This window comes from Symsagittifera roscoffensis, chromosome 4 (assembly GCF_963678635.1).
Source record: "Symsagittifera roscoffensis chromosome 4, txSymRosc1.1, whole genome shotgun sequence".
NCBI classification, from domain to species: Eukaryota; Metazoa; Xenacoelomorpha; order Acoela; family Convolutidae; genus Symsagittifera; species Symsagittifera roscoffensis.
Genome location: NC_087065.1, coordinates 15,659,072 through 15,929,977, shown reverse-complemented (window position 1 = coordinate 15,929,977; position 270,906 = coordinate 15,659,072). Strand labels below are relative to the sequence as shown.

The following is a 270,906-nucleotide window of genomic DNA, read 5'->3' as shown; positions in this document are numbered from 1 at the left end:
TTTATTGCGACCCAAAATTGCCCCCGCCATTGTACTTGCGTCTACGGCTAAACAGTTTTCTTCAATAAAACTGAAATCCTGATGCTTCCTTATTGTGGTTGCGGAGTAATCCCTTTAGAAAGGCTATTTGCTTTTAAGTATCAGGTTTATCAGATATTTTGAGTTTCAACCTATACAGCATGGTCAATGGAAACCCTTTCTTTGCCTCTATAAATACTAGCGAAGATTAAATATCAAACTTGTAACTTTTTTTTCTCAAAAACGGGGGAGGGGGGGGGTCAATGTATAATAAATATAGTCGACCTAAAATTTCCGCCAAAAAAGCTCAGCAGAAAAATTTTTGTTCAACAGTCAAATATTTTTTTTTTCAAATTTTTATGATGTTTTTTATTTATTCAACCTTATTCAACCAATTTGACTCTCTGCCACTAATTTTTATGCGTGATGGATTGGGTTGAATCTAAAACTCAAAAACAAATTAGTTCAAGAACTAAAGAAGAAAAAGTATTGGTTTCTTAAAAATTTGGGGTTAAATTTATCTATTTTGATGACAATGCCGCCGTTGTAAACTGAAAAGAAAACTTTTTGCAATCTATTCTCGTTAACCAACATCAACATCCTGTTTTACCCGGTTTTTAAGTTTCACAGCAGTTTTACCTTCGCTTTTAAAGTTAAATTGTATATTCATAGCCTATGTGCAAGTCTTCATGGTATTCATTTTTTGTACGGAACATCATTCATTTTTTGTATGTGAAAATCAATTTTACCGAGTAAAATTGATTTTTCCAAGTTTTGCTGTTTTGGTAAATAAACAAACCTTAAATTTCCGTGTAACAACTTTTAATTGTGAAGTTTTCATTTCTTTTCTATGCAACACTTTTTGAGCAGACTGCGAAAAAAAATTTCGTCGCACAGCATTACGAGCCCAAACTATGCTTAATGTGAATTGTAGGTGGATTCCGCGGCAAGCCAACATCAGATTTGACGCGGAATCCGCAACATCGCTACTTTTCTTTGATCCTCTTTGCTGTTTTGGATTCCTCAACATATAATATGGCTTAAAAAACTTGCGCTGTTGCGGCTTCCGCAAATGATAAACATAATCTGCATTTTGTTTGCGGATTCCAGTAACATATATCGATATATAAGCGTCTTCAGTTTCAATCTGAAAAACCTGTGAGTAATATAAATACGATCGCATGAAACTGAAAAACCAATTGTTTGTTGATGTTTTCGAAAAGCGTCTTTTATACAGAAAAGCCTCCAAAATACTAAATTCATGGGCTAAAAACTAAGGAGGTCCAAAAATGGGAAAAAACTTAACAATGTCCCAAAGAGGATTTTTATCTAGATCCGGAAACTATTTATCTGAGATACCGAAAATTCAGTTCGTTCAATTATTCAACACGGCGCACCGTAAAATCTCAAATGCTTCAAATAATTTTTCTTCAGTTCGATTCTCAAATGCTGACAAAACATTTCGTTCTCTCCGTTCCTGGCTTACAGCTCAATTTCTTTAGCATCTCAAAAACTATTAAGTCTCAAATGTTTCACCAATGCCTGAATTAACTTTTCAGTACACCCACAAGTTGTTTTATCAATGATTTACAATTTGTTCGTAGCTTCCGCTGACAATGGTTATATCCTTGCTTTTGAATTCCGAATTTACTAGATAACAGTTCTAGCTCTAACTTTTCATTTTTCATACGCAAAAACGGATTTAGTTCACAATAAAAACCAAAAAGGAGAAATCCGTTTATTCCTTGCCGAATCTGCTTACAATTGCGAAAGTCCAAACTACCAGCTATGTTCGCTTGTTGGGGTTTCCGCAAACAAGAACACGTGCCTAAAAATTTTATTTGTTAGCTATATGTACCCGGAGTCAACGGAAAATTTGTACGTACAATCCAATTACACTCTGGAGCAAGTTTAAATACTTGTCTTTTAATCTTAATCCACTGAACTACTGAAACCAAATTTTGTGCCTAGCCTAATTAAAGATAAACCAATTTAAAAATAAATTTAAAGATATCTTTTTTTCAAAAACTGGATCAAGGGGTTTATCTTGAAATCTTATAAAAGTACTCCTTGATAACAAGAATTTGTTACCATTTCTGCTGTCGTATTTGGAGAGCAAAATTCAACTAGTTTTCAGAATTTGAAAATCATTAACTCAAAAAGTGAACATATACCTAAGTGCATTCATAAATGCTTTAAACGTTGATTGCATTTTGTAATTATCAGAGCTTTTTACGTTTTGTTTCATTGAACAAATCATAAAAAAAGCACCAAGATCTAAATTATTAGTTTTTTCTACACTTAGCACACTGGCCACAAAAGTATATTTTTGCAAACTTTGCCTGTTTTCAGCCGCGCAAACAAAAAGAGAAAATTGTGGTTTCTCATTCACTTAAACACAAAACTTATTTATTGGTAAATACATGCACTGTAGCTGATTGACTTTTTTTTCGTTATACAAATTTTGAAATATATGTGCCAATTGACAATAAGACTGTTAAAACTTTTTTCTGAGATCGCTTGTTTGTTTAGATTAAACTGCTGTATGAAAACGATCTTTTATATATTTCAGGAATTTTTTTGGAATTGTTTCAAAAGAGTTTCACAACAAATATCAGCTGATTAATTGCATTCAAGTTGAGAAAAAATGTTTTGAACGTCCTAGCTTCCTGTCAATTTAATACACTCAAGCATCAGTAGAAAGGGGTAAACTTTTTCCCGTGAACGAAAATTGATGATTGATTATCCGATTTGAGTGCAAAGCTTACACATTGATTTGTCAATTTGAAGGGATTGTAGTCCGGCGTTCTCTCTATGCTGTTTATGAACGTTTTGAATTGACATAAATGTTGAGTCTCTATCCAGCAGAACAACCCTGTTGCCCGACTTTGCCCTGTAAACGTAGGTAAAAATGGATAGGTAAAAATGCTTGCTGGGAAATCTGAAAGTCAAGTTCCACTTTCGAAGTTAGAAGTCGATCAAATTGTTCTTGAACTCATAAGATTTTTGCTGTTCGTTAGTGGAGTTTGCCTTCATTTTAACAAAGGAAATGAACTGAGATTGAAAAGAGGTCAAAACTCAAAACAGCCAAAAATCGAAACAGAGTGTGAGAAAAATTTTAAAACTTTTTCCTGGAAAAAAAACCAAGGCCTATATAGAAGTACTCCCAATTTCCATCACTCTTGAGGAAAACATGTTGTATCAGGTCGGAGTCATGGTTGCTACAATTGCCATTCAACGCCGGCTTTGAAACCATTTTTGAAAAGTTCAATTAAAAAAAATGGGGAAAAAAACCTTTCTGAATTTTTTCAAAGCTCTCGCTCTACAAAGTACCAATTGCCAAGTTACAACTTGATTTCCTTAGCCTCTTTAATTGTATAACCAAATATTAAGTTTGACGCCAATATTAAATAGCGCTTTCAATTCGTTATCATAAAGTGTTTGCGAATATCATAAGTTTGCTGAATTTCAAAACCCCATAACTTTTCACAAAACAATCACACGTAAGTTATCTTTCAAATTTGAGAATAGTTGGACATAAATGTTTTTTTTTCTACATGATGGAAAAAATTGTTCAAAAATGGCTAGTTAAAACTTCGAAAGTAGTGTAGAAAAAAACCACCCTGGGTATAATTATTTTTGTAATTTTTTTTCAAAAGTGCTTCTTATGTTTGAATTGAATAGTGAAAGTGACTAGTGAACTATTCTTTTCAAGTCTACATTAAGAATGAACTTGAGCTATATAAATTTACCTCGTGAGCTATTTTGAAAAGTTACCCCAAACAAAAGCAGTAATTTTCCAGAATTTCTCTCCTATTTTTCAACAGTTGGTTTTGTACTGCCGCCTGAGAAAGAAAGTAGTGTTTTCTTTTACAATTAACAAGACGTGTTTCCATCATAATATGTCCTAAATTATTGGTTGACATATTTTAAACAAGACTGCTTGTATCAGGGCGAAGTCCAGGAAGTTCCGACTGCCTTTTAACGTTTATGGAGCAGTAATAACATAAACAACATAAAAAAATTAAATGAAATAAATAAAATGAAAAACTTTTTTTCTGAAATTTGAAAATTTTCTATAAAAATTATCCCCCCACACGCCATAAAAAATACAAAACAATAGATTTCGCTCCTTGTAACAAATCAATTACGGCAAATAAGCTTCTTTTGACCAATTTGGAACGATTTCTAAGACGGATTAAATCTCCGCTTACGCGTTAATAGTGCGAATTATATCGCGTGTTAATTGTCCAAAATTGTCAAATTTACAACTACTCATCTATAATGAAAACAGCTTGCATTCCTCATTTCAAGTTCGAACTGTTTCTGGGTCATTTCTTTCAAAAAACGGTAATATAAAAGTCTATAAGTGTCTGGAGAGAAAAAAATCAACTCAAGCTTAACAATATATTCAATTAAAAAAAAAAAAACAACTAGCTCACTTCAGCTTACATTGACTTTTGTGGTATGCATAAGTAGTTTGCACTACGCTTTCAAAATCATAGATTAAATCTTCAAAGCACTCCTGAAAAGGTCAAGATTTTGGCCAAACTGGCACACTTCAACATTTCAAACCCTAGAGCTTCACTGGAAAAAAATGTATGTGAGTTTTTTAATGGGACCCAGGGAATCGTTATCTTAATTGATCTAAAGAAAGTTTCATTAGTGATCAACGAAAGTGGTCTGAAAAAACCACCGCAAGAATATACATTCTCTTTTATCTTCAAAAGTCGGAACAACAATTGCAGACAACTTTGGTAACTGTTTTTGCAAACAACTCAAAACATTTTGTTGAAAGAAATTTTTTTTCCAGAAAAGTTCTGCAAAAAAATTATCAAATACTTTGGGACGTTTATATTGTGAAATAAGCCTAAGGGTTTGGCCGATAAATGAGCAATTTTGGTAGATTTTTGTCGTGTAATTTTCGATCAAATCAAACGAAAGATAACAAAAAGAGTGTTAATAAAAAAGAAGCCCGCAATGACAACACTAAGATATATAGGCAAAACTATTATAACCGATTTGTTCAAAAAAAAATTTTCTCGTAGTAAAATTTGATTTTTTGTAAGCCATTTGGACATAAAATAGATAATATACAAGTTTTTTTGCAGTTCAGAAAAATTGTTTCTAGATTCTAGAAAATATATATGTTTTGCGTTATTAAATCTGTATAGAATCTGAACAAAATCTATTTAGAATGATAAATTATTGATTACATTGCATTTTCCTGGGACCCATAAATATCGATTTTGTTTTTTAAAAAAGAATACATTGTCTAAAAAAAAACATTTTTATTGTCTAAGAAAACTCAAAACAAAAATTGAATTCAAATTTCTTAACTGTTTTGCCCAGTTTAGACACACTGTAGGATTACTGCAGCCCTATTTTTCTGATGATGGTCGAAGAAATTGGTCTGAAAAAAACTAACGGATGGCATTGCAGATTGTCGACATCTTTATTGACCTCAAATGAAAGCAATCGACTCTAACCTGATTTTGTTGACATTTGCTTGTGCCTTCTCGAATGCTGCGTGAAATTTCATTGAGTTAATTTTGTGATCTTTGGCGTAACCAGAACTCAGGCTAACACAGTGAAATAGAATAATATGAATTGTTCTCTCCATGAATTTGATCGATTTCAACATAAAGGAATATGAGCTTTGGACCAATCTGCAAAAATTAATTGCAACTTTACAAATATCAAGCTCATCGAAAGGTATATGCAACCCGCACTCAGTAAAATTATAAACGATTTATAATCCATTATACTGATAAAATTTTTCGTGATTTTATAGTAAATTATAATCAATTACAATTGATTATAGTTTTTTCTACAATCTCTTATACTTTCTTGTAAACTTTTATAAGCTCTTATAAACTCTTATAAACTCTGACAATCTCTTACAATCTCTTATAGTCTCTTTTAATCAACTGAAATAACTTATAAAAATTAATTTTTTCTTGATTTTTCTTGTCACTAAAAGTCTTGTTTTTCTTTTGCTCATCTGAACACAAAGTTTTACCACGAAACAAAAGTTTCATAGGGATCCCTTCATATCAGTTGAAAGAATCCCGCGATAGGTGAAATGTAACTCTGCTATAGAAATCTTGAAACTTAAGCAGTTTGCTGATATTTTGATGGTAAGAAAAAACTTAAAATGTGCATAATGAAACAACTATAATAAAGAAGAATTGAAAAAGAAAAACATTATAAATTCGAATTGATTTCAATAGTGCTGACACAGTTTTCCCATTTTTTTCTCATAAAGCAACGTCTAGAAAAAAATAAAAAATATAAGCAAATCAGGTAGAAGGTCGAAAACCAAATGGGCAAACAAAAGAGATTATAAGCAGTTATAATCGATTATAATGTTTTTTTTTCTGCAAAACAATTAAGTTAGCAATTCGGATTAAAATAATTGATTATAATCGGTTATAATGTAATATAATTGATTATATTTGATCTCAAAAAGAAATATTATAACCGAGTTTTAACGCTTGAAACTGAATGCGGGAACGTTAAATTGTGTCGGTGCATTCGCATATTTGGAGGTTTGCATCAAAAACTGTCCGGTTTGTTCATAAGTCGTTATCTACAATTTTGCTAAAAAAAACATTCACAACTTTCCTTAAAATGTTACAAGATTGGAGATTGCGACTTTTTTCACAGGAGGTTCATGGATAATAATCAATTTTATTGATTTTCTGAAAGCTATTTCTATAGATTTCAAAAACAATCCTTTCTAAATAATTTAAAATGTTATAATCATGCTATTTTTCAGAGCAATAAACTCCATCCATTCATATTCGAATTTGTTTGATTTTTTCAAAGCTACCGTCAATTTTGTTTCAAATGATTTATAATCCAATTTAATCATTTACAACAGAGATACTTTAGGATTTTTTTTTTTCAATTTTTCATAATCATTTTAAATATAAATTAAATATTTTGCTGTTCGTTTAATCATTTCAACTTGTTTCTGATTCAATCACGTTTTTGTAATAATTACAATTTTTGGCATTGTTCTACAGTTTTATTTGCCAATGCCGCATAGTTTTTCTTCAGTTTTGTTTACCCAATCTCCATCTCCGCGTCCCTGTCTTAAATTTTCCTAGACCCTCTCCCATCTTCACCCTCTTCCCTCTCTCAAAGTATGGAAAAAAGATGGGAAAAGGGGTTAAGAGCCAAAAAATGTGCGAATCAAACGAGTAAAAGAGGGGAGTAAACAGAGGGAACGATTTGGTAAACGGGGATGTGCGGGGACTTGGGGTTTCTGTAGTGGGGTTTCTGATGCGGGCGGAGGGTGAATTCTAGTGGGGAACATGGGAACTGTGAACGTGTTTGTACGATACGGTTTCTTAAGCACGTACAAGAAATCATCGATGATTTTGAAAACTAGAAAGATTTGTAATCAATTAAAATGGATTATAATGGCTTTTTGATTTTAAATTTTATTGGTTACGTTTGTTTAAAAATCTATTACAAATCTAATGAACATTTTAGGAAATTAAATTTTTCAAATCGATTTTATCCGTCTATTATCGGCAAATTTAAATTATGATTTTTAAATATTTTTTCAAATTTTTCTTATAATGAGATAAAAATTTGCCACAGTCGCACAAAGAAATAACAAAACATCAATAAAACATCAATGATTAAATTTACTTTTTGGCTTGTGAGCTAACCGGAGGAAGTTCAGAGAAACCAGTTAATTTGCACAGTTAATGGTTAGTTATGCTGACTATTTTTTATGCAAGTAACTTTTAAACATTTGTCTCAGCCCGACTTACAACGTCCAAAGCTATATGACATGAATAATCAACATTGATGTTTTCTTTTCCCGAACCATTTAAAATCTTAATATTATAAATAGTATTACAAAAATAAAATTTTACAAGCTAGGTTTTTGACTATGATTACTGCATTCAGATTTTTCCCAAAAAAAAACCTATTTTTATTGGGAAAAAGCTGCTATAAAATAAAGGTAAAAAAAACTACCCACAAAACTTAAAAGAAGTTTCAAAATAGGGAAGTTTAAACTAGGATAGTGGAACCTGATCTAAACTACATTTTATTATTGGATAAATTAGATATTTTACCACTGTAAAATATTTAATATTAACCAATCATAATCCATCCAACTAACAACCCACTTATTTGTTACTGCTCAAATTACTTGTAATTTCAGCACCAGAGAGATTTGAATTTAACTTAGAAATTAGTTACCTCTACAAGAGAACTTCAGCAGTCGCAATAAGCCAGTATACTCTAGATCTATTGAGCCTAGCAGAGACTAGTTAAACACCCTGAGACTAGTAGATATAAGAGTAAGATTAGGATCGGTATTAGACTAAGAAGTTGCACGAATCTATCCGGCCGAAAATAAGATAGCGTGACGAGCAGACGGTGTACCCTATCCGAAATTACTCTATGAGTTAACCTAAAGGATTGTAACTCAATAGTCATCCTGGGAGAGACACTTTTTTGTCATTAATTTTGAGGTATAGGATATAAAACCTTTCGGGAATGTTTATGTGCAACTATTTTATAACATTTACAATTAATCATATTTGGTTGACTGGTTGAATTTGAAACATCAAAAAAATGAATTATAAAAAAGTTTTGTTCCAGGAATAACGTTTTGCTCCCGTCTCATAAAAGTTTCAAAAGCTGATAGAACGATTGAAAACTACCCTACCAACCATGTTTCTCCTTAATATTTTTTTTAAAATGCGTTTCTTCAATTGAGTTCTTTTAATCACCCTTTTTTTGCAAAAGGAGGCAAACTGTGATTATATAAAGTTTTTTAAATGCTTACCCGTTGAGTCATTTGTCTTTTTTGGAGTAGTAATTTGTTACTACGCAACATAGGGTTTAAAGTATTAAGGTTTTAAGGTTCTTATACTGTTCAATGTTATCAGTCTTCAAAACTTAGTTGCAACAAGGATAGCAAATTAGAAAGCAATTAGATAGCAAATTAGAAAGTTTTTTATATCAAAATTTTTTTCTGCGTGGTGTGATCTCAACAAAAAATATAACTTAGGCATATTCGACAGTTAGAGTAAACAAGGCCAATTTGAAAACAATTTTTGCAGAAAAATGACTAGAAAAACGAAAATTAGATAAAATATTTTTCAAAAAATCTGTCTAATTTCTAGCAATTTTTTTTCCAATTTTTTAAGTTAATTATTTCAAAAATACCGCTTAAAAAAACTATTTTTATTCGACTGAAACCTAATTTTCACGGTTTGAATTAAGGTGATTGAAGCTATTGCACGATAATTTATTACCTTGAAATGAGACTGTAAAATGTATTATTAATGTTTGACCGTTTAACCTCTGAGCTATACTGATCGTTGACCTTTACGTTATTAATTTATATACACCTGCCAAAAGCGCAACGGCTTTTGGTAAACTTGGAATTTTTTCACTATCTTTTGTGATATGCAACAAACCAACAGAAAACTAATTCAACCTTTTTAACCTCTTTTACTCTAGTTAGCTATCACCGTATTTTATTTAGTCTTAAATAAAAGCCTACTTTTTATTGTAGGAATCTTACCCAACCTTAGTCTTAATCTAGTCTTAGTTTAAGTTACCCACTCTTAATCAACTACGAGTGTTATCCTAATTTTTTTAACATGGCGCAGTCAAACGAATCAAACCTACGAGGACTAGAGTTTTTTTGGAACAACTCATCAAATGAAAATCAACACGACTGGGAAAGGTGGTCGGAAAAGTTTCAATTGACAATTATCGCGAAAGATTACATAGACATCGAAGATGTAATTAACCCACCGATAAGAAACAAACTAGCATACCCTACGGCAGAACCACCGGACCCGTCCGATGATCAAGCCCGTCGGGCCTAAAAAGAAGAACACCATAGAATAGCCGTACAAAATTATAACGAAGAATTGATAAGGAGAAGGGCGGAAGACAACGCAAAATTCAACGATCTCCAAATCGGAGACATTGACAAGAAGCTAAAATCTCAATTATACCTAGCACTTGGAAAAGAAGGACAGAAATGCTTCTCACATAAAAATCCTGGCAAAAGAATTCTGGATATTAATTTCGCAGAATTTTGGGAACTACTAAAAACTACGTTCACGATCACTACAAACCTAACATACGAAAGATTTAAATTTTTTGGCCGAAGACAGAAAGAACACGAGTCGTTAGAAAAATTCCACGAAATACTTTCTGAATTAGCGAAAAATTGTAAACTGGGGGAACTCGAGTCAGAATTAGTAAGAGACATTTTCATAACAAACATGAGAAATGTCGAGATCCAGAAGAAACTATGTATAGAATACTTGACCCCAGAAAACGTACTATCCTACGTATTAGTTCACGAGAAAGGTACTAAAATCCATCAACACTACCTAAAATTCCCAACTTATAACGCAGTACCAAGACCACAATACGTAAAGAATGAACCAACCCTAAACATTGTTGAAAATAACAAATGCCGCAACTGTGGTCAACAATTCAAAAAAGGACATTTATCCACATGCCCGGCCAGAGATAGAAATTGCAATACGTGCGGACGCAAAGGACACTTTGCTAAACATTGCAGGAGTTCAGCAAGGACACAAACAAACATCGTCGAACAGAATCGAGTACCTCAGGAAAACGAAAATATCCGGGCCAACCCGCAGGAAAATCCCGAATTCGAGGTCAACTTAGATGATTTCTTAAATCTAGCTGTAGACACGGATAGCCAAATAAATGCCGTAGAAGACAAGATAGAACGCGGAGTGAGAACAGTATTCAATCACGAAGGACTAGAACTGAAAAAGACAATAAAGGTATCTCTGGGAAATTTCAACCCTTACCGTACTGAAATTTAAATTGACTCAGCAAGTCCAGTTTCATTCATGAAAAAAGATCTACTACACAAATTGAAGATACGAGATAGATTTTTAAAACTAGAACCTGTGGACGAAATAACAAAGAAAGCATACCAGGGCTTCGAGAGTACAATCATCATTATTGGAAGAGTTCGAGTGAGAATCCGATCGAAGGGCTGGGAGGCTAGCGACCAAAAACTCTTCATCACCGAAGGGGCTGAAAGAAATCTACTGGGAAATGACATCTTGCCGAATCTGGGAATCGTAGTATTCCAGAAACAACCTCCACCCAATGGGCCAAAGCCATGGAAAGACCAGAAAGGATCACCCATTGGGATAAACGTCAACCAAATAAAATTCGTATCGGATAACAAACAGGATCAAAGCCAAGAGACACCATCTCAAAGTGAGTTTAAAACATACATATCAAAACATTTTTCAGACCTTATAAAAAGAACTGGTAGATCAAAGAACTTCGTAGTTAATACTTATTTTAACGAACCGATAAAACCGATACAGGTGAAAAGGAAACGTATCCCGATCCATCTTCTCCCTAAAGTCAAATTATTTATTGACCAATTACTAAGAGACGGACACATTGAAAAATTATCTAGATGCTCTGAAGATTGTTTCATCTCCCCCATCGTGATTACAGCAAAAAGGGACGGATCAATCAAACTAGCATTAAACTCGAAACTATTGAACAAACAGATATTTCGTAATAGATATCAAATGCCGAACCTATTCGAACTAATTGACAACAAAGCAGTTACGATTAGCGGCCATAATGAAAAAAACATCTGGTTCTCGTCGATTGATCTAAAATACGCTTACAGTCAAATACCGCTTTCTAAAAAGGCTAGTAATCAATGTAATTTCAACATCGTGGGGCGAGAAGTAACGGGTTCCTACCGTTTTAAAACCGGATTTTACGGACTAGGCGATATGCCTAATGAATTTCAACGCATAATGGACCATTTGACGGAAAAACTACCAAATACCCATTGTTATCTCGACGACATCCTAGTCGCCACCGTGGGTAGCGAGGACGAACATAAAAAGCTAGTTATTAACGTTTTAAAAACTCTAGACGACGAGGGACTAGCCATAAAATGGGAAAAATGCACATTCTTAACTCACAACATAGAATGGTTGGGATTTAAAATCGATGCAAAAGGGACGACACCCCTAATACATAAATCTGACGCAATCAGAAATCTGAAAGAACCAAACTGTATCAAAGATATTAGATCATTAATGGGATCGATTAATCAATTTAATAAATTCATATCAAATTTAGCGTCCCTATCAACACCGTTTAGAGAACTTATGCAAAAAAATAAACCATTTAAGTGGTCCACAGCACACACGGAAGTGTTTGAAAAAATCAAGAAAGAAATTTGCAATACGGTGACGAACCATCATTTCGATGTAAAACTGAACACTCGAGTGAAATGCGATGACTCACATTTAGGATTGGGCGCCTCCATCGAACAAGACCATCGGAGGAATTGGAAGACCGTAGCGTTCGCTAGCAGATTTTTGAATATTGCCGAATTAAAATACAGCACCAATGAACTCGAATTACTGGGATTAGTGTGGGCACTAGACCATTTCAAAAATTACCTATTAGGCAAACAATTTTCAATTTTACCAGACCACAAAGCCTTAATAGGAGCACTGAAAGACGACAAATATACTAAAACGGCCCAATCACGTCTCACCCGTTGGGCGGACAAATTACTACCATTCAACTTTACTGTCGAACATTTACCCGGTAAAGATATGGGATTCGTCGATTATATATCCCGACACCCATCGGGTGAACCCGTACCAGTTTCTCTGGATGATGAAAAATTTGTTATCGCATCAGTAAATCAGATTAGTACGCTCCTAGGTTTTGATCATCTAATGCCGAGAAATTCGTGGTCGCAAATAAGAAATAAATTCTCTCAACATTTCTTAGCACATGACGTCACTTCCTGCAACACGATTGGCCAGTCGACAGATCATATGACCAGCCAAGAAAGATAACGTGAGAAACGAATTGCTAACGCTGCTGAAACGTTCCAAGCGATAGCTAACTATTCCAACATTTCAGTGTGCCAAAGTTCTCACTCACGTACGGAACAGTGTGATTCATCTTGCAAAATGAACGACTTTTTTTACGAATTTTAACATCTTGAAAGAAATGGCCGAACAATTTGAATTTAACCAACAGAAAGAACTTATTACAAATGAAAACATGGACTCTTTAACACCAAGTACCAGTAACCCGTCGGATAACCCCGTGAAAAGATCACCTAGTAAAAAGAAAACTGTCAACATATTCCCTTTTTCTTGGCCAGAAATATTTGATTCAAAATGTATGTCCCTCTTATCAAAACAAGATCTAGTTCTGAAAAAGATAATTAAAGCAAATGAGGAAGACCGCAAACAAGATATTCTACAACTGGGAAATTACTATAAATCGTACTTAAACAACTTACACGTTAGCGGAGGATGTCTTTATCTGGACAATCGATTAGTTATCCCAGCATGCCTAAGATCAACAATGCTCAACCGACTACATGAAGCTCACCCTGGCCAGTTCGCAATGAAAAGTCTGGCAACTCAATATATCTGGTGGCCGAAAATTTACCGCGAAATCCAAGTCCACGGCGAAAACTGTATTGAGTGCGTGAAAGCAGGTAAAAACTTGAAACCTCGTATAAATCACAATACCCTAGGGAAACTCCCAACGGTCGAAGAACCAAACCAAGAAATGGAATTAGATTTCGCCGGTCCGTTACCTTTAGTATGGGGAACAAAAAATATATATTGGTGTGTGTGGATAGATTTTCAAAATTCCCATCAGCTCAAATAACATCCAGCACATCGGCAAAATCTATCATAAACTTCCTTAGTAAATACATTGCTTTACACGGGATACCTAGAACCATTAGAACAGATCAGGGATCTGGTTTTATCTCCAAGGAAGTCACGAACACAACATAAAGGTGATATTTAGCCCAGTGGGTGATCATATAGCTACCGGAATAGTGGAACGTTTAATCAGAACCATTAAGGAAAGACTCTTGGTTATGGCAAAAGAACGTCCAAAACCTTCGCTAGAATCTGCACTTCTGAAAATAATAAAATGCCTAAGAACGGTAACTCAACAGTCGCTTAACTGCTCTCCCTTCGAAGCACATTTCGGTAGATCCCCAAACACCATCTGGCATAATTTGGTCAAATCACCCTCTTCAAAAAACCTCGATTGGAATAAAACTTTGTTATGTATAGATAAGGGCAAAAAACTAATGAGCCGAGAGCTGGATCTCCAGTAAAAGTGCTTTCTCGGGCAGAAAAGAGAGATGCCTTGGGCATAAAGGACTCAATACTGAATAACCCGCCGGGTAAGACCACTATTTATCGAAAAGTCCAAGATATAACGAAAAAGAAACCATTCTATGGAGTACTCAAGGATGAAATTGTAAGGGAGTCAGACCATACAGTTACCTTAAAAAATGGTAAAATAATACGTAAATCTGATTTAGCTATTAAAAGACAACTCACTCAGAAGAAACCCAGCCCGAGAAAACGAGATCAATTAGTTAGATTCTACGCGACTAAAGGACTGAGGAAAACTGCAAAACCGCAGAGAATTGTTGGGTTTAAAAGCTCAAGAACGACGCAAAAGAAAAGAAACCTCCAGTCGAAATTCGAAGAGCTTGATATAGCGAGGCGGAACGCGGCCATGAACAGTTCTAGAGAAACTCTTCTCAGAGCGGAAGAAGAACAGAGGAAGAGATTAAGAATCCCAATAGGCCTAGAAAGTGACCAAGAATCAAGCCCGTCGGGTAAACCCGACCATCGAAAAAGTTGCGACAATGAACATGGAATGATGAACGAATCATATGAAGAGATCTCAGACGATAACGCCAGCGACCTAATTTCGCTAAAAGACCTCAAGGATAAAACATCAGTTGAAGCTACAAAATCGGAGGAACACCTAATCTCCGACCGAACAGATCGTAAGCCAGAAATACGGGATCATGTCGAACAGAAGGTCGAGTTGGATAAGATTCCCCTGATCGACTTGGATTCAGGTGATAATGAAAGGGACCCACAAGTACCAGTAACCCGTCGGATAACCCCGTGAAAAGATCACCTAGTAAAAAGAAAACTGTCAACATATTCCCTTTTTCTTGGCCAGAAATATTTGATTCAAAATGTATGTCCCTCTTATCAAAACAAGATCTAGTTCTGAAAAAGATAATTAAAGCAAATGAGGAAGACCGCAAACAAGATATTCTACAACTGGGAAATTACTATAAATCGTACTTAAACAACTTACACGTTAGCGGAGGATGTCTTTATCTGGACAATCGATTAGTTATCCCAGCATGCCTAAGATCAACAATGCTCAACCGACTACATGAAGCTCACCCTGGCCAGTTCGCAATGAAAAGTCTGGCAACTCAATATATCTGGTGGCCGAAAATTTACCGCGAAATCCAAGTCCACGGCGAAAACTGTATTGAGTGCGTGAAAGCAGGTAAAAACTTGAAACCTCGTATAAATCACAATACCCTAGGGAAACTCCCAACGGTCGAAGAACCAAACCAAGAAATGGAATTAGATTTCGCCGGTCCGTTACCTTTAGTATGGGGAACAAAAAATATATATTGGTGTGTGTGGATAGATTTTCAAAATTCCCATCAGCTCAAATAACATCCAGCACATCGGCAAAATCTATCATAAACTTCCTTAGTAAATACATTGCTTTACACGGGATACCTAGAACCATTAGAACAGATCAGGGATCTGGTTTTATCTCCAAGGAAGTCACGAACACAACATAAAGGTGATATTTAGCCCAGTGGGTGATCATATAGCTACCGGAATAGTGGAACGTTTAATCAGAACCATTAAGGAAAGACTCTTGGTTATGGCAAAAGAACGTCCAAAACCTTCGCTAGAATCTGCACTTCTGAAAATAATAAAATGCCTAAGAACGGTAACTCAACAGTCGCTTAACTGCTCTCCCTTCGAAGCACATTTCGGTAGATCCCCAAACACCATCTGGCATAATTTGGTCAAATCACCCTCTTCAAAAAACCTCGATTGGAATAAAACTTTGTTATGTATAGATAAGGGCAAAAAACTAATGAGCCGAGAGCTGGATCTCCAGTAAAAGTGCTTTCTCGGGCAGAAAAGAGAGATGCCTTGGGCATAAAGGACTCAATACTGAATAACCCGCCGGGTAAGACCACTATTTATCGAAAAGTCCAAGATATAACGAAAAAGAAACCATTCTATGGAGTACTCAAGGATGAAATTGTAAGGGAGTCAGACCATACAGTTACCTTAAAAAATGGTAAAATAATACGTAAATCTGATTTAGCTATTAAAAGACAACTCACTCAGAAGAAACCCAGCCCGAGAAAACGAGATCAATTAGTTAGATTCTACGCGACTAAAGGACTGAGGAAAACTGCAAAACCGCAGAGAATTGTTGGGTTTAAAAGCTCAAGAACGACGCAAAAGAAAAGAAACCTCCAGTCGAAATTCGAAGAGCTTGATATAGCGAGGCGGAACGCGGCCATGAACAGTTCTAGAGAAACTCTTCTCAGAGCGGAAGAAGAACAGAGGAAGAGATTAAGAATCCCAATAGGCCTAGAAAGTGACCAAGAATCAAGCCCGTCGGGTAAACCCGACCATCGAAAAAGTTGCGACAATGAACATGGAATGATGAACGAATCATATGAAGAGATCTCAGACGATAACGCCAGCGACCTAATTTCGCTAAAAGACCTCAAGGATAAAACATCAGTTGAAGCTACAAAATCGGAGGAACACCTAATCTCCGACCGAACAGATCGTAAGCCAGAAATACGGGATCATGTCGAACAGAAGGTCGAGTTGGATAAGATTCCCCTGATCGACTTGGATTCAGGTGATAATGAAAGGGACCCACAAGTGACCCCGCAGTTGGTTTTCCTGGACACTATTGAGGAGGCTAATCAAGCGAATCAAGAAAAGCCGTTTCTTCCGGAAAATCCTGGAGGGGAACCTACCGAGACTAGTGTAGAGCCAATCGCCATGGCGGAGGCGGAATCTAAGCAACCATACACTGACCTTGCCACGAAAAAACCGAAACTGTCCGGTACCGCTAAGAGGAAAGCGTCATCTCCGGTGAAATCACCACCCTCGAAGAAACTGCCAGAGATCTTTACACGACAGAACACCAGACCTATACGAACTAGACAGCCTCCCAAGATGCTAGTTGAGAGAGTGTTTACCAGTGTAGTTGATTTAACAGATGAAGATCAGGACGGACCAACATTTGACTCACCTAGTTCTCCCCCAGCTTACACAACGATAGAAGCAACTACCGCCGAAATGGAGAGCCATCAAGTCGACTTTGTAGACTTGACTACCTTAACACCACCCTCATCTTCGCGTCCCACTATAGTTGACTTGCGGGAAGAAAGCTCTTTGTACACAAGTGATCCAAAGCCCTCGGTAGCAGATGACCAACATATTCCTCGCAAGAAGGTCAAATTTAGTCCTGAGGTCTGTACCACTCAATTCAGCCCATCGGGCCTACCCTCCGAAACCTCTTATTCAACATCTGCTCCCATTGTACTTGACCCGGACTGGCTGAACACTTCCTCTATCATTTCGGCGATAGAACTCCTAGGACGGCCAATGACGCTTGAGGAGCTAAGGAGGTGGACAATCAACAAAGCGGCAAATCGGGAAGCGAATTAGAAGTAGGAGGTTCAGTCTAGATGCTATTAAAAACTTTCATAAACTCTCATAAACTCCATTAAAAAATTTTAGTACTCTAGTATTCTGTCTATTGTTGAATGCGATGTAACATTATATTGCCTTAGAGTCATATAAATTCCCAGTACTGGCATAATACGCCAAAAACTTAGATTATTTCTGGCAACACTAAAAATTTTAAATTGAGCCCCATAACCTCGTTTTCAATGATGTTAAATTTCTCTATCACCCATTGGGTGCTACCACTGGATAATTATCAGATCTATCCATCATAGTACTACCCTTCTTAATTGGGCCTGTCTTTGGGGATATTACCCTGCCTACCATTCTGCCTCAATCACCCCAGCGCTATTTCAGTTCTTTGCTCGGCTATAGTAATTGGACTACATCTAATTTCGCCTGACGAAACATGCTATTTGATCTAAGGTGCTTTGTTTTTTTATTCTTTTGTGTTGTTATTGAAAGAATACGTCTTCCAGCCCATCGGGCCCGTTTGTGCGGTCTTTCCCGACCCGTACACCCGTTCCTTCGACCTGGTAACCGTGCATTAAATTTTTGTTCAGTAGGAAACATGCTTTCTTGGTCCTCGGTGCTTTGTTGAGATTACTGTCCTCTAGTAAATCAGACCCACTTATGGGGTCTTGGCCAACGAGCCCACTTGTTCATTCAACCCAGCGCCTAAATACTTCTTTTGCGAGGCGAAAGTAATAGGTTTAGATAAATTTTCGCGGGGAATGTAAAATGTATTATTAATGTTTGACCGTTTAACCTCTGAGCTATACTGATCGTTATTAATTTATATACACCTGCCAAAAGCGCAACGGCTTTTGGTAGACTTGGAATTTGTTCACTATCTTTTGTGATATGCAACAAATCAACAGAAAACTAATTCAATCTTTTTAACCTCTTTTACTCTAGTTAGCTATCACCGTCTTTTATTTAGTGTTAAATAAAAGCCTACTTTCTATTGTAGGAATCTTACCCAACCTTAGTCTTAATCTAGTCTTAGTTTAAGTTACCCACTCTTAATCAACTACGAGTGTTATCCTAATTTTTTTAACAGAGACCATTCATTTAAAGTGACCTATCACTCGACCCATTCTGATATTTGTTTTGCCTGATTTTGCCCGAAAAACAAAAAACCAAAACAAGCTCAAATACATATCCCTCCGCATGGTCGAACACGTCGAACAAATGGCCGGACAAATGGTCGGAACACTAAACTGAAATTTAATTCCAGTTTTTTTCCAAACATAATTGTATGTCCGTCCTCTTATTAACATCAAAACTTAGAAAGAAAACCACTCTTGTGATGAAACTTTAAGACACATTAAAACTAAATAACGATTATCTAACATCAGCTGATTAGACAAGGTAATTGACTAATCAGCTAATTCTCCGAATTTACAAAAATGAACAAAAACATTTTTTTATCCACTTCATCTAATGCCATCAGTCAAAAGTTCCACACCAATCATCTTTGAACGCTACTTACCTTTTAAAAATGCAAAATCATTGTGAAATGCTATAGAGACTGCTGATGCTATGGGGCAAAAAGTAATAAAGTGATAACTTTAGTTTGCCATTTGTCGTAAGAACTTAAATACTGCTTCTTCTATGAATGGCAAAATGTAGTACCTCTTGATGAGAATGAAGTTGTACTGGAGAAACAAACAACGCAACGGCACAATTTTGTAGATATCGTGCACTAAACATTCATGAGCTTTGAAACCTGTTAAATTTGAGCCTCAGTTCGCATTTCACAAAAGTGTTTTCTTTGCATATTTTTCCTTGAAACCATAACAAAACTCCTGATTTTGTTACTTGAAATCGTACTTAAAAATTGAAGTTGCGTTAGTTCTTTCAACTGTGAATGTTTTGCAGATTTTGTTGCTTCGTCAGATATAAACATGTGAACTTTTGACTTCTCTGGAAAAGTGATTTTTGTTGATTAATTTGAATTTTGCTTATTGTTGCCGTCTTTTGTAATGAATGTTTGTGCTCGAGTGGTTTCTTTTCTTCAGACAAACTTCGATTTTTTAACTAGAATTTTTTTACGGAACTTTTTAATCACTCAAAAATTATTGTTGTCTTGAGCTCAAATTTGAAAAGATACTTTACCTGTGATCATTTTTTTAAAGAAGTTATGGGGGCTTTAAGGTGACCATTTTGACCAATTAAGATGACCATTTTTTAAAGAAGTTATGGGGGCTTTAAGATGACCATTTTGACCAATTTTATCTCGCGTTTTTATATTCAATCCGTCTTCGAAATCTTTCCAAATTGGTTCAAGGAAGCTTAGTCGCAATAAAGGATTTGTTACTAAGAGCGAAAGCTATCACTATGTACTCTACATGGCAAGTGGGGGGAAAAGTTTTCATATTTTTACTGCTCCATAGACCTTAAAAGCAGTCGGAACCTTCAAGGCTTCGCCCTGATACGAGCAGTCTTGTTATATTTAGCGGCTTGACTGGAAAACTAGCCTGTTTTACACTATGACTCTTAACTCATATGACACTGTGACTACTTTTTACACAATGACTACTATTGATAGTTACTAACTCATACGGTCATGTTAAGCTTGTTGACGGTTTTTTTGAAAAAAATTCTATCACTTTTGATGACAAAAACCATTGATTCGATAACTCATAATGCTTACAAACAGACCTATACAAAACTAAAAGAATACTGCTCCAAAATTTCATGAATGAAAATCGATTATAGGGGATTTTTGTTGACTAAAAAAATGTCTAATGATCAATTATCTTAGCAGTTTCAGACAAGGTAATTGACTAATTTCAATCGCGTTTATGAATTATTATAAAAATTTACGTATTTTTGTGATTTTTCATTTGGATTTTATTCGCCAAACCTGTGTTTAAACCCAAACTATCCCTTCCCCACTCGTTTACCATACCCCCACTAAACACTGAACATCCCCACCTGGGTAGTTAATTATGTAGTATGGGTAAAGGTTTGGGGGGTACACTTTCACCTGTACTACAAAGTTACCTGTCCCGATGAAGGTGTTTAGTGGGCTCTTTTTTTCGTTTTCCACCCGCCTGCAAGTTTTAACTATCAACACTACTGTTCACATTGTCCAATTGTTGTGAAAGTTGATGCTCTGCTCGTGTGAAATAAGGGGAAAAGGAAAAAGAGCCGTTTAGTGTTTAGTGGGGGTGTGGTAAACGCGTGGGATGGGGGGGTAGTTTGGGTTTAACTGCTGGGAAGGAGAAAGAGATGGATGAAACGAGGGGGGGGGGGGGGGGGGGGAGGGGGGGTCGGTTTTTTCTGGCCGGCCAAGTTGACTTTCCGAGAACCCCCACAATAGTCAGAAGAACGTATTTCGACCAAATTGTTAGCGCTGCAGGCAAATTGTCTGAAAAAGGCTGGTCAAAAACCCGTTTTTGGGCGTTTTTTGGACATATTGGCGTCTTCAAAAATACTACATATTGGCCACCCCTGGATGAACGTCTTCGTTTGAGTTTTGCTGAAAATTATATTGTTATATACAGCGGCTTGACTGGAAAACTAACCTTTTTTTACAGTATGACAGTAATTACAAACTCAGAATGTCATGTTGAGCTTGTTGACGAACTTTTTTAAAAAAAATCAATCAGTTTTGATGGCAAAAACAGTTGATTCGAAGAATTTGACAGAAGAATTTTGTTTATATTATCAATTATCTTGGCAAACTTAGACAAGGTAATGGATTTTTAATCCATTTTAAGTGATTTTTTTTAATCGAAAAAAATTCCATTAAAATTCATTATAAACGATTATAATCCATTTTTGTTTTCAGTATAATGGATTTTATTTTGTACATAAATTTGTGAAAAATTGATTAAATTTTGTAAACAATGATTCTACTTTTTACAAATTTCTGCAAAAAACGAATAAAGACATTCATCAAAAGGCGGCCAATTTGTAGTAATTTTAAAGAGGCCAATATGTAGTAAATTTGAAAAAAAGGTCCAAAAAAACGGCTTTTTGACGAGCTTTTTCCGGAAAATTTGCCTGCAGCGCCACGTTCCGCCACAAACACCCCCCCCCCCCTAAACGCCCCTCCCCTCCCCCCTTATCGTTCCATCCATAGCATCCTCCTTCCCAGCATTTAAACACAACACAACCCCCCCATTCCACGCGTTTACCACAACCCCACAAAACACTAAACGGCTCTTTTTCCTTTTCCCCTCACTTCAGACGAGCATCAATTTTCTCAAAAATTGGACAACGCGAACAGTTATTAAAACTTGCAGGCGGGGAAAAAGGAAAAAGAGCCTACTAAACACCTTCACCGGGACAGGTTTTTTTGTAGTACATGTTAAAGTGTACCCCCCCCCCACACACGTTTACCCATAGTACATAATTATCTATCCAGGCGGTGTGTGTGGTAGGTGGGGTTGTGGTAAACGCGTGGGGAAGGGATAGTGTGGGTTTAAACGCAGATTTGGCGAATAAAACTCAATTGACAAATAAGAAAAATACCTAACTTTTTATAAATTTTCATAAACGCAATTGAATTTAGGAAAAAGTTGACATTTAACGAGAGAACAAATTAACTAACTCAAGTTTATTTTTTAATGAAAAATTGAAAACAGCACACCGAAAGATTTTATTATATGGATTAATAAGTTGGAAAAAAAATCGATTATAACCAATTATAACCAATTGTATTGGGGTTTTATTGCTCAAACAATAATATTATCGTCCAATTTTAATCGATAAAAATCAATAAGTTTTGTTAATTTTAAGTGTCTCACAAGGAAAATCCAATATAAATGATTATTATCCATGAAACAAACAAATCTTTTCAGTTTTTACTACCGTTGACAAATAATCAAGTTTCGTTCGAACACCTCATTTTTTGAGTTAACTTTCTTTCTCTGATGGTTTCAAACATTAACACCTCCCACCTCCCCAATACGCGGGAAAAACGAGTCTAAAAAATCCCCCCTTCCCCTACTGTGAACATTATCAACGTTAACGTTCAGTTCACTTCCCACGTTACTCCCAACCACAGGGAAGTGGGGAGAGGAGAGAGGATGTTAAGGTTTGGGGGTTTAAAATTTCAGCAGGTTTCAAGTTAGAGTAGGCCGTTTAATCAAAAGGCTTTGCAGCATTTTGCAAAAATTCTGCTTCATTGACAAAAATTTTTGATATGAAGTGGAGCAAAACGCTATTTTCAGCTATTTAAATTGGATTATATTCACTATAAATCTTGAGAAAATATTGCGGCTACTTTTACTTTTTCCATACCTCACATAAGCATAGCATCTTTTATGGTGTGACGAGGGATTTTACAAAGGTTTAAAATAATGTTCAAATGTGTTTGTCATGGCCTAATTAGTCCGCGTGCCGAGTTTTGTAACATTTGGACAATTTGAACAAAAAATTACTAGTGAAAATTCGCAGGTGAGGGAAAAGAAAAAGAGCTCATAATGGATCATGATGACACATCGTCCAATCTTAAACAATTGAATGAATTATCAAATGTATACCAAAAACAATCGTACCGAGGATACGGCGCAACGAGAATTTTGCGAACGATGTTGGGTATATCTAAGCTTTCCAGGCAAAATTTGGCCATTTCCAGAAATTCAAGACAAAAACTTCCGCACGACTACGGAGAAGACGGCACTAGATAGGCAAAGGCGCGACAAGCGCAAACCAACATAGCGACACCGGCCCAATTTTTATGGTTGCGCCAGTTCTGCGTGGTTGCGAGTTTTCTTTTAAAATTAGAATATCTTTCTGGCACATCGACCCGGGAATACATGTGGACATGAACGGTTTCAGGGGGAGGATCGGGAGGGTGGAGGAATTTCCTTTTTTACATAATCCATAATTGGTTTACCAATTCTGAAATTTTTGTAAGAGCGCCTTCTTTTTCGGCGCACTCTATTTTTGAGAGATAGCGCAATCCAAGAACACAAATTTATGGTATACATATTCCAAAGAGTACCCAAAAACAAAATTTTGATCAACAAAAAGACATCGATTTGAAGTCAAAACATATAAAACAAAAAAATATAATTTGGGAACTGGAGTGTACTTCAAATCAATTTAGGTCGCACTAAAACGAAAGCTTAGGATAGTTTTTTTGCATTGAAAGTCGTATGCATCAATGTGGATGAATTTTCTAGCAGCTAAAATTTGTCTGATATTTGCGGAAAGTGGCCTAATATATTTTTTGCGGGTTGCGTAAAAAGATCATTTTCGTAGCGCAAAACATTTTACGGCTCCGTTTATTCATTATTTTTACACCAAATTTCTATTGTATAAATTTTTTATCTCAAACATCACAACAAGAACTTAACGAAAACACACACTTTTTTGCAGGTTACTGATTTTAACTGAGAGTCAAAGTTATCAAGAAATTCAATGTAAAGAGTGAACAAAATATTATAGCATAACGAAGAATCCATTTTAATAAATTTAAATCCATTTTAACAAAGCTGTAAAACAGCAAAATTAATAACCTTTTTAGACTGAAACTTTAAATGGATTATTGGGCTAAATTGATTTGATTTTCAATGCTCAATTTTTATACCAACTAAATAAAACTTGAAATTGGTTAAACTAGTTTTTTTTACCTGATTCAATCCTCACAATCTTTGACAGTCAGTTTGCAATTGATGGCATTTTTCAAGTCGAGCACTGCCAAGAAAAATCTTTGATAAAGTATTTTCTTGTAAACTTTTTGTAGAACAAATCAAGTTATAAAATGACGCTTCCGAAACTTAAAGCTCCAGAAGTCCAGAATTCTTGGTGCAGGATATTGCGGCTGTCCTATTTTCTGTATTTGTTCTGCTATGATAAGCATGCCGAACCTAATTTTCAAAAATAAAGGGCCGAGTGCATCGTTAAAAGCTATGCCTATGAAGAAAAATATAAAACTTTTTGGTATTTCTTTTTCAAGCGGTTTTATGAAATAAAGTTGGTGAATGACGATGAGCATTCAAAATGCTCCTACTATCCTAAATATATAAGTTGTTTGGAAAAACTTTGAAGACTGTATCTGAGACGCTGAAAACCTAACACAAATTTTATCCCCGCCTAAAAATGATCTAAGTTGAAATCATGCAAATCCTGTTAATGTTTTCATTTATCCTTCAACCGAAGTAGTCGAATTGGATGTCAGAGGAAATGTAAAAAAAGCATAGTCGCTCAAAGCTTATGCATGAACTGAAAATTTAAAAAAAACATATTTGGACCGAGTCAAAACGTAGTGTCAAACTTAGTCGAACTAGCTTCACCGAAGTTCTATGGTTAAAATTCAATAAGACTGTCCTTGTATAGTCGGTCTCTATAAAATTGTAACACGATCGATTATGATCAGTTTAAAATTTTCAGGAATTAGAGAAAAAATTCTGTTCCATTCTAATCGTTTATTGTTAATTCAAAAAGAGATTATTCTCTTTTTGAATTAATAATAAACAATTAGAATGGAACATAATATTTTTCTCTATTTGATTTTATTTTTCTAGAAAATTGACTCTTACCCCACAATTACTGAGTTTTACCCCGTAAGTAACCCAGCATCCCCCACACATCCCTTCCCACGTTTAATATAGCGGGAGGGGAGGTAGGTGGGATAAGTGTGCGAGTAGGTTAGGAGTAGGAGGGGGTTGTTGAAATTTTGAAAAAAAAATTGAAGAAAGGGTTGTGTTAAAGTGCAAGAAAATCAGTTTAGAAAAATATATTTCAAAACTGATTAAGGATTGATAGAGAAAGCGCAGCAAAGTTTCCAAATAATTTGTAAAAACTAGAACTTTCATTGTCGGTCAAAACATAATACGTTGGATATTTATACACTGTTTTGAAGCTTCGTAATTTAATACCAACATCACTGATATTGTTCTAGGCGAGCAGGAATGTTGGTAGCCTTACCGACCCATATAATTTTGAAACCGAATTGTTTGTTATATGTTTTGAAGTTTTGCTCCACTCGAGCTGTAATTTTATAATCCGAATCCGATTTCAAAATGAGGCACTAGCCATGTAACCGCGTACTGATCATGCTAAGCCCATGTCACGACCTTGTTAAACTGACTTTGCCCGGTAATATCCCGCTTACAGTTTCAAGCGTTAATAATCGGTTATATTACGATTTTAGTACCAGTCTGACTAAAATTGAGAAATAATCAATTTTAATCAATTAATAATCGATTATATTCTCTCTTTTTAAAATCAAATTATAATTAATTATAATCCATTATAATCGATTTTAATCAATTTTTTATTCGTCTATTTTTCGATGCAATTGTAATCGATTAGAATTGATTATAATCCATTATTTTTATTCAAATTTCTATTTCATTAGTTTTGCACAAAAATCCATTATAATCGATTATAATTGATTATAATCCCTTTTGTTTGTCCAATTTTGTCTTCGAAGTTGCTTATATTTTATGTTTTTTTTGTGGACGTTGGTGCCTATGAAAAACGAGAAAATATTTTTAAAGTTTTCCATTTAATTCAATTTTATAAGTTTTTTTTTCATTTCTTCCCCATTAGAGTTGTTTTGTGATGCAGATTTTAAGCTTTTTTAAACACCAAAACATCAGCAAATTACTTTAATTTCATGATTGATTCGGAAAACTTGTTTTTCATCTACCGCGAGAACCTTTCCACTCATATGAAATGATCTCTATGAAACTTTTGTTTCGTGGTAAGACTTTGTGTTCAGATGAACCAAAGTGTTCAAAAGACCTCTCACACTTTGACACAAAAATAATTTCCGATAAGATATAATTCGAATAATGGAAAATTTCGGCAAAATAAAAAATTATAATTGATTTTAAGGGTTTCTAGTAAGAAATATAATCAATTATAATCGATTATAAGAGATTATAATCTCTTGGAAAATATCACGATTATAATCAATTATAAATCCCTTAAAGGCCTAATTTTGGTAATTATAAACGATTATAATTGCCAAAAAATCATCATAATAATCTGTTATAATCGATTATTTACTACTAAACTTGGATGCGGGATGTTACAATAGGTGGTAATTTTAACTACAGTGCATGTATTTAATTTGAGAACTGTAATGAATAATATAATCATTTCATTTTCAATCAATTGTACATGCGGCTAAGATTGTTTTTGCAAATACATTACTCTGCGAGATAAAGTGCTATTGAAAAACTCAAATTTTACACTCTTGCATAAAAAAATTGGCTTTTAAAATAAATTGTATATACTGTGCGAAGTATAGCAAAAAATGATCCAGCTATTTAAGTTAAAATTACCACCCACTGTAATATATCACCCTTTGCCCTATTATTCAAACCTGTTCAAACCTAATCTCAGTATGTCGGAAAGAAGCTTGAGTCGTAAACTGACAATCGTCGGCCCTTCCAACCAAAGGCTTCAATACTTTCGCTTCTTTTTTGGTGCCTTTTTTGACAGTTTAACTTTACTAAATGACGCTAAAATGTTTTGACTTTTTTTTACAGAAATAAGCAAAATTGCCTGAAGGCAAAAAACCCTAGCTAACAAATAAGCATCTTTCTGAAACCTGCTTTTTCACCGGGCTTTTTCACCGGATAGCCAATAAACTTTTCCGGACTTTATTAAGTCTTATGACAATCTAATACGAACAAAGTAAGATAAAAATAAACCGCTTCAAGCTGTAACTAGACTTTACTAGGAATAAAATTATTGTAAATAAAAAAGAGTTATAAAAACGTTACGAGCGCACATCATCATCATTCTATTTTTTACAAGAATTTGTTTCTTTTTTTCTGATCTTTGCTGATTTTATTTTGAAAATGTCACTTAAACAGTCTCAAGACGATGAAAAAAAATTAGAAGTGGTTAAAACATAGAACAATCAAATCTTATTCTTTGGCGAGTGCGTTTTACATGAAATTGATGCCAAAATTTTGAGATTAAAGTCACTTAAGTCTAAAAACAACAAAAGCACAAAAGTATTTTTATCAACGTTATTCTAAACCTCTGAAAATTTCCTACTTTTGTTCTGCTTTAACAGCTATGGACGTTTTCCGAGCCATGGACATTTTAAAACGGCAAAATCCAGCAAAAATATTCAACAAAGTGTGGATATTTGCAGCTTTGGTGAGTACTTAGCAACTTCACATATTTGATGGTTGGCTTTTTACCCGGGTCAAATACCGCGACTAAGAAGCTATTGCAGTAACAAAATAGCGCAACTAGAGGGGAATGGTGGCGCCTTTCTCAGTAAAAATGGCGGAACGTTCGAAGCCCAACATTACCCGTGGTCGTTGCTTGATGGTGAGGCAACATTACACAGCCCTGATAAATAGCCAAAAAACTGTCTGAAATTCTTTGCCGCAACCCAGAAAAACAGTAGCGGTCGGAGTGACAGAACAAAACTCTTTGCGACAGACGAGGCTCAAACACCGTCCCGACCAACGCAACAAGAATTGCCAAGTCTAGACCAAACCGTCTATAAAAAAATAACGTGTGAACAGCCGTGTTTATTTTTTGACTTGGTCGATTAACATTATTCATTGCAGCTTTCAAAGTCGTTTTTTAATGTGGCGGACCTCTACCCAGATCTTAGACACATCCGCATTTGAACAGGTTTTCTTTTTTTGAACCGTCTTGTCGTCCAAAACTTCTGTAATAAATTTCTCAATGTTCAAGTTCGAAATTTTATAACTATTTCATTGAAAATTTTTTAACAAAGTTGTTCACGAGGCAGCAACTCACATATCTTTCTCCATTATTCTTTTTATCAAAATCACCATTTTTTAAAAAAATGTTACAGGTCTCTCTACATGAGTTCAAAATTTTGGAAATTTTAGACGGACTCATATCTTTTGAAACATTTTTTGAACCACTTTTTTATCATTTGAATCTTACTACTTCAGACCAAGTGAGCCTTTTGATATATACAGGCTACTTTAATACTTGTGGATCTGCAGCTACCCTCCCGCCCGCTGATCAGGTCTAATCATCTATTATCATCTTTACATGTATTTTAAACGCCCATCGCCGCCTCCATGGCAAAGAGTGCTAAAGGTTCTTACAAATAAACTCTGGGTTTAGAAAACAAGGTTAAGATTCTTGCCAAGTTAGGAGGTTTCTTGTCTTCGTTTGCAGATCCACACAATAACGGCGTCTTCTAGTGGGGTAGACTTGACCATGGAGCCCAATGCAACCGGATGTGAAGTGGCAAAAGCAACGGTGCGTTTGATCAATGACTACTACAAAGCTGGCGGATCCCTCTTGAAATATGAGTGAGTCAGTTTAACTGTTAAACCGATAATTGAACAATTCTCAACCCATTTTAGCGGCGTGATTTGAGATAATTCGAATTGATTATTCTGAACTCTTATAAAATTTGATTTTCGAACGCTAAATTTATTGACTGCTTCTTTGCAATTGACGCAATTAAGTTCTTCTAAATAAAAATTCATTTGTGTCTTATGTGTCCAAATAAAGACCACAACCAAAGTGGGAACAGGAACTGAAGAATCGATTTTTTTTACGCCTCAAACAGGCGCGGATCAAGGAACTTCTCGAGGGGGGGGGGGGGGGGGGGGGGAGGATTTTCAAAAAAAATTTTGAAAATTTTGTCGAGCTTTTTTTAGGTCGACCAAATTGATTTTCTGAACTCTCCCAAACCACTCTAGAGACCCTGTTTCAGCCAAAATTTCTTCGCCGCAGGCAAATTTTTGAAAAACAGGCCAAAAATAGCGTTTTTAGGAACTTTTTGAAAAATTTCGAGCAAAAAAATAGCGTTTTTTTGGCGCGCGCTCCCCCCGCAAAATTAGTGTAGATTGGCGCCTTTAAAAAACTCTTAAGGTCAGTTAGCCAAAAATGGATATCTCATAATTGTACAAAGGGGGGACACTTTGGGTCGGCAGGGGTCGAATTCCTGAGGGAGGGAGCGTCCGCCCCCGCCCACCCTTAAATCCGCTACTGACCTCAAATAAACGACCTCACATGGGTCTTCTCAATGTTATGATTTTTCTCAATGTCAAGAATTTTATCAGTGTCGAGTATTTTTTCAGTGACGAGAAAGTTTGTGTAAGCCAATTGAAATACAGCTAAGGAAAAAAACAAATTTTCTAGCAACATTTTCATCGTTAAGATTTTTTCTACAGTCACAATTTCAAACTAATAAAACACCCCCCCCCAAAAAAAAGGAATAAAAGTTTTAAAACCATGAACTTGCTCGAACTAACTACTTGTTTTGATACTGCTAACTTGAACAATAGTAAATTCGCACCGCCTCCACCATATACGCAAAGATCGTGAGGAACTGCTTCTTAGTCGCGCCTTCTCATCATTGGTCTGTGAAGTCGCGCCGTCTCCACTCTGGTCTCGAATAAGATATAATTCGAATAATGGAAAATTTCGGCAAAATAAAAAATTATAATTGATTTTAAGGGTTTCTAGTAAGAAATATAATCAATTATAATCGATTATAAGAGATTATAATCTCTTGGAAAATATCACGATTATAATCAATTATAAATCCCTTAAAGGCCTAATTTTGGTAATTATAAACGATTATAATTGCCAAAAAATCATCATAATAATCTGTTATAATCGATTATTTACTACTAAACTTGGATGCGGGATGTTACAATAGGTGGTAATTTTAACTACAGTGCATGTATTTAATTTGAGAACTGTAATGAATAATATAATCATTTCATTTTCAATCAATTGTACATGCGGCTAAGATTGTTTTTGCAAATACATTACTCTGCGAGATAAAGTGCTATTGAAAAACTCAAATTTTACACTCTTGCATAAAAAAATTGGCTTTTAAAATAAATTGTATATACTGTGCGAAGTATAGCAAAAAATGATCCAGCTATTTAAGTTAAAATTACCACCCACTGTAATATATCACCCTTTGCCCTATTATTCAAACCTGTTCAAACCTAATCTCAGTATGTCGGAAAGAAGCTTGAGTCGTAAACTGACAATCGTCGGCCCTTCCAACCAAAGGCTTCAATACTTTCGCTTCTTTTTTGGTGCCTTTTTTGACAATTTAACTTTACTAAATGACGCTAAAATGTTTTGACTTTTTTTTACAGAAATAAGCAAAATTGCCTGAAGGCAAAAAACCCTAGCTAACAAATAAGCATCTTTCTGAAACCTGCTTTTTCACCGGGCTTTTTCACCGGATAGCCAATAAACTTTTCCGGACTTTATTAAGTCTTATGACAATCTAATACGAACAAAGTAAGATAAAAATAAACCGCTTCAAGCTGTAACTAGACTTTACTAGGAATAAAATTATTGTAAATAAAAAAGAGTTATAAAAACGTTACGAGCGCACATCATCATCATTCTATTTTTTACAAGAATTTGTTTCTTTTTTTCTGATCTTTGCTGATTTTATTTTGAAAATGTCACTTAAACAGTCTCAAGACGATGAAAAAAAATTAGAAGTGGTTAAAACATAGAACAATCAAATCTTATTCTTTGGCGAGTGCGTTTTACATGAAATTGATGCCAAAATTTTGAGATTAAAGTCACTTAAGTCTAAAAACAACAAAAGCACAAAAGTATTTTTATCAACGTTATTCTAAACCTCTGAAAATTTCCTACTTTTGTTCTGCTTTAACAGCTATGGACGTTTTCCGAGCCATGGACATTTTAAAACGGCAAAATCCAGCAAAAATATTCAACAAAGTGTGGATATTTGCAGCTTTGGTGAGTACTTAGCAACTTCACATATTTGATGGTTGGCTTTTTACCCGGGTCAAATACCGCGACTAAGAAGCTATTGCAGTAACAAAATAGCGCAACTAGAGGGGAATGGTGGCGCCTTTCTCAGTAAAAATGGCGGAACGTTCGAAGCCCAACATTACCCGTGGTCGTTGCTTGATGGTGAGGCAACATTACACAGCCCTGATAAATAGCCAAAAAACTGTCTGAAATTCTTTGCCGCAACCCAGAAAAACAGTAGCGGTCGGAGTGACAGAACAAAACTCTTTGCGACAGACGAGGCTCAAACACCGTCCCGACCAACGCAACAAGAATTGCCAAGTCTAGACCAAACCGTCTATAAAAAAATAACGTGTGAACAGCCGTGTTTATTTTTTGACTTGGTCGATTAACATTATTCATTGCAGCTTTCAAAGTCGTTTTTTAATGTGGCGGACCTCTACCCAGATCTTAGACACATCCGCATTTGAACAGGTTTTCTTTTTTTGAACCGTCTTGTCGTCCAAAACTTCTGTAATAAATTTCTCAATGTTCAAGTTCGAAATTTTATAACTATTTCATTGAAAATTTTTTAACAAAGTTGTTCACGAGGCAGCAACTCACATATCTTTCTCCATTATTCTTTTTATCAAAATCACCATTTTTTAAAAAAATGTTACAGGTCTCTCTACATGAGTTCAAAATTTTGGAAATTTTAGACGGACTCATATCTTTTGAAACATTTTTTGAACCACTTTTTTATCATTTGAATCTTACTACTTCAGACCAAGTGAGCCTTTTGATATATACAGGCTACTTTAATACTTGTGGATCTGCAGCTACCCTCCCGCCCGCTGATCAGGTCTAATCATCTATTATCATCTTTACATGTATTTTAAACGCCCATCGCCGCCTCCATGGCAAAGAGTGCTAAAGGTTCTTACAAATAAACTCTGGGTTTAGAAAACAAGGTTAAGATTCTTGCCAAGTTAGGAGGTTTCTTGTCTTCGTTTGCAGATCCACACAATAACGGCGTCTTCTAGTGGGGTAGACTTGACCATGGAGCCCAATGCAACCGGATGTGAAGTGGCAAAAGCAACGGTGCGTTTGATCAATGACTACTACAAAGCTGGCGGATCCCTCTTGAAATATGAGTGAGTCAGTTTAACTGTTAAACCGATAATTGAACAATTCTCAACCCATTTTAGCGGCGTGATTTGAGATAATTCGAATTGATTATTCTGAACTCTTATAAAATTTGATTTTCGAACGCTAAATTTATTGACTGCTTCTTTGCAATTGACGCAATTAAGTTCTTCTAAATAAAAATTCATTTGTGTCTTATGTGTCCAAATAAAGACCACAACCAAAGTGGGAACAGGAACTGAAGAATCGATTTTTTTTACGCCTCAAACAGGCGCGGATCAAGGAACTTCTCGAGGGGGGGGGGGGGAGGATTTTCAAAAAAAATTTTGAAAATTTTGTCGAGCTTTTTTTAGGTCGACCAAATTGATTTTCTGAACTCTCCCAAACCACTCTAGAGACCCTGTTTCAGCCAAAATTTCTTCGCCGCAGGCAAATTTTTGAAAAACAGGCCAAAAATAGCGTTTTTAGGAACTTTTTGAAAAATTTCGAGCAAAAAAATAGCGTTTTTTTGGCGCGCGCTCCCCCCGCAAAATTAGTGTAGATTGGCGCCTTTAAAAAACTCTTAAGGTCAGTTAGCCAAAAATGGATATCTCATAATTGTACAAAGGGGGGACACTTTGGGTCGGCAGGGGTCGAATTCCTGAGGGAGGGAGCGTCCGCCCCCGCCCACCCTTAAATCCGCTACTGACCTCAAATAAACGACCTCACATGGGTCTTCTCAATGTTATGATTTTTCTCAATGTCAAGAATTTTATCAGTGTCGAGTATTTTTTCAGTGACGAGAAAGTTTGTGTAAGCCAATTGAAATACAGCTAAGGAAAAAAACAAATTTTCTAGCAACATTTTCATCGTTAAGATTTTTTCTACAGTCACAATTTCAAACTAATAAAACACCCCCCCCCCAAAAAAAGGAATAAAAGTTTTAAAACCATGAACTTGCTCGAACTAACTACTTGTTTTGATACTGCTAACTTGAACAATAGTAAATTCGCACCGCCTCCACCATATACGCAAAGATCGTGAGGAACTGCTTCTTAGTCGCGCCTTCTCATCATTGGTCTGTGAAGTCGCGCCGTCTCCACTCTGGTCTCAAAAGTCGCCCTATATTAACTTCGGTTGCTAGAGAAGCGATAAAGGTTTCTGGATCGCGCCGTCTCAGCCTTGGTCTGAAAATTCGCCCTATATCGACAGCGGTTGCTAGAAAAGCGATGAAAATTTCTCGATCGCGCGGTCTCAGCCTTGGTCGGAAAGTAGCACAGTCTCCGCCTTAATCGGGAAAGTCTCGCTTTTTCCATCTCGGTCGCGAAGTCGAATCGTCCACAATTTAATCGGTAAAATTGCGTTCGTATCCATCTCCGTCGCAAAGTTTGTGGAAGATTGCTTCCTGGTTGAGCTAATTACGCCTTGTTCTGGAATTTTGCACTGTATCCTCCTTTGTCTGGAAGGTCGCGCCGCATCCGCCTTGGTCTGGAAAATCTCGATGTCTCTACTTCAGTCGCAAAGGTCGCGAGGAATTGTTTCTTAACCTCCGTCTCCGCCTTTTTGTGGAACGTCGCGCAGTCTCTGCCTTGATCAGGATTGTCTCGCCATCTCCTCTCGGTGGCAAAAATCGAGTCGTACCCACCTTGCTTGCGAAAATTGCGACGTAACCACCGCGATCACGAAAAACACGGTACAATTTATCTGGGACGCGCAGTCTCCACTTTGGTCTCGACGATTGCACCGTCCGTCTGCACCTTGTTTGCGAAAGTCGCTCCGTCTCCATCTCGGTCGCGAGGGTCGCGAGGAGTTGTTCCTTGGTCGCGCCGTTTCTTCCTTGATCTGGAAAGTCTCGCCGTCTCCGCCTTCATCTGGAAGCTCCCGCCATCTCCACCCTCGTCTGGAAAGTCTCTACACATCCACCTCCATCGGAAAGGTCACTGGAAACCTTTTCTTGGTCGCGACATCTCCGCCATGATCTCAAAACTTGTCCCATTTATAACTCGGTCGCAAAAAAAACAATTCAACTTTTTTTGCGCCATCTTTACAGTGGTGCTCTGAATATTTGCGCCGTCTCCTCACTGGTTAAAAAATTTGAACCGTTTCCACTTTGGTTGCAAATATCTGGAGTAATTGCTTTTTAGTCGCGCCGTCATCGCCTTTTTGTTGAAAGTTGCACCGTTTCCGGCTAATTCGCAAAAGTCACACTGTCTCCACTTTGATCCGGAAAGTTGCGCCGTCTTTACCTCGGTCACAAAATTTGCAAGGAATTGTTGCTTGGTCATGACGTTTTGGCCTTGATCTGAAAATTTGCGCCGTCTCCGCCTTGGTGTGGAAGTTACCGCCATTTGCAACCTCTTCTAGAAAGTCGCATCTTGTCCACCTCTGATACAAAAGTCACAAGGAACTTTTTTATGATCACGCCATGTCTGCCTCGGTGTAAAAGGTCGCGCAGTTTCCACCCTGGTCTCAAAAGTTGGGTCGCATCCACCTCGCTTGCGAAAAAAGCAATAAAAGTTTTCTGATTCGCTCAATATACGATAATTGTTTTCTGGATCTCGCCTTTTTGCCTTAATATCGAAATGGAAGGTCGCTCCGTTTAGCCTTGCCATGGAAAATGTCACAATCTCCGTCTCCTTGGCGAAAATTCCACCGTCCCTCCTTACCTTGTTTACATAATTTTGACGGTTCCACCTCGGTTGCAAGGGTTGCGAAGGTATGTTATTTAGTCGCGTCGTGTCGGCCTTGGTCTGAAATGTTGCGCCGAACCCTGGTCCTTGAAAAAAGTCCCCGTATCCACCTCGGATGCAAAGGTCGCGAGAAAATTTTTCTTGGTCACACTGTCTCTGTCTGTAAAATTGCGCCGTCTCCACCCGGATCTGAAAAGTTGTTGCCTCGACTTCGGTCCTAAAACACCGTTAAAAATTTCTTGTTTCGATTGTCTGTACCTTGGCCAGGAAGTTTGCGCTGTTTCTGAATTGGTTATGAAAGTATCGCCGTATCCACCTCGGTCACTCACGGAGAAATGCTTTCTGTTTTTTGCCGTCTCTGCCTTGGTATGGAATGTCACGCCATCTGAGCCTTTTTTCGAAATGTCACGCCGTTTCCGCCCTGGTCGGAAAAGTTTCACCGGCTCAATCTCGGTTGCGAACGTCACGCCGTTCCCACCTTGGGCGGGAAAATTGCGCAGCCTCCATTTCGACCGCAAAGGTCGCGAGGATTTGTTTCTTGGTCGCGCTGTGTCCGCCTTATTCTGGAAGGTTGCGTCTTCTCCGACTTGGTCGCGAGAGTCACGATGTCTCAGCCTCGATCCCATAATTCTTCCCGGCCTTGGTCTTAAAAGTTGTGCCGTCTCCGCCTTGGTCTGGAAGTTCACTTCATATCCAATAAGTCTGGAAAGTTGCGCAGTCTTCGTTTTTACCGTGTAGTATAGCCATCTCTATCTCAGTCGCGAAAATCGCGCCTTCCAACTTGGTTGCGAAAGTCGCGCTGTCTCCACCTCAGTCGAGGGAGTTGGCAGTTTAACCGATAAAGAGGCGCTCACGTCCAATAATTTTCGTCTCGGACAACCTCGCACAAATTTTCCGGCTCTGCTTGCTGACGAAAGTTCTGACTTATAACAAAAGTATATCCGTGGAGTTTCGTACGCAAACGCTATGTGGGAATGTTGGCTGAGGGCGTATGTCCCCTCAGTCAACAAGCGCAAAAAGTGGCACACTCCGTCTGAGCGTGAGCTTAAGAGCGGTGATATTGTTTGGGTACTTGAGTGAAACATCTCAATGTTCTATTTCCCCCTCGTTTCACTACGGCAAAAAAAAACGTCCCCCATTCCGCCGCTCTACGCTCTTCGTCCGGCGAACTTACCCCTCCGATCACTAAGCTTGTTTTGTTCCTTCTCCTTTCTCTTTCTGGGGCCAGAGGTTGTTTACGCTAAAAGTAAGGCACGTAAGCACGCGAGTATAAGAAATCACTAATTCCCACCTATATTTTTTCTGACAACAGGCTTTTTAGTCATCAAACGAGATTTGATAAAAAGGCAAGCCCATATTGAAAATGGAGTTTTTGCTACAGTTCTTAATTAATCAGTCTCGGTGTTTCAACTTGAGCTCCATTGTGCTGATTGCATCTGCTGGCCCTTTTCGTATAGCTGGCTCTTCCGAGTGATCAATTTTTGTTTATTGTCTGCAATTGAACGAGGATAGCTGGTTACTTTTCACTCGAGGACAAAATACGTATGTGTTTATGATTTGCCAGATACTCTGGCCATTTTGCATACCACGCTGCAGTATGTTGATGGTATATCTCTGCTAAAGATCCATCTAATATTGAAATGAATAATATGTTGAAAACAAGAAATCCAGCAAGTAGCACGGAATAGTCCGAACGCAACCTTAAAAAAATAGTTTTTAAAGCAATCGCATTTTTTTCCTGCTTGTTGTGATAACAGAATTTAGGCATATTCGACAGTAATTGTAATAATGGCCAATTGGAATCAGATTTTAGAGAAAAATGACTGGAAAACAAAAAAAAATCGTAAGAAAAAATTTAGAGCTTCAAGTATTTTTAAATAGTTTTCTTTGCGAAAACTTTGAAATTTTGAATTTTTTGATTGGCATAATGGTGCTAAGAACTCTACACACTATAATTGATTGAAACGTTAAAAGATATCCAATATGATAATAGCAGGGTCAGAAAATCTGAAGAAGTTGAGATTTTTGGCAGTATCATTGGTCGAAATTAGTAGTGTTTCAAAAAGAAAAGAACATTTTTCAACCGAAAGTGGCGAGTATAAAAAGATAGGTAAAACACTGAACACATGGGATCTGAACCGCATCACAAAATGCCGTGGGAACAATCTTGAGACGCTTTTTTTGGAGTTTTACGAGGAAGGTGAAAAACCAGAAAAAAACGGCAACAGTTATTTCTGATTTTGTCAGCCTATCATTCATAGTTTATCCAACATCTAATACACCAAATTATCCAAAACCATTAAAAGGGAAGTTGGAACACTCAGGGCTATCACTGATTCGAGCAGTCTTATTTTTTTATTCTGTCAATTTCCGGCGATCGAAACAAAAATTTGCCATTGGGTGCGCTTTAAGCGAGCTCTGAAAAAATTATACATAATGTTAAGAGCGTAACGCGAATTATTCATGCGGGGCACAACATTAGTCGTGGCGCAACATTTATAACGCGCAACAAACTAGTTCTAAAACGACTTAGCTTAGGTAATCGGTCGTATTATTTTGTACGACTCAAGTTTTTGCACTAGTTTCCCAAAAACACTTCGTTATGGATTACGGGGCACTTAGAACATTCAGGGCTTTGACCTGATATACCAATAGTCTTGTTTATAATTAGCAAAAAATTGGATAGACCAAAAAGCACGCCTCGAGCCAATTTGGAACGGGATTAAATCTTTGTTCGCGCGTAATAACACAAACTATTGCGCGCGTCAATTGTCCCCCATTGATTGAAATGGCCTTCATTAAACCCCCATATTTTTACGAAAAATGATCACGGATGATATATGTTTTTTTGAAAATAATTGTGCTCAGATTAATAGCAATTTTCAAAAAATATTAAAAAAATTCTGTCAAAAATTGTTAAAAATCGAATTTTGTCTGGAGAAAAAACCACCCGAGCACAAATATTCCGTCACTCTCCTCAAAAGTTGGATCATAAAAATGTAGCGCTAGCTCCCAAAAATGAATTCAAGAAATTAAAATGAAGATCAGTCAAAACCGGGCAAGTCCTCACAACTATCCTCAAGCAGTTCATAAAACCTTCATTACTGGGCGCCATACTGGTGCTCAACTAAATACCAATTCAACTCCTGGTTTTTCGAGGAGATGGTCAAAGAGGAATTTATCGCCAGAAATATTGAATATTGATAATCAGGCCTCGAAGAAATTAAATATTGAAAATGAATCAGAAGCGCTCAATATAGAAAAAACTGTTACAGAGGACGTTAGCAAATAAATTCAATCAACTTGACTGAAGTTCTATTTTTTTTGAAATGGAGAGAAATGTAGAAGAACGTCATATGGGCGACTTAAAAGACAGTTTTTTGTATTTTTTGAATATAAGGTCCCTGAGATGCCATCACGACTAACTCGTTATAGATATTAATCAGTTAGAACAAAAACCTTTGATTATTGCGCTATGCGAAACCTGGCTGTGTGATAAGGATTATCTGAATCTCTATCATCTTGATGGCTACCATCCCTTAATTTCTAAACACCGGAAATATCAGCGAGGCGGGGGATGTGCGTTTTATGTGCGCGATGATGTGAATTTTCAGTTAAACAATATAGAGGTTAATTTCGAATGCATCAACATATCTATCGTATAAAAATCAGTCAAAACTAAAATTTCGGTTGTCTATAAACCCCCACAGAGCAAAAATGAGGTTTTTTTGAATCACTTTGAGAATTACCTTCTGCACTTAAATGCTTTGAAAACTAATTTTCTTGTTTGTGGAGATTTTAATATCGAACTTTAGATTGCAAGCCAATTTCCAATTCTTATATTAATCTAAACTTTAGATTGCAAGCCAATTTCCAATTCTTATATTTATCTAATCAAGAGCTGTGGTGCGCATATTTTGAATAGAGATCCAACTCGCATTACTCCAACATCGAGTAAATGTATTGATCATTTAATTGCTAATTTTGACGCCAACGTAAAAACACTGGATTCAACTATTTCTGATCATTTTCCCGTAATTATATCTGGTTACGTAAATGTTGATCCGCAAGAAAATCAAGATTACTGCTATAGAAATCTTAAAAATCTTTACCGTGACGATTATTATATATATAAATATTTATTCCTCTTAGAAAACAAATTGTCAAAAAGCTTAGTGATCCCAATGAGAAATTATGTCTGTTAGTTGAATCCATAGTTTCATCAATTGATCGTTTTGCTCCCTTAGAAAAATCGAAATCACAAAAACAGTCATGGGTTACCGATTAAACCAAAAAAATACTCAAAAACCGCAATCGGCTTTTCAGTAAGTGGGTACAAAATCCTACTGAATCGAATAAACTGAAATATTCTCAAGCTAGAAATTTAGCAACCAAGTTAATAAGAAATGAAAAAAGAGTTTATTACGACAAAAAAAGTTGGAAATGGTAGAAATTCGAAAACGCTGTTCCAGGCCTTTAATGAATTTTGCAAAGGAAACTCCAAAAACACGAGTTTTTGGCTGCTGATGTTTTTAATGAATTTTTTGCCTCAATTGGCGAGAAACTGAGAAATTCTGAATTCGATTACAAAGAAGCGTTGGGTTATGTAGATCGCATCGAAAAATCAATGGTGTTTTTTGTAATTACCCACAAGGAAATTGAAAATGCCATATGCCATTTGTTGAAAAACAAAGGTTCAAATAATCATGATGGCATAAATAACAAAACTATAAAATTATCGCTGCCTTTAATTTCTGTAAGAATTTGCAGCCTTTTCAACCAATGCGTTAAGAGTGGTTATTTTCCTCAAGGCTTAAAAGATGCAAAAGTTATTCCCCTTTTTTAAGGGAGGTTTAAAAGATTCTTTGGAAAATTATAGACCTATTAGTTTACTCAGTTCACTCAGCAAAATTTTCGAAAGGATAATATTCAATAGAATGTATAATTTTGCTAATGAGCGGAAGATTCTTTATGAAAAACAATTTGAATTTCATAAGAAAAAGTCATGCGTGGACGCATTAATCGAATTCATCGCATTAGAGAGGGATGGGACAAAAAATTGGTTGGTCAATCATGCCTTGTTGATCTCAAAAAAGCATTTGATACCATAAATCATGATCTTCTTTTGGCAAAATTGGAAAAATACGGATTTAGAGGCCGGATTCTTTGTCTTCTAAACAATTACTTTACAAACCGATTTCAATTTTTTCAAACTGATAATAAAATATCTTCTAGTCGCTCTATGTCATGTGGAGTACCGCAAGGGTCAGTTTTAGGTCCGTTTTTGTTTTTAATATATATAAATGATCTTCCGAAAATTGCTAAAGGATCTGAGGTTGTTCTATTCGCTGATGATACTACAATATGCAATGCAGAAAAAAATTGTTGCGATAGTTTTGATAGCTCGTTAAGTAAAATGGATAGATGGTTCAAAACGAATGGACTTTGTGTCAATCCTGGTAAAACTCAAATAATGAAATTTGGTAACAACTTTTCAAAAGATTACTTTGCTTTTGGTACTACAGTTTAAATAACAAATGTGTGTAAATATTTATGCATTTTTGTTGATAAGAAACTTACTTTCAAATTTCACATTGAACATGTGTGCAAAAAATTAACTAAATTTTGTGGCATTGTCTGGAAAGTTAGGTATGTTTTTTGTAAACAGCAGATGCTTCGCTTCTACAAAGCATATGTAAATCCTACAATCACTTATGGAATTTTAATATACGGCAATACATCCCAATCTCACCTTACCGAGATGATGAAACTAGAAAAAAAAATCTTGAGAGCAATTTTTTTCAAACTTAGATATGAATCAATTAAGGAAATTATGGACGAAAATAAATTGCTTACTGTTTTCGATTTATACTTTTTTGAGATGTTTAAGTACTTGTTTATGGAATTGCAATCGGACAAAAAAATTGGTTTTCTGTCTCAGATTTACTCCCAAAAAAGTGGACCATGTACCAGGAGCAAAGCGAAAGGCGTAATTAAAGTGGCAACATTTTCTACTACCGCTAAACAGAGATCGCTTACAGTTAGAATTCTGCAGGCTTTTAACTATTTAAAACAAAATGACTTGATACCTGTTAATATACATGAAATGTCAGAAGTTAGTTGTTTGAGACTCTATAAACAGTTTTTTCAAACTTACCTAAAAGACAATCAGGACCTCTACAAACTGTTTTTTAATTTCAGCCCTTAATTTAATTTGTTTGTTGAGTTGATGCTGGCTGTCTTCTCTTTACTCTCCAGGATATCCTACTCGATGAGCAGTACTGCTCTTTAGGATCTCCCTCCAGGCATAATATATTGCTTTTGGCGTTGTATATGTAGCTGGTAAAGTAATTCAAATTTCAAATTTCAAAGTTCATCGGTTTCGATTGTGATATAAGTATGTAGCACGTTTCGCCCTTCTCAAACTTGATGGCATAATGTGTCATTCGTACGTTTCGCACCACAGTTGATAAGAAACATTATGAGTAAGATATTAGGTGCGTAACGCGGGTCGAGGGGCTAGACTTATGCTTCGACTCTGAAGGTCGATCAAGTGCAGTTTAGTGGCTGAAATTCCGGGTCGAGAAGCACTTTCGAAACAGTTAGCACAAAATCGAAACATACCCAATTTTGGTCTAGCAAATTGAAACTCAGGTCGAAAAAAAAACGATATATAAGTCGAGAAAGGCGAAACATACCCAATTTTGATCAAAAAACCCTAAACATAGGTCGAGAAAGTGGAAACATAGGTCGAGATAGTCAAAACGTACCCAATTTTGGTTGAGAAAATTGAACCCTAAGTCGAGCACTGCCGAAACATAAATCGAGCACAGTCGAAACATGCCCGATATCGGTCCAGAAAGTCAAAACATAGGTCGAGAAAGTTGAGACATAATTCGAGTACCTCGACCCGGGAATGTGCCATAGTTGTACTTGGCCCAAGAGTTGCCAAGCCTACAATAATCCCTTATTTCCAATAAGTATTTGAATGTGCGGTCGGATCATACGTAGTTCAACCAACTCAACCCGGGAGATTTGAATAATTATCATTGACACACTATTTTAGTCAGTTCTGTTTTAGTCAAATCAGTTCTTTTTTAGTCACAACTTCCTGCTATACAGAATAGCATACTTGTACGACTATGGACAGAACGGCAGTCTCCTACCAGAGAACGGAACCGGCATGTGGGGAATGACGATGCAACATTTTGATGCGGCTCGAAGCTGGGCTACCACTGCGGTATGAAATGACTCATTTCTGTTTGGTTTCAAAAGTCAGTGGCAAGTTTTTTTTTGGAAAAGTCTGGCAAAAAAAAATTGAACCCCCGTGACCCCCTCGGCATGCTATGGATCAGATCAATGGCGTGTGAACGATATTTTGACAAAGACGAGGCTGTATAAAAGGGCTTTATAAATGGGCTTGTAAAAAGCGAGTTTTGGATGGCTTTATCGAATTTTGCATTTTATCCAAGTAACAGCCGAGCCTGTAATAAGTTCACACTATGCCTCTAGGAAAATTAACAAAGTATTGGTCGAAAATAGAAAATTTAATGTCGTCTTAAGATATCACGAAGCTAAAGCATATTTCCGGCGGGAGAAATCGTGAGCTCTCAGGTGTCGAGTTAAATTAATTGTCGAGTTAAATTAATTTAGCGAGTACTAACTTTGTAAAGTAATTGATTTTCCTAGTTTACCTTGAACATAATATCATTTAATACTCATTTAACACATTTGTATTTCATTTCCAGCTCAACCGAGTTGTGGACCCAGACGGCTTTCACAGTCTTCCCGATGAAGATTTGTTCAAGCCTAGGATAGGGGCTCTTACTGCCTTCTTTCTCATCCAGGTAATTGTAAATATGCGGCCTGATTTGATTTATTTTTGTTCGGATCAGGTAAAATAAAGAGCCTACTAGATAAGAATCAATTCTAAGATATTTTTGGCTGAAACTTGAAAAATATTTTGACAGAGATGATCAAAATGGCAGATTTTGTCGACCGCTTGAAGACCCTTCAGTATGCACATGCGAACAATTTCATTTTAAATTTTGTTCCGTCTAAAATAGATTTGAGTTAGAGTTGGAATCGAACTAACAATGAGGCAAAATCATGTTGAGACAAAATTAAGGCGAAGCCGAGACCTGACGAGACCTGACGAGCCTTCTACTTTGAATTAGATCTAGTGACAGATATTACCAGCAGCGGAGATAACGCAGAAATAATTCAAAAATAAATAATACAGAAATATACAAAAATAATAAATCTAAAAACAGAAATTCGAAACGTTTTCGGGCTCTTTTTTCCTCTATGCAAAATTAAATTTTTGTTCAAATTGTCCAATTGGCTCGCGGTTTAAAATCAAACAAAAGAAACCAGTAGTTACTTCATTCATCATTTAGGAAAGTATAAATTTGCTAGAGTAAACTAGTGGGAGCCAATTGTTCGCCTCAAATCAAATTGTAGCAGTTTGTTCGCACATGCAATGTTTTAAACAACTTTGTTTACTTCGCGTGAAATTGATAATTATGTGAGGTGGGTAGAAAAATGAAAAATACTCTCTCGAAATCACTATTTAATTTGATAAAAATCATAAGACTTCATTTTTTCCAGCAGAATGTAACCAATATAATCGCAGGTTTCATTTTGTTTTCGCTTACAAAAAACAGTTTGGGAGGACGCCATTAGACTGCAAGAGACTTCTTTTGAACGCCTCAATTCAGAAAAAAGATAGATTGTTTTGCGCTCGCAATTTTTCTGTTTTTATACTTCTAAAAATCGAAAGAGAAACAACACTTTGATTTTCAATTTTAAGTAGGTGAGCCTCCCGTTTTCCAACAAATAATTTTCCATGATTGAAATGGTTAAGTTGTTCCGTCGTGGCTGTTCTGATAAAATTTATCCAATTTGGGAAAAATTAGATGCCCATGTTGAGCATACTTCTGACGTTTTATGCAACAATTGTTTTTAGTGACAGCTTTTATTTATCGGTAATTGTTTTGCTACATTACGCATTCTCTGGTTTGAGTTAATTCGTCTTTTCAAACTTTGTCTATTTCAGTCTCATTTATGAGACCTTTGGTCAATAATTTCAAAATTTGGTATAAAAGTTCTTTTATTAAAATTAATAAACTTTGGGCTGTCATTTTTGCCTTTCTAGAAATTGTTTTTGGTAATACGTTTAATTTTCATTTAAAGAGGTGTGGTTGATGAGATGTCAGTGTTAGCGTATGCATGTATTCCATATTGCAGATATGATTGAATAAAAGTTTTGTACGCTATGATCATTTGTTTTGAGGTTAACTCTATGCATATTTGATAAAAGATTTCACAGAACTTTTTTGATTTTTTGATGAGGCTATAAAATTTTCCATTCAAATCCAGGTTTACGCCCAAGTTTTGCGAGTATTGAAATTCTTCTATTATTTGTGTCCCAGTAGTTTTAGATGCTTATTATATTGACATGGTTTTTTAAATTTTTCCTTTGTTTTCAGTGCTGTATCAACTGCAAAAAAACCAATCTGTTTTTGGATTGATCAATGACCGGTAGATCATTGAGATGATATATGAATCGAAAGGAACCAGAATTGAACCTTGTGGCAACAAGTTTTGTTCTGTTTTTTGTCGATATATTTTAGTTTGCTGTTTGCGATTTTCAAGGTATGACCTAAAAGTTGACGAACTGGCATTCTAGAGCAAAAACACTTGAGCTTAATCAGAATTATTGAATGATCTACTGTATCAAATGCTTTCTAGAAATCCAGGAAAGTTAGTTGGGTTGGTGTGTGTTGGTTGCGATGTGTTCATTTAGGGTCAGAACTGCGTCGACAATTGATCGTTTGTTACAACGTCCAAATTTTTTAATAAAAAAAACAAAAATTCTCATTGAATTTTCTCACACGATTACATATTAACCTCTCAAAAATATTGCTATTATTGTAAGAAGTGATCTTGACCGAAAAAATTTAGGGTTTTATTCATCTCCATCTTTATTTATTTCCTCTAATTTGGCTACTTGAATGGCTTCACAATCTAGTTTCTCTAGATGTTTCAACAAAACTCAATTTATAATAAAGCAATCAGTGCTGTATTTGTACATTCCATGGCTTTCACGAAAGCTTTTCGATATATTGTTCGAAAAAAAAAACAAGGACTGATGCTTTCGGGGTGATGCTGTTTTTGGTTTTCAGGAATCAGGTTTTCTAATTTACTGCCGATTGATGCATGTTACCCGTTAAATTGTTCGTCATTTTCATGCGAAACTTACACTTACGGAGATTCTGGATTTTCAAGATTGTTAGTTTCTTGTTTTACCCAGCGGAAATCACTGGAGAGAAACTAATCATCTGTCTCAGATTTTAATTTGGTCCGAACTTCAGAAATTACAGCGACAAGGTTCATTTTAACTTGGAAAAGACAAGGCGCGAACCATCAGGTTTTTTTCAGTAACTCTACGAAAATTTTTGTCTTACTGTTAGTGTTATAAACTATCCTGAAGCGAAGCCGAATCGACATATTTCCAAAAAATTATATAAGATGAAAGTTCCTCGCCAAACAGATGTGAGGGAGAAAACAGTATATTTGGAATTTTAAAACAATCTAATCTCGATCTGAACTAGTATTTGGATTCTATTCAGAGTTCGCGTTACCTAATTATGCGATTTGCGTGAAACAATTTGTCATCAAAAGTTGTTTTTACTATATGTTTTCTACTTGAAAACCAAGCCAAATGATCATTTACAGTTACGCAAAAATCAAGTCCAAAGTAAAATTGTAGTCAGTTTCGCTTCCAGACGCTATCATCAATGCATTGGATTAGAAAGTCTCTTCAACTTTTTTGACTCCTTGTTTTTGTTGGCTAGAGAGACTTTCTCCAGAAGCAGCTCATTACTCGCTTTAACTCTTTTTTTTTGCTTAACCGCATCTAGTTTCTTCAGTTGCTTAAAGTTTCGTATGTTAACAAACTATGTACTGTTATGCCCGGAAGGATTGTTTACCATGACTTGTACCCCACAGTTAAGAGAACTTGTGATCATATCTAAGTCCTGTGCTGCCTTTTGAATTTCCATTTCACTCTCGGGCATGCAACCGTTCAAGTGAATGAACCTGTTTTACGCTGTTTCGCACCGTTTTGACTACCTTTCTGGCTTGATAGATAATACTTTTATCTTGGAAAAACATGAAGTTAAAGATTATTGAAGGAGTGTTTTCATCGTAAGCCCACTGCTAATAATGACAAGCTTTTGTTCGTCGGTACTCCAAACCCATATGCAGATGTTCGTAAGAAAATTTCAACGTATGCTGAATGACGTCTTGCATCTTGCGAGCATCAAAAAGGTGCTTCCAAAGAAATGTGCCGTCCTTCGATGTGAACCGATCCTGCGCCCGTACACTATACAAAAAAAACTTTCCCATTTTTTTTTCATTTCATCATTTTTTCCTTGCTCGTTTAGTAAAAACTTAAGCTCAATTATATCCGAAATTAAACACTTTCACATTTGCATTTGTGTTGATATCAGTACAGACAAATGTCAATGTATCAGTCTCCATGTTGTTAGCAAACTCTTCAAAAACTCGATAAAAACCAAATAATTAATTATTCTCAAAGTAATCTTTCTTTTTAAATTTTAATTAAAATTCTCGAAAAAATTGGGCTCATAATTACATCTTATGGGCTCTAAACTTTTTAAAAATCTTATCAATTTGTAATTGATTTACGAACTCAAACGAGTTTGAACGAAAAAGTTTTTGAACTTCTTTAATTTGAAGTTGAAATTTTGAATGACCCAAAACGAAGCTAAAGTTTTCAAAACATGCGAAGGCCAAACCCACTGATTGCTGGACTGAATTTTGTTTTTTTTTCTATTTCTCGCAATTTTCACGCTTTTTCTCCCAATTTAAGTTAGCATCAAAGCACTGACAGATAAAGTTCAGTTTTTCAACATAAATTTTTTGAATTACTATAGTACTTTAAAAAAACGTGAGAGGAAAAACTGAATTCAACTATAACTGAAAATCAACGGAATATTACCTGGATGTTGAGTAAGTGGTAAGATCTTTGTGTCTCCTCAAGAAAAACGGGCTCGCGTATCAAGGTGATTGCACGTCAGGCAACCTAAAGTAAAATCGTTTGGTAAACATAACTTACCCGATAATTTTTAAAGTAAGATTTTTTAATGTAGATTATTGTTCAATTGACGCAATATGCTTTGTTTAAGACAATTAAATTTTTTTGAGCATCAAAATTTTGGCAATACGAATTAGCGGGAAACACTTATTGTTGCGCTTCTTACCACTTCTTAGCCGATTGTTTGCAGCCAGCGGATAAGCTCTTCGGTCTGGTCAAAAGTGCGTGAATCTGATATTTGAAAGCTTTCTAATGGCTATGGTTCTTCATTGTACATTTTTGTTTGTAATAAATAAAAATGTCTGAGAAGCTGAAAATTAATGTTCTTGGCAGAAATGTTCTTGGCGAAAATCGCTTGAAATGTTTAAATTGCCAGGTCATTGACAAAATAAAACCTGAATCGAGATGAAAAACTAAATATTCTAACTGACGAAAAGCTCAACGAAATTTAAAAAGTCCACAGGCAAGCGATGTCAGGTAACAAAGTATATTTCTTGCAACTAAATGTGAAACAGAGGGGTTAAATTGTTCGCCTCAATTCAATTTGGATCAATTTTGTGTGCTATGATAGTGCATTTTGATCAAGTCACCGCGCTTGAGTGAAATGATAGTGCATACGTAATTAGCTTAATATTTCGATCTTGGAGTTTTCTCTCAAAATACAACCTTAACTCAAAAACAATTTCCACGATTTTTTTTCATCCCCTGAGCAAATGCCACAAGTCCAGTAAAAAGAAAAAATACTGTTTCGATAAGGTCAAATGTCTGTAGTTCTACTTTTTTTCATTCCATCCAATGATTCTTGTCACTCTTTACCCCCTACTTTTTTAACAAAGCAAGATTTTAGGAGACTTCTGGAATCCGCAAAAAAGTTGCGAATCACCAGACTCCAGAACAAATCATTAAGGTTGCGTTTAATTTATAAATTGATGGCAAACAAAAGACGCACCAAATGTAAAATTGTTAACTATTATCGATATGATTGATTTTTGCTGATTGTTTCACCCTTTTTGCCGTGGCAAGACTTTCGTTTCAGCAACTTCATTTGGACTCCGCAGACTTTGTAGCTTGAGCTGCACTAAGATTTAACTGTTCGTCTCTGGGAGCCACCAAGTAAAAAAAGAATAAAAACAACCTTGTGGAATTTTCAGACATGTTTCTTTGAGGATTCTTCATTATGATATCAAATTCTGCTTGCTATCAAATTGATCTGTTTTAGAAACATGGTACAGTACCCGCGCAATCGCAGACCGAGGTAATTGGCTCATTTTATGTTCAAGAAAAAAACTTTTTTGCAGGAATTGGTTGCTTGGCAAAATCATATAACTTTTTGGTAATGGTTGCAAAAATTGTTCTGATTATTTTTCCCAGATTCTTGGGCAAAGGCCTACCACTGGATTAATAAAACTTATTTTTTTTAGGTCGACCAAATTGATTAGCTGAATTCTCCCGAATCACTTTAAAGGCCGTTTTTTGACAAAATTTTCTGTGACTTATGCAAATTTTTCAGAAAACAGGCCGGAAAGACGTTTCTAGGCATTTTTGGAAAATTTTGTCAATAAAATCGCGTTTTTTCGGCGCGCGCTCCCCCCTCACAATTGTTAAGTTTTGGGGTCAGTCAGCCAAAAATGGATATCTCAAATAACCACAAAAGGGGGACACTCCCATTGGGTCGGCAGGGGGTCGAATTCGCTGGAATATCAACTTTAGTGGAAAAATATCAGAACATTTTTTCTTGGTTTTGATAAAAATAATTTTTAAGATCAAGTTGTCGTCCTTCTCCTCAAATATATCACCTTAGAGGATGCAACCCAGCGTTTAGCTTAGGTTAAATACATCACACCGGGCTTATATTGCCTGTTTTTGAGGGCTAAAAATTCAAACTCCGGCTGAATACAAACTGACAATTTTTTTTGTTTTTTTTTGGGGGGGGGGGGGGGTGTTAACTTTGTTTCTTGTTTGAAATTTCTTCAGAATCAAAAAATAGCTCTGCAGGGTTTTTTGATAAGATTTCACAAACGAATGAATACGAGTTTGGTTTGCAAAATGCATGGCAAACTACTTGAAATAGATGGCTGGTTGACGTATCATAGTTGACAAATCTAGTATCATAGTTGAGTTAGTTGCAAAATAAAATCGTTTTGAATCCAAAATTTGCTTAACGGTCGGACAATCAACCTGCACAGCAACCGCCACTCGCTTATCTAAATTTACCCTTAGTACCCTTGATTGGAATTTTAATTTTAAACTTGGTTATAGGAACAATGGGACTACTGGGTGGAAATGACTGGCCTCAATGATGATGACGGGTAGGTAATCATTTTTTTTTAAATTTTCGTCCGCAATTATACCCGCACTGTTAAAAAAGTTCCTTGATTAATTGAAATAGATTTTAAATTGATACAATCCAAATTGATTTACAATGTAGATTTACAAACTGAAACAAATATTGAATCGATTCAATTTAAATTGATTTTTTTCTGAAAATTATGGGTTTTTTTCCGCTTTCCCTCCTTCGCTTGAAATTTACGTTGACAGAATGCATCGAAATTTTGCCATCTTCAATTGATTTCAAAGACAATTTCAATCGATTTAGATGGACTTTCCAACTCACTCAAATCTATCCAAAAATCCAAAACTTACTTAAATCCATCCAAAAGTTACTAATATCCATTTAAATCCATTTTCGAAGACCAATCAATTTAAGTCGTTTTTTTTTGCTAAAGTTGTGAAAAAAGGTTATTTAAAAACTAATAATCAAAAAGTTTAGCCTTTTTATAGTTTCTAAACCCCTCGTAAAACAACAAAAAAGTGCTGTTCGAATCTTGTTCACATGGCATGTTATAAATGTTGTAAAAACTTGTTCATCTGGTCACGCTGACACCTTTTACCGCAATTCATAACATGGAAAATTGTTTTAAATTGACTTTTGTGTATTTATTTTCAGGAAAATATCAAAAAAAAAAACAAAAAAATCAGAACAAAAGTCAATAAAAATCAGAGAAACTCAACAATGTGAACCGAATTTTTGGCAACATTTTATATACCAAATCAAAAAAATGCTCAGTATAAATCCGATTTTGAGCTCAAAAACACGAATTGAAATCATAGAAAATCATCAATAAGAACCAGATTCTGGGCAAAATTTTATGTAACAAATCAGCCGACGGTTCACTAAAAAAAACAGATTTTGAGCTCAAAAATATGCAAAGAAATTATAGAAATTCATCAGTTTGAATCAGTTATTGGGCAAAATCTACGTGAAAAGTTCACGGGAGTTTTTCCTCACCGACTATCTTTTATGTGTGAAAACTTTGATCAGATATCCGGATTGTTAACAAAACTGGCATATCAAAATATGAAACCAAGAAAAACACATTTAGTTTTGTTATTCAACTTTTAAAATGTTTACACCGTAAAACCGCTCTTTTTCACTTTCCCTCCATATTTAAATATATTTTTAACATTGAAAATTTGGAAAAATTTAACATGGCAAATATTTTTTGACATTGAAAATTTGGAGAGAAAGGATCATGGTGAACTAGCTTACTTATTTGAATAAATTTTTTCTTCTTATTTTTCTTCATAGCATCAGACATTTAGGCATGAAATCACATAAAACAACTATAAAAATAAACAATTGGAAATATGGATTGTGAAGTGGATAAGAGCAAAAGAACTTTTTGATCATGTGAGATGGGGAGACGAGTAAAAAATTGAATGAAAAAATAGGCCGTTTTTTTTCAGTTTTTGACCGCAAAAGTGTTCAGTAAACTCAAAGAAAACCATCAGGTTGAACAGATTTTGAGATAAATTTAAATAACAAAATAAAAAAATGGTCGATTTCAATCAAATTTTGAGCTCAAAATAATGCGATAAGTTACATAAAATTGTCAATGTAAATCACATATCGCCAAAAAAGTAGGTGATAGAATCAAGCTTATGAAATGATCAATATCAAAAAGATTTTGAGCGCAAAACATGCATTGAAAAAACAGACGTTTTCTTTAACAAAGTTTGGGACTAATAACTTTCTTTTTTCTTTTTGTAATTATTTTCGCTCCTTGACTTCAACATCGGCAGTGACCTAAGTCGCAATGAAATTTTCAATGTATGGTCAGCTGAAAGTTGAAAAAGAGCAAGGATCGCAACGAAACCTTAGAAAAATCATAGTTTTTAAAAATTGAATTTCAAAGTGAACAAAACATGGTATTAACCCTCAAAAAAATTCAATTTGTGAAAAAAGTCGAAAAACTGAACCATTGAATTTTCATTTTCGTAGATAGATATTTTTTCATAGTTTATTTCGCCATTTCTACGTTCGTATTTGGAGAGTGGATTTTACCTAACTTTCAGCAGATGAATATATAATCAACTCAACAAGTGCATATATAAATTTGAGTGCACAATGAAATGTATGTAAGCACATCTGTCCGACCAAGGCTGTTATTGGAAAAAAAAAAATTTAAATCAAATCTTTTTCCACAAATTTTTCCAAAATCATGGAAGTTTTTGCTGATTTTAAGCTCCAAATACTTTTTAGAAAAACTGCGATGAGAAAAAAATTGAGAGACTGATAATCAGTTTGCTCAAAAAACGGAGTAATTTTTTGAGCTACCTTTTTTATCCGAACTACGACTTGAGGGCTTTTCTATGATTCTGAAAAAAAAACATCTTCGAAAATAGAAACTGATTATGTTTTTTGCTCCAATTCCATGTTCGTAATTGTTGAGCGCAATTTACGAAATTTAAGCAGATGAATTTGAGCTCACCTCAAAAAGTGCATGCACTTCTGTTCTTTTTAAAAAATTTTGAGACTTTTTCCTGAAAAGCAAAACAGGCAAGACAACCACCAATACCTATATAAGAGTCTTCATCGCGGTCATTACTCTCAATCACATCAAATTGAAAAACACTACGCAAGAGAAAACAATATGCGAGTAAATGCGAAGCTCATGGGAGTAACGAACAAAAAACCGCAATCTGAAAATCTAAATAAGAAAACAACCTCTTGGGGTGAGCAAGCAACAGAATGACGAACCTTAGCAAGCCTGGCCAAAACACACCTAAAGGCGTCAATAGGAAAACACATCATATTAAAGACCACAACACAAGACATGCTGTACGGGAGCAAAAGCACAGGGTGCCGAAACCCTCTGCAAAATACCATGTGCTGCGCAACAAACGAGCTTTCTTCGTATTAGAAACTAAGCTGTCGCACCAGACACACCTCTTAGATAGTCAGCTAAGCGAGAAGGACGACTTCAACTGCCTAAAACACATGCGAAAAAACACAGTGGCCTAAAATACAATACAAAAAAGTCATTTCAAACTCAGCAAAAAAAAACACAACACACACCCCACCGTACACAAGCAGATGCGCAGATGTCAAACCCAACAACTAGACAAAGCTCCAATAACGCAACGAACAGTTAACTTTAATCTCAAAGACCAAACTAAACAAAGAAGCCCCTCGGTCTGAACAAGAAAAGTTAAAAGGAGCCCAAGCAAGGCTCGCTCGTATTAGTGAAAAACTGTGAGCCTTCTGACTATTCTAAATATTTTCGAGATATCATACTTTCCAAATCGAAATATTTACCGAATCGAGATACCATACTTTTACAGAGTTTCATAACGCTCCGCCAGCATCTAAATGCTGATCCAGACCCAATACGCACAGTCGCGCCGTGAGTTTTATTCCGGAATGTCTCGACATAATAAAGTAGCATAAAGTTTAGAAAATTGTAAGAACCTGAACGTAGGTCCTTAAAAGTTGAAAAGACGGACATGAAAATACGGACATGAAGTCCGAACAGTCTGTTTATAAAGTCACGAAGGTCCGGAAAAAGAACCAGATTTTGGTGACTTTGTGTTCACAAGTTTCCAGGCTTTTTGCTACTGTATTTTGATACATTCCGGGCTAAAACAATTGACGAGATTATGCAATTTGGTTCTGAATCTGACGCGACGTGACTGTCAAACTCTTGGCGCGACGACTTTTTATATGACAAATCAAACAAGTATCAAAATCTTTCATCTTCAAAAATAATAGTTCGATTTTGAATTTCTCGTCCCATATTTATTATAAGTTATTAGTAAAACACTTCTTGTGTATATGCGTACAAAATCACATTAAACATTTGGATCGATTATGGTATTTCGAAAACTTCACAATTTTGAGAAACATAAATCTTCAAATTGTAACACTCGAAACTTGTTTGACATAGTAAAAAATTTCTATAAAACAACTTATACAAAAATTTTTTCTCCCCTCAATCCCATCTAATCTTTTGAACCACCTCAGATAAGCATCGGTTTTACAGGGTAACGAGTATTTTTATAACTAATCATGAAGACCAATGTGTTTAAATGGCTCCATTAGTCAATATGCCATTTTTAATAACGGAGGAAGAACTCAAAATGAAGAAGTAAAAAATAACAGAAGGGGGAGAGAAACAGTCAATTTAAAATGTGGTCTTTTTGTTATCAGGGCAATGCGGGCACGTTTTCTGGACAAGTCTCAAAAACTTTTGAATGGTTCGGACCAGGAAGTTGCCGAGTGCATGAAATGCAGCCAGCCACCTTCGGACATTATATTCATATTCGATGACAGCGGAAGTATCGGATCGGAGTAAGTTAATTTCTCGAGTTAATTTTTATGCCATGCATGTAATGCGAACGAAACAGTCTTAGTCGTTTTGTTCCGACTTCCGAAGAAAACGACAAAGTATTTGTGCTCGGGATTGTTTTTATTCTCCAGCCAAACTTCAACTTTTTACTAGCCTTTTTTGACGGTTTTTTTCATATCATTCGAAAAGTATTGTTGTCCTGAGCTCAAATTTTAAAAAATATTTCACCTGTGACCATTTTTTGTAAAGTTATGAGGAGGGGGGGTTAGATATTGCCAATTCGGCTAATTTGAGACAATGAACGCACGTATCTATCACGCTATAAACGTACGAGCGTAGATTCAATCCCTCTTAGAAATTTTTTAAAATTGGACTGAGGCATGCTAAATGAAACAATAAGCAAAACCTTTTTTCAAATTTATCTATTTTTTGAAAAGTTCATCAAATTTTTTTTAAATAGTTTGTTCTACATTAATTGTTTCCAAACGGGAGAACACCATTACGCCGCTAAGCACGTCTCAGGTGTCTCCTTTTTTTGTTTTCTCAAATAATCTTATCTACCCATAACAAAAGCAGATTCTACATATTTATCAAACAAAAATCTCAGAAACTGCCCATAATATTGTATTTTCAAGTATTAAAAAAAAACGAGTAAAAAAATTCAATTGAATCGAAGAAGCCCCTTTCAAAAAACTGACCCAGGTCAGAAAATAATTTAAATCAACTTGAAACGTTTTCTAATTCAAGATCTGATTGACCCCCCTCAGTTTAATTCTATTTATAGCTCACATTTTATTTGATATTCTTTTGTAGATATCAGTTTTAACTCTTGTTCAGTTATTACATATCTCAATGGATCAACTTGACAGTCTTTTCAAATAATTTTCCAATGAAAAATTTGTATGCAAAACAATCTCATAAGACATACGTTTTTTTAAGTTTATTTTCATGCCCTTATTCAGTGATTGAATCCAACCTGAGCTGATAAAAAGAGTTTTTATTAGCCTGCTGATTTTACTTTCCAGTTCGATCAGTTTGGTTTTGTCGTTACGGTCAAATTGTTCACAAACCAATCGTCTATCAAATATATCATAACAAAGAGTAAAGGTTTACATTAAGAGCTAACAGAGGATCAGTAGGCAAGAACTGATCGAGAGGCACGGAATGCTACGGCCATTACAGCATGATAGGAGACGGAAAACCGACAACCGGAGGATGAGCATCGAATAATTAAAGGATCGATCCGAGGAGACGCGGATAAACGGTTGAAATCAAAATTGTTTTTGTCCTTGGGAAAACATCGACGAAGATATTTCGATCAGAAACATCCCTAACGCAAAATTTTGGACATGACTTTGATCGAATTGTGGAAAACGTCGACTGATACGTTTCAGAAAGAACCGAACATCACAAATAAAAAAATATTTTCTTCGGCCAAAAGCAACGTGATAATGGGGGCCTTGGAACAGTTCTTTGGCGCGTTGAGTGACCTTAATCGTGGTTCTGATTTCGAGGATCGAGAAGTATCGATTGTTTGTGACATTTTTATCTTCAATAAGAAAAAATGAAAGAGTCAAAAAACAATTATGTATGGAAGCAATGAGCCCAAAGGCACTTACTCTCGCAGTTGTGAGGGAGGGGGTGAACTCATGTACAAAAGGTCAGTAGAGAAACACCAAGATTTGGGAAAAACAAATTTAAGGGTAATCGCTCAAATAATACAGGGCCAAGTAACGCGGGTCAAAGTGAAGTTATGTGAAACTTGAACCAATCAATGCGGTTAATAATCAAGTGTTAGACAAATGCCACAATTGCGGGAAACCGTTGAAACCCAACCATAGGGATCATTGCAAATCAAAGAAAATTGTCTGCCAGAATTATAGTTGTCGAGGACATTTTGCAAGGTTTTGCAAGAACTTGTCTGTTAATCAAATTGATGATGCAGACGGCTTAAAACAAATTGAGACAAAAGTTATTACAAAGTTGGAAGAGCAGGATGACGAAGAATTTGTGGTTTTCGTTATCAAGACGATTTTGAACAAGAGCGCAAAACAAACAGAAAAACGCAAAGGATCGAATGTAAAGGATCGTTAAAAATTGCGAGGTTAGAACACATTTTCGTGAGCCACTTCAACCAATTCGGGTTGAAGGGAAAAGACTGCAAATACACGTAATGCCACATGTGAAAAAATCATCCAGGGGTTACTTCGAGATGGGCATTTTGTGAGACTAGGCAAGTGCCCCAAAGATTGTTTTTTATCTTACCTACGGTTTTGAAGGCAAAAAAGACAATCGGTCAAGTTGGCTCTGAATTCCAAGTTAATTTAAAATCAAATTTCTCGTAATCGGTACCAGATGCCTAACATGAACGAGCTTGTGGATCATGTAGCATAACCCATCAGTGGTAATACTACAGACCCGATATGGTTTTCTCACATAGATCTAAAGTACGTGTATTCGCAAATGCCATTGAGTGAAAAAAACTAGTCGGCAATGCAATTTCAGCATCGTTGGGGCATAGATTCAAAACCGGATTCTACGGCCTAAATGATATGCCTAATGAATTCCACAGGGTGATGGTGGGTCGTTTGCCAGGGTTCATGCTATTTGGATGACATCCTGATAGCAACAAGGGGGTTGGCGGAACGCCACGGGAGGGAGGTGAGGTATCTGCTCCAAATTTCGAATGAAAATAACGCGGCAGTAAAACGGAGTAAATACACATTGTTTGCGAAAGAAATCGAATGGTTGGGGTCTTAAAATGTCAAATACCAGTACGGTACCGGTTGAAATAAAAGCGGAATTGATACTAAAATTGAAACGACCTGAAAAACATATCGGACACAAGGTCGTTGATTGGTTCAATGAATCAATTTATATAGTTTATCCCGAACATGGTGGCTACAACGGAGCCGTTTTGTGCTCTCATAAAAAACATACCAGATTTGAATGGAATAAAAACATGAATTTGCATTTGATGCAATGAAACAAAAAGGGGGGAGCGAACAGAAACGCGGGTTAAATGTGACACATCAAGGAAAAGACTAGGGGCTGCCCTGGAACAATTCCATCCTGACAGGTGGAAGCACATTTCCATCTCATCCACGTTTTTAAATGAAGCACAGCTTCAAATATAGTATCATTCAGCTGGAATTGTTAGCGGTTGTGCGGGCAGTGATTCACTACCAGAGCTATTTGTTAGGGTCACCCTTCAAAATAATCACTGATCATAAAGCGCTATTATCTTGTCTGTCGGAAGAGAACAACTTGAAAACAACTGAAACGAGATTCGTCCTTTAGGTTGAGATTACTTCCGTTCAATTAAGAAATATTGCATATCCTATCTCGGGTAAAAACATGGGATTGGTGGATTAAATCTCCCACCATCCAATAGTGCAAGCCGCAATTGGTTCAGAACGAGATAACACTTCGGTCTTTGCATAATTTAATGCAATTAATCGGCTAATTGCACCGGCGGTAAAAGAATGCGGCATAGCTAGTTTACTGGCAAATGACGTCATGAACAAAACCGAATCTGAACGGATATTACTTACGTAATCAGAAAGAATGCGCTGCAAAAAAACCCACTGACGCCTCCAAAATGTCACTTGACAGGAGTTTGTTTTAATAATCATTACAGAACAGAGAACTGCAACAATTGCCAATTGATTAATCCGTTGGAGATAGCAGATAATTCAAAATTCGCAAAAGTTGATAACCCGATGTCGGACAACAGGAAGATTCCTTCAATAACTAGTCACGAAATCTTTGGGACAGCCCAAGGCTGACTTTATTGTTATTCCAGCGGAAAAGTTTCCCTTAATCTTGTTCGATTGGCCGGAGTTCTTTGATTCTGAGTTCGTTTTCATTCTGACTGAAGTGGATGAAGTTTTAAAATGCTTTATCGATGCTCTTGAGGAGAAAAATTATACCGCGATCCGAAATCTTGGCACTTAGTTCGGCCGTTATGCCACGAAGTTTCATGCTCCTTACACGATATTATTCATGGAGGACAAAATATGGATCCCAGCGCAGTTGAGAGCTCCCGTTATGGCTCGGTTACATCGATGCCACGCAGGCCTCTTCACGATGCGAGACATCGCAAAAAGTTACTGTGAGGAATGCATTAATTCTTGTAAGAATAGAAAATCTGTACTTCCTGGTATCGAGGTTGCGTCTATGGGCTTAATGGAAGTGCCGAATCCAGAGTTTCAAGTAGATTTCTTGAGGCCCTTGCAATCCGCCTGGGTGCAAACAAATAAATACTGATTTGCGTTGATCGGTTCTCGGAATTTCATACGGTTCAAATAACAACGCGTACTACTGCGGGAGTTATAAAGGAGTTCTTGGAAAACTTTATAACTCTTCACGCTATAGAGCGGGTAATCCAAACTGATCAAGGATCGAAATTTGTGGCTCAATCGATTCGTGAATTCTGCAGGCACCAAAATTTACATTTGTTTTTTTTTGCCGTTAGGAATGCACCGGGCAACCGGCCTGTTCGAACGGTGTGTACGTAATTTTCGTGATCGGCTGATGGCTTATTCTTTTCAGAAACCAAAGCCGGGACTAAAAGTCGCATTAAAGGAATATTATACAATAGTTGAAGTATAATACATCAATCTTTGGGATGTACACCGTTTGAAGCACATGTTGTTCGCAAACCAAATAAGATTTCTAATTTGATCACCCGTTCGGCTTCGTCTGAAATCCTGAATTGGAACAATGTGTTGTTTTTTCTAGATCGCAACTAGAAAAACTTGACGACGTATCTAACGTGAGAACATTTGACCGCATTGGTTTCGGGAATGACGGTTCCGAAGCTGTCGGAAGAAACATCGAGTGCTCCCGTGCCTTAATCTTGGAAAAATGTTACAAAATGTTTCGAAAAATCAAAGATCGGTTGAAATCGGATCCGTATTATAAACCGCTAAATGAACGCGTAATTCGCAAAATTACTCATACAGCCAACTTGTTTTCCGTGAGACTTTTTCATAAGTCTGGCAGCTCAATAAGTTTAGGTGGCCAAAATGAGGGAGCAAGTGGGTCGAAGACAAGGTCAACTAAAAGAATATAGGTGCAGAAGAGCGCCAGACAGAATGGGGATGCGCAGAGGACAGCCTCGTTATCAGCTTCCAAAGAAAATACGGGGAGAATACTAACGATAAAATTGAGAATGCCAGCGGCACCGCAGATAAAACGAAAGCGATAGACAGCTAGTCGGAGGGACTTGTGTTTACTGAGAGCCCGGTCATGAGTTCAGGCGTTCAAGTAAAACCAAAGCCATTGGTATCGGAGCAGGCGGCGGAGAATGGCCGTTTTGAGGAAACGAAGAACGAATCTCAGACGTTGCCGCCGAACAATCAATCGACTAAAGGGGGATCGCCCCATATTCAAGTTCAGAGGGTGCGCACTTAGGATGGAAACAGGGGTTATTCCATCTAGCCCGATAGAGATGTCTTCTGCCGAGGAGGTCGACGACGATACGGAAGAAAATGATAACAACACTTCGAAGGAAATGGAGACCCAGGAGACCCAGCCTACTGAAGTTGAATTGTCGTCGCCTAGCTAGGACCTTTTCAATGGACCTTAAGGAAGAAGGAGAGGGCACGTCAACGCAAAAAAATGGGATCATTTCAGGATACTGATATCAAGCAAAATACGACGGTTACCGGTCATAATACACGGCCACTGAGGAAACGAAGGCCAGCGAAGTTTTTTTTGGGACAGATTTTTTACAAGCGCGATTGCTGGCGAATCGACTTCTGAGAATGTTGTGGGCAGGACACAAAATACATCGGACTAAGGACTGGGAAAGAAACCAAAGGCTTCATCAAGTGCCATGCCGAGGACCGTGAACAGGTACAGAGGAGGAAATAACACTAACGTTGCGAACAGTGTAGGGGACAAAGTGGAAAACCCGTTTCCCAGACGTCTCCAAAGAATATTCCAAGTTCGCAGCGACGAAGTGCGTAGGACACGTATTTCGACCAGGAGATGTGTCGTTTTTACTGGGGGCAAGTCTATATCCAAGACGACGTGACTGGTCTCGATCAGAACGTGTCGAGAAATTTTGTTGACGCGTGGAACAAATTGCGCCGGATTGCTAAACATACATCGGGAGTTCTATCAGTCACAGATTTGACAGAAATTGTTATAGACGGCTTCCGCCTGCAGTCATTATACCAGGAACTGGAAGCTCGTATCCGCAACAGTCGAGATTTCTTAACTTGGGCAAACTCGTCGACATCAAGCCGATATATATAGAACACGTATTGCGATAATTCAGGCGGGTAGAGACTTATTACTGTGTATTGGAAAAGATGACAGCAACCCAACAATGCCGACGGCTCGACGTGTTAGGATTAGCACACCGATCAAATCGACGATCAACGAGCAAGGGGAGATGCCTCATTTGGAGACCCCGAAAGCAGCGGTGGATCCCGAAGTGACACCACCAAGGGATCAGGGGGCCCAACAGGAAGAGTACACACTATGCATACCAGTGGTGGAGGAGGCGGGCGATACAAAGGCTAGAGAGCCGGTGATAATGGTTCCCGGCATGGTTGATGTCATTAACGTGAGTAGTGGCGATTCAAGCGGTTTCTTTGCGATGGACTACCTAGACATTGCCGATGAGTTTTCCGCAATTAGCATGACCGAAAACTTGTAATTTAGCGAAGAAGCGAAAAGGGTTGAACTGTTATAACCAACTGTTATACAGTCAAACTGTTAAACTGAGTTAGTTTAGAGCCATTTTGTGTTGTTAGGTGTACTATATTAGATATTTTTGTTGACAATGAATTGTTTCGAAGGAGGAATGTGGTGTAGAGGTCAATGTATGTACGTACTATCTGAATATATTATTGTATATTTATATTATGTAACGTCTTATGACCGCCAAGGTCAACGTTATAGTGAACGTGAAATGATCTTGCAGCCAGTGGCTGGCGTAACCGTATTCAAATCAAGTTGATCCTCTTACTTTTTGCCTTGTTATTTATGTTTATGAAGTACTTCTCAGGCATACTTTCACACAATACAAGATTCTTGCAAGATTGATTAGTTTTGACTGGGGTATCCTAAAAGATCTCGCAAGATAACTCATTCGGAACTAGCTCATACAGAACAAGTTCTTTCAGTAGTGAAAAAAGTCCCTTAGTATATTTTAGAAAGAATACAGTTTTCTGCCAGACTCTTGCAAGAATCTTACAATATCTTACAATATTATGGTCATTTTCGTCGACTAGGGCAGACCTTATGTGCCATTTTGCAGATTTGGTCCTCGCTTTATGGAGTACTTTATTCATGATGGCATTCTTGTTCACTGCTTGGAGCTTCTAATAGCAATGTTCTTGGTTCAAATTGCATGCAGTTTAAAATTTTCTTCAAAATTGACTGCTATCTTTATAATACTCATGTTTATATTATATAAGTTAAACTCATGTTTTCAGTTTTTAGTGGCATTTTACAGAAGATAAAAATGACCGAATCCACAAAAGCAAATGATACCTGTGTTGAGAACTTCAATTTTTTCATTTTTCGACTTTGCCGGTCGCGTCGATGTTAATTCCGCGACCGAAATTACAAATTCTGATCAGCGTTTTATTTCGCGGACAAGTCGCGATGAGTTAGTTGCCGCATGGTCAGAAAATTAGTCGCCTTGGGAGTTTGGTTGAGTCGAATTCCGGTCATTTGCGTCAAACCTTTGCACGTTATGCGTTTTGATCCCACGGTAGATCCATCCTTTTTCTTAGTTTGTCTACATCGCTGCTATCAACAAAGAAATTTTTTTTTCAATAAATTTAGGTAGTAAATGTTCGTCTTGCGCTTTAAGTAATTTTGTCTTCCAATCTAAACAGAGTAGATCAGCTTTCGGTATTGAGATGGCATTTTTGGTCGAGATGATGAAAACATACCTATATTTGCTTGAGACGGTCGAAACATAAAGTGATCATTTCGACTGGTGAGTCATTCAACAATTGCCACTTCCTCTACCCCTCAAATATTTGTTTTAAAGATTTGTCCTGCTAGTAGGAAAAGGTACCTCTTTTTCTGATTTCTCTGTCAATCTGTTCATCCTGTGTCGCCTCATTCGGTATACTCCTTGTCTCCCAAAATTTTGTTTCTCTCCTCACTTTCATAATTAACTCATTGCAATTCCTAAGTCCTCCTGTAATGACTTTGAATGTTCTTCTCACTGACCTGGAGTTTCCTGTTCTTCTTCAACTTTCTTCGTTTCTATCACTTCGTTATTCATGTACTGGCTTCTAATTTTTCTTCCTTTGGCCATCATTTTTCAACCATCAGACGCAACTACCCACTGCAGCCATGTTAGTTTTTAATGAAGCAAGTTCAACCCATTTTAATCTGTGAAGAAAAAAAAACAATTTTCTTAGTGAGGTAATTACCGAGGTCATAAGAAAAAAAACAGTCTATTATCAAATTTATCAATTACCGGTGTTGCAAGAAGACATACTCTTCTTGCAACATCGTCGAGGACTGCGATTAACTTAGAGACTTTCAAAGTCGAGCCGAAACTCTTCCGTGACCCAAAGTTTATAAAGTAGGCGAGGTCTCACAGTTGCAGATATAGTCCGAAAATGTTCTTCTTCGATCTCGACAGTTTGAAGCTCGCTCGACAAGTACCGGCAACATTTAACAAATTAGAAGCCAAAATGCTGGGTTTCAGTAGTATATAACTTAATCATCCTGTCCCTACTTACTTCCCTCATTTTGACATAATCACCCTGTCCCTTGTTATTTGCCTCATTTTGACATTTTGGAAAAACTTTGTTCTCGGCGCGCGGAAAATGGGATCATGTTCAAACATGGTCTTATTCGTTTAGCCGAGTGTTAAATTCTGCCTCAAAACGAAGGTTTCTGATTGGCTAAAAATTCAATGCAGCTCGCTTAAAGTATGACTACGTAAGCATGCAGCAAAAAACATGTTGCTGATTGGTTAAAATTTGATGCATCTAGATACGACATAGCGCGTCATTATGCAAATGTAGAGTAAAAACTAACCTGTTTGGCTTTGTCTGGGTTTTCTTCAATTTCATTTAAGTTGAAGTGATTGAATAAAACAGTTGGTTCATAGAAATGAATGAAACTCACTCTATTTTATTGAGAATAAATATCTACCATGAATGAGTTGATTTTATTACCAGATCATAAAAACTTCCCCGGTGTTTTTGCAAATACCATTTAACTTATCCCACTCTGGTATCGAAAACCAGTCTGGCTTTCTTCCCAAAAGTAATAAACACAAACTCTCCTTGAGGAAGCAAACCCCACACAATAATCAGATACAGACAGGGACGATTACTTCGAACAAGCTAAGCACACGTAACTGCTGGAAAAGAAGCAAAGTTTCACTTCGTCTGAAGCTAAGTACCAAATTACTTTCAAGCGGCGTTCTATCCTCCCCGCAGTTTGTAAACCTATTGCAATAAAATTTAATTTCTCTTTTTATACTCAAGAAATCTCTACTTAAATCTGGTGTTAAGGAACTGATTATTTTTGAGTAAAAAAGAAGAGAAATGCTATGAGTGGTATCGATAGTTTTGATTGATTTCAAATAGACAGTTCACCATGGGGACCTTTTCTGTTGTCCTGTGACATATAAAACCAGTAGCCTAGCAATTTTTTAATTGCAGTCAAAAAACGAGATAAAAAACTTATAATTGCCAAGTACAAAAAACAGAAAAATTTGAAAAAATCAAAAAAAACTAAAACTGAAAATTTTCTTTGTTTCTAGCTTGAAATTGTTCAATTTTGCATGCAATCGACCAGGAAAGAGTGTACACACGCTGGATTATGTTCAGATAGCGAATCAGAACGATTTTCAGAAAATGTTCTGTTTCCCTATTGTAGACCAACAAGGTGGTATAGCAAATTTTTGCTAGAAGCTAATATTGAGACGAAAAAACTTCGTTGAAATTTAATGTAAAAAATTGAAAAAATTTGAAAAAATCGAAAAAAAAAATAAAAGTTAAAAAAATATATATTTTTTATTATTATATAATGTTTAATTATGGTTCCCACCAATCAGGAGAGATTAACGACGCATTTAAACACTTTCTGAACTTCACTAGAGGCGATATTCGAAAATGTGAAATTTTCACTTGGGTGTTTAGAACTTGAACCGAGATCAAATTCAAATGTTTTTTTGTATCCATCAACATCCCTGAACCATAATTCGTCCTTCGCACGAACATTGCTAAAAACGCATTATTTTTGCTTAAAAACAACTCCTTCACGGTGAATTTTCATTTTTTCGATTTTAGGAATTTTGAACTACATTAAAAATAGATTTTTTTTTCAACTTAACAAAAGCGAACCAATTGATTTGCGTAAAACCATAGGTTCAGAGCGTCAAGTTTCTTAGTTCGGAATAAAAGATTTTGCTGATTTCTATTTCAAAAATTGTTATTTTTGAAATTTTCATATTTTTTCTAAAAATAGGATTTTGACTAATTGAAGGTTCTGAAACCGATAATTTTTGATCTGATAAAAATAGACGCTTGGTAAGGTGGACCATTTTTGTTCTCCTAGAATAGGGCGAGCCATGGAGATCATAAATTGTTCAACTAGATTATTGGTAGAGTAAGAAATGACTTGTGAAACTTTTTGGGATGAAAAAGAAAAATTAAACAAAATTTCAAAAGTTAACATTAACCTAAAATTTTGTTTCCAATGGTTTGCTATGATTTTTTTTGTCGTACTGGGAAACAAAGGGTGTCTTGCAATTAGTCGATTATAACAAAACCTTATCTAATTCAAAATTAAAAGATTTTAATGGAACATTCTACCTGATACTCTATCTATCTCTTTCTTGATTTTCTTATCGAATCAGTTTGATTGAAAAAAATACACTGAAATTTAATTTACTCAATTGACACAGAAATAATAAAATATATACATAGAAATTAAACTGATTTGAAAAAAGTGAAAGCAACACATCAAGCCAAAACATGTTCCATAATTTTAATAAATCAAAACATTTTTTAATAATAGCAAACAGTTTTTAAAAGTTTTCTTAAATGGATTGAATACAACTTTACGCTTTTTGGGCGCACAGCAAGCGGCTATTCGTGTTTTTCATGGAAATTCGATTGTTGGAGTTTACAAAAACTCAGTCATTACTTTTTTTGGTTTCGATAACGTCAATTATTCTTTACCAAGTGTCTGTTCTCTATATTTTGCTGTATTATCAAACTGTGTAACATTAAAGATGTCAGGAAAACTTTTCAAAACAAACTTTGTTTTTGCTAAATCCTACCAAAATAATAAAATCCTTTTCATCTAAATAACGGAGCAAGCTATGTTTTTTGAAAATTGCAAGCGGATTCCGCAACAAGGACACTCGCTTTGTTCTTCATTTGTTCTTTCTTTCTCTTTGATTGTTCAGACAAACTTTTAACGTTGTTATAGACTTGTTTCTGGAATTCAGGAATTTTTAAACACAAAATGTGCACTTACTTAGTGCACAGTTTGACCTCGTTATGTTGTTTTTCTCTAATATTTATCAGCTTACAAAAAAAAAGCTGATACACAGTCTTTGAACTTTAAAAAGCCTCAACATCATTAAGAGTCAATGAACGTAGTTCAGATTCTTAAATAGTTCGTTATTTTTTTTGTTGTTTTTTTTTTTACAGAAAACACCTCTCAATTTGTTTGCGGTCAAATTTGATTTTCTTGGTTTGACTTTTTTAATTTTGAAATGAAAAAAAACTCTACTAATGATCAACAAAAATGTAAACGTCACAAGAAAATTGATCAATTTATTATTTTGAAAATCAAATTAAATTGAAATTATTTGCTTTTAAAATTATTCAAATTGTTCTTGGTCAACAAGTGAAACAAAAAAATCCACTATCAAAGAGAAATAAAGTAGTTACCAAAAACTATTTTGAGTACTCTTTTTTTTTTTAACTTTCTTTATTTTTTAAAACTTTTTTCCTGAAAGTCAAGGGAAAAAACAAACCTACTGATCCAGTTTTCTTGAACAATTAATTTTGCAAAAAAAGAGTCAATGTTAAACAGTTTTTGAATATTGCCTCTTCTGAATGAAATTAACTCGTTATTATCCGGACATTTTTACACAATTAATTGAAGTGAAGATTTTAATGTACGTCGTGCTGATTTTTTTGTTTTCGAGGAAAATATTTTGAAAAAGTTCAAAATTTGGTTTCGTGGTTCGACCTTTCATTTTGTTTGCATTCGTTTTGATCTTCTGAAAAAACCCAAAATACAATCTTGTGAAACAAATATGCACACAACGCGAAAAACATAACAGTTGTCGTTTTGAAACTGAATTTTAGTTTTATGTTTCCCAAATAAATGAAAAAATCCGGGAAATCTGTTGATCCAATTTTTTTTTTTGATTTTGGTTCAATATATTTGGGAGACGATGTACATAGTTCAGAATCCTGTATGCTTTACAGTCGCGATAAATTTTTTTTCGAGTTTTTTTCACAAAAAAACTTGAAATTTGTCCAGGTTCAAATTTATTTTTCGCGTTTAGACTTTTGATTTTCCTTTATGTTCAGTTCAATTCCTCAAATGAAACGAAGTCAAACTCTAATGTCAAATCGCGAAAAGATAACAATGAAGAAAAACGTGATCGACCTCTAGTATCAGAAGCGGAATTTAATTCCCCAGAAAAAAATGTTATCTTTCAATTCAGTTTTTTCACATTGGATTATTTATATCATGAATATACCGTCCGAAAATGTTGTAGAAATTCAAAGAGTTTTTATCCATCTTTTTTTCTTTAAAACATCACACAGTTTTTCTAAAAACAGTTCAGCATTTTTCTGTTTATTTGCGTTCACGAATGTTTTGAAACTGTCTGTTGGCTATGTTTCTTTCAGGTTATCTTGTGTTAATAAGAGGATTAGAAAACAAGTGTGTCAAAACTGCCTCAGCGTATAGCGTATGCATTGTATTTTTTAGCACAAAATCCGACCTGTAATATCAGTGAACAATTTTCAAACCTAACTTTTGAAATGGGAAAAAAGTGTCGAGAAATTTTGAACAAATTAAGCGACGTGCATGTTTACACTGATCCAAAGACAATGCTTTGAAGCTAAAATATTGTATTATATTTTATGAAGAGAGCTTCATTTATCAAATTCGAAAAGTTGTTCCAAACACATGAAAATAATTTGAAAAAAACACCCCCCCGCCCCTCCGAGAAAACTCCGGATAAATCTGGCCCCAAGCAATCACTCGTTTCATAGAAGAAAACTAAAGTTTAATTTTGAAACCAGAATGGTATGGTTACTGGACCATCGTCACGGCCACTGTTCTACAAATCCTAACTTTCTTGCAATTTCTCTATTTCGGAACAAATTCCTTTATAAATGAATTTGTTTATAGATGTTTAACAAAACCGTTTATATATGGTTATCAGCCGATGAACGTGTTAGGCTGCAGGCTCTTAGATAGGTTGTGAAATTTTTCTACATGGTTTCTTTTTCAGAAAAAAAACCTTAGAAATTGTTCACGCTCATTTCTATATTCAATATTCGAATTTTGATTTTTTTAAGATCAGTTTCTTTGTTACGAGCAAAGTATAATATAGAGCGGCTTAAGTTTAAAGTTCACAAAAAGTTCATAAGGACACATTTTCCGATGGAAGAAAACCTATCTATTCTATCTGGTTTTTTAAAAGCATATTTCCATGCATTGAATACAAATTCATTTGAAAGTTGGGCAAACTGCGCTCTTCAATTACAAAAAAGAAGAAGGCGCAAAAAAATGTGATTGATTTCTACTTTTTGAGACTAAACTTAACCCAATCTTGTTTACGGCTAATTTTAAATAACACAGAGGCGAAGTTGCACTTCGCAGACACAAGCAAAAATATGACCGATAACGCTACTGGGAAAAACTGAATAAGTCAAACTTTGAATCTTCAAAATTCTTAAGTGACGCACGCCAATTATTAGTCTACATAGTTGCTAAAGGTGAGCCATTTATGACGCATTAGCAGCACCAGTCATTTTGAAATCAAACAAAACTTACCAAGTAACATACCTCAAAATATAGAGCTTTTTTCAATGAAACTTTTGAAATTTTTTTTAATTTGAGATTTTTTTTTTGCAAAAATCTTTTCCTCACACGCAATATTCAGTACAAGATGATAAATTTTGCTCCTAGTAAGGATCAATTGTGGTAAATAAACTTCCTTTAACGAGTTTGGAACGAATTCTGAAACGGATAAGATCTTTGCTTACGCGTTAATAGCGCGAAATATATCGCGCGTTGATGGTCCCAAATTTGCCAAATTGACTATTGAACCCCCTGTAAATTTACGCAAAATAATCACAGGTCAACAATAGCTTTTGAATGACTTATAACGATTCCGTCAAAAATTGCTAGTTAGAGAGTCGAAAATTGACTGAAGAAAACAAATCATCCCGAGCACAGTTATTTCCTTACTTCCGCTACGAAAGTCGGAACAAAAATAGTCTGTGTTAAAATCCCTAGCAATTGCTGTATTTAAAAGCTGGTTTTTGATCAAAATAATCATTTTCAAAATAAACAAGTTTGCGGCAACAATATTTGCGCCGCAACATTACTTGGAAAAGTAAGTATTTCATACTATAACACAAGCAATGCTTGAGTAATTATTGTTTCAATTGAAAGGTTAAAGGTCTATTTTAATATGCTTATTCAATTGGTTTGCGCAGATCTGAGGGAAAATCTAACTTCATGGTTTAATGTTTTCAAGCATGAATGAGTTGTAAAAACAATTCAAGTTTTCAAGCTCCAAATTATTCACGGTGGTTTCTTTCCATCTCAACAGGATTGAAACCATTTTTAATGCTAGGTTGTTAGAAAAACTCAGTGCGTTGGAAGTCTATCAGTTAATTAGTACACCGAGAAAGTTTTTTTCACATGTACTTGTACTTGTAATTGGGAACAACCTTTTTTTCCGTAAAATAGTTTTTAAAAACAAGCAAAAAACCTGCAAGGATTTTACGTGCAGGTTGAATGTTGATTTTCTTGAAATTTAAAATAAAATTATCTATAATACATTGCAAGTTATCATTTATTATTCCGAGTTTTGAAACTTTGTTATTGTTTTTATCGGTTTTGTGTTTTTAACCTCATTTTTGTCGGCTCATTTTCGACTTTCTTAGAGAAACTCTACCAACTAATTTATTTTTGCATTTTTTTCTCTCCAAAACTTGGGTTTTTAGTTTGTTTTGATCAAATTTCAAAAACAAGTGTTTCGTTATTACATTATTTTTTGCTTTTAGATTTTTTTCCGACTCATCATATATCGGCTCAGTTGGCGTTTATTAATTAGTTTCAAGTAATAAGTGATTCTGCTTGTCTTCGGGAAGAGATATTTTGCAAATGATTAGGTTCAATTTACAATTAGTTTTTTTTTGCTTAATAAAACTTTCGGCTTAATGAGGGTCGACTGAACTTTTTTCCCACGTAAGTTGGCTTTTGGTAAAGGTTGTTCAATGTTGCTTAAGACGTTTTTGAACTTAAATGTAGAGAAAAGTATAAAATTTTGAAAAAAAGTCTGTGTGATTAAAATAGTGTTTTTGAATTGATGTTTTTTTTTGTTTGAATTAGTTGTTTGGTTATTCGTTTTTTTCTCATCTTATAATAGAATAGATTATTTTTTGCGAGAATTGTGCCGCACTGTTTGCCTCGGTTTTAAGTAAAAATCATTGTTTTATCCAAAATAATCATTGTAAACAAATCACTAAACAATCGTGGCATTTTCTTTTTTTCGTTTTACCCTCAAAGATTACATACCAATTAAAAGTTAATAATTTGCAACAGTCAAAGAAAGGTTTTTAAAAAATATCTGAAGAGTTGATTTTTTGTAGACATCTCAGGAAGCGGAGATTATCGAAGCCAACTTGAAAAAAAACATCACATTTAGGTTTCAAATTATGAAATGAAATTAATTTTAATTGTAAATTTTAGAATTTACAAGTAAGAAATAGAGCATTAATTTTCTTTTATGATTCAAAAACAACTTTTTTCCAGTTTTTTGTATCCAATTATTTATTTACCAAAACACAAATCGAAACACTCGGTAGTAGTTGCACAGCGGTTAGAAACTTTATTTCTTTCTTTTGAAAGTCTGTCACTGTTCTCAAGCGAATAAGTTTTTAGGTAAATTTACTCTTGCTTGAATTAATTGTAAGATTGCTGCTGAATTTTAGCCATAAACATTTTCAAGTGTTTCAACTGTTTAAAACACCCTTTGGGTTTCATCACATCATTTTTTCTAAAACTCAAATCTCTCACAAAAACCAATTGAAATGGTAAAACAAACTACTCAGTTAGCTACAGTTAAGAAAAAATGGTGTTTGCATTTTTTAAATCTTTGTCTGCAACCTTCGCCAACAAAAAAATAATCATAGTAACAATTTTCAGGACTCATTTTTTTTTTCAAAACACCAATTTTCAAAAATCAATCTAAAGCTTCAGAGTTATTTCAGCTGTCAGTTTGACCGATTTGCAATAAAAGAGTAGCACAAAATTTTTTTAGTAATTGACAGTATCACCCGTTGTACAAGCTTAATATAGAATCTAGACTTTTAAAAATGTTTCATTTTAAGAGAAATCAGGTTCATTTTTAACTATTCTACAAAGAAGCTATTCCGTCAACAACAAAAAAATCCAAAGTTTAAAATCTGTTTCGATTGTATATGTTGTCTTTTTTCAACTTGTTTGCATGCAATAAATTTTTGACGAAACTGGATTCATAGATTGACTTTTTTTGTTTTCAATTTCTCTTTTGCAAAGAAAATTTTTTAAGTATGTTTAAATTACAAAATTTTTTAACCAATTCTAATTTCTATGTTTTCGCTCAGGTTCTTTAATTGCCAATGACAAAAAAACGGACCCAATTTGAAAAACGAAATGAGGCAATTATTGGAAGTTTCCGGGCTACCCGAACAGTAGCGGTTTATTTTATTAATTCATGCAGCGTCGTCGATTCGTTTGAAGTAAACTACAAACTGAATGACATTGGATCTGTATACAAGGAAAAACAAAACCTCGAAGCAATGTTCTAAACCTAATTTGGATAGGTTTTTGAAATAATTTTCATTCAAACCTGTGTTTTTCAGATTTTTTAAACTCAAATTCTTGGTTGTTTCGGTTTCTTGAGTTAACCAACGTTTTCCTAAGTCAAACCATACATAAATCACACATAAAAGTCCAGGTTTTAATGATAATTTTTTATACCTTAAAAATGAAACTGTAGAGTTGAGAAACAAAAAAAATTACTGTTGCTTTTGAAACGAATTTGAATTTTTATGAAGGGTTTTCGTTATCAAAAATTAAACTCTAAAAAATTTATAGTGTACTCTCTCAAATTTCTGTTATCGGAAACTTTAGCGATGATTTTTTTCGAGTTCGCTGTAAATCAGGAAGTGTAACAAAAACTCACTTTTGCAGGTTTGTTATTTTTACAAGAATATTCTAGAATAAGCTAGAGTTTTTAGTTAATGAGTATAAGAAACAATTCAACTTAGCATCAATCATTTCTTGTTTTCTTCGTTTGAATATAGATGTTCAAAACTTAAGTAAGCCTTACTGCTATTTCAGTTTACATAACATTAAAAACAGGTAATGCTGAAAAAGTTTCCAAATTGGAATCCCCGAATAATTTTCTAGTTTGTATTTTATCTGTCAAAGTTTTGATTAGATAACACTTCATTTTGTTTTTTAAATTTAAATGGGATGGGTTTTTTGAATTGGTTTTAATTCTAAGTTTTTCAGATTGTTTGTTTACTCAAAGTCTTGATTGTTTTGGTTTTGTTTAATTAACCACCACTTTAACTTTACTTGGCCGAACTGAAACAAATATATCAACATACAAGTCCTAGGTTTTCTATCACATTTTATTTATAGCTCAAAATGAAATTATAGATTTGAGACACAACAAGAAAAAAATTACTAGTGCTATCGAAATGATTTTGAAATTTTAAAACGTTTTCATTATTAATTTTTTAATTCTCAAATTGAAGAAGGCGTACTCAAAAATCCGTTATCTGGAACACTGTCCGATGAGTTTTTATGACTTTTATAGATTCACTGTAAGTCAGTAACTGAAACTAAAACTCAGATTTGCTGTTTTGTTATTCTCACGAGAACATTCTAGAATAAGCCAGAATTTTTAGTTAATGAGTATAAGAAACAATTCAACTTAGCATCAATCATTTCTTTGTTTTCTACGTTTGAACATAGATGTTCAAAATTTACGTAAGCCTTAGTGCTATTTGAGTTTACAGAACAGCAAAAACAGGTAATGCTGAAAAAGTTTCCAAATTGGAATCCCCGAATAAATTTCTAGTTTGTATATTATCTGTCAAAGTTTTGATTAGATAACACTTCATTTTGCTTTTTAAATTTAAATGGGATGGGTTTTTTGAATTGGTTTTAGTTTTAACCTGAGTTTTTCAGATTGTTTGTTTACTCAAAGTCTTGATTGTTTTGGCTTTGTTTAATTAACCACCACTTTGTTTTTACTTGGCCACACTAAAAAAATATATCAACATACAAGTCCTAGGTTTTTTATCACATTTTATTTATAGCTCAAAAGTGAAATTATAGATTTGAGACACAACAAGAAAAAAATTACTGGTGCTTTCGAAATGATTTTGAAATTTTAAGACGTTTTCAATATCAATTTTTTAATTCTAAAAACTGAAGAAGGCGTGCTCAAAAATCCGTTATCTGGAACATTGTCCGATGAGTTTTTATGAATTTTCTAGGTTCACTGTAAATCAGTGAGTTTAACTAAAATTAAGATTTGCATTTTTTGCTATTTTTTCCAATACATTTTAGAGTAGCCTAAAAGTTTTAGTTAATGAGTAAAAAAATCAAGATAGCTTCAGCCATTTCAATATTTTTTGTTTCTGTTTTTTCAAACATAAAAGTTTACAACATAAGTAACCTTTACTGTTATTGCAATTTACAAAACTTAAACTAACAGGTTTGAACAAAAATGCTTTCAGTATGAAAAAGTGAAAATTGTTACTACATATAAGACAAAAAAAACGTTAAAACACTTTAGATTTTAAAAAAATCTTTTTTTTAGTATTTTTTTTCAAATCATATTGCTAACAAAAAAAGGGATAATGGAGATATTTATAATCGGAGATTGAATATTCTACGACTTGCTTTGGCTGTAACGTCTGAATTTTTTTTTTCAATTTTTCTCATAAACTCTCTGAAAAGCGATAAAATAGTTTGTTTGGTCGAAACCTTCGAAGATCAGATTACTGAGTTGTAAAGCAAAATTTAATTTTAGTGACTTTTTAAATGGAAAAAGATGCAAAGTTTTTTCAAAGAAAAAAAACTAGTTACATCAAAAAGATCAAATTTAAAAAGTAAAAATATTTTTCTCACACAGTCAGATTGTTTCTGTTCCAGCAATGGAGTTCCCCTGCAGTCAAGGCCCAAAGAAGTACACAACAAAACGAAGACTTAGCGACCATCTCTTCAAAAAGCATAAAATTGATTCAAGAAAAACGGCTAATTACACCTGCGCAATTTGTTCAAAAAAATTTATTCGTTGTGATAACGTTTTTCGCCATCTCCGTGAAAAACACAATGCCAAGTCCCCCAAAAAATGTAGTTTTTGCGATGAAGTTTGTAAAAATTTAGCTGAACTACAACAGCATGCTTCACAGATACATGAAATTCGCACGAGTACCCCCAATCAGCAGTCAAAACTTAAATTTACAACAAAACAGCATGCGTCCAATAAGTTCTTCCAATCTTTCAGAATGAGAATTACCGATGAACTTGATTTGCACTGTCTAATGCAATCCTGCAAAGACGACATTCAGAAATTTTTGCAGACCAAAGTTATGGAGTTGGGACCCATTAAATTACAATTTTCTGTTTTTGTGAATCTTTTGATGCCAATTGATGAAACCAAGGTTTCTTGTCTTGCTAGCAGCGACGCTAAACCTGTGATCACTCAAATGGATGACAACGATTACTACTCAATGATTGATCAAATGGTCAGCACAATTCAAATTTTCTGCAGCAGTGGTAGCGGATTTATTGTTCCATCACTTGCACATTTAGACATCAATATTAATTTGTTCAAGCCAAATAAAGGTAGCAGTTTTATTCCAACGCCCGAGGTCTTCAGAAACAAAAGTTTTTTGTTGAACATACACAATCGCGATCAAATATGTTTTGCATATGCAGTGCTAGCAGCACTCTACCCTTGTTCAAGTCACACAAAGAACGAAGCTGCGTCTTACAGGAGCAAACTGGATAAATTAAAAATGACAGGATTTGAGTTTCCAATGCCAATAAAAGATATTCCCCGTTTTGAGTCCATAAACAACTTAGGGATCAATGTGTTCGGAGTTGAAAAGAAGCAAATTACACCACTGTATCTTTCAAAGACAACCCTCGAGCGCATTAATTTGCTTCTGCTTTCTGATGGTGTAAGGTTTTATTATGCTTTGATAACAAAATTCAAAGGATTTATGGCTCGTCAGTTTGAAAGAAGTACAAACCGAACCAAATTTTGCGAGCGATGTCTTCATGGATTTTCATCTCAGCAAATTTTGAGCGATCATCTGATTTTGTGTGGACAGCATGAAGCAACAGCTATCAAAATGCCTCCCGAGGGTTCAACGATCCGCTTTCAGCATTGGCTCAAAACTTCCATATGTCCATTTGTAATATATGCAGACACTGAAGCACTTTGCCTCTCAGCTGGCAAAAATCTAAAAACTACTGATAACACCACAAAACTGGAAGAACAGACACCGTGTTCATTTGGAGCTCTTTTAGTGGACAGAACTTCGAAAAAGTCTTTTTATGATACATCTAGAGGCGAAAACGCAATAAGTTCTTTTTTCAATCTATCTTCGTCTGAGAGCTAAGGAAATTTCCGACGCAAAACAGAAATAGAGAAATTTTTCAATTTCCGAAGCAGATCGTCAGAAATTGTGTGAAACAAGTGTTACTTGTGTGATTTGCAGGAAAGAACTCTCAGCTAAAAAAGTTATTCATCATGATCATGCAACTGGGCAAATCTATGGGATGGCTCACAATGAATGCAACTTAAAATTATGAACTCAATCATTCACGCCAGTCTTGCTTCATAATTTGAGTAGATATGATGCTCATCATCTCATTCGAAGCTTAAAGCTCAACCCAAAAGAAAAACTTACAGTTGTTCCTTGTACTGATGAAACCTATATTTCTTTCAACTTAAATGTTCCAATAGGAGAGTTCAAATCAAAATCCGGAGCCATACATCCTAAATTTGAAGAGATGAGATTTCTCGACAGTTACAAGTTTCTACCTTCCAGTTTGAACAATTTGGTAAACTCTATGAATGAAAACAATTTTCGCATTCTCGATCATCATTTTAAGAAACCAGATGAATCAAATTTGCTCAAAAAGAAAGATATTTTTTCTTACTCCTACATCGACTGCTACCAAAAGTTTGAAGAGAAACAATTACTTGTATATGGGCCTAATTGGTTCAACACGCTGTCCGGAAAAATTAATGTGAGCACTTTTGATCTTGAGAATGCAAACAATGTGTGGAAAAAATTCAGATGTGAGATAATAGGTGATTATCATGATATTTACCTTAAGTCTGATGTATTGCTTCTGGCTGATATTTTTGAAAGTTTCAGAAACCTTTTCAAAGAAATTTTCAATTTGGACCCATTCCACTATTACAATTCTCCGAATATCTCATGGGATGCAATGCACAAAACAACAGGAATAGAATTGGATCTTTTGTCAGACATCGATATATTGTTATTTTGCGAGAGCGCCATACGAGGAGGGTTGAAGGGTATAGGGAAAAAAAGATATATGAAGGCAAACAATCAGTATTTGCCGGATTACGACAGCAGCAAACCATTTACATTCGGACTTTTGTTGGATGTTGTGAACCTATATGGAGGTACCATGATGAAAAAAATGCCGGTTGGTAACTTCAAATGGGTAGAAAAAAATTTGGTTGACTTTTTAGAGACTCCAGATGAAGCAGATCAAGGCTTCTTTGTTGAGGTGGATCTTAAATACCCGCAACGATTACATGATTTACACAACGATTTCCCCCTTGCAGCTGAAAAACTCGTACCGAAAAAAGACATGCAATTTAAATATCAGCTGAATTTCTTCCCCGAAAGGCAAGCACCCACAAAAAAACTTATGGAAACTCTGTTTGACAAAAAAGACTACGTCTGCCATTACTCGATTTTGAAGTTTTTGGTTGATCAAGGAATGGAAATTTCACAGTTGAAAAGGGTTCTTCAGTTCGATCAGAACAATTTCATGAAACCTTATGTAGAACTAAATACATCAATGAGGCAGCGCCCTGGTTTATCGGAATTTAAGAAAAATTTCTTCAAGTTACTCAACAATTCTTGCTTTGGTAAGACTATGGAGAATTTACGAAAGCGGCAAAGTCTGATAATGGTTAGCGACCATGAAACTGCAAAATTTTACTGCAATAAATTCAACTTCAACAGGTTTACAATATTCAAAGAAGATTTGATTGGTGTTACTCTGATGAAGAAGTCGATTAAATGGAACAAACCTACTTACATTGGTGCCGCAATTTTAGATTTATCTAAGCTGGAATTGTACAACTTTCACTATAATAAAATGATCCCCATGTACAATAACAGAGCTCGAATACTGTACAAAGATATAGATTCTCTGTTCTACGAAGTTCGGACGGCTGATCTATACTATGACATGAGATCTCTTAAAACAGATTTAGATCTGAGCTCTTACCCAAAAGAACATCCACTTTTCAGCGAGGCGAACAGAAAAGTTCCTTTGAAACTAACTGATGAACTGAACGGTGCAATTGTAGCTGAAGCAGTTTTCCTAAAGCCAAAAGCTTATTCTATTGCTTATGTTGATGGGTTTTTGGTAAAAACCAAACAGAGCGCAAAAGGTGTTAATCATGAAGTAAAAAAAATTCTTCATCATGAGAAATTCAAATCTGTTCTGTTTAACGGATTGACTTTAAAATTTTCAATGGTCCTTCTTACCAGCAAAAAACACAAAGTTATTATCAACAAAGTCAACAAAGTAGCGTTATCACCCTTCGATAATAAACAATTTTCTTTGGAAAATGGAATTGAATCTTATGCCTTTGGTCATCATAGAACGGGACAAAAGCAATTTCGCCCTGTTTTTACCAAAACTGTTTCTTTTGATCAAGTTTTCTCGCCAAATGATTCAGCTGCTGAATCAAGTAATAAATTTGAGGTTGGTTATCAAAACGATGTACAGTGAATCTGATAGTGACTGTCCATTCCAGCCTCCAGATCCTGGATTCCTTCGTACAGCTGAAATATCCAGTGATGATGGTGAGATTTTGGATTGGGATGCCCCGGTTCTCGAGAAACCTTTCATAAAGTCAGCGTTTATCAATTTCGAGTCTCAAGAAGTGGTAGATCAACCTCCTACAAAACGATTAAGGCTTGCGTGAAGTGTCGGAAACAAATTGTTGGATCCAAATTCAAAGCAGATGAGAGCTTTAGAGCAGATGAGAATTTACATATTCAAGAAAAATTTGGAAGATAACACTTGAATCTTACAGCTAGCGTTCTATGTTAATATAATTATAAATAAATGATTTGGAACTTTTTTTCTTGGTTTTAATTATTTAATGGAGTTAAATTTTTTCAAAAATTATCTCTTCCTAGTTAAACTGAAATTTTAAGAGCTCAATGGTCTTTCAAACTTTCAAACAGATTTTTCAAGTTACCTACCACTGTTTTGAACCCAAAAACTTTGTTATTTCTGATGGCATGCATAATACATCCCAGAAGTCTATAAACTAGACTCGTGTGTAAAACCTCGTAAAAACCTGATACTTTTTCCGCTTTTTCTAAAATTTGACGGAAACAAACCGGTTAGTTTTTACCCTTAACTTGCAAAACGACGCGCTTGTGTCGTATCTAGATGCATCGAACTTTTAAGCAAACAGCAATATGTGTTTTGCTACACGATCCTCAAATCGAGCTGCATTGTATTTTTAACCAACCAAAACTGTCGTTTTGCAGCATAATTTAAATGACCATGACCCCTTTTTCCGCGCGCCGAGAACAAAGTTTTTCCAAAATGTCGAAATGAGGCAAATAACAAGGGACAGGGTGATTATGTCAAAATGAGGGAAGTAAGTAGGGACAGGATGATTAAGTTATATACTACTGGTTTCAATTGCGTCAGTCTGAGCATTTCCTTAACTGGGTTTCAATAACCGGAAATAATATGATAAACTTATTTAGCGAATAAACGTTTGAGTAAATGTAAAGTGTATGTAGTGAATAAATGGTTGTGATGAGGTCATATGTCTTTTCTGTCATTCTTTTGTCTGCATCATAAGTGGTACCGATTTTTCTGCTATGTTACCTAAATGGGGGGGGGGGTTGAGAAATTAGATGACAAGCAAATTTGAAAGATGTACTTAAAACGAAATTAGATGTTTTGCAAAACTGCATTGTGAGAAAATAGACGAAAGTGAGAGAGATTAAAAATGTTTAGAGACAAATTGCGTTAGAAAAATTAAATTGTTTGCAAGCAACAGTTTAATTTCGGTGGCCAAAAATTTTACATATCAATCATGCATACTTTATTCAATTCAAAACTCTCCTGTAACTTTCAGTTTTGACATTTATGTTTAATTAATCTAATTTTTTTGATAGATTTTGTCATTTTATATTCATTTCCAGCATCGAAGTTTCTCGGATAAAAGTAGATTATATTGAGAAAGTTTCGCCGAAAATGTTGCCATTAAAATTGATTATGTGTAACCAATTTCAGCAACATTTTCTGGCATTTTAATTCCACTAAAATCGCAACAAAAACTCTTGCTATCGCCAAGAAGTTGCAAAAAAATCTGGGACCCAAAAAATCGATAATGTTGTCAAAAAAATTGGATTATATTGTCTGAAAATTGATTTTTCTCTTCTTAAAAGGATGCTATTTGAAAAATCAAAACAAAAGTTGAATTTAAACGACAAAAATCATGAACATAAACAAGATTTTGGGCACAAAAATATGCAACAAAAGTTTAGAAAAATATCATTGTAATTCAGATTTTGGGCAAAAACATATGAAAAAAATGAAGAAATGGGTAATATAAATCACATTTTGAGCTTAAAATCATGCAACAAAATAAATAGAAAATCATTGTAAATCCGATTTTGTGCAAAAACCTATATGACAAATGAAGAAATGGGTCAATATAAACCACATTTTAACGTCTATTTTTCTAGGCCCCTTAGTGGGCAACGAACGAACTACACCCACACCACGGTTCCCGCACTCAGTAAAAAGAGAAAATAATACATTACTATGGATTTTTATTGTCAGTCTTCATAAATTTTAATAAAACTTGACTGTAATCCATTAAAAATGGATTAGCATGTTAATATTTTCGAAACAATAAAAACCAAAATGAACGATTATAATCAATTGTAGTCGATTATTTTTTGAAATTTTCTATAAATTTTTTTTTGAATTATAATCCATTATAATAAAATATGATTCCATATTTTTTACTAAACGTTATCGTTTCGTTTTTTTGTTTTGTTTTGTGTGCTTTGAGAAGCAGTGATTCCTTTACCTTGATCCTTGTGAAGAGCTCTTTGACCGATTGACACGACAAAATTGTCCCAAATGAAAGAGAAAAAACTCGGCCATCAGTCCTAAAACATTTTTTCTTCGGACTTTTCAAACCAATTATACAACAATGATATACACCAAACGGCAAATTATAGAGGAGACACTTTCTCGCTTAGGGTAAACTAGTGAACAAATTATAATTGAGCTCCATGGTCAAAATTTATCTTCGTCTCAACTTTAAGTTTGGACAAACACTAGCAAGCAATACTAGCCCTGCTGAAATGATTTGCTAGTGTACTGATTAGACTTTCTGATATCATGCTTAATTGAACTGCTGAAAAATGTAAAGGCTGAGTACGAGAGCCTTGTTGTTCCGACTTTTGATACGAAAGTAACGGAATATTTGTGCTCGGGGTGGGTTTTTTTTCTTCAGACAAATTTCGACTTTTTAACTAGCCGTTTTTGACGGAATTTTATATCATTCGAAAGGCATTGTTGTCCTGAGCGCAAATTTGAAAAGATATTTCACCTGTGATCATTTTTCGTGAAGTTACGGGGGTTTAAAAATTGCCATTTGAGAGTTAATCCGTCTGAGAAATTGTTCCAAATTGATTGAAAGAAGCTTATTCGCCATAATTGATTAGTTTTAAGGAGCGACATTTTTCCTTTTGTACTTTATATGGCGTGTGGGGGATGATTTTCACAGAAAATTTCAAATTTTTGGAAAAAAATTTCATTTTGTTTTATTGCATTTAATTTTTTAATGGTATTACTGCTCCATAAACCTTAAAATGCAGTCGAAACATTCAGGGCTTCGCCCTGATACGAGCAGTCTTGTTTCCCTTTTGCTTCAAATTGAACATTAGAACTTTTTGGAGCGTGTGAATGACTTGGATAAGCTGAGCCATTTTTTCACAATAGTTTCAACCCGACTTTTGTACAGAACATTTTTATATTAGTATCATTAGTATTTTGCATGCATGGCAATACGCACATCGAAAAAATTTTAACACATGCTTCATATTCAGCCCGAACCGAGCGCCTATGGATCATAATCCAACATATTTCATAATATGGTCAGTAACTGTAAAATGACAAAAAAAATCAATCATAATCCATTAAAAATGGATTATAAACCTACTATTTTTTGATGTCAATATAATCCATTACAATCGATTATAATCCATTAAAAGTGGTTCATGGTTCAAAATCCTAACTTTTTTTCCAATATATAATCCATTATAATCGATTATAATCATTTATCATGGTTTTTTTGAGAAGTTAATCATGAAATTTGCAAATTTTTTCCAAAATTATTCCTTTTCTTTTTTACTGCAGTTGCGACGTACTAAGTATTACCTTTCAAAAAATGTTACATTTCACATTAAAAATTTTTTTTTGTTTCTTCTTTTGCTATTCATCTCAGTTTACCGTTACCCTTGTGGGGGGTGTTAACTGTTGGGGGACGTGAACTAAGGGGGGAGGTGGTGTCAATTATTAACTTCTCCTCCCCCAAAGTCTACGAATCAAAAAACGATTTAAAAAAATTGAGGGGTGACGTTGAGGCCTTTAGTTTGCAAAAATAATCGATTTTAGCTCTCAAATTAAAATGAGTTATAATCGATTATAATGGAAAATAATGGTTTTTCATTTCAAAAATAATCGATTATAATGGATTATCTTCACAAAAGTAATCAATTTCCTTGCCAAAAAATGGCTTATAGTCGGTTATAATGGATTATAATGGATTTTTTTCTAAATAATCGATTATAGTAGCAATATAATCGATTTCTTGGTCTGAATTTTACATCTGTTATGGATTAAAATGGATTATGTTTGTCTCGGGAATCCATTCTAATCGATTACAATCCACGGGTGCACGGTGCGGACGCCTCGAAACCATCTGTATACAATAATTGATTATCTTCTATTTATTCACTGTCTGCGAATTTTTCAGTGTTCTTTTGTAACACAACGCATGCTGAAAAACAAAACATCAAATATGCGCTTGTTTTACCCGTACCGAACTTTTCTCACAACTTCACGTCTGATCAAACAATTTTCCGACATTAGCTGTTTTCCAGTTCTATACATATCTGTTTCACATGTGATCACATCTGCAAACATTGTCGTTTGCAGACTATACCTGGTCAGACATGATTATACCTGGGTCAGGCATGATTATACCTGGGCCAGACATGATTATACCTGGTTCGACATGACTATACCTGGTCAGGCATGACTGTACCTGATCAGACATGACTATACCTAGCCAGACATGACTATACTTGGTTAGACATGACGTATTTTTCTCTACAGAAAAAATATTTCTTTTCTTTTGTTCGATTTTATCCATTTCTATAAGACTTTTTTTTATAAATTCAAATTTTCGAAGAGAAGTTCAAGTTTTGTCACGTGTCTTGTTTTTAGAATACAAGAAACGTGACAAACAGGAAAACTTCATTGGGAAAAAAAATGATTGAACCTGCGTTTTTCCGTATCTAGATACCCCCACTAGATACGTAAAAACGCAAGTTCGATCAACTTTTTACCCAATGAAGTTTTCCTGTTTGTCACGTGTCTTGTATTTTGAAATCCAAAGATTTAAAAAAATTTCTATTAAAATCCAAAGATTTTAAAGAAAGTCTATTTAAAAAAATATTAGTAAAACTCTTGAGTTCCACAAGGATCAGTTTTTTAATGCAATGGGGGAAACTCAAAGTAAATCCATAGGGAATGATTCGCTTTTCTTTTTGGTGCTTGTTCAAATTTCTATCTAACATATGAAACTTTCTGAGGTTGTCTCTAATATTCTCTAAATTTATTTGCAAATACTTCATGAACATCCCATCACTGTTGTTTTTTATTGTTCATTTTTTTTTGTTGTTTATTGTTGAGTTTTGGCCTACGGAGTTTTTAAAAAGCTTTTTTGATCTAGGTCAGATCATGTATTATCAGGTATGATCATGTCTTTTCAGGCATGATCATGTCTGGTCCAGGTGTGATCAGGTCTAGTCCAGGTATGATCATGTAAAGTCAAGTATGATCATGTCTGGTCCAGGTATGATCATGTCTGATCCAGGTATGATCATGTAAAATCAGATCTGAAGCATACCTGGGCCAGACCTGATCATACCTGACTTTTCCCATGGTTATCATATCTGTACATGTCCGATTCAGACATGTACAGCGGAAAAAGAGACATGCCACAGGACTGATACAGATCAGAAATTTGCATGAATTTTCGATGTCCAGAATTGAATTTAGCTAAAATTTTCGGTACGGGTAGTACATTCTAAGCTTGATGAAATATGAAATCACAAGTTTTCTTGAATCTTGTAAAAATAACTCGGACAGCATCTTTAAATACTCTGAAATTAAAATCGAAATTAGAAAAATTGAAAATTAATGAAGCTCATTGTCCAAGTTGTCCCATCGGAAAAGAAATGCATAAATTTACAAACTTACCACATATATTTACCGCAGCTTTTTGTTTAGTGGATTTAAGATTCAAGTGAAGTTCATCCGATCTGTGATAACATACCTGAAGAACAGTTTTGATAGTGGAAACACCCAATCAGCAATTGTCGTATTCGCCACTAATCTAACAAGCACCACGCCCTATATGCAGGACTACTCCTCAATTACAGCATATATCGACAAAATGAGTCACAAATCAGGGAATACAAACTTAGTAGCGGGTTTGCGGGAAGCAAGACGCATAGTTTTAGTGGACCCCAATAGCAGGGAAAACGACAGATCTGTCAGGAAACTGGTCTTCTTCCTAACTGACGGTGCGGGCAACCAAGAGCATCATTTATATCCCAGTATGACAGCACAACTTAAAAATGTGGTAAGCTTGGATTAGTTTTAGAATTGAGGTAGAGAAGGTATAGAGAAGTTCCTAATCATTTTTTATTGTATTTCAAATTGACAAATAATTTGCACAAAACTGTTCTAGCTAAATTTGCAGCTTTTACAAAAAAGCCTTAAACTGATCAAAAAATTATGAGATTTCAGTTTTGGTCGAGTGGTTTTGGGATGATAGCAGTTTTGGTTGTGATTTTTTTTTAGGATTAGGATAAGTTATATAGTGTTTAAGACCGATGGCCTTGTGGTGTATTCGATTGGGATGACGTCGGGAGCAATCTACGATCAGCTACTTCTAGCGGCCACATCAGAGGATTATGTCCGACAATACAGTGACTTCAATCAGTTTAACAACGAAATACCAGCTATACTATATGATACATGTGAAATATCCGTGGACCCAATCAATGCTGAAGTAGCCGATATATTTGAGATGCTTAATCTTCAACTTGGCGAGGCGAGAGTTGTTCAGATAACCTACCCCATGACAGACACTGTGCTGTTGCTGGACTTCAAACCAGCAGCAAAGCTGAAAGGCAACGCAGAATTGGTCGTATATGTAAAGTGTGATGGTTCCAATCCTAGCACGGTTTTCCATGATTACACTCAAAAGATAACGTTCGAAAAAGATGGCACAGCTCCAGTACAACTAGCAACTGGCTTCTGCAAAAAAATCTGTAGGTTCCCAGGGCATTTTTTAAGCGGCGACCACAAACGCGATTATTGGTGAAACCTTCCTCTTTTTTTGGGGGTTTTGATATTGTTTAAAGAAACCGTGAACCTCAATTTGTTCAACTTTAAAAAGAACTATAACCAACTTTCAAGCTGAAAAAATTGACTAACGGCCGCCGGGTAGATCTGAAAAATCCTAGATCCGCGCCGACATTAGCATACACGTTTAGCTTGAAGGCGGCATTTTACAAATTTTTGAAAACATTTCGGTCAGTCGTTTTGAAAATGAGATTCATGTCGAGATTTTATTCAATCAGGCGCAGGCACGGATCTAGAGTATTGGAAGGAATGGGTGTTTAGGTTTTTTTTCTGTCCACCGAACTGATTTTTTATCTCTCTTAAACAATTTAAATAAGCTTCTGTTTGCTAAATTGTAAAATTTTGGAATTTCGTTAAGTAGTATCAAAGGAGGGTCAGGGTTTCCTCCCCCTTAAGCCACTGCGAATCAAGCCACAGGCAGGTAGTAGAAGAAAACTGCGTTAAAAAGTTTTTTTATGGGCAGCGTTGACCAATTTTCTGACTGCTCGACCAAAGGAGAACTGCTTTTCCTTTTTTTCACTATAGTTTGATTGATGCGTTTTAGCAATTCTTCTATAGTTCTCCTTTGGTCGAGCAGTCAGAAAATTGGTCAACGCTGCCCAATAAAGAAAAGTTTTAACGCAGTTTTCTTCTACTACAGCCATATATATGTTTGGAGGCTGTTCTTTTTATGTAATTGCTTTTTCAATTATACCGTTTCTTCTTCCAGTTACATACTGCCATCCACTCCATTTTTACTATATGATCGCAATTGGAGATACTAAACTCTTGCCGGCATCTTTCTAGCTTTTTATGTGTCCCATTTTATACATTTAACTATCTATTTGTCTGCGTTTTCTTCTGCGCAAGGGGGTACTCCTCAACCCTTTCATTAGACGTCTTTTAAAATTTTAAAACTTTTGTCCCATATTGTGTCTCAGTATTTCTATTCATCTGGAATCAATTAGGATATAACCTGCAAAAGTTAAGCTCTCATTTGTTTAGCTCTGGCTCCGTTGGTTCCAGTGTATTAGTTCTCACAGCCATCATCTTGCTTCTGTTGACCATTTCGAGTCCGAGATCTCGATTCAGTGCTTATTTCAAGATTGGTTTGAGATTTTCCGGCATAGCCGTTTTCCGACATAGCCGTCATAGTAGTTTAGTCACTAAACTCATCTAGCAGTGTTTTGAGTTGCACTTAGTGAACTTATTTTCCAGTGAAATTTTTCAAATGCCGCCCCGGCTTCTGTATATTTTCTGCAAACCAAATCTAGCTCCTGAATGTTTTCTATGTCTTCTTGGATTACAGCTTCCCTTTAACCTCACAAGCGTACAAAACTGGTGGTTTTGATAATAACCGTCAGTTTTCCGATTGGAAAATTGCTGCAATTGGTCTACAATCAGTAACGGATTTAGAGGAAGGGGGCGGACGTTCCTCTTCCTCAGGGATTCGACTCCCTGCCGACCCAAAGGGTCCCCCCTTTGTACTATTTTGAGATATCCAATTTTGGCTGACTGACCTCAAAATTTTTAAAGGCGCGTTTGGCGCCAATCTATAATAATTTTGAGGGGGAAGCGCGCGCCGGAAAAATGCGATTTTTTGGTCGAAGTTTTTCAAAAATTGCCTATAAAAACAATTTTTTTGGGCTTTTTACAATTAGCCTGCGGGGCAGACAATTTGATTGAATTAGGGTCTGTATAGTCATTTGGGAGAGCTCAAGAAAGTAATTTGGTCGACCTAAAAAACAAAAAAGGACCGAACTATCCACGCTTTCCACTAAACCAATGGTTCTGACGTCCTCTTGTTCGAGAATGTAGCAATTGTTATCTGACTTTCCTCTCAGTAGTGCTCCGCCGGCTGTGAAATAAAGTTTCTTGAAAAATGCATTAAGCAACCCGGAACCTAAGGCCTCGTGGCCCAAGTGATAACGGTTCGTGGAAACACAAACAACCCCATTACATTAAGTCCTATCAAAAATTGGTATCGATCTAGTGGTTGGAATGGAAACAAAATTTAATTTCAAATGTTGGACAACTAGTCGAAGCAAGCTTAAATTCACACTCCAGACCCCCTGTACTCCTACTTCTGGCGCCAAACAAAAGTTCCTTGTGCGGACTTGCGGAAGTCATTTCTCAGCCTTAATTGATCACAGGGAGCCGAAACTTAAGATATGACGTGATAGGTACCGATAGGTTTCATCATGTATTATATTTTGAGCAAAACCCAGCGGTTGGACCGGAAGTTCGTAGATTTGAAGAAAAACACCTCCTAGACCAAAATCGACAAACTACGCAAATTAGTAAGCCGGGTATAGACACAAGATATAAATTTTGAAAAAAAATTAAAATGCCAAAAAATTCCCAGGAAAAAGGATGCTGGAAGTGTTTAAGAAATGTGATAACTTGGGAAGTACTAATGTGAGGTGGATGAAACTTGAGGAAGGGCAGTTTTTGGATTCTCATTCCAAAAATGGAAGAAGGATCCAGAGTGACCTCGTGGTGGCCTTGGGATAACCTTTAAGCTTTTCACTGTTGAACACCATAGTAAACAACGAGGTTAACACCGGATTTCCGCGTATGCTCATCCCCAGCCCCTGAAAAAGGCAATCGGTACTCTTTTTTTATTTGGAAGGAAACTTATCGCTTTAGGAAAAGAAGCAAACGCTAGGAGTGCTGACTTTTTACATTGCAATGTTGAAATAGTGGACTGAATTTGGGTGGAACTAGGCAAATAATTGATTAAAATGATTTCAAGCAACTCAGCTATAAAATGCACTTCAATTAGACTAAAGAAAAATAGTCCCAAAAAAACTACCAGTAATAACATTGCGGTATGAGAATTAAGTCTCCTAACTAATGCACATGATTGGGAAGATTTCATAGCTCCCTGAAGGTGGTTTTTTGGCCTAATTAGACATCCCAATAGACAAAATACTTTTCTATTATAGTAGAAAGGTTCAGAATGCAATAGAAGATAGATAAGAAATTAGATGATTTGGATGAAATATCTAGGAATGAAAAACGCGTCCATTTTTTATCGGGAGGCCGGAACAATTGAAATGTAATTAAATAAGGTCTCTGGGACCTTGGTTAATCTAATCAAGTAAAAATTGATTTGAAAAATTTGATTTGATTTTGCATTGATTTGATCTTAATTATTGCAAAACTAAATTGGTTATAGATATAATGAGGCTATCATTTAGGGCTTAACTCAATTCAGTAAGGAGGACCGTGTTCGCCCGGTTTCAAAGTCAAAGTCAGGATTCGTAGGAACTATAAAAATCTAACTGTGACTAAAGGTCAAATAAAAAAACATAATAAAGAATAACAAAAAAGCCTAAACTTAGGAAGCGCAATCACTACTGAGCGAGAGTATAGCTGGTTGTCATCTATTAGAAAAAAATTTGCAAAGATAGCTAACGCTTGTTTTTCATATTTAAATGGGAAAAATTTTTTGCAGAGACAGTAGATAGTTGGTTCACAAAGTCAGCGAGATCGATTGAGCAATCTAGAGAAAATGATCGTTCTGTAAATGCGAAATTGTTGCTGAAAAAATGGCTAACTGGATCTCGGTAGGTTAGTAGTTAAGATAGTTAGGTTAAAGAGCGGAATGAGGTTTTTGGTGAACGAGTTTTCTTGATTTGAGTTCTCTACGGAGAACATCTTAGTGATTGAAATGCAATTTAGCCATTGCGTTGATGAATCGGGGACCCTTTCTTTTTAATTAGATGAATATATTATATTCTCTCAACCTCAGAGCCCTTTGTATCCGGATTTATAATTATCTGAAAATATATACCCATGGAAGTTTTTGTGATCACAAGCTCGAACGATACAGCCATAGAATTAGTGACGAAAAAAGCAAGTAATTTTTACAGAACAGATTAATTGTCAATAAGTTAATCCTTCCAAGATTTTTGATAGTATGGAATCTCGGTAGTCACGCTACAGCCGTTACGTAAGAGAGAGAATGGACATTTGCCCGATGATGATTTCAGTCTATATGGTTGGTTTTTCGATGAATGGTATTTTTTTTACCCCCAATAACAAACGTGAACGTGAATATGCAAGTGAGCAAAATGTATGCGCTTAATCAAGTAACAACGTGCATAGTTTGGCCAGAAAATTTTAAGAAGACAGATAGCATTTTAAACAGATTTCAACGGTCCTATAGAGCCTATTTAAACGCAGTAATGTGTAAAAATCAAATCTTTCCATTCGTTAGAACTGCGGAGTGTGGGCGCACTCCTCCATTGATCTCAAAATGAAAATGATCACCTACGCAATTGTAAAACCACCTGAAGATTGCGCAACAGCAGGAAAAAAAAACTTCATAACAGTGAATGAAGTTGGATACACTCTTGAACTGGATAAAAATGGATGAAATGCTACACAAAAATGAAAAAAGTCCTTGGACGGCAACAGTTTGACAGCATGTAAGAACAAAGAAGAAGTAAAACACTGCAGCTATGAAACGCATATGCAGTAGGTTGAGCTCAAAGTAAATCTAAAAACAAAACAACTACAAAACCCTACGGCATCCCACTAGCATGCACAATACTCAAAGTAGAAATGAACCTGAAATCTATCCACATTTTTCAGACTATTGACCCAATTTCAGTAACCACAGGAATAACGGAACAAATTCAAGAGGCCTTGCAAGAAAACCATCCAATCAATAACATCCTAGCGCCTTCCTATAAACTTACGTTTCAGAAAAAAAAATCAAAAGAAAACATTTTGACGCTAAATGTTGGTCGGTATTTCGGACCGAGATATTAGGTTATTGATGCATTATCCAGTTTCTTCCAATCATTTGCATACGAGAATAATAGCCGCAAATTTATCTGAATTAGGAACGAATACTACTAAAGTCACGCTGATTATACTGTGCACTCTGGAAACTAATAAAAAAATAGAGTAATATAATGTACATTACTAATTGAAAACAAAGGGATCTATCAATCGACCCCACTGTTTTTTTTAGTAAACTGTTGAACAAAAGTTGGGCAAAAATTTTCATTTCAATCTGGATCAACTTCGCCATCAAATTTAATTGTCAAACCGTTGAGAGATTTTTTTTTAAACGTATCTTGAAACTTTAAAACCAAATAGTTTCAGTAAGTTTTCCCAACCCCAAAACTGTGTGGAAAGAGAGTGCAAAAAAACTTACAGCTGCATTTTGAGCTCACGACTGTTTTTTTTAGATTGTTCAAAAAATCAAAATTAAGTGTCGAGCTCGAATCTCACAAGATACTTCTTATTTCGTCTTTTATCATAAGATCATGGAACTTCGAAAAATTTTGTATGAACGCTTAGCGTGAGTGGCGGCTAACTCAAATAAATTGAGCTATTTTAACCAACAAATTGCGCACACTAGACATGTTTTTTTGTTTTCTCACATTGCGCTAAACTTTTTAACCTCCTGGGTTGACCTCCATAGGACCAAAAAAGCTAATCATATAATTCCATAAACCAAGTCTAAGAAAAAACACTATTTGTACAAATTTCACTCATTTTGCTACAATAGTATCACAATATTTTCAATTTTTTTTTAATTTTTGCATAAAAGTCAGTGTCTCATATTTAAAAAAAAAGAATTTTTTTTAATCAAAAAAATTGCTAATCATAAAATTTCCATTTATAGAAATTGTATAACTGCTATTTTTTTGATGCGACAAAAAAAAAATTTCCGCGTAATTTTGACGTTGTCTCAGAGATTTTTTCATTTTTTTTACAACCGCAATCCGAACTTGTTTTCAAATGAACGTATTCTATTTTTTTTTGCGAGCAAACTTATATTATTTTGTATTCATAACGTAGTCTTGTTTACACATAAATTGGATTTTTGTTAGGTTTCTATGAATAATTTTTTCGAAAACGCTAAGCACTCCTTTTTACTTTGTATGCCATGATCATTAACTGAAAACTTAAAGTTGAAATCTTTTGAAATTTCGCCAAAATTTGAAAATTTGTTGCTTTTAGCATATGATTTTTGTAAGAAAGTTTTTTGCAACTTCGGCGGTCGGTTTCAATGCATTGGAGATGCAAGACGATCAAACATTCGGTGATTCTTGTTTTGAATAAACCGTGGTATTTGTCACTTGTGTTCGGTAACGAACACATCTCAAAAATTTTGATAAAATAAACTTAAAAAAAAAAGTCATTTTTTGTTTATGAAAAAATGCTAGTTATAAAATTTCCATGTAGAATAAATATTTTTCATGCAATTTTTTGTGCTTATGGAATTGCATGAAAAGGCTGTGAGTAGGATTTTTTTGCATATTTTTTCAAACATCATTTAGTATCAAATAGTAATCATCGTATTTTTCTTGGTTCACGTAAATTGTATGACCAGCTTTTTTAAAACACGGTCACGGTAGCTAGCCTATTTCCCCTTACACTTGAATAACAGGATGAAATTCACACCAGGGATTTAACACTGAATCTTCGACAATCGCTTTGTTTTTGTTTTGCCAGTTTCAAGCGTTAATAATCGATTATTTTACGATTTTAGTACCAGTTTTACTAAAATTGAGAAACAATCGATTTTAATCAATTAATTATCGATTATAATCTCTCTTTTTAAGATCAAATCTTAATGAACTATAATCCATTATAATCCATTATAATCGATTATAATCGATAATTTATTCGTCCCTCTTTCGATACAAATATAATCAATTTTAATTGATTATAAACCATTTTTTTCAAATTTTTAATTCATTAGATTATTATTGATTATAATTTTTTTGTTTGTGCATTTTGTCTTCAAAGTTACATTTAAATTGCTTATATTCAATGCTTTTTGTAGTCGTTGGTTCCTATGAAAATTGAGAAAATTGTTTTTGAAGTTTTCCAATCAATTGAAATTTAAAAGATTTTTTTTCATTTCTTCACCATTAGAGTTTTGTAATGCATATTTTCAGCTTTTTAACCACCAAAACATCAGCAAATTATTTTAATTTCATGATTGATCGGAAGATTTATTTTTCATCTACCGCGGGAATCTTTCAACTAAAATGAAAGGATCTCTATGAAACTTTTGTTTCGAGGTAAAACATTGTGATCACGTGAACCAAAGCGTTCAAGAGATCTCTCTTTTAGACATTTTATTATTGATACAAGAATAATAACCCATAAAACATAATTGGAATATAGTTTTGAATTGACAAAATTTTGGCAAAATAAGAGATTATAATCGATTACAATCGATTATAATTGATTCCAAGGGTTTTTTGTATGAACTACAATCAATTATAATTGATTATAACCGATCAAAATCTCTTGGAAAATATCACGATTATAATCTATTATAAAACCTTTAAACACCTAATTTTGGTAATTATAATCAATTATAATTGTCAAAAAGTCATCATAATAATCCGTTATAATCGATTATTTACGCCTATACTTGGATGCGGCTAAGCCTAACTTTATCTTTTTTTGAAAGCTCCGACCAATGGTGGAAAGCTCCGAAGATCTGCTGATGGCGGATCCAATGCGACGCTTGACTCTGGTTCTAACTACACCATTTCGAGGCGAAACTGTGCACTGGGTTGTGTCTGTATGTTCCTGTATTACAGAGACAAGTCTTTAAGCAAGTTAAGTTTGTATCGGAACGATCAGATGATATGAAAGAACAAAAGAAGAACTAAATGAGCTTTCTTATAATGGAATCCGCTTAAATTTCCCAAAATGCACAGTTTGGCCTCGAAATGACCAATATCACTGAAGGGATCATCACTCTTAGTGTGGAGTTTCTAAGCACAACTGACAACTGCTCTATTTGCACGATCGATCTGGTTTTGAACATGTCAACTGTTGATGTAAGTACCTTAAAAGTACATAGTAAGAGGTCTCTGCATCGCCAAGGATCCGATCGTCCGATACTTATGAGAACCAAACAGAACTTAGTAAAAAAACTATTACACAGAAACAGAAACATGAAGCTTGAAAGGCGATTATGGAATCAAAGTTTTGGGACATTCGTTAATTATCTACGTTAAATTTGCCCTCGGTGAGAAAGTGGGGTCGCTCGATTGTTGTTAGAGGGCGACCAACCAAATTTTATCACAATATTTTACAATTTGGGGTTGATTTCAACAATGAAGAAATCAAAGTTCAAACACGAAACGAAAATCTCGTCATTTTCCATTTTGAAAGAATTGGAGAGGTTGGAAAAATTGGAATGTCTGAGGAGTTTATAAAGAGCATGAAAAACAAAACTAGCTGGACAAAAAAAAACGTTTTAGCTTTAAGACCCCAAAAATCAATCAAATGATAAATATCATGACTCTTTGTTTTAGGCCGACACCTGGTTTGAACAGTTTGTCGATATTGTCGAAGAAACTGGGTAAGTAATTATTGCAACAAAAGTTGAAACTGTTCCTAAATACCAACTTCAAAATCTAAATATCAGTTTTTCATGCTTTACCAAAAAAAACAGTTAACTAGTTGAATCACTCAAACTACAATATTGCTTTTTTTCATTTTGTTAAGAAATTTTCGATGTAGCTGTTTTCATGGGACATAAACTTCCAAAAGTTTGTTATATAATTCCAGGACAAAAATAAAAAACATGTATGTAATTAATGCAAAACAATGTGCAATACTATTTTCAGTCAACGAATCTGAACGACGTTCAATATGTACATTGCAGTCGGTTTTACAAGGTTACAGGTGTTAGGTAGAATTGTAGTTTGATTTGAAAAATTAGTTGTGAGTCTGTCATTTTTTGGCTCATGCAGACTTTATGGTGGGTGGAATCCCTCATGCGCGAAGGACCCAATGCGCGAAAATAGAAATCAGCCAATCCGATTTCAGTAATCTAAGATTTGGAAAGAAAGTAAACATTTTCAGGGACAGGAGTATTGATTTTGGCCGAATATAAAAACGGCGAAAATATGCAAAATTTTCAAATTGTCATTGAGCGCCGCAAAATTGTGACAAATTTTACATTTCAAGAGTTTCGTAATGAAAGAAGCAAAATATTGCATTTAATTCATTTTTACTGAATGGCAATTGTTTCTTTTTAAAAATTGTCTTTCGGCTATTTTTGTCTTCGGTCCTTGGTCTACTAGTTTTTTCGCCCATTCGGTCCTTCGCGCATGAGAATAGCCCACTTTATGGTGCAGCGAGTGCAGTGAACTATCGGTTATCTGCTAATCACACTCAAATAAAAGTTTAGGTAAATGTACCCTAAAAATACTTTAGAACACCATATCAATAAAAGTAAGTTTGCACTACTTTAAGAACGGGGCTTAGGAAATTAGACGATAAGCAAATTAGACGGATGCGACAAAAACAAAGTTACACGGAATTTATTTTTTACAGATCTGGCATTTTAGACGAAAGGGAAAGGGCCAACAAATTTTTTTTTTAAGAGTCAAGTTTCACAAATATAAAAAGAACATAAAATGTCAATACCTATCAAAACAATTAGTTCAAATGAACATAAAATGTCAAATCTGAATATTACAGGAGAGTTTTGAATTGAATAAGTTATGCATGATTGACTTGTAAAGTTTTTGGCCACCGAAATTGAACTGTTGTCTACAAACAATTTTATTTTTCTAACGCAATTTGTGTGCAAACAAAGTTACTTTCTCTCACTCTCGTCTATTTTTTCACAATTGTAGTTTTGCAAAACCGTCTAATTTCCTTTTAAGTACCTCCGTCTAATTTGCTTATCATCTATTTTCTCAACAGCCTTTAAGAACACCTTTACTTATCTAAAACACTTTACAAATTTACCTTAAATCGCCCTACAAAGTTACCTTAAAACTTTTTTATTGGCAATTTTTATAGTTGCATCGTGAGTTTCTGTGGAAAACAACGGCTCAGCCCCTATCGGAATCGAACAGATGGAGTGCTAGTTTTGTTATATTGCTGTAAAATTGGATATTAGATTAGCCCATTGAAGCAAAATTTGCGACCGAAGCTGTTCAAAATGTTTCTGTAGAAGACAATTCAACTACACTTCTTTTTGCAAATAAATTTCCGGTTTTTTGAAAAATCTCAAGTGCCGAGTTCAGGGGCGGATCTAGGATTTTCTCGAGGGGGGATGGATTTTCGAAAAAATTTCGAAAATTTTGACGACTTTTTTTTAGGTCGATCAAATTTACTTTCTGAGCTCTCCCAATCCACTATAAAGACCATAATTTGACCCAGTTTTCTGCGCCGCAGGAAAAAATTTTTAAAAAAGGGGTTTTTAGGCATTTTTACAATTTTTTGACCAAAAAATCGCGTTCTTTCGGCGCGCGCTCCCCTCAAAATTAAAATTTATCGCCTTTAGAAAAATTTAGGGGTACGTCAGCCAAAAATGGATATCTCAAAATAGTTCAAAGGGGGACCCTTTGGGTCGGTAGGGGGTCGAATCCCTGAAGAGGGAAACGTCCATCCCCCCTCTAAATCCGCTACTGGCCGAGTTGATAATCTGAGAAATGATAATGTGAACTTGGTTATTAAACTCTCAGGAAAACTCAAAAAATCAATGTGTTGGAGGGAGTATTGGTTGGAGCAGGAGCGGATTTTTCTCGAGGGGGGGGGGGGGGGGCAGATTTTCAAAAAAAATCGAAAATTTTGTCGATCTTTTTTTTAGGTCAACCAAAATCAAGTTTTCAAAAAAAAAACATGTCAAAAAAGCCGTTTTTTGGCAATTTTTGAAAAACGTTGACCAAAAAATTGCGTTTTTCGGCGCGCACCTCCTTTCAAAATTAGTTTTATAAGTGTAGCTTTTTTAGTTTTGATTCATATCAGGCGCGTTTTTGAAGATTGACTCATTGTTCATGACATAGTCATTGCTGGTGGTGGAGCCCATCTCTAGTCTTATTCATATCTTTTCGTCGCCAAGATTTCACACTATTTTTTGAAAAATTCACTAATTTGGTCGCAATCGTCTTGACGCTTTTTGTTTAATAAGTTACAAAATTAGGACCGAACTTCAGTAAATATGTTAATGTGTAGGTAACGCTTTATCTGGTTTTTCTAACGCTTTTCTATATCTGGTTTTCCGAAGTTCTACCTTTTGATCATACTGTACCAGCCATCAGTTGAGTCATTTGGTTCTGTTTCAGCTTCTTGCAAGGGTACTTAGATTCCTTGCCCGCAATTTATACACATGTCATCTAATAACACCACAACTAAGGGCTCTCTGTTTTTTTAGTCAACGAGTAAGAAGCTCTGTATCAAATAGAGTTTGTGGTTCTACTTGTTCTCTCAACAACGAATGATTTAACAACTCTAGTGAATTGAGTTTTTTTGTCAATTTTTTTATGTTGATTTCCGTTGTTCTGCATCTTTCTTAGAGTATTTTTAGGATTTTTTGTTTTGTAAATCAGAGATGAGCTCACCCACGAACAATAAAATTAAAATTGTAATGAAACTCTACTACAAGCAATTTTTCATAAATACAAACTATATGGCTAACACTTTGCCATAAATAAAAAAACTTATGGTTTTTCGAGTTTTGCTAAATAATTTTGTGTTCTGTTCAAACTTACAATGACCAAAAGAATTTTCTAACACAAGAAGCCCCATTGGTTGATTAAAAAAATCTGACAGGTATCCGCATTTAAGTAGTTACTGAATAAGAAAAATTCACTCAGAAATTTGAATAAAAAACGGTAAGCTTTTGTATTTGGCTAGAAAATTTTTAGTCATTAATTTTACTTTTCGAATGTCGTGGCCTGAAGTTTTGAACAGTTTGAACAAAAATCCTGAGTCAATTTTGCATATTTTGCTAGAAAAGTTCGGCCTGGATCACGTTATAGTAAAAAAAAAAACAAATATATGCATGCCAATTGTCTTTTGTTTTGAAAAATGCTTCTAAGTATGTAAGTGATATTGCGACTAAAAATTCGGGAAAAAGAATCCCTGAAAGTTGGATTTTTACTTCGTAATTTTTTTTGCAGCAAGGTATAATATCTGAAATCTGTATGATAAACATTTTTTCCATACACTCCGAGTATGAAATTTTATGAAAGCATTTTTCTTCTATCGAATTGTATGACAAGCATTTTCCGTATGAATGTCAAGCGTATGGAGGTCAAGCTGAGTGTTTTTATGTTTAAGCAGATTACATATGCAATTTGATGACTTACTCTATATACATATTAATAAACGGGAAAAACTTCCTTATAAAAAAATTTTGTGTGAGAAAGTTCAATCGCTTCTACATGCTTGGCTGATTCGAAAAAAAAAACATTGAAGAGTTTTTCCCGTTCGCACGATTTTTTTTAATTTACACCTGTGGTCAGATTATTTTGTTTACAAGCGAATCTGGTTTAGGATTCTCCCGTGTTAGTCGCTACTTTTAGCGCTCAAAGCTTTTATAGAAAAAACCGGTGTTTCTTCTATTCATCCAATGTTTAACATTGTCCTTCAAATCATCTTAAATTTCAGCTCCAAATGGCTCTGGCTGTTGGCAACCATATTCGGCATCGTGTTCTTCATGGTGCTATCTTTCATCGCAGGCTACGTATGCCTCCAGAAGTGGATTCAGTTCAAGGAAACAAACCGACAAATCGACATTTATGACGAGTAACTTTCACTTGCTTGTTTTGTGTGATTTTTTGCTCCCACATATTCACTTTTGAACAGAAGATTTGGAGCCTAGAGAAAAAAAAACAAAAACAATTAAGAAAACAAGCTGCAGAAAAAATGATCTGTCAAAGCGAAGTTTTACTTTCTAAATAGCAATTTGATTAATTGTTGACTGTACGATCAAATAAACTTGGCAGAACACTCAATGAAGGTCGTGAACAAAGATTTTCACTATGGTTTATTTGAATTTTTCAGGAGAACAATGAAGGAAATGGAGAAGTATGACGGGATAACTCCACTGCCTATGTACGATTTCACGCCAAGGTCAGTAAACTGTCTACAAAAACATATTCCTGAGTAGCATCAAATACACGTTTTGAGCTCTAACTTTTACCTCAAAGTATAACTACAGGGTAATTTTGTGTGTGAGTAACTGCCTAATAATCGATTGTTTTGATCTCGTTTGTCGTATTTGAAAAAGTTTGATCTTAAAAGAAGGTTGGGATAAAAATTTCTTGAAAAGGGCTTGATTTTCGTGTAAACTCTGCCAAGACTATCAAGCGTAGCAGTCCTCCTGCACTGGAGTTCCATGGAGAAAAATCGATTGCATTTAAGTTTTATTGTATGTGTCTGTAAAAATGAAAAATAATTGATCATAATCAAATAAAAATTGATTAAATTGCTATTACTTAATAACGCTATATAATCCATTGCAAAACAATGAGCAATTACTTATAAAATTGACAGACAAAAACATGACACTCCAATGTAGTAGATTTTTCCCACTTTTTCGAGTTTCGGATAGGCATGCAAGCATCAACGTACCTAAAGCCGTTTGAGCGTTTTGAACAATAATTGATTACCTGCTGTTCAATTTCAACTTTTTTGCGCAACTTTAATTATTGTTACGCATTTATTTTTGTTCGATTTTTTTCAACTGTTTTCTTGCCTGATTCAAAATTTTTTTCTGGGGAGAGGTTGCAAATGGATGGCTTAATCAATTGTTTGAATGTTATATTTGCACCCGCATTTAAGAAAAAGGAAAACAAATCGATTATAATGGATTTTCGTGGTCAAAATGTTGTAAATATAATCGATTTCCATTTTTATGTTTGTTGTATCGCTTCGCTTCGCCTCTGTGTCGGTATTATCGACTTCTATGTCGTCCTCAAAATTCAAATTGGATTAAAAATTTATCGTAGTGCAACATTTGTCAAATTCAAAATAATTTACAATTCATTACCTACCAATTGAAAGAGATTTTTTCAATAAATTCTTTCAAATTGCAAAACGTTAAAAACTCCCCCATGTTTGCTCTTTTGCCCCTTCCTTACGCAACCTGTACACACCTAGTTTGTGACCCTTGCCTCTTATCCAGCCCCATACATAAATACATACATCAATAAATACATCCAAGAAGTCGATAATACCGACACAGAGGCGAAGCGAAGCGATACAACAAACATAAAAAACATAACTAGTCAAAAATGAAAAAAGCGAAAATATTATAAAGTAAACTAGATCTACCAACATTTAAATTTTCGTATATCTCGATAGAAGTTCACTCCAGGCAAATAAGCTAGACAATTTAATAAAAAATAGGCAACGAAACAAAATTTACGAAGAGGAAACAAAGCTGATAATCTTTATGCAGACACAATTTGAGCCGAGAAAAAAAGATTTTTCCAAAAAGAATTTATAATTTATGTTCTTATTGAAGTTACAATGAACAACACTAGAACTTGCTACTACAATGAAAGCTGCTTACACCACAGGAAAAATCAGTGACGAGGCTGCTAAGTCGACCATCTTTGGCCAAACACCATTTGAACCGAAAAAAAATCGATTTTATACATTTTTTGTTCATCTTTCAAGTCTCTCCCTGAAAAGTTACTTGAAGCTATTAAATAATAACTTATTTGGTATAAGGCTGAATGTTAAAACAAAACTCAGGAAACTTTGAGACACATGAACATAATAAGACAAAGCAAGAAATTGCTGAGTGTATAGAAAAATTTCAAATAGCTGTTTCGTTCTGAAAGTATCAGATCGAAACCAGGACCAAAAGAATCCAAATGGAAGCAAAGCTGCTTGTAGTATGTGAAGGCATTCATAAAAAGAAACCCTAGAACGGCATTTTAACAATAATCACTCCCAAGTTGCGTTCTGAGAGTCTGGCAGTGGCTGCGGCTCGGATCAAAAATCACTCGGTTGTCTCAAAGACTATTGGCAAAAAAAACAGAAGCTTCTGATTGTGGCGCAAAACAGGAAAGTAGTTTAGAATAAATAGAAAAATGAGCACTTGTAACAAAAATAACAGACAATTGGAGCTGGGTGGCATGAGAGTAAAAGTGATGTCAAAACAACATTAACGTTGCTTTGACTGGGAGCAAGAAGTTAAAATGTCAATGCTACGTTGTAAGATTTTTAGACTGCAAACTCGGAGGACTGGAAGCAAGGACTGAATGTGGTAACAGTCGTAACCATTTAAGATTGCTGCATGAGAGCTGCACGTCTATCACGATCTATCACGGATAGATGTTGCAGATAAATTTAGCAAGCAGTGTAAGCCCTAAAAACATCGGATTCTGTGCCACATTTAAATGTCAAAAATACAGAGAGAAGGCGATTGAAAAATTGAAAGAAGAGAGAGAGAGAGAGAAAGAGAGAGAAAGAGAAAGAGAAAGAGAGAGAGAGAGAGGAGAGAGAGAGAGAGAAATAAAGAAAGAAAGAAAGAAAGAAAGAAAGAAAGAGAGGAGAGAGAATAAAGAGAGTTGAGAGAAAAAGAGAGAGATCAAGAGAAATTAAGAAAAGGCTGTTAAAATTCTTTTTTTAAAGCAAGAGAAGACAAAATGCTGTTGTTGAAGCAAAACTTATGAATAGCAGCTGTGGGAACTGGATCAACTACAACAAATTTAAAAAGATGCTTGAGAGTTGTTATTTTTAAGTATTGGTGCAGGCAACTAAGCGATGCAAAAAAGCCGGTTGTCCTAGCCCGTTGAAATTTAGTGCAAGAAAAACTGAAAATCAAATATTCTGGAAGAAAGTACAACAGAAACGTCTACTATAAAACACACTCCAAAAATGTCAGATGAATTAGGCCTATAGGTTTTTGAAGCGCTTTAAAGAGTTTTTTGATATTTCAGAAAAATCACTAGGAAAAGCGGAACAAAACAATCGAAAATTTTTTCCTACGCTACACGCAAATCATATCGTTTTTAGAGAAAAATTACTATTTCAATTCATTAAACCACCTTTATCGTGAGAACAAAAAAAGTTACGCTTCAATTCAGATTTGGGATAAAACGCAGTTCGAACAAAACGTTGTAATTCTGCTCAGATTGTATTTCTTAACATCAAAAGTTCCAATCAATATCAATTGAAATGCCACAACGCAGTGACGTCCAGAGTTTCTTTTCGAAAATTCACAAAAGCCTTTCACAAACTCACAGGCAGGTTATGCTCTTTGACCTCATACTGGCTTCGAAACAACTTTTTTGAGGGGCTGAAGTTGCGTTTTTCACAAAGAGAGGATAGAGTGTGGTGAGAGAGAGACAAGGAAAAATTAAGGCAATAAAAAGCTTATTTTTTCAAAACAAGAGAAAACAAAATATTGTTGTTAAATCAAAACTTTTTAATAGCAGCTGTGAGAACTGGATCAACTAGATCAATGTAAATTGATGCTTAAGGGTTGTTATTTTTAACTATTGTTGCACACAACTTATAGATGCCTATCTTTTTTCTGAGATAAAACTAGCCAATTATCGTAGTCTTTTCAAAATAAGTGCCAGGAAAACTACAAATCAAATTTTCTGGAACAAAACAGGACCGTACAAAAAACGACTGAACGGCAATCCAAATAGGTCATAGGATGTGCTCCTTTGGGTTTTTGAAACGTTTCGAAGAGTTTTTTTAAATCAATATGTCACTATGAGAAATGAGGAAAAAGCAAGTGTATTTTTTCCCGCAAACCGAATCATGTTTTTTTTTTTGAAAAATTGTACTATTTCAATCATTTTTGCAAGTTTATAAAAGACAAAATTAAGTTTCGCTTCAATTCAGCTCCGAGGTAGAAAAGCATTTGAACAAAGCGCTGGAGCTCTGTTCAAAATATTTTTCTTAACTATAAAACACCACGAAGTTATTTGAAAAACCACATCGCACTGAAGTTCAAAACTTGATACTGAAAGTTCACAAAAAAGCCAATGATTTTAAGCACATGATGCAATAAGACCTCACACCAGCCCACAGGAGATCTAAGGTTTAATCCTAAGTCTGTTTTTATGTCGTAAGTCGCCTTTTTAAAACGCTTTGTTTGCGTTTTTTGGATTTCATTCGTGGTTATACTTATTCATATGTTATATTGGTACTCGGTGAAACACATCTACCAAATATTGTTGAACCAGCCAATTATTCTGCTTTTTTGAGCCATTTGGAAAGAAAGAAGGAAACGACCTTATTTTCAAAACCAATTTTTCTACTAGAAAGCCCACATTTTAAATCAATTAACCAAATTTACTGAACAGTGAGACAATCATTCAAAATGGGAAACTTTTTGAGACGCATTTGTTAAGTGGTTGATCATGCATCCTAATAGGAAAATTTGGCATGGCGCAAAAAATGATACAATTTAAGTATTTATTGGATTTCAACTCTACTTTCGTAACCAAAAACTGTTCATTTTGTGTCATTCGGAAACATATTAACCCAAAGATGAGGCCGTTAAAATAAAACCTTTTGTAGGTAGGCTGAGAAGAATACCAATTAGAGATGCCTTTGCCTGTCCTCTCCACTAGATCTGTTGCTAAGGCTTAATGCAGTTATGAATTCCGAGCCAAGTTTGAGTTTCAGTTAGAAAAAGATGGGCAAAACAACTTTTTTTATTACTCTCTCCCCATGAAAACTTGAATTGGCAATTTCTTCGATATTAAAGAAAAACTGGAAAACTTTTTATCAATTTTTTAGTTTCATCGAGCTCATTGACTTTTTTATTTGTCTGTTCGATTTAAAATTGAGAGCTCTGTTTATTAAAAGTTATTCCAAAAAAGAGACTTCGTTTGAATATATAACGAGACGACTTCTTACGGTTTTGATGTAAGAAAACTGTTCAGCTGTAGAAAACTGAATAATAGCTAAAAAAACTCTTCTTTTTAAAATCTAGACAGGGTTATTCATAGGGCTTGATGACATGCAAATTTCGATTGAACGTGATGTTGGTTTGCCTTGACACATATCAATTGAAATCAGGCAAACAATTCCTCTTGCAAAGTTTGCTTAAATTTATTTTTAATCCGTCATGATTCTTCGTATTTTACATTTAACAAAATGATTTTGTAATTAAAATATTTGAAGTTTTCTTTAGCAGCAGAAAACTTTTATTCAAAATTCAATCAAAATCAAAATAAAGTACATCAAAATCGAAATAAATTACATACTAGTCAGGGCCAGATCTAGGAGTTTCTCGAGGGGGGAGGGTGCGAATTTTCAAAAAAAACTGAAAATTTTGTCGACCTTTTCTTAGGTCGAATAAACTGATTTTCTGAGCTCTCGTAAAACCTTGTAAAAAGGCGTTCTTAGGCACTTTTTGGAAAATTTTGACCAAAAAATTGCGTTTTTTCGGCGCGCGTTCCCCCTGAAAGTTCGTATATAATAGCGCCAAAGGCGACTTTAGAAATTTTTAGGGTCCCTGGCCAAAATTGGATATCTCAAAATAATATAAAGATGGAACCCTTTGGGTCGGCGGGGGGTCGAATCCCTGAAGGAGGGAGTCACCCGCCCCCCTAAATCCGCTGGTGCCTACTGTTATAGTGTTTTCTTATACTTTGCATAGAAAAGGATATTTTTAAGGTTTTATCGTTTGCGTTTTTCTGTCATTTTTTTCGGAAGCTCAGTTGAGCAAGCGCCGCCCAAAAATCAGTTATGCTAAATTTGAATTTTAAAAAAACTTCGATGTCGGTTTAAATAGACAAGATTCAGGAATAAAGATCAAGATTAAAAATTGGGATTCATTTTCTATACATATGATTATCAGGCTCTATATGCTCCCCCACCCGCCTCCCTTAAACTTTTTCAAGTAAATTCTGGTTTAGATTGTCCGATTGTTACAAAAGTTGGCTTGCTTACTAATTAGGACATCAAGAGCACTGAGTTAAGATGGATGTGGTTAACTCATAGAGTAATTTCGGATAGGGTACACCGTCTGCTCGTCACGCTATCTTATTTTCGGCCGGATAGATTCGTGCAACTTCTTAGTCTAATACCGATCCTAATCTTACTCTTATATCTACTAGTCTCCGGGTGTTTAACTAGTCTCTGCTAGGCTCAATAGATCTAGAGTATACTGGCTTATTGCGGCAGCTGAAGTTCTCTTGGAGACGCAACTAAGTTCTAAGTTAAATTCAAATCTCTCTGGTGCTGAAATTACAAGTAATTTCAGCACTTACAAATAAGTGGGTTGTTAGTTAGATGGATTATGATTGGTTAATATTAAATACTTTACAGTGGTAAAATATCTAATTTATCCAATAATAAAATGTAGTTTAGATCAAGTTCCACCCATCCGGGTTTTACAGAGTTTTTGGAACTATCTTTCTTCTCTGCAATTTGAAGGATGGATGATGAACGTTTGTATTTGGCGAACATCATTTTCTTATCCGGTTCCTCTTGAGGAAGAACGTTCCAGGACGCTGGAATCAGGGATAGGAAGTTATTGTTTTGTCATTCGACAACGACTGTGATACCCAATGAAATCAATCCGATTTCAAAATGGTTTGCTATGACGGGTTTTTCTGTATTATATAGAGAACTTGTTTTGTGTGCAACCTCGTCTGGGAATGGCGTGAAGATCGTGTGTGGAAGTGATGCCTTGTAACTCGGATCTGTACGTATACTTGAACATCGAGGTGGTCATTGGTCTAGTTCAATGAAGTCCTTTTCTGCGAAATCAAGTCGTACTCTAAATCCTTTGAGTTGTGATTGTGGACGGCATGTCGGTTGTGCTTAGCCATTCTTTTGTTGGAGTGTGATGGGATCATCTAGTCTTTGGATGTTCGTCTTTGTTGTTGTGTATTGATCTATATACTGCAAAGTATGATTTACATTTTATAAAATTATGTTAATTCAATTTTTTAATCATGATTTTAGTTAGTTGTTTTCACAAAAGCGTTTTGTTTTAGTTTGGTTATTTTGAAGAGTTATTAAAATTAGAAGTGTGGTCACAAAGCGTGGATGTAGCGCGGTGGATTAGGCCGGCTATAGAGCATGCTCAGGACGTCCTCTCTGGTGGGTTAGGCCAGGAGTGGGAGTATGATTTCATGCTGTTTCTTTGAGAGGTCCTGTTATGTGATAACGTTTTATGTTGGGTTTATGTTGGTCTTTCTTATGTTACTTTGGTTGTGTCCTTTTTTCAAAAATCAAATTGTTTTTGGTATGGGTTAGAGTTGCTCATCCTAAAATAACTTGTTAACTATTGTGGCTTCTGCGATTCGCAGAGGATCTATGAAAGGCTATCTAGCCTGTCTAAGCATTGTCCGTTTCTCTTATTTCCCCTCACTCCAGACTGAGCTATTTTGTTGAGCGAAGCTCTTTTTCTTTTTTTGTGTCTAGAGCTAAAACCTCTAGTTATACTATAAAATTGATGCTTTTGTGAAGTGGAACCGTGGAGGGTAATGTAAAAGGGGCTGATTTACGAAATCAAGTCAGCCACGGTATATTTCGAAAAAGTGAACAAAGATTTAAAGCAAGCAATTTTTTTCTAAATCGAAAAAAAACTGATTTTGCTTGCAATATTGATATTTCGCCTGTACTTTCAGCTACGCCATGGGATGGGGAGCCAACAAAAGACACATTTCAGGATCAGATTGGGTTCACGCGAATGCGTTCAACTAACCGCCTCGCCGGTCTCCAGTGATGTCTCAAAGCAAGCGATGTCTCAAAACAACTGGTGACGTCTCAGCTCCATCAGAATTAAAAACTTTTGATATTTTATGAAAAGCGTTTCCGGACTCCTAACCTCTCGTCTTAGCAGACGCTATTGTGAAAATCGTTTATACCTGCGAGAAAAGCATATTTATGTTTATATCTACGTCAAAAACTTGATAAAAAACTTCGCGTCACACGTTGAATTTGCTCCTATTATAGTTGACGTGAAGTTTGATGTAAGGAGGAGGAGGGAGAGGGAGGGACTGGAAAAATTACCTTATAAACTATGATAAACTGTATCGCTCAATGGATCCATACAATGGTTATGAAAAGTTAACGATTAAACTACGGGAGTTCGAAATTATTTGTATCATATTTGTAGATCCGTTGAGCAAGTCCCATAAGTTGTAAATAAACGTCTTGACCGCCTTACAAAGTTGACTGCTTATAGTTTAGTGTCTGATGCATTCGCGAATAGTTTGAATTGAATTGTATTAAACTAAAATTATTTATTTAAAAGAAAAAAAATAATTTAAGCAATTTGGACTGGTTCCACGGATTGCAATTGAAGTCAAAATTGGATGTGGGCGTTGGAGCCAGTTGTTCAGTCACGGGACAAAGATAGTTCACAAGGAAATATAGAAAAATTGCTTCACATTTTTGTCGTTTTATCTGTGCAGCTATTTTAGATTTGGAAGGATATAGACGGATCAATAATTGAGAAACCATGTTTTGAAAGCGTAAAAAAGCCAGTTTATCATAATTCGTTTCAAAGGTGTTCTTGCTGTGGAAACAAAAAATTTGAATTAATGGGCTCATTTTGTTTTTTTTTGGAATCTGATTAGCTTCATTTACTCTTTATACAGCGGAAAAACGACAGCCAAAAATATTTTAAAAGTTACTTGGACCAGAGTCAAAAATGGCAAGAAAACTTTTTGCACCGATCAAAAAGGGCCAAAAACGAACTCTTTCAGCAAAAATTTGGACAGAGAAAGTTCCGATCCAAGCACAAGATTCTCATAAGCAGTTAGTGTCTCCAACTTTAGTAAAGTTTTTCGGTGTACAAAGGCCTTTAAACGTCTGTATCGTCAAAACAGATGCGACCGCTTTCTGATACCTGACCGAGTAACTTCTTCAGTCGATTGTGCCGCGGCATATAGAGTAAATCAAGCTTGTAAGCTTCTCAAAGAGTCCATTTGAGCCCGAAATTCAATTATTTTGTGCTGTTTGCGAGGATGTTTCCACAGCAAGAACACCTCTGAAACTAGTTATGATGTAATGTCTATTTTACAATAGTACCAAATGGGAGAAACTTGGGGCGGCAAAAGGGACGAGTTCCTGAGGTTGAAAGGAATGTTCCCCCCCTGAACACGCTTAGTCTTCTATTGAGTCTATGCATGAGTTTGCAGCCGTTGGGCGGTTCGAAACAACTTCAAGTTTCAGGAGGTAGGCCTTATCAAGCTATTTTAATAATTACAGATCAATAACTCAATTGCATTGGCTGACGTTCGTTTTTTTTTTCTCACCACCCCACCCCCTAGAGGGGTGGGGAGGAACTATGATGGCATGGGGTTGGGTTTTATCTGATATTTTCTACACCAAGTAGGGGTCAAGTTTGGTAGCAAACAGATTTATCGCGGTTTCAAGGTCAATTTAGCTTGAATCATCTCATTATTGCAGATTATTATAGAACTGAATCAGCTCCCACTGATTATCTTACATTATCAGTGTAGCTGGAACAAACTAAGCTACTTGACTAACCCTCAGCTGGCTATCACTGTTTTTTAAGATACATAGGCTTCAGCTGTATTTACTTTTTTCAGTCCTATTTTAGATATTTTTTATTTCTTCTACATTTTGCACTTTTTTTTAATATAAATTTCTTTTTTCTGTCCTTTTTTCCACTTTTTTCCACTTGTCGCTTTTTGAAAGTTATTAAAAGGTTAAATTTGAGTTTGAGGTTGCAATGCGATATAAAGACCATCGAAAAAAGAATTTGATGTTAAAGAGCCTAACCATTGCTTAAAAGAAGAAGAGCAAAATTACAATAGGTGGCGTTTCTAGAACTTAAGAATGGTGCAGGTAATAAATTTGAGAACTATCATGAATAATGTATTCATCTGACTTTCGGTCAACTGTACATGCTACTTGTCTCTGCCTCGTTTCGGTTCTGAGTTAGATCGGTTTCGGGTAGCTGGCTGGTTGATAACATTACATTTCATACGTAAATTAACCGTAATCGTCAGAAACTACGAGTCAACAAAGAATAACTAACTGCCATAAACTTCGGCATTTAAAAGCAGAATTCAATGACATGAAATACGTAACATGCAAACATTGGTAAATCAAATTTAAAACAGCGCATCAAAAACTAGTGAACTTTGTTTCGGTCTTTCAGTTTTCGACTTTTCTAACACTATTCTTTCTTCACCAGAAAATTCATTAGTTATGACATTGATTTTGTCTCGCTAAAATTCTAGCGAAAACACTACTAAGATTTTTGTAAACACAATACTCTGCCAGAAAAAAAAACTTTAAAAAAAAACAAATTTTGCACTTCTGCCAAATAATTCAGCTTTGAATTAAACTATATACGAAGTATTCGAAGTATAACGAAGAAAACTGTTGAATCTGCTACCTATTGTCAAACATCACCGATCACCGAAACAAATGAATGAATGAATTAAAACGAACTCCCATTAACAAAAAATTAGAATAAACTCAGAAATAGATTTAAAAGAAGCGAATTCCACTGCTTCCTCAGAAATTTGTCCCCATAACAACTCAATGGGTCTCCCCTACCTGCTAATATCTTAAAAGAGTCATTTCTGGTGAAACAATCGTAACATTTTTCTGAAGGCCTGATCAGGGCCAGCATACACAAATTGTAAGCAGAGAGCGCGCGCCTAAATTAGGCAAGTTTTTGGAGTAAACCTTCTGAAAAAAGCCCGAAGACGTCATTTCAGTCCTATTTTTCTAGTTCTTTTGTCGTCGTACTCATTCGAAGAGAGTTCGCAAAATCAAATTGATGAATTTTGTTTTTAATAACTTTTAGAAATTCATGTGAAAATCAATTTAATCCAGCTCCTCTTGAGTACCGGTTGTTTAGTTGATCGTATTCTGACAGCAATTTTTGCACGTCAGCCTGAAAATAAAATCAGCAAGAAAATCGGTAAATTGCTTGAATTTATTTTTACGAACACTTAGCGTAGTAAAGGTAAGGAACTACTGTGAAGAGTCTGTTTCTTTCCTTTCGACTTTCAGGAACGCTCCTATGGGGTCAAATGAGGTATCCTATTAAAGCCTTAGAAATCATTATTTTCTCGGGCTCCGAAAATCTTTAAATTGTAGAGAAAAACTGGCATGTAATTTTTCATTTTTTAGACCTTGAGTTTATGAATGACACGAAATGAGATTCTGAAATCTCAAAATATTTTTCACTACAGTGTTCGTCTCATTTCAGCTATTATTACCACTAACTCGCGCAGTTTTTCACCTAATTCAATCGTGCTTTTAATACCAGACAATTTCGAGAAAAAAAAATTGCCGCCTGTTGTGCAAGTAGCAAAAAATGTTCCCCGCTGAGTGTAGCAAAATTCTTAATTATAGAAACTTTTTTTTCAATAAAAAAATTGTTATTTTTTTGCATAAAAATGTATGTTTTTTTATCTTAATAACAAGTATAGCCTTAAAACCTGGTAGAATTAAATTTGGAGTTCTGCTTCTAGTTCATACCTTATTGGTTATCTAACTTAGTCTGAAAAAATGCAAACCAATTTTGCGTCATACTGAGACAATGGTTTAGAATCCCAATCAAGACTAAGGGGATTTCAATATGATGCCACACTTGAGCCTTACGAGGTAACCTCGGGGTCATCAACACAAGAAAACAATTTTAAAAAAAACGTTATTTTTGCTTAAATGCTTTCCAATCTTGGAGAGTTGTCGGTCGGGACGAAAAAAAAAAGTTTTTTTTTTTAAATTTTTTTTATTTTTTCATTTCTCAGTTGTCTGTTTTCATAAATTTATGTTGTTGGAACGATATGGACTACATGTGCAGCAGCTGGCTATCGTCGTTTTTTAAAAAAAAACGCTCTAAGAGGTTTTTAAGAAATCTGCCGCATCACTCTACGATAAACCCTTCAGATCTTTTAAACAAAAACGATATCGTCAATTTTTTGATGTGTCAAGATCTACAAGTGTTTCACGAAGACTTTATAATAAATCAAATTTTAAAAAGGTGACATAAGTTGTATGACTCAAGGTTTGAATTGTTCCGTTTTCAGGAATTTCAATTCAGTTGATCAAAAAAGATTTCTCTAGTAGCAAAAAAGGGCAACTGGTAAGTATGAGATGCGCAGGAACATTGCCTCTGTGTTAAATATCAGTTAATTTTGATAATCACTTTTTGAAATTTGGTAAACAAAGTCACATTTCCAATCACGATTATAGCTTTTGTGGACACGGAATAGATATACACTAATTTCTGGCTTTGAGAAAAAATCACTTGAAAACCTCAAAAACCAAGATTTTCTAGAGAGGGACATCTCATAAAAAATTTTTATGATGTCTCGTCGACTAATTTAATTTTCTGAGCTCTCTGATGACACGAAAAAGTCACTTCCTTTATTAAATTTTTTGGCACAGCCGCCAATCAGATTTTTGACAAATCGCGGTGAGTTTAGAAAACAAATTGAAGATTGATCTGCCAAAAAAAAGAATTCGAACAGTGGTTTTAAATGTTTTAGCAAGTTAATATAGTCCTAAGAGAAAGTGGCAACCGCCCAACCCCTAAACCCACCGTGCATTCAGTGGAACATTTTACGATTTCATTGCACATTCTTGACGTCCATGACAGTGTGATAACATAGTTTCACCGTTGAATTTCATTTTAGATTCTCGAAAACTAATTTGTTGTAAACAAGTTTGTAACCTCTGGCAAAGAAGTTTTGTATGCAATCAGTGCATTTAAAATACAAGTAAGAATCTATTAAATTACTTCTTGCAGTTTTCAAATCCAAGACGAGTTCAATCACGAATCCCAAGTTTCTGCAAAACTCTTTTTCATTTCTTCAAAAAGCTTCTTGTTCTGCAAAACCTCCAGAGCTGTTTTAGCTAAACCTTCCGCAGAGTCCATCGCGCATACAAACGACTCGTCCGATTTTGCCGCCTCGGCAAAGGGGGGCGAGTGAGCGGACGCATTGTTACATGGGATGCTGAAACAGGGGTGAATGGCGGGAACAACTCGGGAGACATCCCCCATGTCGGTGCTGCCTTGGAAGAGTCTCTCGTTCTCGGAGGGGAATTTATAACCGAGTGCTTTCATTTTCTCCTCGTAGATACGACCCAGAACTGGGTTCTGCACCACACTATCGTAAGACACACTTTGCTGTTAATATTCGAAGATAAATGAACGTGGATATTCAAATAGTTGAACAAAAAGCCCAATGTTGCAAAATTTACCTTGTGGCGCGAAAAAAAAATTGTCTAAAGTTGGTTTTTAGGCTCTTCAGAAAATCTCAAATAAGTATTTGAGATGAATTTGAAATCTTTCGAAAATTGATTCCCTTGAAAAAATCCTTAGATCTGCCCAAATACGCCAGTAATTGATATTTAATAAACTAATATAAAACTTAGAACGCAGAAACAATTTTGCAGTTTTTGCACGGCTGCTTGAATAGAGGAAAGTATCAGGGTTATAACGAATCGTCTTCACCGTCATCTTTAAATTGAAAATCGAGGATGTGGGGGAGGAGTTTAGCTTTCATCTAGAACAACCAAAGCATCTGATAGCCTCCTTGTTCCGACCACTCACGTAAACTGTTGGGAAGAAACTATACGGATTAGCCTGCGTTATTTTGTCGCCCGACTTACAGTTCCTCAAAGAAAGCTCCTAGAAGATCAAATGTCGCATCATATTAAAGCACTATTGGTTGTGATTCCAATTCCAAAAGAAATAGAAAAAAGTTGTCTCTGTAGAATTGTAGAATCTACTGTATTACATGCTATAGTAACCTGAGCGTAAGATTGATTCGTCATTAAGTTAAGTAATAGAGCAAACAAAGGGTAAAGTTCGAAATAGTTCAATCTTCGAAGATATCGTCCCTCCAATGCCAGAAAACAAACTTTGACAAATCGGCGAAACCCCCCATCGGAACTAAGAAAGCTAATGTTATGAAATTCAGAGGAGTGATAATAGAGATGATTTGAATCGGGCATACAAAAAACGGGACCCCTCAGACCCTTTAGGGGCAAGTGATAACGGTCCCCGGAAGTGTAAATGGCCCTATCAGAACACGGTAACTAGCAGTTGGAATAGACTCAAATTCTAGTACGTTGTAGGCCTAGTTAAGGGGAGCTTAAGTTTGGGAACCCAGACGGGGAGCTTAAGTTCAAAGATAAATGAACGTGGATATTCAAACAGTTGAACGAAAAGCCCAATGTTGCAAAAAAAATTGTCTAAAATTGGTTTTTAGGCTCTTCAGAAAATCTCAAATAAGTATTTGAGATGAATGTGAATTTTTTTGAAAATTGATTCCCTTGAAAAAATCCTTATATCTGCCCAAACACGCCAGTAATTGATATTTTTAAAACTAATATAAAACTCAGAACGCAGAAACAATTTTGCAGTTTTTGCAAGGGTGCTTGAATAGAGGAAAGTATCAGGGTTATAACGAATCGTCTTCACCGTCATCTTTAAATTGAAAATCAAGGATGTGGGGGAGGAGTTTAGCTTTCATCTAGAACAACCAAAGCATCTGATAGCCTCCTTGTTCCGACAACTCACGTAAACTGTTGGGAAGAAACTATACGGATTAGCTTGCGTTATTGCGTCGCCCGACTTACAGTTCCTCAAAGAAAGCTCCTAGAAGATCAAATGTCGCATCATATTGAAGCACTATTGGTTTTGATTCCAATTCCAAAAAAAATAGAAAAAATTGTCTCTGTAGAATTGATGAATCTACTGTATTATATGCTATAGTAACCTGAGCGTAAGATTGATTCGTCATTAAGTTAAGTAATAGAGCAAAAAAAGGGTAAAGTTCGAAATAGTTCAATCTTCGAAGATATCGTCCCTCCAATGCCAGAAAACAAAATTTGACAAAATCGGCGAACACCCCCCCCCAAATCGGAACTAAGAAAGCTAATGTTATGAAATTCAGAGGAGTGATAATAGAGATGATTTGACCAGGGCATACAAAAAACGGGGCCCCTCAGACCCTTGAGGGGCAAGTGATAACGGTCCACGGAAGTGTAAATGGCCCTATCAGAACTCGGTAACTAGCGGTTTGAATAGACTCAATTTCTAGTACGTTGTAGGCCTAGTTAAGGGGAGCTTAAGTTTGGGAACCCAGACGGGGAGCTTAAGTTCGAAGATAAATGGACGTGGATATTCAAATAGTTGAACAAAAAGCCCAATGTTGCAAAATTTACCTTGTGGCGCAAAAAAAATTGTCTAAAATTGGTTTTTAGGCTCTTCAGAAAATCTCAAATAAGTATTTGAGATGAATGTGAACTTTTTGAAAATTGATTCCCTTGAAAAAATCCTTATATCTGCCCAAACACGCCAGTAATTGATGATTATTAAACTAATATAAAACTCAGAACGCAGAAACAATTTTGCAGTTTTTGCAAGGGTGCTTGAATAGAAAAAAGTATCAAGGTTATAACGAATCGTCTTCACCGTCATCTTTAAATTGAAAATCGAGGATGTGCGCGAGGAGTTTAGCTTTCATCTAGAACAATCAAAGCATCTGATAGCCTCCTTGATCTGACCACTCACGTAAACTGTTGGGAAGAAACTATACGGGTTAGCCTGCGTTATTTCGTCGCCCGACTTAGACTTCCTCAAAGAAAGCTCTTAAAAGATCAAGTGTCGCATCATATTAAAGCAACATTGGTTGTGATTCCAATTCCAAAAGAAATACAAAAAAGTTGTCTCTGTAGAATTGGTGAATCTACTGTATTACATGCTATAGTAACCTGAGCGTAAGATTGATTCGTCATTAAGTTAAGTAAAAGAGCAAACAAAGGGTAAAGTTCGAAATAGTTCAATCTTCGAAGATATCGTCCCTGCAATGCCAGAAAACAAAAAACGGGGCCCCTCAGACCCTTGAGGGGCAAGTGATAACGGTCCCCGGAAATGTAAATGGTCCTATCAGAACTCGGTAACAAGCGGTTGGAAAAGACTCAAATTCTAGTATGTTGTAGGCCTAGTTAGGGGGAGCTTAAGTTTGGGAACCCAGACCCCTCAGACCCCCCACTTCTGGATTTATGCCCTAAGTAAACAAACCCACCCTTAACTTCCGGAAGTCGTTTCTCGGCCTCCAATGATTGCAGGGAGCTGAAACTTGGAGAGATCATAGGTAGCACTGAGGTACATCAGCTGTTTTAATTTGAACCAAATCCGGCGGTTGGACCGGAAGCTATTAGCACTTGGAAAAACACCCCCTTAGACCGGAAGTAGGCAATTTACGCAAAATAATGAGCGAGTGCATACTGATTTTATCGCGGCAATAGACATAAGATACGGACCCCGAAAAAAGACCCCTGAGAGTGAAAACCCCTACGATGGCTCCTTCCGGTGTTAATAGCTTTTCCCCGGGAAAAGTGATAATGGACCTTAGAAATGGTATAACTTGTGAAGTACTAATGGGATATGGAAGAAACTTGGTAGGTAGGACCCCTATGGGATTTTGAACCTAAATATGGAAGCTTGACCCCGGTTGACCCCTGGGTGACCTTAAAATGACCTTTGGGCGTTTGACCCCAAGCTTGTATAGAAAACCTCGGGATTAACACCGGAAAGTGGCGTATTTCCCAGCCCAACCCCTGGAAATGAGGAAGGGTCATCTTGCTAAAAATTGGGAGGAAAGCTTATATATTGGGAACTAGAGCAGAAGCTGATAGAGGTATAGCTTTTACATTGCAACCTTGGAGTAGAGGACTTAATTTAAAGTGGACTTGGTAAACATTGGGTTCAATTTAGCTTGGCGTATGTGCTATTAATAGAAAATCAATCAGAGTAAAAGAAAAGTAGTCCCAGAGGAAATTGGTAGTAATAGAGGCATAGCATGAGAGTTAAGTTTCCTAAATAGTATGAATGGACGGGAAATTTATTTGGCTCTCTGGAGGTGAATTTTTGGTTTATGTTGACCCCTAAAAGACAAACTACGTTACCCTGATAGCTAGCAGGTCGCGATTGGAATAGAGTACAGGTAGAAACTTTAGATGGTTGAAATGAATTAGCTACCCATGAAAAGGGCCTCCCCCTAACCTTGGGAGGTCGGAACGTTAACGGGATAATTAAAATAAAGACCTTGGGAGGATTACTGAGTGAACATAGCATGGTTTGGAGGTTGAGTTGAACTCGAGAGCTCAAGTTCACTGAGTTCAAGAATTAGTTGATTAGAATCGTATGACATTTGTTTGCTTGGTCAAATTGTGACAGCTACCGCATACCGGGTATCTAATAAGTGTGAAAAGATTGATAAAAAGAAACCGAAGTTGGCACGTGGCAGAGTTGACAGGGGGAGGGATATAGCCTTAAAAATGTGCGGACGGGTGATTTAGGTGGATGTCAGGACTGATAGGGAACGGCGTGACTTAAGTAAAACTAAGTGTAAAGAAAGATAAGGAATTGGAGGGTACCGGAGAGCATTTAAGAGTCAGAACAGTGTTAGCTACTACTAAGGGTAGTTGGTTCTCCTCAGAGAAGAGAACAGTTGGTAACTACTATTAAGGGTAGTTGGTTCTCGTCAGCGAAGAGAACAATTATTGCTATTGAGCAAGTTGCGCTGGAACCCGAGTTTAGTACCGGGTTGAAATAGTTGTGCGAGCGAGTTGCGCTTAAACCCGAGTTTAGTACCGGGTTGAACTAGTTGTGTCGCTGCTCTGCTAGAGTAGGCGAATTTTGAATCGAGTCAACCGAAACTGATGAGCAATTGAACAGAACGGGACGCGGGCTTCAATATAGAAGTTGCTAAATAGTAGTTAGCTCATTAGGGCACTGTAAATTGTTTTATTTTCTTCGCGATTGAGAATTTACTCAGTGTGCCCACGATTTGCTGAACTAGCTAGAAGCGTAAAAGGAGAGCCGAAAAGAGCCTAAATTAAGGGGGAAGTTGCGTAATCCTTTGACCGGCCGATTTAGTCTGACCACCAACATAACCCTTTCGGGATTGTGGATCATATCGTGTCTTAGTGTCCCCCGCTATTACACGGTATAAAGGGGAGAAACTCTGCGGCAGTTGAGTAGAGTGAAAACCTGCTTAGAGGAGACGACTCCCGGGAAAAGAATCTACAGTCTCAGGGTCATAAAAAAGTTGGTCTGAGTTTTATCGTTTCAGTCAGAATAAATTGCACCTGATGAATTCTGCTGTGAATAAGAGAAATGATGACTTTTTCTCTAATTATACTGCCTGTGCAATCCTTGAACAGTTTTTCGTTTTAATAATTTCTTTCGTTTTTGTAAAATCCTCTGCATTTTGAATTAATTTAGTTAATATAATGTGGGCTATTCATGTTCAACATAGTGGATTAATCAGATGTACTCAAAAGTGGCAAAAAAAATGTAAATGTCAAACTAGCCCCTGCCCCCCCCCCCCCCCTCTCAACAAAACATGGATTGGGTTTTTCGCTTTCAATAAGATGTGACTGTGCACTTCGGTCCCATTTTTCAGACTTTAGAGTTAGAATTTTTCGGACTTCTCTGATTTGAACTGTGCATCCAATAGCTGCTGCCCCTGCTTTGAAACACTCTTCTCCTCGCTCTAACAAAGGCTGCAGCTCCTTCTTACTAGGAGCTCGGAAGTAGAAAAGCAGCTCAGCCCTTTCCGGAACGATATTGGGCGCCTTCCCACCGTCAGTGAAAATTCCTAAAAAAATTATCACTACATTCTAACTATTTTTTATGTATGAGTGAACTATGCAAGAATTGTGGGTTCGATGCAACCTTTTTTTTTCAGGAGGACAAAGCTTCTGATTGTCAGTTATCTAAAATATGTTTCCTAAAATATCTATAGAATGATAGAACCAGATACATATGACCGTAATCATAATGATAACCTTTACCGTTTTCCTACTTTCACTCTTTCAGCTTGTTTTAGGTTTTCTGCTGTACAATTTCTTGAGAACGGGACATCGAACTTGCAAATTTTTGCTTTCAACGAGCAACGAGCAAATGAAAAAATTTTTCTTCACATTTTTATCTTTTTCTCTGCAACTACTAAAGATACCGGATTGAAACTTTGATACATGCTAGATGAAGATAATTGAAAAAGGCTAAGCCAATAAATTTTCAGAAATTTCATTTTGAGGGCGTAAAATAGCCAGTTAATCATAACTTGTTTCAGAGGTGCTCTTGCTCTGGAAACATTCTTAAAAAGAACACAAGGAATGTGAGCTTATGGGTTCAAATTGGTTCTTTGGGAAGCTGATGATCTTCAATTACTCTATATGTTACCTAAAAACCACAGATAAAGAAATTGAAAGAGTTCTTTCATCCGGCGTCGAAAAATAATCGTATCGGTTTTGACGATACAGAAAGTAAAAGGTCTTGGGCGCTAATATCAGAAAGTTAGACAAAAACTAGACACACCATAACTGCTTATAAGGCTCCTGTCACATCGGAGATCGGAGGTGATAGATTGGAGATGTCACTTTTCCCAACCATTTGCAGGAACAGTTTTTTTGTTTGCTTTTATGGATCATCAGCGCAAAAATACGAGTGAAGTTTTTTTTTCGACGCCGGACCAAGAAACTTTTTCATCCCCTCTGTTCAAGGTTTTTGCGCGGCTTATAGAGTAAAAGGAGATCATCAGCTTCCCAAAGATCCGAATTGAGCTTATAAAATCAATTTTTGCGCCCTTTTTGAGTATGTTTTCCAAAGCAAGAACATCTCTGAAAATAATAAAGATTATCTGGCTTTTTTACGCCCTCAAAACAAGATTTCTGAATTTTTAATTCCGTTAGCTCTTTTCAATTAGTTTCATCTAGCATTTGGCAAGTTTTCAATCAGATAGCTTCAAAATTTTCAGAGAAAAAGATAAAAACGTGGAAAAAAAACAAGTTTATTCGCTTGGTGAAAGCAACAAGTTGTAACTTCCATGTCCCGCGACAGTTTTACAACTTTCTTTACTGTTTTGTGACGCAATTTGCTTCTGTTTCTATAAATTCTCTTCTTCGAGTACTCGTTACAAAACTGCATAGAGTCTCTTTGTTCACAGGTCTTAAAACCGGTGATACACCAAAAAAATGAAGACTGGTAAGCAAAAAAATGAGCCGTGATGTTGTATAAATAAGAAGTCAGCTCAGCTCTCTTCTCACGCTGAGAGGTTTGTGTGTTAGTTAACAATTTTTTTATTACTGGAAAATGAAATTATTACGTTGTGAGCAAACCTTTTAGTCTAAAAACTTTCTTGAATTTTCAAGCTAGAAAGCCTGTTTCCAGTCCATTGCGAGGCCAAACTGTGCGTTCTATGATTTTTGAGCGGATTCCTCAAAAAATACGCTTCCCGGGTTGAGGTCCATACCAAGAATAATTCCTATCATACAATTTCATATATGGAGTCTATGCAAAAAAATGGTTATCATACAATTTTCAAATTGGTGACAATTTTGATTACATGAGAGAAAACTTGGCATCGAAAAATTTTTTTGATCAAACAAAGTGCTTGTCATACAGTTTCATATACAAAAATTGTATGCTATGCATTTTTTCATAGAAAAAAAATACAAGTTTGAGGAAAAAGTTTTGTCATTCTTTTTTGGGTTGCAAACTTGCTTATGTGCTCAAATATAATTCTTCGAAAAAAACTTGCTTGCAAAATTTGACTTTTTGGGCCTATAACGTAATCCAAGTTGAAAATTTCTAGCCAACTAGCCATTTTCTAGGTACAGAATCTATTGATTGGAGAGATTTGTACAGATTAGCAGCTCCGGAGCGCTAAGAAAGTTTTTAGTGTTTCGTTTTTTTGTAATTTATTTGAGGGTGAGTCTATTGCGTTGTAATAATACGAAAGAAATTTATCATTTTTTAGCAAGTCAATATGTTTCTTGATCTGAGTATTTGCTTCAGTAGCTTTTTGATATCCAAACAAGCTAATAATTTCTACATAGAAAATCTTCAGAAGAGTCTCTGCTCTTCCAAAATACTTTCATCTTTTCTGAAAAATGAAAATTGGGTTGAGTGCAGACTGACGACAAGAATTTTAATTGAGTGTACAGAGTGGCCAAAATGTTTACCACGCAACGTACCAAATTGCATCAAATTTAAGCAAATTACTCAAGTTTTAGATCAACCGTACAATTTCCCCCTATCCATATTTTATAGATTTATTACCTGCTTGGGGGAGGGAATTCTACGGTAGGTCTTTTAGGGAGTGGGGGAGTGTACAGTTGATCCAAGTTTCTATAGTGCTAAGGCAAAGAGAGTTTGGGTTTTAAATAGTATATAAGAATTTTATCTGAAGCTTATACGCTTGAAACGAGGTTCAATCTTGCTGTCAAAAGTTGTTTATCCAAAATCATTTTTTTTAATTTGGAAGCTCTCCGTTTTTTTCTTTTTCACAAAATATTTAGCTGCATTTAATATTTGACTGCATTATATTTGACGCATAAAATATTGCATTAAATCAATGTTACTTTAGAATAAATTTTCCACTTTTGGGAAAAGTGCCCATCGAACAGCCCTTTTATTTGTAGTCTTGGCAAAAAACTTTGAATTTGCTCAAAAATGGTTGGTAGTTTTTCGATTAATTTTCTGTATTTGACTCCTGCAAAACACCGCATTTGAAATTTTATTGTTTTTTCTCACTTTATTTCTTCAATTAGTTTAATTTCTCATTTTTTCCACAGTTCTTTTTCCTGAGTTAATTTCCTCAACATTTTTTTTCTCCTGAAGGTCTTATGTCACTATGAAAATACCATAAAATAGTTCATCTGGATACTTGCTACCATAAACAATAAGCTTATTCATGCAGAGAGAACTACCCGGGTTGACCTCCATAGACCGAAAAACCTACTCACACAACGCCATAAAATAAAGTCTATGAAAAAAATTAATCAAACTAATTTCATACAAGTTTGTCAAATTGACGTCAGCAAATTTTCAAAAAATTTTATTTTGTTTTTTCATAAAAGTCAGTAAAAAAAGTCTTTGAAAATTTGTCATTAATAAAAAACGAAGAACATTTTGTCAAAAAGAACGCTAATCATACAACTTTCACATATAAAAATTCTATGACCAGCATTTTTTGATAGCGACAAAAATTGTTCAAATTTGTTTCAAAAGTGCCCCAGTTTTTTTCAATCGCAAAATGAATTTTGTAGTCAAACAAACACTTTCCAAAAAAAATTTTTGCATGCAAAATTTTTTTAGTGCATAACGCAATCTTGTATACACAAAATTTAAGTTTTTACGCTTCTTAGGATGAAATTTTTCAAAAACGCTCAAAACATCTTTTTGTTTGTATAGCATGATTTTGTATGCCTTGCTCCAGGCATGATTAATTAAAATTCGAATTAAAAAAATCATCTTTAAAAATTTTAGCCAAAATTTCAAAATTTGATAATTTCATTAAATTATTTCTGTGAATCATATGTAAAACAATTCAGGTCTTTTAGTGACTCTACTTGTGAGTAACTAGGGTATTTTTCACAGTCCAGAAATTTCAAGAAAGTGCAATTTAAAAATCGTTTTTTTTCTTATGTTTATATAAAAATGCTAGCCATACAATTTCTATATATGAAAAATCAAACCATAGAATTTTTTCATGCACTTTTCTTGCGTTTATGGAATTGCATGAAAAGTGTATGAGTAGCATTTTTCCATTTATGAAACTTTTATGACTAGCGTTTTTAGTCAGCCCGAGTATTTCGGTAACACTTGCTGGTTTTGATTATCAGATGGTTCATGAGTACTATAAATATTTGGCAAAGCACCAACTGCCATTTGAACACGCCAAAAATACAAAAGTTATGTATTAGTGGTTTAATGTTTAACAGTTTTAAAAAACTACGAAAGTAAAACAAGTAATCCTGCGCATTTCCGTTTGCTTTAACTTCGGCTCATTTATTGTTCCGACTTTCGAAGAAAACGGAATACTTATGCTCGGGTGGTTTTTTTGGTCAGTCAATTTTCACCAATCGAAATAATAGTTTTCAAAATTTTTCTTTACCCCATTGAAGATATCGACGTCATGAGTTCAAATTTTAAACGATATTTTGCCTTCGATTCTTTTTTGTGAATTTCTGCAGGTTTGAAAGTTGCCAAATTGGCCATGCTATGGACTAAATTATGCGCGCTTTGAAGAATTTATTCATTCTGCTGAGAGCGTTAACGCAAACTGTTTATGTGTGGCAAATTATCACGCACAATAAAATCGTTCCAAACTGACATGAGGCTAGCTAAGTGTTCCTATTAATTTCGTACGACTCAAAACTTTACACTTTGACATTTTCCAAAATTTGTAGGTTTTCAATAATAACTTTTCCCAAAAAATATTCGATATGAATAAGACGACAGTCGGAACGTTCAAGATTTTGCCCTGATATACGAGCAGTCGTGTTTCACTCTGATTCAAATATCTCCTGAAAACTTTTAGTGGACAAGCTATAGATGTAATTCAGTATTTACTGAAAAGAAATATATTCCTCGAAACAAAAACAAATAATTGTTTCTGAGGGATGATTGGTTCGTGTAGATCATTTTTTTTCTGTGTATTTAGACTCATACTGACAACAAAATTGCTCGTATTAGGGCGATGACTTGAATTTTCAGACTGCCCTTTAAGGTTTATTGGATAGTGTTTGACCTTAAAAAACTATGAACATTTCAAAAAAGTGGAAAAGCTTCTGAATAAGTTTTTGGTTGGTATTATTTTGTGGAAAATCATACCCTCTCACGCTATTTCAATAACAAATTGATATATTTAGCATTTATTTATTAATACATTGCGCGTTTCTTTTGCCGATTTAGCCAAACAGAATATTTCTAAGCTCTCATTACTTGTCACAGGTGAAATTTTTATGAACTTGATTTGAGCTCACGACATCAAAAGTTTTCAGATGATATGAAAAAACCTGTTTGAAAATCGAAGTCTGTGTGGAGAAAAAGTCAGCCCGAGAACAAATGTTCCACCACTTTATCTTCAAAAGTCCGAACAAAGATTTGAGAAGAATTGATCAACGAACGATTGAAATAAAGACTCTGTCATGCTACCTTTTTAATCACGTTTGCCGTTACGATAATTAAAAAGATATTCATTAAGCCGATAAAGCCAATTTATGCTGTATAAACCTTGAACTAAAATGAGCAGCTTTTGCTAGAAAATAATGCCTTTCAAAAGAAAAAAAGGGGCAAAACTGTAAAAATCCCGATGGTTCGCATACTTCAATAGAAAGTAGTCGCCAAGGTTAACTTACAGAAATATATCACTGGTTCACGGGTTTTCTGTCCATGGAAGTCCATCTCTGGATTTATGTCTTTAAAAACAATAGCGTTGTTTTGTTCGTGCGTCGATAAGCTAAGATGAAACACCAAAAGTTAAGAGAGGATATCTTAGTTAAAAATTATTTTAAAAACTTTGAATTCTTGCCAGGGTTCCCTGACAGCTCCTTCCAGGGACTCCAGTTTTGCCCTGGAGTCTTAAAGTTCCTGGCAGGAAGTCTAAGTTTTTTCTCCTGGCTAGGTAACCCGGGTTGTCACAGTTGAATGGAAAACTAACCATGTGCACTCATGGAAGGATGCATCCAGTGTCTTAGTGCGTTGATGTTAGTGTAAGCTAGCACTGCAGCGTCAAGTGCATTCCGACCGAGCCAAGGGGTTGTCCCGTGCGCATTTTTCCCTGCCAACGACAATTGTTTTTTAACGGACTTCATTAATATGACATAAAAAAGGGATACCATCCAGATTAATGTACAGGGTTTTGATGGTTTTGAATCTTCTTTATCTCTTACCAGCTTTAATATATATCAGCTAGAGAAAAGATGATAGATACAAGAATCAAATATCACAATTTACAAACAATTTTGTGTTTCCCTAAATAACTGAAAAACGAAAAACAAAAAAATGAGAGTAAATGGCAAACAAAAACTTATCGGCCGCTCAAGATCCTAGTTTTACTTTGTAACAACTATGGTCCTAAATTGGCAAAAAGAGTGATTTTCCCGGGACAATAAACGTTCAAGACTCAAGGTAAGTTTTGACATCTTATACCAAAAATTTGTGAGAATAGGCAGAATGAAATGAAGAAACCAGAAGATGCAACTAGAAAAGGAAAGAAAAACTGATTTCCATGTATGAGCTAGATTTAGATAAATAAAGATATTTGAAATGAAAAGATTTGACAAAATAAGATTTGTTTCAGCTTTGTCGTTTCTTTTGTCTCTAATTCTGCATGACATTTATATAAAATCAGTAATCACTCTAATTTTAAAGTCTTTTAAAGACATCGGAAAAAAGTTTCTACACCAATTAATTTAATGTTTACAGGGACGAAAATTAAGCAAATGGAAAAATTTGCGTTTTCTAGAAGCTGTATGGCATTCAGTGTCTGCACAAGCTGTTTCTGAACCGGTTATGAGTTTTTTCATAATGCGCACAAAAAAAAACAAAACATTTCTTTTATTATAAAAGAAACTTTATTTACGCCAATTGCTGATAGTGATTGGATCTATACTAATAAAAATGGTAGTTAGGATCAGTTTGAGTATGAAAAAAAAGTTTGTAGGTTTATTTGACATTGATTTTGTTATGAGAAGTACGAAGATTAAACAGAAAAGGTTCATATTGCTATGAATATATTTTAAATCCATTCAATTTGATCTTAAATCCTAGATAAAAAATCAATCCAAATCAGTTTTAAATCAAGATAAACCCATTGTTTTTGTCATAATTTTTTTGTGTTTTAGGAGGTTTAAAACGTCTTAAGTTGACATAGGTCATTTTTTTTTCAATTAATCTCGATCAGTTTTGAGTTTGTGTTGCATTTATTCAACGCCCAAAATTTTCGTTTTACATCCATTGATAACTTTTTGCACATTTTGATTTGTTGCTATTTGCTTGCACATTTTGAGCTATAAATTTGATCTACATTGACCATTACTTGATTGATTACCTAAGTTTTTGCCCAAAATTTGATTTACAAGGATAGTTTTTGATATTTTTTTGTTAGTTTTTGAGATGAAAATGTCATTTATTATTACTTTTTCTTAATTATGTTTTTAATTAGCATGTTTTTTGGACGTGTTAGCAAAAAAAAACAATTTAAATTGGGATTTGAGAGGGATTTTTAGACACATAAATTGGTCTGCTCATGGTCATTTAAAAAGGATTTAAATGGGTTTTAGTGAGATTCAGATTAAGCCAATCCAAGTATTTCTAGAAAGATTTAAATCGATTCACAGCCCATTTTAGTTCCTAAAGTGTGCATTTTTAACCAATTTGGATCCATTTAACTTTGATTTAAAATCAATTTAAATAGATCCGAAACCATTTTTGTCAGTGCGGGTAGTAGAGCACAATTGAGTTTTGTGATAAAACAAGAAGTCTTCATCCTCCTTTTTCAGCTTGTTCGCTTGTTTCAATTGCTCAAAGTTAAACTCAAAATTATAAATGACAAATTGATTTTTTTTCACCACAGAAAACTTTTAGAACATTTTAAAAAAGATTTCGAATGGCGGGTGAAAGTGCTGTAAATAGTTATATTAATTTGTGGTATCTTATTTTGCGTGGATCGGAACAATAAGTGAAGGTGAACTGAAACTGACTGATATCACACTTCAACCTTGCAAACCAGTTCCGACGTAAATGGCACTTATGTAATCTTTGCTGGCCTGCCGACCACTCATTTTCAGTTTGTCGATAGAGAAAGCTAAGTTCATCAGTGCTGCATCAAACACATAAAGAATCAGAAGCTTAACTCAGTCAGATTGGAAATAAATCATCTCTATAATCTGCGGCATTGATTTGCAGAAACGCTTGCAAATCATCCTCCAATTTGAAATAATTTCCAGCATTTACAAATATGCAGTCTCAAAACTCTCGGTTACTGGATCTAGCAACATTCTGCCCTCAGTATCTCACCAAAAAATAAAATAATGAATCAGGGGCAAAACGAGTGAAGGTAAAACAACCATTCATTATAAGAGGAGCGAAACGTACCACTATCTGATTTGTCAAACAATCTAGACGCAGAAAACCTAGAGAACTATTAAGACAAGACAAGACAAGACAAGACTGCTCGCAGCAGGGAGAAGCCCTAAGTGTTCTGTCTACCATTTTTTGCCTATTATCTCGTACAAAAAGTAGCATAATGAATATAGAAAACAAGTCTAAATGTGTGAAGGACAAAATTTGCCGCTAAAATTAGTAAGGGTGAAACGTGCTGAGTATTGAATAGCCCAGAATGAAAAAAAAACCCAGAGAACCAAAACGACAAAATTTGCTTAAACCACAACAAAACTGCTCGTATCAATTTGAAGCCTTGAATTTTCCCATTGCCTATTATTGTCATAGAAAAATTTTTTAATTAGGAAATGAAGAAATTTTTAAAAATTAAAACATTTTTGAAAAAAATCATTGGTAATTATTACCACCACACTATCTGAAGCACGAAGTGATAAACTTTACCTCCAATATCATATTTACAAGACCGAGTAGCTCGCCTAAATCTGATTTGCAATGATTTTCTACCTGGATTATTTCACCGCCTACGGGTTAATATATGGTGCGTTAATTACCTCCAATTGGTCAAAGTGCAATTTTCAAAGGCACACCCATAACTTCACGTAAAATTGTTGCTGGTTTTTAATTTTCTCCTCAAGGCACTGATAATTTTCAAATAAAAAGGGCGTATTCAAAAGCGTCAATTTAAACTAAATAGAGTACAACTGTTCGTAATTTTCTTTGAACTGGGACATAGCACGACTTCTCCGGGTACATAAAATGTGCGAAAACACCTTTTTGCTTCAAATTATGAAAAATTTTCCGAGTAGTTGCAGCGGAAAACCCGGATGAAGTGGTCTTTTTTTCGTATGTCAACTGCGCCAGTTTCGACGTTGAAAGAACATTTGCAGCTGTTTGGCCAAAACTTACATAGCGGCACAATGAGTAAAAAAAAGGTAGAAAAATATTCTTCTTTAAGAGCAATACAAAGTTCGGAACGTTCAGTGTTCACAATTTGCTGGAAATTAGAATTTAGAAATCAAAAGAAGAACTTTGCTGAGACTACAGTTTTAAACTACCCATTTGCTGAGACTACCAATAGTAGAGCCAAAAACAAAAACACGACTGTTTACATTCGGTTGGGAATGAAACATAATTAATGGTAAAAAAGCCATAGATCAAATTAACCATAAAATGTAGCTCTGAGCCTCTTGATGCACTGTGTGATTGAATTTAGACACATTGTACGTGACTCGGGATGAGACATGAGCGCCATATCCAACCCCTCCAGAGCACCCTTTTTCTTCAGCCAGATCTTCCCTCCCCCACCCTCTTCCCCGGGAGACCCGAGCAGAACCACACGAACCACAGTGCCAATTTCGTCCAAAGCAACTATTAACTGCAGAAGATAAAATTGAGGTATTTTATGAAACAAATTTAGAACAAGTTTCACATAAATACCGTTATTATTTGCAGTGAAACAGCTTGAGACGAATGACCGTAATCAACCCAAAAATTACCCAGAAATCTTTTAGTTTTTGATAAATTTTAGAAACTTTCAATTAACTTGACAACAAAACATTGACAAAAAAATATATGAGGGTTATATCAAAAGCTTAAGAAAAATGGGACATAATTAAGAGTTTTGTGATCGAAACAAATGCATCAGTATACCACATAAAAACACTAAATTAGCTCGGCAATTGCTTGACCCCCTGCCGACCCAAAGGGATTCGACCCCCTGCCGGCCCAAAGGGTCCCCCCTTTTTACTACTTTGCGACATCCATATATGGTGACGGATCCTAAAAGTTCCATATTTGGAGGCGGATCCGCCGTTATATATACTAATTTTGAGGGGGGAGCGTGCGCCAAAAAAAATGCAATTTTTGTTTAAAATTTTCCAAAAAGTGCCTATAAACGTTGTTTTTGTTTGGTTTGATTTTTTCGAAATTTTTTTAAAAAACCGCCTCACTCGAGAATATTTTAGATCCGCCTCAGTTTTTAGTAGATTAATTATGTTTATTATTGTTCGGAATTTCGAAGAAAGAGGAATAAATATGCCAGTGGTGGTTTTTTTAATCAGACCGATTTTAGAAAAGTTGACTGCATATGCGCATCAATTCGGAAATCTTGGGATTGACAGGCGAGTATGCTTGCACTAGAAAAAAGTGCGGTTTTGCTGTTATGAAAAATACTTTGATGGTTTGTCTCAATACATTAATTATTTATGCGTGGCAAATTATCCGCACTCATAATCGTTCCAAAGTTGAATTGATGCAAGCTAATTGGTCTTTATTACTTTCATGAACGATTAAAATTTAACACTTTGATCAGACTTAATTTTGTAGTTTGTGAAGATTTCATATAATGAAAACGATTTGAAACCAATTAAAGGGCAGTCAGAAAATTCAGGGAATTGCCCTGATACGAGCACTCTTGTTATCACGCACTCATAATCGTTCCAAAATTAAATGAGGCAAATATATTGACCATATCAAATCCATTCAAATTTTAGCACCTTTTGATTGATATTGGCAGTCCAAGTTCAAAGATTTTGCCCTGATGTATAATGGCCTTCGTCTTGGGATTTCCAATTTTGAAGAAATGATATTATATTTCCGCTCGATGTGATTTTTTCGGACAAAATTCGATTCTTCAACTAGCCACTTTTAAACTGAGTTTTTCATACCATTTGAAACTTTTTGACGTCTTGAGCTCAATTAAAAACATATGTTTACTGGTGATTTTTTTCCGAAAAACTATGGTGGTTTGAAAACTGGCAGCTTGGCGAAATTAGGACAATTATCGCGCGATATATTTTGTTTTTATAATGCGTTAGCCTAATCCGGCTCAGAAATCATGCCAAATTGATATTATCATGCCAAATTATCATGCTCAGAAATCATGCCAAATTATCATGCTCAGAAATCATGCCAAATTAAGATAATTTGTCAGAGGACGATTTTTAAATTTAAAAAAAAAACATTTACAAATTTTCTTATTTTTTCCTACTTCTTAAGAAAAGATAAAATTAATTTCTTTTAAAAATGTCTTGGTTTTTGGATTTTGAGGGGCAGTTTGAGCATTTATGGTTTTGCCTTGATACGAACAATCTTGTTCAGTGTCAACTGCTATTTGGATTTAAAACACTTTTAGTACATTTGAGTCTTTTTCTTTCTCTAAACACGCATCCAACTATTCAAATTTTCCGATCACACAATTATCAGTTCAATCAATGCAATGCTCTGATCTCCATATTTTTTCAGTACTTTTTAAAATTATGAGTAAAATCAAAGCTTCCTTTGAAAAAAAAACTTTTTTGCGTAACAATTCTGCGAAAAAACTATTACAGATATTTAAAAAAACAATACAAATCATGAGAATGACCAACAAACAAATGAAGAAAAAATAGGACCATGGTATTATTCTTACTTCTGCAGTCAGTGATTTTTTTTCTCGAGCATTTTGTGTCTACTTTTTGCAATTGGAAAAAAATATCGCTACATATATAAGAATCTTTACTAGGGTAATTGATCATTTCACCTCCAATTTCACCTACCATTCCACCTATCAGTTCAATCAAAGCAATGCTCTGATCTCCATATTTTTTCAGTACTTTTTAAAATTATGAGTAAAATCAAAGCTTCCTTTGAAAAAAACTTTTTTGCGTAATAATTCTGCGAAAAAACGATTACAGATATTAAAAAAAAAAAAAACAAATCATGAAAATGACCAACAAAAAAATGAAGAAAAAATAGGACCATGGTATTATTCTTACTTCTGCAGTCTGTGATTTTTTTTCTCGAGCATTTTGTGTCTACTTTTTGCAATTGGAAAAAAATATCACTACATATATAAGAATCTTTACTAGGGTAATTGATCATTTCACCTCCAATTCCACCTACCATTCCACCTATCAGCTCAATCAATGCAATGCTCTGATCTCCATATTTTTTCAGTACTTTTTAAAATTATGAGTAAAATCAAAGCTTCCTTTGAAAAAAACTTTTTTGCGTAATAATTCTGCGAAAAAACTATTACAGATATTAAAAAAAAACAATACAAATCATGAAAATGACCAACAAAAAAAAAGAAGAAAAAATAGGACCATGGTATTATTCTTACTTCTGCAGTCTGTGATTTTTTTCTCGAGTATTTTGTGTCTACTTTTTGCAATTGGAAAAAAAAATATCACTACATATATAAGAATCTTTACTAGGGTAATTGATCATTTCACCTCCAATTCCACCTACCATTAAGGCAAGAATTGCTGAAAATTGAAATGCTTTTTGTCCAAAATGCGTCAAAGGTATCCGAAACGCAGTTTATCCAAAATGCCAAAATTTATTCGTTTTTTCGAACATTCCTGATTGATACATAAAAGTCTATGAGATTGAGCAAAAGCATCATCCGGAAAACCGTTCTTAAATTCAATTGATGCGGAGAACGGAGTGACGGTTTGCGACAAAAAACTCGTGGAAAGGCTTCTTGTCAGCAAACAGGGAACGAAATTTTTTTCGGCAAACTGGGAATCCGGCTATGTGGCACGCCAGTGAGTCCACTAACACTATTGGCAAACAATTGGCTTGTGTTTTTCGTGAGCTTTTTTTAAATTATTAATCCAGATTTGAAACTTTGAGCCAAATAGAAAATTCACTTATATGACGATACGAATTGATTGCATCTAATTATGTGGCCTCTAATATTGAAATTAAGAAAAACAACCAGAGGCGGTCTGACCTTGAGAAAAGCGGCAACTCCGACTACTGCGATCAGATTGTGTCCACAAGCATGTCCAATTCCAGGGAGTGCGTCGTACTCGCTAAAGAATGCTACACAAGGAGTTTCAGTCTCGTTAGTGTCTTTGCTGCCTTTGCCAGTTAAATATTCAACTGAAATATGAAAACAGGTTGAACTTGCTAGATTAAAAATGTTTTTCCAGCAAATTTAATTTATGGAAATCTGATCATGCTGTTTTAATACATTTAAAAAAAACTTGAAAACGAATGGAATTCGAAGATCAGCTTTCAGCTTTTTTGGTCCACTCTTTGGAATTGTATGATATGATTTTGTCAAGCCGGGTTACAGGAGCGGATCTAAGATTTACTTGAAAGAGGAGACAGTAATTTCTTAACCTTTTTCTAGGTCGTCCAACTTTGTTCTTTAAGCTCTCCCAAAAAACCAGGGCCTTATTTTGGCAAAAACTGAAGTTTCCCTCTGAAGAAAAACTGAAGAAATTGGTATATTATGGAGATATCGATAGGGCCATTTAGAAATTTTACGATTGGTCGGCCAAAAAAAGATGCCTTAAAATAGTAACAAAGGGCTCGAATACTTGATTAAGGGCATCCGCACCCCCTCTCACCTTCTCAACTCCGCTACTGCCCGTTTGTGACAATTATCGAGAAACTATTTCTAATTTTGATGCATTCAAATAAGAAAAAGACTCAGAAATTATCAAATAGTGATCAAAAACTGTTCAATTCTCGTCAGCAACTCCGCATATTGTTTCTAAAAAAATCCAAAAAAATAGCAGCTGAAGAGTTGAACTAGATCCCACATAATGATTGAGGTCAAATTAATTAAGATGAGGTCAACCTTTGAAAGCAGTTTCGAGTAAGTAGTTCTTTGTCACAGTCCCAATGCCAGCCTCAACGAAGAAGTCAGTTATGGCATTGTGTGCAACCCGCTCTTCAAAGGCCAATTCCGGGTTATGCCAAATCGTGTCTGATAAATCGTGCAGTTCTTTCTGATGACGTTCGAAAAGGTCAGAAGTCATCAGCAGCAACGAGTTTCAGGCCAGATCTTTCTTTCAGATACGATTAATCGCTTAACTTAATTGATAAAAACAAATCAATTTAGATCATATTGATTATTTCAATGTGACAAATAACTATTGAAGTTTAAATTATTAATCCATAATCTATGGCAAGGAGATCCCAGACTTCGTGAATTACATTTGTAAGTTGCAAATCAGTAAGCGGACACTCTAGTAAACAGACTTAATTGGTTCAAAAATTTAGCGGATTAATATTTCAATGAAAAGCATTGCTTTAACGCCAAAAAATTTATATCAAACAGCACACAAAAAGAATGAATACAGAAACTAACACAGAAATGAGCGGCCTACATTGTAAAAAAAGTGCACTTTGGCTGAAACGCAAACGGTGCTTGTGTTTTAAATATAAAAAACGGCTCAAATCATCTTTTTACTTGTTAGATAATAACGCACGCTGTTAAATTTTACCTTTGGTGAGACAAAAACAAAAAATACATAACAATGGACAGCCGGTTAGTGCGCAAAAAGCACAAAATGCTTCGACCAAGGTCTTGAAAAAATATGTTTTTTTTTGCAATTAAAAGTCGTTTTTTTTTCTGTGTGATTTGATAAAAAGATTTGAACGAAAAAATATGAGTGGCATATATGACAGACATAATCAAATAGATTAAATAGAAAGCAATTTTTTTTGTAGAAAATGACTAAAAACGGAATGAATGGTAAAAAAACTTGAAAAAATTTCATTAATTTTTTTAAAGTTGCTTACAGAATTTTCTTTCAAATTTTTGAAGTTTTTGATGCCCAAAATGGCGCTTAATAAATCCAAAAACTAACTTTAGTTGAGTAAAATTAATTTTTCACAGCCTAAGTTAAGCCTAAACAAGATATTCTGAGACTGCACGCTACGCTCACTTTACCAGCTCGAAATTAGACCAAAAATAAAAAAAACCGCAAACTGTTTTTTCTCAACAAAAATTTTTTTTAAATTTTTTAAAATTTTGCTCGAATCACAACTGAAATAGCCTTAATTTGACATATAACTCGAATCACTTCAAAGATTGTTTGTTGTGTTTGATTTTGCGTGGAACAAAAAAGGAAAAAAACAAAAGGCACCCGAATACAAAATTCTCCACATTTTTCAAATGGCCGGGAAAATGAGAAATATGTTCCAGGAAAAAGCGATAACCTTTAGGGAAAAACTACGCAAAACTATTTCTTGTAATTGAGCTCAAAAATGTTGATCAGAAAACTTTCCCTATTTCAATCGTCTATTTTTCTGATTCAATTGCAAGTTTAGGAGGTGGATCGAGGATAGTGTTTATATCTTTAGTTAACTCGAAAATAATAAATGCAAGAAATGGTTTCAATTTTGATCAAAAACCAAAAAGAAAATTATATCCACGATTTTTTCAGTTAGTTGCAATCACTAAATTTAGAGCTTTCTATTGAAAATCTCACGTCACTATCCAATTACTTCATCTAAATTTCCAGGTCAAATAAAACATTTAAAAACAAATTTGGTGAAAAGTTAAAAATTCAAAGAAAAAATTGACATAAAATTAACAGCTGAAAATATAACTTTAAAGCACTTCAAAACTAATAAACCCGTCAGAATTTATGTGCAACCCGCTCTTCAAAGGCCAATTCCGGGTTATGCCAAATCGTGTCTGATAAATCACGCAGTTCTTTCTGATGACGTTCGAAAAGGTCAGAAGTCATCAGCAGCAACGAGTTTCAGGTCAGATCTTACTTTCAGATACGATTAATCGCTTAACTTAATTGATAAAAACGAGTCAATTTAGATCGAATTGATTATTTTATTGTGACAAATAACTATTGAAGTTTAAATTATTAATCCATAATCTTGGAGAAGAGTCAATGAACGCAGGAATTCAGAAGAAAAAAATTGACTTGTTTTTTGAAAAAAAAACTCAACTTTTGAAATAAAAAACATTTTGCCGTAAAATTCTTTGAACTTCAAGAACAGTTTATGATTGACATTTTTGAAAATAAACGAATTTAATTTCACAGATCTGTAATGTTAAGTAAAATTTTATTTCCGCTGAGAAAGTTAAGTCCCCCTTTTGAAAACAGAAATCAATCACATTTTTTTGAGCCAATTTCAAATTTATGTTTGAATAGCTCAATTTGAATGCCTTTTAGCAGATTAATTTCAAGCTCAAAAATTGCTTATACGTCTTAGTGTATTTATAAAAACGTTCATTGATTCGTAATAACTCCTTAGGCATTAACCTACAACCAATAACAACAAAAATTTCTCTTGAAATTGTTTTGAATCCTGCATTCAGAATATCATGAAACGAAAACCGAAACATTTTAGGTTAAAACAAGCCGCCGAAATCTGCCTTAGCAAGAAAAAATAATTTTACCTAACTCAAGTGATTACAATGCTACTGGAAGTCTAGAAGTTTTTACGAGTAATGCAGTAGTCTCGTCGCAACAACACTTGTTGCACAGCTGTGAAAAATTTCAGAAAAATTAAAAAACAATTAAAGCTTTTATCAGAAGTGTTACTTTTAGGAACTTGAAGCCAACTATCTTAACTGATGGCAAATTGTTGTTGAGCTCAAGGAGAACTGAAAACGATAGCAGTTTTCTGAAAAAGATTCCGACTGGTAAAGTGTAAGAGAATGAGGAAACCGCAAAAACATAGATTGAAAACTTTTGAGCATTTTTCAATTTTCGGAGAAAAAATATCACGTTGAAACTTGCTCAACTTGTTGTCAGTTTAACAAAGGAACAAAAATGAACTGTATAAAAAAATCAGTGGTCAAAACGCTTTAAATCAAGTTTTAGCAATAACAAAAACTTTTAGTTTTTCGGTTGAAAAGACAAAAAATATCAAGACCAATCTAATTGAAAAATGGCTCATTCTGTTAAACTGAACAAATACTAAATTGAAGCTCCAAATGAACTTCATCGATCTTTACTAATTGATTTTACTCAATAATGATAACCCAATGACCAAACTCGATCAATAAGTAATTTTTTTTATTCCATTTTGTAATCTAAAACTCTACTTTCTTGAAGTAGAATTTCTCAACGTTTCTCCCCGTCATTTGAATTTTAAATTTAGTATTTGAGGGCGGAATTTGCCTTTCTTTCAGTAAATGAATGAATTAAATTTTTTTTAAAAAGCCGAAATCGTTTGATTTCGCTTCCATTTCAAATTACATTTGAGCAAACTGGATCAATTAAATAATTTCATATTGTTTTGAAATCCGAAAATCTATTTTCTTGAATTAGAATTCATTTACCTTTTTTCGCATCATCTGTTATTCAAGGGTGGAAATTGCCTTCTTTTTTCAGCAAATTCAATTCAAACTCAATTGCTGAAAGGAAAGCAAACTCTTGTCTCGGATAAGTAAAATTCAAAGTCCTGGAAAACCGTTAAGGAGTTCTTTTTTACAAAGTTTTTAATCATATTTTTTGAGTTTGAAGCAATTCTAAGTATCTCCCTAAGAAAAAAAAACAAAAGAAAAAATAGCAAGACGACCGATAGGAGTTTCGCAGCTACACCACTTGACTTAAACATGGCCAGCAACAAGTGAAAGAGACATTCAAGAAATCAGACTGTTTTATGCAAACACTTTCTGAACAAAAAATTAGAAGTATGTTGGTCCTAATGGAATTCTTGTAATTTTTTCTATTTGTTATAGTCGTCCAAGAATGTTCTATGAGCAGCGAAAAAATGTTTTGAAACTAAATTTCAATTCAATGTAAGACAGACTACTGGTACATATTCAAGAATACCTTTTGTAAATTCGAATATACATAAATAATGCGTGAAATAAAACATTTCATTAAAAATTTGGAATATTGAGTATGACAATAAAACTCTGAAATCTTTGATTTACAGATTATTTGCTATATAAAGCACAAAAATGTACACATTTAACCATGACTTAGTTTGTCGCACAGAAGCATAGATTAAGATTTTAACAATTGCACAAATTCAGCATCAGCATTTGATATATTTGGAAAATCTCGTGTTTTCTACATCTATTAGGAGTAAAAGTAAAGCATACGATAAATTCATTTTTGAATCACAATGGTACTTATTTTTACATTCATCTCAACTCAGATATCACGGCGCATTTTGATGCAATTCGGACGTTTAGGTGAAATAACATTGGATGGAGTCTGATGAAAGATTTACAGTGGAAATGAAAGACAGACGGTTGAAAAGTGTTAATGATGTAAAAAAAAAACATGCACTTTTGCAAAATTTAGTGATTTTAAATTTTTCGTTGATAAAACTCAAACTCACATTTGAAGCTAAAAAGATACATTTTTGCATTGTTTTCACTATCCTGATAATAGAATATTATTTGCGCTCTGGGAGTGGGAATGAAGTAGCCATTTGTGAACCAAAAACCATACGATCAGATTTGGCAATTTATCACATTATATGGTCCATTAACACTTTAAAGAAGGAGGGCAGAAAACAGAAAAGAAGAGTATAAAAGTGTGATCATATGAATAGATTCTTGCATTCAGTGACGACTACGATCCCTACTAGCACTGAGTTTCTATAGTCTTGTTTATAGTTTTCACATTGCAATACAATGATGTGTCTTCTTCTTTTTCGAGACATTTAGATACTCTCATGATTCAGAATTGTTTAAATTTGGATTTGAACACTGTCTGGGTTATGTCTGGTCGATGATGCACTGTATGGATGTGGAGCTCATCAACTTCTGATTGCATTTTATCAGAATAACGAGATGAAAGATCACAGACTAGTGCTGAAGTTTTGCCAGTTCGCCACTCAACATGTCGACGTCCTAAAGATACAAACATAGAAAACAGACAGTTGGAAAAAAAATCAATGACCTGGAGGCATCCCAAAACAAAAGATTGACTACTTATCGTTATATATTATTGACATTTACCAACTTACACGATACTCATACGCACGCAAAATATATCACTTTCAAACTCTTTTAAATTCAAGTATTTTTACGGTTTTAACTTTTTTAAAATACAACTAAGCCAATTAGAGGCAACTGGGTCAAAAAGTAACTTTTTTTTTACTCCAATGGGAAACCTAATAAATGAAATTCAACTTAGAAACTGAAAGTCAACAACGGTCACGCATTTTTTGCGCTTGTTACACTTTCGTTATTAGCAATCTTTTTTGCCTTTCTTTTTTAGCAAACAAATTTGAACTGAAAAAAAAATGAACCCGCCAAATTCCAAACTTGAGCGTGAACAATTTTCAAAATTTATTCCTACCTTACAAACGAAGTTTTATTTGGTAAAAACTCAAGCTAAGCTGGGGAGATTAGAGGTAGAAGAGCCAACGAAGTTGAGTAGTTATTTAATCCAAGAATTCATTTCTGCAAGTGAAAAAAAACAGACTAGCCTTCTGTAGCTGTATGTTTTTGGTCAATGTCTCCTCCAGCATGTTCTGCAGTCGCTTGTTCACATCTCTGCTGCTCAACTCATCCTGCTTGATGAACTCCCTCATTCTGTTCTTCAGACCCTGCTTCAACATCTGCCCTGTGAGGGGCTGTTGTTGTTGTTGTTGTTGGTTTGTGGATTCCGCTGAGAAATTGTTGGTGGAACTGGAGGGCGAACAGGTGCGATCTGGAAACATTTAATGGAAAAAAGGCCATTACTTCAGACCAATTTTTGTCATTCAGTTTTCAAAGTGTAATTTAACAGTGTAAGATAACAGATCCTTCGCAGTTTTTGCCATACAACTTTCTGAAGTATAACATGGAACAAGATTTCTTCTCTCATTTGAAAAAAAAACGACTGATCCTTGTGTACAAAAAGCCGTCTTTGTTAAAATTTGGAAATGAGGAACTTACAGTGCTTGTTGCTTGGGCAGGTGAAAAGAAGTGAAGCTTACTGCTTACCTATGTGTCCTTTCTCAATGATGTAGTTCTCTATGATGCGAGACTTCTCTATTAGGTCATCCGACAAGCTAGCACAGTTCGTCTCCAGATGAGACAGCTTAAATAAATCATCAAAAATTTCAACTCAGACAAGTATAACAAAGATGGAATGAAAAGATGGAATTCTAGAAAACAGAAAGAAAACTAAATTTAATTGTCAATTATAGAACAAAATTGTATGATTACCATTTTTTGGTAAAATTAGCTTACTTTAAAAGACAATGTTCACGAATAAAACAATTACGTTATGAGATAGATTATTGCAGAAACCTCAAAAAATCTCACCTTTTCTTCTAGCATCCATTTCTCTTGCTGCAAATCTGCAATTCTGTCGAACAGATGCTGGATATCTTCAGCAGCACAGCCATTGGCGATTTGTGATTGGCTGAAAGTTGGCACGCCATCTTGCGCCGAATGTGCAGCATTGGCAGTAGACTGTGATTGGTAGTTTGGTGAAGCAGTAAATGGCAAATCACTCAGTTGTCCGAAACTTGAGACGCTCAAAGAGTCACCATCGCCTCCTGCTCCCAGAGCACTATTTGAGTACTTAGCGGGGGACACTGACAAATATACATCATCATACCCCGTTTTAATTGAGTCTAATTTTGGCGCATTTGAGAGAAAATCTTTCAGTTTGGCTTCTAATTTGTCCGCTCTTTGTTTTTCCTGTTTGGCAACTTTTTGGATATCTTTCAGTTTCACCACTAGTTTCTGTTCGCCTATTCTCCGCTCCTCGACCTTGTCCAGAACTTGTTGTTCTAGATCACTGATTCTGGCAGAAGATTTCTTCATAGCACCGCCTTGGATCTCCAAGTCTTTCTTCAAATCTTCTATCTGTTTTTTCAATTCCTGAAAGAAAGACGATAACCACTTAGATCTTAAGGAGCATGCAGAAAGGACATTGCAAAGAAACAATGGGAAAAGGGTCAATAAACTCAGAAAAACATTAAAAGTTAAAAAAAAACATTGCCAACTGACAGTTGGAAGCGTAATGAACGCAAGGAAACTTGGAAAAAAAATCGACTTGTTTTTCCTAAAATGTTCAACTTTTGAATTTCGAACAAAAAAATTGATGGCCTTAAAGCTCTTTGAATTTGTAGAACAATTTCTGATGCACACTTTTTTGTTTAAATTAACCCAATTTGGGAAAACTGGATCAATGGGTAAAGCTTTTATTTCGCTGGGAAATCTGATAATTAATTTTCGAAATTATAAGTCGATCACGTTTTTCGTGACCTTTACACTTTTGCAGTTCGATAGTGAGTTCGCCTTCCTTTTAACAATGGAAATGCACTGAACTTGAAAAGAAATCACAAGTCAAACCGCGAAAAATCAAAATTGAGCATGAACAAATTTTAAGACTTTTACTGAAGAAAAAAACAAAAGAAATCAGCAAGACCTATATAAGAGTCTTCACTACGTTCATTACTCTTAAAAATGAACTTTCGATATTCAAAGACAAAAATATATATCATGATGAATGTCTCACAATTTCCTGTTTTTGTTCAACATTTTTTTTTTCATGAAACTAGTCTAATTAGAGAAATTCGGTCAATAGGTAATTTTTTTTTCTTTTCAAAAAAATCCAAAACGTTTCCTCGACATCGAGAAATTTTTTGGTTTAGTCCAATTTGGAGCGAGTAAAATGGGCGAGTCCAGTCAAAAAGCTTTTAATTAAGCTATAACTTAGCTTTTAGGTGCAGACAACTTCGAAGTTTCATTTAGCCCTTCGCCACAAACAAAACTTAATAATTCTAAAAAACGATATTGAAAAAAAATTGTTTTATGAATTTTTCTCAGGAAAATTACTTTGCTTTTGTTTTTCGTGTAAAATATAAGTAAGTTCAATTGAAGCTCATTCTACGGTGTTAGTAAACTTTTCAAACTAGACTCAGAAATCATTCAAATTTGAAAAAAAAAATAACAGGCGAAGCTGCAGCTTCGCAAACACGGGCGAGAAAGCTGCAAAGATTCAAGAGCTTTCAAACTCACAAACATAGCCAACATACAGTTGAAAAAAAGTCAATAAAAAAAATCTCAAAAAAAATAGATGCCCTTAAAGCTCTTCGAATTTCCAGAACAATTTATCATTGCCACTTTTTCGATAAAATTAACCCATTTGAGAATGTTTTTGGTATTTAGTGACAGCTTATCAGCCTCAAATCTGGTCTTTTGACCTTTATCATTTACGTGTCAACCCTATTATAGCTTTCAAATTCCATTTGATAATATTAGCAAAACACTAACTTTACACGTAGTTGAATGCTGTGTCTCTAAAGCTGATACTTTTACTTCCAACTCGCTTGTTACTGCGCTTAACTTCTCCTCACAGGAGCTCAAATTCGTTCTCAGTTCCGCATTCTGACGTTTCAGTTGATCCAATACACCCGACAACGCACTGTTCTCTTCGGTCAACTTGTGCATTTGCGCCTCCAGTTCGCAGTTTTGCAGCTGGCATAGTTTCAGTTCTTCTCTCAGCTGGGACTCATTGTGAATTGCACTTTTGTGTTCTGCTTTCAATTGCTCCACACTCTTCTGACACTGTGTTGCGATGTCTTCCATCATGTTTTTACGCTTTTCCGCCAACTGAAACAACTTTCTTTTTATATCTAATCAATTAGTCCTTTTCTTTAAATCTAATTCATTCCGTTAAAAAATTATTGAGTTAGACGGTAAATTGGCTTTGTTCTTTATTTGAACAAATTTTCTTTTTTTAAATTGATTTTCGGAAATGAATTTTGTGATGCTTCAGTCACAAATTAAGCTTGAATGGTTCAAGTATCTGCAAAACATTCTTGGTTAGAAAAATAGTATTTTGATAAATTACCGCTGATGCCTCTTCTAGAGATGTTTCGAGTTGTCGTATTTTGGCAAAGTTTTTCCCATTTTCTGCAGTCAAGTTTCCCACTGACAGTTTCATGTCCTACAAAGAGAAATTCAGTTAAAATATTTACTGGATAAACATACCCAACATACAAGACGCGGGGAAAACTGTCAATGAACTCAAGGAACCCGAAAAAAAAAGATATTTTTGATGACCTGTTTTCTTCCGATATTCGACGAAGATGTATCACATAACAGTTTATAATTTCCAGAATCTTCAATAATTAGCACTTTTTAAATAAAAATATCCCAATTAGAGAAAACGCGTTCAATCGGCTAATTTTTATTCCTTTCGGAATTGTCAAAATTAAAATTAACTTTCAGTCATTCACGGTTTCTGCATCATTTTGATCTTTTGTTATTGGAGAGTGTAAAATGCTTCCTTTCGCAAATTTTAGCAAATGAAATTGAATTGAAATTAAGAAATCAGAAGTCAAAAGGCGAACAACCAAATTTAAACATGAGAAAATTTGGAGATTTCATCCTGAAAAATACAGGATGTTCTGACCATAGTCTTAGAAAATTACAAAAACAATTTTTTTTCAAATTAATGTCGATTTTGTTCATCGTGATGTGATACAAGGAGTTGAACGAAAAACTTGAGATTATAGGCATATTAGACAGTCATAGTAAAATGAACTAATTGAAAAACAATTTTTGGCTCTTTATCCATTCCCCCACCTGCAATTTTTTACTAGTAAAGTTACTGTTCACATTGTCCGATCGTTATGAAAATTGACATGCGGACTAATAAGGCTGTGCCAAACATATTTGGTGTTCATAATTAACCTTGTAAAATCACTCGTTACACCATGAAATGGATGGACATGTGAGGTGGGGGAAAAAAGGAAAAAGAGCCCAATTTTTGTAGAAAATTGACCTAAAACGAAACAAAATTCTATTTTTTTTGCAGGTTTTTGAAATTTTCGTTTTTTTTTCGGTTTAAATTAAGCTATTGTAAGCTTTTAAGCCATTAAAATAAGCTATTAAAAGCCCCGCTTTATTCGCTCGAATTAATTTCACGCCGGTTTTTCTTAACACTGGGAACTTTTTTAAAAAAAATTTTGATGTCGTTCGAATTACGACTGTAAGGGCTTTAATGTGATATATCACTCAACCGAGTCCGATGATTAATTGTGGTAGCTGATTTTGCGTGGAAGACAAAAAACACAACCGAATACAAAGTTCCTCTCCATTTTTCAAATGGTGGGAACTAAAAAGTACATTCATTCATGAATTAGACAAAACCTTTGCTACATAAAGTGTCCCCCTTTGGTAAAAATTAACGAAATTCATTTTTTGCCATACACTTTAATTTCCTCACGCGCTGAGAAAACCGCGCTGAGAGGAAGCGGCCACACGCGCTGAAAGTCCCATTAATGCCATTTTTGACACGTTTCTCAAAAATTTTGCTGCCTTATGGCTGCTCGCAAAAATGAACAATACAGTTCCTTCTACCAACACCTTCAAGTCAGAGAAAGAGATTGAACCCAAATCTTTAAAGAGATCGAAACCACCCACCTCCCCATCGAACAAAAAACAAGACTGACCAATGGCAAGCACATCAAAACTGCACTTACATCAAGTGTAGCTCTGAAGTCTTCGTTTTCCAATTTAGCTTTATCGAGTTCCTCCTCCAGAGTAGCCCTGTGTTGCTTCAGTGACTCATTTACTGCCACCAGGTCATCATGGGCCACCTGCAGTTGTCTGTGGAGGAGACACTGACTGTCGAATCTCTCACTCGCTTCTTTCAGAGCCACTTCTAGTTCGGCTGTTTGTCTTGAAGAAATGTTCACAGTCTCTGTGGTCTGAAATACAAAAAAAAACATAGTAATCAGACAGTTGAAAAAATGTCAATGGGCAAGGAGTGAAAAAAAAATTTCAAATTACAAAAAAATGCCTTCCGAATTTCAAAAAGATACAATCATCAAGCATCTTTGAAATTCAAGAATATTTCATGATTAAAGTTTTTGGCAAAATTAACATACATTGAGAACTTTGCATCACTGGCAGTTTTTTAGTCTCCTAGATGATGCAAAAATTAGAAACGATTTTGAAACTAAAAGACAATTATATATTTTTTGTGTCATCTGCATTTAGGTTATTAGAGACCGCTATTTGCTTTCCTTTTACCAATTTTTCAATTTCTATGAAAGCATGGCTTATCATGTACCTGGTCCAGCAGCAAAAAAGATGAAGAACATCAAGCATACCCAACAGACAATTCGAAAAGAGTCAAAAGAGTCAAAAAGAAGTACTTGTTATCTGAACAACAAACGTTCGAATTTCAAAGAAAAAATGTAAGGCCTTAAAACTCTTTGAATTTAAAGAACAATTTCTCATTGACACTTTTTTGATAAAATTAACCCAATAAGAGAAAAATGAATCAATAGGTCAACTTTTTATTCCGCTGGGAAATCTTAAAATTAAAACCCACTTCCGAAAATGGAAGATGATCATGTTTTTCGTGACCGTTACACTTTCGCTGTTCGACAGTGGAATTTGCCTTCTTTTCAACAAAGGAAATGAAATGAACTACAAAAAAAATCGAAAGTAATACCACAAAAAAAAATAAATTTGAAATTCAAGAATCTTTAAGGCTCTAATTTTTTGGGTGAGGGTTCTCATGCTTGAGGGACCGAATGCTTGAAAAATTTCAACCAATCAAAATCGCTAAGCGTTCCTATTGGCGTCACGAAATCGAAGTCATTATTAACAGAAAATGTATCAAATCAGTGGAAAATAATCAAAAATATTACAAATTGCGGGTTAAAACCGCAATACTATTCAGGTAAACATCAAGATTAATGATTTCAAAATCATAAAAAATTTTCAGTCTTGAAAACTCATCTGCTTATTATCTAATCGGTCAATATTAACACTAATGGCCTGGATTTATTTTCTTACTTTGAGATCTTCGCGATTTACTTTGAAATTTTGAATACTCAATTCTGATTGGCTGAAAGTAAGCTAAAATTAATTTCAAGCATTCGGTCTCTCAACCTCAAGCATCAATTAGAGAAAACTAAGTCTATAGGTAGATTTTTAACTTTGCTGTGAAAACTATTATCTATTAACCTATTTCAAAATTAAAGTCAATCATCTTTTTCGCGCCATTCCCGCTTTCCTAATTGGAGAGCTTAATTTGTCTTCTTTTTAGCAAATCAAATTGAATTGCAATTTAAAAAAAAACCAAGCAAGACGGCGAAAAGTCTCTTGTGCGTCATCAAATTTAAAAAATTTTACCAGGAAAAAACACGACTTCAGTAAGTGTATTCAGTACGTTCATTGAAATCTAAACAATGTTCGAAACCATAATGTCAACATTGTTTTTTTAGTCATACTATACTGTATGTATCTTCTATTAATTCACCAATGATCAATATACAAACTCAATATAGTTGAACCAACCTCTTTAGTTAGGGAAGAAATGACCGCTTCCAATTCTTTGATCCGATTGGTCGAGAAACTCTTCAGCTGGTCTATCTCCTCATTTTTCAGACTTATTGAGCTATTGAACTTCTCCTTTTCGGCTGCCAGCTCTTTCTGCTTGTCGACTGCCATGTGTTTTATCTCATCCTGCAGTCTGGCGTTGTCGTTGTAGAGATGCTCTTTTTCTTCTTGCAGAAGAACAATGCTCTCTTGCTTCTTTCTCACCTTCTCTTGTAACTAGAAACACGCCAAATACGATTGTTGGATCCTTGCAAAAGCAATTAAGAACAATAATTACTGCAATAAACCATTATAAAGAGAAATCCAAGAATAACCAATCCTTGGAAAGCTAACGACCTTAGCGAGGTCCTCGCATAACTTTTGTTCAGCATAGGAAGTAACTCGAGAATTGTTTCAGCTGTTAGAAGAAATTTGTATGACAATTCATAAATCTATTTACAAAATAACTAAATTTGAGTTAGTTTATATGTTGTGGGGAAAAATTTGAGAAGAAACCTTTCGCTCATTTCATCAGTTGAACACTGAACGTAGCAACTTCTTTGCCCTTAACTGTACCGAATTTTTAACGCTTTCAGAAGTTTTATTCAGACAGAAGAATAAAATTGACTTACTTTCTCGACTTCGGATTTTAACTTGTCGTTATCGAATTTGTAGGAAGCCTAAAAAGAAAATTGAGGCGCCAAATAAATCAACAGAACATTGCAGAAAAATAAAAGTATTTGATAATTTTGGTAAGCTTCCGTACCTGTGCATCTCGCATCTGGTCGGATATAATTTTTCGCTCTTCGTGTAATCCATCTACGTCTAATGAGGACTCGGCTGAAACATCAAATAAGGAAACAAGATTATTTGTGCAAAAAACACACTTTTTGAAATTGTTTTAAGGCAAACAAGGATAGTCAGTTGCTGTCAAAAGAGCACAAAATTTTTCACTATGACACAGATGGAACTCAAAAAAAATCCCGGTTATTGTTATTAAATACAGGGCTATTAAATCAAAAGAAAAACGCTCGAATGAAGGGTAATTTCTAGCCAATATATCCCTAAATTTGTAGACGAACTGAATTTGAAGACCAGCGTTTAATTCTGTCTATCTATCCTTTATCTTATTTAGTTTGAAAAGCGAAAAAATTCAAACACATTTTTTCTCGACACTGAGACTTATAACAATTTTTTTTGGAATCCGAACCAAAGCTACTAGGGATTTAACATGATACCATACTTGACGTAAAAATAACAAAAATCGGCACTTACAGGCACATTCTGAATTTTCTTCTGTAGTTCCGATGTCACTTTCACCTGAAAACAGCAGCTTGAAAATTTCTGTACACAAACCATGCACGTAGTTATGAACTTTTTCGAAAACAATCGAACTTCGGAACTTTGTAAGAGAAACTAAAGGTAAGTGAATGCAAGAGTCCGATTAGCAGAACAAAAATTTATGACGTTTTCGAAAAAAAATGGTTCCAATTTTTTCCCTTTTACAGTACAATTTATATCACAGACACCACTAAATTGAAAAATAACTTTAATCTTAAGTTTAACACAGCACAGAGGCGAAGCATGACCTTGCAAACTGAAATACAATTGCGAGAAACTTTGGCCGTTCTAATTACAAAACATAAACAAGGACTACCGGGTGAAAGAAAAGGTTTGAAAAAAAAAACAGGTTGTTTTCTTCACAATTCTTCAATTTGAAAAAAAAAGTTTTTTTTTCTTCATATTAGTTCCGTTTCTTTTGCGTGTTATCTACACAAACGCGTAGATAGTTGAAAAAATAGGCATAGTCGACAACTTTTGTCTTCAAAAAATGAAAAATGTTTCCATTTTCTGCAGTAAAAATTTTTAGACAACGAGTTGCTAAATAAAGCTTCCAAAATAGTTTTCAATCGGTAAAACGAAGTTTTCTCAGCCAAAATAACACCTTTTCAAGCAACGAAAGTTACTAGATTCTTGAATCGTTCGAAATTACTAAATTAAACAAACTCGAAAACTTCAAACCAATATTTTCTGGATACTGGTAACAATTTTTCAAATATGGACCGAATCAGGACTAAAAGGGCTTTAATATGATATATCACTCGACCCATTTCGATTATTTGTGGTACCTGGTTTTGTGGGGGGGGGGGGGGGGGAGAGAAAACACACTCGAATACCCGGCACATTTACAATGGTCCGAACATCAAATAAAAATATTAGAAAAATGGGATTGGTTTCTAAGACTGATAATTTGGGCACCTACGCTACGCCTTATTAGAAAACTCGCGCAAACTCGCGAATGTGAAATTGCTGCATTAAGACACCTGCATGAAAATCCTCAGAATTTATTGTAGCTTAGCGCTGAAATATATGCTTACGGAACAACCTCAAGTACAAAAACCCGTTCAAAACACTAGCGACAAAACTACAAAAAGCAGCTCTAAAAAATTAAATAAGAAAAAGTAATAATACGCCTTGGAAATTTAAAATTTTGTTGGGCGGGTTCGATCCAACGACCACGAGATTTAGAGTCCCATATCTTCGCAAATGCGTCACTGGCACTTTGAATTTAATTACACTAGCCACCAATAAAGCAGCTCTATAGCCTTATAAATTGCCAATGCAATGCACCAAAAGTGGCACCAAATAGACAAAATTTCGCATGAAACAAATTGGAAAGCATTAAGACAAACCAGGTAAAAATTATGCATTTCAAAAACTTAGGCGATATATTAAAATGAAACATTTCTGAAATCGAGTTTTTATGATTGTACTGTTGTTTGAAACAAATCGCTTTTTTCGGTTCATTTGATGAATTAAAACTGCACCAACCGTGTTTAACTTATTATTAATTAAATGTCAAAGCACATGCTATCAAGCTGTCAATGTAGTCAGCTTCGAAAGTTCCACCAGAATTGCAACTCAGATTGGAAGAAAGAGGTCGTACTATTAAACTACGCTCGCTCGAGAAAAAAAACTAGCAAAAAATAAATAAGGAACTTGCAAAACTTAAAAATCAAATTTCGCACGTTTAAGGATTAAATTAAAAACTATCCGTTACAATAAATATGGATTTCAGCATAAGAAAAAGCAGCTAAGTGGAAACTAAATCAACAAACAGCAGACAAAAGGTTGACACATTTTTTATTGAAAGGGTTTATTTTCCGTTAAAAAAACAGGTCATGTTGAGATTCGAATTTTAATTTAAAATCTTCAATGCCCTAAGACCAATTGTGCCGGAGGAGCTAAGAAATTTGAATTTATTAATAATAAATCTGTAAGTAAAATCATGGAAAAAAACGGTAAGCACACCATCCTTAAATCGCATTCGAATAAGCGATATAGTTCACTTGCAAACTAAGCCGATAAAAATTAAACCAAGAGCGACGAAGCCAAGAAATCTGAAAATAAACTAGAAAAAATTTCTTTCAAATTTTTTAACCGCACTTATAGTTGGAAAACACTATTAAGAGATACCCGATGAAGTTAATTATAAGACTGTTGAACTATGGTAATCGGAAGTACGTAAAAAAACCCTTTGAAAGTAAGACCATATAAAAGGTTGTATATGATACCGCGCTCATTGAGAGTACTTTTGAGAGTATTTTTGTTCCACTTCACTTATAGTCGAGAGAAAGGATCCTTTTATCTACAATTAAATGTTCACAGGATTCAGGACAACAGAACTCATAAATTCAGTTACAAAGTTTGAAAACTAATGTAAAAAATGAGGGATATGAAAACATGCCGAGCTCTCTGGAAAACATCTTCAACTTACAGAAACAAAATTAGTTATGAAAATCGTAGACATATCGTTTTTGTTGATAAAATAATTGTATCACTTTCACTTTCGACCAGTTTTTTGTGATACCGAAAAAAAAAGATTTTTAATTTAGAAACTAGAATGAACAGCAATTGCAACTACAATGAAAGTTGCTTGCAGCAAAAAAAAATCAGTAAAGTGGTGACTAAGCCGACAATCTTTCAGCAGACAATCGAACAAACATAAAAACCAACAATTCATTTTTCTCGGAATTTTTTTTCCCAATTTCCTTGATACTAAAAAAAACAAGGTCAGGTGAGACTCGAACCCCAGAACCTTAGGGTACAAAGCGTAACAAGGCTCGAAATTAGTTTTGGAACGTAAATTCAACCGTTTGATTTTGTCTGTATAGGGAGTTCGAATACTTGACACAGATGCGAAGCTTCGCTTCGCAAACACATGCTAGAACACAAGGAGCTCTATGAAAGGCAATAAGAAAAAGTACAAATAAGCCTCGAATTAGTAAAAAAAAATTGACGTCTCGGATGCGACCTGCGATCTATAGATTATGAATCTCACGCACTAGGCACTCAGCAACTTAAGCAACGCTTAATAAATTACACACACAGGCCTCATATAAAGCAGAGAAAAGACCCTAAAAAATTTCTAATGCTACATATAGTGATTATAGCAAAAGTGCCACCAAATAAGTGAACACCTTTAATGAACAGTTTTTTAGTTGCCGCTAAGGTTAGAAAGAAAAAAGTTTCGAACTAATACTCTACGCTTGCAAGTGTAAAACGGAACTAACCATTTAGCTGTAATCGTTTGTGCAATGAGGTATTTTCCGACGATGACTGCAGCTCATTAATTTGCCTCTGAAGTGCATTGTTGTCGCTTTGGAGCTGAAATGGCGTTTAAAAATCAAACTTGACAAGGCAGCTTTTGGATAATTATAAAGCGTCGGTGAAGCGGCTAGTGGTTCTTCGTCTTAATCAAAACAATGGTGGCTCTCGCGTTGCAGCAAGATTTAAAAACTTTTAGACCCAATAAAATATCAAAAATGCATAAATTTTATTTTATTAAGAACAGACTTGAGGTTTTCTGTTTTGATCTGATCAGCTTGCTCGTATGTGCTCCATTATATCTCGTGAGAAAACGACCTCGATTGTGTTCCTAAAAATATTTATATTTAAGACTTTATCTTTGGCTCATCGCCGTCATTTTTGAATGGCAGCATCTTTCTTTCTGAAAAAAAATTCTTTCTTATATGCATTCATGGGCGCATTTAGACTCACAAATTCGGGTTTATCAAGATATATGAAAAATCGCAATTTTTCATTTCTTGCGGTTCAAAAAAAAATATGTCAATTACTTAGAGTTCAGACCCTGCATCATAACCGTATGTAAGTGAAATAATTTTAATGAGAAACACTCTGGGAAAGTAAAACACTGGGAAATTGCTTTTCGGTGAGTCGTTCTAACTACCTTTTCTACTTCGGCGAGAAGCGTATTGTTCTGAAGTTTGAACTCTTCTTCTTGCTGTTGAAGTTTCTGCTGCAATTTGTCTCTCTCCTGGCTCAGTTGTTCCGTGTCTTGATTACGACCCACTTTACTTATAGTTGAGAGCAAGGATCCTTGTACCTACAATTTAAAAACTAGCCAATAAGGAAAGAAAAATCGACATGGTTCTTAAAAAACTTCAAGTTTCGAACTTTAAAAATATTTGTATGTCTTAAAGCTCTTTGAATTTCAAGAACAATTTATGATTTTGGTGCTTTTATGATAAAATTAACACAACTTGAGAAAACTTAATTTGCTCGGAAATCTGAAAATCAAATTCCACTTTCGAAACTAGAAGTCAACCACTCTTTTGGTGACTTTTACACTTTTGTCATAAATTTTCAAAAATTTTACGACCCAAATGAAAGCATAATACAATTTTTTACCCTCGAATCTACGCAATTTAATCTGACCAAGCAGAAATAACATAACACAAAATCGTTTAATCGGAAAAAAAAACGAAAAAAAAATCACAAATTACAGAACTTTCAATTATAGTAAAAACTGTTGGAATCAATAAATACATCCAGCAGAAAGTTGGATAAAAGTCAATGAACGCAATTATTTTACAAGAAAAGTTATTAATGGGACTTTTTCGGACAACATTAACCCAATTAAAAAAAATTGATCATTAGGTAAATTTTTATTTCGTAGGAAAACCTGATTATTAAATTCCAGTTTCGAAATTAAAAGTCGATCACGTTTTTCGTGACTTTTACACTTTCGCTGTTCGATAGTGGAGTTTGCCTTCCTTTTAACAAAGGAAATAAACTGAACGTAAAAAGAAATCAAACTCAAACCGCGAAAAGGTAAGTTTGAGCCGGAACAATTTTTAAGACTTTGCCTGAAAAAAAATCACCATCACCTTTATAAGATATTGAACTATGTTCATCGACTCCTAAGATATACAAATTGTAATCTCCAACTACGAAAGCGCAAATAGCGCAAAAAAATGTGATCAATTTCCTGTTTCGAAATTGGATTTTTTCAAGAGCCGATGAACATAGTTCAAAATCTTAAACAGGCAATTGATCGCATTTTTTCGCGCTATTTCCGCTTTCGTAGTTGGAGAGTACAATTTGTATATCGTATAGCATATGATTTTGAACTCAAAAGTGCATAATATACCTACAGGCATCATAAATTCATTTATATGTATAAGACACTTCCTAAAAATCATCAAAACTTACATATTTTCCACTTACAACCAAAAATTAATAAGGAATTCGTAGAAATAGTTTAAACAATTTGAGAAAAAAATTGTATTTTATGCCAAAACAGCATTTGAAAAAAAAATAGCTAACCTGCAGAACAATTGAACATTCGAGATACCAAAGCATTGCAAGCTAGCGAACAGCTAAAAAACCGCAGAAACAAAATAAAAAGAAACATTTCCACAGCTACAAAAAATCCAAGTTTAAACAAATGAGTTTTCGTTTCGCAGAAAACACGTCTAGAAAAACAACCACGACATTGAATACGTAATCAGTAACATTTCTCGAACATCATCGGGTGATGCAACATTTGTTCGAAACTAGCCTTCGAATGTTCGCCAAGAACATTCGTCGAACGTTCAAACAATTGCTATTTCAATGGGCTTCTCAGTATTCTTGAGAAAAAATTGAAGATCAATATTTAAATTTCCATTTTCATGCTGAATATTTTGCATGTTCACATGATCTCCAGCAAGTGTTGCTCTTTTTTAGTAAAAACGTTTCTAGCAATGCTTAAAATACGCTCAGACATGTTACTTGAGATTGGTATACAGAAAATTTTCAGATAACTAACAACTTCGCCGAAGTAATAAGTTTTGGACACTTGTAAGGACACTTACTAGTTGAATGTCAAAGCACATGTTATCAAAAAGCTGTAAAGGTGCCTTACCAATATTTGCGAATTAGGTTGGAAAAAAAGGCTTGTACTAATACATTCGCTTCGCAAGTGTAAAAACAAAGCTGAATCTAAAAAAAACAAAGTCAGCGTTTCACAAAAAAGTGAATAGAGAAAAAATGCGAACAGTTATCCGAAAAATAATTTTTTCACGAGAGTTTAATTCAAAAATTTTAGTCAGAAAAATGCCATATACTCTAATTTGCGGAAAAAAAAACACTTTTTCCTGATTTCGATATATTTCTTTAACTTGTGATGAAAGACAACTAATAAGAAGAGTTTCTTCAATTATCTGCTCGCCGAGTTACAAATTTTGATTACAATGTGTTTCGATGCCATATGTTGACGGTAATTAGATTTGAATTGTACTGGAGAGGTTTGGGTTCGCTGAAAGAGTTTTATAATCATCTGCATAGTCGTAGCACGAATTTCTAAGTGAGGATGGTAGGTCGTGGATGGGGAGGAAGAAGCCTTTAGTAGTGAGCATTGGTGCCAATTGCTGTTGATGTGAAGTTTTCTTGAAACTTCAGGACCTACTTTTATTTGCTATTTTCTGTTCTTTAGTAGTTTGTTAGGACATCATGTTATCTTTAAGTAGTAACAGAGAGTATTATCTGATAAGTCAAATCTTTGAAGTGTACCTAGGCTCAGGTAACGAAGTATTTTTTTTCAACTGCTTTCTTGAAGTCTAAGTAACTAGCCTTTAATAAATCTATTTTCGGATTATCGCAGATTGAATACATTCATAGTGACAATCATGGATTTGGTAAAAGAAGCGAAAAGATTTCGTAAACTATCAATCTTTCCGACAGTTTGTCGCCACTATTGATTGTAGTAACCATCTAACTTATTTTCCAGATAGCTCTTGTTTTTAAGTTGATTGCAAGTTTGCCATTTCTTGATGGAGAAATTGTTCGGGACATTTGGACAGGTTTTTTAAAACTGTTTATTTTTGAGAGGTTTGTTGAAGTCGTTTACTGACCACTCCTAATTGACCACTCGTTTAGTTTTGTGCTTGCTAAAATTAAGAGTCTATCGCATATACTGGCAGAAAACGGTATTAAAAATATTGGCGGTCAACTGAGTTTGGGTTAAGCAACAGATAAAAAACCGCAGAATCGAAATAAAAATAAACATTTCCATAGCTACAAAAAATCCAAGTTTAATCAAATGAGTTATCGTTTCGCAGAAAACACGTCCAGAAAAACAACCACGACGTTGAATACGTAATCAGGAACATTTCTCGAACATCATCGGTAGGTGCAACATTTGTTCGAAACTAGCCTTCGAATGTTCGCCAAGAACATTCGTCGAAAGTTCAAACATTTGGTATTTCAGTGGGGTTCTCAGTATTCTTGAGAGAAAAAATTGAAGATCAATATTTAAATGAAAATTTCCATTTTCAAGCAGAATATTTTGCATGTTCACATGATCTTAAGCGAGTGTTGCTCTTTTTTATAAAAAACGTTCCAGCAGTGCTTAAAATACGCTCAGACATGTTACTTGAGATTGGTATACAGAAAATTTACAGAGAACTAACAACTTCGCTGAAGTAGTAAGTTTTGGACACTTGTAAAGACACTTACTAGTCGAATGTCAAAGCACATGTTATCAAAAAGCTGTAAAGGTGCCTTACCAATATTTGCGACTTAGGTTGGAAAAAAAGGTTTGTACTAATACAATCGCTTCGCAAGTGTAAAAACAAAGCTGAATCTAAGAAAACAAAGTCAGCGTTTCACAAAAAAAAATGAATAGAGAAAAGTTGCAAACACTTATCCGAAAAACAATTTTTTCACGAGAGTTTAATTCAAAAATTTTCTTAGCCAGAAAAATGCCATATGCTCTAATTTGCGGAAAAAAAAACACTTCTTGCTGATTTCGATATATTTCGATATATTGTGATGAAAGACAACCAATCAGAAGAGTTTCTTCAATTATCGGCTCGCCGAGTTACAAATTTTGAGTACAATGTGTTTCGATGCCATATGTTGAGGGTAATTAGATTTGAATTGTACTGGACGAGGATTGGGTTCGTTATAAGGGTTTCATAATCATCTGCATAGCCGTAGCACAAATTTCTAAGTGAGGATGGTAGGTCGTGGAGGGGAGGAAGAAGCCTCTAGTAGTGAGCATTGGTGACAATTGCTGTTGATGTGAAGTTATCTCGAAACTTCCGGCCCTACTTTTACTTCTTATTTTCTGTTCGTTAAGTAGTAACAGAGAGCATTATCTGATAAGTCAAATCTTTGAAGTGTACCTAGGGTCAAGTAATGAAGTATTTTTTCAAATGCTTTCTTGAAGTCCAAGTAATTTGCCTTTAATAAACTTATTTTCGGATTATCGCAGACGTGATACATTTTGTCTAGGAACTTGAGCATAAAAAGCGTTGTAGATCGATTAGAACAAACTCAAACTGACAATCATGGATTTGGTAGTAGCGAACAGATTTCGTAAATTATCAATCTTTCCGACAGTTTCTCGCCACTTTTGATTGTAGTAACAATCTAACATATTTCAATTTGACAAAAACAAGTCGAATTAGCACTGAGACAAAAATTACCAAGAGGTTATTGGGCAGTCAATACTTCGGTAGTCGCCCCTTCAGCCAAAAAAAGAAAACAAAAAAAATTCGGACTATATGAAAATTGAAGATTTCAAACAAAGCATGTTCTGCGAAGCACAAAATTGCCAACAAGGACAGCCGGTTACTGTGCAAGTAGCACATAATGTTCCGACCAGTCTAGAAAAATACAAGAAAAAAGGTACAAGAACGAAACACTAGAACTTTGGCAAATTCGAGAGTTATAATAAAATAATCAAATTGAAAAACAGTTTTTGAAGAAAAATGACTAAATAAAAGAAAAACAAATGAAATTTTGAAAAACTTCACATTCTCTTTTTTGATTTTTGAAAGGATTTTTCGGAAGTTTTTGATTCCCAAAGTGACGCAAAAAACATCCTAAATTAACTTTACTTGAGTAAACTTAGTTTTTTTTTAATTAAAAATTCTTAACTTAGGCATAATTCAGCTTATAGGCCTGCTCGCTTGCTTTATTCGCTCAAATTAAGACAAAAAATGTAAAATTTTCCACGGGATTTTCGCAAATTTTTATTGTGGTTCGAATCACGACTGAAAGGGCTTTAAAATGATATTACTAGACACATTCCAAGGATTATTTGTGGTACCTGATTTTTGGTACCTGAATAAAATTCCTCCCCCTTTTTTCAATGATCGGAATAAAAACATTTTTTCCACATTCGAAACTACCTATAAATCAATTAATGCCGAAGAATCCTAGAATCAAAAACTATAACAAAACGGGCAAGTGGATTTAATCTCAATGACCTGCATCTTTTTGACAAAGTTAGACACGATACTTTCAAAAAATGTTTCAAGTTGAAAGTAAAGCCGGCATAAAACAATAGTACGAAAACCGCAACTTTCTCAAAAAAATTATCCAGTCTTTTGATATTAAAAAAAACCTAGAAACTTTAATGGTACACGCATGAGGCTACCATGGTACTTAATTTACCACTAGACACAAAAGAAAAGACTTGGCAGCTTTCCTTTTGTTACAAAAGAAAAACAGTTGCAAGCATTATTCAGGAAAAATTTGTCTTAGTACTTGCTTGTCATGGTCAAATTGGAAAGTATATTCAATTAAAACGTGGTGATTTATTATTCATTTACTTGTGAATATATATTAGACTATAGTAACTTACTGTAGGACGTATAGGAAGCATTTCAATATTTGATTTCAGAATAAATGAACCCAATTAAATCATGTATAACGTATTGACCTCATTTTCTCGAATGCCCACTAACCGTGGTAGTGAAAAATTGAGCTGACTAAGAACTAAACTTTTTACAAATGTAACTCAGTAATAGGGAGCTTTTTAGTTGAGCAGAGGTGTTAATCACGATTGCCATTTTTCATAAACAGTGTTAACTTCTAGCTCCATAGTGAGTAAACTTTCAATGATAACACCTAATATTCAACGTGCAATTTTTTTCGATTGTAGTGTCTGCTATTTCTTTATTTTGTATTTCTGAGCTTGCCCTGATTTGAGGTTTTGCAAATCCGACAAACTGTTTTGTCTTCGTTCAAAGTAAGTTTGTGACATTTAAAGATCTTTGCGGGTCTAATTACGTTGACTTCTGAATTTAATTTCAGAAAATTGATGCTCAAATGTGAGCAAAAACTCAAAATAGCATCTGCGTAATGCATCGCTTAAATCTATCGTCTGTTGTAAATGTTTTTCCAACTCCTTGAGATAAATCTTGAATAGGAGCGGACCAAATACCGGACCTTGGGGTACTCTTAGCTTGATTTCGACTATATCCGAGAAGCGTGGACTTTCTGTATTCTCTTATCGGGAAGTTTCGGAGTATGCTTGTCTTTTGTTTTGAAGCCCAAGTTTTTAAGTTTTCGCAGTAGTATTTTATGCGAATTTGAGGTAAAGGCTTTTGTCAGAGCGCTTGAAGCAGTTGATGTGTTCAAGTTTTAATCTATGTTATCATTTCGTCGGTAAAATTTAAAAGCGTATTAGTTGTAGAGGAGCACTGTCGGAACCCGATTTAATTTAGTAAAGTAAATTCTCGAAGTAGAAAAAATGTAATTGAAAAGAACTGCGATCAATTTTTTGTCTGTTATCAAATCACCAAGGAATTTTCAAGAAAATCAACGGTTGTCATGTCATTGACTATGATTCTCAAAATGGTGATCACAAAGTTCTCAATTATCGTGAACTACGAAGTGACTGTCATGTATGCTCTCATGGTAAATTATTTCATTTCTTTATTATTTCATTTAAATTAATTTTCGCACTAGGTGCTTTGTCAGTTCTCAGATTTAGCCAAGCGCAATTTTTTCATCAACTAAGGTTTTAAATGGTGCCAGTGGTTTCTGTAGTTGCTTAAAAATATGGCTAGACGCAGGGCTGTGCAAATATTCATTGCAATTTATTGCCTTTCGATTGAAATGCCAATGCAATAATTGAACATTGGAAGCTACAAACAATAATTGGACCCAATTTTTGCAATAAATGTAAGAGGAAAAATCTGAAGTGATTAAATTTCTTGAAGACAATCAAGTTAAAGCAAAACCCTCAATGAAGCAAAGTACATCAACTAACACCTATATCTACATCATGAACCACTGATTGAGAGCTTCAAGACCTTTTTAGCATCCCAAAATTTCGAGAAACAGTTATGGAATGCCGAAAGTCACTCATAACATACCCTACAGCATTTAAACAATTTTCGGTGACATGTTACAATCGGTGGTAACTTTGAGTATACTGCATGTATTTAACTTGAGCACCATGATTTCTAATAAAGTCAACTAATTTTCAATCAACAGTACATGCTATTAAAAAGTTTTTGTAATTGCATTATTCTGCCAAATGAAATGCTATTCAAAAATTCAGTTATTACACTTTTTTTGTCTGAAAATTTAGCTTTTGAAATAAATTCTGAATAATGAGCGAAGAATAACAAATTCGACCCAGCTATTGAAAATGAACCTACCACCTGTTGTATTATATCTCCCAATTTTCAATGACAGTCGCCGTCGGCTGAAGAAACTCGCAGCTGTTATACTTTTTAAGTTTTATTTTCGTTTTCTTTGATTTTTTGATTAATTTTATATGTTCGGGAGCCTCCAAGTTGGTTTCGTCAATCAACGGCGTAAAAGCTCACATAATGGGTCGATGAACTACTCCATCAATTAAAAGTGCAATAGAGAAGTTTTTTCTCAATTTTGGGTTCAACCATTTTCGTTAGAAGTTCCATGTACTTAAAAAAATGTATTTCTAGATATCGGTTGCAAGTTAGTGAGCTTTCGGGTTAGCTCACTCTCAATAAACAAATTGGTTTGAGCACCAAGCATATCCATTCCAGCCATGATCACAATTCTTAGGTTTACTAGACGATGCATCTTCATCGCCATGATGAACTTTGAGATTAATATGAAGGTTTGAATATCCAGTTCCTTTCTTTTGTTGAAATCTTTTCGCACTGGCATATCCATTGATCTTTCAAATCTGTTCATCTAACAAAACTCTTGGCATGAACAGCCTAAAAAACTAGAAATTTCCAAAACACCAGTTATTGTGATTAATTGACAAGTGCCAATGCAATAATTGTAAATTGGCGATGTCAATTATCAATGATTGTTTTTTCAATTTTTGCAAATAATTGTTCATTCGAAAACTTTTTAAAAAATTTAAACAATTTTCGGTGATATGTTACAATAGGTGGCAGCTTTGAGTATAGTGCATGTATCAAAAATGAGAACCATGATGTATATAGTCAATTCATTTTATATTAATTGTACATGGTATAAAAGAGTTTTTTTAAATAAATTACTCTGCCAAAAGAAATGTTATTCAAAAATTCATTTATTACACTTCTTTTGCCTAGAGAATTCGATTTTGCTGAACAAACTCGCAGCTGATCTACTTTTTAAGTTTTATTTTCGTTTTCTTCAATTTTTTTATCAATTTCATAAGTTCGGGAGCCCCCAAATTGATTTTATCAATCAACGGCGTAAATGCTCACATAATGGGTGGATGAACTGCTTCAGCAATCAATTTTAAATGCAAAAGATAGGGTACGTTTTTTCTCAATTTTGCGTTCAACCATTTTCGTTCTAAGTTCCATGTAATTAACATCTGAATTTCTAGATATCGGCAGCAAGTTAAAAAGCTTTCGGGTCAGCCCACTCTCAACAAACGAAACTGGTTTGAGCTCCAAGCATATCCATTCCAGCCATGAAGAGATGCTTAGACCATTTTTATCGATGCCGCAATCACAAATCTTAGATTCTTAGATTTACTTAGATTGATTTTTTGATTAATTTTATATGTTCGGGAGCCTCCAAGTTGGTTTCGTCAATCAACGGCGTAAAAGCTCACATAATGGGTCGATGAACTACTCCGTCAATTAAAAGTGCAATAGAGAAGTTTTTTTCTCAATTTTGGGTTCAACCATTTTCGTTAGAAGTTCAACCAATTTTGTATTTCTATATATCGGTAGCTTTGACCATTTTTATCGATGCCGCAATCACAAATCTTAGATATACTAGACGATGGCATCTTCATTTTTAAGGCCATGATGACCTTTGAGATTGATATAACGGTTTAAACATCCAGTTTATTTCTTTTGTTGAAATCTATTCGCACTGGCATATGCATTGATCTTTCATATCTTGTTTTCTAACAAATTTCTTGCAGAATTCTTGGCATGACTAACCTGAAAACTTGAAACTTCTAAAACACCAGTTATTGTGATTAATTGACAAGTGCCAACTCAATAAAGGTAAATTGGCGCTGTCAATTATCAATGATTGTTTTTTCAATTATTGCAAATAATTGTTCATTCAAAAACTTTAATTTATTTAAACATTTTTCGGTGATATGTTACAATAGGTGACAGCTTTGAGTATAGTGCATGTATAAAAATTGAGAACCATGATGTATAATATAGTCAATTCATTTTCAATAAATTGTACACGCTATAAAAAAGTTTCTGTGAATACATTACTCTGCCAAATGAAAAGCTATTCAAAAATTCAATTATTACACTTTTTTTGCCTATGAATCGGGACTTTGAAATAAATTGTAAATATTGAGCGAAAAAAACAAAGAGCAAAACAGCTTTTGAAGTTGAACCTACCACTTATAGTAATATATCACTCAATTTTCGATAACAGTCGCCGTCGGCTGAAGAACCTCGCAGCTGATCTACTTTTTTTGTTTTGTTTTCTTCAATTTTTGATCAATTTTATAAGTTCAGGAGCCCCCAAGTTGGTTTCGTCAACCAACGGCGTAAATTCTCACATAATTGGCCGACGAACTGCTCCAGCAATCAAGTAAAAGTGGAAAAGATAGGGGAAGTTTTTCCTTAATTTTGCGTTCAACCATTTTCGTTATAAATTCCATGTAATTAACAAATGTATTTCTATATATCGGTAGCAAATTAGTAAGCTTTCGGGTTAGCTCACGCTCAACAAATGAAACTGGTTTGAGCTCCAAGCCAATCCATTCCAGCCAAGAAAAGACGCTTTGACCATTTTTATCGATGCCGCAATCACAAATCTTAGATATACTAGACGATGCATCTTCATATTCAAGGCCATAATGAACTTTGAGATTAATCTAAAGGTTTGAACATCCAGTTCCTTTCTTTTGTTAAAATCTTTTCGCACTGGCATATCCATTGATCTTTCACATCTGTTTTTCTAACAATATTCTTGTAAAATTCTTGGTATGACCAACCTAAAAAACTTGATATTTCTAAAACACCAGTTATTGTGATTAATTGACAAGTGCCAAAGCAATTATGTAAATTGGCGATGTCAATTATCAATATCAATGATTGTTTTTTCAATTTTTGCAAATAATTATTCATTCTAAAACTTTAAAAAAAATTTAAACATTTTTCGGTGATATGTTACAATAGGTGGTAACTTTGAGTATAGTTTATGTATTAAACATGAGAACCATGAGGTATAATATAGTCAATTCATTTTCAATAAATTGTATATGCTATAAAAAAAATTGTAAATACATTATTCTGCCAAATGAAATGCTATTCAAAAATTCAATTATTACACTTCTTTTGCCTATAAACTTGGACTTTGAAATAAATTATAAATAATGAGCGAAAAATAACAAAGAGCGATCCAGCTATTCAAATTGAACCTACCACCTACTGTAATATATCACCCAATTTTCAATGACAGTCGCCGTCGGCTGAACAAACTCGCAGCTGATCTACTTTTTTAGTTTTATTTTCGTTTTCTTAAATTTTTTGATCAATTTCTTAAGTTCGGGAGCCCCAAATTGGTTTTGTCAATCAACGGCGCAAATGCTCACATAATGGGTGGATGAACTGCTCCAGCAATCAATTCAAAGTGCAAAAGATGGGGGATGTTTTTTCTCAATTTTGCGTTCAACCATTTTCGTTATAAGTTCCATGTAGTTAACAAATGTATTTCTAGATATCAGTAGCAAGTTAGTAAGCTTTCGGGTTATCTCACTCTCAACAAACGAAACTGGTTTGACCTCCAAGCATATCCATTCCAGCCATGAAAAGATGCTTTGACCACTTTTATCGATGCCGCAATCACAAATCTTAGATTTACTAGACGATGCATATTCATTTTTAAGGCCATGATGAACTTTGAGATTAATATAAAAGTTTGAACATCGTTCTCTTCTTTTGTTAAATATTTTCGCACCGGCATATTCATTGATCTTTCACGTCTGTTTATCCAACAAATTTCTTGCTAATTTCTTGACATGACCAACCTAAAAAACTTAGTAAATTGGCGATATCAATTACCAATGATTGTTTTTTCAATTATTGCAAATTATTGTTCATTCGTAAACTCATTGCACAACCCTGGTTCGACGATTTCCTTATTAACAGTTTTCATAGGCGCACACTTGTATTGGGGTCCAAGATTGGGTTCCAATTCGATTGTTTCAGAAGCGCTAAAAACTGATTTTTTTACGATAGTCGGAACAAGTTTGTTGGCTATTTTAGTCCTTACGGATTAATTGCAGACTCAAAATTGACCCCCGTGCGGCAAGGTAATAGTACCTCTCAACTTGAGTACCGGTACATGTACTAGTACCAAATGTACTAGTACCGGAACCATGCCAACTCTACACTTAAGGCAGTGTTTGTTTGAAATGTTTACATTACAGTAACCCATTAAGACAATAGCTTTGTTTTCACTTATTATGGAATCGATGTCTCAGGCTTAACTCACTCGAAACAACAAAACCTTTGTCTTATGTGTGGCAAACGTGAATGGTCAATTTCTTGCAGATTTGTAAGAAATTTGTTCAAGGTGAAAAAGCCTATATCCCAATAAAAAGTACACGTGCTATAGAAGCAAAAAAACACAGCTAATGGTTTTTTTTAATTTTTTGTATTTTCCAAGTTAAAACAAATTTAGTCCACTATTTCATCTTTTGTTCGCATAATCAATTTTGGCTAGCAAAATTCAAGCTGCTGCTTGCAAATTAGGTAGTACTTATTTTGTCTCTGTAATCTATTCTGTTCGTTTTTTGTACATTAAATTAAACTACCTTGTTTTTGGTGAGCTCAACCTTCTGTCGCTGAAGAATCTCTCTCAGTCCGCTGTTTTCTGTACAAAAACAATCACAGCTAGTTGTAACTTTAAAAACCTGCTTAATCTGATTAGAAAAGGAGTAGCAGAGATCACCGTACGAAAAAAGAACTTTTATACCGCAAAGTATATGTTAAAATTATGACCCTTCCAATCTTTGCTAAATATAAATCAGTTTTTTAAATGCAGTATTTATGTATCAAGTAGAATACTCCTTAATCATATTTTTCCAACATGAAAAGACGAACTTGTCGATAAAAAGGAAGTTTCTTGTAGATTAATTGTAGAAGGAACTTTGAACAACACTAACCATTAGTTTGCTTGTCAAGTTTATCTTTCAGTTCGTAATTAGCTTTCCGGAGATCCAAAATTTGACTCTGTAAACAAAAATTATATGAAACGCAAAAAAAATAAATTAAAAACACGTTTTTGATCTGAAGTTTCTTATTTACCTGCAATCGCGAAAATTCTTCGCCCGATAGAGACATTTGCAAATAAATTACAACTACATTGGTCAAATTGTCGAATCACAGAATTCTGAAACCAAAAATCTGCATCAGCCAATCCGTCCACAACGTGAAAGAAATTTTATTCTGAAAAAACCGGGATTTAGTCGTTATAAATGTTTTATTAATCTTTTTTTTAAAGCCAGGAGGCGCGTTTAAATATTCCTCGTGCTTAAAAACTAGTTTTCGTGTATAAATGTACAGAAAATGAACACTAATAGAAATGATTTATAATGGAAAGTCTGATCATGGTGGACTGAGTTTATTGGCTAGGAACAAGAATAATGACATAGTTAATAAAATATCGATTTGCTTCTTTCGATGGCCTCGGATTGTGATTAGGGCAGTTTTCAATATTGTGAAGGACAGCTTCTTTCTGATTTAATTGATGGTGCTGGAATATGAACAATCTGTCTTTTCACTCAGCTTCTCGGCAAGATCAGAAATGAATGGCTCTGCTTCCTCACCCATCGCGCCATTGATCGCGAATGCCGAGGAGTGAAAGAAGCATCACGCGCTCGTTGTCCTCTTCTTTCTTACGGTTTTCATGCGACTTACGAAGAGGGCCCAGTTTCTGAGTTCGGTTGCTGGGAGCAATGGGATGGGTGAAACATTTGTCCACAAACATTTTCTGGAGTGGTGCCCTAAAATCACGACAGGCAACATCAAGTCTTGCGTTGTCTTCTTAATTGCTCCCTGTCGCTAAACCTTCACTCCCTGTCAACAGTATTAGTCCGGGCTCCGTGCTCGCATCATTACACAGTTCGTAAAAAATCTACTACAACGTCGTGAAACGCGTTAGGACGCATTATGACAAAGCCGCGTAACTTGCAGGTCAATGTGTGGTCAACGTCGCTTGGCAATCCACTTTCACATGTTTTAGCCATTCTTCTCAGAAGCCATCCGTAGCCCATGCATACTGCATCTCGGAAATCATCTCTGTTCATGTAAAAGTTTAGTTCTCTTGACGGAAGACAGGTGAGCCAGGTTGATGTTCCTTTTGGTTTATGAAGATCCAATGATCGTTTCAGTTTACTGTGGGCTGACTATGCGCGTTAACAGGATTTATCAGACCCAATCCGTCAGCTGCACACGGTAGAGATATGATTTCTCGCTCGACATCAATGATTGTTTTACATAGTAGCACAATTCAGACACTTCTGAGTTTCTCCTCTAGATCTTGCAAGTGATGTTGTGACGAAAGTCCAGCGAATTTGAATGACTTTCACTAGGACATATTAGGTCAAATGTGGCTGTTTCTGCAGCAGTTTCGAGAACAACCAATTCGTCGCACCATTCTTTCATTTCCTCTCGAAGATATTAAAAATCACATCAGAAATTACTAAACTTACTACACTCGTCCTTCATTTTTCTTCATAGGTGTTTTTCTTATATTTCCAAAAAGGGAAATTGTTATTCGCCAATAGGTACGGGCGAATCCTCTTAAAAGGTATACCAGAGAAAATAGAACGATTGAAGGGTTAGATTATTCTACACATTTTTGAAAAACTCTCTGTGATTTCGCGTTTCTCAGAAGTTTTGTTTCTGGAATTTGAGATTAAAAGAAATATTAAAAGAAAACACAAAACAGGCAAAAAACGACGTCCAAATATTTCGTACGAGAAACGCTTATGCCAATGCTCATGCTTCATTATCGAGAAAATCGAAGTCAATTGTTTGCAAACATGGTGCTCAGCATCACCGACGCGCAAATTGTGATCACGACCCGGAAATTGAGAACCGCTCTACCCTTCCTTATGTCGTCATTCTCCCGTGGTCTAAAACCCAATGTGGTTCACAAACTGTTGTTGTGAATGTGATTTCACCTATGTTGGACTAACTTTTCGACATTTGGCCCCAATGATTGAGCAACATCAGAAAGAGGACTGTAGACATACACAAGCGTCAGTGTGGAGAGGAAGCGACCACAGCACATTTGAGTTGGGAGATAATAGATGAGTCGAACAACGCATTGAAACTCCTAACATTGGAAGCGCTGCATGTTAGGAAACCGAGGTCAGGAATCAACACGCGGGATGAGTTCAGGAGTAGGGAGCTAAAACTTAGATTTTAGTCCAAAAATAATTTTGGCCGAGAATATCTAACGTCGATAAAACTTGTAAAATGGAAAAGTTAGTATGAGGAAATGCTAGATAATATAAAACATCTCAGAAATTTAAGGAAAAGCTTAAATTTAATTGGTGGAAAGATTTTAATATGGTTTGTTTAGAGCAACTTAATGGTCTTTTATTGATGTTTTAACCTCTCTTAATAATTTTTGTCAATTTTTTTTAATCTGTAAAAGAACATAGTTCCAAAATTGTTCGAAATCATACTTTATTGACTTTTTTTCGTAAACAGAAAAAACTCCAGTGCGGCAATTGAATCATTGACAAAGTCGTGTGGAGCAAAATCAGGAGGAATTTGAAACCTAGAGAACCGAGAAACTGCAGGATTAGGGACGTGTTCTCTCGTGGATAGTGGAATCGGTGGCCCGGTGCCTAGAAACTTCAGAACAACATCATAATTTCTACTCCTGTTTTTAATGCTCTGAACAGTTGAACTTAATTCTTCGAGTTTTTTATACCAGAGCATGAGTATTTGAGGAAAAGGAAAGAGTCAACCAACTCTAATGGATCCTATATGTAACTGTCACAATAATAACTATAAATTGTATTAGTCTCCATTATAGTTGTATTCAAGTAGTCTGTGGATCAGAGAACCAGCTACGTGGGTGCGTTCACAAGCAAGTCGAAATGCTAACTGAATTTTTTCCGGCTAATGGCCTGGAAACTGAACCACTATAGACCAAAAATCAACTGGTTGGGTCGAGAAGGTCAAAAACACGTAGAACCGTCGCTGTGCATTTTCTGGCGGAATGTTAAGAAGTGTAACAGTCGTTCGGTCGCATCATATATTAGATTAAGAAAAAAAAAGCCTTACAAGCATTGGTTCAAGACTCAGGGACACTATTTCTTGTGCTTTTGTACCTCAGTCAGTCGGAGCTTACAGCTTGAAGGCTATTACTAAAATTTCGCCCCCTCTAGATAGAAATTAGCACGCCCCCGTGGCTAGATCGCTAAAGACCTAACACACGCGAATTGCGGTTAAAAACAGGGTTGGTATCTCAAGTGATTGCCACTAGTTTCTATTAGACAGTGTACATTTGATCCATTTTGAGTCGATCACCTCAACAAAACTGTAAAAAAAACACATCGAGACAAAAACTCTAAAACTAGTCCCAGACACAATCAGATAAAATAACTCGACTCAGATAAAATAACTCGACTCTAGATGTTTGATTTAGGTAATAAGTACAACTCAAAAAGTTTTAGTAAGTTTTTCGACTGGTGGGCCACTCGAGTTGTCGAGCTTTGCAATCTAGGTTCCTCTTTCTCCAGGCGTAGCACCCACAAATCCACTCTCTGTGCTCTCTATCAGGAACAAGACAGCTTCACTTATGGTGGATATTATCTGGTAAATTGCCAATAGCAATTTCATTCCTGACTGATTTTCTGTCAACTTTCGCGCAATTGTAGCATCGGCTGTCCTTTTTTTGACATTCTGCTAAAGTTATCTCGAGAAATTTGAGCATGAAGGGGTCAATTCGAAGCTTTGAAAAATTCCATTCGAACTAGATATGATTAAAAATTTTATCATGTGACTACTGGCAAAAAAATGTTTTCTTCGCTCTCTTGCAACAGCCTGTTTAAGGATTAAGGACATGACCACCAAAATGAGCAATCGCTTTAGCGACGAACCCTCTGCTAAATCGAATTGAAAGCCTTTCTGTCCGGTACTCGATTAGTCGGAGGACTTATACCCTCCCTCCATCTAGCTTGGTTTGGCTTAGACTTAGCTTAGACCAGAATTTTCGGGGTCCGGAGGGTTAGGTGAAAATTCATGAAAACAATTTTCTCTTGGACCAAGAACTATTGAACAAAAAGCGTAAAACTACACAAAAATGATGAAGCCAAAAATAAATTTTGAAACAAAAATAAAGAAAAAACAGGAAAAAAATCAAAAGAGTCAAGTAAGACCAATAACAGTAGAAATTAAATTAAAATGACGGTTTATATACGGTTGCCGAACGAGATGCGATTCGAGTTTCTTAAGTCTTACTAATTGAAGTTGGTTTAGGTCCTGTTTGTAAAAATCTCCAAAAACCTTTATAAGTTGTTCTTTTTTATGTCGTAAATATTGACTTTTGCCGTATTAAAAATTAGTTATCCCCACTTTTTAGACCCGAAAAACACCAATTTTTCAAACGTTAGCGATTTTTGGGTATCTGAGTTTTTCCAAACATAAAAAAGTGTCTTCACAGGGAACTACATCATAATTCAATCCCCTAATAAAAAATAGTGCCGAGAAAGACTCCATGAAAGTTGAGAAAATATGATGTTTTTGGCTGAAGTCAACTTACAGAAAGTAACAAATTTTTGAGTTTCCCGAGATAAACGATGAAAAGTTTTGCTCTATAGGGTTTGACATGCCAACTTAAATACGTAATTGCATCTAAAGCAACCTTCCAGTAGCTCTGTGACGTAACGATTGGGAAAAGATTGCTTTGGAGGGTCCAAATTTGACATTTTTGAACAAGTTTTTGCTTTTAAACAAATTTCGGTCCATTTTTGTACAACTTCTGTGCTGTACAGTGTACGGGTTATTGCGCTTGATTAAAATAGTCTTGCGCGTTTCAAGAGAGAAAAGCAACAGAGTCTTTGAAAACCTATATTGGTACTCATAAAAAGCCACACTAGCAAAGAAGTTTTAGCTAAAAGAGCGATAGACTACTAATCAGGATCATTTTCGTACCATAAAAAGACGTTTTTTATGCTTCTAAGCCGTGACCGTTTATAGTTTGACAGGCTTTAAGAAAGAAATTTTTTAAATTTCACAGTTTGGAGGGTTCAAATAATAGCTGACCTCCCGAAAGAGGAACTTTTAACTACTTTTATCTTACAGGGAAGATTGACTGAATAAACCAACTTTGTTTTAAATCATTTAGACGATATTTGAAGGTGTTTCCGCGTCCAACACAAACTGTTTAGTTAAACTTGGGGCACCCTCCGAAAACACTTTGAAAACAAAGTTAGGGCCTAAAGGCCATCCGGAGTGTAAGGTACCCTCCAAAGAGTAATCCTCCGAAGTAAAAACTAAGCAAATTACCAATCCTCCTCAGTAATTTGATTTTTTTTTGTAGAAGCGGAGGATTGAGAACCATCCGAACCGGATACTTGCTTTTGAAGCTCAGGTGCTCTTCGAAAGGGAATCTCCGAAGTAAATTCAGTTCACTAAAGTCCTCCCAATAATTTAAACATCTGAAAAGAAGATTTTACTTCCATCCTAATGAACACCGTGAGGATGAGCGAACTTTTTGACGTGGAGATTGGTGACTAAACTTTGATTCTCAATTGGGTGTATCGAGAGTACTCGAAAAAACAATTTTGAAATGTGTTTTTGGTTGTGCGGTTGCTTTGAGCTACCTAGTAGAAAAAAGGTCGGGCAATCGCAGGACAAATAAAAGAAGAATTGGTTGAATGCGATAAGCACCGAGCACTCATCTGAGACCACACTGTCCTGGACTTTGTTAGCTGGGATTGCTCCAATTGAGGGAATTCTTTTAATAAAGATTAGGTCGCTATCTGATTAGGAAGCATGAGGTCGCTATCTGATCATGCCCTCTTGCTGCCTCCGCAAACCTACACGCGCAGGTAAGAAGGTCAGAGCCTCACTTGGAAGCACCATACAGCAACAGATAAATGCTTTCAACAGGGGTGAGTACACTTTGCCTTCTCCAGTCTCGCAGAAACCAGCAAGCTCTGAGAACAACAACTCCAAACTGATTGCTGCCAAACTTGACGCAGGAGATATCAAGGGAGCTGTCAGGTTGGCAGCCAGCGACGATACTTTCTTGCCACCGACTCTTGAGAACAAAACACTGCTCGACGCGAAACACCCTCCTGCACCCGCAGACAAAGCTACACCCCCATCTAACGACTGTGTTCAACTTCAAGTTAGTCAGTCTGAAGTCAGGAGAGCGGTCATGTCTTTTCACGCAGGTAGTGCTGGTGGACCGACGGGCCTCAGACCACAACACGTGAAAGACGCACTTTCACCATCTGCTAACGAAGCTGGCAACAAACTGCTCTCGCATCTGACAGACTACACAAATTTATTGTTGACAGGCAACACCCCTGCGTTCATCAAATCTGTCGTCTCCAGTGCTACACTCATCTCTTTGGCCAAGAAATGTGGAGGAATACGCACGATCCCGATTGGAGACACTTTGCGAAGACTCACTTCCAAATGCATTTCACGGCGCATGCTGAAAAAATTCAAAGATAATTTTTGGCCTTTTCAGCTAGGAGCTGGTGTTAAACACGGGAGTGAGGCGGCGGCCCATGTAGCGTGCGATTTCATTGAATGCGCAGAACTTGTCAAGCCTTTGTCAAAATTAACTTTGCCAATGCCTTAAACAGTGTAAGACGTGATGTCATTTTGAAAGCCATCAATGAACACGCCCCGGAGATCCTTAGCTTTGTGAAACTCTGCTACGAAGACAACAGTTTCAGCAATGCGATCCAAACTTGGTGAGAAACTTGGTCTTCTTTTGAATGAGAAGAAATGTGAGGTGACAGCTTTTGGGAGCAGTAAAAAGGAGATAGAAAGAGCTTTTCGTGAGACATTTCCCACTATTCAATGCGTTGATACCGAAGACAGCACACTTCTTGGGGCTGGTCTAGGCACTCGGTCGATTCGAGCCGAGTTAGTGGACAAACTTGCGAAACTCAAAACACTCCTGCAGCGAATAAATTCTTTACCATGTCAAACCGCTTTCTTTCTCAGTAAAAATTGTTTCTTTGTCCCTTAACTTATGTATGTCTTCCGCGCTAGTCCTGCATTTAAACACATAGATTTTCTCGACAAAATCGACACACTTTTACGCCTTGAACTTGAGAGAATCTTCAACTGCATCATTTCCGACGTCTCTTTCAGTCAAATTTGCTTGCCAACGAAACAAGGAGGGTTTGGTCTTTCAAACACCAGCACTCGCAGCTCATCAGCATTTATTGTTTCTTTTGTTTCCACTGAAAATTTACGGCACTGCCTTGCTCCTGAGATAAGCAATCCTGGTTTTTTTAACGAAGCCTTCGACCACTGGGAGTCTCTCAGCAACCACCGATTTGAAGACTTAACCCCCAGTGCGCTCAAAAATTTTGGACAAAACCTATCTACGAGTAACAATCCCCAAACATTTTGAGCAATTGTACCGATGAAAACTCACTTGCCCGTTATCACGGCTGTCGCGCGGTGGTAGGTTCAGGCGCTTGGCTGGACGTCCTTCCTTCTCGTCCGCTGGGTCTGACTTTGTCCGATGATGAGTTCCGTATTTCAGCTGGTCTGCGTCTAGGAGCCCCAGTAACCACACAATACGTGCAAATGTGGCTATGTCACAGCAACAGATGGAAGACACGCACTTGTCTGCCCGAAGATCAAGCACAGGTTCATCAGACACTCGAATGGCAACATGATCATTAAAGATTCTATAAAATCACTCAGCATCAGTTCCACACTAGAACCTATCGGGCTGCTTGCTACGCAAAGATGGACGCAGACCAGATGGACACACACTAATGCCATGGCAGCGAGGACGGACCTTGGCATGGGATTTCACATGTATAAGTCGTTTAGCAGTTTCTAATCTGCGAATGGGAGTTCTTCCGGGCGCCAATGCAGCTTCCGAGGCCGAAGTCCGCAAAAGAAACCACTATTCAGACCTGCCTTTCACTGTAATTTTCGAACCCGTTGCCATGGAAACACTGGGTGGCGCTGGTAGGTCTACTGCAGTTTTCTTGAAAGAACTTGCAAGGCGAATAACAGTCTTAACAGGTGAGAAATTAGCTTTTAAATTTCTCAAACAAAAACTAGACCCAGCGATTCAGCGCGGGAACGCTGGATGCATCCTTGGGGCAATTAGCTGACACACACCCTTTGCTTTACTGCTTCAACTGTAAACTGTGCAGTATATACGCTCTTTTTTTTTCTTGTTCAATTTAATTGACTTCTTTTGTTTTTATGAGCAACACTCAGCATTCTGGGTACTCTCTGGCAGACGGCAACACGCGATGAGGACATCGATCTTGAGTCCGGAGAGTATGTGCCAGTCGGTCATATTTGGAAGTTTGACCTTGAGGAATACGGACAAGGTAATTTTGGGGTGAAATACAATTTTTCAAAAATTCGAATTCAGCCTGTCATGCTCAACTTTCTCTAGAAAACTGAATTCTAATTGCTAATTCTAATAACTGACCGTTATTCAAATTTGATACAAAAAACGCTGTGACTTAAAATGTTTGTAACACGCTTCAATTTAATTGACTTCTTTTGTTTTTATGAGCAACACTCAGCATTCTGGAGACTCTCTGGCAGACGGCAACACGCGATGAGGACATCGATCTTGAGTCCGGGGAGTATGTGCCAGTCGGTCATATTTGGAAGTTTGACCTTGAGGAATACGGACAATGTAATTTTGGGGTGAAATATAATTTTTCAAAAATTCGAATTCAGCCTGTCATGCTCAACTTTCTCTAGAAAACTGAAAATATCAGAAATACAAGATCAGAGCAACCAAATTACAATCACGGGAAAGTAGTTGAAAAAAGCAGCGAAAAATTGCTATTCGCAATTTCCAGATGTAAATCAAACGCGAGTAGAGCTGTCCCAAGATAGGTTTTAGACATAATTAGGAAACAACCGTTCACTACTTTTTGTTAAAAAATTCTTTTTGATTTTAAATCTAGGAGTCATTTAGAAAAATATAAGACCGTTATTCGAATTTGATACAAAAAACGCTGTGACTTAAAATTTTTGTAACATTTAAGTTATGTCATAATGTAGTGTATAAAAAGTTTAACACTAGTGGGTAAACCCTACAATCATGTTAACTTTGAGCAAACCTTTGAGGAACCTTTGCTAACCCATCGAAATGCGATCACGACAGGTTGGAAAAGAGTCGGTAGGGTGTCTAGAGATAATACCAAAGCGAGGGAATTGATACTGGAGGAAGACTTGGCGAAGAACGTGAGCTTGAGCCTGCACAATTCCTTTTGCTTGAACAGGGAATCGAAAGTGAAAGATTTACCATATCAGGCAAGAGGTTGCAAGAGCAGAGGGAGTGAATGCGATCCTTCGAACAATTAAAAGCGTGGGAAGAGATCGTAATCATCTCCGATGTTGAGGAAGCGCTGCTAAGGCAGATCACGGTGTCAAACTCATCAGGGCCTAGCACCTCGAAGGCTAGGAATACGAAATGAGCAAGGGGCTCAATGCGGGTTTCTAGAGTCTTGAGAGGGAAGGAAAGGGGCTTGTGTGTGGACTCGGATAAAATCTGAGGTCACGAAATTTTAACGAAACGAAATATTGTTATTAATATGCTATAATTTTTATATAAATCAAAACTCTGCATGACAGTTTTTCGATTGGATAGGACAAAAGTAATTTTAATCATTAGCTTCAAAAGCAGAGATTTAAGGTGCAGGTATATGAAAGTTTTGATTGCTGTTCAGCGATAGTGTGACAATTTTATATGGTTGTGAATTTTGGGGTGTAGATAAAGCTAAAATCTGCTGCAAACTTCTGTAAACGACCACTGGCACTGTATCTTGAGCAACACTCAGCATTCTGGGGACTCACTGGCAGACGGCAACACGCGATGAGGACATCGATCTTGAATCCGGGGAGTATTTGTCAGTCGGTCATATTTGGAAGTTTGACCTTGAGGAGTACGGACTACGTAATTTTGGGAAGAAATGTAAGTTTTCAAAAAATCGAATTGAGCCTGTCATGCTCAACTTTCTCTCGAAAACTGAAAACCTCAGAATTACAAGATCAGAACAACCGAATTACAATCACGGGAAAGTAATTTTAAAAAGCTGCGGGAAATTGTTATTCGCAATTTCCAGATATAAATCAAACGTGAGTAGAGCTGTCCTATCCTGAAATAGGAGACAAAACGATTACAAAAGAGGGGCATAATTATTCGAGGTGGACCAGAGTGAACCTCCGGTGGAAAGGTGGACAACCAAAGTGTCCCAATGGTCCAAACCAAAACTTTAATTCTCGAGTCAAAACTCATTTCCTTTGTTGGAATTTTTTAATAGCAAACTTCTCAAGTTATTACATTTATTCTAGAGTCGCTAGTTAATTTAGTTACTCCAATTCTCGAGTGCGCTGGTATGTGAGTACCCAATTCAGTTTTCTTGAGTGTGTTTTATAATCGTTATGTTGAGATAAGGAGAGTTATAGGTTGATCTGAAATGGTTTAAAGTTCCACTGTCTAATAAAAAGTAACCATACGGACTGTTCCAACCCTGTTTTTAACGGCATTCGCGTATTTTGGGTTCTTTGAGACCTAAATATGGGGACGTTCTTATTTTCTAGAGTGGGGGTGGAAATTTGGTAGTGGCCTTTAAGCAGTAACGAGAGTTTTAGTCTCATGTCGCAAGTGAACCGAATTGGCTCCGACCGTTTGAGGTAGAAAAACACAAGAGATAGTGTCCCTGACTCTTCAGCCAATGGATATAGGGCCTTTTTATCTTTAACCTCATATGTGACTTAAGTAGTCGACTGTTATATAGTGTTTTTATGGCGCTCCTGGGTGTTTTAACGACATCATGACTACGGATTCGAACCCACTTGACACAGCTCCGGGCTACATGCCCATTCTAGAGTACCAGTGGTACGGTTCAGCGGGAACGTGTAAACCTTCCGGTCGTACCGTGATAGCTTTTTTTAGGAAAACTCGAGAAAACTTCCTGGTACGCTCTCTGAACAAGGCCTAGCTAACCGAGTAAGAGGGGGTAACTAGGGGGACTAAAAAACGAGCAAAAAGACAAAAAGCGAAACAAAAACCGAAAAGAACAGAAAAAGGAACAAAAACCATAAAACAAAAAAATGACAGTGACTTTGATACCAGATTAGTTGGATCGAACCTATATATTAACTAAATAGTATACCTATACTGTATTCATAAGACCGATCAATTCGATCCTTTCAGCAATTCAAAAAGGTGCCCGAGTGTGGGGCGTTGTCAAGGGTCTTCAGATAGCTTACAACTTAGCTGGACCACTAGGAGACTTGACTGGAAAAGGTGACCAGCCAAGTAGGAAAGTGGTTCACAAGAAGGGAACCCGACAAGTGCTGGACACAACAAGGGGACATCCAGCACCGACGGGACCGAACAGAGAAGGGGCATAGGGGTGTTTTGTTTGGTCAATCTACGAACCACTGGGAGACTGGACTGGAACAGGTGACCAGCCAAGTGGGAAAGTAGTGCTGGAGAGAGGTGCTGGACGGGCTAAGGAGACAACCAGCACGGAATCAGAACAACCAGAGGGCGACACACATAGGTGTTCTGGTTGGTCAATCGAGTATCGCTAGAATCCACATTACATTATAGGAGATAAGTGTAAAATTGGATAAGCGGAACCCCACCGTTTTGAGGAACGTTTTTACTTAAGCAGAGCTTTGAAACAGGTTCTACGGTTTTCTTTCGAGAGGTTTAGTACCCAGCGCTTAAGGTAATTTTAGGCTTAAGAGGGGGGCTAAATAGGGGGGAGGTTAGAAGGGGGCTGGTTAGGTTAGAGGTTGGCGGTTGCAAATTGTAAAAAGGGGGGACAAGTTATAGTAACCAATCAATCGATATCGTCGATTTAGTTACATTATAATCTTATACGCGTGAATTATAGAGAGAGGATAGCCAAACTTAAGATCAATTTAAGGTAGGTACCCTGGTCGGATCGGGTGGGGGGAACGGAGATAGACAGTTTTTGAAACCCGGAAGGACAATACCCCATAAGAACGTTAGGAGGGGGGAGGAAAACGCGTGACAATCAGGTACCAGACATTTTTTCTACGAAAGGACGACATTGGCGACCTTTGATTTTAGGTAGGTTCATCTTGCTGTTTCTATAATTTTTTCTCGTTTGTATTTTTACGTTTTCGCTACTAATTTTATCGGTTTTGAATGAACGGGTGATCACAACACACCGGCGAACAAGTTGAATTTCAACTTGCATCAGATTAATAAAGGGAGATAAAACAGGGGGGTTAGCATTTGAAACTTATGGCCAGTAAGGTTGGGTTTTGGGGAAATTTTTATACTAGAGCTCAAGTGGTGGTACCAGGGATAGTGGTTCAAGAGTCCCAACAACGAAGAAGAAGAAATCAGTTTGTACCAACACTAAGGAAGAAGGGGTCTTGGGACAGTGTGTGTTTCTCAACACTGAAGTGACGAAGTCCTGGGACAATACGAAGAAGTCTTGGGACGGTACCAAGAAGTCTGAGGACAGTGCCGAAAGGTCTTGGGACAGTACCAGGAAGTCTTGGGACAGAGCGGAAAAGTCTTGGGACAGTACCAGGAAGTCTTGTGACAGAGCGGAAAAGTATTGGGAGAGTACCAGGAAGTCTTGGGACAGCGTGAAAAAGTCTTGGGACAGCACCAAGAAGTCTTGGGACAGTACAGAAAAGTATTGGGACAGTACAGAAAAGTCTTTGGACAGTGTCGAAAAGTCTTGGGACAACACCAAGAAGTCTTGGGACAGTACAGAAAAGTCTTGGGACAGCACCAAGAAGTCTTGGGACAGTACAGAAAAGTCTTGGGACAGTACAGAAAAGTCTTGGGACAGTACCGCAGAGTCTTGGGACAGTACCAAAAGGTCTTGGGACAGTACCACGAAGTCTTGGGACAGTACAGAAAAGTCTTGCGACAGTACAGAAAAGTCTTGGGACAGTACAGAAAAGTCTTGGGACAGTGCCGAAAAGTCTTGGGACAGCACCAAGAAGTCTTTGGACAGTACCAAAAGGTCTTGGGACAGTACCATGAAATCTTGGGACAGTACAGAAAAGTCTTGGGACACTACTGAAAAGTCTTGGGACGGTACCAAGAGGTCTTGGGACGTGCGAAGTGTTCCGACATCTGAGCGAAAAGGGTCTTGGGACAGTGCGAGGTAGCCCAAAACTGGAGTGGTAGGCATTGGGACAGTGTGAAATATCCAAATACTTAAGTGAAGAGTTCAAAGGACCGGTCAGAACGATTAAAATCAAGAAAAATCTGCTCTAATAAGATCACGAACTGAAATTAATTTTTTTTACTTAAAAAAATTAGGAGTACTTTTTAGAATTTTTAGCCTCAGGATAGAAATTTGTAAAAATAATATTGTAAACAGAAAAAATTGTAATTAAGAATCATGAGGCGAAGTAGGGTACCGATAGCAGAAAGAAGAGTACTATATTCAAAGACTAATCATAACTCTTCGCAACAAAAAGCAATGTCGTCGGTCCAAAAAGTAATGAGAAAGAACTTTTCGGTAAGCATTGTCAACACAAGAAGCGCAAAAGAGAACAAAACGAAAGTAAGCGCTGAAGAGGGACGAACGGTACCTGCTACAGAAATTGATCTTGAGACACCAGACCAGAGCGTTCATGAGGTGGAGAGGAAATCAACGGAGTCAACTCCGATGCCGAATGAAGAAGAACAAGAAAAGAAGACGATGGAGTTCTCGCCGATTGACATTGTAGATGATACAACGAGCAACACGCCGAAAACGATAAAGGATGACTCTCATGCAAAAAGAACGTCGCTCACAGAGAAGATTGCAAAGATGGTCGGAATGAAACCAAGAGGAAATGTTGAAATAGCACGACCGAGAAAGGCAAGACATTTGGAACGGTTTCTGCAGTAGCAACAGAGGACAATCGAGAAGATGATCATGTCGATCTTGTAGCAACAGTTAGCCACGAGGCAACAATAGAAAATGGGACAACAGTTAACCAGTAGAAAACACCTTTACCTGAGGTGAGTGACTTGATGGCGAAGCTGGTACAAATCGATAAACAACTGAAGTGCAGTGAAGAGGATCGACAATTGCTAAAAAAAGAAATCAGATATAATAAGCACGAGAGCCTGGATCACTGCTTCAATCTGGCGAAGGCAACTGAAGAGAGGCTACAACAAATGTCAGACAAATTAGAGGCTACAGACAAGGTGAGAGAGAAGAACATCAAAAAAGACATGCAAGAAATGAAGCAACGGTTTGACGCTGTGAACAGCAAGTTAGGGAGTCTGGAGACGAGAATGGACACAATGAGCAGAGACCAGGCTGAGAGCTCATGTGCCATACAGGCCAAACTGGATGCCATTTTGAGAAATTCTACATCACAAGACAAGCCGGTAACAAATCGAACGCAAGGAAACAGAGACGATTTCGTGGAACCACAACGGAAAAAACGGGAGTCAACACCGTTACCGTTACCCCGGGGGCAGCGATTATAGGACCAGGGGTCGCAAAGACAATTATGTAGAGTGGAACCTCAAATACGACAAATGGTCCGGGGGATTTCACAACAAGCAACAATGTGGGACCTGATGCCATGACGTGGGCTAGCACCTGGGAGATGATGAATAGGACATTGGAAGCGTTCGCTACGAGGAACACGGACTCGAGTGAGAGAGGAGGTGGCAAATCCAGAAAAACCTTCAAGAAGCCAAAAGAATTTAAGGACGACTCAGACGGATTCATCAACACTTGGGTAGAAGACATGAGACTACATTTGGAACAAGACAACTTGAACGACAAGAGACAGGCGTGCACAGCGATACTCAGCAATTTAGAAGGCACGGCGTTAAAATGTGTAGTTGCAAAGAAGGAAGAGGAACGTGATACTGCAGACAAAATCTTCGAGATATTATTGAACCGATTCGGATCAGGAATGAAGGATCACCAGGCTATGATGAGATTCGAAAAGAGAAGACATAGGGCGATGAATCAATCGATCGGTTCCTGGATGATCTTGAGAGCTTGAGAAGACGGAGTGATCTCGAAGAATCAACAAATAGAAGGAACTTCAGCATCGCCTCGAAATTTATCGATGGGGTTAAATGTGACGACTTGAGAACAATGTTTGCAACATATTATTTACTATCGAAGGACAATGCACCGACTCCGGAAGAGATGAGGCAAAAATCAAGGGATTACATGTTGATGAAACCAAAGAAGTACTCGTACCCAGATAATAGGAACATGCAAGGGGGAAGTCAACCACAGATGTCATCATGGTACAAGCCTAGAGATAATATGGACAAACGCAGGTCATGCGCAAATTGCGGGTCAGCGGATCATCATGTGGCGGATTGCACGACGTACCAGCAAGGCATGAAGAGTCTGGGATATGCGCCCGATGAGGAAGATATGAGCCAGACGGGAAAACATGAGTTCTACAGCGGCCTGATCATCAAGATAGGTGCGAGATGCTTCTTCTTCAATCAAGAGGGCCAGTTTAGGATGGATTGTCCGTTGTTTTGGGAAGCAGTGAAGAACCAAAGTCGCCCCAAACAAAAGCTGGCGCTGGCGGCGGTACAGAACACAAGGAACAGGCAAGCCGAGTTTGACACAAAAAAACACGGAGGCACCGAGTGCGGAACTACCGACAAAAACGGTAAAGGCTGTAGTGCAATTCAACAATGCCATAGAAGCCGAAAACAAGAATCCTCTAGAAATAAACTATGAAAAGGCAGCGGCGCAGGCTATCAACAAAATGAAACAAGAACTAGCGATGAAAGTGATTGAGCAACGACTAAAGCAGGAAATCGAAAGACAGAAGTTGAATGAGTCGTTAAGTATGTCGATGCCGATGCCAGAAGCCGAAGTGGGAGCGACAAGGGGTGGAAATTGCAATACTCTAAAAATGGTGACGGGTAAGCCATTCGGCATAAGAAAGATTGGAGCCAGAATAATGTCAATAATCACTGTGGGCGGCCATGAAGTAACGAGAAACCTGAGTGAACCCAGTGACCAGCCAATAATGCACATCGATGTGTACCCAGGTTACTTAAGTGCAATAAGTCCGCAGACAACTTCTAGAGCCTTGAGGGCACTACTCACAAGAGGTGGCAGCAAGTCAGTCCTCGTCGAGAATAGGTACACGGAAGCCTATGGTCCGCATGAGGTGATGTTAAACATAGATGGGATAAACATCTACACAAAAACTATGATAACATGTGACGAAGACTTAGCGGGACAGATCGAGGTGGGCAGGGAAGAACTAAAAGTTAGATCGATTGGACGCTGCGCCATGTTGGAAGAGGATGCAATGCACATCGGGACGTGCTTGACATAAGTGGCAAGAAGACTCAGTTACGCGGGTTACTTAATACGGGAGCAGTTTTGAGCGTTATACCAATTGAAACTTGGGAGCGAATGAGTTTCGACAAAGATGATTTGATAGACTCAAGAATACGGCTGTCAGCTGCAAACAAAGGGGCGCTGCGGGTACTAGGCAGAACACCAATAATAGCCCTAAATCTAGGGGAACGCAACCTGTGGATGAGCTTTCTTGTGGTGGAGAACCTAGATGAGTCTGACCAATTCATTTTAGGCAGATACTTCATCAGTAATTTCGACGTAATGATTGATCTGAACAATGCCATGTTCAGGATACGGAACCCGGATAGGAAGTACGTAATTGAACCGGTAAATCTGATAATGGCAAATGAGAATAAAGCGCCGGTATTCTTGAGTAGGAGGGTAAGGCTGAAAGCGAACGAAGCGGCAATTGTAAGCTTGCGGATAAAAAATTATAAAGAACTAAGTGGTAACAAGCAAGTATGTATAGCCCCAAATCCAAACAGTCAAAGTGCTGCTGTTTTAGGAAGATCTTTCTCGATAAACAAGAGCCGCCTCTGCGTCAGTGTTTTGTTGAAAACTCTTGACATACCCATCACAATCCAGAGGGGAAGGAAGCTGGGATATGCTTTACCCGTGAAAACTTGATATGAAATGACTGAAAATGTAAAAGAGAATGAAGTACTTGAATGTCCCAATCATAGGGACAAGATTTGTATCTTGAGACGATTGAAGAAAATAAAAGATTCATCAGGTCTTGTGAAGTCACTTAAGTCAGAGACAGACGATGGACTTTCGAGCTGTTCGAATTTCCCAGAAAGACCCACACTAGAGGAAATGGAAATGGATAAACCAGTTTTACATGAAATAGAGCACTTGAGGGGCAAGGTAACGGATGAACAGCTCGAAGCCATCAAAAATGTACTAGAGAGGAATGAGGCAGATATTGGATGTTGTAATTTTGTTGAAAATGAAAATGAGCTTGAAGAGACGAGGGTGCCGCATAGGGGGGGGGGGGGGGCAAGGCGCATGACCCCACACAAATCGGATGCATGTAGAAAAGAGATAGAGACCTTACTAGACTATGATATGATAGAACCATCCAAACCAACGTGGGCGTGTGGAGTAGTGATGGCTAAAAAAAGAAGGGCGACCAATTAAGGTTTTGCTGCGACTTTCGGTATCTGAACTCCGTCACGGTGAAGGATGCCTATCCCATACCTAGAATAGATGAGAGCCTCTCGAAGTTGGGGGACGCAAAATTTTTACGACTCTTGATTTAGGATCAGTTTTTTGGCAGGTACCACTGAGAAAGCAGGACAGGGACAAGACAGGGCTTGCCTGGGGCTGTTTCAATGGAAAAGGATGCCTTTTGGTCTTTGCAACGCCACGGCCACATTTCAACGGTTGATGGCACACGCATTGATCGGTGTAACAAAGAAATACGGCAATCTGGTAATATGCTACGTGGATGACGTGGTAATTGCGACGCCGACACTAGAGGATCATATCGAACGACTGGACGAGGTGTTCGCCTGCATGAAGAGATCTGGACTTAAATGCAAACCATCAAAGTGTGAAATACTCAAGGACTCGATAAAATACCTGGGGAGAATAGTGGATAGACATGGCATCAGACCAGACCCAGATGCAGTAGAAGCGTACCTGACGTGAAAATTGCCAAAAAGGGAACATCAATTGATGAGCTTCCCGGGTTTTGCGAACTACTACAGGGAGTTCCTCAAGGGCTATGCGGACAAAGTGTACCCGATGCAACAACTGATGAGGCACAAAGGCAAGAAGTTCACGTGGAGTAACGCGGCGGAAGAATCATTCCAGAGAATAAAGGAGGAGTTGTGCGAAGCACCGGTGCTAGGGATGCCAACGGAAAATGAAATGTACGTGCTGGACACGGATGCATCGGTAGTAGCGATTTCTGGCATTCTCCGTCAATAGCAGGAGTGGATTGGGAAGACAGTCTTGAGACCAATAGCATACGGGAGTAAAGTCTTGAGTGATACGGAGATGAATTACGGGGCGTCCAATGCAGAGATGTTCGCGGTGGTTACCTTTGTCGAGAAAAACAGGGCATACCTAGGCAGCGAGCCGTTCAAGTTACGAGTCGACAACAGGGCACTCAGCTGGTTGAAAACGTACTCAATGGATCAAAGCTACATAGGGAGATGGATAGTTCACCTGGATGGATACAACATGATAATTGAGCATAGGACGAGAGAAAAACATCAAAATGCCGACAGCTTGAGTAAGAAGACGGAGTTCTACGAGAGACAGGAACAGAGAGAGGCGGATAGGCCAGAAATCAAAGATGGCTTCTCCTTCATGGATAAGGAAACGTATGATAGCCTTCCACTCACGAGATGGCTCGACAAGTTGGCAAACCCATTGAGGATCACCCCGAACTACCAAAGGAACTTCCAGAGAAAACAATCTTGAAAAAGACCCGAGGGATGCCAACGGGGATAATGCTCAAGTCAAAAATTGTGAGGGAGACGCTCAAGGCAAAAGGCTACGATCTCAACCAAGTAGAAACGGGAGATGCACAGAAGACTCGATGAGATTACTCGAGAAGCTGGCAGACGATAAACCTGTGGTACAAGATAAGGGTGCAGAAGAACCAGAGGTCACGAAATTGAGAAGAAATGAGGCGGATGGTAGAGAGGACTCCTCGAAAGAAAGGAAACCCGATGGAAGAGAAGTCGTGCAGTCATTGGTTGAGAGGATCCCTGAGGACATACTTGAGAGGACTATGGTCAGGAAGAAGAAGGTAGCATTCAAGGAGGAGGCTGAGCACCTGGGACTGGGTCAAGAGTCCGGGGAGAGGGACAGTGCAGAGGAAGATGCTGAAGAAGAAAATTTGTCCGGGGAGTGTGAAGAATGGGATGAAGACTCAGAGAAAAGCAACGATGATCAAGATAGTCTATGCATGATACGATACTGGCAGAAGAGAAGATGAGGCACCGAGATGGGGAACTACAAACGGAGGTGTTATTCAGATCGCACGATCAAATGGGGCATCAGGGGATAGACAAAGTGCAACAGAGAATACTACACAGGTTTGATTGGCCGGGATTAAGAAAAGCCTGCGAGAGATGGGTGAACGCATGTCTGGCATGTCTACAAGTGAAAGACCCACGGAAGATGAAGTTCCCGCTCAAGTCTGTCGAGAGCCGGGAATTCAACGAGGTTGTGCAGATAGACCATCAGAAGATCTGCATGACAGAGTTGGGATATAACCAGATACTGGTCATAATAGACCACTTCACAAAGTTGGCGGAAGCAGTGCCCTGTCAATCAGCCTCAGCGGAGGAGACTTGTGACCACTTGATAACACATTGGATATCACGATATGGTTGTCTGATGACATTTCAGTCGGACAACGGGAAGGCCTTCGTGGGTGACCTGACAAAAGAATTGATTAAGAGGTCACACATTGCTCAAGCGCATTCGACGACTTACCATCCTCAGACTAACGGGTTAGTGGAGAGACAGAACAGGACGTTGGTGAACATGCTGAGGGTATATGATTCGAGATACATAACAGACTAGGATACCGCAAGTGGTGGGGGCGTACAACAGCACGCAACACTCGACGACAGCAATCAGCCCCTTCATGAAGTTAACGGGCAGGGAGAGAGCAATGCCCCTAACGTTCTTTCACCCAGAACACGAAGGGAAAAAGACGTCGCCTTAAGCTTATGTGAAGGAAGCGGTCAAGAGACAACAGGAACTAAACGTGCTGTGCAGGAGGAACACGGCGCAAGCGCAAATGAGGCAGCGGAAGAGATATGACAGAAAGATAATTCAGGCTAAACCGCATGCAGTGGGCCAATACTTCTGGGTGTTCCAGAATGTCATACCTCCCAACGGGACGAAAAAACTACTCAAGAAGTGGAGAGGACCATTCATGATCACGGAAGTACACCAGCAGGGACGGTTCTACCGTTTGAGTACGCGGCGAGCAGCGCAATATGAAAACCTGAAGCCCCATGTACCATCTCCGGAGGACTGGTGCGTACCGCAGAATACGGAGGGAATAGAGTACCTGATGGTAGAGCCAGCATGCGAAGTGAACGAAAAAGGCACCAGGGAAAAGAATGATGGCAACGAGGACGTGAGCATGGACGATAATGAAAAAATAGAAGCAGGCTCAGATGCGGAATCCTTTGCGGAGGAAGACTGGAACGACCCGGAGCAGGATGAGGTGCCAAAGAGGACGGAACCAGATTTGCCGATAACAGCAGTAACTAGGAGTGGTAATCGCAAACGGACAGGCATGAGGTACAATAGGTACGGGGATGACTTCTTGATTGACTAGATACAGTCTGATGAATTAAGCCAAGAGTTACTGAGTGTGGGCGAATTGGTGGCAGAGAATGAATGGCAAATCACCAACGACAACGAACATTACCCGCAGGCAGACTACTCCACACCAGAACAAGAAACAGATCTGGAGCAGAGCGAGATAGAAAGGAGGGAAAACACAAACTTACCCGCACCAAAAATTTGATAATAAAGAAACTCAGAGAAGTGAGAGAGACCAGCGGGCTGGAACTGGACGAGGAAGAGGCCGAGCCTACCATAGGACGAAATTTCAAAACAAAATTTGAAATAACCAATGATTACTCGGAAAGCATCTTGATAACGGACAGCGACTTCATTTTGTCAGACAGGACTAGCGCGATCTGTATAACGGCGGACATGAACTTCAAATCGAGGCTAGAGACAGACTTCAAGGGAGAATATCAGAACGTGGAGTTTCTATTTAGACAGAGACCGGGCTGGGAGGAATGGCTGCGCTTCCCCCATCAGTTTCACAAGTCCCAGGCAAATACCTGTGCTTTCTGGTAACGAGGGTCAATGAAAGTAATACGATAAATCCTGAGCACGTGATGTTGGCGCTAACGGGTCTGAGAGAATTCTTGGTTGAAAGAGGGAAAGTGGAGGTCTCGATGCCTGATTATGACCCAAACAGGGGTAAGTTGAGCCCAAGGGAGTTATATGCCATCCTACACGTGGTCTTCGCAGAAACAGAGATAATGGTACACCTACACAGAAAATACTACTTGAGTATCGCCTGAGCTACGAGCGGACATTGGAGGTATCGAGTTAAGGGTACATGGGGATCTCGAGTAAGGTTACATGGGGATCTCGAAGCAGGTAGATGGATTTTAACGCAATTGCCATGACAATTAAAATTTAAAGAGTTGACGATGCTAAAACACTAAATAAAACCGCATGCTCTTAAAAATTGCAATTAAACTATTTTAGTGAAACAAATGGAGGGATAATGTTTTAACCACAATAATGAGGGGATTTAGATTGGGAGCAGAACATCTTAGTATAAAATGGATTTTATTTTTAGATTGATTTGTAAAATTGAGTTGACGACCTAGTCGCACTCATTTGGAAGGAAAAAGAAGATCCTGAACGAGTTCACGATAAGCAGCGTTTGAAGGGAAATTTTTCTCAAATCTCAAGTTGGTTGGTAAGGTAATTCTCAAGTTGGTTCACAAGGTAATTCTCGATTTGGTTGACACGTGAGATCATCTAAAGATTGTGACAATGGCAGATCGCTTTTTGGAAATCTATGCCTGCAGCGCTCAAGAGACCTACGCTCGATGAACTGTACAAACGCTTGAGGGATCTGGACTACACTCAAGTCGATGAGAGGATGGCGGTGATGTTCAAAGCCATCCTACAGTTAGAGGCGCAGGGTGAATGCAGGGAATCAGCGACAGAAGCTGGTTTGATGGTTGGCTACACGACGGAAGGGATATCCAATCAAGAACAGACCAAATGTTTGTCCTGGAATGTGGATGGAGGCGTGAGGGGGTTCGACTTGGCGAGGAATCCTGGCTTGAGTAACAACACAGAATATGGTGCGGGAGAATTTCCACTCCCCACCAGACCGCCATGATACGGTCTCAACAGACAGAGGAGGCATACCCGGACCTCATCAGCCTGAAGAGGGAACTAGAGAGGGCACAGAGGGAGAAGGACAAGGCGAACCTTGACAGGGATGGCGCGAAGCTTGAGAGGGACCAGGCAAATCTGGAGAGAGATCAGGCGATCCTCGAGAGAGATCAGGCGTGGAGTGATCTCAACATGATCAAGGCGGAGTACCTGCAAGAACAGAGGGTCCGCGAGAACGAGGCGAACTGCGAGCAGCTGAAGTCGGAAAAGGTGACGCTCCAGAGAAGACAGCGAGAGCTCGCGAGACAGAAGGAAAAGAGGACACGGACAAGAGAGCAAGGCGCCACAGCATCGAGACTTGAATCGCGATTGAAGGTGGATGAGGCTCCTAGGCCCAGTGGCCTGTTCAACTTAGACCGGACGGCCCAGGAGCACATGAATGAGGGCCTGGAGGTGTGGATACCACCCGAACCGTTACCCTCTGTGCACAGTCTGGATGCGCAATCGGTGCGACCATTGATGGAGATCAACCTCCCAGGGTATACCCCTAATTCAACCACAAGCAGTAGCCAAGCTGGGTCGGGTTCATCGCGTCTCAAGATACTGCAAGAGAGGGAAGAGAGGTTACAGTCGAGAGCCTGTGAGGATTCAGTGAAAGAAGGGCGACCTCCTACTTGGAGGGACCATCCAGTTAGGAGCGTGACAATCGCGAGCTATAAGAAAAATAAGGATGGCGCATACCACAGGCACAACCGGATGTACTGGACGGCAGCGCAGCGGGCCAGGAGGGACTGTTTTCATGACGCGGCCTGGGCTGAATATTTCACTCAAGCCAGGATACCGGATGGTTCAGTTCACCTGATCATAGGGGACAGCTTGATACGGGTGCTGACGCGGATCCAGTCACACTGGCAGGTTGGGGTCTTGAGTTTTTCTGGAGCTGTGACACCGCAGAAGTTGGCGTCCCTGGATATGGTGAAGATGTACACGGTCACTCTGATGATGGGGACCAATGATGTGTCTAGAGGAGAGTCAAGGAAGGTGATGAGGTTGCACGAGAAGATGAGTTGTATCCTTCAAGAGCTGAGGATTTGGTTTCATCCCGCAATACTCACCATCTGTACGGTCCCATACAACATGATGTTTGACCAGCATGCGATGGAAATGAATGAGAAGGTGCGAAATATCAATGAAGAAATCAGGCAGATTCAGCAGAGAAGCGTGCTCCCCGTGAGGTTGCTGGATGTGGCCGACCTGATGGAACACTCCCTCCCGCGCGATGCATCCTCGGATGGCATCCACTTCGACACGCCCAAGGGAACTGAGTGGCTTAATGGTGTCTTCCAGAGACACATAAACCAGCTAGAGTCGGACCTGCTAGAAATGGCCCAGTTCACCTTGGGTCCACCCCCGATCCCTCCTATCTATGCCCCTAGACCCCTATCCAGCCGTCTGGGAGGGAGAGCTGGTTCGAGAGATAATTCAAGGAGTAGCCGGACCAGGCAACCAGGGTGCACACCGATGGAGGCTGAGGAGGCGGAGTCTTCCACTCCCCAGAGTTCGCTGGTTTCATCGGTAGTGGTGGTGGACGACAAGAAGGTGGAGAGACCAGCAGAGGCGAACAAGACGCGATATTCGGAGAGAGTAAAAGAGTTGGACCTGGAGGATTTGGAGTGCAGACAGGAGTTAGCGGAGGTCTTGGGACTCAAGGATATGCCACACGAGGAATTGAGTCGACACCATTGTGTGGATTGGTTAAAAGCCCATGAAGCGCACTTCTCGAGAGCAAAGACAATGGAGGCAGCCGACTTGACCGGGATCCCGCTGGAGTCGGTGATGGGACCAATAAACTACAGACCACGCAAGCAGCTGGGAAGTCCGGGACTTATAGTGGAAACTCCCAAGCACCGAACAAGTGCAGCCCGAATCAGGGTGGCAACTCGCGCACAATTAGGAGTGGTGGAGAAGCTGCTTGAGCCGGGGGACATGGGGCTCCCGGATGCCGCGTACGAGGGTTCTAGGTTAGCCGATGATCCTAGATATGGCAAACCCTGTGGGAACTCACAGTTGCCAAAAACATTGGCAATATTTGATCGATCAGACCCGGGAGCGGCAAGAGTGATTATCGTGGCGGGCTCGGATTTTGAAGGGACGTCTTCTAAATTGTTTTGGCTGGAAACCTTGGTGTATTTGCTGCCTGATGCGGAGCTAAATCAGATGCTAACCCTGGTGGTAGCGATCAAATCGGAAATGCCTTGTGAGCCGAAGTTGCTGCTGTTTGCAGGAATGAACGATCACTTGCATTCGGCAGGATTACTGGAGAACCTGAAGTGAGAGGCGGCAACGCCCAAGAAGATCTGGGAGGCGATTCAAACGTTGTTCGCTGCGATGAACGAGGTGCAGGAGTCAGTGGTTTCTAGATTCGGACCCAAGACGAGAGTGGCGTTTACGAAGTCCCCGGGCTACGCGAGCATGCCACCCGCTTTGCAGTTCGTGTATGCCATGTTGATCCTGACAGCGGAAGGGAACGCGTTTGGTGGGTATTGATAGCTGCCCCTAATCGCGAGCTAGAGCCGACAAACTTGAGGTTCCTGAAGTCAGAACTAGCAGCGGCATGGGCTGACGTGTCTCATGCCTTGAGGGGATTTTATGAATTAGCAGACATCCTCATGGTACTGGACGAGGTCCTCTTGCTTGAGATCTCGAACCTTACTCGACAGTTGAAGTTCAATCTAGAAATTGGGGATGACCACCCGGCAATTAACCGCTTGACAGCAAGTCTATGGTTTCGAGGCATGGATTTGACTATCGCGAGCTCCACCAGCAAGGCGAGGGGACCGAACAACGAGAGAAAAAACGTGGCTGCGGCCGAGAAACAGTTGGAAGCAATGGCATACCGTCTGATGCAAGAGAGAGGCAGGTGGTCGTTCCTAACAACAAGGCTTGAGAATGCCACGGACAAGAGTCGGGAGAGTGCACCACTCCTCATCAAGCAGGTATGAGAGTTTCTTGAGGGACAATTGGAAGTGGCAGAGAGCAGGGACATGACAGTAGGAAGATTTGTCACGGCGGCGAATGAAGTTACCATTGGGGGGTTCTGTAGGGAACACGCGAGGGGTGATCTGAAGACGAGTAAGGATCACGAGATCTTGAGATTCTTGAGTCCTTGTTGGGAGAAGAGTTACATGGCTAGAGTGTTCTACGCGAGAGATACCATCTTCGACGCGTTCGTGCAGGAATTGCTGCACATGCCCATAAATCTCTTGTTGGCCCTATACTTGGTCTACCCCAGATATCGTTTTAACATGGGTCCGGCCTACATGTTAAGTAGAGGTGTGGAAACACTACGAATTGACGGGTATTTGACACTAGTACTCTTGACCCACGGAGAGCTGACCGCATTTCATAGATTGATGAAGTATGGAGAGCCTCTGTCGATGGGGAAAACCCATCCCAGCGCGGAGACCTACTCGTACAAGTGCATGGCCGGATTGAAGACGCTGTTGGTGGAGTACCTCTTGATGCAGAATCGATACCTGACGGGAGAAGAGAAGAATCCTAAAACGAAAGGGGAATGGAAGGAGGCGAATGGAGGTATGCCTCTCTTGACGGATCTATGTCTAGCCATGAGATCTGAACCACAAGGGATGATCAGGGAGCTTAGTGAGGTAGTGACCTGCATCTACGGACCGGCAGTGACATATGCCTTTCCCGACCCGCTTGTGGCGGCGTACCGACACTCAGTGGCACACGTGAGCTGAATAAGAGTGCTAGACGGAACCGCGTTGAATTGGCGCAGACAGGAGGAGCTGAGGGCACGGATGAGCGACACAGTGCTCTTCGGGAAGGTGAAAGATCCCGAACTAATGATATTCAACTTCCGGGGAAAGTTGCAGTGCAGAATGGGAAGAAACGTGAGGGTCCCATTGAGGCCTACCCCAGTTTCTGGAATTTGAACCCCTGGCAGCGGATAAGCACGAAATCTTGAGAATCCCGGCATGGAAGGGGAGTTTTGATCTGGTGAAGAGAGAGCTAGAGATGATACTTGAGCGAGAGGTTCTGCCAACCATGGTCCTGAGTTCCCGATAGTCAGGAGAATGACACTGGGGATGAATAGCCCGTTGATGGTTCCTTCCCTATACGCGAGAGCCATGTTGTAGAAGCAACAGGAGGAGTTCACAGACTGTTGGGACCCCTTGTTCATAGAGTACACAGCCGCAGCTATTTCCACACGTGCGACATCAAAATAAACTCGTGGACGACCCAGGCGAAGAGGATGAGAGGCTCGTTGCCCCCGAAGTTCCAGGTTCGGGATATCTTGAGGACGCTTGATCAGGCTAGACTGGAGTGTATGCTGCCAGCTTGGGATGATGGAAAAATGATTGTGGAGGAGGGACACATCGCCTTGAAAGACGAAATGAAGTTCGCCACGAGGATGTATCGAGCACCCTTCGGGCTGGAGCAGTTGGAGATGAAGCAAGGGGAAAAGGAGCTGAATGCGGCAGGCCCCTTATATGTAGCCCTCACAGATTACAGAAGCAGGATCCAGCAACACCCTCACCCCTATCAGTGAGCACTCCTGGAGATAAGAGAAGCGGTCCCGTGGAGACGAGGTTTAGAGATGTATTTGAGAGAAGGCGAGCTGAGTCAGAAGGGGAGAGCATGGATGAGACTCTCAGTGAAGCAGCAGAAGAAATGGAAATGGGGTATACGCCTGAGCAGAAATCAGCTGAGAAAGATTTCACCACACAGGAACTGCTGCAGGACTTGAGTGGAGACGATTGGGCGAACACAGCCACACCACCTCTGACGTCATCTCCTCGAAAAAACCTGGAACTACCCTTGAGCGGCGAAACCTCCAATATGGGGATGATTCTCTTGAGTGCTAAAGAGAGCAAGAAGAATACCTTTGAATGCAATAAATGGATGTTCCTGAGTACGCTGGATGAGAAGATGTGGCTTGAATTCTTGAATGAATTTAACCAGAAAGCAGGGACCGAAGCTACACTGGAGAGTGGTAAAGTTCGGGGAACCAGTTTTGATGGGCACCGGACTGGACGAAAAGGCGAGAAAGGAGCTGTTTAATAAGATGATTAAGCTGCGAGAGACGGAGCAGAAGAACAAAGATGATGAATGTAAAGACAGCTCTACTCTGAAACAAAAAATTAACGATAAAATGATTAAAATAGAAAGGGAGGATAAGCTTAAGACTAGTAATATGATTAAAGATATTAATTTCCTTAAGGCTCGAGTAGGGGAGGCAAGAGTCAGAGGCTCGACCGGGACAATGAGGTCGAATCAGTGATGATAGTGACGACGCCCCCAAGCAAAAGTGTGAAGTCTCGAAAGAGGAAAAGGGAAGTAGAGGAGTTGAATAGCCCGTCGGCGGATGCTGTCTCTGAGAAGAATTTGAGGGAGACTGCTCCCATAATTCTAGCAAGATGGGAGACTGCGGCCGACAAGGGTAGCTCCGAACCAAGGAGGCTAGCCGAAGTGGTGAAGGGGATAGAGGTCTCGACGAGTCTGGCAACGGAAGAAGACTTCAGACCTCAGAAGGCAAGCTCGAAAAAGGGTTCGAAGAATGGACAAACATGGAGAGTGGATGTTGGCAAAGAATGGATCTCGAGCGAGCATCAGGCTATTGGCAAACAATTGGTCAGCGACCCTCTTGAGAAAAATGCGACGAGGAATACGGCTCGACCTTGGTGGGTGGCTCTGGAGACAATGAAGGAACTGGAGGACTGTCTGAAAAGGCTCGATCGTGGAGTGTCCCGCAAGGGTCGCAATTGGGCTACCCAACAAAAAAAGCCGAGGTTACAAATTTGAATTGGGAAGTCAGTTGAAGCGAACTTGGCAGAACTTGTTGCGGGATCAATTCGAAGAGGCGATGAGAACACCTTCGTCCGCATTGCCATTAATGGCAAATCCCTTCGTTAGAACAGCGGGGCAGCTGACGTTCGCATGGAGCCTGGTGGGAATAGAAATGGAGGTATTGACCTCACACGATAAATTGAAGTTGGGCAACAAGAATCTATAAGTTTACCAAATGCTGGTACAGCATATCGCCAGAGATAATTCCGGTTTGAGTCTGGCGAGAAGAAAAGATGCCACTTGTTTCTTGAGGTGGATAATGTCCGTAATGACCAATAGTACCGTCCAAGCGTGTCATCAGAAGGCCATGGGGAGCAAAACTATGGAGAGGAGAGTCTCCACTATCATACTGAACGTATACCAGAGTCGGGGATCGAAAAGGAAGAAGACTCGAGGCAACCTCTTGAGAATCATGGAAACTTGATGAAATACGGAGATTCTACAACAAGAAATTCGAAGAGGGGCATGATGTGCATCGTAACTTGGCCTCGGCTGAGGATTACTCGAGACTCAGCAAACGGGGAGAAAACCAATATGTATCTGGAGTAATGGGGATGGCTTACAACCCTTTCTTCGATTCAGAGGCCGGGAGCGCTCACAGGAATCACGAAGTGACGGAGCTGTTGAATTTTGGACAGAGAAGATAATCGAGATTGATTCAAAGGAAAGGGAGAAACCGAGCCTGGGCCTGCTACTTGAGACGATGCCCAAGGTGATAAGCGTGCGGTGCTCAAACAAGAGAGTCGAATTGAAAATGGGGAATGGAAGTGGCATGATTAATACGAATTTGGGAACGGTTTGGAAGTTGGTGAGACCCTCCTGGTGCCCACATCCCCATGCAAGCTTGATTGAAGAAGTCACGGAACGAGTGAGGCTAACACCGACAAAAGATGAAGACTTGGGAACTTTGGACGTGATACACAAGCTGATCCTACCACAGAGTAAAGAATCGGGCGAGGCAATGAGTAAGCTAGGATCAGTGAAGAAGTTGGAACCCGGTAGCTGTCTTGACTTGACGTGCGGAGGCGGAGAGCACACTTGTGATGGACGATCATGTGTCAGAATACAATCTTTCCAGAGAGAAGACCTAGTCGCTTGGTTTGGCGACATAACAGAAAGAGAGAGGAGCGAAATGCAGATAGTGGCTGAGTGCTATACAAACATTACAGTGAATATAGCAACGGCGCTGGGATTCTTCTCAAGGATGTGCAGCTTGCAATCACTGGAGATGCTGGAGTCTGAGCACCATCTGGTGACAGCATTGAGCGTGGAGTCGTGGCCGGGGGCGTTGCAAACCACCCAGAAACACATCAGAGGTTGGAAGATTGGTCTTGAGACGGAAATATGATTTCCCGTGAGCGAGGCTTACGGTCTGCCAGTAAATGCAAAATCGTTGGTGGGATCAGTAATGGCCAACCTATGTGGGAGCCACTATCTATTGCACATGGCGATGGTGGAGGTATCCAGCCAAAGGATACTAGTGGACAAGGCCTTCTTGGTACCCAAGTACGTACGACTGGTTCGAATGTCGCATCATTCACATTAGCTGTTGAAGAAGATACTGGGAACGGTGCCAAGGGAACAAAGAGATGACTTGAGTGAAATCTGGGGAGAAGAACTCTTGAGTTTGGAAGGTGAAAACACAAGTGACTTCGAGAGACAGAATACCATCGGGAAGTCGATGAACAGTGTCCCAGCACAGGAGGAAAATGATACAACACACGAGAAAACGATGGAATTGGAACCTCTGCTGGAAGCCTCGGGAGAACGCAATCTCCGAAGCATCGATATTACACATAGGGAATGCCCATGCCATTGCTCTGCACAGACATTGTGGTACCCGGAGCAGTCAAGACTCTGTTTAGTGTGGGACGTGGAAGAAATTAGGTCAATCGGATTACCCGATCATCGGCAGAAGGTGACCATCTTGGTAGTGAGTACGATGTTGGCGTTGCAATGGATCGAGGAGAATGTGGTGAAAAATCGGGAGTCGAAGACACCCACGGCAGAATCGATATACGCTATAGATTTTAGCAGGAGACTTGAGTTGTTCGATACGGCGGGCAAGGTATTCACCATACCTATGGAGTTCAGGCACGTATGGAGCCGCATAAGATTCTTCCCGTGGTTTCGAGCGACATTGACATCTTGGTTGTATATGGTGACGAAAGACCACTTGAAAAAACATAGTAAAGAATATCGACAGTTCCTGGCAGAGATAGGGCCGGAAGCCTCCAAGAGACCTTTGCTAAGCCATCGAAATGCAATCACGACAGGTTGGAAAAGAGTTGGTAGGGTGTCTAGATATATAACCAAAGCAAGGGAATCGATACTGGAGGAAGAATTGGCAAAGAACGTGAGCTTGAGCCTGCACAATTCCTTTTGCTTGAACAGGGAATCAAAAATGAAAGGTTTACCAAACCAGGCAAAGAGGATGCAAGAGCAGAGGGAGTGGATGCGCTCCTTCGAACAATTAAAAGCGTGGGAAGAGATCGTAATCAGCTCCGATGTTGAGGAAGCGCTGCTAAGGCAGATCACAGTGTCAAAATCATCAGGGCCTAGCACCTCGAAGGCTAGGAATACGAAATGAGCAAGGGGCTCAATGCGGGTTTCTTGAGTCATGAGAGGGAAGAAAAGGGGCTTGAGTGTGGACTCGGATAAACTCTGAGGTCACAAAGAAGAAATTTTAACGAAACGAAATATTGTTATTAATATGCTATAATTTTTATATAAATCGAAATGCTTTAAAAGCGGAGATTTAAGGTGCAGGTATAAGAAAATTTTGATTGCTGTTCAGCGACAGTGGACAATTTTATATGGTTGTGAATTTTGGGGTGTAGATAAAGTTGAAATCTGCTGCAAACTTCTGTAAATGACCACTGGCACTGTAACTTGAGCAACACTCAGCATTCTGGGGACTCACTGGCAGACAGCAACACACAATGAGGACATCGATCTTGAATCCGGGGAGTTTGTGCCAGTCGGTCATATTTGGAAGTTTGACCTTGAGGAGTACGGACTACGTAATTTTGGGAAAAAATGTAAGTTTTCAAAAATTCGAATTGAGCCTGTCATGCTCAACTTTCTCATGAAAACTGAAAACCTCAGAAATACAAGATCAGAACAACCGAATTACAATCAAGGGAAAGTACTTGAAAAAAGCAGCGGGAAATTGCTATTGGCAATTTCCAGATATAAATCAAACGCGAGTAGAGCTGTCCTATCCTGAAATAGGAACAAAACGATTATAAAAGAGGGGCATATTTATTCGAGGTGGACCAGAGTGAACCTCCGGTGGAAAGGTGGACAACCGAAGTGTCCCAATGGTCCAAACCATAACTTTAATTCTCGAGTCAAAACTCATTTCCTTTGTTGGAATTTTTTAATAGCAAACTTCTCAAGTTATTACATTTATGCTAGAGTCGCTAGTTAATTTAGTTACTCCAATTCTCGAGTGCGCTGGTATGTGAGTACCCAATTTAGTTTTTTTGAGTGTGTTTTATAATTGTTATGTTGAGATAAGGAGAGTTATAGGTTGATCCATCTGAAGTGGATCAAAGTTCCACTGTCTAATAAAAAATAACCATACGGACTGTTCCGACCCTGTTTTTAACGGCAATCGCGTATTTTAGGTATTTTGAGACCTAAGTATGGGGACGTTTTTATTTTCTAGAGTGGGGGGGGGGGGGGTATTTTGTTAGTGGCCTTTAAGCTGTAATGAGGGTTTTAGTCTCATGTCGCAAGTGAACCGAATTGGCTCCGACCGTTCGAAATAGAAAAACACAAGAGATAGTGTCCCTGACTCTTGAGCCAACGGTTATAGGGCCTATTTTTCTTTAGTCTCATATGTGACTTATGTAGGCGACTGTTACAAACAAGGCAGAGTTCGAAACCCCGAAAAGGGAAAAACACTGTTGAAACCAGCTCCGAGTTTTTGACCTCGAAAAAATGTATCATCACAGAACAGCTCCAATGGGACCGGAGAGGACAGATTTAGCGATAACAAATGTGGAGGCTCCCGTAGGGACAAGGTTGCCCTCCATGTACCAGGAAAGATCGGTTTCGAACCTCTCCGCAAGGTCACTAGATACCACCATAAATGCCTCGATATCTGAACCGCTAAACAAGTCACAGAAGTCTTCTTCACAAAGTTTTCAAAGTGCACCAAAATCGGTGACAAATTATGAAACATTCTAAAAAACACCAAAACAGTACAAGCATGATTCGGTCTGCTGTCTCGACGCCTGGATAGAAGAGGGTAAGCTTCCTTATAAAGACGAAAGTATATCAAAGAAGCTAAAAAAGCAGTACATTGACGAGCAACCTCGATGGCACGGCCATGAACTGTGTAACGGCAAAGAGAGCGATCAAACGTGAGATCACTTGGAATATCTTTTAAATCGCGATGACTCGTTCTGATTCTGGAGTTCAAGGGCGAGGCCGAGTGAAGAAAGAAAGAGATCTCACAAGAGACTTTCACGCCAAAGAAGGCCAAAACGATACCTGACGATGCAATTGCCTCGGTTCTCAATGTGGACTTCAATTGGACTATGTTCTACCACCGAGAACTGCACTACAATAAATAGAGCATGAGCTAGCTACGAAAGATGTCGAGCAATGGGTGAATTTGGAGTTGTAAAACACGGGACTGCGCGAACGACTAGATATCACAGAAAATACTATGAAAGCTGAAAAAAAAGGACGCATCTAAGAGCAGTGGCCTGAAGTTGACCATGGTATCTAAGAGAACGTTCGGAAAAACCGTAGATGTAAGCAGGATAAAGTAGGTGATTGGAATTGCAGGACATCAACTAGTGAAGAATCTGAGTGAGCCCTCCGACATTACCGTGGTTCACTGGACATGTACGCAGATTACTTTCGTGAAAAAAATCCAAACCTGGATTTTAGAGCAATAGGAGCATTGCTCGCGACAGGAAGCACAGGTCTGATGAAGGTTTACGGAGACTATATGGAGGTCCATGGCTCCAACTCAATCTTGATGATTGTAGATAGCAAAAAAATTGATATAAAAACCTTTCTTACAAGCGTGAGTTACCAAGTTGGGCGACTCTATAATAGCCAGCAAGAGCTAGAAAATAGGCGCAATGGAAATAACGACACATTTGATCAGGATTTTGTCCATATCGACTTCGAAGACAATTGGGCAGCGCACACTTTCAATGTTTGTTGGACACTGGCCTGGTAGTCAGTGTCATGCCTAGAAGCACTTGGACAGACATGGGCTTCGACAGATTGGATATGGTGTCCACCAACATTCGATTAATTGCAGAAACCTTTTTTCGTTTTTCGTTTTTACGTTTTTCGTCGTAGAAACAGACGACGGGTTGTCCAGCGCTCAAACTTCCCCGAGAGGCCAACAGAGACAAATTTTGCGGAAAAATATCTACTAAGTATGAAATTTCGGATAAGAAATTTCGGATGAAGAAGCAGATAGAAAATGGAGCAACAGAGAAAAAGGACCTGATAGAAGTTACTTATAGATCTAAAAGCAAATTAAGGTAAAAAAGATAGATTTGTTATACTTGAATAAGGACGTAGTTGTAGCATACAAACTGCCGGAGGATGAAAAAGACCTCGTGAATTGTAACTCGACAGTCATTCCTCATTTATATCAGACCGAGCTGCTGGTTGGCTCTCAAAACCAAATGGAAGTTCAAGGTAATGAGAGAGTTTACACCAGAACACATAAACAAATAGATTGGCCTGGACTCAGTAAAGCCTGCAAAAAACGGGTATCGACTTGTCCGTCGCTTCAACAGGCTATCCAAAGAAGCTGAGATTTCCTCTGTAGTCCTTAGAGTCATCCGGTTTCAAGGAAGTAGTGCAAACTGATCATCAGAAGATCTGTATGACGGCAGCAGGCTGCAACCAGATGATGGTGATTATTAAAAACTGCAACAAATCCCCTGCATAACGGCATCGGTGGAGGAAACACGCGACCATGTGATAGGTTTTGGATCTCCAGCCATGATTTTCCGATCACATTCCAGTCAGACAATGGCAAAGAGTTTCTTGGGAAACTCGCAAAACAGCTAATGAAGAGGTCGCAATTGGTACAGAATCACTCGGAAACCATCATCACCAAATGGCCTGGTTGTAAGGCAAAATTGAAACTTAAATTCAATGCTCTGAGATTCTAATGCTCACGATACATGGATGAATGGGGTGAACACTTACCGCAAATGATGAGTGCATAAATTAGCACGGAATATTCCAGAACGGAGATAAGCCCTCACATGATGCTGACCGTTTTTGAGTAAGCAATTTTACAGAACTTTTTTTCATCCAGAGTATGAAGGAAAAAGGACTACTTCTCGAGACTATGTTCGGCATGTCAAAAAAAAAACTGAATGACCATGCAGAGGAAATACGCAGCAGGCACAAATGAGTCAGAAGCAAAGATTCGACGAAAGTACATCTGATACAAAAGCATACTCGGCGAAAAACAATGTCTGGGTCTTCCAGAAAGTGATTCCGACGAAACGAGCAAAAAATTGTCAAAGAAATGATGTGGTTCATTCAAAATCGCAGAAGTAAGCTAAGCTGGTTTTTTATTATACTGGACATCAAGCTTTTGGATTGCTCCAATTGAGGTAAATTTTTTCTTAAAGACTACGTTTTAATCATAATTTACAAAACCTCAAACTGCTGTAAAGTAAAATGTTTTTTAAATACCTCATACTGCAGTTTTTTGATTTAAACAATTCAAAGCGTTAATTTTAATAAGAGAATATGTTTTAAACTAAACCCTCTCATTTAAATTCTCGTTTGTTTCTCGGCAGACCCGGTGACTGTTAAACATACCTAGAAATTAAATTGGTTTATTTGTTTTTTATATATTTTTATCTATATATTTGTGTTTTTTCTCTTATACTGTTTTCTAGAATTTTTTTTGCGTTGATGGGGTTGTGCACTGTCGTTCTAAGTTTTTTGGTGGATCGCTTACATTAAAAAGTAAAATGGTTAGAGAAAATTTGTCTGAGGAAGAGTATAGGATACCGAAATTTACCGTAGTTAACGGAATTAAGGACGAGGTGTGGACAATCCTCTGTGGGCAATACCTGTGAAATTGAGTCTAGTAAACCACCAAGGGAAGAAAGCGTTGACTTTTCCCGACCCAATTGAGAAAGGAGAAGATACGCAGATCCAAGCGCAACAGGAAATCATCTAAGGCTCAGATAATGAAGCAGCAAAAAACAAGCAAGAAATGGCGGCCTCGGAACTTTCGTAAGGCAAAAACTGAGAATGTTTACTATCTGTAATCTCATCAAATTCAGAAACCAACAGCGATGCGCGTAAAAGAGAACAATTCTCTCTGAATTAACAAAGTAAGAATGCAACAGTCAGAGTGAAGAAGATCCTAACACGAAACCAAAAAAAACTTCAAAGCTAGACTTGAAGAGCGTCTGGCGAAGGGGAACCAATCCCACGAGCTAGACTCAGTTAGAATGATCACCATCTCCGGAGAAGTCCGTTGATAAGGATAGCAAGACAGAGCATCCACCTCACCAATGAAAGCAATGTCGGTTGGGACTCGAATGGAAGCGTCCTCAATTTTCAGGTTATGTCAATTGGAGCGCTTAAAAATGGTGAAGCATCAAGCATTAGGCTACAGGCGCCCATGATGTCGACCAAGCTAGGTTAGAGGCCAATGGTGAGCTCGGAGAAGAGATGAGTACTATGTCTGGAGACGGGATGGCAGGACTAGATGATTTGTGACAAGGAATTGCAGGAAAAGTTGACAGAGTAGATAAGGAGGCGCAGATCTTTCATTTAAGGCAGAGCGAAAAGTTTTTGAGATTGCGATGGGAAAAGAGGTAGCCCAACACTGGTGATAATGCGGGCAAACTAGGCCGCGGTCGAAAACCCAAACGTACGGAAGCCAAGTTTGGGCCCTCGAGGAGGATATCAACGCAGAGCAGCTCCAATGGGTTCGAATGGGCTCCAATGGGCCCTGAATACAGATCCAGCGAGAACACATGTGGTTAATCTCTCAAGCTCAAGGTCAGCCTCCATGTCCGACAAAAGATCTGTACCAGGCTCTCCTTAAGGCCACATGATTCCACAATGCATGCCTCAATATTTGAGCCGCTAAACAAGTAGCAGGAAACCTTCATCACAAATCTTTCAAAGTCCACATAAGGAAGTGACAAGTTATGAAAACCTTTAAAAAACAAAACAAAACAAAGAGGATTCGGATGGCTGCAACAACTCCTGGATAGATGTTATTAAGCTCCATTATGAAGTCGAATGTATATCAAAGAAGGAAGAATGCAGCATATTGATGCCTCGAAGGGTACGGCACTGAATTCTGTACTCGCAAAAAAAAACGAACGGACGTGGCAGCGCACGGAATATCTTTAAAAACTCGATGAATCGTTTTGGTTCCGGAGTGGGAGGACACCAGGCTTTGTTGAACTTCGAGAACCCGCGCCAACGAGGCGTTGAGTCTTCATAAATGTTTCTGAACGACCTCGAACTGCAGTTAAGGATTAGTAACCCTGATCAAAAAACTTTTCAGAAAAGAATCTAGCCATAGCTTCAAAATTTCTGGACAGAATGAAGATCGATGAGTTGAAAACTATTCTCGTCACTCATTTCACTTTTTGAGCGGACTGTGTATCCACCGCCAGATGACTTGAGTACAAAGTTGTGAGAATACCTGCTAACCAAACCGGGAGCTGAAAAACCTCAGAGCAGAGTTATGGCAATTTTAGTTGTATGAAAACCGGTAAAGATTTCGGATGGTGCAAACCACGTGATGACATGAACAAGGAGAGATGATGCGTAAACTGCGGCTTACTAGACTATCACGTGTCAGTCAGCACCATAAACAAACAGAGAATGAAAATCATTGACTATTACCTTGATGACGTGGAAGCAATCAATGAATATTAATAGGGCTACCTCAAAGAACTGATTCTGAAGTTCAGCCCGATTCTCGATGTGGCACCATTGACCGTCGTTCAATTGGACTATGGTTTACCAGCGAGAAATGCACTAAAGAAAATACAACAAGAGCTAGCTACGAAAGATGTCGAAATTTAGCTGAAGTTGGAATTGGAAAACACGCGACTGCACGAACGACTAGATGTCACAAAAAATACTATGGAAGCTGAGAAAAAGGACGCGCCTAAGAGCAGTGGCCTGAAACTGACTGTATATCTAAGAGAACGTTGGGAATGACTGTAGATGGAGGCAGGATAGCGTTGATGATAGGAGTTGTAGGACATCAAGTAGTGAAGGTTCTGAGTGAACCATCCGATATTTCCGTGGTTCACTGGACATCTATGCAGGTTAATTGTGTAAAAAAGATACAAACCTGGATTTTTTGCGCAATAGGAGCGTTGCTCGCGTCAGGAAGCACAGGTCTGATGAAAGCTGACAGACACTATATGGAGGTCCATGGCTGCTACCCAATCTTGATGTTTGTAGATAGCATAAACATTGATATTAAAACCTTTCTTACAAGCGTAAAATATCAGATTGCACGATTCTATAATAGCCAGCAAGAGCTCAAAGTTAGGCGCTTTGGACAAAACGACAGGCTTGATCAGGTTGCTGTCCATATCGACTTTGAAGCCGATTTGATGGGGCACAGGTTAAACGTAAAGGGGAACAGCTTTCGATCAAAAGACTACTGTACACCGCTTCGGTAGTCAGTTTCATACCTAGAAGCACTTGGACAGATATGGGCATCGAAAGATCGGATATGGTCCCGACCAACATTCGATTAATTGCAGCCAACCCAGTGACTATCTATTGTGACTGGAAGAACACTGATCATCTCCTTGCAGTTTGGGGGACTACACGTATGGATGAGCTTCCTGGTAGCCGAGAATCTTTTCAAAACAGACAAATTCTTGCTACGACGCGACTTCGTCTGCATCATCGTCGTGACCATTGATTTGAACAACGGCATGATCAGAATAATTGACCCAGAAAGAAAGTATGGGAAAAATCAGTTAAAACATCTTGATAAACAAGGCCGATTTTCCGATAGTTTTAGATCGCAAGGATAAGTTGAAACCGTATCAAGCCGTCACCATAACGTTTTTAGAAAGAAGGTTATTCAATCACATCAAGCGGAATTTGTGTGAGTGTGTTGTTAAAAACCCAGGTTACGAAGATCGTGATAAAATTTCTACAAAGCTTGATAATGCATTGACGCTGAACACCGAGAATCAAAGTGTGCAAAACTTGAAGAAGTTTTTGTTGACTGAATGTCCATTTCATGCTAAAAACGAGTGTGATATGAAGCCAAACAATGATACAAAATCTTTAGGAAAATATTTTTGTTAAAATCAGATTCAGACGACAGGTTTTTTAAATGCTCAAACTTCCCCGAGAGGCCAACTGAGACAGAATTAGCAACAAACAAGAAGGTTTTGCCTGAAAAAGATCATCTAAGACACTCCTTTCGGATATAAAAAAAAATATAGAAAAAAGAGCACCAGACAAAGGGACCTGTAGAATCTAGTTATAAGATATAAAAGCAAATTAGGGTATCTTCATATAAGGATATCTTATAATTAATCATCAGAAGATCTGTATGACGGCAACAGGCTGCAATCAGATGATAGTGATTATTAAAAACTTCAACAATTACCCTGCATAACGGCAACGGTGGAGGAATTACGTGACCATCTGATAAGTTCTGGATCTGCAGCCGTGATTGTCCAATCACATTCAAGTCAGACATTGGCAAAGCATTCGTTGGGAAACTCACAAAGGATACAATGAAGAGGTCGCAAGTGGTTCAGAACCACTCGAAAACCATCAGTCCAAAACAAATGGCCTGGTTGTAAGGCAAAATAGAAACTAAACTCCACGCTCTGAGATTCTATTGCTCACGATACAAGGATGAACATGAAAAATACTTAATTCAGGTGAAGGGTGCATAACTTGGCACGGAATATTCCAGTCCGGAGATTAGCCCTCATCTGATTCTGAAGGTTTTTGAGTAAGCTTTTTCATTTATTTTTATAATCCAGAGTGTGAAGGAAAAAAACTACTCCTCGAGGCTATGTCTGGCATGTCAAAAAACAACAAAAAACTAAAAAAAAACCTATGCAGAGGAGACACACAGCAGACAAAAATGAGGCAGAAACGAAGTTTTGACAAAAGTACAGCCGAAGTAAAAAGATATTCCGCGGAACACTATGTCTGGGTCTTCCAGGAAGTGGTTCTAACGAAACGAGCCAAGAAGCTGCTAAAAAATTGGTGTGATCCATTCCAAACCACCGACGTACACCAAGCTGGCCTCTTCTATCGGTTGATCGTGCTGCTCATTATGAAACTTGATAGTGAATCCAGCTTGTGAAGTGAATGGAAAAGGAACACGCGACAAGAACGATGGAAATAAACTGATGAATAATTTTTAACTGCTTTTTGGACCTGGAAATGAGTGAACGAATAGAAATCGACGAGGATTCTAATTTGAGTGTACAAAGAAAACTAGACGAGTTATTTAAGCTGTGTTTTTTTGAATGTGTGGTTACCTTGAGCTACTTAGTAGAAGAGCTCAAGCAATCGCAGGACAAACGAAAGAAGAACTCGGTTAGCGAGATAACAACCAGTTATTTAAGAAATTCCCAGCGGTAATTTTATTTTGATACGAGAAATTGTTTTCAGCTAAACAGTGAATGGTAAACAGACCGGTGACTGTTAAACAGACCTAGAAAAAAATTGATGTATTTGTTATATACAAGTTGGAAAAAATTAAATCAACAATTATTTTTTCAAAATGTAAAAAAAAAATTGATTGCTTTCGCTTCCATGGCTTTCCTCTTAATTTACGTTGGGTCACTTCAAATTTTATCAATAGATTTTTTTAATTTCAGGAAATGTTTCGTAAAATTGAAATTTCTGTGAATTGTATTTTTTTGTTTGATTTTGAACTTGTTTTTTCTTTTGCTGTTTTTCCAAACAAAGGGTTGCGATATATTTTATTTCAGCTCAGTCAAAATTTTTTGTGTAGTGTTGATGAAAAGTGTTTTTATGCTCACAAGTGTTTCAATACAATTGTATGGTAAAGGTTTTTTAAAGTTTTGAAATCAAAGTTTTTTAAGACAACAATTTTGTTTTCAGCTCAACAGGGGACAAACTAAGTTTTGTTAGCTTGGTTGCATATGAGTATATCATCCAAAACCTGAGAAAGTATAAAATTGTTGTTGTCATAGTTTTCTCGACTTTTTCAAGTGACTCTTTAAGCAATTTTCGTAAATTAATTTTTCGGTTTTTTCTAGTCACTGTCTTGTAATAAAAGTTGATTTTTTTTGAAAAAATTTTCGTGTCCTTCGCTTTTCTTTTTTTTGCTAGGTGGAAATGCTTTTCTTGTGTTTCTTGTAGCAGTTATTGCAAAGCTTCGATTTCTTGATATGTTATGAAAAATTTCAGAGCTCTCATCATGAAAAATTGTTTCTACAATTTAATTTGAATAGAGATGTGATGACAAAAATTTGTTAACAGAAGCAAAAAGTAGAATATATTTCACTGTACCTCGAATATACTTTCAGTAGTTTTGGTCGATTGAAGATGTACAAGAAAAGAAAATGAACAAATATTTCTTAAATTTCCATCGTTTTCTTAAACTTCCATCGTCTTCTTTAAAGTCCTACGAAACTGAGAGAAAGTCCTGCACACTGAGCTTTGATTTCAATCAAAACTTAACTCATTTGAAATACAATTTATGTTTCATTTTCAATTTTTTTTTTGAAATCATTAGTTTCTGTTTTGTCGGAATCGAAGATAAAGTTAAAAAGAGCCATAAATTTGTCTTGTGCAAAATGTTGTGAGACAGTTTTGGTATATTAAATTTGAAAAATTAGTATATATAACGAATTTGTGAAAAAAAGCGGCGGACACAGGATACATTTGTTTGAGCCACGAAGACTTACGTTTTTTACCGTTGAATTTTCTCTCTTTATTTCTGTATTAAAATATGTATTGGGCCTTCAGAGTTCTTTTTAAAGTGAAACACGCAAAAACTCCGCAAGTTAAAAATTATTACTGATTTGAGTTTTCTACATATCCTTTGATTGCAGACGTCGCTTTGTCTGATTGCATTTTTTTATCGTATGATTTGACTAAGATAGGTGCAAGCAATGATGTATCTCGTCGCATATTGTCCTTGCTATACTTAAAGCCACAGAGAGTTACATCTTAGTTTTAATTAAAAAGGGCTGGAGGGAAGCTGTGCACGTGCTGCATTATCTTCCGACCACAACTTTTCAAGTACGGAGTTTCAAAAAACATTTAATCTAATTTTTGCTATATGTTTATTTAAATATTGCAGCTCAACTCAAATAAAACTCAGTTTTTAGACGTCAATATTAAAGGAACCAGAGAGTAATTCAACAAAGCTAATTGTTCAGTCTTTCGTAACGAAAGTAACGGAATACTTGCGCTCGGGGTGGGTTTTTTCTTCTTTTGACTTTTTAACAAGCCATTTTCGACGTATAATTGTACTGAGCCTTACTTTGAAAATTTGGGGGTTTAAAGATTGCCATTTTGGCCAATTTTGGCCAATTAATATCATTTTTTGCCGATCGAAATAACAGTTGTCAGCAAAAAAATTATAATCCATCGACTTACTGAGTTCAAGTTTAAAAAGATATTTTACCTCCAATTATTTTTTGTAAAGTTCTGTGAGTTTGAGAATTGCCAAATTGGCCAAATTCTGGACTAGATTATGAGCAATTTGATGAGATTTTTCATAATGTTGAGAGCGTAACGCGAATTATTTATGCGTGGCGAATTATCCCACTCAATGAAATCGTTCCAAATTGAACTCAGGTTAGCTAAATGGTCGTATTAATATCGTACGACTCAAACTATTTGATATGAAATTAAGCGACAGCGGAACATTCAGGGCTTTGCACGAAAGTAACGGAATATTTGTGCTCGGGGTGAATTACGAGGCCAAACTGTGCACTGGATAGGAGCACAATTTTGTGTCCGTATGTTCCTGGATTCCAGAGACAAGTATTAAAATCTGTTCCAAAATGTAAGTGGATTCCTCATACATATATATGTAACGTAAATTTTAACGGCATATTTGTTTTGTTGCGGATTCCGCAACAAGCAAATATACCTAGTCGTTCTGGATTCCGCAGCTCTAATTGGATTCCGCAAAATGTAAGCGGAATCCGCAAACGTAAGTGGATTCAGCAAACTGTAAGTGGATTCCGAATTTTGTTCAATACTGAACTTGCATATGAACAATTAAAAGCTGAGCTGGAGTTCTTATCTCTAGCAATGCGGATTTTAAAAGCAAAGGCTTAACCATTGTCAGCGGAATCCACGAACAAGTCTAAAAACATTGGTTACCTAAATCGGTGGATGTCATCTTTTAGTATTTTGGGAACACAACACCGAGCAATTTCAATATTTGGAGTCATTGAGTTGAGAGTGTATGGAAGACACAGTATATCGACAAATAAGGTCAGTATTTGGGATTGCGTCAATCCCAAATACTGATTTTGGAAGCATTACGCCGAATAAATGCAGTAATTGTAGTCATTGGGTTGAGAGTGTATGGAAACACAACAAACAGCATATCGCCAAATTAGGTCAGTATTTGGGATTCCAACGATCCCAATTACTGGTCAGTATTTGGGATTGATGAAATCCCAAAAACTGGAATAATGTGGAATAAATATGGGATATATCTACTATTTGGAGTCGCTAGGTTGGGAGTGATTAGAAACCCTATGCATAGCAAATCGTCGATTAGTTCAGTATTTGGGATTCCATCGATCGCAAATACTGGTCAGTATTTGGGATTGATGAAATCCCAAAAACTGGAATAATGTGGAATAAATATGGTATATATCTACTATTTGGAGTCGCTAGGTTGGGAGTGATTAGAAACCCTATGCATAGCAAATCGTCGATTAGTTCAGTATTTGGGATTCCATCGATCGCAAATACTGGTCAGTATTTGGGATTGATGAAATCCCAAAAACTGGAATAATGTGGAATAAATATGGTATATATCTACTATTTGGAGTCGCTAGGTTGAGAGTAATTAGAAACCAACGCATAGCAAATCGTCGAATTAGTTCAACATTTGGGATTTCATCGATCCCAAATATTGGTCAGTAATTGGGGTTTCATTAATCCCAAACACTGATCTATTCCAGAGTATTTCTCTTCTAATAAATTTCTATTCTAGTGAAATAAAATCCTGCATTTAAAAGATATAATTTTCAAGGCTACTACACATATAAATATATGTATAGGGAATCCGCAAACAAAGTTCGGATTCCACTTACAATTTGCGGTTTCCACTTAGAATTTGCGGATTCCACTTACATTTGCGGATTCCGCAACAGCTCAATTTAACGATGCAAATATTTTATCATTTGTTCGTGGATTCCACAAACTGTTCTGGATTCCTCAAATACAGTTGCGGATTCCGCAAATTCGCCTACTTTTCGAGCGATTTTGAGCGGTACAATGATTTAGGTATTTGTTTGTGGAATCCGAAACAGCATAGAAGATCAAAGAAAAGTAACAGTGTTGCGGATTCCGCGACAAATCTGATTTTGGCCTGTTGCGGATTCCGCTTACAATGCAGAGAATGCACAGTTTGGCCTCGTAATTTGGGTTTTTTTTTCAGACAAATTCGACTTTTTAACGAGCCACTTTTGACGGAATCTTTTAAAAGCTATTGTTGTGTTGAGCCTAAAAGTGAAAAGATATTTCAGGCGTGATCATTTTTTGTAAAGATTGGGAGTTTAAAGATTGCCATTTTGGCCAATTTGGGACAATTAACGCGCGATATATTTCGCGCTATCAACGCGTAAGCGAGACTTAATCAGTCTTAGAAATTGTTCCAAATTGGTTGAAAGATGCTTATTTGCCATAATTGATTTCTTAACAAGGAGCGAAATCTATTCTTTTGTACTCTATATGGCGTGTGGGGGGAAGATTTTCAACGAAAGTTTCAGAAACAAAAAGTTTTTCATTTCATTTTATTACATTTTTTTAAAATGTTATTACTGCTCCATAAACTTCAAAAGGCAGTCGGAACATTCAGGGGTTCACCCTGATACAAGCAGTCTTGCTCTATTTCAATGCTGATTTTTGCTGTCAGTAAAACCGTTTTGGTAACTCCCAAATCCACATTTTTTGAAAAATGGTTGCAGGTTAATTAACTTTTGACATTTAAGCCTATGGAATTGGTATTTTCTGTATGTCCTCATTAAAATACGAACTTCTATCGACAATACCCAGAACTATTGATTTATCATCATCTGTTTTTTCTTGTTTGGGGATATGCCAAATTTAACAGCCAAACACAACCAGAAGTTTGCAAAAAGATCAGTTAATACGGTCGTTAGATATATGCTACGTAATGAGTTGGTGGCTTCGAATATGACTTTGAAAATTTAATGATAACTGTTCTTCTTTTTAAATTATTAATCATTGACAAATACATATACAAGAGCTCCTGCTGTTAAGTCAACTCCTTTTTAAGGAATATTTTTTATTCCGAAATCGAGGTCCTAGACAAGTGTTGTTCGGGAGGCACGACTAGCACTGGCAAGTGAGCGTGGTGCAGGATGTAGTCGGACACTGAGCCGAGGATCGTTCGTCTCACTTTGCCCATGCCTCGTGAGCCGATCACAATCAAGTCTGCGTTCTTATCCTAAAAATAAGCCTATAACTTTCTAAAATGAGTTCTTTTTTCGATTATTTATGTCGCTTCTTGTACGTAACTTATGGAGGAACATAAGCTCTGAGTGAAATGCTAAATGAGCTTCGTTTGAATCAATTCAACTAATCAACAATTTTTTAAACATCAAGCCGTGGTTTGAGAAATAATTTGCGAAGCGGTGGTGAACATGCTAAGCTGCCTCTCTATTGAAAGGTTGTTATTACGAGGCCCATCATGAGCCGTGCTCGTTGCTTAGGGGTGATGAAACATTGCCCAGATGATAAAAATTACAAAAAAATCGCGTGTTTTTTAATATGGGTACGACAGCTTGAAAGAATCGAAGAGCTTGTGTTTCAGTCCTTTTCCTTCGTGAAATATTCAGCCTAAACTTTTTATTCATCCAATTAAAAGCGCAATATACCTTGGCTGCCTTGCAAGCGTTCTCTCCTATCCCACTGGTCTGGTCTGATGCATGGAACTCCACAGTTACCTGTTGATTTTGAACTAGTCTCTCGTACTTGGACTTGAGACTCTCCACGATTTTGATCTCGTCCTTGATCATGGCCTTCCACTCGTCGACCTTGAATGCCCCTGGAGCACCCATCGCCATCACCTGAAACAGTACAACAAACAGCTACGCATGTCGAGATAGCTGTTTGCCATCCAGACTTTCTTCAATACTGAATTTTGGGTTGTTGTCGACCGAAAACGAAAAATGTTACCAGTGCTAGTGAAAAACTTTTATATGTCTGTAAACTTGAAGTTGTTAAAAAAAATTGGAACGAAAATTGAGTTGTTCTATTTGACTTGAAATAAACTTCGAAACGAGATGTTAAATGCACTAAGAATTGACCTAAGAATTCAATTCCCAGGATATGTTTCCATGATTTCTACGTTTCATATTTCATTAGGCCATTCACTCGAACTTTAATACAAATTTTTCCATACCCCGCCAAATGACAAATAAATTATAGACAACAGCAGAACTTATTCGCATTCAAATACAGTCCTTCACATAGTCGAATAGAGTCGAACCATTCGCTCATTTAATAATCTTTTGAATGTAATCCGCGCAAATACCTATTTTTGGTCAAACATTTTCATTAGGTCTCACAAATAGCCATTTCGACCTGTTTTTGTCAAAATATAGGTCCAAAATTTTGTGGCTAAACAGAATCATTTTGATTCTTCGGGAGATTTGGAAAATTGATTAGGACAACCTGAAAAAAGATTGACAGAAAACTACCCCCATCACGTGAAAAATCTTGATGTCCTTCTGTCCCAGGCAGGAGATTATCCAAACTATCCATGAAATAATACTATCTTTTCGAAGATTCCTGTAACACTTTTTTCAAGACAACCTTGCCATTTTTTGGTACAATTTCATTACTTTTTACATGACAAATATGAAGACATAGCTAGCGACGTTTTTTAGTATGTTGCCAAATAACTCGCAATTACTTGCCAAAAACTCCATTGAGATTTCGATCGCATTAATCTGTATCAATTCAGCAACATTTACTATGATTGCGACCAATTGAGATCGTGCATAGTACCTGAAAGTCCCGAAATTCTTGCTAAAATAGGTAAGTAATTGGTTAAAATGAGGCAATATAAAAACAGGTACAGCTGTTACTGTGCAAGTAAGACAGAATTATTTCACCATTATCATAAAAAAATTCAAAAAAAGTGTTCACTTCCTTTTAGTGTCGTCCATGTGAGAACTACACAAACGCGTAAAAATTTAGCCAATTAGGCATATACAAATAAACAACAGTTGGCTGGTACCTGATTTTGGTAGGAAAAAAAAACAAAACACAAAGGAATGCAAAGTCCCCCCCCCCCCCTCATTTGCAATGGTCGGGAAAAAAATCATATTCAAGTAGAGAAACATGCCGATGGTAGAAAAGTAAATGTTCGAACCAGCGTGGCATTCAAACCAAAAGTTTTTTATTAGAAGTAAGAATTTTTTGCCGAAAATTTCTCAAATGAGACATTCACAAATTTTATAAAAAAACTTCCAAGTTTACAAACTTGATTCAAGAAAAACTTCTCTTCACAAAAAATTTAGCAAAATACTGCTTGTTTGTTTCTCAAAAACTACGCATAATAACCAAAAGTTTAGTAGTATTATCCAGGGGCGGATCTAGGATTTTCTCGAGGGGGGGCGGATTTTCAAAAAAAATTCGAAAATTTTGACCTTTTTTTTTTTTTTTAGGTCGACCAAATTGAATTTTCGAGCTTTCCCATAGCACTGTTTTGCCCCTATTTTGGCCAAATTTTTGCGCCGCAGGCAAATTTTTGAAAAAACAGGTCAAAAAAGGCGTTTTTAGGCACTTTTTGAAAAATTTTGTCGAAAAAAATCGCGTTTTTTTGGCGCGCGTTCCCCCTCAAAGCTAGTATATATTGGCGCCAAAGGCGCCTTTAGAAAAAATTTAGGGTCGGTCGGCAAAAAATTGATTTCTTAAAAAGTACCAAAGGGGGGACCCTTTGGGTCGGCAGGGGGTCGAATCCCTGAGGGGGGGGGGCGTCCGCCCCCCCCCGCCCCCCCCCCCCCTAAATCCGCCCCTGGTATTATCAATGTTTCAATTTTTTAAAGTTTTGTTCACTTTTTGAAGTGACAACTTACAGGCATCGTTGGCATTTCAACTGAGTGAAAAAGGATCACGTGATCATTTGGTTTTTTCACGTTGTTGAAGTACCACTTGAGAGCTCGTTCTGAATTCGCCGACCTGTCAATTGGAATGAGAACCCTTCTTGTATCGCTAGAGCTAGAATTTCCACTCATTTCAGTATATCCGAAACAAAAAAGAAAACAGATAATTTTATTCGGGCAAAAACGAGCGAGCTCAAAACTACCTTGGTAATGGTTATATGAGCTATCAGAACTGGCTTTATTTTATTCAAGGCGTATTCTGAAACTTCATGCAGAAAATCGACTAATAATCTTCTTATGCGTCACTCTAATCTACTAATTAGACATTGACTATGAGTTAGATATAATTTTCTTGGTAAGAAGTTTTATGTGTCAGCTCTGATAAAATACCGCAAGACAATTAATTCTCCAATTCTTCTAACGAATTCAGTACCTTTATATGTGCAAAATAGATAGCAGATGGTCCAATTTAGAATATAGATTCTCTTTTACTTTTGTGAGCATTCTGTGTTTGCCTGAAGGTTCTGCGGCTTTCTCTTGATCAAATAAGATAATAGAATTCCTGACCACCAAATGAACTTGCCTTCTAAGTCATAAAATCATTCTTAATATTTTTCCATTTTCAAAATGCTCCGCAAGGATTCAGTTTGACGCTATGATGTCAGACTTTCCAATCATTGAGAATATTAATTCACAAGCAATACTGACTTTCGTTTTTGGAGTAAATCAAAATGAAGGATGGGATCAAATTGACAACAAACAACCCCCCCCCCCCCCACCCTCAGATAGATCAAGTTAAGATCTTCAATCCCAGCATTTAATTCAGATTGAATATTCGTTGGTAAGCGCCGCTGCATGTAAAATGCTCGATTCTGATTGGCTGAAAATTGTAAACTTAGAACCAAAGATAACATCCTGAGCCTACGGCTTGGGGGAAGGGGGTGGGAGAGATTTTATCTGGGTCCGAAGTATGGACCACAAAGGTTTGCATGCACGTTGAATAGCCCAAAACGGATCAACTATTTAAAGTTTTTCAGTTGAAACAACTCATATGGATTCGGTACCAATCAAAAGAAGTTTAATTTAGTCTCAAAGGAAGCACTTAATGAAGGACAGCCCCCTATAATATCAAAATCAATTTTAAGGTTTTTTTGCCAAGAAGATGGTGGCTAAAATGAAAAAGACACATTCATTCCCTCCGACCAACACCAAATGTTCAATCATTGATCAGAATTAGTGCTGAAATTCAATATGACAAGTGAAACCTACCGAAGTTTTCAGTGTTCCAAAAATATCAGTTCGAATTACGGGCTCATCTCACGTTCGTCGGATTGCGGGCAGTAAAACGATAAAATGTTGGTTTTCTAAACAGAAAAGTTTCTTCAAACTTTTTCCAAAATACTTATTTCGGTTCCCCAGTGATAAAATGTTTCTTTGTTACGGATAATTCTACTTAGTTATAAATAAGATATGTTTAAAAGTGAATTAATCTCTAATTTAAACATTAAAAAGTGAGCGGTCATTCTCTCCGTCAGAGAGAATGAAAATAACAAGGTCATATCTAAATTAACCAGATAAGAAACTTTAAAACTAATTAAATGAAATAAGACGAATAGTAAGATTCGCAACATTCCCCTTAGTGGGAAAAAAAATTAAAGTACTAAGCGCCATGATACATAACATGTTGTCTAACCCTTTTTCTCCCTCTCGAGAAGTCCAACAAGGATTGAAAATTAAAATACTGCGTAACATCACAAATGAAATTTTAGTGCTCCGAAGGAATGACTGGATTAGAAAGAATGATATAATTTCTAATTCCGGCGGATTATAATCCCTAGTTATAAGAAGGTAAACTCTAACTGCGTTGAAACGAAATACTAGTACGATATAATGACTAAATGCGAGTTTTCAAGTTTTTGATTTAGTTTAGCTGTCCCCTTCCATGAATTGTTTTTAGCTCGGCGTTAAAAGTTTCACTGTCTAAGTCGATGTAGTTGTCGAAACTATTCACCGCATCTCTCAGGGATTCGTCAGTAGAGGCGATGGAGAATTGGTCGGGAGATGAAGGGTGCGCTGGGCCCGGTGCACGGTCCTCCGGTAGAGTGTCGCAAATGTGGGTCTGGTTCTCCGAGGGATTCTCTCTGAAGGTTAGTGTGGGGGAGCCCGAGCTGTCGCCCTCGTCCAGAGATATAGGGTTATTCGCGGAGCCTGGTTGGTTTTCGAACTCGTCTATAATATCTATGTAATATCGCTTACCATAGAATTGTGGGGGACCAACATTTCGACTTGAACGTCTTAATTTAAATTCGTTACCGGTGATAGTGATTTCCTTAGGATGTCTTTCCTCAATAGTTGCACTTTCGTTGGAGGAGTCCTCTATCTCAAAGACTGGAAATTCCACCGGATTTTCTCCTTCCAATGCTTTTGTTGAATCCGAAGGAGTGTTTGGGCCCTCTGTTGTCGTAGCGGTAGAAGATTCGCCAGGTGGGTGTGAGGTAGTTTGAGGTGCTGGCTTTATACTAATTGGGAATTCCGCTGTATCTGTAGATTGAAGTTGTTCGTCTAAAATCTCAGATTTTATATTAGTTTGATATGTTTGAGGAGCTAATGATGGGGACGGTTTTTCGTTAAAAATGAGGTTATCTGAAATCAAGCGTTTTCGTATCATTTCTCTGCATGGAAAACCTCCCGCAATCCATTCCCAATCACTAATGTCCGACGTATCCGACGGAATGAACATGGATTCGTCACCTGCTAAGTATCCTGTGTTCGAAGTCGAGGCTTTATTTTGGTTTCGCTTCGGTTTGTTGAATTTAGTAGGCTGTCTCGTTCCTCTAGATCTGGTGGTGACCGGGGTGAAAGACTCTGTGTGTCGTCCTGTCTTAGTGTCTGGTTTCCGCGTCTGTTGTGTCTTCGCTTTGTTTGTCTTTCTTGGACCTACTTGTAAATCACTGTTAGAAAAAGAGTGAAATGAGATATTTCCTTTGAATGAACGAATTGTAGAGGATTTAGACTTTGGGATGGCGATGTCCGATTTTCTAATGATTTTTCCGTCGGATAGTTCAACCGTGGATTTTGTTGAGTTTATTATTTTCTGACCTAGTTGTTTATAGAAGGGATTTCCGTTTATACTTCCGTTGGTTTTTCGTAGTAAATTACCTTTAAACGGACTGTTTAAGGCCACTCGGGAAGATGAAGGTTTTGAGGTTGTAGGAAGGTCTGAGTCGTAGCCTTTCTCCAATGGTGACTGGTTCTTTTTCGGTACAAGAAAGTCTTTGTATCCGTCCTCTATCCGATCGTCAGCATTCCAGTCAAGGGCCCTTTCTCTGCTTAAGATCGACTTCCCTTTGTCTAAAAATCCACCGGAAAATTTATTAGATGCCAATTGCTTCCAGATCGTGTTCGGTTTTCTATTAAAGTGTATTTCGAACGGTGAGCATTTTATTTTTGATTGAAAGGAAGATCGTAAATTCCAAATGATTTTCGAAATGGCAGTTTGTAATGTAGGTTTTTGTTGTTCTAAAGACATTGCTAATAATTTGATTTTTACAGTATGAACAAATTTTTCTACAAGACCGCTAGAACGATGGTCCCCAACTGTACAAAATATTAATTTGATATTAAGAGAATTGCAACTAATTTAAAATCCTGACTAGTAAAACAGGATGCGTGGTCAACACGAATGGAGTTAGGAATCCCATGGAGATAAAAATAATCTTGAAGGAATTCGATTACCGTGTTTGATGACGTTGAAGAAGTAATTTTTGCTGATGGGAATTGTGAAAAACGATCTATACATAATAAGATGTATTTATTGTTTCCCCAGTTGTTATCTAATGGACCGGCAAAATCAAGGTTTAATTCCTCATTAGATTCAAATAAAGTGAGAAGTTCGCTAATTTGTGTAGTTGGTATGATGCTTTTTATATTCTTACCGGTTTGGGTGCATTGTGTGCAATTAATCCCGTGGAAGTAAATTTGCCGGTTTATATGTGGCCACCAAATATATTGTGCCAGGTATTTCATACCGAATTGGCCAGGGTGCGATTCATGTAAAGTTTTTAAAACGGCGTTTCTAAGTGTAAACGGAATAACCAATTTTCCATCCATATATAATAGTCCGTCGGATTCATGAAGGTCTTTCGAAAATTGGTGTAAGTAACGGGAATTTGCGTTGATGTTTTCTACTTTTTTCTGTAAAGCCTTCACAATTGGGTTTAACATCTCATCATCTTCCGTTAATAAAGCAACCAACTTTGCATTGAATAAAGTATTTAAATCCAAAGGTCTTTCAGGTAACTTGAGGTTTTCTCGAAATTTAGTTACTAACTTTTTGTGTTCTGAGGAAATTTCGAAATCAATAGAGACCTGTATCCCGGAAGTTGAAGGATTTACTACAATTTGGTTATTTGACAAATTTACACTATTTATAAGTTTGAAATCCGAAGGATTACTAATTAAGCTACTGTTAATAATTAAAAAATAAATAAAGGCTGAATTTGATAGAAGGATTTCAGTAGAATCTGTGTTTGAGAAATCCGAGGGAATACATTTAGAGTTACAAAATTCTGTTCTATAATGTTTTTGATTGCAGAATGAGATGGAAGAATTGACGAAATTCAATGCTGTAATTATTACGTGATCTCGTAATTTCGTGTACTGGGAATTTTCCGAAATTGAATTAATTGAATTACGTAATGGATTTTCATTATCCAAAGGATTGAGTGCATTATATATTTTTTTGGTAGTTGCAATTACGAATTCTTCGTCGTAATGTGATGGGGGAATTGCTTTACCCGAAGGAGTTCTTGAAATTAGATAGGTAAAACCCATATCTTTTCCCGCTAAATGCTTGATAGTAAAATTGAATGGTAGAAGACGATCTACCCATCTTGTCAATCGGCTATGGTACGTTTTGTTTCCGTGATTAGGTGACAAAGCGGAAAGGAGAGCTTTGTGGTCGGTAATAATTTCGAATTTGGAGCCGTAGAGATAATTTTTGTAATGTTCCACCGCCCATACAACTCCTAATAACTCTAATTCGTTTGTTGAATATTTGGATTCATGAGGATTTAGAAATCTTGAAGCAAATGACACTGTTTTCCAAACGTTTTCATGGAGTTGTTCAAGGGATGCACCTAACCCATTATGTGAAGCATCGGTTTTTACTCTCGTGGGCTTTTTTACGTCGAAGTGTGTGTTTTCAGTAAGATTTACTATTTCTGATTTAATCTTATCGAATGCTTTTGAGTGACCTTCATTCCAAAGGAAAATTGACTTCTTGTTTAGAAGAGGTCTAAGCGGGCTTCCGAGGGATGCTAAATTTCGTACAAATTTAATGTACTGATTAGTTGACCCGAAGAATGATCTTATTTCTTTTAGATTCTTTGGAATTGGAATATCTTTGATTGCCTTGGTTTTATCGAATAGTGGGGCGATTCCGGTTTTCGATATTTTAAAGCCGAGCCATTCGATTTCTTTTTGGAAGAATTTGCATTTCGACCATTTAACTGCGAAATTGTAGCTATCTAGCGTTGATAAAATTTTATAAACAATTTTCTTGTGATCGTTAAAACTTCCTTTGGAAGCGACTAATATGTCGTCAAGGTAACAATTCGTAAAAGGAATATTTCCCAGAGTTGAGTCCATGACTCTTTGAAACTCGTTTGGCATATCGCCGAGTCCGTAAAAACCGGTTAAAAATTGATAAGTGCCTGTTATATCTCCGCCAACTAGGCTAAAATTGCATTGGCTGCTAGTAAAATTGTCTAGCGAGAGTTGACTATATGCGTTCTTTAAGTCTAGATTTGTAAACCATACTTCTCCGGCGGAATTGTTTGAAATTTGAGCCGCTATGTTATCCACTAATTCGTGTATATTGGGCATCTGATATTTGTTCTTGTAAATTTGTTTGTTGATAAATTTTGAATCTAGAGCTAGCTTTATCGATTTGTCTTTTTTACAAGTGATAACTATCGGACTAATAAATCTGTCCTTGTCACAGTTTTCTAATTTTTTGATGTGTCCTTCGGATTTAAGTCTGTATAATTCTGATTTTACTGAATCCAGTAAGTGTAAAGGGACCCTCCTGCCTTTTAGTTGAATTGGCTTTAGTGGTTCGTGAAAATGTGTTATTTTTGTTTGATTTTTTATCTTTCCAATCCGAAGGAATAATTGTTTGAAGGTTTTAGAAATCATTTCTATTTCATTATCTCTGTCAAGTGAGGTAACTGAATTGATAGACTTACAAGTTCTCTTGTTGGTGAGTGTTGTGGATTTTTTTTGTGAAACTTCGATTCCGACTTTTGGTAAATTGTTGTTTCCCAAGATGTTTCTTTCATGACCTTGAGTTAAGAAGAAGTGGCATTCCTTGTGAGACCATCCATTTGAGAAAATTGGGACGATTACCTCTCCAGTGATATTTATTGCATTGTTCGTAAATCCGCAATAGAGTTCTTTAGTCGCTTTATCCACTGGATAAATTTTCACATAAGGGTCTAGTAACTTCAACTCGTGTAACACATTCTGCTTAAGGAAGCTTACAGGGCTTGCTGAATCCACCTGTATATTGAGAATTACTTGGTTTTCATTTCCTAAGCCGATGTTTAGGAATTTCTTCAGTTCCTTTCCTTGATCGTCGTAGATAGTTGTTACGTTTAATACAGAGTAATCATCGTTATCGCTCTGTCCGGACTCCGACCATGCGTTGATTACTCCACAGCATTCTCTATTGGCGTGGTCGATATGTACATCCGGTTGTTCCGAAGGATAATTCTGGTCTGTATTATTTACAATTTGACTATCCACAATATTTACATTTTTACGGCGTGATTTACAGAGTCTAGTAAAATGTCCTCGATATTTACAAGTCGTACAAGTCATATCTTTAGCGGGGCAAACCGCTAGATGTCCTTTTGTAAAATTTCCGCCGCATTTCATACATGTGTTGGTTCTTTCGATGTTTAGGGTGGGTTCTCTTTTTACATTAAAATGATTAAAAGATTTGTTGGAAGAATATCCGTTGGATTTAAAAGTACTCGTCATTTTGATGTGGTTTGTTATTCCTTTTTCGTCAATCAGGGCTACATTTAAGGCTTCTAGTGGAGGTAAGGTTTCCGTGAGAAGTTTCCGTTGGATGTCCGAGTTCTTCATGTTATTGATAAAAATATCTCCAATCCATTCATCTTCTCCTGTGGGAATGTTACATCTTTTTGCTATTTCTGCAAGTGCCCCCCAGAATTGTTCTAATGATTCTCTGTCCCTCTGTTTTCTGTTTAATAGCTTGTGTCTTTCGCAGGTTATGTTTGTCTTTCTCACAAAAGCTACGGACAAATTTTCCCAAAATTCTTTGAAAGAAATTTGAAGAACTTTAACTCTCGTGAACTTTTGGCCGAATATTTTCTTTCCTTCGTTTCCGAGGGCTAGATAGAGTATGGATCTGAGTTTTTTTTCCGCCTCTTCAACTCTCATGCCGTTGAATTTCTTGGTTTCTGACTTTATTGAGGCCATTTCTTCATCATCGAATCTCTTTTGTTCTCGAATATTCCTCTCGATGCGGGATGTTTTTTGAGCGTCGGATTCATTTTCCGGCGGATTTTCCAATGTTGGGGGAAGTGGATGATATCGTTCCGATGGATTCAAGAGATTTTCGATATCGATATTCTCCTTTGCGATTATTGCTAGCTGGAATAGATCACTCCACTCTTCCCAAGGGATTGGTGGGTCCACTGTGTGGTTTTGCCAAAATGAAGGTATACCTCTCACGTTTGATTCGTTGCTGTTTGACTGCGCCATGATAAAATGTTTCTTTGTTACGGATAATTCTACTTAGTTATAAATAAGATGTGTTTAAAAAGTGAATTAATCTCTAATTTAAACATTAAAAAGTGAGCGGTCATTCTCTCCGTCGGAGAGAATGAAGATAACAAGGTCATATCTAAATTAAACAGTTAAGAAACTTTAAAACTAATTAAATGAAATAAGACGAATAGTAAGATTCGCAACACCCAGTGATTTAGAATTCGAATCTAGTGATTCCACGACGTCTTGTTTCTTCATGAAAAGCCTTTACCATAGTGGTTGTCATAAACGGCCGCTTAATTCGAACTAATTTTCCGAGAACGTCCCGATCGATGCATAACATGCCACCAGGATGGGTTATTTTGTTATCCAGGAGTTTCCAGGGTCCATTAAAAGGCTCAAAAATGACAAAAAAAGAGAAAAGATTGATACTCCTCAAGCTAAGGAATGCCAGTCTTACAAGTTCTCTGATAACGCAGGTTTTTTGTAGATTGAAATAAAGGCTCAAACTTTATTTCAATTCAAATGGTATCAACAACTGGTTTCCGGAGCTATGAAACGGAAATTAAAACGGTGGAAGTTAACCAAAATAGTTGACTATATGCAACTAAGCAACTGGAAAAAATCGGTTTGACTCAAATAGTTTTTTTTTGCTCAAAAGTTAATATCATTACCCATTTTTGACCCAAGTGCCAGAAGTGCCAGACCCAAATATTTGAGCTCAATGTGGTTTTTTCAACACAGTTTCAACTTATACTTGACTATATGGGTTTCATATCATAATTGACTGAAATCTTATAGCATCTGAAAAGTTTTGATTTATTTAGCACAAAAACAAAAAAAGTTTAAACCATCATTTCTTAGTAAAGTGAAGTTCGAAGTTCACGGGTTTTCTTGCAAAGTTGAGACAATTAACAGGCGATAAGATTCAAACTACTTACTAATAAGCGGCTATTTAGTCTGGCTTAGAAATTGTTCCAAGGTAAACATTGTCTCAAAGGAAAGCAATTAGTTTTATTGTTCCGACTTTCGAAGAAAAAGGATTATTTTTGCTTGATGTGGTTTATTATGGCGATTGAAATAAGAAATTAGAAAAAAAAAATTTTATCCTAATTGAAAATATCAATTCCCCAAAATCAAAATAAGAAAAACATTTTTATTTCCGATTATTCTTTGCAAAGTTTTTCAATTTAGCCAAACTCTGGACTTTTAATGCGCGCTTTGAAGATTTTATCCATAATCCTGAAAACGTAACGCGGATTTTTTATTCGTGGCGATTTATCCCGCACAGCATAATTGTTCCAAGTTGATATGAGGCTAGCTGAGAATCGGTCGTATCAATTTTGTACGATTCAAGTTATTACACTTGATTTTTGATATTGTTCATAATTTATAGTTTTTCAATATTTTCATTACGAAAAACTATTCAATATGAATACACGGGCAGTCGAAACATTCGAATATTTATCCTGATGTACCAGCGGTCTTGTTATAAAACTACTGGAAACAAATTGCATGAAATGCTTTTTTACAAAAAGCAAAAAAAATTGAATAACGGGTCAATTTTGTCAATTCCATATGCATTGAAAACTAATAGATACAATGATATCCGGTTGCTGTGCAAGTCTTTTTTTTTCAAATTGTGGACGTTATTTTCTGCGTGGTTTAAAAAAGGACATCAGCAAAAAAAATAGAGCGTTGGCACACTCGACGGTCTTAGTAAAATTAAAAATTTCAAAAACAGATTTTGTAGAAATGAAAATTTGAAAAAAAAACGCTAAAAAATCAAAAAGGCATTAAAAACTCAGAAAAAACTGAACTTAGTCGAGTAAAACTAAATTTTTACCGTTTAAAATAAGCAATTGTAAGCTTTTATTCTAGAGAATTAAACTATTGTAAACATACACACTGCACACTCACATAGGCGAAAAACAAAAGTTTCAAACTGGTTTTTCTTTTGACACAAGGAAAGTTTTTTTGAAAATTTTCTTTCGTTGTTCAAATAAGACTAAAAGGGCTTCAAAATGATAAATCACACTTCTCTCTTTGATGATTTTTGGTGGTAGCTGATTTACCTTGACAATAAAAAAAAGCTAAAACATACCCCAATACAGAGTTCCTCCTCAATTTTCAAATGGTTGTAACATAAAGGTTCTTTTGTAGTAATTAAAACGCAGTCGGCAGAAGCAGGTCTTCATTTTGATTCGAGTAGTCTTGTTTCTCGAGTTTTTGAAGAAAAGATAAAATATTTGCACTCGGTGAGGTTTTCCTTAACAATTTTAAATTTTTGACTTAGCATGCAATTTTTAATGCAGTTGCTTATACAATCTGGAAAGTATTGATGCCCTGAGCTCAAACTTCAAAAATATATTACTTTTCAAAAGTACCTTATGCAATCATCGGTTCGTAATCTCTTCCGAAAAAGTGTTAGGCATTCAGCTTTTAACTGACTTTTGCTCTGGCCTCATATGACAATTACCGTATAACTCCACCGGTAACCTGGCGTTCCAAGCAATCGTGGTCACTCGTTCTAAGACTGTGAAGCCTCTGGAAGTCATCATCACGCCTACTCGGCTGCTGAGTCCAGCTCCAGCTAAAAATCAGACCTCAAGCCCACCTCTGCTGGTGCTCCGGGTACTCTCTTTCACCATACATTTATCAATGAGCGGACAAGTCTGCCATCCTTCTCTGTTCAACGGGTTCTGTTCAACTCAATCAAAAAAAGCACTCTGAGTCTTTCCCAGGTTTGACATTTGAAAACTTGAACCGAACAAGCTATAAACTTTAACTTTAACGAAGTTACGTTGGAGTTAAACATTGAAACAGTAAATGCTTCGATGTCCATAAAGCTTCAAAGCGATGCATTTTTGAAACGTCCTTAATTCTTGAGAGGGTTTTGCGGCGCGCGTGAGTCTCAGCATTTGCGACTTCTCCATCTGGGACACCAGCACACTCACCGGTGAAGAAACCGATTGCCAAGAGTTTCCTGCTGCGGACCATAGCAAAATTTCACTAATAGGTTGATCGATGGGTAAAAACAAACGTAAATCAAGGAGATCACAACTATCCTATATCGTCGAAAGTGCCTGAGCATCCTCTATAATTATCGTTGAAAACGTACAAAAAACACTAAGGAAATCTGAAAAAAGTATCATCCATTTTAACAAGCTTGATAGCCTTTCAAAAAAACCCACAAGAGTTCATTATTGTTTCGTGTCAATAGAAAGTTCTTTAAAACGTATACTCACAACCCGAAGTAAAAAAAGGGGTATTTCCCTTCACATCATGATAGAAGTGCTGACTTCTATCCAACGAAACGGTCTTGTTTTCTCAGAAACTCCGGAGAAAACAATATCTTTCACAGAAACGCGCGGGATTTTACAAGAAGACCACAACTTCAGACTAAAATGTTGGAGAAGTTACTGGAACCAGTTCAAAACAAGAGTCATATATACTTTCATAATTATCACTGTAAAATTTTTATAACTAATCAATCATGATCCATTAATGAAAACTTACAATAAATGAAAAAATGAAACTTTTCATACCAGTATTTTCTAGATCTATTGAGACCAGGAAATATAAAATTAAGATTAGGATTGGTATTAGACTAAGAATTTGCACGAATCTATCCGGCCGAAAATAGGATGACAAACAGACGGCTTACCTTGTCCAAAATTAATCTATGAGAAGGCCACCGCGAATCTTAACTCATCTAGTGCGACGAACAAGTCTCGAGCAGACCGAATACTAATTTAGCTTTAGCAAAAACCTAACAAATCAAAACATATCAATCATATAAATAATTTATTTACCCTTTCTTAATATGTCTAATCAAGCCGAGCCAACACCAAAGAGGCAATCAAGTCACAACGATAGACGATAAACAAAAAATCGGAATCGCAAAGCGAAAAAGCAGACAACGACGACAAAATTGGAAACTTTTTGTGCAGTAAATCTTTTTTACTTTTATAAGAACTGCGATAAATAGGGCCGTAATTTGATTTGGTAAGCGATATATCTCAAAATTTCAAACCTGCAGTTATTTTTCATAAAAGAATTTCAATTCAGTTTATAAATTCATGACAAATAAAATACAAAATCGATTGAAAACAAAATCATCAAGATTTCTTTTGCCTCCTTAACCATTAAAAATACCTTAAATTTATCTAAATTATCTTGTCGTCCCGGCTTCTCTTCAATTTAAATCCTAAATCCTATATCTAATTATTGAAACCAGATCATCAAGTCTTTTCCTTGGGTTTTCAACATTTTATCCAAATTCTTCATCTAAAAACTTTCAACTGAAAATTTTCCTTAAACCTGGATCATCAAGGTTTTCCCTGGATCTGTTAAATTTTACCTTTAGAATTCAAACTCTCCCATAAACAAAGTGTCTAAGTACCTGAAACAACGTTTTTCTTTCCAACCCTTTCAGCGACCCAGGACTAATTGACAATTTTCTCAAAAACTCACCTTTTAAATTAAATTCCCTATCCCATACTGGTCCGCGTTTAAATAAGGTTAAGCCTACTTGAATGGAAAAAATGCCCCAAAGGTTTGAGACCAGAAGGACAGTATTCTATTGAAATGATATGCTCTTTCCCCAACCCGTCTTGCCACGACAAAACGACCCGAGGAATAGGATAGCGCTTACAAAAAGAAAAAACTAACAGCTTAGGAAAGAAACAAAAAACTACTCTAGCAAACAAACAAACAATAGACGACCTCGCGGAGTCAGTGCCTTGGAAAGTGCTAGAGAATTTGGCGTCATAAACCAGTCACTGAGCAGACTTGAAGAGAAATGTACCAGAGTAAAAGAGTCATTACCTGTTGAAGACACTCGCATCCATGAATGTTAAATTAACGCCGACCTTAAGACCTACAGTAACGGAGAAAACTTTAAGGGGAGGAGAAGTTGCAACCTGAAGATTGAGAAGCAAGTTTTTGAGTAAACTCAACACTCCAGTAAGATCTTTTTCATCTAATCCAAAAAGCTTGGTGGTATTTCGCAAAAATTGATTGGAAGTAGAAGCAACGGGTCGTCCTGTATCATTGATAATTAAAAAGCAGACGACTTTTTAAAAATTGATAGTAGAAGGTCAATTTTCGGGACGACGCAGGAAAATCCAGTTTTAACTAGCTATGTAAAACATAATATAAGATATTTGGATCGCTGTATAGAGATGTTAAATAGGGCTAAATTCTTAGTGTAAAAACAGAACTAGATGTTTTTGGGGTTTCGACCTCCAACCCTCCTTTGTTATAGTTACAATTTAAAGGAAACTACCTTGTCAAAAATCGATAAAACCAAATCGTCGGAAAAACTGATTCAGTATTTTAGGGTAATTACCTTGTAAATAAAATTCCACAATTGCTTAGCCGCCTAGAATGATCGATGAAACATTGTGTACCCACTAATTTTGAATAACTTCTACTACCAACTCAAAATAAAGTGAGACAAGTCCACATCCAGATTCAAGATAAAAATACCAACGAACTGAAAAAAAATTAGTTAAAGAAGGTCACATTGTGAAAATGTCTGGAAAAACATGCAAAAGTCTGGAAAAACAAGCACCAACTGTTATAGAATTGTTAGAATAGCGGCACAAATTTCTCGCAAGTTATTTCACAAGCTCGCCCGCACCGAGCGCCCATGGATCATAATCGATTATATTATCATAATATGGTCAGCATCTATAAAATGATAAAATTATCGATTATAATCATTAAAAAAAGATTATATTCCTAAAATTTTTTATGTCAATGTAATCCATTATAATCGATTATAATCCATTAAAAATGGATTATAATCCTGTTATTTTTTATGCCAATAAAATTCATAATAATCAATTATAATCGATTATAAAGGATTTTTTCGAGGGGTTATTCATGTAATTTACAGTTTTGCTCGAAGTTATTTCATTTTCTGTTTAGTGCAGCTGCTACGTATTACGTTTCAAAAATGTTACATTTCAGAATAAAATTTATGCAATTTTTTGTCTCTACTTTTTTTATTCATCGCAGTTTGACACTTCATTTTACTGTTTTTTTTATTTTTTACCACAACCTCATGTTTTTCTTATTATGCATGAGCTTGCTAGTTTGGTAAAATGGTTGGTTTTCGCCAGGGTCTGGTTCTATCCAGAGTCAGTCATACAGTTTTTTTCTCGATCGATATTCATCATCTCTTTAAACTCGTAATTCACAATTGACCCAAAATTAAAACTCTTTTTTCCTGAGCTCTTTATATTTGGCAAGCCATGCTTGCGCTTACCCATCGTTCACTTGATGCAAAACAGGGTTCTCAGGATGCTGCTCTTTAAAAACCTGTTTAATTCAGAACCCGAAGGTCATTTCAGGTATGTCTGATAAATATAAGGTAGTCCAAATAGATTGTTTCTGAGCTTGAAATTTTTCGTCATGCGACAAGCCATCACTCCTGTCTTTTTCGCAATATTTTATTCTTGATTCTCGTTTTCTGTGCACTTTTTCAACTTTCTGGTTTTTTTTACTTCGGAGATTTAATACCTAGACATCGCATGTATTTCAGGCCACTTCAGAAGACCACACGTAACCTCGACTGTCTCGACCAAAAATCGGTATGTTTCGACCGTCTCGACCAAATTTTGGTATGTTTTGACTTTCATGGACAAAATTTTGGCGTGTTTCGACTTTCTTGACCTAGTAAAAAAAAATGTTTGACTTTGTTCGACCCAGTTCAGATATGTTTCGACTTTCTCAAAAAATTTCGATTTGTTTTAACTCTGCGAGAAAACCTTGGCCCAACGGTTGACGGCATTCCCAGAGATGACGGCATTCCCACTGAAAGTGAGATGAAAGTACACAGCTATTTATACCTCCTTCTGAAGACTGAAGGATATGAGGACATCATCAATATAGCCCAAACCTACAGATCCAAGAGACAACAACCAGACAGTTTTGGTCTTAGTTTGACACACTTTTCGTCAAAACGCTGACTGTAACTTTCGGGAGACATGAAGTGCTTACCAGGAAACAAGCGAAAACAAAAAGGCAGGAACAAATCCACTGAGGACTAACCGAATTACTAGTGAAAAGTAATTTCAAATGCACCGCTTGCAAAGACCAAGGCCTCGATGCAAAATTTATTAGGGATCAAGGCCTTGTTCTTGCTGTTTTTTTGTTGTCCAACTGAATAAATTCACGTCTAACATCTCCACTGACGAAGCCCAAGACGATTTGTCGGTTGAAACCAAAAGCCAGAGCAAGCATGGTACTACACCAATACAAAAACATCAAAAGCTATCACTAAAATAAAACACCCAAAAACGTTCAAACAACTAAGAATTTTTATTGGTTTAATTCATCATATCGCAAAGTTTATACACAAGCTCGCACAACTCCAAACACCACATTTACACGAATTCGCCCACACCTATCAACGGCAAATTTAATTCCTGAAACGCTGGATTCAAATTTGTATTAGAAACGAAACAAAAAGAAACCCAAAAACGGACTTTTGCAGTGACTGGGATGCACGCGTGGTGAATTGGAATTTTTAGACATAGTATGAGCAATAGAGCAAATTAAATATTACCTCTACGGCGGAAAACTCACACTTATTATAAGCCAACAAGTTTTGGTCAGCGCTCTTCAAAATGACTCTTCAAAATGATTAAAACGTATCAAACTCGTTTTACCAGATGGATAGACCACTTTGAAAAAATTGATTTTGATATACATCAGTTAAACGCTTGAAAAATGGGCCTCATAGATTACATTGCAAGACATCCGGTAGAAAAATTTGAACCCACGCATACTGGGACAAACAGTTCGTCCTTGTCAAGGCAGTCATTGACAGTTTATTCCTTGCCTTGAATTTCAAGCCAGCATAATGGCAAAAAATAAATTGAAAAAAATCAAAAATTTTTTCTGGGCACAAAACTTTGCAGCTGCAATTTTGATTGCATCACAAACAACGTTCACTGTTTAAAGGCTATTTTCACTACTCAGCAGCTTACATATTCAATCAAAATCAATCGATTAAAAAGTATCCGAAAAACTGAGTAAAAAAATTGCAAACCGGAATGTTTTACCGGCCTTCAAAAAGATTACCCATAAATGCTGAAACGGAAAACTTCAACCTCTCTTAAAAATCGTCGGGAATAGAAAAAAAATGGTAACATCAAGACATGCTTTGACCCAAATTTTTACAATGAGTGTGAACAACTATCAGAAACAGACAATATCTTTACGTACGACAAAAGATTCGTCATCCCAGAGAGCAGTTGTGCCAAATTTTAGAGAGCCGTCTTCTCATAGCAGTTGTGTATGCTGGAAGCCCCAGAGAACACGTGGTACCTCTATCTCCAAAGTGGCGAAGAAATCCACTTGGGTTCTGCCGGGCCTTTAACTGACGAAAACGAGAACGAAATTTTTATACTACTTGGGGTATACAAATTTTCCGGATTCTCAACTGCAAAAAAGCTCACCAACAATATTGCTGGCACTCTTTTTAATTTATGCAAATGCACATTGTAAATCAGCGCATCCCGAGATATGTCCGTTGCGATGAAGCTCGATTCAATTCACGCTTCACTTCACCACAGCACATTCCACTACAACCAGGAACCATCAGGGAATCAGTAAGAAGAAAGGACGTAGGAAAAAAAGAAAAAAGCCGCTCATGTTACATATAACATAACAACTGGTCCGATGAACCTGGACACCAAAAACGACGACGAGTTCGATTGCAGGCTGATAGAGAAAATCTAGATTGTCCCACACCTAACAATAGAAACAACCCTTACGAGATGATGGGAGTTAAAAGTTCGTTTTTGGTTGAAAGCCCGAAAAAATGACATCGTAAACTTAAAAACAAAAATTTATCTCGGCCTTTAACAAAAAGGGAAAAAAATTAGCAAATTTGTCTTTGATTTTCATAATTGATCGCTTTAAATGTCCACAACAAATCGTTAACTCAAAAATGAGCCAACGAATTGAACATAAAGCAAAAAGAATAGGAACCATAGCTGGAAAAAATAAAATCTCGGTTCATACTTCAAGGCTATCGAAATTGGATCAATTTTTAACTACTCGCCTCCCACCGTATGCATCCGGGAGGTCGGAAGAAAACGTAGGGTTATTAGACATGACAATCAAGATTATGTCCCAGACCCGAGATATTATGGGAAATGTAGCTTTGCGGCCCACATTTCCCACATTTCTTAAGGACTTAACCTTTATAAATCACAAAGTATTTTGAGATTTATACAATTTTACCCAGGGCTTAACCTCGTGTCTAAGTTAAATAAGACAATCAGGCAACCAAACAAACGACAAGCAAGCAACCAAAACAGCCCAATAAACCCGAGACAACCGTTTTCCAGAATCGGCAAACATCGGCAACAAGGACAGCAAGCGGTAAAGGCCAATCGCCGAAAAACAAATAGGATATAATACAGCAATCAATGAATAGGAACGCACTGGGTTCGCAACGCTTATTCAAACCTACTATGACTAAGCCAAGAAAGCACAGCTAGAAAGACAAAACAAAAAAGGACGAACCGGCAAAGCAAATGGCTCAAAACAAACAAACTGTTAAAGGCGGCAGACCTACAAAGAAATGGAAAAAAGAAAAATTTACCGTCATCCCAATCGATTGTGATACCTCCATGTCCCCATCATCCAATTCAGATCTCAATAGAAAAACTCTCTCACACAAATATAACTCTCAGCAAAACGAATCGATGCCAAACAGGCGCCAGAAGAGATTGTTACAGAATGCAGACGCCCAACACGAGTAAGGGCCAGTGTATTATCTGGGAAACTCGGAAAGGCAATTCCGATCAGCCAAATCTCAGACTCCTAAAACACACAAATGCTCTTGTGTAACAATGCACTTATCGCAGTAACATATACCGAGAATACCACTCAGCAAATTCAGAAGCGGGCGCAAGCAAAGGCTCTACAATAGAATGCACAGAAGTCCAAATGGATACCACTGAACAAGCCACTGATGCATCGGATTCACAACGGGAAACCACACCGCAAATACAGGAGACAGCACTAACAGCCACGCCCAACCAGACATCTACATCAGCATGATTGCAAAAGCTAATCAGCTCCCGATTTATCATCGATCAACCGACCACACTGGATTCCTCATTATCAGAGTTTTCAATCCGCCATGAGTATTTTAAAATCAATTTTGCCAGTACGTGGAAACTCAATGACATTCCAAAGGGAATGTGAGGAGAATCCCAATTCCCAAAACTCGTCAAAGAAGCCAGCTCAACAATCGGGGGGTCAAAATCAACCGAAAAACCGAAAAATCAACACCAGAAAAAAACAAGCGAGGAGAATATCGATGCCACCACCGCAGAAAGATGACGAATCGATGGAATCAAACAGCTCAAACGAGAAGAGATGAAACATCAGAGGAAACGGAAACAAAACTGATGTATTACACCAATCTTGAAAGGGGGAAGTTTTATCCATACGGATATGTATGATATCCAATAGAGGGAAAACAACCACTGAAACAGAAAACAATTACATATATATTAAATGATGCAGTAGAACCTAATTTCTTAGTCAACATATCTTTATAGAAGTCCCACTATGAATAAGTACCTATTTAACTAAATGTCATATGAACTAATCAGTATGATTATCTGTCTCTCCTTGGCTTTCAAGCTCAAATTCAATATTTTGCTTCGATGTCAGACTTAGAATAAAATGACTGAATTGAAGTTGATGATTCTTTCTTATCTTATTTTGTAAGCCAACGCTCAGTTTGTGTCTAGTTTCATACCGTATAAAAAGCATCATCTCCGTGAATAAAACAACCCAGAATCCTAGGTCCAAGGATTTTGTGATATCTAGCAATCCTCAAGATCCATTTGCCATTGTAGTGCTGGTCCATGAAGTAGGCGTTCAATCATGAGAGCCATCTACTTCCAGTCTTGCTGTACTCTTGTTGGGTCCAGTTGGTATCTTTTTGGAGGTTTTGATTTTCCCCGTCTACACTATCAGTGTATGCGTGACAGGTTTTGTCCGGTTTTCCTCCTTAACATTTCCGCTTAATTAATTATTTCAGCTCTAAACTTTGATCCGCTTTAATCTTTTCGGAGACCGTTTTCTGGGTTACCTTCTTCATCGCTTGAGCTGCCGCCATTTCTTTGTCAGTCTGAGACATGGCCGTCACAATCGATTCCTCTCGGTTCTAAGGGAAAATATCTTTTCGACTAGCTCATCGCTTTCGTGGCTACTTTTTTACTTATCTTTTTTTGGCTGCTTTGATAGCTTTGATAGCAACCTTGTGTTTGGAATAGTTCTAATTCCCTATCGCTTCAACGAGAACAGATCAGATCATCTTGAAATGTTGTAAAGTTCGCCCGGAAGAACATTCCGACGAAACATAAAGCTAGATCCTAAAACGATTGGCTAGCGTTTAGTTAGAGCTTTGCATGCTTTTAACCGTCTCTACATTAGCCAATTCAATGTGGTTCTCGCAACATCGGGTCGACAAAATTGTTAGTGCTCAAAGGCTATCAGCCGAACCGCGCAAATTAACTTAGCTACATATGAAAATAGTGAGCTGTATCCTGAAAATGAATACGTGTCCTGAACTCGAAGTTTGATGTAAAACAATAAGCTCAGGCCATTCTGGGAAGCTAAAAGTTGGTAAGATTACAGTTATGGATCGCAACTCCGGACCCTTCCAGTTTCTTCAATATTCGTGAAGATGCGTCTTCTTCACGACTAGGAAGGTTTGCAATTACTCCCGTCAGCCTTCCTAATCCACGGGATATGTCCAGTAACGATTGTACCTGTACAATTGTTACACTTCGGAGCGCATCTCTTCCTCGAATATCAATAAACTTCGTTTCAATTATTTTAGGTTTTTTCGGGGAATCTCTAGTAGCAAAACTCGTGGTTTTGATTTTCGCGGTTTTCAGTTGTCGCAAAAAAAAACAAAAATTGTTACGTATCATGGACGCTCAGATCGAAATTTTGAAAATGATCACTTCAATCGAAATTGACTTTTTCCAATTTTTTTTACAAATAACGTCACTAATCGTCATATTGAACGAATCGTTCAGTCAATTTTCCTAAATCTGACGGCATTTTGATTGTATGGCACATGTCCCTCCTGGGAAAAGTAGAAGACTTTGTCCCAAACTTTGCGGCCTCTACAATACTCAGAGAAGTCCTTTGGTTCCTTTTTCTCTTGACTGGGAAAATGGCCTGGACTGTTCATGCTTTTTCGCGAAGTCGCAAGCTCGGCTTTGTTGGACCTGACGCTGTCTCGTCAATACCATCATTTCATTTGATCAATTTTTAGGTGGTATATAAATCAACCGAAAAAGCGTGATTGTTGTATATTATTTATGTAACAATTATGTAACAGTTACGAAAGTTATGCAAACTAATTCATATGATATAATTTTTTGGCTGGCCTATATTCTCCCCTTATTTTTGGTTGGTTTATACCTCGGCTGGTTTATTTACTCTCAATTTTTACCCGCAATCCGGTTGTACACTAGTATTGAAGTAAGAATCTTCAACTTTATTGAACCAGTTCCGTAGAGTTCATTCTGCGATCCTCTGATAAATGACAGTTGCCTATTGACCAACTTTCCTAGAAGTGCCAGCAAAGTGCGAACTAATTCCCAAACCCATGAACAAAGGCGATGAACTTAGGCGATGCTGAAGCTTTGGCTCCTCATTGTTTCTAGCGAATAAAATTTACTTCGGAAACAATCCAAGACGTCTCGAATCGTCAATTTTCATGAAGTTTAAGGAGTATACAAAGTGATATCTTGGGAATGCTTACTTTTTTGATAAATTAGAAGTTCATTATAACTGCGTAGTTTAGCAAGTGTATTTTTCGATCTCAGACTTTTTTTGCAAAGTACAAAAAAAGCGTTTTAAATAGTCTGTATTCTGCAAAACTAGAAAAACTTTTCATTTTTTTATTTTGAGCTGACGACAGCAATTTCTACTAGATCCATCTTGAAAAATATCGTTATGCAAAAACTGATTCTTCGGATCTACATCTCATTTTTCAGATTTGAATTGTATATTAAGTAGACTAATTTAACTGTGACCGAATTTTTTGAAAAAAAACTGGCTCAATTGAAAAAAACCTTATGACTAAAACTTTATTACCGATTATTAAGCCAATTTTTTCACAATCATAATTATTGAAGGTTTATAATCGTTTATAGTATCTTTTTTTGCCAAGAAAATGTCACGCGAAGATTTTTACATTTTTTATATAAAATTTTCACTTGAACATTACGGAGCCAAATTGTGCACAATTTTTTGTCTGTATTTTCCTGGATTCCAGAGACAAAACTTTAAAAATGATAAAAAAAAATTTGTCGGAACAATCAAAAGAAATGAAAGAACAAAAGAAGAACAAAAGGAGCGTCCTTGTTGCTGAATTCGCTTACAATTCACAAAATACACAGTTTGGCCTCTTAATGAAAAGTTGATATTTTTCTGATGTTAACCTAATAGAATTTTTGTTAACATTTTTCCAAAGGTTAAAAAATAGAGGCCTTGCCACACTTTGGTTCATCTAAACACAAAATTTTATCACGAAATGAAAGTGTCATAGAAATCATTCATATTAAATGAAAAACTCCCGCAGTAGGTGAATGTTAACTCTTCCAGAAAAATCTGAAAACAAAAAAAACTGTGTTTATAACTTGGTGGTTAAAAAAACTACAAGTACGCATCATGAAACAACTCTAATCGAGAAGAAATGAAAAAACGAAAAACATTAATTTGAAATGGGTTGAAAACTGTTAAAACGTTTTTCTCATTTTTCACATAAGCCAACCTCTGTGAAAAGCATAACCGATAAGCTATTATGATGCAAGCTCAAAGACAAAAAGATCAAATAAAATGAACTATAATCGATTATAAGCAAATAAAATAGGTTTTTGTGCATAAGAAACATAGAAATTGGAATAAAAATAATCGATTCTAATCGATTATGATCGATCATAATTGATTTTAACTGAATCGAAAACCCGACAGAGTAATAATTGATTATAATTGATTATAAAAGTTTATAACTCATTGTATATTTTTTTCAAAGTGGTGATTATAATCAATTATTAAGTAATTGTTATAGAATTTCTCTCAATTTTAGTAAAACTGTTTTTAAAATTAAGAAATTAACACAAAAAATGGATGCGGGTAATGAAGTTCCCAAAACGCGATTTACGTCTAGTGTCCAAACTTAGAAAATTATTTGCGCAACCTATTATATAACAAAAATTACATTGCATTTACGGAATGACATTTTTTGAGGTCGCGCAAAAGTCTTTCTATCAAGTCTCGATAAGTCAGGACATAATTCGAGATGGGAAAATTCAACAATGTTAAATTAAACACAAATTCGATGAAATTAGTGATTTTAATGAATAAATACTACATCAGTGGGAATACAATAACTTTAACAATTAGTTTGCGTTTATAATCTATGAAAAAATCGCCTCGTGAACAAATTGTTATTTAATTCACATGCATTTGCTGACACATAACTACATAATGTCTCAGTTCAAAAACGGAGTGCTTGTTTTTGATTAGGTCTATCGCTTTTCATCGACGATGTATTTTTTTCATCTGGACGATGTTGAAGTTTTGGACGATACTGAAGTTTTGGAAGATGCTGAGGTCATGGACGTTATTGAGTTTTGGCGAGATTTAGATGGACGGTGCTCGGGTGGCACAATTAGTATGGGCAAGTGGGCGTGGTGCAGGATGTAGTCGGACACTGAGCCGAGCACAGTTCGTCTCACTTTGCCCATACCTCGTGAGCCAATCACAATCAAGTTCGCGCTTTTCTCCTAAAATGTGTTAGCATACAGACTTATACATCTGAAAGTTAAACATTAAAGTTGTTGTACAATAACTTTTCTGTTAGTCAACTTTTGTGCTTTCCAATATCTATTTTATTAGTGCTTTCCTAAGAACTTATTTTTAAAGTTCCAAATATAATATTCAACATTTCCATGAAAAATTTACAAAATATAATGCACAGCAAAAAGCACAAAATTAAGTATATTGAAAACTATTCAGTCTTTTGACAACGTGCTCCTGACACTCTACTTTTGACCATCACCTTCCAAAAATTGATATAGATACTCGTATTTAAAAAAAAACAATAAAAAGATGGGATTCAAGTGCGTTTAGCGTTTTGGGTTGTTTAGAGAATAAACTTTGAAATCGTGCAAATCTTTTCCCTGTCAAGACATGAAATCAAAAAAGGCATCAAACATGGCAAGAAACAAACTACTCCTCTTAATTGGCGTCCTAAATTTTTGGAAAAAAAAACAATTACAACAGCAGTTAACGAAACTGACTTTCAATTTAAGTTCTAAATCTCACTCAAACCAAAATAGATTTCTTTTAAAAGCCGCAACGAGACATTATTATTGTTCCAATCTGAAAATTTTTGGTTTCAACAGTTTTTTCTACTCTTGGTACTTTTGAACGCCCAATAGAAAACAGGTATCTTCGATTGTTTTGATGAATATTTGGGAAATAAAAATTTGCCAATTTGGTCGGAATAATGGACCAAGATTTTAATATTTTGATGCCCATTACGTAAACGCTTTTAAAATAGCGCGATAAGAGTTTCCGCTATCAAAAATGTTACAAATTGCCTCAGCCAATTGCATTTTTAATTCCAAATTAGTTCTCAATTTAGAAAATAAGTTTTTTTTTGGCTGCGGAAAGGGTCAGAGAAACAAATTAATTAAAAAACTTCAAAACTATCAGGTTCATGAATTTAAACCGAAGAGATTTGAAACGAGTTGAGGCGCAGTTCTAACATCCAAAATTTCGCTGCACGAGAAGTCCAGTGTGAAATGAGTTGAGGCGCAGTTCTAACATCCAAAATTTCGCTGCACGAGAAGTCCATTGTGCTGGTTGCATGTAAATTGATTGATTGCCGTAACTGGCCAGAATTGCATTGCAATCCGTTTTATACAGATAACAAGACTGCTCGTATCAGGGTGAAGCCCTTAGTGTTCCGACTGCCTTTTAAGGTTTATGGAGCAGTAATAACATAAAAAATTAAATGAAATACAAAAAAATGAAATCCCCCCACACGCCATTTAAAGTAAAAAAGAATATATTTCGCTCCTTGTAACAAATCAATTATGGCAAATAAACTTCTTTCAACCAATTTGAACAATTTCTAAGACGGATTAAATCTCGCCTACGCGTTAATAGCGCGAAATATATGGCGCGTTAATTGTCCCAATTTGGCCAAAATGGCAATCTTTAAACCCTCATAACTTTACGAAAAATGATCACAGGTGAAATATATTTTCAAATATAAGCTCAGGACAACAATAACTTTCGAATGATATAAAAAAATTCCGTCAAAAATGGCTAGTTAAAAAGTCGAAATTTGTCTGAAGAAAAAAACCCACCCCGAGCACAAATATTCCGTTACTTTCGTATCGAAAGTCGGAACAATAAAGCACAGACCTAAAATAAACGATTATACAGACAACAAGACTGCTCGTATCAGGGCGACTGTCTTTCAGGTCTATGAAGCAGTGTTTGCTTTTAAAAAATGATGAATTTTTCCAAAACAAATTACAAAAATTTCGAGTTTTTTGAAATCATCCCACCACATGCCATATAAAAAAACAAAGTGATAGAGTTGGCTCCTAATAACGAAAAAAAATTATGACAAATAGCTTTCAACCAGCTTGGAACAATTTCCATGAGGGTTTGAGTCCCCGCTTAGGCGTTAATAGTGCGAAACATATCACGCGTTAATTATCCCAAATTGGCTATATTGGCAATCTTTAAACCCTCATAATTTCAATTTTTGGCTGATACCATACAATTTTGTCCAAAAATGGGTAGCTAAAAAGTCAAAACCTGTCTGAAGAAAAAAACCCACCCCGAGCACAAATATTCCGTTACTTTCGTATCGAAAGTCGGAACAATAAAGCACAGACCTAAAATAAACGATTATACAGACAACAAGACTGCTCGTATCAGGGCGACTGTCTTTCAGGTCTATGAAGCAGTGTTTGCTTTTAAAAAATGATGAATTTTTCCAAAACAAATTACAAAAATTTCGAGTTTTTTGAAATCATCCCACCACATGCCATATAAAAAAACAAAGTGATAGAGTTGGCTCCTAATAACGAAAAAAAATTATGACAAATAGCTTTCAACCAGCTTGGAACAATTTCCATGAGGGTTTGAGTCCCCGCTTAGGCGTTAATAGTGCGAAACATATCACGCGTTAATTATCCCAAATTGGCTATATTGGCAATCTTTAAACCCTCATAATTTCAATTTTTGGCTGATACCATACAATTTTGTCCAAAAATGGGTAGCTAAAAAGTCAAAACCTGTCTGAAGAAAAAAACAACCTCGAGCACAAATATTCCGTTACTCTCGTTATGAAAGTCGGAATAATAAATCAAAGACCTAAAGAAAATATAACCAAAAAATTAATTTTGACCGACTCTGTTTTGATTTAAATCCAATTTTGACAACTGTTTCTGATGTCATTTTCAAACAGATTTAAGTAACAATCATTTTCAATTTGAATCGTTTTCATCCTATTTTTATTTTATTGCTCAATAGAGATATCAGACAACATTCAGATTTTCTCGCCTGGCAAACAGAAAAGAAAGAAAACGGAAATAAAAACTTAACGCATGCATTTCAATTTTCTCTTTGTTTGGCCTGAAATAATTATGAGTACAACTAATATCAACAAGACTGCTCGTATCAGGGCGAAGCCCTGAATGTTCCGACTGCCTTTTAAGTTTTATGGATCAGTAATAACAAAAAAAATTAAATGTAATAAAATGAAAAAAAATTTTCTGAAATTTGAAAGTTTTTTGAAAAAAATCATCTTCCACACGTCATAATAAGTACTAAGTATAAATTTTGCTCCTATTAACAAATCAATTATGGCATATAAGCTTCCTTGAACCAATTTGGAACGATTTCTAAGACGGATTAAATCTCGCTTACGCGTTAATAGCGCGAAGTATATCGCGCGTTAATTGTCCCAAATTGGCAAAATGGCAATCTTTAAACCACCATAACTTTACGAAAAACGATCACAGGTGAAATATCTTTTCAAATTTACGCTCAGCACAACAATATTTTTCGAATGAGATAAAAAAAAATTCGTCAAAAATGGCTAGTTAAAAAATCGAAATTTGTCTGAAGAAAAAAAAACTCACCCCGAGCACAAATATTCCGTTACTTTCGTATCGAAAGTCGGAACAAAAATCAAGTTATAAGAAAGTTTCAATTTAATGTTCAGTTGTGAAACAAAATTGAGTTTTGAACGATGATAATGAAAATGACATTTGAAGGAAACTTGCATACATTTTCATCGCCGCCGGAACCTTTAGATTTGCAAAACTTGAAAAACTTTGCCTTGAACTCAAAAATTTGCTAGTAAAATAATCCTCGAGTGACTCTTTTTCTGTAGAGTGACTCAGCTGATTTATGCTTCGGTAGATAGAGCAAATAAACAATCTCCCCCTAACACTAATTGACAAAATCAAGCGGTAAGACCTGCAAGTACTATGCTCTAATCTGATTGACTGAAAATTAATGCTTTTCAGCAAAAGAACTCTCTCTCCCCCTGTTTTGATTTAGGGGGGAAATCGTTCACTTGGTCCGACTATTTGTCTTGTTATGCGGGCTCACGCAATTATTTTTGCTCTTCACAAGCAAAAAAAACTCAAACCTAGTATTATTAAGGGGCAGATGTTATACATCGTCAAACATTTGCTACTTTTCGGGTTGTTTATATTTATTTTAGAGCTCGCCTAAAACCCTGTTTTGACCCCTATTTTTCAAAAGCACATAGAAACTTTTCCAACGTATTCATGCATGAGCGAACTAACCTTTGCGGCCTTGCAGGCGTTCTCTCCGACTTTATGGTTCTGGTCTGTGGCTTCGAACTCAACAGTGACCGGCTCATCTTCCACTAATTTCTCATACTGGGCTTTGAGACTCTCGGCTTTGTTCTTTTCGTCCCTCATCATGCGAGCCCACTCGTCTGCACCTGCCTCGCCCATCGCCATCACCTGAACAAACGTCGGCTACTGAATAACCCTGGATGACCTTCATACATGTAAGTTACGCGGCAAGTTTAGTATGACTTATATGGCAACAAACGCTTACATCCAAAGCACAACGTTGAAGTATGGGCACACGCGAACAAATTCCCCCTCTAATCGACCAAGTGAACTATCTCTCTACCCCCCCCCCCCCCCTCCCCTTAAAAGGAAGAAACAAATAAAAAAAACATGTTAAACTATTGCAAGTTAATATCAAAACTGATACAAAATACTTTAGGAGTTTTTTCCGTGTTTTCTGACAAAATTAGGTAGCGCAAATAGTCAGACAGTGTTTATTAACAAAAATTAATGAGAGGATTCACACCTCGCCCATACAGTGCTGATTTAAATTAACCGGACGCCAAAAATAAAATTAAAATTACGCCAATTATGCTGATTTAAAATTAAGCCAAAAATACCCTGTCGATCACAGACATATTTATATCAAAGTGAGCCCCTTACGAAGTCCAACAAACTTTAAAAAGCGTATATCCTGCAAAAAAAATTGCAAACCGTTTAAAAATTGTTTTTAAATAAAAGTGGGTATTTTATATAGTAAAAACGACCTTTTTTGTCCATCAAACAAAAATGAATTAACTAATACAATGTTTTGGAGAATATACACTTCTTAAAGATTGTTGAACTGCGTAAGGGGCTCACTTGGATATAATTATGTCTGTGATCGACGGGGTATTTCTGGCGTAATTTTTGATTAACTAAGAAAAGCCAAAATGACCCATTTTTGAGGTAAAATTTTTGGCCTGAATTTCGCAAATCAAGTTACACCATATTAATTCTGCTTAAATTTTAGGCAAGTTTTGTCTTCATAAATTTCCACCTAAACTCAACCCAATTTGAGAAAAAGGCGTTTTAAATTTCAAGTTTAATGCGTTTTGTCCGGTTAATTTAAATCACTGTATAAAACGGGGGTTTAAACTGCTGGCATGAACATTTGATTTGCTAAAAATAGGAGCAGCGAATCTCTTAAACTCCCCCTATCGTTACCTAGTAAAGAAAAACTAGCCAATAACTAATTCAAGCTAGAAAAGTTCAAAATGAAGTTCAAATCGGTTAAGCATTTGCAACCGGGAGAAAGGATTATTTAGAAAAAACTGGAGTAGCAAGTTTAAAATTAAAAACTGTCTAAACTTTGCCATTATCACGTTATCAAATTATGTTTTTTTCTTCAGGCAAAACCGCATTTTAATTAGAACCAGACTTTTTAGTTTGAGACAAACCTTTTTTTCTATTCATTGCTGCATTACTAAGCAAAAAAAAACATTTGAGTTCTTACTCAAAATTGAATTGTTTGTGGAACTTAAAAGTATTGAACATATTTTCTATTTCTGAAAATCTTGACAAAACATACTCAAATTACCTGAAAGAGCTGTGAGAAGTTTTCGGCTTCTACTGAAATCAGCAGTTTTTTTTTCGATTTACTTATTTTCGAAAGCATCGAGCAAAGTTCGTCGAAAAAAAAACAGAAAAATTGTACTTCTAATCCGTTACAATATTGCAGAAAAAACTTTTGTTTAATCATGTGTTAAAAAAACATCAGAGGCGTTCGCATAAACTTTTTTGAGGAATACGTTGAGGTTTAAAAAAACAAATGTATTTTTTTGGCCAACCAGTTCAAATGTTTCCAGTAATTTTGGAAGTTTTGAACATTTTTGAAAATTTGAACCAAAGTAAGAGATTGTCTTTTTATTGCAGACACTCACTCACCTCTCCCAATACAACAAATACTTAGGAAACAAATCTAAAATTGTTACTGATGACACTCCAGTTGGGTTTAAAATATCAATTTTGATAATCGAAAAACGACAAACCAAGATTGTTTAGGCATTGATGGAACTTTCTGAGATAGTGCAGAATGTTTAAGCTTGGGGGTTTTTTTATTCAGTCAATTTTGACTCTTTAACTAAGCGTTTTTGACAGAAACTGTTTTTATCTGCTGTCTAGACCTGTCATGAACAAAATTTTTATTTCTGACTTGAAATACTTTATATCTAATCAAAATTTTTGGTCAGAAATTTTTTATGAAAAGTTTACATACAGCAGGAATTTTCTTAAAATTTCGTATTTTTCATCTTATTTCCGATCACAAACAAGTCAAATCTAGGCTATTTTTAGCTAGAAAATTTTTTTGGTGGGCTTGACCTCGCAAACTGCTATTAGTTAGGCGATTGTGCTAACCGCAAGGCCACATACGTTCACAGTAGTCATAGCAACCTAATTCAGAGCAACATTTGTTCTAACAAGTGTTAATTTGCATTTTGTTGCTACGGCTATTGTGTATACCCGAAGCATGTTTATCTTGTTGTGGTTGAGCAGTGAACTGATATCTGGTTACTTCTTTCCAGAATAAGTTTTTTTTCTAAGCTAGAGAAGAAATAGATAATTTCTGTACAGAGAAAAAAGTTGAAAACTTGGCTAGAAAATCTATATAATATTTCTATCTAGAAAATATTTCTATCTAGATAATATTTCTATCTGGGTACGGGGAGCTCAAACGTAAAAAAAATTCACCTGTGTTTATTTTTTGTGACGTTATGGGGGTAATGCTAAATTGCTAAATTGGCATAATTAAAGCTTGATATACTGCGCTGTCATAACGCGCGTATGCGTCGCATTCAATCATGCCAACTTGAATTGAGGAAAAACAATTAGTCTTATTTATTGAAATGCAAGACGCTAAATACATCCTTTTGTACGTTTCATCAGCGTGTGGGAGGATAAAATGATGAAAAAAAATCGATTGTTTTCTCCAATTTTTAAATCAATTTTATGAGCAAATTTTTAAATCTTCTTGATATACGACTCATATAACAGTTGTTGTAACAAAAAACAAATCAACTTACAGGCATTGAAGGCAATTCAATTGAGTGAAAAAGGATCAAGTGATCATTTGGCTTCATCGTGTTCTCGAAGTAGAACTTGAGGGCCCGTTCCGAATGTTCCGACTTGTCAATAGGAATGAGAACACGTCTTGGTATGACTGAGCTCGAACTGCAGGTCATTGTGAAAAAGAGGCTTGAAAAGTTTTGAGAGTAAAATTAACTGTTTTAGATCGAGTTGAACACTGAAAATGGAGACCAATTTTCTAAGTCTCTGTTATCTCTGCGTCACTCAATGTTGGCTTTGAAACGAACAATGAATATCTATGATGCTTGGCAATCTTTAAGGAGTATGAGTTCTGCCTAACTATCGTGAAGTTTTTATAACAAAATATCCGAAAAATAAGAGAGATTTATTGTACCAACTCTGATAAGAAACCGAAAATCAACAAAAGCATCTGCACTGAAAATTATCTAATTCATCTCCAAATAACAGTTGTGAATCTTTTGTTCAACTTTATTTGAGCTGAGATATAAGAGAAGACATGCCGAGTTTAAAGATGAACTTTCACTGTCAAAATGTTACATTCTTTGAAGACTTTGTGGCTGCCTCGTGATCAAATAAAACTACTCCCATTTCAGATTCACCTCATATTCGCCCCTGACTTAATCCTTGTAGATTAAACTTCACCCAATTTTGTGATAATATGACCATGCGTTCGCCAAGTCACCAAAGTTTGCTCATTTTGGGCTTACATGGACTGATTTGTTTCTATAAGACGCCAAAAGTTTTTCAGCATAGTGTCAGGGCGTTCCTGGAAATTCAAAAATATATATAAAATATGAATGTGGAGAATTCAAAAAGTATACAGTGCTGATTTAAATTATCCGGACAAAACGAACAAAATTTGAATTTTCAAACGCGTTTTTCTCAAATTGGGTTAAGATTAGACAAAAGTGAAGAGAACAAAAGTTGCTTAGAATTTCGTCAAAATTAATATGGTGCTATTTCTTCTCCGAACTTCTCAACCAAAATTTTAACCCAAAAATGGGTCATTTTGGCTTTTTTCAATTAATCAATAAATACGCTGAAACTTCTTTATTAATTGATGAAAAAATTACATCACAAGAAGCCTCCTACATAGCCCAACAAAGTTTAAGAAGGGTTAAATCTCCAAAAAATAGCGAAAATTGTTTAAAATTTGTTTTTAAACAGAGATTCAGGGTTTTATTTAGTAAAAATCACATTTATTGACAATCAAGTAAAAACTTTTTTTCTTATACTGTTTTCTGGAGATTTAACCCTTCTTAAACTTTGTTGGGCTATGTAGGAGGCTTCTTGTGATGTAATTTTTCATCAATTAACAAAGTAGTTTCAGCGTATTTATTGATTAATTGAAAAAAGCCAAAATGACCCATTTTTGGGTTAAAATTTTGGTTGAGAATTTCGGAGAAAAAATAGCACCATAATAATTTTGACAAAATTCTAAGCAACTTTTGTTCTCTTCACTTTTTGTCTAATCTTAACCCAATTTAAGAAAAACGCGTTTGAAAATTCAAGTTTTGTTCGTTTTGTCCGGATAATTTAAATCAGCACTGTATTAGAGCTTGGAGGTTAAAAAAATGTGATTACAAAGACTTTTTCTGTTTCATAAAAACGAAAAAATAGGAAGCCGAGTAATTCTGAAACAGCACTGCTGACTACTCGAGTAGGCTCTTTCAGGACCAAGAATGAATGCTCATTTTCATGAAAAAAGTCGGTTACCCCCCACCTCAAGGATTTGACCAGCTGCCGACCAAAGAATCCCCGTTTTTACTATTTCGAGAAATCAATTTTCGGCTGACGGATCCTGTAGACTAATTTTAAGGGGGGAGAGCGTGCCACCCAATTTTTTTGGTCAAAATTTTCTAAAAAAGTGCCTAAAAATGCCTTTTTGGCCTGTTTTTCAAAAAATTTTGGCCAAAACAGTGTCTTTTTGGTGCTTGGGAAGAGCTCGGAAAACCAATTTGGTCGACCTAAAAAAATTTCGGCAAAATTTTTGAATTTTTTTTGAAAATCCGCCTCCCCCTCGAGAACATCCTAGATCTGCCCCTGAAATCTATCATAAAGACCTCCTTATCGATGTGATAAAATTTTCTGGCTATCACAATTGCATAATTGTCCCAAACCAGTTTTTGTCTGCAATAACTTGGTAGATAACTTTTTCTTCCAAGTCCTGAAAAAAACTTTCTAAAAACTTTATTTAGAAACTTCCTAAGATGCTATATTACAATAGGGGGGCGATTCAAGTTAAATAGCTGGATTTCTCTTTATAATACTTCGAAAAGTTTTTATAATTTGATTCAAAAGCCAAACTTTTTGGGAAAATGAAAGTTTGATTTTTTGAATAACATTTAACCTGGTAATTTTTATTTAAAAAAACTATCTCAGTAGCATGTACAATTGATTGAAAAAGAAATGACAATATTGTGCATTATATTTCATGAATTTAATACATGCACTATACTCAAAGTTCGAAAATACCGCCTATTGTAGTAACATATCACCACTTCTTAAATAGCAACTTCATTGAATCCAAAACTAAGCAAAGTTTCTTTTAATTCAGCGTTTTGTATGTATCATTACGAAGCCAAACTGTGCAGTAAGTAGGCGCGCAATTTTGTGTCTGTATGTTCCTGGATTCCAGAGACAAGCTTTTAAGCATGCTAAAAAGTTTATCGGAACGATCAAAGGAAACGAAAGAACAAAAGAAGAACAAAAGGAGCTTCCTTGTTAAAACTCACAAAATGCACAGTTTGGCATCGTAATGATTCGGGTCGACAGCGCAGAATATATCTTTACTGCAGATCTATAGCATTGAGTTTGTACTGTTTGCCCATTAGACTACGGTAACTTTTTTAATAGGAGGTTTACTCCGACGAAAAAAAAGTTATAAAAAACTTTCAATCAATTTTAAAAACCACTTGAATTGTGAAAGAAATTAAAATATCATTGTTTTCACCAGTTCAATACACGGTGAAAAGCACGCTTATTCAAAAAAAGCATACTTTTTTAAACAAACGTTAAAGTAGAGAGCGCGTCAACTACATACTTTCACATGGGCATGCTGCCCCAGTAAAATTTGCAATCCTTATGCAGGAAAAATGCACGATTTTGCGTTTTGATAGAACCTTAGTTTTGAAATGTTTCAGCTGGCTGAGGAATGATCAGTGCTTTTTGACGTTTCTATTGTATAGACTCTAGCAAATTATCAGCTATGTTTCAGAGTGGATATTGTTGAATTACGCGATGGAATCATAACATTAAAAATTTTCAAAATAGATAGAAAAGAGTTTGAGTTTGAAAAACTATTTTTGTAGATAATCAAAAAATTTTCACCGCTAAATATCCCAAATATAAAAGGCACGTAGCGAGAGACGCACCGCTAATTAGGTCCAATAATTTAGCACTTAGCATAGCGGTAAGGCGTTCACTTTAAATTCGTCAGATCGTGTATTAGATCCTATGAGATGACAATCATAGTGCGTGAGGACGAGTTGTCACTTGACCTAAAGTTTCAGGTTTACCACATTCTGATATTCTGATCCGTTTCGGCTGCAATAATAAAGCCACGTGAAGGTTATAGACGCAAAAACAAACAGCCCTGAGTTGCAAGAAAAACTTCGCTCAACAAAATAACACAGTCTGGAATGTGGGGAGATAATACAAATGGACTATCATCGATAGGACTGTTGAAGCCGACTGATAGCTCCTCCGCGATTCGCATGAACCATATTTTTATAAACATAGAATCCTATTGGCAAAAACACATAAAAAAATTCTAAAACTCACATATGCGACATGGTTAAATAGTGGGTAATCAGTGAAACTTGTACGGGGTTAAAGGAATGCAAATCTTGCAAGCGATTCTTGCAAGGTTCTTACAAGATTTGTATTCCTTTGCAAACATCCAAGTGTACAAGGGTAATCAGCGCTCTTGAAATCAACGCTCTATAGAACTCAAAAAATTACGGCAAACAATTTTAAAATGATTTTCGTGCTTAGATTGAACTTATATGATTAGAAAAAAAAGCTTGAGGTTATATGAAAAGAAAAAATTACAAAGCACAATCTTCTTCATTCAACTTTTGTGTTTAATCAAAACAAGACTGCTCGTATATTGGGGCAAAGTCCTGAAAATTTGGAATGCCCATCATTTTTGATCTGACAATTTTGAGTATTAAGTGTTGAAACTTGAGCCGTTTGTGAAATTAGTTTAGCTTGCTCAATTCAATTTTGAACGATTATAATTTGTGTTACGCTTTCAGCGCATAGGATTTAAGCGAGCAGCTGAGATTGACTCGTTTTAGAGTGCCTATGGAGTCAGGTATATGAAACGGAGTCTACCTAAGCTGCTTGCTATCTGAGCTTAAAATTGATGACCTTATTCACGCAGCCGCCAAAATTGGGGCAAATGTTAAAAATGAACTTCAAACACCAGTTTTCAGGGCTACTGCATCAGAACAAAGTAGGTCTATGGTATTTTTGTTCCTACTTTTGAAGAAAGTGGAGAATATATATGGTCGGCGTCGTTTTTCAAGAACTTTTGCCGAGCGGAGGGATTGATCCCATGATCGTCGAGATCGAGGGCGAGCACAATAATATTCTATTTTGCGAGCTCTCGTTCTCGAATATCATGGGGTCATTCGCGCAACCCAACAACGGTTCTTTTAGAAACTGGTCTGTAAAAAAAACAACACCGAGCACATCATGTATTCCTCACTTTCCTCAAACTGGGAAAAAAGCATCGACTTACTTTTTGTATTTTGAGTCATGGGCGGATCTAGGATTTTCTCGAGGGGGGCTGGGTTTTCAAAAAACTTTCGAAAAGTTTGCTGATCTTTTTTTAGGTCGACCAAATTGATTTCTCGAGCTCTCCCAAAGCACTAAAAAGGCCCTGTTTTGGCTAAATTTTCTGCGCCGCAGACAAAATTTGGATAAAAAAATTGCTTTTTTTCGGCGCGCATCCCCACCTCAAAATTAGTATACATTGGCGGCGAAGCGCCTTTAGAAAAAACTTATGGTCCGTCACCAAAAAGATATTTCAAAATAGTACAAAGGGGGACCCTTTGGTTAGGCAGGGGGAGAGCGACAAAAACTCCTTTAGAAAAATTTTAGGGTCCGTCACCAAAAAAGGATATTTCAAAATAGTACAAAGAGAGGACCCTTCGACCGTGCTCGAGGTATGCTTCGACCGTGCTCGATGTATGTTTCTACCGTGGTCGAGAAATGTTTCGACCAATCTCGAGGCATGTTCCGACCGCGCTCGAGGTATAATTCGACAGTGCTCGAGGTATTTTTCCGCTGTGTTCAAGGTGTGTTTCGACAGTGCTCGAGATATTTTTCCGCTGTGTTCAAGGTGTGTTTCGACTGTGCTCGAGGTGTGGTTCGACCGTGCTCGAGGTATATTTTGACCACCGTCCTCGAGTTATGCTGCGACCAAGATCCAGGTATGTTTCGACCGTACTCGAGATTTTTTTCCACCGTTCTCAAGGTATGTTCCGACCGTGCTCGAGGTATGTTTCGACCATGCTCGAGTTATGCTGCGACCGTGATCCAGGTATGTTTGGACCGTGCTCGAGATTTTTTCCACCGTTCTCAAGGTATGTTTCGACCGTGCACGATGTACGGTTCAACGTGCTCGAGGTATCTTCAGACCATGCTCAAAAGTATGTTTCGACCATGCTCGAAGTATGTTTCGCCCTGCTCGAAAAATGCTTCGACCATGCTCGAGGTATGTTTTGACCGTGCTGGAGAGATGCTTCAACAGTGCTCGACGTATGCTGCGACCGTCCTCCAGGTATTTTCCAACATACTCAAGGTGTGTTTCGACCGTGCACGGGGTATGATTCGACGTGCTCGAGGTATGTTTCGACCGTGCTCGAGATATTTTCCTACCGTTCTCTATGCATGTTTCGATCGTGCTCGAGGTGTGGTTCGACCGTGCTCGAGGTATGTTTCGACCGTGCTCGAGATTTTTTTCCACCGTTCTCAAGGTATGTTTCGACCGTGCGCGATGTATGGTTCAACGTGCTCGAGGTATCTTTTGACCGTGCTCGAGGTATCTGTAGACCGTGCTCAAAGGTATGTTTTGACCATGCTCGCGGTATGTTTCGCCGTGCTCGAAGTATGCTTCGACCATGCTCGAGGTAGGTATAGACCGTGGTCGAGAGATGCTTCGAAAGTGCTCGACGTATGTTTAGAGCGTGCTGCAGGTGTTTTCCAACGTGATCAAGGTTTGTTTCGACCGTGCACGAGGTATGATTCGACGTGCTCGAGGTATGCTTTGACCGTGCTCGAAGTGGGTTTCGACCGTGCTCAAGGTTTATTTCGACCGTGATTGAATTGATTTTCGACCGTGCTCGATGTTTGTTTCGACCAAGCTTGAGGTATGCTTCGACCGTACTCGAGGCATTTTTCGACCGTGCTCGAGGTATGCTTCGAACACGCTCGAGGTATGTTTTGACCGTGCTCCAGAAAGATAAAAGTATCGACAGTGCTCGAGGTTTCTTTCGACCTGCTCCAGGTATTTTTCCACCCTGTCCAAGGCATGTTTCGACAGTGCATGAGGTAGAGTTCGACGTGCTCGAGGTATGTTTCGACCATGCTCAAGGTATGTTTTCACCCTGCTCGATTTATGTTGCAACCGTGCTCGAGGTATGTTTCGACCGTGCTCGAAATTTTTTGACCGTGCTCGACGTACGTTCGACCGTGTTCGAGGTATGTTTCCACTGTGCTCGAGGTATTTTTTGACCGTGCTCGTTTTAGGTTTCGACAGTGCTCGGGGTATGCTTTGACCGTGCTTGAGTATCTCTGGACCGTGCCCAAGGTTTATTTTGACCTTGCTTGAGAATAATTTAACCGTTCTAGAGATACGTTTCAACCGAGCTCGAGGTATGTTTCCAGCGTGCTGGAGGTATGTTCCCACCGAGCTCGAAGTATATTTCAACCTTGCTCGATGTAGGTTTCGACTGTACTCAAGGTATGTTTCGATCATGCTCGATGTATTTTTGGACCGTGCGCGTACCATGGTTTTACTGTGCTTGAGGTATGTTCTTTCTTCCAAACTCGAAGTATCTCTTGAGAGTGCTCGAGGTATGTTTGTACCGTGCTCGAGGTATGCTTCGACAATACTCGAGGTATGTGTCAACAATGCTCAAGAAATTTTTCGATCGTGCTCCAGGTTTTTTTTCCACAGTGATCAAGGCATGTTTCGACCGCGCATGAGGTATGGTTTGACATGCTCGATGTAGTTTTCGACAGTACTCGAGGGCATGATCGACCGTGCTCGATGTATCTTTGTACCATGCACGAGCCATGAATCAAGTTTGCTTGAGGTATGTTTCATCGACCGTGCTCGAAGTTTGTTTCTACCGTTCTCGAGGCCTGTTTTGACTGTGCTCGAAGTGTAAATCGACCGTGCTCCAGGTATTTTTCCACCGTCTCCAAGGCATGTTTCTACAAGGCATGAGGCAGGATTCGACGTGCTCGAGGTATGTTTCAACCGTGATCGAGGTACATTTCCAACGTGCTGTAGGTATAATTCGAACGTGTTCCAGGTATGTTTCGACCGTGCTCGAGACTTGTTTTGAACGTGCTCCAGGTATTTTTTCACCGTGATCAAGGCATATTTCGACCGTGCATGAGGTATGGTTCGACCTGCTCGATGTAGGTTTAGAAAGTACTCAATCTATGTTTCGATCATATTCGATGCATCTTTGGACCGTGCTCGAGCTATGGTTTTACTGTGCTTGAGGTATGTTTCCTCGACCGTACCCGAAGTATCTTTTGACAGTGCTCGAGGTATCTTTCTACCGTGCTCAAGGTATGCTTCGACTATGCTCGAGGTACGTTTTGACTGTGCTCCAGGTATGTTTCCGCGGTGCTCGAGGTATATTTCGACCGTGCACGATGTAGGTTTCGACAGTGCTCAAGGTATTTTTGACCATGCTCGATGATTCTTTGGACCGTGCTCGAGATATGTTTCGATCTTGCTCAAGTCAACTTTCGACCCTGCTCGAGTTATGCTGCATTCGAGCTCAATTATGTTTCGACTGTGTTCGAGATTTTTTTTTGACCGTGCTTAAAGTACACTTCGACCGTGCTCCAGGTATGTTTCCACGGTGCTCGAGGTATATTTTGACCGTGCTCGATGTAGGTTTCGACAGTGCTAGAGGTGCTTTTTGACAGTGCTCGATGTTTCGTTGGACCGTGATCGAGGTATGTTTCGACCGTGCTTGAGTGTCTTTGGTCATTGCTCGAGATATGTTTCGCCCCTGCTTGAGTATAATTCGACAGATCTCGAATTATGTTTCGACCGTGCTCGAGTTATGTTCCGACCGTGCTCGAGTTATGTTTCAACCGAGCTCGAGGTATGTTTCCAGCGTGCTGGAGGTATGTTCTCACCGAGCTCGAAGTATATTTTGACCGTGCTCGATGTAGATTTCGACAGTACTCGAGGGCATGATCGACCGTGCTCGATGTATCTTTGTACCATGCACGAGCCATGAATCAAGTTTGCTTGAGGTATGTTTCATCGACCGTGCTCGAAGTTTGTTTCTACCGTTCTCGAGGCCTGTTTTGACTGCGCTCGTAGTGTAAATGGACCGTGCTCCAGGTAAGTTTCTACAAGGCATGAGGCAGGATTCGACGTGGTCCAGGTATGTTTCGACCGTGCTCGAGACATGTTTTGAACGTGCTCCAGGTATTTTTTCACCGTGATCAAGGCATGTTTCGACCGTGCATGAGGTATGGTTCGACCTGCTCGATGTAGGTTTCGAAAGTACTCAATCTATGTTTCGATCATATTCGATGCATCTTTGGACCGTGCTCGAGCTATGGTTTTACTGTGCTTGAGGTATGTTTCTTCGACCGTACCCGAAGTATCTTTTGACAGTGCTCGAGGTATCTTTCTACCGTGCTCGAGGTATGCTTCGACTATGCTCGAGGTACGTTTTGACTGTGCTCCAGGTATGTTTCCGCGGTGCTCGAGGTATATTTCGACCGCGCACGATGTAGGTTTCGACAGTGCTCAAGGTATTTTTGACCGTGCTCGATGATTCTTTGGACCGTGCTCGAGATATGTTTCGATCTTGCTCAAGTCAACTTTCGACCCTGCTCGAGTTATGCTGCATTCGAGCTCAATTATGTTTCGACTGTTTTCGAGATTTTTTTTGACCGTGCTTAAAGTACACTTCGACCGTGCTCCAGGTATGTTTCCACGGTGCTCGAGGTATATTTTGACCGTGCTCGATGTAGGTTTCGACAGTGCTAGAGGTGCTTTTTGACAGTGCTCGATGTTTCGTTGGACCGTGCTCGAGGTATGTTTCGACCGTGCTTGAGTATAATTCGACAGTTCTCGAATTATGTTTCGACCGTGCTCGAGTTATGTTCCGACCGTGCTCGAGTTATGTTCCGACCGTGCTCGAGGTATAGTTCGACAGTGCTCGAAGTACATTTCTACCGAGCTTAAGGTATAAATGAGGTATGCTTCGACCGTACTCGAGGTATGTTTTGACCGTGCTCGAGAAAGATAAAAGTATCGACAGTGCTCGAGTTTTCTTTCGACCGTGCTCCAGGTATTTTTCGACCCTGTCCAAGGCATGTTTCGACAGTGCATGAGGTAGAGTTCGACGTGCTCGAGGTATGTTTCGACCATGCTCAAGGTATGTTTTCACCCTGCTCGATTTATGTTGCAACCGTGCTCGAGGTATGTTTCGACCGTGCTCGAAATTTTTTGACCGTGCTCGACGTACGTTCGACCGTGTTCGAGGTATGTTTTCACTGTGCTCGAGTTATTTTTTGACCGTGCTCGTTTTAGGTTTCGACAGTGCTCGGGGTATGCTTTGACCGTGCTTGAGTATCTCTGGACCGTGCCCAAGGTTTATTTTGACCTTGCTTGAGAATAATTTAACCGTTCTAGAGATACGTTTCAACCGAGCTCGAGGTATGTTTCCAGCGTGATCGAGGTACATTTCCAACGTGCTGTAGGTATATTTCGAACGTGCTCCAGGTATGTTTCGACCGTGCTCGAGACATGTTTTTAACGTGATCGAGGTACATTTCCAACGTGCTGTAGGTATAATTCGAACGTGCTCCAGGTATGTTTCGACCGTGCTCGAGACATGTTTTGAACATGCTCCAGGTATTTTTTCACCGTGATCAAGGCATGTTTCGACCGTGCATGAGGTATAGTTCGACCTGCTCGATGTAGGTTTCGAAAATACTCAATCTATGTTTCGATCATATTCGATGCATCTTTGGACCGTGCTCGAGCTATGGTTTTACTGTGCTTGAGGTATGTTTCTTCGACCGTACCCGAAGTAACTTTTGACACTGCTCGAAGTATCTTTCTACCGTGCTCGTGGTATGCTTCAACCATGCTCGGGGTACGTTTCGACCGTGCTCCAGGTATGTTTCCGCAGTGCTCGAGGTATATTTCGACCGTGCTCGATGTAGGTTTCGACAGTGCTCAAGGTATTTTTGACCGTGGTCTATGTTTCTTTGGACCGTGCTCGAGATATCTTTTGATCTTGCTCAAGTCAACTTTCGACCCTGATCGAGTTATGCTGCATTCGTGCTCAAGGTTTGTTTCGATTGTGATCGAAATTTTTTTCGACCGTGCTCGAAGTACGTTCCGACCGTGCTCCAGGCATGTTTCCACGGTGCTCGAGGTATATTTCGACCGTGCACGATGTAGGTTTCGACAGTGCTCAAGGTTTTTTTGACCGTGCTCGATGATTCTTTGGACCGTGCTGGAGATATGTTTCGATCTTGCTCAAGTCAACTTTCGACCCTGCTCGAGTTATTCTGCATTCGAGCTCAATTATAATTCGACTGTGTTCGAGATTTTTTGACCGTGCTTAAAGTACACTTCGACAGTGCTCCAGGTATGTTTCCACGGTGCTCGAGGTATATTTTGACCGTGCTCGATGTAGGTTTCGACAGTGCTAGAGGTGCTTTTTGACAGTGCTCGATGTTTCGTTGGACCGTGCTCGAGGTATGTTTCGACCGTGCTTGAGTGTCTTTGGACATTGCTCGAGATATGTTTCGCCCCTGCTTGAGTATAATTCGACAGTTCTCGAATTATGTTTCGACCGTGCTCGAGTTATGTTCCGACCGTGCTCGAGTTATGTTCCGACCGTGCTCGAGGTATAATTCGACAGTGCTCGAAGTACATTTCCAACGTGCTTAAGGTATAATTTGACAGTGCCTGAGGTAAGGTTCGACGTGCTCGAGGTTTGTTAAGACCAAGCTCGAGGTATGTTTCGACCGTGCTCGAGTTATGTTCCGTCCGTGCTCGAGGTATGATTTGACAGTGCTCGAGGTAATTTTCCAAGTGCTCAAAGTAGGTTTCGAACGTGCTCGATGTATATTTCGAATGTGCTCGAGGTATTTTTCGACCATGCTCGAGGTATGTTTCGACCGTGCTCCAGGTATGTTTCCGCGGTGCTCGAGGTACATTTCGACCGTGCTCGGTGTAGGTTTCGACAGTGCTCAAGGTTTTTTTGACCGTGGTTGGTGTTTTTTTGGACCGTGCTCGAGATATGTTTTGATCTTGCTCAAGTCAACTTTCGACCCTGCTCGAGTTATGCTGCATTCGTGCTCAATGTTTCTTTCGACTGTGTTCGAAATTTTTTTCGACCGTGCTCGAAGTACGTTTGGACCGTGCTCCAGGTATGTTTCCACGATGCTCGAGGTATATTTCGACCGTGCTCGATGTAGGTTTCGACAGTGCACGAGGTGTTTTTTTGACAGTGCTCAATGTTTCTTTGGACCGTGCTCGAGGTATGATTCGACCAAGCTCGAGGTATGTTTCGACCGTGCTCGAGTTATGTTCCGTCCGTGTTCGAGGTACGATTCGACACTGCTCGAGGTAATTTTCCACAGTGCTCAAAGTAAGTTTCGAACGTACTCGACGTATATTTCGAATGTGCTCGAGGTATATTTCGACCGTGCTCGAGGCGTGATTAGAACGTGCTCCAGGTATTTTTTCACCGTGATCAAGGCATGTTTCGACCATGCATGAGGTTTGGTTCGACCTGCTCGATGTAGGTTTCGACAGTGCGCAATGCGCAAGTTATTATTGACCTTGGTCGATGTTTCTTTGGACCGTGCTCGAGATATGTTTTGATCTTGCTCGAGTCAACTTTCGACCCTGCTCGAGTTATGCTGCATTCGAGCTCAATGTATGTTTTGACTGTGTTCGAAATTTTTTTTCGACCGTGCTCGAAGGACGTTTAGACCGTGCTCCAGGTATGTTTCCACGGTGCTCGAGATATGTTTCGCCCCTGCTTGAGTTTAATTCGACAGTTCTCGAGCTATGTTTCGACCGTGCTCGAATTATGTTTCGACTGTGCTCGAGTTATGTTCCGACCGTTCTCGAGCTATAATTCGACAGTGCTCGAAGTACATTTCCACCGTTCTTGAAGTAAAATTTGACAGTACCTGAGGTAAGGTTCGACGTGCTCGAGGTTTGCTTAGACCAAGCTCGAGGTATGTTTCGACTGTTCTCGAGTTATGTTCCGCCCGTGCTCGAGGTATGATTCGACAGTGCTCGAGGTAATTTTCCACAGTGCTCAAAGTAGGTTTCGACCGTGCTCAAGGTATACTTCGAACGTGCTCGAGTTATGTTTCGACCGTGCTCGAGGCGTGATTAGAACGTGCTCGATGTGTCCTTTGAACGTGCTTGAGGTATGTTTTGACCGAGCTTGTGTTATGTTCCGTCCGTCCTCGAGGTATAATTCGACAGTGCTCGAGGTAATTTTCCACAGTGCTCAAAGTAGGTTTCGAATGTGCTCGATGTATATTTCGAATGTGCTCGAGGTGTGTTTCGACCGTGCTCGAGGCGTGTTTAGAACGTGTTCGATGCATCTTTGGACCGTGCTTGAGCTATGGTTTTACTGTGCTTGAGGTATGTTTCTTCGACCATACCCGAAGTAACTTTTGACACTGCTCGAAGTATCTTTCGACCGTGCTCCAGGTATGTTTCCGCAGTGCTCGAGGTATATTTCGACCGTGCTCGATGTAGGTTTCGACAGTGCTCAAGGTATTTTTGACCGTGGTCTATATTTCTTTGGACCGTGCTCGAGATATCTTTTGATCTTGCTCAAGTCAACTTTCGACCCTGATCGAGTTATGCTGCATTCGTGCTCAAGGTTTGTTTCGATTGTGATCGAAATTTTTTTCGACCGTGCTCGAAGTACGTTCCGACCGTGCTCCAGGCATGTTTCCACGGTGCTCGAGGTATATTTCGACCGTGCTCGATGTAGGTTTCGACAGTGCTCGAGGTGTTTTTTTGACAGTGCTCGATGTTTCTTTGGACGTGGTATGTTTCGACCGTGCTCGTGGTATGTTTCGACCGTGCTTGAGTGTCTTTGGACATTGCTCGAGATACGTTTCGCCCCTGCTTGAGTATTATTCGACAGTTCTCGAGCTATGTTTCGACCGTGCTCGAGTTATGTTTCGACCGTGCTCGAGTTATGTTCCGACCGTGCTCGAGGTATAATTCGACAGTGCTCGAGGTAAATTTCCACCGTGCTTAAGGTATAATTTGACAGTGCCTGAGGTAATGTTCGACGTGCTCGAGGTTTGTTTCGACCAAGCTCGAGATATATTTCGACCGTGCTCAAGTTTTAGTCCGTCCGTGCTCGAGGTATGATTCGACAGTGCTCGAAGTAATTTTCCACAGTGCTCAAAGTAGGTTTTGACCGTGCTCGATGTATTTTTCGAACGTGCTCGAAGTATGTTTCAACTGTGCTCGAGGCGTGTTTAGAACGTGCTCGATGTGTCTTTGGAACGTGCTTGAGGTATGTTTCGACCGAGCTTGAGTTATGTTCCGTCCGTGCTCGAGGTATGATTCGACCAAGCTCGAGGTATGTTTCGACCGTGCTCGAGTTATGTTCCGTCCGTGGTCGAGGTATGATTCGACAGTGCTCGAGGTAATTTTCCACAGTGCTCAAAGTAAGTTTCGAACGTGCTCGATGTATATTTCGAATGTGCTTAAGGTATGTTTCTTCGACCGTACCCGAAGTATCTTTGACACTACTCGAGATATCTTTCTACCGTGCTCGAGGTATGCTTCTACCATGCTCGAGGTACGTTTCGACCGTGCTCCAGGTATGTTTCCGCAGTGCTCGAGGTATATTTCGACCGTGCTCGATGTAGGTTTTGACAGTGCTCAAGGTATTTTTGACCGTAGTCGACGTTTCATTGGACCGTGCTCGAGATATGTTTTGATCTTGCTCAAGTCAACTTTCGACCCTGCTCGAGTTATGCTGCATTCGATCTCAAAGTTTGTTTCGACTGTGTTCGAAATTTTTTTCGACCGTGCTCGAAGTACGTTTCGACCGTGTTCCAGGTATGTTTCCACGGTGCTCGAGGTATATTTCGACCGTGCTCCATGTAGGTTTCGACAGTGCTCGAGGTGTTTTTTTGACAGTGCTCGATGTTTCTTTGGACCGTGCTCGAGGTATGTTTCGACCGTGCTTGAGTGTCTTTGGACATTGCTCGAGATATGTTTCGCCCCAGCTTGAGTATAATTCGACAGTTCTCGAGCTATATTTCGATCGTGCTCGAGTTATGTTTCGACCGTGCTCGAGGTATAATTCGACAGTGCTCGACGTAAATTTCCTTCATGCTTAAGGTATAATTTGACAGTGCCTGAGGTAAAGTTCGACGTGCTCGAGGTTTGTTTCGACCAAGCTCGAGGTATGTTTCGACCGTGCTCGAGTTATGTTCAGTCCGTGCTCGAGGTATGATTTGACAGTGCTCGAGGTATTTTTCCACAAGGCTCAAAGTAGGTTTCGACCGTGCTCGATGTATATTTCGAACGTGCTCGAGGTATGTTTCGACCCTGCTCGAGGAGTGTTTAGAACGTGCTCGTTGTGTCTTTGGAACGTGCTTGAGGTATATTTCGACCATGCTTGAGTATCTTTGGGCCGTGCGCAAGGTTTTTTTCGACCATGCTTGAGTATGTTTTGACCATTCTTGAGACATGTTTTGACCGTGTTCGAGATATGCCTCGACCGTGCTCGAGGTTTTTTCCGACTGTGCTCGAGGTGTCATTACACAGTGCTGGAGGTTTTTCTCGCCGTGCTCAAGTTATATTTCGACCGTGCTCGATCATGCTTTGACCGTACTCGAGGTAGGTTTTGACCGTGCTCAAGGTAGATTTCGACTCTGCTCGAATTATGCTGCGACTGTGCTCGCGGTAAGTTTCGACCCTGATTGAAATGTTTTTCGAACTTGCTCGATGTAGATTTCGACAGTACTCGAGGGCATCTTCGACCGTGCTCGATGTATCTTTGGACATCGCTCGAATTATGTTTCGCCCCTGCTTGAGCATAATTCGACAGTTCTCGAGCTATGTTTCCACCGTGTTCGAGTTATTTTTTGACCGTGCTCAAAGTACATTTCTGCCGTGCTTAAGGTAAATTTTGACAGTGCCTGAGGTAAGGTTCGACGTGCTCGAGGTTTGTTAAGACCAAGCTCGAGGTATGTTTCGACCGTGCTCGATGTAGGTTTCGACAGTACTCGAAGTGCTTTTTTGACAGTGCTCGATGTTTCTTTGGACCGTGCTCGAGGTATGTTTCGACCGTGCTTGAGTGTCTTTGAAATTGCTCGAGATATGTTTCGTCCCAGCTTGAGTATAATTTGACAGTTCTCGAGCTATGTTTCCACCGTGTTCGAGTTATTTTTCGACCGTGCTCAAAGTACATTTCTACCGTGCTTAAGATAAATATTGACAGTGCCTGAGGTAAGGTTCGACGTGCTCGAGTTTTGTTTCGACCAAGCTCGAGGTATGTTTCGACTGTGCTTTAATTATGTTCCGGCCGTGTTAGAGGTATGATTCGACAGTGCTCGAGGTAATTTTCCACAGTGTTCAAAGTAGGTTTCGACCGTGTTCGATGTATATTTCGAACGTGCTCGAGGTATGTTTCGACCGTGCTCGAGACGTATTTAGAACGTGCCCGATGTGACTTTGGAACGTGCTTGAGGTATGTTTCGACCAAGCTTGAGTATGTTTCGACCAATCTTGAGAGATGTTTCGACCGTGCTCGAGGTATGCCTCGACCTTGCTCAATTTTTTTTCGGCCTTGGTCGAGGAATAATTCGACAGTGCTCGAGGTGTTTTCTCACCGTGCTCAAGTTATATTCCGACCGTGCTCGATCATGCTTTGACCGTGCTCGAGGTAGGTTTCGACCGCGCTAAAGGTATATTTCGACTCTGCTCGAATTATGCTGCGACTGTACTCGAGGTATGTTTCGACCGTGATTGAAATGTTTTACGACCGTGGTCGATGTTTGTTTCGACCAACCTTTAGGTATATTTCGAGCGTGCTCGATGTAGGTTTCGACAGTACTCGAGGGCATGTTCGACCGTGCTCGATGTATCTTTGGACCATGATCGAGCCATGAATCAAACTCGGTTGAGGTATGTTTCTTCGACCGTGCTCGAAGTTTGTTTCTACCGTTCTCGAGGCCGTTTTGACTGTGCTCGAATTGTAAATCGACCGTGCTCCAGGTATTTTTCCACAGTCTCCAAGGCATGTTTCGACGAGGCATGAGGCAGGATTCGATGTGCTTGAGGTACGCTTCAACCGTGATCAAGGTATATCTCCAACGTGCTCTAGGCATAATTCGAACTTGCTCGAGGTATAGTTTTACTGTGCTCGAAGTATATTTCGAACGTGCTCCAGGTATGTTTCGACCGTGCTCGAGACATGTTTAGAACGTGCTCGATGTAGGTTTCGACAGTGCTCTATGTATCTTTGGAACGTGCATGAGGTACGTTACGACCGTGCTTGAGTATCTATGGACCATGCCCAAGGTTTGTTTTGACCGTGCTTGAGGTTTGTTTCTTCTTCCGTACTCGAAGTATCTCTTGACAGTGCTCGAGGTATGTTTCTACCGTGCTCGAGGTATGCTTCGACAATACTCGAGGTATGTTTCAACAGTGCACGAGAAATATTTCGCCGTGCTCTAGGTATTTTTCCACCGTGATCAAGGCATGTTTCGACCGTGCATGAGGTATGGTTCGACCTGCTCGATGTAGGTTTCGAGAGTACTCAATCTATGTTTCGATCATGTTCGATGCATCTTTGGACCATGCACGAGCTATGGTTTTACTGTGCTCTAGGTATGTTTCTTCGACCGCACCCTAAGTATTTTTTGACAGTGCTCGAGGTATCCATCTACCGTACTCGAGGTATGCTTCGACCATGCTCGAGATACGTTTCGACCGTGCTCCAGGTATGTTTCCGCGGTGCTCGAGGTATATTTCGACCGTGATCGATGTAGGTTTTGACAGTGCTCAAAGTATTTTTGACCGTGCTCGATGTTTCTTTGGACCGTGCTCGAGATATGTTTCGATCTTGCTCAAGTCAATTTTTGACCCTGCTCGAGTTATGCTGCATTCGTGTTCAATTTATGTTTCGACTGTGTTCCAAATTTTTTTTCGACCGTGCTGGAAGTACGTTTCGACCGTGCTCCAGGTATATTTCCACGGTGCTCGAGGTATATTTCGACCGTGCTCGATGTAAGTTTCGACAGTGCTCGAGGTGTTTATTGACAGTGCTCGATGTTTCTTTGGACCGTGCTCGAGGTATGTTTCGACCGTGCTTGACAGTCTTTGGACATAGCTCGAGATATATTTGAGTATCTGTTCCCCTGCTTGAGTATAGTTCGACAGTTCTCGAGCTATGTTTCGACCGTGCTCGAGTTAAGTTTCGACCGTGCTCGAGTTATGTTCCGACCGTGCTTGAGGTATAATTCGACAGTGTTCGAGGTACAATTCCACCGTGCTTAAGGTATAATTTGACAGTGCCTGAGGTAATGTTCGACGTGCTCGAGGTTTGTTTCGACCAAGCTCGAGGTATATTTCAACCGTGCTCTAGTTTTAGTCCATCTGTGCTCGAGGTATGATTCGAGAGTGCTCGAAGTAATTTTCCACAGTGCTCAAAGTAGGTTTCGACCGTGCTCTATGTATATTTCGAACGTGCTCGAGGTATGTTTCGACCGTGCTCGAGGCGTGTTTAGAACGTGCTCGATTTGTCTTTGGAACGTAATTGAGGCGTGTTTCGACCGTGCTTGAGTATCTTTGGGCCGTGCCCAAGGTTTGTTTTGACCATGCTTGAGTATGTTTCGACCATTCTTGAGAGATGTTTCGACGGTGCTCGAGGAATGCCTCGACCGTGCTCGAGGTTTTTTTCCGTCCTTGCTCGAGGTATAAATCGACAGTGCTCGAGGTGTTTTCTCACCGTGCTCAAGTTATATTTCGACCGTGCTCGATCATGCTTTGACCGTGCTCGAGTTAGGTTTCGACCGTGCTCAAGGTATATTTCGACTCTGCTCGAATTACGCTGCGACTGTGCTCGAGGTATGTTTCGACCGTGATTAAAATGTTTTTTGACCGTGGTCGATGTTTGTTTCGGCCAACCTTTAAGTATATTTTGACCGTGCTCAATGTAGATTTCGACAGTACTCGAAGACATGTTCGACCGTGCTCGATGTATCTTTGGACCAAGCTCGAAGTATAATTCAACAGTGCTCCAGGTGTTTTTCCACCGTCTCCGAGGCATGTTTCGACAATGCATGGGGCAGACTTCGACGTGCTCGAGGTATGTTTCAACCGTGATCGAGGTATTTTTCCACGGTGCTCGAGGTATATTTCGACCGTGCTCGACGTAAGTTTCGACAGTGCTCGAGGTGTTTATTGACAGTGCTCGATGTTTCTTTGGACCGTGCTCGAGGTATGTTTCGACCGTGCTTGACAGTCTTTGGTAATAGCTCGAGATATATTTCGCCCCTGCTTGAGTATAATTCGACAGTTCTCGAGCTATGTTTCGACCGTGCTCGAGTTAAGTTTCGACCGTGCTCGAGTTATGTTCCGACCGTGCTCGAGGTATAATTCGACAGTCCTCGAGGTACAATTCCACCGTGCTTAAGGTATAATTTGACAGTGCCTGAGGTAATGTTCGACGTGCTCGAGGTTTGTTTCGACCAAGCTCGAGGTATATTTCAACCGTGCTCCAGTTTTAGTCCGTCTGTGCTCGAGGTATGATTCGACAGTGCTCGAAGTAATTTTCCACAGTGCTCAAAGTAGGTTTCGACCGTGCTCGATAAATATTTCGAACGTGCTCGAGGTATGTTTCGACCGTGCTCGAGGCGTGTTTAGAACGTGCTCGATTTGTCTTTGGAACGTAATTGAGGCGTGTTTCGACCGTGCTTGAGTATCTTTGGGCCGTGCCCAAGGTTTGTTTCGACCATGCTTGAGTGTGTTTCGACCATTCTTGAGAGATGTTTCGACCGTGCTCGAGGAATGCCTCGACCGTGCTCGAGGTTTTTTCCGTCCTTGCTCGAGGTATAAATCGACAGTGCTCGAGGTGTTTTCTCACCGTGCTCAAGTTATATTTCGACCGTGCTCGATCATGCTTTGACCGTGCTCGAGTTAGGTTTCGACCGTGCTCAAGGTATATTTCGACTCTGCTCGAATTACGCTGCGACTGTGCTCGAGGTATGTTTCGACCGTGATTAAAATGTTTTTTGACCGTGGTCGATGTTTGTTTCGGCCAACCTTTAGGTATATTTTGACCGTGCTCGATGTAGATTTCGACAGTACTCGAGGACATGTTCGACCGTGCTCGATGTATTTTTGGACCATGCTCGAAGTATAATTCAACAGTGCTCCAGGTGTTTTTCCACCGTCTCCGAGGCATGTTTCGACAATGCATGAGGCAGAATTCGACGTGCTCGAGGTATGTTTCAACCGTGATTGAGGTATTTTTCCAATGTGCTCTAGGTGTATTTCGACCGTGCTCGAGGTATGGTTTTAGCGTGCTCGATGTATATTTCGAACGTGCTCCAGTTATGTTTCGACCGTGCTCGAGACATGTTTAGAACGTGCTCGATGTAGGTTTCGACAGTGCTCTATGTATCTTTGGAACGTGGTTGAGGTACATTACGACCGTCCTTGAGTATCTTTGAACCGTGCCCAAGGTTTGTTTCGACCGTGCTTGGGTATGTTTCGACCATTCTTGAGATATGTTTCGACCGTGCTCGAGGTATGTTTCGGCCATGCTCGAGGTGTTTTCCGACCGTGCTCGTGGTTTAATTCGACAGTGCTCGAGGCGTTTTTCACCGTGCTCAAGTAAAATTTCTGCCGTGCTCGAGTGTGCTTTGACCGTGCTCGATGTATATTTCGAACGTGCTCGAGGTATGTTTCGACCGTGCTCGAGGCGTATTTAGAACGTGCTCGATATGTCTTTGGAACGTGCTTGAGGCATGTTTCGACCGTGCTTGAGTATCTTTGGGCCGTGCCCAAGGTTTGTTTCGACCATGCTTGAGTATGTTTCGACCATTCTTGAGAGATGTTTCGACCGTGCTCGAGGAATGCCTCGACCGTGCTCGAGGTTTTTTTCCGTCCTTGCTCGAGGTATAAATCGACAGTGCTCGAGGTGTTTTCTCACCGTGCTCAAGTTATATTTCGACCGTGCTCGATCATGCTTTGACCGTGCTCGAGTTAGGTTTCGACCGTGCTCAAGGTATATTTCGACTCTGCTCGAATTACGCTGCGACTGTGCTCGAGGTATGTTTCGACCGTGATTAAAATGTTTTTTGACCGTGGTCGATGTTTGTTTCGGCCAACCTTTAGGTATATTTTGACCGTGCTCGATGTAGATTTCGACAGTACTCGAGGACATGTTCGACCGTGCTCGATGTAGCTTTGGACCATGCTCGAAGTATAATTCAACAGTGCTCCAGGTGTTTTTCCACCGTCTCCGAGGCATGTTTCGACAATGCATGAGGCAGAATTCGACGTGCTCGAGGTATGTTTCAACCGTGATCGAGGTATTTTTCCAATGTGCTCTAGGTATATTTCGACCGTGCTCGAGGTATGGTTTTAGCGTGCTCGATGTATATTTCGAATGTGCTCCAGTTATGTTTCGACCGTGCTCGAGACATGTTTAGAACGTGCTCGATGTAGGTTTCGACAGTGATCTATGTATCTTTGGAACGTGGTTGAGGTACATTACGACCGTCCTTGAGTATCTTTGAACCGTGCCTAAGGTTTGTTTTCACCGTGCTCAAGTAAAATTTCGGCCGTGCTCGAGTGTGCTTTGACCGTGCTCGATGTATATTTCGAACGTGCTCGAGGTATGTTTCGACCGTGCTCGAGGCGTATTTAGAACGTGCTCGATATGTCTTTGTAACGTGCTTGAGGCATGTTTCGACCGTGCTTGAGTATCTTTGGGCCGTGTCCAAGGTTTGTTTCGACCATGCTTGAGTATGTTTCGACTATTCTTGAGAGATGTTTCGACCGTACTCGAGGAATGCCTCTACCGTGCTCGAGGTTTTTTTCCGACCTTGCTCCGGGTATAATTCGACAGTGCTCGAGGTGTTTTCTCACCGTGCTCAAGTTATATTTCGACCGTGTTCGATAATGTTTCGACCAAGGTCGAGGTATAATTCTACCGTGCTCGAGTTTTATTCCGTCCGTGCTCGAGGTATGATTCGAAAGTGCTTGAAGTAATTTTCCACAGTGCTCAAAGTAGGTTTCGACCGTGCTCTATGTATATTTCGAACGTACTCGAGGTGTGTTTCGACCGTGCTCGAGGCGTGTTTTGAACGTGCTCGATTTGTCTTTGGAACGTGCTTGAGGTACGTTACGACCATCCTTGAGTATCTTTGAACCGTGCCCAATGTTTGTTTTGACCGTGCTTGAGTATGTTTCGACCATGCTCGAGGTGTTTTCCGACCGTGCACGTGGTTTAATTCGACAGTGCTCGAGGCGTTTTTCACCGTGCTCAAGTAAAATTTCGACCGTGCTCGAGTGTGCTTTGACCTTGCTCGATGTATATTTCGACAGTACTCGAGGACATGTTCGACCGTGCTCGATGTATCTTTGGACCAAGCTCGAAGTATAATTCAGCAGTGCTCCAGGTGTTTTTCCACCGTCTCCGAGGCATGTTTCGACAATGCATGAGGCAGACTTCGACGTGCTCGAGGTATGTTTCAACCGTGATCGAGGTATTTTTCCACGGTGCTCGAGGTATATTTCGACCGTGCTCGAGGTATGTTTCGGCCATGCTCGAGGTGTTTTCCGACCGTGCACGTGGTTTAATTCGACAGTGCTCGAGGCGTTTTTCACAGTGCTCAAGTAAAATTTCGACCGTGCTCGAGTGTGCTTTGACCTTGCTCGATGTATATTTCGACAGTACTCGAGGACATGTTCGACCGTGCTCGATGTATCTTTGGACCAAGCTCGAAGTATAATTCAACAGTGCTCCAGGTGTTTTTCCACCGTCTCCGAGGCATGTTTCGACAATGCATGAGGCAGACTTCGACGTGCTCGAGGTATGTTTCAACCGTGATCGAGGTATTTTTCCACAGTGCTCGAGGTATATTTCGACCGTGCTCGATGTAAGTTTCGACAGTGCTCGAGGTGTTTATTGACAGTGCTCGATGTTTCTTTGGACCGTGCTCGAGGTATGTTTCGACCGTGCTTGACAGTCTTTGGACATAGCTCGAGATATATTTCGCCTCTGCTTGAGTATAATTCGACAGTTCTCGAGCTATGTTTCGACCGTGCTCGAGTTAAGTTTCGACCGTGCTCGAGTTATGTTCCGACCGTGCTCGAGGTATAATTCGACAGTGCTCGAGGTACAATTCCACCGTGCTTAAGGTATAATTTGACAGTGCCTGAGGTAATGTTCGACGTGCTCGAGGTTTGTTTCGACCAAGCTCGAGGTATATTTCAACCGTGCTCCAGTTTTAGTCCGTCTGTGCTCGAGGTATGATTCGACAGTGCTCAAAGTAATTTTCCACAGTGCTCAAAGTAGGTTTCGACCGAGCTCGATAAATATTTCGAACGTGCTCGAGGTATGTTTCGACCGTGCTCGAGGCGTGTTTAGAACGTGCTCGATTTGTCTTTGGAACGTAATTGAGGCGTGTTTCGACCGTGCTTGAGTATCTTTGGGCCGTGCCCAAGGTTTGTTTCGACCATGCTTGAGTATGTTTCGACCATTCTTGAGAGATGTTTCGACCGTGCTCGAGGAATGCCTCGACCGTGCTCGAGGTTTTTTTCCGTCCTTGCTCGAGGTATAAATCGACAGTGCTCGAGGTGTTTTCTCACCGTACTCAAGTTATATTTCGACCGTGCTCGATCATGCTTTGACCGTGCTCGAGTTAGGTTTCGACCGTGCTCAAGGTATATTTCGACTCTGCTCGAATTACGCTGCGACTGTGCTCGAGGTATGTTTCGACCGTGATTAAAATGTTTTTTGACCGTGGTCGATGTTTGTTTCGGCCAACTTTTAGGTATATTTTGACCGTGCTCGATGTAGATTTCGACAGTACTCGAGGACATGTTCGACCGTACTCGATGTATTTTTGGACCATGCTCGAAGTATAGTTCAACAGTGCTCCAGGTGTTTTTCCACCGTCTCCGAGGCATGTTTCGACAATGCATGAGGCAGAATTCGACGTGCTCGAGGTATGTTTCAACCGTGATCGAGGTATTTTTCCAATGTGCTCTAGGTATATTTCGACCGTGCTCGAGGTATGGTTTTAGCGTGCTCGATGTATATTTCGAATGTGCTCCAGTTATGTTTCGACCGTGCTCGAGACATGTTTAGAACGTGCTCGATGTAGGTTTCGACAGTGCTCTATGTATCTTTGGAACGTGGTTGAGGTACATTACGACCGTCCTTGAGTATCTTTGAACCGTGCCCAAGGTTTGTTTCGACCGTGCTTGGGTATGTTTCGACCATTCTTGAGATATGTTTCGACCGTGCTCGAGGTATGTTTCGGCCATGCTCGAGGTGTTTTCCGACCGTGCTCGTGGTTTAATTCGACAGTGCTCGAGGCGTTTTTCACCGTGCTCAAGTAAAATTTCGGCCGTGCTCGAGTGTGCTTTGACCGTGCTCGATGTATATTACGAACGTGCTCGAGGTATGTTTCGACCGTGCTCGAGGCGTATTTAGAACGTGCTCGATATGTCTTTGGAACGTGCTTGAGGCATGTTTCGACCGTGCTTGAGTATCTTTGGGCCGTGCCCAAGGTTTGTTTCGACCATGCTTGAGTATGTTTCGACCATTCTTGAGAGATGTTTCGACCGTGGTCGAGGAATGCCTCGACCGTGCTCGAGGTTTTTTTCCGTCCTTGCTCGAGGTATAAATCGACAGTGCTCGAAGTGTTTTCTCACCGTGCTCAAGTTATATTTCGACCGTGCTCGATCATGCTTTGACCGTGCTCGAGTTAGGTTTCGACCGTGCTCAAGGTATATTTCGACTCTGCTCGAATTACGCTGCGACTGTGCTCGAGGTATGTTTCGACCGCGATTAAAATGTTTTTTGACCGTGGTCGATGTTTGTTTCGGCCAACCTTTAGGTATATTTTGACCGTGCTCGATGTAGATTTCGACAGCACTCGAGGACATGTTCGACCGTGCTCGATGTATCTTTGGACCGTGCCCAAGGTTTGTTTCGACCGTGCTTGAGTATGTTTCGACCATTCTTGAGATATGTTTCGACCGTGCTCGAGGTATGTTTCGGCCATGCTCGAGGTGTTTTCCTACCGTGCTCGTGGTTTAATTCGACAGTGCTCGAGGCGTTTTTCACCGTGCTCAAGTAAAATTTCGGCCGTGCTCGAGTGTGCTTTGACCGTGCTCGATGTATATTTCGAACGTGCTCGAGGTATGTTTCGACCGTGCTCGAGGCGTTTTTAGAACGTGCTCGATATGTCTTTGTAACGTGCTTGAGGCATGTTTCGACCGTGCTTGAGTATCTTTGGGCCGTGCCCAAGGTTTGTTTCGACCATGCTTGAGTATGTTTCGACTATTCTTGAGAGATGTTTCAACCGTACTCGAGGAATGCCTCTACCGTGCTCGAGGTTTTTTTCCGACCTTGCTCCGGGTATAATTCGACAGTGCTCGAGGTGTTTTCTCACCGTGCTCAAGTTATATTTCGACCGTGTTCGATAATGTTTCGACCAAGCTCGATGTATAATTCTACCGTGCTCGAGTTTTATTCCGTCCGTGCTCGAGGTATGATTCGAAAGTGCTCGAAGTAATTTTCCACAGTGCTCAAAGTAGGTTTCGACCGTGCTCTATGTATATTTCGAACGTACTCGAGGTGTGTTTCGACCGTGCTCGAGGCGTGTTTAGAACGTGCTCGATTTGTCTTTGGAACGTGCTTGAGGTACGTTACGACCATCCTTGAGTATCTTTGAACCGTGCCCAAGGTTTGTTTTGACCGTGCTTGAGTATGTTTCGACCATTCTTATGATATATTTCGACCGTGCTCGAGGTATGTTTCGGCCATGCTCGAGGTGTTTTCCGACCGTGCACGTGGTTTAATTCGACAGTGCTCGAGGCGTTTTTCACCGTGCTCAAGTAAAATTTCGACCGTGCTCGAGTGTGCTTTGACCTTGCTCGATGTATATTTCGAACAGGCTCGAGGTATGTTTCGACCGTGCTCGAGGCGTGTTTAGAACGTGCTCGATTTGTCTTTGGAACGTGCTTGACGCATGTTTCGACCGTGCTTGAGTATCTTTGGGCCAGGCCCAAGGTTTGTTTCGACCATGCTTGAGTATGTTTCGACTATCCTTGAGAGATTTTTCGACCGTGCTCGAGGAATGCCTCTACCATGCTCGAGGTGTTTTCTCACCGTGCTCAAGTTATATTTCGACCATGCTCGATCATGTTTCGACCAAGCTCGAGGTATAATTCAAACCGTGCTCGAGTTTTAGTCCGTCCGTGCTCGAGGTATGATTCAACAGTGCTATAAGTAATTTTCCACAGTGCTCAAAGTAGGTTTCGACCGTGCTCGATGTATATTTCAAACGTGCTCGAGGTATGTTTCGACCGAGCTCGAGGCGTGTTTAGAACGTGCTCGATTTGTCTTTGGAACGTGCTTGAGGTACGTTAAGACCGTCCTTGAGTATCTTTGAACCGTGCCCAAGATTTGTTTCGACCGTGCTTGAGTATGTTTCGACCATTCTCGAGATATATTTCGACCGTGCTCGAGGTATGTTTCGGCCATGCTCGAGGTGTTTTCCGACCGTGCTCGTGGTGTAATTCGACAGTGCTCGAGGCGTTTTTTCACCGTGCTCAAGTAAAATTCTCGACCGTGCTCGAGTATGCTTTGACCTTGCTCGAGGTAGGTTTCGATCTTGCTCAAGTCAACTTTCGACCCTATGCTTCGAACGTGCTCGAGGTATAACTCGACAGTGCTCGAGGTACATTTCCACTGTGCTCAAGGAATATTTCGACCCTGCTCGATTTATGCTGCGACTGTGCTCGAGGTATGTTTCTTGCTCAAGTCTTTCTCGAAATGTTTTTCGACCGCGGTCAATGTTTGTTTCGACCAACCCGTAGGTATATTTCGACCGTGCTCGATGTAGGTTTCGATAGTAATCGAGGGCATGTTCGACCGTGCTCGATGTAATTTTTGGACCATGCTCAAGCCATAAATCAAACTTGCTTGAAGTATATTTCTTCGACCGTGCTCGAAGTTTGTTTCTACCGTTCTCGAGGCCTGTTTTGCCGTGCACGAAGTGTAAATCGACGTGCTCCAGGTATTTTCAACCGTCTCTAAGGCTTGTTTCGACAGTGCATGAGGCAGGATTCGAGATTTGCTGCGACCGTGTCGAGGTATAAATTGACCGTGCTCGAGGTGTGTTACAACCGTGATCGAGGTATATTTCCAACGTGCTCTAGGTATATTTCGACCGCGCTCGAGGTGTGGTTATACCGTGCTCGATGTATATTTCGAACGTGCTCGAGGTATATTTCGACCATGCTCAAGACATGTTTAGAATGTGCTCGAGTTAGATTTCGACAGTGCTCGATGTATCTTTGGAACGTGCTTGAGGTACGTTACGACCTTGCTTGAGTATCTTTGGACCGTGCCCAAGGTTTGTTTCGAACGTGCTTGAGTATGTTTCGACCATTCTTGAGATATGTTTCGACCGTGCTCGAGATGTGTTTCGATCGTGCTCCAGGATGCTTTGACCTTGCTCGAGGTAGGTTTCGATCTTGCTAGAGTCATTTTTCGACCCTGCTCGAGTTAAGCTGCATTCGTGCTCAAGGTATGTTTAGACTGTGCTCGAATTTTTTTCGACCATGCTCGAGGTACGTTTTGACCGTGCTCCAGGTATATTTCCACGGTGCTCGAGGTATGTTTCGACCGTGCTCGGTGTTTCTTTAGACCGCGCTCGAGGTATCTTTCGACCGTGCTTGAGTGTCTTTGGACCTTGCACGAGATATGTTTCGCCCCTGCTTGAGTATTGCTCGAGCTATGTTTCGATTGTGCTCGAGGTATGATTCGACCGTGCTGAAGGTATATTTTGACAGTGCCTAAAGTAAGGTTCAACTTGCTCGAGGGTTGTTTTGACCATGCTCGAGGTAAGTTTCGACCGTGCTCGTGTTATGTTCCGTCCGTGCACAAGATAAGATTCGACAGTGCTCGAGGTATTTTTCCAAAGTGCTCACAGTATGTTTCGACCGTGCTCGAATTATACTGCGATCGTGCTCGAGGTGTGTTCCGACCGTTCTCGAGGTATAATTTTACAGTGCTCGAATTGTTTTTCCACTGTCCTCAAAAAAATTTTCGACCGTGCTCGAGTATGCTTTGACCTTGCTCGAGGTAGGTTTCGATCTTGATCAAGTCATTTTTCGACCCTGCTCGAGTTATGCTGCATTCGTGCTCAAATATCCTTTGATCGTGCTCGAGGTAGGTTTCGACCTTGATTGAAATTTTTTTCGACCTTGGTCGATGTTTGTTTCGACCAACCTTTGGGTATTTTTCGACCGTGCTCGATATAGGTTTCGACAGTACTCGAGTATATGTTCGACCGTGCTCGAGCCATGGTTCTACTTTGCTTTAGGTATGTTTCTTCGACTGTGCTCGAAGTTTGTTTCTACCATACTCGAGGAATGGTTTGACCGTCCTCGATGTATATTTCAAACGTGCTCAAGGCATGTTTAGAAGGTGCTCGATATAGGTTTTGACAATGCTCGATGGACCAGGCCAAAGGTTTGTTTCGACCGGGCTTGAGTATGTTTTGAACTTTCTTGAGATATGTTTCGACCGTGCTCGAGGTATGCTTCGACCGTGCTCGAGGTGTTTTCCGACTGTGCTCGAGGTGTAGTTTGACAGTGCTCGAGCTTTTTTTTGCACCGTTCTCAAGTTATATTTTGACCGTGTTCGATCATGCTTTGACCGTGCCCGAGGTAGGTTTCGACCGCGCTCAAGGTATATTTTGACCGTGATCCAATTGTTTAGGTATATTTCGACCGTGCTCGATGTAATTTTTGACAAAACTCGAGGGCATGTTCGACCATGCTCGATATATCTTTGGACCATGCTCGAGCCATGAATCAAATTTGCTTGAGGTATGCTTCTTCGACCGTGCTCGAAGTTTGTTTCTACCGTGCTCGAGGTGTGTTTCGACCGTGCTCGGGTGATGCTGCGAACGTGTGCTCGAGGTGTATTCCGACTGTGCTCGAGGTATCATTTTACAGTGCTCGAGGTGTTTTTCCACCGTGCTCGAGTAATTTTTCGACCGTGTTCGAGTATGCTTTGACCTTGCTCGAGGTATGTTTCGATCTTTCTCAAGTCATTTTTCGACCCTGCTCGGGTTATGCTGCATTCGTGCTCAAGGTATGCTTTGGTCGTGCTCGAGGTAGATTTCGACCGTGCTTAAAGCATATTTCGACCATGCTCGGGTTATGCTGCATTCGTGCTCAAGGTATGCTTTGGTCGTGCTCGAGGTTTGTTTCGACCGTGATTGAAATGTTTTTCGACGTTTGTTTCGACCAAGCTTTGGGTATATTTCGACCGTGCTCGATAAGAGATTCGACAGTACTCGAGGACATGTTCGACCGCGCTCGATGTATCTTTTTACCGTGGTCGAGCCATGGTTCTACTTAACTTTAGATATGTTTCTTCGACTGCGCTCGAAGTTTTTTTCTATCATGCTCGAGGTATGGTTTGACCATTCTCGATGTATATTTCAAACGCGCTCGGGCTATGTTTCGAACTTGCTCGAGGCATGTTTAGAAGGTGCTCGATATAGATTTTGACAGTGCTCGATGGACCAGGCCAAAGGTTTGTTTCGACCGTGCTTGAGTATGTTTCGACCTTTCTTGAGATAAGTTTCGACCGTGCTCGAGGTATGTTTCGACCGTGCTCGAGGTATTTTCCGACTGTGCTCGAGGTATAATGCGACAGTGCTCGAGGTGTTTTTTCACCGTGCTCAAGTTACATTTCGACCGTGCACGATGATGATTTGACCGTGCTCGAAGTTTGTTTCTACCGTGTTCGAGGCATGTTTCGACCGTGCTTGAAGTATGTTTCGAAAACGTTCGAGGTATGTTTTCACCGAGCTCGAGAGAAGTATCGACATTGCTCGAAGTATATTTCCACCTTGCTACATGTGTTTTTCCACCGTCTCCAAGGCATGCTTTGACCGTGCATGAAGTAGGATGGTTTGGGGTCGAAATATAGGGGTCGAAATATACCAAGCTTTGGGTATATTTCGACCGTGCTCGATAAAGGATTCGACAGTACTCGAGGACATGTTCGACCGTGCTCGATGTATCTTTGGACCGTGCTCGAGCCATGTTTCTACTTAATTTTAAGTAAGTTTCTTCGACTGTGCTCGAAGTTTTTTTCTACCATGCTCGAGGTATGGTTTGACCATTCTCGATGTATATTTCAAACGCGCTCGGGGTATGTTTCGAACTTGCTCGAGGCATGTTTAGAAGGTGCTCGATATAGATTTTGACAGTGCTCGATGGACCAGGCCAAAGGTTTGTTTCGACCGTGCTTGATTATGTTTCGAACTTTCTTGAGATATGTTTCGACCGTGCTCGAGGTATGTTTCGACCGTGTTCGAAGTATTTTCCGACTGTGCTCGAGGTATAATTCGACAGTGCTCGAGGTGTTTTTTCACCGTGCTCAAGTTTTGACCGTGCTCGAAGTTTGTTTCTGCCGTGTTTGTTTCTGCCCATGATTTGACCGTGCTCGAAGTTTGTTTCTGCCGTGTTCGATGAATGTTTCGACCGTGCTTGAAGTATGTTTCGAAAACGGTCGAGGTATGTTTTCACCGAGCTCGAGAGAAGTATCGACATTGCTCGAAGTATATTTCGACCGTGCTAATTGTGTTTTTCCACCGTCCGTGCCTGAAGTAGGATTCGACATGCTCGAGTTGTTTTTTCACCGTGCTCAAGTAATACATTGACCGTGCTCAAGGTATAATTGGGCCGTACTCGAGATAGATTTTGACCATGCTCAAGGTATATTTCGACCCTGCTCGAATTATGCTGCGACTGTGCTCGAGTTATGTTTCGACCGCGGTTGAAATGTTTTTTTTTACCGTGCTCGATTTTTGTTTCGACCAAGCTTGAGGTATCCTTCGACCGTACTCAAGATTACTTTCGACCGTGCTCGATGTAGGTTTCGACAGTACTCAAGGAAATGTTTCGATCGTGCTTGATGTATCTTTTGATCGTGCTTGAGCCATGGTTCTACTGTGCTTGAGGTATGTTTCTTCGACCGTGCTCGGAGTATGTTTCGACCGTGCTCGAGGCTTGTTTCGACCGCGCTCGAGATACGCTTCGAACACTCTCGAGTTATTTTTGACCGTACTCGAGAAAAGTATCGACAGTGCTCGATATATATTTCGATCGTGCTCCAGATATTTTTCCACTGTGTCCAAGGCATGTTTCGACAGTGCATGAGCTAGGGTTCGACGAGCTCGAAATAAGTTTCGACCATGCTCGAGGTATGTTTTGACCATGCTCAAGGTGTTTTTCGAGCCTACTCGATTTAAGCTGCAACCGTGCTCGAGACATGTTTCAACCGTGCTTGAATTTTTTTTCGACCGTGCTAGAGGTACGTTTCGACCATGCTCGAAATATGTTTCCACCGTGCTCGTTGTTGGTTTCGGGGTACGTTTTGACCCCGATTGAGTATCTCTGGATCGTGCTCAAGATAAGTTTTGACCTTGCTTGAGTATAATTAAACGGTTCTCGAGATACGTTTCAACCGAGCTTGAGGTTAGTTTCCTCCGTGCTCAAGGTATTTTTCGACCATTCTCGAGGTATGGTTTGACCGCGCTCGATATTTGTTTCGACCGTGCTCAAGTCATGTTTCGTTTGTGCTCGAAGTATGTTTCAACCGTGCTCGAAGTAACTTTCGACAGTGCTTGAGTATCTCTGGACCGTGCTCAAGGTAAATTTTGACCATGCACGAGTATAATTCAACCCTGATCGAAGTTAGTTTCCTCCGTGCACAAGGTATTTTTTGACCATAATCGAGGTATGGTTTGACCGCGCTCGATATTTGTTTCGACCGTGCTCAAGTCATGTTTCGTTTGTGCTCGAAGTATGTTTCAACCGTGCTCGAAGTAACTTTCGACAGTGCTCGAGGTATGTTTCGATCAGGCTCGATGTATCTTTGAACTGCGCTGGAGCCATTCTTCTACTGCGCTTGAGGTCTTTTCTTGGAGCGTACTCGAAGTATGTTTTGACCGTGCTCGAGATATTTTCGAAGGTGCTCGAGGTACGGATCGACCGTGCTCGCTGTATGTTTCGAACGTGCTCGAGATATGTTTTGACCTTGCTCGAGGTACACTCGAACGTGGTCGATGTATACTTGGAACGCGCTTGAGTTAGGTTTCCATAATGCTTGAGTATTTCTGGACCGTGCTCAAGGTAAATTCTGACCATGCAGGAGTATGATTCAACCGAGCTCGAGGTTAGTTTCATCCGTGCACAAGGTATTTTTCCACCATGCTCGAGGTATGGTTTGACCGTGCTCGATATTTGTTTCGAGCGTGCTCAAGTCATGTTTCGATTGTGCCCGAAGTATGTTTCAGCCGGGCTCGATGTAAGTTTCGACAGTGCTCGAGGTATGTTTCGATAAGGCTCGATGTATATTTGGACTGTACTGGAGCCATTCTTCTACTGCGCTTGAGGTATTTTTCTTGGACCGTACTTGAAGTATGTTTTGACCGTGCACGAGGTATGTTTCTACCGTGCTCGAGGTATTTTTCGAAGGTGCTCGAGGTACGGTTTGACTGTGCTTGATAGTTGTTTCGAACGTGCTCGACGTATGTTTCGACCGTGCTCGAGGTACATTCGAACGTGCTCGATGTATCCTTGGAACGAGCTTGAATGATGTTTCCACCATGCTTGAGTATCTTTGGACCGTGCCGAGGATTTAATTCGACCGTGTTTGAGTATGTTTCGACCATTGTTGAGATATGTTTTGACCGTGCTCGCAGTATTTCAGACCGTGCTCGGGGTGTGTTTTCGCCGTGCTCGGGGTCTAATTCGACATGCTCGAGGTGTTTTTCCATCGTGCTCAAGTAAAATTTTGACCGTGCTCGGAGTATGGTTCGACTTTGCTAGAGGTAGCTTTCGACCGTGTTCGATGTATGTTTCGAAAGTGCTCGATGTATACTTCGACCGTGCTTAGTGTAGGTTTAGACAGTGCCCGAGGATTGTTTCGAGCGTGCTCGATGTATCTTTAAAACATCCCCAAAAATTTTTTGGACGTGCTTGAGTATCTTTGGGCCGTGCTCAAGGTATTTTTCCACCATGCTTGAGAATGTTTTGAACGTTCTCGAAGTTTGTTTCTACCGATCTCGAGGCCTGTTTTGACCGTGCTCGAAGTGTAAATCGACCGTGCTCCAGATATTTTTCCACCGTCTCCAAGGCATGTTTCGACAGTGCATGGGGCAGGATTCGACGTGCTCGAGCTGTGTTTCAACCATGATCGAGGTGTTATGGTTTGTATGTTCCGACCGTGGTCGAGGTGTTATGGTTTGACCGTGCTCGATATATGTTTCGACCGTGCTTGAGTTTCTCTGGACCGTGCTCAAGGTAAATTTTGACCATGCACGAGTATAATTCAACCCAGCTCGAAGTTAGTTTCCTCCGTGCACAAGGTATTTTTCGACCGCGCTCGATATATGTTTCGACCGTGCTCGAAGTATATTTCAACCGTGCTCGATGTAAGTTTTGACAGTGCTCGAGGTATGTTTCAATCAGGCACGATGTATATTTGGACTGTACTGGAGCCATTCTTCTACTGCGCTTGAGGTATTTTCTTGGACCGTACTTGAAGTATGTTTTGACCGTGCACGAGATATGTTTCGACCGTGCTCGAGGTTTTTTTCGAAGGTGCTCGAGGTATGCTTGATGTTTGTTTCGAACGTGCTCGACGTATGTTTTGACCGTGCTCGAGGTACATTCGAACGTGCTCGATGTATCCTTGGAACGAGCTTGAAAAAAGTTTCCACCATGCTTGAGTATCTTTGGATCGTGCCGAGGGTTTAATTTGACCGTGCTTGAGTGTAATCCGACCATTGTTGAGATATGTTTTGACCGTGCTCGCAGTATGTTCAGACCGTGCTCGGGGTGGGTTTTCGCCGTGCTCGGGGTCTAATTCGACATGCTCGAGGAGTTTTTCCATCGTGCTCAAGTAAAATTTTGAGCATGCTCGGAGTATGGTTCGACTTTGCTAGAGGTAGCTTTCGACCGTGCTCGATGTATGTTTCGAAAGTGTTCGATGTATCATTCGACCGTGCTTAGTGTAGGTTTCGACAGTGCCCGAGGATTGTTTCGAGCGTGCTCGATGTATCTTTAAAACATCCCCGAAATTTTTTTGGACATGCCTAAGTATCTTTGGGCCGTGCTCAAGGTATTTTTCCAACATGCTTGAGAATGTTTTGAACGTTCTCGAAGTTTGTTTCTACCGTTCTCGAGGCCTGTTTTGACCGTGCTCGAAGTGTAATTCGACCGTGCTCCAGGTATTTTTCCACCGTCTCCAAGGCATGTTTCGACAGTGCATGAGGCAGGATTCGACGTGCTGGAGCTGTGTTTCAACCATGATCGAGGTGTTATGGTTTGTATGTTCCGACCGTGCTCGAGGTGTTATGGTTTGACCGTGCTCGATATATGTTTCGACCGTGCTCGAAGTATATTTCAACCGTGCTCGATGTAAGTTTTGACAGTGCTTGAGGTATGTTTCGATCAAACTGGATGTATCTTTGGACTGTGTTGGAGCCATTCTTCTACTGCGCTTGAGGTATTTTT

The 270,906-nt window shown here is 37.7% G+C and overlaps 6 protein-coding genes across 7 annotated transcripts; 2 read left to right on the top strand and 4 right to left on the bottom strand.

The window, feature by feature from the left end:
• The first annotated feature begins 31,030 nt into the window (after positions 1-31,030).
• Positions 31,031-104,690, top strand: LOC134844773 (uncharacterized). The gene is made up of 15 exons (XM_063861588.1): positions 31,031-31,325; positions 32,337-32,473; positions 42,236-42,374; positions 42,883-42,981; positions 48,478-48,513; positions 49,518-49,567; positions 53,749-53,889; positions 83,018-83,372; positions 83,622-84,066; positions 91,593-91,658; positions 91,877-91,968; positions 92,449-92,495; positions 96,545-96,682; positions 96,941-97,009; positions 104,497-104,690. The coding sequence occupies exons 1-15, from the start codon at positions 31,242-31,244 to the stop codon at positions 104,570-104,572; spliced, it is 1,974 nt and encodes a 657-aa protein (XP_063717658.1). The 5' UTR covers positions 31,031-31,241; the 3' UTR covers positions 104,573-104,690.
• A 4,799-nt stretch (positions 104,691-109,489) lies between these two features.
• Positions 109,490-129,952, bottom strand: LOC134843746 (xaa-Arg dipeptidase-like). Its single transcript, XM_063860001.1, has 6 exons — positions 129,373-129,952; positions 128,515-128,666; positions 124,962-125,172; positions 121,333-121,452; positions 115,313-115,482; positions 109,490-109,994 (listed from the first exon to the last, which is right to left on the bottom strand). The coding sequence occupies exons 1-6, from the start codon at positions 129,551-129,553 to the stop codon at positions 109,638-109,640; spliced, it is 1,191 nt and encodes a 396-aa protein (XP_063716071.1). The 5' UTR covers positions 129,554-129,952; the 3' UTR covers positions 109,490-109,637.
• Positions 129,953-133,268: 3,316 nt separating this feature from the next.
• Positions 133,269-159,745, bottom strand: LOC134844301 (GRIP1-associated protein 1-like). The gene is made up of 16 exons (XM_063860929.1): positions 159,609-159,745; positions 159,467-159,533; positions 159,116-159,174; positions 147,047-147,202; positions 146,370-146,463; positions 143,071-143,115; positions 142,562-142,635; positions 142,428-142,475; positions 141,775-142,032; positions 139,944-140,171; positions 138,308-138,403; positions 137,728-138,066; positions 135,766-136,329; positions 135,442-135,538; positions 134,943-135,166; positions 133,269-134,361 (listed from the first exon to the last, which is right to left on the bottom strand). The coding sequence occupies exons 1-16, from the start codon at positions 159,642-159,644 to the stop codon at positions 134,317-134,319; spliced, it is 2,430 nt and encodes an 809-aa protein (XP_063716999.1). The 5' UTR covers positions 159,645-159,745; the 3' UTR covers positions 133,269-134,316.
• Positions 159,746-178,418: 18,673 nt separating this feature from the next.
• On the top strand, positions 178,419-178,820 carry LOC134844772 (uncharacterized). The gene has a single exon (XM_063861587.1). It carries the CDS (start codon positions 178,419-178,421, stop codon positions 178,818-178,820), a length of 402 nt encoding a protein of 133 aa, XP_063717657.1.
• Positions 178,821-204,068: 25,248 nt separating this feature from the next.
• On the bottom strand, positions 204,069-207,438 carry LOC134843814 (universal stress protein MT2085-like). 2 transcript variants are annotated; one of them, XM_063860101.1, is made up of 4 exons: positions 206,968-207,438; positions 205,895-205,915; positions 204,760-204,951; positions 204,069-204,329 (listed from the first exon to the last, which is right to left on the bottom strand). In XM_063860101.1, the coding sequence occupies exons 1-4, from the start codon at positions 207,124-207,126 to the stop codon at positions 204,168-204,170; spliced, it is 534 nt and encodes a 177-aa protein (XP_063716171.1). In that variant the 5' UTR covers positions 207,127-207,438; the 3' UTR covers positions 204,069-204,167. The 2 variants fall into 2 exon arrangements, with proteins under 2 accessions (XP_063716171.1, XP_063716172.1); XM_063860102.1 differs by lacking the exon at positions 205,895-205,915 and having other exon boundaries at positions 206,968-207,400.
• Positions 207,439-228,683: 21,245 nt separating this feature from the next.
• LOC134843996 (universal stress protein Sll1388-like) lies at positions 228,684-237,307 on the bottom strand. The gene is made up of 3 exons (XM_063860427.1): positions 236,783-237,307; positions 233,706-233,888; positions 228,684-229,646 (listed from the first exon to the last, which is right to left on the bottom strand). Exons 1-3 carry the CDS (start codon positions 236,939-236,941, stop codon positions 229,419-229,421), a joined length of 570 nt encoding a protein of 189 aa, XP_063716497.1. The 5' UTR covers positions 236,942-237,307; the 3' UTR covers positions 228,684-229,418.
• Positions 237,308-270,906: the final 33,599 nt, after the last annotated feature.

Coding starts and splice junctions, on each gene's coding strand:
- LOC134843996 (XM_063860427.1), bottom strand. CDS start 236,941: ATGACCTGCAGTTCGAGCTCAGTCATACCAAGACGTGTTCTCATTCCT. Junction 233,889..236,782: donor TTGAATTGCCTTCAATGCCT/GTAAGTTGATTT, acceptor ACGTTTGTTCAG/GTGATGGCGATGGGCGAGGC. Junction 229,647..233,705: donor ACGCCTGCAAGGCCGCAAAG/GTTAGTTCGCTC, acceptor AACACATTTTAG/GAGAAAAGCGCGAACTTGAT.
- LOC134844301 (XM_063860929.1), bottom strand. CDS start 159,644: ATGTCTCTATCGGGCGAAGAATTTTCGCGATTGCAG. Junction 142,636..143,070: donor AGAAAATTCAGAATGTGCCT/GTAAGTGCCGAT, acceptor TTGATGTTTCAG/CCGAGTCCTCATTAGACGTA. Junction 134,362..134,942: donor AAAACATACAGCTACAGAAG/GCTAGTCTGTTT, acceptor TTGTATCTTTAG/GACGTCGACATGTTGAGTGG.
- LOC134843814 (XM_063860101.1), bottom strand. CDS start 207,126: ATGAGTGGAAATTCTAGCTCTAGCGATACAAGAAGGGTTCTCATTCCA. Junction 205,916..206,967: donor TTGAAATGCCAACGATGCCT/GTAAGTTGTCAC, acceptor TACCTATTTTAG/CAAGAATTTCGGGACTTTCA. Junction 204,952..205,894: donor AAGAATTTCGGGACTTTCAG/GTACTATGCACG, acceptor GTACTGTTTCAG/GTGATGGCGATGGGTGCTCC.
- LOC134844773 (XM_063861588.1), top strand. CDS start 31,242: ATGGACGTTTTCCGAGCCATGGACATTTTAAAACGGCAAAATCCAGCA. Junction 32,474..42,235: donor GGATCCCTCTTGAAATATGA/GTGAGTCAGTTT, acceptor GTTCTTTTTTAG/TCACAACTTCCTGCTATACA. Junction 48,514..49,517: donor CCGCGCAATCGCAGACCGAG/GTAATTGGCTCA, acceptor ACTTGGTTATAG/GAACAATGGGACTACTGGGT.
- LOC134843746 (XM_063860001.1), bottom strand. CDS start 129,553: ATGACTTCTGACCTTTTCGAACGTCATCAGAAAGAACTGCACGATTTA. Junction 125,173..128,514: donor GAGTTGCCGCTTTTCTCAAG/GTCAGACCGCCT, acceptor TATCTTCTGCAG/TTAATAGTTGCTTTGGACGA. Junction 115,483..121,332: donor TCCTTCCATGAGTGCACATG/GTTAGTTTTCCA, acceptor TAATTTTTTTAG/GAATTTTCACTGACGGTGGG.
- LOC134844772 (XM_063861587.1), top strand. CDS start 178,419: ATGAGATTACTCGAGAAGCTGGCAGACGATAAACCTGTGGTACAAGAT.